This window comes from Ambystoma mexicanum, chromosome 13 (genome assembly GCF_040938575.1).
Source record: "Ambystoma mexicanum isolate Mex_15411 chromosome 13, UKY_AmexF1_1, whole genome shotgun sequence".
Classification (NCBI taxonomy): Eukaryota; Metazoa; Chordata; class Amphibia; order Caudata; family Ambystomatidae; genus Ambystoma; species Ambystoma mexicanum.
The window spans coordinates 430154607-430442964 of record NC_090938.1 but is presented as its reverse complement, the minus strand read 5'-3'; the positions used below and the strand labels follow the sequence as shown (position 1 = coordinate 430442964).

Sequence of the window (288358 nt, the reverse complement as noted above, 5' to 3'; positions counted from 1 at the left end):
ACCCCAGACACATGTTTCTGTCTGGTTGGACCACATCAGTAGGGTAGAGCTGTGCCTCTCTAAGAATAGTGAGCAAGGGGTCCATATCTCGATTCCCCTCTAAACAGAATTAGAGTAGAGAATTAAGCTAAATAGTTTTTAGCAGCATGGATTCAGGTTTTATCCTGCAAGTTGAATTAGAATTGTTTATGCAGCACAGATCAGGCTATTTATTTATTTATATATGTCTTTCTATAGCGCCAAAAGCTCGCAAGCATCGGAGCGCTGTAACAAAAACACAAGAGACAATCCATAAAACACAGTACAAGGAGACTATTCTGAACCCTTAATCATATTTCATACAAGCATAAATGTTTTAAAATAAATGGAAGTAACTGGAGGTACAATTGCAAAATGTTATTTGGAATTTCTGAAAGCTAATGCAGGATGCATTTTTTAGTAAAAAAAATGTCTTAAAAGGTTGAAATCTCTTTAGGAGATGTCACATCATTATGGAAGCATTCATTTATTGCGATGGTTGAAGAACAAATGTTTTAAATAAATACTTTAAAAATATACACCAACTTGTTTTCATTTGTGACAAATTCAGGGAATTCGACCCCTCTCCCAAAGGGTCAGCCACTCCTATTTGGGAAAACAAAGGTGAGCACGCTAATCTTAACACCTGCATCATCCTTTAGGATGGGGAAGCGCCTGCATGGGTCCGCCCACGCTTTTGATAATTTAGAAGGAGGGACAGGACAAGCAGAATCCCACTGAGGGTGCACTCCCACCCCCCACCTTATAAGATATAAACAGGAATATACGTTATCCTCCCTTGTCTCAGGAATCAAATAGTTTTGTTGGTTACATGGGAGTTAAACTGTAGATTAACTTGCAACTTCCTACACAAACGATTGGCATAGTTTCTGAACCTTTTCAGGCACTGTCCACACCTCAGAAGAAGAGGAGAATAGGCTCACCCCCTGGTTGTGTGGAGGATAAAGACCCAATCAGCAATAATACACCAAGAGAGTAGCTCACGGAGCAGCAAAGGAGAGACCTCCTCCTGGGAGATTTGACAAGAAGGAAGTAAATGCCCGGCATGGCAGATCACAAAGCGGACAAGCCCATGGAATGTGGAGCAGCCCTACCGAGACACGAATCGAAGAAGCCCGCTCAGGAGGACGACAATCAATAGAGGACGCCCAAGCGGAACTCAAGAGGTCCTCCAAGGAACCAAGGCCCTGCGAGAAGACAGCGGGAGGGGAGCGCCAGCTCAGTCTGACACAGAACACCAGGGGAAAGCCGTTTCAGCCTATTGGAAGGCCTGTCTGGAGGAGCATTGCATAGAGACGGAAGGTACATGTTTGCTCCAGGGAACCGGGTAGTGGGCAAAAAGGGCCAAAGAGACCCCAAGGCGGGGTGAAAGAAACCAAATCCCAAGGCTGGGTGAGAGAAACCCAACCCCAATGCAGGTGAAAGAAATCAGGCCACAAGGCGGTGGTGAGAGAAACCAGACCCCAAGGCAGGGTAAAAACCAGAAGATAACTAAATGGAGAAAGTACCACAAAATTCCTTGGTGGGGAGCCCAAGGAGAGTACATGTTCTGGTCTCACGAACCAACCAGGCAGTTCCCAAGAGTCATAGTAGACCAGAGATGGTGACACAACCATGGTAACCCAGATAGAAATACACTAAACAAAGACTTACCTACAACTAGAGGAAGGGAAGAATGAGAAGACATTAGGTGTCCTGACTTTAAAAAAAAAACTATTTATAGACACTTGGTAGAACCAGAACAACACAGGCAAATAGTGAGTAGTAAAACACAACGCATCTTGATACCACTTTACAGCACACAGTGATCGCGATAGATAGCAGACCGGAAAGGGGAATACACATGGATCTATGACGATGTGAGATACGAGCGGAAGGCAGTCCAGGTGTCCTTTGGGCGACCAATGCTCGGCAACAGTGTAATATACATTTCATCATTGTCATTCACCCACGTGACATCTCTCCCTTTTAGCAAATAACAACCCCAAATGCATACCCCTATGCTTAGCAACCTCAATATTTCCTCTATAACCTAGCACACAGTCACACACCATTAGATTTAACTGGTGACCCAATATAGCAGATAATGTGTTAAGTACAGCGTGCCAGCAATCATGTAGCTTGGGACAGGACCATAATATATGCAACAGGGTTGCACTCCTGTCCCTGCATCTGGGACAGTCTCCCACCCTGTCAGACTGAAACAAGTTCATTCTCAATGGGGGGGTAGTGAAGTCTGTTCAAAATCTTGAAATGGTTGGCCTATATTCTGAGTTCAGAGATACCCCTTTCATCATATTCTTACTGTGGCTTAGGTGGCTGCATGCAGTATGTATGATAAGCATGCATGCGATGGAGGTTCTATGGGGAACAGTGGCCTCTGAGATTTAAATGCCTGTTGCATACATAAATAGTGCAATGCATGTAATGGGCCCTCCCCTGTAACTTCTTTCAAGTCTCCCCAGTCACAAAGCGGCCGTGTACACATAAATTGCCGATGGTCAGGGCACCAACTGCACTCTAAACCTTCTCAATACTCCCATCAGTGGTGGGAGACAGCATTGGTATCCTCCATAATGGAAGCTACCTATCATACATAGAGAGCAGCTTGAATTTAGCATTCAGTCTACTCCATGCCGTCCAGGTCGCCCCTACTGGGTCTAGTGGGTGTGTAGGCTGATATTCACTACCCACCAAAAGCGACAGCAGTGGGACAGGGACGACCCACATTCGTTCGAGGCGAACATGGGGAAGATAGTATCATCCAACGACCAATAAGTTGCATAATGTATTTGCGCCACGAAGTAGTATAGTTCTAGATCGGGGGCATTAAAACCCCTCTTGTCATACGGCCGGGCCAGAGGTGCCCACCTCAGCCTGGCCATCAGCTCAAACAAAGGAGGTGCTTATTGCTATAAGTTCCTGGAAGAGTGCGCATCCCAGCCACAACGGTATGTTGTGAAACATGTACAGTAGCTTAAGCACTATTATCATCTTAATTAAGGATAGCCTCCCTGCTGGTGATATTGGCATACAGCCCCATCTCCAGAGTTTAGATGTCTTGTGTCTAATGTATGTTCCATAATTGAGTTCCTCAGTCAGTACCGACAAGCTAGCTATTATGATTCCCATATATCGCATTGACTTTGCTGCCCATTTCAATCTGAGGGTGTGGGGCGGCTCCTTTGTGCCATCGGTCACCAGTAATATTTCGGACTTATTGCCGTTTAGATGCAGCCCGGAGTATTTGCCAAATTCCACTACAGTATTGATCACTTTTGGCAAGTTAATGTCAGGATTCCTAAAATATGATTCACCTATAAGGATATGATCTTTGTCTTCACGCCTATCATCACACCTGTGGTGTGATGCGTGGTTAGTGTCTTGTCCGCCAGCAGCTCGATTACCAGTACAAACAGTAAAGGGGACAGAGGGCAACCCTGTCTGGTCCCCCCACTAAGTGCAGCACCTGTGAATCCTGCCCATTCACACAGGCCCGGGCAAAGGGTTGTTCATAGAGCAGTCTTACCCAGGAGATGAATCTTGGATAGTAACTGAAACAAGAATGGCCATGATACAGTATTAAGTGCTTTTTTCCATATCCAAAGAGACTGCTACAGTCTGAGGTTCTGAAGGGATCTCAGCCACAACATTATAAAGCTGTCTCAAATGTAATGCTGAGGAGCGCCAGAGCATGACCCCAAATTCTGTTGACATGGCTACTCCTCCAACATACACCTTAAATGCCTGCCAGACTGTTGCCACTGAGTTAGCTGATACCACATTGATCTCAAAGGAGGAAGTCACATGGTCATGCAAATTCAGCAAGAACGCAGGATTGAGGAGAGCTGCTAGTTTAAACCGCAAAGACAGGCAGGATGCACCATTCCTCCTCAACTGCATGGTGAGGAGTACCAGGGAGTGGTTGGAAATGGTACGGGGTAATATCGAGCAGCGGGTCACGCTATTTAGCAGAAACCAACCACGCGCCAATTCGAGAGTACATATCATGCACAGAAGAGTAAAACATATATATCCTGTCCATGCCATGTAGCGTACGCCAAGCATTTGAAAGTTCCAGCATGTGCATGTAACACATTATTTCTTGCACTTCTCTGGTTAAATATCGGGCTAGCATCATGTCTGATATGGTTTTTAGGTCTCGGCTGCACACAATCTCGGCCGTCCGATACGGGATGCATAATTCAAACGTATAATAAAAGCCCGGGTCATCGATGTTGGGGCCATAAACATTGAGGAGCAAAACTTCCGTCCCATGCAGGATTCCATGCACCCGGACATACCTGCCGTCAGTGTCCACCTTAGTGTCTAGATGTGTGAATCACAGCGAGTGGTGTATCAATATGAGCGCACCTCTGACATTTGTAGAAAATGCGGCATAGTACCTGTGAGATCTCCAGCTTACCCCAAAGCTGAGCGCCTGGCAGTCCAGTGCATGCGTTTCCTGCAGGAATACAATCTTAGCTCCTTTCCTATTAGCATATGAGACGATCTTCGTGCCTTGATCATATTACCCAATCCCCGATGTTCCAGCTGAGCAAGGCGATCATCTGCGTCAGAGTCTACCCTGCTGTGCCATAACCGCGTGTGTGTTCTATCCCACAATGTGCGTAAAAGTATGAATATACCATGTTCTACTGCATGTGTCAGCAAGTGTGTTTTAGAATTACCCCAACTCATTCCGCTCCACCCCATCACCCTTACTGCTCTCCAAATTGTGGCAGTGCCTGCTCGCTCCCCCAAGTCAACCCATCCCAAACTGAACATTTGCACTTGGCAGGGGGACATCTGTTACTGCTCAGCTAGTGCAGTGACTCTGTGATAGGGCCTCAGAAATAGCACCACTGCCAGTGAATCTTCTCCAGAGGTTATGAATTGCACTGTGATCAGTATCCCTGGTTATGAATTGCACTGTGATATAGTATCCCTGTGTGGACAGCAATACTGGGGTGCCAGTCCCCCTTTATGCTCTGCTCGCTGCTAATGCAGATTGTTACTCCAATAGTCTATTTTATATGCATGTAGGGTCCCACAGGGTCAGCCTCCACGCTATTCTCAGCACCAACTGTGCACTGTCTCTGCTCTGAAGCATGGATTAGGCCTTAACAGTCCTTCACAGCCAACCTGGGGGCCTCCAGAGATATGGAGCAAGCTGATGCCACAGTGCGCCTCCCCAACCATCTCTCCTATTTGCAGTCCAACGATACAGCAAGCCTTGTGCACGGATCAATAGGGATTCACGCCCCAGCCACACCAGCAGTGCTGCTCCACCAAGCCTGCAGGATCCAGCAGGTATTTCCCTGTCAGCCGGCTTCGGTATAGTATTAGAAGCCACTCCAGGCGGCTAACCGTCCGCTGTGGTGCACCACACCAGAACAGATCAGAGGTGCGATAGAAAAGACTGGTCACGGCCGCCACTGTGTAAGGGAGCCGCTTCGGCTCCCACTGCACTGACAGCCGGTCCAACTGCAGTCTCCACATCGGCCAGCTACCTCCGCTCCGATGGTGAGCCCAGTGCCAGAACACAGGACCCGGTCTGCGCCGCACTGCAAAGCGCCACCCCTATATATATAACGCTGTAGGCCTTCCAGTCACCAGGCCTACAGCAATGATTGAAAAATAAATACCTAATAAGACATGACTGACTCTTTTGTGGTTAAATTTCTTTTTAATAATGCAGGGGCGATACACCCGCACCCCCCTCCCCACTTCCCCCTACCTTTACATATAACCTTACCCCACCCCACATCCACATATTATTAAAATGTACAAAAAAAGCTAACAAATTCGACCAAATACATTCAGTCATTTCTCATTAGGTATTTCTGTATTCGATCATTTTTGCAGAAAGGCTTGGCAACAGTTGCGAGTTTCATCCACCCGAACTGAGCTTAATAAGAAGCCGCCATGTTAGTTTGGCTGCTCCACAGCACCCCAGGTGTCCCGACTTGTACTGCAGAACATGGCAAAGAGCACTTTTTTTCTGATACAGAGATTGGGTGAGAAACCAGTCATTCTTTTATTTGGTTTAGGTATTCCCTTTAGCCACGCTATACTCAACTGTAGAAAAAGGCAAAGAGTATTAACTACCAGTTAGATTTGTCAAAGAGCAGTGACAAGATTTATTAACAAGTCTGTTGAACCGTGTATCAATAAAGTTAATTCGAACATAAATTGTAAATTGTGGATTAACAATTCCTTCTCTACAGGTCCAGCGCCTGATAGAGACTCACAATTATAAAATACGTAAGATGTACATGTATACCAATTTCACAAAATGTTCTTGTCTCACAAATTGTTCTTAGGTAAAAGAAGTAAATCAAAGAAAAGAGGAATTATATATACATGAGTGCCTATTACAGGTGTGCCATGTGCCGACACGTGTTTCGACCCTTTGGATCCTCTTCAGGGCATGCACTAATTAGTTGCACTCTTTGTTTCAAATGATCAACTAAACTTGTAATCTCTAATGAAAATCTGACATATGCAAAGCATGTAGTTCATTTGGACAATTGTCCACCTATTTATCACACGCTTAGATCACATTAATAAACAAACATCTGCTGACATATGTTCTCTGACTCAGATTAAACATCTGCAAAACTAATAATTGATACAGTTGTCCATTGATCAATTACAATCGTGATCCAAATTGGTAAAATGAACACAATCTCTGAGTCGGTCTTAATCAAATTGCACTCTGATAGGAAACATGAAAGAGAAAGAAAAGGAAAAACAGCAATTTAGTCTATTACCAATAAGCGCACATACACTTTTAAGCTGTGCATAAGGGTTTGTCCATTTAAAATTCTCAGAATACATGTAGATCTACTAAAAGTGCAGAGTCTGCAAATTGCCTTAGACTCAAAGTAGATAACCTTTTGTAAACAACGTGCAAGTTACGGTTCGGATCCCACATTCTAGTATTACGAGCAATGGTTATTAGCTAGCTCAACATATTAAAGTTGCTTAGTGGTGGGTGCAAGGAGTTAACTCCTAAAGGGACCGCTTACCCAAATCGATGCGTTTGCGTGTTCCCGTTTCTGAGTTGGTGCGAACCTTTTTCATACCGCAACGTGATTACACTGTGACCGTTTTGAAGAACAGCTGTTCTTCTTCACGTGAATGATCAGGGCTGCAACGAATGTGTAAATGATTGCCATCAGCCTCGAACTTCATTTGATAAACAAACGTGAATCTGTTGATAAAACTGTGCAAAACATGCATGTGGCCGCTTACCCACAGAACGTATTATTTGGTGTCCTCGCGGCATGAGGCAAACTTCGACTGGCCGTACAGCTTCAATTGGTAAACTTCCGTCGCGTTTGACAGTGAACCGCTTAAATATGTGCTCCCAAAAAGATGCCACTCGAAATGTTGTTGGCTGAGAGAAACAGAACATCAGACATGCTCAGTACCTGGTCACCCACAACCTGATTTAGTAGCTACGAGTAACACACTTGCTAGCAATGCTCACCTGATATTGTGATCAAGGAAAGTCATCGCACAAATGCGCGGTTGTAGCACTGCTCCGGCAAAGTGTTGGGCTGTTGTTCTTTTTCTTCTTAATTATCAGATGCGTGGGCGGACCCACACAGGCGCTTCCCCATCCTAAAGGATGATGTGCACCAGACCCACCAATCAATACTTAGCTCACATAATCTCACAACTCCTCCCACCGCCCAGTCTGCCTCACAAAATCCAACATCACACTGTTCCTTCTCCTGCCTCTCACCCCGTCACCTCCCAGCAAAGCCTTCCCACTCAGCTCAGCCACACCCAGCGCAGACAACCGAACCCTCATCAATTCTCTCTCCTCAACATGTCTCTTTGGCCGCTCCTAATATACATAGCAGACTGTCACGTGGAAGTTAGCATGTGACATATTTTTTGCCCGAAAAAAGTGTTGCTAATACTGCGTTAGTGCTGCTTGCTGGGGCACATTTTTTGAGTTTGTTTAAAGGCACTAATAGTTGCGCTCCTCATTAGAGTGAACTATTTATGCAGACATGAAAAGAAAAGTCAAATACTGCACTGGCAATGTCACTTAATTAGACGCCGAGTCTAATACGTCCTGGTTGTTGATTAGAATGCGAAATATTATACACAGAAATGTGCGAAGAATTCTGAGGAGATTGGACCTTGCTGGTCCCTCTCCAGCACACAGTACATTATTAACAATATTCTAGTCATTAAGATGCTGATATAACATTGTGGATTGGGAGCGGTCCTGAATCGGAGTGCTCATTGCACCCTCCACTCCTATAGACTCAGAAATACTAAATTTACACTACCTATTTAACCTACATATAAGTGAGATCAAATACATTAGTGCAATCGGTCTGTAGTACCCAGCTGCTGATGCGATACGGATTACTCTAATATTGCAGAGTATGATATAATGTTAGTAATTGTTGGAATTATCTGGTTCGGATAGTGATTAAAGAGACGTTACAAAAAGACATGTAGTTTGTGTTCTTTGTTGAGACCAAATTTCAGACATCGTAATCCGTGAGTTCATTTCCCCTAGGAAGACTGTTTTCATATCCTTCCCACAGTGTCACTCGGCTGTCCATAGAGTCACTATTGATGTCAAATTATTCCGTTGTCTTAGACTCTATGCGTTCTATGGAGTCAGGGAACCCCAGAGAGTATCCGTTTGAGCGCCAGCTCGGGGCAGGCATTGTATTAATGCTTTGGATCTCAATCAGCAATGGCGAAAGGTCCAAAATCCTGCAGGTAAGATATTGTGCGCCATCAGCTTGTATGCATCCTGTCACAGTTGGAAGAAATAGCCCAACCGCGAGAGGGAGGGATGGGTCCCAGAGTGGAACGAGTCTCCGCATTCATGCAGGTGCAGATCCCTCCAAACGTCGCAGAGACCCAGCGCTGCATAAAAGGCAGCCAGTTTGGTAGGTATGTCGGGATTCCTACCCTGCAGGCGTGTGCGATCTAGGGTCACATACATAACATCATTGAAGTCTCCACTGAGTACCCACAAGTCTACCTGGTGTTTTGTGAGTGTGCCCTGAATGTCAGCGAGTAATTCTGCAGAGAGCGGTGGAGGGGCATACACTGCCAGGGTGCCGATGGTTGCACCCCACACTTTGCAATTAACAGGACAAATCTACCCCTGGGGTCTTATTGTACCAACAGCATTTTTGAGGGGAAGGTTCTTATGAAGTAAACCCAGTGCACCCCTGGCCCCCATAGAGAAGCCAGAGTGCATTGAGGTCTTGTAAGTCAATCTGCAGAAGTGTGCATGTTGACCCGGCCATGTGGGTTTTAGTGAGAGGGGCTATGTCAGGGGAGTATCTATTAAGGAAGTGTAGGACGAGCCACCACTTATTGCTGGAGCCAAGCCCAACGGTCCATGTAAGGAACTTGAGCAATCTCACTACTGCACTGGCCATTTCAACCTAAATGAGTGTCTAGCGGCTTGTGCAGCCTGTTCAGTGATTACATGTATAGCAAGACCCGCCATATTGGAGAGGCGTTCAGAGAGGGTGACCCTATCAGAACAAACGAGAACCAAAACTTCCCAAACTCCCCCACCCCATATTCCACCCGAACCCGAAGTACTTGTCGCCCGAACATATCTAGTAATACCAACGCTCAAACTGCAAAAAAGAAACATGAACAAAGGGAGGGAGTTTTCTCCCTGTAATCTAGGCCCGTCGTTCCTATAAGGAAGTGGATCCAAAAAGGTAAAGGTACATTCTTTTGTAATAAGGGCCTTAAGCCTGCAGCGCCTCTGGTGTCATCATCCCTTGTCTTGTGAATCTGGGGCGTCCCGTCTGTCTGGATCAGCGTTGTGGCTGCTCACCAGTTTGAAGGGGGGTGGGCAGGGGGGAGCGCACAATTGCAGGGTGGTGTTGGTCCCACGCCCAGCAGAACCCTGTCTGCCCTCCAGGTGCAGTTGGACCCATGGCCAGGCTTCACGGGGGTCCATAAAGTGGTGGGTGGTCCCATTCTGATACACCAAGTTGGGCTGGGAATAACAATCCACATTTAACAACAAGGGTTTGCAGCCGTTTCTTCAGTCGATCGAAGGACTGTCTGGGCCGCTGCACTTCTCTTGAGTAATCAGGCAAAAAGGCGATCCTAGATTCATTATAGATGAGCAAGGCATCTGGAGCAACACGTCATGGTCCCTGTAGTTAAATAGTTTGCAATTACTGTGCGAGGTGCAGCACCTGGTGTAGGCCGTCCCGAGGGCACCTAGTGGGTCCTCTCAATAGAGAAAGAAATGTGAGAATTTCCTGGGCGCCACTAGGCCAACCAGCCATTGTTCAAGAAAAATATTCAATGATAGGACCGCCTGATTTTTCCAGGAGACATTATTACGCCGAGATCAGCCTTCCCCTTCTTCCAGACAGGCTTCTATTACTTTCAGTCGTTGCACCACTGTTGTCAATTGGTGCTGCAGGGTCTTCAGAGTATCTTCACTGTCCGATATGCGCTGTTCGGCCTCCACCATGCGTGAGGATAATTTGTGCAGGTCGTGCCGCAATAGAGATAACTCTGAGATGAGGCCATCAATTATTTCTTCCATAGATGACCGGAAAGCCGCAATGGTGGCCATCACATCTTTCAGGGATATGGCCTCCTCAGCCGTTATGCTCCCTTCCTGCATGGTCTGAGGAATGGGGGTGTTGGCGGAACCCACTGCATACTGTTCCATCTGGCTTTGAGTGGAGGCCTTTCTGAGTTTATCCTTGACCATGACGTAATCCGTTGGCAGCAAGAAAGGGGCTACCCAGTCCATCACGGGGACTACAACAATGTTAGAACCGAGGGCCCAGCGTGTATGTGGGGCCACTAGGGACAGTCCCAACCAGGAGGGTGTGTGTGCTGCAGGCCTCCGGCACCCCAACGCTATAACGTCTGCAAAACAAGGATCCGAGGGGGAGCTGATGGGCACAGTCTGTCTGCAAAGGTCAAACCGGCACTATGTTAGCACTCAGGCTGGTGTCAACAGTCCATCAGGGGAGTAAAACCATTTACAGATGTCCCACTGCCTGTACTCACACCTCCTGCCCACGCCCCTCACCTCATGCATGGCGCCGCTCCAGTTGGGGTCAGCATCGTGGCACCCACTTCATTGGATGTAAATGCTGCAGAGCCTTTATGTAACTTGCAGCTTTACTCTTTCTGCCACTGGAATGGGCAGCCTTCATTCGCCAGTAAGCGGGTTTGGCCCTCCTTTAAAGCATTCCCCCTCAGAAGGATGATCATTCAGCCACTGCGTAGCTGGGGCTCTGTGCGGGTGTATGTACTAGGGTCCTCTCTCTGGCAGCAGTTGCATGAGAGGTGCTTCCCGCAGAGAATCAAAGCTGGTAAATAAGGTGAGGAGGAGGTTGCTCACGCCCCACTGCCGCAGTACTCCAGGCATCCCCCCCAGGCCATTAGCGCAGCAACCCTGCCACAGCCATTGGTCGGATCCGATATCAGGCTAGAGAGGAGGTGCCCCTGCAGTGCAAGTCCCAGATCGGGGGAAAGAGGATGGCTCACCGGGGTCATGCAGCTCCTCCCTCTCCATCGGGTGTGCCGCTCTGCTCAGGATGCCGTGCCTGGATACAGCCCAGGCAGGACAAGGCGCCGGCCACTGAATAGCTCTCCAGAGAATATGTCCGCAGCAGGTGCACAGCCAAAATGGCACCAACCGTCCAGGCACCTCAGGAACTCCCCAGCTCAGCACCGCCAACCCACACTCCCAACCCGCGCCAGGACACACAAAGGAGGTCCCGCGACCCAGTAAGTGCAGAGGCATACGATGACAGCAGGGTCCACAGGATGCCGCAGGATAACGTAGGCCACGGAGGAGCCAAGGAAGCGCACATCTACATGCTCTGCTGACTGGCCACACCCCCAAACAAATAGACACCAGCCTTGTAGCTAAACAAACCCAAGTCAGAATTCTCCATAATAGCCACAGGAGACAAGAACATATATCACAATGTAGATTGTCCAACAAGCCCAGTTTGATAATAGCCATTTGGTGTAACACTCCATTCTCTAAAAATTAAGAGATGTTCTACAATTAGCGGTAGTCTAGCCTTGGGGGAAATCTCAATGTCTTACAGGATTATAAACAGGCTTTTAAAGCGGCATGGGTGCTGCCTTACATGGTTGGGTTATAGCTGATAAAATCTTACCATTCCTGCATATTTTAAGAAGTTCTCTCGACCTTTGCAGGTTAGGGAAGGTAATGTTTGTAGAAAAGTTGCTTTCAATGATCTAATCGAAAATTTTGAGCTCCAATGTTTATTTGCCAATCACAATCTACAGGTTCCAGCATGACCTGGTAGAGTCAAACTAAGGGAGAACATGGCAATTTTAATATTAAAAAATGACATGCATTATTTACCGTAATAGCATTTCTGATGATTATATCTGCTTAGATTCACATGCTGTGCATATGGTCCAACATCCAGTGGTATCCGCAGAGTATTGCATATTGTCTCTCGGGGACCAAAAGCAGACATCGGCATAGGTGTGTCTGTAACACTATTCCTATCGTGACGTGTAGTGTACCCAAAATCCTTCACGCGCCAAGGTCCCTCCGATTGAATTTTTTCTGCCATGATGGAGCCCAAGGCTATAGTGGGTGAGTACATAAAGAGAGAAAGTAGTAAGACGTCTATGTTCCTTCCACCCCAAGCAGGGAGGCAGGGAGGGCGCATGTGAATCTAAGCAGATATAATCATCAGAAATGCGATTACGGTAAGTAATGCATGTCTTCTGATGCTTGTTAATCTGCTTAGAATCACATGCTGTGCATAGACTAGCGAGCAGTACCCGGAGTTGGAGGTGGGTTGTGAAAAGGAATAGTAGAGAAAAGATGTCTTAGTACTGCTTGTCCCACCTGAGAATCAGACCTAGAATGAGTGTCTAGGCAATATTGTTTTGTAAAGGTGTGTACAGAACTCCAGGTTGCCGCTTTGCAAATGGACTCTAGGGGAACATTTGCAATGAATGCTATGGATGTCTCAGTGCCCCAAGTAGAATGTGCTCTAGGCTTGAAGGGCAGTTCTCTCTTAGCAAGAGTGTAACATAGTGTGATGCATTTGACAATCCACCTTGAGATAGCCAATTTAGAGACGGGATCCCCCTCTCTACCAGCTGCCACTGACATGAAAAACTGGTTTGTTTTCCTTAGTGGTTTCGTTCTTTCCAGGTAGAACATGACTGCCCTGTGCACATCTAGTGTGTGTAGGCTTCTTTCGGCCATGCTAGTGGGATTCTGGAAAAAGGTAGGTAGTTCAATTGATTGGTTCACATGGAACTTTGAGATAAATTTAGGCGCAAATCTCGGATGAGCCCGCAGAACTACCTTATCCCTGTGGACTGTAACAAACGGGTCTGGTACAGAAAGGGCCTGTAGTTTGCTAACACTTCTGATAGAAGTGATAGCCACTAGGAAGGCCGTCTTAAAAGTCAGATCTTTTAGACTTGCTTTATGCATTGGCTCAAAGGGAGATCCCATGAGCCTGGTTAAAACCACATTTAGATCCCATCCAGCAGCTGGGTGAGAAATGGCAGGATAAATCCTCTTAACCCCTTCCATGAAGGCCTTAATCACCAGTATCTTCCACCACAACACCTTTTGTTGTGATGTGGTGTAGGCTGAAAGAGCAGCCAGATGAACCTTCAGGAAATTGAAGACCAACCCTGTGCCCAACAAATGGGTTAGGTACAGCACAATGTGTGTGGGTGAGCAATTGATGGGATTGACGCCCATGGTATTACAGCAGATAACAAAACGTTTCCATTTGCTGGCATAGCAATAACGGGTGTTAGGTTTTCTAGCTTCCCCGAGTATGTCCAGGCACCTCTGAGGGAGCTGAAGGTGTCTAAACTCTATGACCTCAGGAGCCAGGCTGCTAAGTTCAGAGTTTGTGGGCATGGGCGTAGGGTCTCCCCCCCTGTCCTGAGACAACATGTTGTACAGGCAGGGTAGTTTTACTGGTGGGGAGAGGGACATTTCTATTAGATGAGCAAACCAGGGTTGGCAGGCCCACATGGGGGCCACCAGTATCATGGTAACTGGTTCCTGGTGCATCTTGTGCTCTATCTTGTTGAGAAAGGGAGTCGGGGGGGGGGGAGCATAGACAAATTTCTCTGACCATGTTATCCAGAGGCCGTTCCCCTTGGAGCGGTTCTGGGGGTACCTGGAGGCATAGTCTTGGCATTGGGCGTTCTCCTGAGTCGCAAACAGGTCAATTTCTGGGAAGCCCCATTCTGCGAAGACGTTGGACACAATGTCTTCATGCAGACGCCATTTGTATTCTATGGGCAGAGAGAAATCTCTGCTGATTGAGTTCCCCTAGAACATGTTGGGACAACAGAAAGATCTTGTGTTTCAGAGCACACACCCAAATGTTTTGGGACAGCTTGGATAGCCCTGGAGAGTGAGTGCCCTCCTTTTTGTTCAGGTAATACATGGCTGTAGTGCTGTCTGTTAGAATCAGCACTGTCTTCCCTTGTAGTTGCATCTGAAAAGACTTTAATGCCTTGAACACCGCTAACAGCTCCAGTAAGTTTATATGGTTGGATGCTACTTGTGGGGACCACACTCCATGCGCTGTCTGCTGAAGCAGGTGAGGCGCCCACTCACCCCCGTGAGAGATGCATCTGTCGTGAGAGTGGCTTCCACTGCAGGGGTGGTGAGGGTTTTCCCCTTTAGAAGGTTTTCCCTTGACCACCACTGCAGAGAGAGAGAGAACGAGGGCTGGCGAGACAACTACCAGATCTTCCCATTGTCCGCTGGCCTGACACCACTGGCTGTTGAGCCACTCTTGCATGGGACACATGCGTAGCCTCACGTGGGGAACCAAGTACATGCATGACGCCATCATTCCTAGCAAACACATGGCTTTGCATACCGTCGCCTCCCGACTGGCTACATATTGAGGGATCTGAAAAAGCATGACCTGAACCCTCTCGGAGGGTAAGACGGGGTCGTCTTTCGTCCGGATTAGAGCTCACAGAAATTGTTTTATTTGACTGGAGACTAAACTGGATTTTTTCTCGTTGATAGAGAAACCCAGACTGAACAGAAGGTCTACAGTCTTTTGGGTGTTCAAAAAACATGTGTCGTACAAGTCCCCTGTTATGAGCCAGTCACCGAGGTAAGGGGAAACCGGGACGGATAGTCTGCGCAGGTGTGCTGCTGCTGCTACTGCCAGGACATTGGTAAACACCTTTGGCGCCGAGGCGATGCCGAAGGGGAGCACTTTGAATTGGTAATGCCTGTCCTCTATCATGAACCTTAGATATTCCCTGTGCGCCGGAAACATTGAAATATGAAAGTATGCATCTTTCATGTCCAAGGTTGCCATGTAGTCCCCCTGTTTCAACAGTGGGATCACCACCTGTAGCATTACCATGCGAACATTTTGAGGCTTTATGAACTTGTTCGCTGGGCGCAGGTCTAGAACAGGGCGCATGGTGAATTCCTGTTTGGGTACAAGGAAGTACACTGAATAAATACCCTCGTTTACCTGAAGAATAGGGACGGCTTTTATGGCATCCTTTCCCAGCAGCGCTTCCACCTCTTGATTCAGGATCTCCAGATGGTCCGGTCAGAGGCGTCGGGAGCATGGTGGTCTGAATTGTGGAGGACGGGTGAATTCCACGCAGTACCCGTGGGCGACCGTCTTTATAACCCACTGGTCTGAAGTTATTCCCTCCCATGCCGTGAGAAAAGATGTTAAGTGCCCCACGACCGGGGTGACATGGGAGGGGACCTGGATCTGATGGTGATTTCTGACCAGAGGCTGCGGCTCCTCTAGGGTTGGGGCCTCTACTGCTGGCTTTGCCGCATCGCTGACCCCTTGGTGGGTAGTATGCGGGGTTTCCTGATGTTTGTCCAGCATTAAAGTTTCCCGCACTATAATTGTTCTGACTTGCATGGGACTGCCCTCGAAAAGACGGGAATTACCTCCCCTTTGGAGGGAAGGTTTTTGAGTAATTTGTTGCAGAGACTTAAGAGTCTCATGCTCTTTTTTGGCTGTTTCTAGGGCCTCATCGACCGCCTTCCCGAAGAGGTTAGTTTCTTCAATGGGTTTGTTGATGAGAGCGGCCTGTATCTCAGGATTAAAACATGAGTTACGAAGCCAAGCGTGCCACTTAAGTAAATTGCTCTGGGCCAGAGACCTGCCTGCCGTTTCAGCCGTGTCCAGAGTGTTTTTTTATTACATTCTGGTTTACTTGCCTGCCTTCGGCCACAATGGTAAGAAGCTTGGACCCGACGGTTTCTGGGACCTCCTAGAGACCTTCCTGTAGTAGGTTCCACTGCGCGTCAGCATAACTCACCAGCAGTGTAGTGTTATTCGCTATGCGCGTGGTATATGCGGCAGCTGAGGTAACCCGCTTACCTGAGGCACACAACCTCTTGGATTCTCTATCCGGAGGTGCCTCCCCTGTAGCAAAGGGTACTCCAGCCCGTTTTTCGGGTGGGTAGTCACTACCAGCGAATCGGGGGTGGCGTGACCTTCAATGTATTGAGGGTCCAAAGGAGCTGGGCAAAATAATTTTTCTACTCTTGGGTTCACTGCCTGTGTCTGAGCTGGCACAACCCGGGAGGAGGGCAATGTTCTTTTAACAGAATTAAGGGGGGGAATGGCCTGGCTTGAGCGGGGTTTCTCCTTGAGAATGTCTTCTACAAAGTCCTGCTCAGGCACTACCTCTTGAGTAGTAATTTGAAAGTGATCAGCTGCCTTCCTTAACATGGCATTGAAGGCCATTTGGTCATCTACAGGCGAGGCCTGGCAAGCCGGGCTGGACGGAGAAGAATCCAGGCACAGAACATCAGTGTCCTGATCTTGTTGGGGGAGCTTCCATTGGTCCATCCCCACTTGTTGGGTTTCTTCCCAATTGTCTGTGTCATCCGCCTGGTCCTCATTGTAGCCCTGCACGATGGAAGGTTCTTCATCTTCATTGTAAATGTCCTGATAAGTATCCATTTGAACAATGTCTTCATGATGGACGGGGACAGGGGGCTGATCTTCTTTGAAACGTGAAGCAGATTTAAGATTAGGTTCTCCAGGAGATCCTTTCGGGGAAGGATGTTCAGAAAAATTGATACTTTTTTTCAAGACGATCCATACACCCTTCAAATTTCTCCCTAGTCCACTTAGAGGAGCTAGAAGGGCCTACAGGTGGAAAAACTTCGTCTTCCGCCCTTTGACGCCGAAATTTGTCACTCAGGGTGTTGGAAAGAGGCTATGGATTGTCCTCATAGGTCCCGCGAGAATTGGGGCAACAAGGCGTATCTATAGATTTGTCCGCGGCCTGCCCCGTCGAAAAACTTGGAACAGGTATAAGCCCAACCACCGAAGTAATTCTTGCAATACTGTGTTCGATTACCGCAGAATCGGCATAGGTTAGTGGGTCCAAAGGTCTATCGGTAGATTTATCGCCTACCGCAGCGTTAGAGGGCCTAGCGGTCGGTTTTTCGCCTCGAGGCCTAGTCGTAATTTTTTGGCCTACTGGGCCTTTCGGGACCGTCGGAGCATCGAAATTCTGTGCTTCAACGTGTAAACCTGATTTAGGGGCAGGGCCCTTGTTTGTTTTGGAATGCCCAGTTGCAAAACGCTGCTGCGGATGCGGGGAAGGCTGTTGATCTGCACAATTGGAGGAATCCGCCGAAATTTTTGACACCCCTGCTGGCGCTTTCACCTTTTTCGACATACCGTCGAAATAGGTGGAAGGGTTGTGTGTTTAGTGTAATGCGTTCTTTGTACGCCCCTGTCGCCGGGTGTTGTCCATGAAGCGAAACTAGTGTCAGGCCTTGAAGGGTCTCAGACAGGCGTGGTGGACCTAGAAGTGTCCGCCTCGAGGACTATCACATCTACAACGGATGTTTGGTCATCAGAGGTGCCCCCTTCACTTTCGACAGGTGTGGCGGTGGGAGAAGGTGGTTCCGCCCGCTACATACCATACACGGCCCACCGCTTTACACGGTGCTCCTTAAGGGTCTTAGGCCAAAGGAGTTTACAAGCCGCACACCACTTCTCGTCGTGATCTAAGGGGAGACAGGAGTTGCACGTCTTGTATTCGTCCTTCCATGGGTATCTGACCCTACACTTAGGGCAGAACCTAAAAGGAGTCCTTTCCATAGCAAAAGGGAAAGATGACCAGACCTAGAGGGGAAAGAGGAAAGACATAATGAAAATATGGCCACCCAGACCCCACTCTCCCTACTGTGAAGGTCGGCCAGAGGGCCCGACCACGTGGATGCTTCAGCCGCTGGATCTTAGGCGCCGAAATCCACCCCCGTAGACAGATTCCCAGCAGCCTTCGTCAAAGTTGTTCCTGCCGTCGAAATGACTTAACTGGGAATAACCAACAAGTCGGTTTAAGATAAACAATGATTCTTATATAAGAGCTCTGCTATAGGGCGACCAGTTATCTGGGCGGAAATAAACAATCTGAGGGACCTCGACGCGTGAGGGATTTTGGGTACACTACACGTCACGATAGGGATAGTGTTACAGAAACACCTATGCCGACGTCTCCTTTCGGTCCCCGAAAGACAAGATGCAATACTCCGCGGTTACCACTGGATGTCAGACCATATGCGCAGCATGTGATTTTAAGCAGATTAATAAGCATCAGAAATTCAGTTTACAACACATACAAAATACAATGTAATGAATACATAATGTGTTAAGAAACCCCCTTCCTTCCCCAACCTCTCCCAGTTTGATAGTCATCTAGAAGTCAATGAGCGGACGTCCCAAGGTTATTTGAAAACCTACCCAAAATATCTTCATACAACGAAAAAAAATCACCTCATGAACCCAATCTGATATAGCATGGTGTTTTGTCAGTTGTCCAGTTTTTCAGAACCAACGTTTTAGCTAGTAAGGCTGCTCTAAATACCCAGAATGTTTGTGACCTTTAGATCTAAAATAACATCTTCCTGTTATTAAGGTTTCAAAAACATACTCTTAACTGAATACTTAGCACCTCATTCAATGTCTTTATTACCTTGCCCCAGAAAGTATGCATCTTACAGCACTGCCATAATTGTTCAAATTTGCCCTCTCTATGTCTACATCTCCAACATGCCATAGAATGACTTAAGTCATCTCTTGTACATCGTTACAGGGGTCCAATAAACTCTGTCTGGCCCTTTTGCCCCAACTCAAAGGCATCTCAGGAATGCTCCTGCATATGGCCTCCCATCGCTCTTCAGTCATAACAAATAAGTTTTTATGACCAGGTTTCAAGCAGAGCAGTGGTACATGTCCTGGTCTTCATCAAGTGGTTACTCTAGTATTCAGGCTGGATCACTCAAACCCACCATACAATTTACTCCTCCCACAAGTTCCTAGTCCATACAATGTTTCACTCCTTGTCTCCACCCTTTGATGTTCAGCCGGCCTGGATCAATGAACTCTGTTGGTCTCTGCCAAGCCCGCGAGACCCATGACTAACCTTCGCCAGATAAGCCTCCCACTCATGACATGAGTTTTCCGTAGATGCAGCAAAAGCTTGGAATTCTATTCCATTTTCTCTCCTGGCTATGGATAATCATTTCTACTTTCGCTCTCTCAAGACTCTTCTTTTCTACTTCAGAGCTAACCCCGTCCTTGCTGGTTACTTATGGTCCCTTTAGCACCAAGATCCCCTCGGCGGCCATTGCGCTTAACAAATTCCATTAACATAACATTGAGGAGCCCGCTTCAACATCCTCACAAGGAAAGCCTGCTAGCAGGCCACAAAATACTGTAACTTGTGCCAATGTCTTTGCTGATAATGCCTCTATTACGCAATGCATACTATGCTAACCCACCCTTGCCTTGTTTCCACCTTCTTGCAACTGCATCATTGTGCGCAATCCATCCACCCTCAGCAATCCCATGGCACTAACCACCATCCCCACAACTACCTCAGAGCATGAGCGCAGCACCACACAAGGCCGATAGCACACTCACGCAGCCTCCACGCTCAGTCATTGCTGCAGTTTACGCAGATACCGCAAGGATTACGTCTGCCTAACCATAACTCTGTGCACATTGTGAGCCGCCAACCGACAGTAGGCCATTCGAATCCAGCAACTCAGATAAAACCATCCCTGCCCAGTGCCCAAATCCCATCTGCCAGTATTCTAACAATCGTTAAGCTCTTACCACCTAATACATCCTACAAGGAGATCAGTCCCATGCACCCTGCCTCCTCCCAAGTAAGCAACAGCAGTCTCTACCAGAGAACGCTAGAAGTAGCCCCTTCACCCCCATTGCTGACCTCCAAACATTGAAATGAGGAATCCCAAACTAAAAGCGCACATAGGTTCCATTACTTGAGTCTACTTCAGAAGCCATCAGACCCAGGGTACCTGCAAACCCAACTTTGTCAGACCCGCCATCAGTCTTTTCCAACTCACTCCCTCCCTCCCTCCCTCCCTCCCTCCCTCCCTCCCTCCCTCCCCCCCCGACTTGGAACCTGTCACGACCCTCACCCAAAACCCCCTCTGGCAAACCCATTGGCCAGGTGGAGTCAGGACTCGGGCCTCTAGAGCCAGGCATCCTTTTCCAGAGCCCTCTTGGGGGCCACTCCCGGCACCTATGGCGCCAGGCTCATACACCATGAGAAACTTGTGCTTGGGAATTACTTATTGTGTTGCCAGCCAACATGGAGGCATCCACATAGCTTGGTTCCCAGGAACCAAGCTATGCGGTCTAGTGTATTGGGTGTGGTAGCCTAGGGACTACTTTACCTGGACTATTTTGTTGGGGCTATTTAAACCACACCCGAGCAAGACAACACGCTTCGCGTTACTTTGCAGCTTGCAGCATGACGGTCACTGTGTCCAGCTATTCCCTCGAACCTCGGAGAAGCAGAACCTGCAAGGAGACAAAAGAAACATCAGCAGCATCATCATCATCTTACCTGCAGTCTTCATCTTTAACAACTCGCAGCTTCTGAGAACGGCTTCCTTTAATCAGCACGCCTCCCGGACAGTGCGACCTGAAAGAGGAAGATAGAGGCAACATTAAAGAAAGCAGTAGAGACATTTGTAAATACTGCTCAAAAGACTTACCTGGCTGGTTGCATCACGGCTGGCACCATTCCAGACATTCTACTTGCGCCGAAGAACACCGCGACCTACAAGGAAGGAAAACACAGGTTAGCAAAGGCAAGACTTCGCAGCGCTGCGCATATCGCTTACTTACCGCATCATAGCGCTCTTAATGCTCCATTATTTACCAGCGGGGTTCAACCAAGCCAGTTTGCCACGCTGAAGCTCTGCATACCTAAGGGAGGAAAAAGAGACATTCTAAACAAAGAAAGGCATGCAGGAAAGCAACAAAACTAAAGAACAGCAGTAAGACCTACCTGAACAATATCAAACGGGCCGGCATCAGTGAAGTAACTGGACCGCACATGCCCAAGAAAGACAACGCGCCCCTGCAAAGAAGGCAGGACAGAGAACACGCCTAATTCTACCACCATGCAGAACCTTCCCCACAGACCACATCAGGGCAAAGCTGAGAAGCATACCAGCAAGTAACCCGGCTGGGTGGCGTCCCTGTGGATACCAGGTGAGCGTAACAGAACGCGAAGCCTACCATAACAAATCCACCTGGGCGCCATGGAGACATCAGAAATGGACCAATTGGCCCAATTACTAGGAGAGCTTCCTGCTGAGGTTCATTCTGCCCGACAAGATACTAATGCCCTCCAGAGAGACCTAATAGTGACCAAAGAACGCACTGAAGAGATAAGCAGGCAATACTTGCAATCACAGGCAGGACAGACGCCTCTACCTGGAAGCAATCCAACGATGCAAAACCCCACCATATCATCCACTACCTGGAACAGTTCCCTTGGCACCACCAGAAAGGTTCTCAGGCGACCCACAGAAGTATGCAGCATTCATCAACCAGTGCCGCCTTTATTTTCTTTGTAGGCCTGGAATATTTCCAAATGACCAAGCTCGGGTAGCTTTTGTCTTATCATACCTGAGTGGTAGCGCAGCAGATTGGTCGGTGCCGTTGGTAACCCATGACGATCCTCTATTACATGACTTTGGGGGGTTCCAGAGAGAAATGGAAAAACATTTTGCTCGCCATGCCCAGGAACAAGCAGTAGACAATGAACTCTTTTCCCTCCGACATGGGAATCAGGACTTGTTAACGTACATTGCTACCTTCAACAGACTGGTTGCCGAAGCTAGGTGGCCAGAAAACAAAAGAACCACGTTATTCCATCGAGGCTTATGAGGCAAATTAAAGGACGTCTTAGCCCAGGTGGTTGATCCACCCAGAGACTGTGCCCAATTCGTAAATCTGGTCGTGCAGTTAGATCACCGGTTGCAGGACCGAAAGGCAGACCGATCTAAGACGGACCCTCGGACCGTGTATGTTCGACCAATGGAAAACACACCATGTGTACTTGAAAATGCTGTAGAACCCATGCAGATTGGGGGGATACGGCCTCCACTAACAAAACAAGAGTGGGACAAAAGAAGACGACAACTTTGTTTGTATTGTGGGAAACCAGGACATTTCTTGAAGGACTGTCCAGTAAAAACCCCCAAGAATAGTCAGGGCCACAGAGAAGGATGAAGGTAAGGAATTGGAAAACTACCGAGCTCGACAAACGTAGAGGTCAGTTTGTCGAGTGAGAAGAAACAGTTGCTGACCTCTCACTTTGCAATATCAGTGATCCTAATTAAACAGTCGTCAAGAATGCATGCCGTTGAAGCATACATTGATAGCGGAGCAGTTGGAAATTATATTGATCAAGAACTGGCAGCAGAGATGGGGCTTCCTTTGTGTTCTAAGCCAACTATGGACAAGGTAACCACTGTGGATGGGACAGAAATTGCTTCCGGACCAGTAACCCAGTGCACAGCCAGGGTAACCTTGCTGTGCCAGGACAAACATCGGGAGTCTATTTCATTTGATCTCATCAGGGCCCCTCAGTTCAGGCTAATACTAGGGATGCCATGGTTGATTGCTCACAACCCTTTGATAGACTGGCGGAAACAAAAATTAACCTTCCCTAGTGACTGCTCCCATGCCTGCTATTGCCAAGAGGAGAAACCAGACGTCTGTATCCCCATGATTCCCGGAGCGACAGTATCAACCCTGGGAGCAACTTATACCTTGCCAAATGAATACCATGATTTCCATGATGTTTTCCGAAAGGATCAAGCCAATACATTGCCGCTGCACAGGCCCTAGGACTGATTGACCTTGTTCCTGGTGCACAAATCCCTTGCGGCAGGATCTACGCTCTCACAGAACCGGAAAACCTTCATTTGAAATCCTATTTAGGCCAGTATCTTGCAAACAGATTTATCCGTCCTTCAAAGTCCCCCGCAGCCAGTCCTTTGTTCTTCGTACCGAAAAAGGAAGGAGACTTGAGAACCTTTATTGACTACCGCGCATTGAACCAGATCACTGTGAAGAACCGCTACCCCTTGCCACTTATCTCTGAGATGCTAGACCAAGTTAAAGATGCCCAGATTTATACCAAATTGGACTTTCGAGGAGTGTACCACCTGGTCCGAGTCAGAAAAGGAGATGAATGGAAAACCGCCTTCCGTACCAAGTACGGCTTGTTTGAATACCAAGTCATGCCCTTCGGGTTATGCAACGCTCCTGCGGCATTCCAATATTTCATGAATGACGTCTTAAGGGAGTTAATTGATGTGTGCGCCTTAGTGTACATAGATGACATCCTAGTATACTCAGCCTCGAAACAAGATCATGTCAGGCACGTTCATTCAGTCCTCACCAAGCTCCGTCAACATCGCTTGTTTGCAAAGCTCACCGAAGTAGAGTTTCTTGGTTTTATCCTTACTCCAGGGGGCATCAGAACGGAAGTGCACGAGGTAGATGCCATTCTGAAATGGCCTTCACCAACATCTCTGAAAGGGGTACAAAGCATGCTGGGCTTTGCGAACTTCTACCACCGTTTCATCCAAGACTTCTCTCAGGTTGTGCACCCAATCACAGTACTATTACGAAAAATCAATAAAAAGTTTGCTTGGACCGAAGAAGCAGAAGAAGCCTTTCAGGAGTTTTACCTCCACTCCAATCCTGCAACATCCTTGTCAAGACCTCCCTTATGTTGTTGAAACTGATGCGTCCAGTCTCGCAATGGGGGCTGTCCTTTCACAGAGAGACCCGGAAACCGGCCAACTACATCCTGTGGCCTTTTGGTCGTAAAGGTTCTCACCTCCAGAGATTAATTATGCCATCACAGACAAGGAACTCCTGTTTATCAAATGCGCCTTTAAGGCCTGGAGGCACTACCTTCTGGGGGCCAGACACACCCTTACAGTCAGAGACCACCGAATGCTGCAATATCTCAAAACAGCCAAGGCCCAGTCCTCGCGCCAATTACGGTGGGCCTTTTTCTTCACCGAATAGGATTATGTAATCACATTTCGACCAGGAGTCAGGAACGGAAAGGCGGATGCCTTATCTCGCATGGGCATAGATGAAATGGTATATACAACTCCAGACCCAGTACCAATTATACCTGAAGACAAACTCTTGGGTATCACAACAGCCTTAACACAAGCAGAACTATGAAAAGAAATCCAGACAATGAATCCTGATGCCTTCCTCACATGGCAAACTCAAGGAGAACAATATACCATGAAGGACCATCTACCCTTTTTTAGGGATCGCCTAAATGTACCAAAGAAGGAATTACAACAGCATATTATTTCAAACTATCACGATTCACTGATCGAAGGGCATCCTGGGATCGCCAAAACCCTAGCTAAGGTGAAAGAGAACTTTTGGTGGCCTACCTGGCGTAATGACATCATTCAGTATATTCAGTCCTGCGGTGTCTGCGCACAAAATAAATCACAGAAACAAAAACCTTCTGGTCTCCTACAACCATTGGACATTCCTCCAGTTCCATGGCACACTCTTTCTCTTGACTTCATCACTGATCTACCTCCAAGCCAAGGCTTCAACACCATCCTGGTAGTTGAGGACTTCTTCTCAAAGATGGCCCATTTTATTCCTCTCAAAGGCCTCCCAGACGCAGCCACTTTAGCGAAAGTGTTCCTGGAGGGCGTGGTTAAGCTACATGGCTTCCCTTCGGTTCTGGTCTTTGATCAAGGCAGCCAGTTTGTTTCAAACTTCTGGAAAAAATGTTGTGCAATGGTGCAGATTGACGTTCGGCTATCTACTAGTCACCATCCCCAAACGGACGGCCAAACCGAAAGAACCAATCAGACACTCGAGCAATATTTATGAAGCATGCTGCACCACGAATAAAGGAATAGGAAAGATCTAATATGGATAGCCGAATATGCATATAACAATTCTTTGCATTCAAGCACGGGACAAACGCCATTCTATACCCTTTATGGCAGACATCCACGTACCTCTGAACTAGACCTTCCAGCCAGCTTGGAAATGCCAGCGGTAAAAATTCTACACACAACCATTACCCAAGCTTTCAAAAGGGCAAAGGAACACCTTATTCATGCCAAAGAAAAACAAAAGCGATTCGCCGACCAGCACTGGAAAAAAGGCCCCCGATTATCAAGTAGGAGACAAAGTTTGGTTAGCCGCTAAATTCATACCCATTAAGGGACCCCGGCCTTTCATCCCAGATTCTTAGGACCCTATACCATTAAGGCAATTATCAACCCAGTAGCCGTGAAACTGGATTTACCACCTAATCTACAAATCCACCTGGTATTTCATGTGTCCCTCCTGAAACCAACGCAACCCGGCACACGAATTGGGACACCACCTAAGCCCATACTTGTTGACGGAGAACCAGAATTTGAAGTCAAAGATATCTTGGACTCTAAATATTCTAGGGCCAAACTATAATATCTCGTTGATTGGAAAGGATTTGGACCACAAGATATATCTGGAGAGCCCAGTGAGAATATCCACACACCACGTCTAATCAGGAAATTCCATCGGAACTTCCCAACCAAACCTGGGCCAGACAGAAGGAACACCATGGGAGGGGCCTTAGGGGGGAGTGCTGTCACGACTCATGCCCAAAACCCCCTCTGGCAAACCCATTGGCCAGGTGGAGTCAGGACTCGGGCCTCTAGAGCCAGGCATCCTTTTCCAAAGCCCTCTTGGGGCCACTCCTTGCGCCTATGGCACCAGGCTCATACACCATGAGAAACTTGTGCTTGGGAACTACTTATTGTGTTGCCAGCTAATGTGGAGGCATCCACATAGCTTGGTTCCTAAGAACCAAGCTATGCGGTCTAGTGTTTTGGGTGTGGTAGCCTAGAGACTACTTTACCTGGACTATTGTGTGGGGGCTATTTAGACCACACCCGAGCAAGACAACGCGCTTCGTATTACTTTGCAGCTTGCAGCGTGACGCTCACTGTGTCCAGCTATTCCCTCGAACCTCGGAGAAGGAGAACCTGCAAGGAGACAAAAGAAACATCAGCAGCAGCATCTTACCTGCAGTCTTCACCTTACACGCAGCTTCTGAGAACAGCTTCCTTGAATCAGCACGCCTCCGGAACAGTACGACCTGAAAGAGGAAGATAGAGGCAACATTAAAGAAAGCAGTAGAGACATTTGTAAATTACGAACTGCTCAAAAGACTTACCTGGCTGGTCACATCATGGCTGGCACCATTCCGGACATTCTACTCGTGCCAAAGAACACCGCGACTTACAAGGAAGGAAAACACAGGTTAGCAAAGGCAAGAACTCGCAGCGCTGCGTATAGCGCTTACTTAACCCATCATAGCGCTCTTAATGCACCATCATTTACCAGCGGGGCTCAACCAAGCCAGTTCGCCGCGCTGAAGCTCTGCATACCTAAGGGAAGAAAAAAGAGACATTCTAAACAAAGAAAGACATGCAGGAAAGCAACAAAACTAAAGAACAGCAATAAAACCTACCTGAACAATATCAAACGGGCCGGCGTCAGTGAAGTAACTGGAGTGCACATGCCCAAGAAAGACAACGCACTCCTGCAAAGAAGGCAGGACAGACAGCAAGCCTAATTCTACCACCAGGCAGAACCTTCCCCGCAGACCACATCAGGGCAAAGCTGAGAAGCATACCAGCGAGTAACCCAGCTGGGTGGCGTCCCTGTGGATACCAGGTGAGCGTAACAGAACCACCCTCTTGCCAGTCTACCTATTCTAATAGACCCTTGCCTAATCAGGACAGTGCGCACATCCCATCCACTACCTCAGTGTCCAACATCACAACCCCTGTAGACCAGCCACAACCGCTGACACTTCTAAGCAGGGCACTACTAAATACAAGAGCCATTCCTGCACATGCCTTAGACATACATGACCTCATCACCTCTCAAAACCTAGACCTAGTGGCTATATCTTAAACTTGAATTCACCCAACCTCAGGTGCTGCCCTGTCCCTAGCTCTGCCCGAAGGATTCTCTATCATCAGAAACAGCAGACAATTCCAGATGCACTGCACTCTTCTTTAAAGACTCACTACAAATGAGACAGGCCAATAGCTGCATGGAAGGTGGTTATGATGCACGCTCGGTCAAACTACCTACCGACTTTCTTACCTTACATGTAATCCATCGCCCCCTCAGGCCCACCCCTATCCTTCGAGGAGGACCTCCTCCACACCTTAGAAGACAATATTAAACCCTCCTCAAGAATGATGTTGCTAGAGGGATTTAAATCTGGGCCTCAATGATCCCTCAGACCACAAAGCAACCTCCACTGCGAGCGAACTCTCAGACACTGTAAACGCCCCCACCCACAATAAAGTTTGCACAAGATTAACAGCCAGGTCACCATCTGCTCCAACTACCTATGGTAAGACCACCGCATCGCGACCTTCACATTCTCACATACTAAGCAGCCCAGTAATGCCCCACCACTCCCTCTACCTACCTGGTCCCATAGCTCACATAAAAATCACCAAAGAGTATTATACCACTACTCTCACAGCTTCAACCAGAACACCTTCAGTCCAATGACCCTAGTGTTCTTGCCAACATTTACAGGAGCACCTTAACACTGGCAATTGATTCTATAGCAGCTTTTGCTCCCAGTAAGGCAGAACCACCAGGACACAAACTCCTGGTTTACCCCCACCCTCCTAGAGCTGCGCACCAAGAATCGCCTGGCTGAAGCCACCTGGAAAAAAAGTCACCATCGGACGCCATTAGTGTTCAGAAATACCTCCGAACAGTACAAACTGGCCATTATAGCAGCGAAATCCTCAGCCTATACCAGAATCAATGCCAAATCCAACACTCAGGAGTTATTCAAAATCCTCAGGGAACTAGAAGCACCTTCCTCTCCCCGTCCACATCATCAACGATGAGACATTGTGTAAAGGCAAGGAAATATCGAGGCTGAGTACCACAAAAGGAAATACACCAAACACGGGCTATAAAGATTCACAGATCTTTAATCTACTGTACAGTTACAAAGAAACAGAAATACAGATAGCTATCTGGCTCTCAATACATCACAATGAGTACCAGCCCTTCAGAGCAAGGAGTGAGTGCTGGACATCTAGACATTCAGCTTTTTATACATTTCAGTAATATTGTCCAGCCCCTCTGCAGGTTAATAATCTGCGGTCTAGAGTTCGTGCCGAGTTCACTTATGGCTCATACAATAATATGCACATGGATTACATCGGTTTACGTTTCCAACAAGTTACAATGGTGATGTATATTCTCAGCTCCAACAGTAAGCCTTCGCACATATCCCTTCACAATACAGTTCTGCCAGTGTCGACGCTCGACATTTACTTAGTATTGTCCTCGATGTGTATTCATGGATGAGGCTTGTTAGTGCAGATAATACTTAGACCACAAGTCACGCTCGGGGCAAGGTCTCATTACCTAGTCAAAGATTCGGCCCTCGGACAGTCTAACCATTAACAAGATTCAAAGGTCGGGAAGGCTTGGTTACAAGTTGGAAACACAGTCCACCATTTTAGAACAGAGAATCACATATGAACAGAAATCAAAATGGCGTATGATCCTAAAATGGTGGCGAAGTCGATCCAAAATCGGAACTTTGCAACGCAGTTATCTTCGCAGAGCAACTAGGCTTAGGCCAATATATATCGAAAGGAGGCACAATATGATTTCCCATTTAACAAACCCTCCTTTTGGCCTGAGCCAAGCGCTAAACTATTATTAGTCACTTTACGAGTAACTCCACGTCTCAATGTCCATACAACCTGAATCACAATCATCAGAGATATCAATCGCCATGAGGTCTGTGACAGAAATTTCCTTCAACACAAATTAATTGGTCTTTCTTCTACGTCACCCAGAACCTGTGAGGAAGTATCGCCATTCTCATCCCGCCTTGGACGAGTTTTAGAGATTTCTATGGCACTTGCTACAAATACCCCATGTAACAGAATTCCTAAGTAACAGGTTCCCTGCCAATCCCTAGGTAGCCATGGGAAAGCTTCTTCACCGCAAACGAAGTAGACAGGTTCACCTACATACAAAGGTCTGTCCCCTCCCTGGTCAAGTTCGCAACATTGGTGCAACCCTTGAAATCGCCCATTGACTGAGTACCATTCCTCTGTATGCAGAAAGAAACTGAATTGGGACTATGGTTAACAGTGTAGGAAGGTGGCGTGGCATCCCTATTGCCTATAGGAGCCATCTTGAAAGAGATCACAGATTGAAAAGGTCGAGACAGTCTATCAGAAGGCCTAATAGAAGCAACATTAAGCCTGCTCCTATTTGGAAAAAGTGAGCATCTCAGGGGAGTTAGAACTAGTTTTTCAAATTCATTCAAATTTGTTTCAAAGTTCCCTGAGATGCTATCATTCCATCGGCCAAAGAATAGTGCCCTTAAAGAAGCATAACATGCAGTAGTAAGAGGCAAAGGATGAATATACCAGCCCAACCCCTTGTCTCCATGTTGCGGTAAATGAGAGAATACCCAGCAATTAGACCTGTTACAAATGGCATGTGTTGCATTCATGATAAGCAGTAGTGTATTATCGTAGTAACTCTGTCTGTGTTGTGAGTCTCTAGGAGATAGAGTGTGCAGATGCTCGAAAGGTGTAGATACAGTGGGTACATTTTCGGTGGGCTAAAGTGTTTCAAGTGGACGTACTTTTTCCATGTACCAAAATCCTATTGTGAAACCGGTGAACAGGATTACACGAAAACAATACATTTTAAGAGACCATGTATTCGATCGTCCATTGTCTATTCTGGCCACACTGTCACTTGTTTGTTCCCTACGGGTGGAGGCGGTAGCAGGCATTGTTTTTTCAAAACGAAAAGCTCCGGAGTTCATTTGCTGGCGATCTCCTGATCGCGTGTTTTCTTAGTCCTTCCCTATCCCTAGCCAACAACTTTCCTTTGTATGCAAAAGAGAGGGCCAAAAGACAAGCCCTACGATGATTTTCCTGTTGGCACAGCCGAACCGTGCAGTAAGTCTAGCTCCGTTGACGCAGATTGTACCTTGTGACTCCTGGTACGGTGTGATCTGCGAACAACGTGTCGTTGCTTCCTGATGGAAGTGGTGAATTTGCAAAAGAACCTAACAATGGTGAAAAAGGATCTGTAGGAGAGTGTGGAGATGAAGCGGCTGTTTCCCCAAGCCCCACGGGCTCAGGGAGTGTCTCTGAAGCACTCTCAGTACTGCTCAATGCTGAGTGATCGTTGGGAGCAGAACGGGTAAGGTTTTACGTATCTTCTGTGTCATGTGGCAAAGGGAAGGGAATCCTCTTGACATGCAACGCATGTATTCAGTGCCCCTTTCCTTCCACCCGAACTGCAGTCTGTGTGGCCAGGAGGACCTGGTGGGGGCCTCTCCACCAGGGTGCGAGACAGGATGCTCGTTCAAACGCTTTCACAAGCACCCACTGCCCAGGTCGGATGCTGTGACTTAGACCCTCGTATTTTAATGGAAGGGCCTCTTGCACCTGTTGGTAAATCAAATACAGATTTTTAGTTAACCGAGGGGACTGTTGTTTTAACAGTATCTGGTTGATAACCCAGATCCCAATACCCCTACATATTAAGTAAAGGGCTTGCAAAAAGAAATCTAAGTTATCACAACTCTATTTGCTTTCCACAGTCATAGTACTGTACAGAGCAAAAAGAGCCTTTTAATAGAGTTCTATGTGACAAGCATGACATAGAAATCTCTTCTTATAAAACCTTGTGTTATTGTTTTGAAATTTGAATTTTGATAAGCCACACGGCTGGGAGGCGAAAATATTAAAATACGGATATCGACCCCCAAAGGTGTGCACTCTTTTTTAGCCAATAGGAAAGTGGTTTAGAGAGGATAGGGACAGGTTCGCAACATCCCCTTGCAGTCGGCACATCAGCACCCACTAGGGCCAAGCACCTATGGGCACTAGACTGTTTACACAGAGGGCGAAAAAGCTTTTTTACTAGGGACCTAGCGTTAGGAATAATTTTGTAAATGAAATAGCCTTCTGTCACATATGTGTTGAAATACTGAGGTATAGATAGGAGGCGTACACCTATCGACTCCATTTCTGTAGTTACTTTAGCATCCATTTTCCCTCTAACTTATCCACCCAACACCCGTCATCATCCAACCTTGCCAAACCCTCAGCCCATTGCTTAGTTTCTTCTAACGTGGCATCGGATTGGATATTCTTTACAGATCCAATGCCTTTGTCTACGGTACAAACATTTGTGGCAGTGTACATTTCTGAATAGAGATCAGTGGCAGTTTGTTTGGCTACCTGCTCAGCGAAAGCGTTCCCTTTTCCTACATCATTTAGGATTTTCTGATGCGCTGCGCATTTCATGATCGCTGAGTGGGGAGTGCAAGCGCTGAAAGTAACCGCACTATGAAGGTGCCATATTGGATCTTTGTTCCATGTGAGGTCAAGAAACCTCATTCGGCCCAAAGTCTACCGAAGTTGTGAACTACCCCCAAAAGCATACTATCAGTATATATGTTTACTCTAAAGCTCGAGTCAATGCAATAATCTCTGCAGCCTGCGCAGAGTTATGCGAAATTCTCTTGGTTTCCACAAACGCTTTGTGGTGATGGCATAAGCAGCTGTGGATGTACCATCCGGAAGGTTGAAACAGGAGCCATCACAAAACAGCTCCCCTTGTGGGTCATTCAAAGGAATATCTTTCAGGTCCATCCTGCCTGTAGTCTCTTGCTCTGTGGTGTAGAGGCAGTAATGTGACACTTCGTCACTGCAAGCAGTATCTTGCAGGAAAGTTAATAGTTCAGCCGGATTCAATACACAACACCTCCGAATTTTGACATGCGGTGCAAACAAGATCAATTTGTATCTTGTTAATCGTGCAGAAGTAAGGTGTTGTGCTTGCATTCTATTTAATAGAACATCTACAGAGTGAGGTACCAACAAGGTTAAATCATGACCTAGGACCATACCCTCGCTCTGTTTTACAGACGCAGCAGCGACAGCTCTCAAACATCTTGGCAAAGCGCATGCAACAAGATCAAGGGCGGAAGAAAAGTAGCCGCACAGCCTATTCTTCCTCCATGTTCCTGCGTTAATACAGCCAAAGCACATACATCACGTTCATGCATATACAACTCAAAAGGCTTTTCATAATTTGGTGTGCCCAAAACCGGTGCTGAACAGTGCAGTCTTGAGCAGATCAAACGCATTCTGGTGTTCAATGTTCCACGGCAATGGCAAAGAAATGCCCTTCTTTGTCAAAGCCAGCATTGGTTTAATCACTAGTGAGAAGTTGGGGATCCACTGCCTACAGTAAGAAGCCATTCCTATCAAGGCTCTGACTTCCTTCCTTTGTATATTTGGGACAGACATGCTAGAAATGATATCCGCTCAGGCGCCAACCTTCTTACCTCCTTTGACAGGAGATAGCCTAAATAGGTGACCTCCTGTCGACAATATTGAAACTTTTTGAGTGAAGCTTTATGTCCATGTTTTGCTAGGTGAATAAGCAACAACACGGTGCCCTCCTTACAGGCACTTTCTGAGTCAGCAGCTAAAAGCAAGTCATCGACATATTGAAGCAATGTACAAGTAGAGGGCAACCCAAGGGTATCAAGCTGTTCTTTCAAAGCCCTACTATAAATGCTAGGACTTTCCGTGTAACTTTGCGGTGCATGGGTGAAGGTAAACGAACATCCCCCTAAGGTGAACGCGAACAAGTATCTACTATCCTTGTGTATAGGAAAACTAAAGAAAGCCTTCTTAAGATCTATAACACTAAAGTGAGTAGCTGAAGCCGGGATCATAGTTAGTATCGTCGTTACATCAGGCACAATTGGAAATTGTGGCGCAACAATCTTATTGATGGCACATAAGTCAATGATAAAACGAAAAGGAATTGCATTATCGCCTTTCTTATACACAGGCAAAATCGGACTATTGCACAAACTACCTGCATTTTCCTCAATCACCCCTCGGTGCACAAAATCGGAGACGATGCATTTCAAAGCTTGCTCACCCTCGACTGAAATCTTATATTGTGGAATACGTGGCAGCTTTACTCCATGTTTCAAGGCAATTTTAACAGGCTCAATTTGCAAAACGCTGACATCATTGTCGTCAATTTCCCACAAACACTCCGGAACAACACTAAATTACTGCGGCAAATGCCTAGTCAAGAATTGGGAGACAGAAAGTTTCTGTGGTGAAATCGTCAAACGCACTCCGTCAGAAGAACAATGAATTACCGCATTTAATTCCTTCAACAGATTCAACCCCAGCAAATTCTCTCCACAATTCGAAGTCAAAAGGAATGGACAGTGGTCCGTAAAGGGACCCAAAGAAATGGGCATCAGCGAAGAAACCAGACAGGCAACTGGTGTGCCAGAAAACCCTACAGAAACGTTAGTTTGCCCCGAAAGTGGAATGTTTGGAACCCGAGAATGATCAATGGAACACTTCTGTGCCCCTGTATCTATCAAGAATAGATGTTTCCTATTTCCCACTATCATTTCAACGTAGGGACCTTTCTGATTAACGGGAATAGGCGTCGGTTCCAAACTCTGCTTCGGGCAATCCTAACGAAACAGAATGTCATCGAAAGGAAGTTCTTCAGAGAGGTAAGCAGCAGAAGGATATATGTTTCTAGTATCCACACTTGGTGCCTGATTATCCTGTGAAAAAGGTTGCTGTGGATCCTGTGCAAACTGGCCTCTACCAGGGCCCCCTACACCCAGGCGACCTGTAGGTCATCTACCCATATTCCCAAATGTGTTATTTGACCTTTGTCGAAGGACCGTGCATTGTGCACGTCAATGACCCTCTTGCCTACAATAGGCACATTGGTTAATGTTTACCAGACCCAAGGGCACATTTCCTTGTGGAACATACTGACCTCTAATTTGTGAACTACCCCCTCTAGGGCTTCTAACAATTTGCTGTAATAATACTTTTGTCTTCAAATCGCCTCTTCTCTTTTCTACTATTTCCTTTTCATAATTGACACGATGCTCGTAGTACTGAGCCATGTACAGTACTTCTGATTGAGACTTTGCCTGCCAAGCGCTCTCAGAAGACATAATTTGCGACTGGATGTCAGGCAGCAATCCATGCACAAATTTGCCTACGAATAATCTTTTCCCAGACTCTGTGCCTAAGTCTTCTCCACTCAAATCCGAGAATACCCGAACCGATTAAAGAACTTGGTAGCACACTCAGACTTCGCTTGACACAGGCCGTAAGCTTGTCCCAAATAATTATTTTCTCAGGAATTATAGTTTTTAATTTTGCAACAATCCTGTCAGGTAAAGTTAATATCAGCTGAGGCGGTCATTCGCCAGCTGGCCTTTCTCCATTGAGTCTAATTATGGTAGCCCATGTATCTCCTAACCCTGCTACGTCGTCTATAGTCATAACCTGTTTCCACAAATCTACGGGCAGGAGTACGGGAAATAACAAATCAATATCACTTAAAGTGAATACTGAGGATTGCAAAACAGACTATTTCTTTGTAGAATCCTGTCGGATTTTTCCTAATGTCGGGAATATATTGCCTAATGGTGTTCACTTCCTGTCTTAAGAACGGGACGTAAACAAACTGAGACACAATGTGCAGGAATATCTTGAGCAGGTGTACCTGCTGCAACATTAGCGGGAATCTCAACTTTTGGGACAAATGTCGGAGGAAACTCTCTCATAGGCAACTGAGAAGTAGGCAACTCCGAACGCTTACTAAGCAACAGAGCCAAATCGAACGCTAAAGCAGCCGAAGAAGTGTCAAGTGAAAAAGCTCTCTTGTAAATACTCAATAACTCTGTGGCACAACAAATCTTTCTTTTTACACACTCATCCTTTAGGTATTCTACCATTACCTGTATCACTTTCCTCTACATTTCTGGCGTATACCGACTATACGTGTCATGTACTTCAAATGGAGTTATCGACGTATCTGAGATCCATCTAATCGCGTCTTTCGTGCAAATTTGCATTTCCTCAGATATCGATTTACATACATAATGCCCCAACTATCTTCATCTTCATCCTCATTCTGTAACCTTTCCAACTTTTATACTCAAATACCTTCTCAACATGCTCTTGTACTTTCTCTGCAGTGTCTCTAGAAAACGCTAAAGTGTTCAGATCCCTCAACCCTTGTGGGAGATCTGTATTGTTTAATCTGTCCCACATTACACACAAATGAATACCTAATCCCTCAAAAACATTTTTCTCAGGAAAATTGTCCATATTAGAAAGTGTGGCAAAAACATTAGCTCGATCACCCCCCTCCATACAATGCTTAGCCCATGCAATCAATTCACGTTTCCTCTCTGGAGGTACAGTATTGCGAGTAACAACCCTCAATCCCGCTCCCTGATCTACTACAAGCGGTACTGGACCACTTGGAAGAGGGAGAGCAGGCAAGGTCAACGGAGGAATTAACAGCGGTGCAGCGGGAAAAAGTGGAGGAATAGGTGGAGGAGCAACTACGAAAGTAGGACCAACAGCAGGAGGAAGAGGAACAACAAGAGGAATGATAGGAGCAGCAGGAGGAGGAATAACAGCAGGAAGAGGCAAACCAGCAGGAAGAGGAACATACTGAGGTGGCGCAGTGGCACCAGGCCTTTGTTCATTTAAGAACTTATCGATAAGTTCGTCGGAAACATGAAAGTCTTTAGAAGGATAGATTTTCTGGATACCAAGTGAGAAAACCCTATCCATATTTCTAGACGACTCAGACTGTTTATCTTGGTCATATAACTACGCGTTTTCGGCGTTCGTTTTATGACGGCGCGCATGTTTTTCTCCACTTTTAAGCTGCTGTAAAGCTTCTTTTTTCCAATTCTTTAATACATCAAATGCTGCAGGTCAAGCCTTTTTCTTTAATAAAATGGATTCTAAGTATTCAATACGAGGGATTAAAAAACTACCATTGATTGGCACTGAAGTTCGGAAGCATGTCTAGTTTGTCTGTGCCAAATATCATTAAACACTATACTACCAATGCCATGCTTACAGTACATAGAACAAGCCGGCGACCCCTCCTGTGGCGCTGGACGGCTACATTCCAAAGATTGTCTATCGCTGCGGAATAGCACCCTGAAGCAGGCAGACAATTTCCCAGGCATATCAGAATACTGAATAATTGTACTTGCAAGTGCAATACATCAAAACAAACTATCAGGATACTTAAGAATCAGGTCACGACTCACCGGATCAATCCTAAGGAGGTCTGATCGGATTACAAAGTTTTCTCTAACAAATTTTACCTCGTGTTTGGTGATTTCGGCAAATCTGCCCGCCTCGATAAGTGGACCATCGTCAAGATGCCGAATCGGACCGCGTGCTCAGCCCTGTTCGGTGTGCTCAGTGAGTGGGCCTGTACATTAGAATAGTCGCACCTTTTATACAGTCCAAAACATGACGTCCAGCCCACCTGCAAGTTAATACATCACAGATCTAGGGTTCGTGCCGAGTTCACGCCTTAATTCATGCATCTATATGTTCAATAATTATTCCTAATACATTCATAACCAGTTACAATAGCAACAGTGTCTTTAGATTTCACATTGTATAAAGATATATGCGGAGGATCAATGTAGTTTAAACAAGTGTTCACATTTCAGTATTTGACTACATTATGTTTAACATGTGCTCGTGGATTAGCTTCTTTGGCTCAGGTCATCCTCTATAGACAGGTCAACGAAGGACAAGGTCTCAGTTCATGACCCTAACATTTGGCCTGCAGGCAGTTTATACATTAACTTGTACACAGGGGTCAAGACGACCATGTTACATTCAAAGAATCTAAAATGGCGGATATTACTGATCTAAGGTCAAGACCTTGCAAAGCAGATTTCCTCGCAGAGCGACTGGACTTAGGCCAATATATACAGTAAAAGGTGGCACGATATCATTTCCCGTTCGACAAGGGTAGGGTGACAGATGTGATTGCCTGTAAGTAAAATTTATGTAAAATTGATGTACGAGGTCTGGGAGTGAAGCTGTGCTGAGAGTATGTTGGTGGGTAAAATCATAGAGGGGTGCAACTGGGTGTGTGGCTGGTGGGTTGAAATATGAGAGAGTTGCTGTGGTAAATTGGTAGGCTGAAAATTGCATGTGTTAAGCCAAGAGTGGTCATTGGTAGTGGTGAAATCACTGGAAGGCGTCTCGGTGTGAAAGGAAGATTGTGGGTGTATATGTCAGTGGGGTCAGCCGGCTATGGTTGGAGCAAGCAGATTGTGCATACAGGAGAGGGGAAGAGGCTAACTGTTGGTTGGCAAGCGGTACAGCAATCTTTTTTCTCAACATAGAGGTTGGTTAATGGTAGCTGGCAGCATGAGTGCCACAAGGGCAGGTACATGGTGGTATGGGATCTTGCACATGGACGTGGTGGTATGGGGGTACGCAATGTTGCATTAGGAGTGGGCATTGTCGGGTGAGCAGGAGCGCATTGACATTTTCCAACACATCTAAACTCACGAAAAGAGTAAATGATCTTTAGTGAAGGGTTTTTATACACCTTCTTCAAGAGACCTTTCCGTATCTATGCGCCTTGATAGTCAGGAGGCCAGCCATGGCGGGAAGGAGCTAATCGGCAACCCAATGTTTGCACAGAGTGACTCAATAGGTCACCACTCGATCAAACAAACATTTTTGCTCAGCAACCTAAGAGGCTTGAGGCTCTGTCACAGTTCTTAAACTGGATAGTAGATTTGTGTAGACACTTCAAAAAGCAGCCCCATCACAGTGTTAACAAAAATAAAATATATTGTTCCTTACTGCTAATGTTTTATCTTCTGCCTATTTTCCAGCCAAAACCACATTCTTCCTTCCATCTCACTTTCAGCATTGTCCAAGCATTTTTCTTGCAATGGTTGCCCTCCGTTTCTTGAACTGCTTTTAAGCATTTAAAGACTACGTAAGGCACCAAAGGAGGAGAGGATGTGCAGCCTATATCCATTATAATAGTAAAGGGGCAAAGTAAAAGGTTGAATTTCTTTTCCATTACCATGATTAGAGTACTTACCTAGTAATCCCACCCTACCAATAGTACAAGAAGGAACACGTTACTTACCCGTAAATGTTGTTCTCCAGCATGGGTCTGGCATGGATTCACATGCTCATGAATACTCCCCGTCGTCAGGCTGGGAATCCGTGGTAAAGAAAAAATCAGTTTCAGTTTCGTTTCTGAACAGTCTTTCTCCTAATAACCAATCACTGGTCTCTGGGTCATACTGCCCCCAGCCAATGACTGCCCTCTACCTAAGCCCCTCCTCTGGCAGCCATCTTCAGATTTGGTAGTACGTAAAGTGGCAGTAGGCCCAAGAGAAGAGCCGCAGAGAGGTAGGCAGGAGGGTTTGCTTGTGAATCCATGCCAGACCCATGCTGGAGAACAACAGTTACAGGCAAGTAACTTGTTCCTTCTCCAGCATGGGGTCTGGCATGGATTCACATGCTCATGAATAAAAGAATACATAGCAGGACACACATGCACAACCACGGGAGGTGGCAAGGCTCGACATTAAGCATTTCAATAACTCAACATTAAGCATATCTTACCTCCTCACCAGGCTCACCTTCAGGCAAACAGGTTGCGCAGCGCTGCTTGGCCGACTCTGGACTCCACCCTGGAATCCCGGTCGATGTAATAGAATTTCGTGAAGGTGTGCGTCGACCTCCATGTCGCAGCACTGCAGATGTCCAGCAGGGGCACACCAGACAGGAGTGCCGTAGTTGCAGTGATCGCTCTGGTCGAATGGGCTCTCGGACAGCCAGGCAACGGTCGGTTTGCCAACGGGTGACAGTGCATGATGCAGCCAGAGAGCCACCTGGAAATGGAAGCCTTGGAAAGGGCCTTCCCTTGGTTCACAGGGCCAAAGTTCACGAACAGCTGTGAAGTCTTCTGAAATCTCTTTGTGCAGTCCATGTAGAACTTCAGGGCTCTAGCCACACCCAGCGAGTGCAAAGTCCTCTCAGCCGGCGACGAAGGCGACAGGAAGAAAACAGGTTACAGCAAGGGCTTGTTGAGATGGAAGTCCGACGGCACCTTGGGCATGAAGGAGGGGTGCGTCCTCAGCACGACCCTCGCAGCGTGGAAAGTCAAGTACAGAGGCTTACAGGAGAGGGCCTGGATCTCTCCCACTCATCGTGCGGAGGTGATGGCCACCAGGAACGCTGTCTTCCACAATAGGAATTTCAGAGGTGCCGAATGCAGAGGCTCGAACAGAGGACCCATGAGCCTAGTCAGCATCACATTGAGCTCCCACGCCGGGGTCGAAGCCTTCACAGGCGGGAACGAGTGGAAAAGTCCTTTCATGAACTCCTTAACCAGGCGATGCGACCACAGCGACGATCGCCCCGGGGTTCTAGTGTAGCGGGAGATAGCCGCCAGATGGATCTTGATAGAGGCGTGCGCCAGCCCTGCCTTGGCTAATGGCAGCACTTGAGGGGCCGTAATCCGCAGAGGGTTTACCTTTTGTGCACGGCACCAGACGGTGAACCTCTTACATTTGTGTCTGTAGCATTTAAGAGTCGAAGCAGCTCTGGCCTTAGCAAGCACCTCCTTGCAGTCCGCCGGGATCTCGTATCCTCCAAACTCTAGCGCTGCAGGAGCCAGACCTGCAGGTTCAGCACCCCCAGGTCATGGTGCAGAATCGCACCACCTTCCCTGGCGAGATCTACGTCTGTCAGAAGCTTGACTGGAGGGGACGCTGATATGTTCAGAAGGTCCGGGTACCAAATTTGCGTCGGCCACGCGGTGCGACGAGGATCATCCGGCACCGGGACCGTCTGAGTTGACCGATGAGTCGCAGAAGCAATAGTGGGAATGCTTAGAGAAACAGGCCGTCCCAGGGGAACGAGAATGCATCCCCCATGCTCCCCGGCTGGGGAAACCTGCTGGCCGGGATTTGGAAGTCCGTGCCCGCCGCGAGATGCGCGCGTTCACCCCACCACCGAAACGCTTGACTGAATGTCTCATTGAGGGCGATCTTGTCCTCGAAGCTTCCCGCCGCTTGCATCCAACGGGCGACAAGGAACTCCTGCAGCGGCCGCATCCGCAGCCTGCACAGCCAAACGAGGTAGATGCATGATGACATCATGCCGAGTAAGGACTTGATGGACCTCAGCCTGGCAACCTTCCTGGACAACAGCCGTTGTACCTTGCCCAGGATGGCTTTTATCCTGTCCTCAGACGGTGAACCTAGGCGCACCACCGTGTCCAGTTTGGCTCCCAGGAACTGGGCTTCCTGAGATGGCTCCAAGCAGGACTTTGCATAGTTTATCGAGAACCCCAGTTCCAAGAGCAGGCAGACGGTCCTCGCTGTATGTTCGACGGCGAGTTCCCTCGACTTCGCTCGGATGAGCCAATCGTCCAGATAGGCAAAGACTTGGATGCCCTGCAGGTGCAGCCGTGCCACCAGTGGTGCCAGGCACTTGGTGAGGAACCTTGGGGCCAACTTCAAATCAAAGGGGAGGGCCTTGAATTCGTAGTGCCGCCCCTGGACCCTTGTGAATGGGGATGTGGAAGTAGGCATCCTTCAAGTCCAGCGACGACAGGAAGTCGCCTTCCTCCAGCTGTCCCAGCAAGTGCTGCAGGATGACCATCCAGAACTACTGGGATTTTATGCATGTGTTGAGGCGGCAGATCTAGAATGGGCTGCCAACCGTCAGTCTTTTTTTGGACGAGGAAGTACCGCTAGTATACTCCGGAGCCTCTTTGGGACGAGTTCTATTGCACCCTTTCTCAGCAATGCTCGCCTCTAGAAGCAGCTGCGGAATGTGGTTTTCTTTCCTGGCCACAGGTGGGAAACATGTAAACTTCCTTAGGAACTCCAGAGTGTGTCTGTGGGCCAGGGCATCCAGCACCCAACGGTCGGTGGAGATGGACAGTTCGCCAGCCGGCCTCCTACCGAGGTGCTCGGGTGGGGGCCCAATGTCACAGCCGGTTCAGTCCTGCTTCGTCAAAGCCTTACCACCTTGGGCCCCTTGGCGATGCCAATGTCCTCTGACCTTACTGCAGCCTCTGTAGGCTTCCTAGGACGAAGAACGGGCCGCTTGACAGTATGAAGAACTGCCACCAAATTCTTTGGAGGCACCCTGTGACCTGCCTCCGGGGGACCAAAAGGACAGCCGTCGTTAATGGAGCGTGCCCAAGGCACGGGCCGTCTCTGTGTCTGCCTTGATGGCCTGCAGTGACTCGTCCACTGCCTTGCCGAACAGGTTGTCCCAGTTGAAGGGCATGTCCAGTACCCTCGTCTGTACGTCTTGCCGGAAGTTGGTGGCCCTGAGCCAACCACGCCGGCGAAGGCAAACGCTGTTGCTCATCTGGTGGAAGCCGGTGTCAGCGATGACCGTGGCCAACGTGATGGCGTGGTCTGAAGCCACCTCGCCTTTTTGCACGATTTCAAGGGCCTCCGCCCTCTTGTCATCTGGGAGGAAGTCCAGGAGGGGGGTGATTTTAAACCACAGCTCCCTATCGTAGTGGGCCATGATAGCGAGAGCGTTGGCCGCCTGAATGGTCGTTGCCGCCGACGAGCTGACTCGACGTTCCATGGCATCCAGCTTCTTCCCCTCGCCGTACGGCAGGGAAGTGGAAGTCAATGCCGTCGCCCCTGCCGATTTCTTCTTGCCCGCCACAGAGACCACTGAGTCCGGGGACAGCTGCGCCCTGAGGCACATATGAGCAGAGTCTGGGACCCTGTATTTCTTCACGTACCGGTCACTCTTCGCCGGGGCAGAGGATGGGTTCTTCAGAAGGTACTGCCCTTTGTCCCAGATGTCCAACAGCAGGACCGAGAGTGCGGTCTTCCTCTTGGCCTCTCGTCGTTGATAAAGCAATCCCTCCTTCTGCTTTTTGGGGCATAGCTGAAAAAGCTCTGAGGCCCTGGCGATCATGGCATGAAATGAGGCAATTTCGTCAGGAGGAGAGCCTGGGGTGGAGGCGACAGGAGATCTGTTCCGTCGTTGCCGCTGTCGCCTGTCCCCGTCATCGCCGTCTCGTACCTCGGCGGAGGAGTTGGAGGTGAAGGATGGAAGGGTGGGGGCGGATGGACTCGCCTCTGCTTGTGTGGCGGGCTTCCCGACGGTCCAAGGGGCTGCTGGATCATCCGCAGGATGCAAAGGCATCCTATTCCTTATTTCCGAGCACAGGGTGTGCAGGGCTAGTAAGATGTCCTCCGACCTGTCAGTCAGTGGTGGCAGTGGTTGCGACAGGAGCGTCGGCATCAGCGTGGTGTCCTCTGGTTCCTAGTCGACCTGCCGTTCGTCGGCTCCCTCATCGCTGTCCACGTCCGCCTTGACAGGGTCCTGCCCATACGACCTGACCTCAAAGTACTTATCAAGGACTGACTTGAGGCCCGACAGCTCGTCCTTGGAGGAGATATCCACTTGGACTATCTCGCCCCCCCCTCCCCACCCCTCTTCTCAGCCATAGGCTTCATGGGGGGTCTTTTTGATGGGCAGGAAAGACTATTCCCTCCGGGTGGGCAGGGAAATTCTTGGCTTGGGGGTCATCTCCACTGGGGCCGCATCTGCGGGCTTCACCAGGGACGCTACCACTCCCTCAATCGAAGCCTTAGCCAGGTGAATCTGGGCCTTCACGACCTTCGGCGCGTCCAGGGCCTTCACCGTGGGGGGGGTGTCACTGCCTCGCTTCCCCTTGGCTTTGTCAGTCGGAGCCGACCGGGGCATCTCCCGAAGCTTACCCAGGTTGTCCAACTTCCTTTTCGTCGAGCCGGAGCGCTGACTCATGGTTGACAGCGTCGGCGATGCTGCGCCCAGACTGGCAGCCACGGAGCCCGTACCAACAGCTCTCCCGGTGCCCGTGGACTCACTGTGCTTTGCCTTGTGTTGGGCCCCCGTCGCCGGAGCGCCCTCACACGTCTTGGAAGACCGCTCAGATTTTTTACTCAGGGAGGGGGGGGGGGGGGGGGTGGAAGAGTACGTTGCCGGGCTCACCTGCCACCGGGCTCTTCGCCTCCAGCCAGTCAGCGAGTCGCTTGCGACAATCCTCCTTGGTACGGATGGACATGTCCTTGCAGAATGCACAGGCCTCCTCCACGTGTGACTTGTCCGAGTGCAGGCAGTAGAGGCACCGGGAGTGCCCATCCTCCTTGAAGACGTTCTGTAGTCCACATCCTGGGCAGATCCTAAACAGCTTGGATCCAACGGACGTCGAGTCTTTGTCTTCGGCCATGTCCACGAGGGGTAGGACTCAAAGATCTTCCGGATTCCTCCAAGAAGTGAAATGCGACGAAATTCACCCTTGAGGGGGGCGTAGAGGTTTCCGAAACAGGTCCCTGTTAATCAGAAGATGAATCAGTGGAGCTTGAGGCTCGATTTGACAAAAAAAATAAGAGTAAACTCTTTGAACAAACGCAATAGGGAGTAAAAGCTCGAGAGCTAAGCACGAAGACTCCCAACACTTGAACGTGCAGTAAAAATCTGAAGATGGCTACCAGAGGAGGGGCTTAGGTAGAGGGCAGTCATTGGCTGAAGGCAGTATGACCCAAAGACCAGTGATTGGTTATTAGCAGAAAGACAGTTCATACACGAAACTGAAACAGATTTTTTCTTTACCAAGGATTCCCAGCCTGACGGGGGACTATTCATCAGCATGTGAATCCATGCCAGACCCCATGCTGGAGAAGCGGTATCACTATGATTATTAGTAATAGTATTGCTACCAACAATAGCACCCCAATTTGTAAAGACTCATTTGGCAGTGGGGAATCAGTCTAAATGTATTCATCTGGTACATTTAAATCCAGGAGAACATCCATTATGCTTCCGGCCACATTTCCCTTTCAGAACACAAAGCTTCTCCCTTCAGCCAATTCTTTTAAAATATTCTGCACTCATCCTAATCTTAACACCTCTGCTTAAACAAGCAGAGCTTTAGCCACTGGAGTCCCTTTACCCTTGTGATTAATCTTAAATTGGGAGGGGGGGGGGCGATGTTGCGCTCATAGCTGATGCACGCTTCTGTGTGAGCTCTGGTGGCAAGCTGGGGTACCGGGTGAAAAACGGACAAAATATTGGCCGGTTTTCCATCATACCAAGCAACAAGAGGTATGAAGCCGATGAGCCTTCCATTGGGAAAAACTGGGTAAATTGCCCCCAACGGAACTGAAGATTTAGCCCGATTTCCACCTGGGCCTGCACCAGCCCGGCAGAGACGTTACACCAAACATTGTCGGCAGCCGGTCAAGTGGCACAGCGAATAGAACGCTCACTTTGACATCCGTGCAGAGCCTGCTAACGCAGGTTCGAATCCCGGCGGGGCCAAACTCAGCCTTTCATCCTTCCGAGGTCGATAAATGAGCACCACACACCGTGGGTAATAATAAGAAGCGCTCAGATACCTGAGGGTTCGTAGCGCTATATAAGTGCCAAATTATTATTATTATTGCTGGCGCCCACAACCACGGAAGCAAAGGCCCGATACAGGGACCTGGGGCCGCCCTTGCCGACCTGCTCGAGACTCAGCAGCCCTGCTGGCTGTCGCGGGTGTGTGACAGAGGCTCTGGATGTCGCATCCGTCCGCCCCACAGACGAGACACCAGATCTGGAACGCTGCCTGAGCGGATCGCCATCTTTAAGCACACAAGGGGAGAATTACTGATGTTCCCCCCTTGCAGTATGCCGCGGCGTATATAGCGAGACAGTTGGCCTTCCTCCCCATCGGCCAGCGCTAGGCAAACGACGCACGGAGAGTACGAAGAGAGCGGGCTGGTGAGGGATGCGGCCCACTCTTGCAAGTGCAGACACATCTATATCAGTGCATATTAACCGGAGCTTCCAAGCTGGTCGTAATAATTTCTCCCAGGCACAGAAGACACAAATGTTGCCAAGCACTCCGTGGCGCAATAGTGCTTAAGACATTCAATCCAGGGAATCCCAACCCTCGCTGGTGCTGGATTGATGCTGTGATGGAAAGGCAGGACATGTGGGATACAGGGAGAGCCGATATGAGGTACAGACGGCCTATTGCAGGCGTGCATAACTTGATCTTAATGCCCTGACTCTTGGTGGACCTTCCCCAGTGGGCGAGTGCTGTGACATCAGCTCCCACATATGCACACTCCTAGTACAGTGTCAGTTTGCTTCGACCCCACCCCAGAGCGTAACGGCCCCTTCCCCAGTGGACCATACTGCATGACTGTGCCTTGTGGCACGAGATTCCCGGCAGCAAACCCACGCAGCACTGTACTGGTTACTGGAGGACAGTGAGCTAATTTGGTGTCGGACAGCACAGGTAGGCCTGGGTCACGACAACAACCGTGCAGGTGCGCCTTAGTTACAGTCTAGGGGCAGGTCACTGGGGAGGGGACGGGGGACTCTGAACTGTGGCTGCAATTAGCCCTACAATGAAGGGAGAGAAATCCGGGGTGGGGGTGGGGGGGATGTGCCTTACGGTAAATGAACCAGAAGATCTGCCGGTAAGAAGAACCAAGACCTACTGAAGAGTTCACCAGAGAAGGGAGGCACTTGGCGCATGCAGTGCTCTGACAAAACACATCAGGCTTTCCTTTCGTCCACTACTGCCATGACCCTGCCATATACTGGAACCTACGGGATTTAGGCCCAACTAATTCGCAGCATAGAGTAACGAAGCTGTAAGTGGTGCAAAAGCCCAGTGCTACGATACAATGCCTAAGGGGGCAGCCTCTAAGAAAAGCAGTGCAATGGATAGATTCACTAAACCAGCTACTGCTTTGAGCACCATGGGCAATGCAGGAACTGGAAATCCACCATTGACGCTACCCCCTATCCCCGTGGATCTATTAAGCATCTTCACCTCCATGCAGCAAGGATTTGCATCCATAAATGAAAAATTGGATGGTATTAATATCAACATCACAAAGATCACAGCCCAGCTGGATAAAGCCATGCAGTGCATCACAGACGCGGAAACACGAATAGGCACTGCAGAGGACACAATAGAGGCATTACAAAACACAGTGACGAGCATGACAAAAGATCTCAGCACCGTCAAATTGAAGTGCGAAGATCTGGAAGCGAGGTCACGCCAGAATAATATACGCATCATAGGGGTCCCGGAGGATGCCTTGAAGGGGCCCATGGAACTGGCTGTTGAAGGGCTACTTAAGGACCTACTGGGAGACCCACGCTGGTCTTCAATGTTAGTCGTCGAACGAGCACACAGATCCCTGGAAGCAAGACCCACACCAGGCGCGTACCCATGGCCAATAATAGCACGCCTCATGAACTACAGAGACAGGGATACGGTTTTAAGGGCTGCGAGAGAGAGAATAAAGACCTTAAGATGGGGTCCAGCGTGTTCCACATTTTCCCGGATTACATCTTGGCAGTCCAGCAGGAGAGGCGAACGTTCATCGGAGTGAAGGAACTATTGAGAGAATGCCAGATACCTTATGCAATGCTATATCAGGCCAGACTGCACTTGCAATTTAAGAACAAAACCTACTTCTTCACTTTTCCTGAAGAAGCTGCAAATTTTGTAGAAGCCAACATCCCTCTACCCGACAAGCAACAAACCGAAGAAGATTGTTGATTGTAAGGTAACCCGCACTGCCTGAGAGGGCAGTGAACTTGTGGCATAAGTAAGCCAACACCATTGTTACGATGACAGAAGAGGGGATTATGGGGAAGACTGATTATGGTTGCATCGCTCCTGCAGCTCACCCATGAGGCATATATAGTGAGCGCGGGGGGGGGGGTGAGATGCACGCTTGGGTGGATACAGGGCACGTAAGCGACAATGCTTCTTGTAGTGGTCCGAATTGCCCTGCAGGAAGCACTGGGTATTAAGTGTGCAAGGGACTAATTTACTGCCTGATTAAGGTCCTGTGCCCCCCCCCCCCCCCGGTACCCACAGACGGATCTCATTTAAAGGGTGACACTGTCAACTCCAAGCAAATTAGTGCCCGAGCTCAGACTTGTGGACAGTAACGCTGACTAATGGGTAGCGATGCAGGCAAACGAGGGTCATGGAGGAGATTGAACACGCCATGTAGACTAAAGCGATTCATAATGAGTGCTGGTAACGTTATCGTGAGGTGTAAGAAAGAATAGGACCGGGCCAGGCATTAATACATTGTACCTGGACCCGGGCCGCCAGTCACCCCCAATGCGAGTGCATAGTTTAGTTAAAAAGGAGAGGGAGGGGGTGGGGAAAGGGGGCAAAGCATATTTAAAGTTTGGCGAACTATGAGGAAGGCGGTGGGGGTCGACGAGGGAAGTTTGGTTAAAAAGTTGGAAAAATACACAGATCGATCATAACATGTTATTGCAATACCGGAAGACTGCACCGGAAGGTGAACACGACACAAGAACGTATGAGAGATGATGGCTGATAGGGGAATGACAGGGATTAAGTTACTCAGTTGGAATGCTAGGGGCCTTGGTGCACCTGTGAAGATGAGGGAAGTAATGGCGTATGTAACCAGGCAAAGTGCCCAGATATTATTTCTCCAAGAAACACACCTATTAGACCATCAGGGACGCAGGTTCGCCACCGGATGGGGACACCACAGTTTCTACACCTCTTACTGCACACGGGCTCAGGGTCATGATTTTGATTCATAGGTCACACCCGTTCACCCATTATGCAACAGAAAGTGACCCCTGCAGTACATATGTGGTGGTACACAGGAAACTAGGCAGCGCTGAAATACTATTAATCAATGTGTACGGTCCCAATATAGATGACCCCGAGTATTATACAGAACTTTTTCGGAAGTGTGCCAGGTACCCGACGGCTCAAGTAATAAGTGGCGGTGACTTTAACACCATATTAGAAGTAGACCTGGATAGAACATCAATCACACCCAGATCAAGGACGAACGTTGCACGCACTATACATACACATAATATAGACCTAGATTTGAAGTACGCTTGGCGCTCACTACACTGGTCTCAAAAGGCTTACACCTTTTACTCATCAGTCCATGACATGCATTCCAGGATAGACATTTGGCTGATATCTCAGAGGGTTCTGGGTTGGGTGATAGAGGCAGAGCTATCGGATCACTCCTCTGTGTCTATTCTGTTAGATATCCCGGAGGTAACCCCTCAGTGGGCGCCATGGCGGTTCAAGGCAGAAACCCTGCTCGACCCCATGTTTAGGACCCGTTTGGCACAATACGTCTCTGAATACTTTGAGAATAAAGGGTTGGTTGCTCAGCAGGCTGTCCTATGGCAGGCGTTCCAAGGTTTATATTCAGGGCATCGCAATGTCCACAGAACTCCGAGTACTCCAAGACATTCGGAGAGAACTGAAAAGGAACAAGTTACTTACCTGTAACTGTTGTTCTCCAGCATGGGTCTGGCATGGATTCACATGCTCATGAATATTCCCCGTCGTCAGGCTGGGAATCCTCGGTAAAGAAAAAATCATTATCAGTTTCGTTTCTGATTCTGTCTTTCCTAGTAGTAACCAATCACTGATCTCTGCGTCATACTGACCACAGCCAATGACTGCCCTCTACCTAAGCCCCGCCTCTGGCAGCCATCTTCAGATTTGGTAGCACGTGAAGTGGCAGTATGACCAAGTGAAGAGCCGCAGAGGGGTAGGCGGGAGGGTTCGCATGTGAATCCATGCCGACCCATGCTGGAGAACAACAGTTACAGGTAAGTAACTTGTTCCTTCTCCAGCATGGGGTCTGGCATGAATTCACATGCTCATGAATATAAGATTAAATAGCAGTACACACATGCACAACCACGGGGGGTGGTAAAAGGCTCAACATTAAGCAATACAAAAACCCAACATTAAGCATCTCTTACCTCCTCACCAGGCTCACCTTAAGCGAACAGGTTGCGCAGCACTGCCTGGCCGACCCTGGGCTCCTCCCTGGAATCCCGATCGACGCAGTAAAATCTCGTGAAGGTGTGCGTCGACCTCCACGTAGCAGCCCTGCAGATGTCCAGCAGGGGCACACCAGATAAGAACGCCGTAATAGCAGCGATCGCTCTGGTCGAATGGGCTCTCGGACGGCCTGGCAGCGGTCAGTTAGCCAACCTGTGATAGTGCATGATGCAGCCGGAGAGCCATCTGGAAATAGAAGACTTCGAGAGAGCCTTCCCTTGATTCACAGGTCCAAAGTCCACAAACAGCTGTGATGTCCTCCGGAAACTCTTTGTGCGGTCCACGTAGAACTTCAGCGCTCTAGCCACATCCAGCGAGTGCAAAGTCCTCTCGGCCGGCGACGAAGGAGACGGGAAGAAAACAGGCAACAGCAAGGGCTCGTTAAGATGAAAGTCCGACGGCACCTTGGGCATAAAGGAGGGGTGTGTCCTAAGCACCACCCTCGAGGCATGGAAAGTCAAGTACGGTGCTTTGCAGGATAGGGCCTGGATCTCTCCCCACTCGTCGTGCGAAGGTAATGGCCACCAGGAACGCAGTCTTACACGACACAAACTTCATAGATGCGGAGTGCATCGGCTCGAATGGGGGCCTCATGAGCCTGGTCAGCACCACGTTAAGTTCCCATGCTGGGGCCGGGGCCTTCACCGGCGGGAACGACCGGAACAGTCCTTTCATAAACTCTTTCACCAGTCAATGGGACCACAGGGACGTCCGTCCTGTGGTTCTGGTATATCTGGAGATCGCCGCCAGATGAATCTTAATGGAGGCATGGGCTAGCCCAGCCTTTGCCAGCGACAGCAGGTACGGCAGCACTTGAGGGGCCGTAATCCGTAGGGGGTTGATCTTCTGTGCTCGGCACCAGTTAGAGAACCTCTTCCACTTATGACCGTAGCATTTGAGAGTCGAGGACGCACTGGCCTTTGCAAGAACCTCTCTGCAATCGGCCGGTATATCGTAGCCTCCAAACTCTAGCGCTGCAGGACCAAGCCTGCAGGTTCAGCGACACCGGTTCGTGGTGGAAGATGGCGCCTCCTTCTCTGGAGAGAAGGTCCGCGTCCGCCGACAGCTTGAGGGGAGGGGACGTTGACAAGTCCAGAAGGTCCGGGAACCAGATCTGCCTCGGCCACGCCGGTGCGACGAGGATCATCCTGCACCGGGACCTCTTGAGCTGGCTGATGAGTCGAAGCAGCAACGGCAACGGAGGGAACGCATACAGGTATAGGCCGTCCCAGGGGAACGAGAAAGCATCGCCCATGCTTCTCGGCTGGGGAAACCTGCTGGCGAACCTCTTGCACTTCGAGTTCGTCGCTGTTGCGAACAGGTCGATTTGGGGTTTGCCCCATCGTCGGAAGAGTTGATCCACCTGATCCTGGCGCAGTTCCCACTCGTGACACGCGCGCAGCTCCCTGCTGAGCGAGTCGGCGATGGTGTTGCTTTCTCCTGCCAGGTGGAAGGGAACCAGGAACATCCCCTGGGCGACCGCCCAGTGCCACAGATCCTGTGCCTCCTTGTATAGGGCTGGTGATCTGGTGCCTCCCTGCTTCCGTATGTAAAACATTGTTGTGGTTTTGTCCGTGAAGATCCGCACCACCTTGCCCTTGAGCGACGGGAGGAACGATTTGAGAGCCCAGAACACGGCTCGGAGTTACAGGACGTTGATGTGCAGGAGCCTCTCCTCCGGGAGCCAGAGGCCTCTTGCGTGGAGATCTCCGGTGTGGGCGCCCCAACCTTCCAGGGAGGTGTCCGTCGTCACAGTCTCCTGGTACGCTGGCGTCTGAAAGTCCTTGCCCGCCGTGAGGTGCGCTCGAACGCCCCACCACTGAATCGCCCGCCGGAACACCTCGTTGAGGGGCACCCTGTCCTCGAAGGTGCCCGTCGCCTGTATCCAACGGGCGTCGAGAAATTCTTGAAGAGGGCGCATCCGTAGTCTGCAGAGGCGCACCAGGTAGATGCAAGAGGACATCATCCCCAGGAGGGACTTGATGGACCTCACCCTGGCCACGTCCGTGGCTAGCAGGTGCTGCACTTTGCCTAGAATGGTCTTCGTCCGTTCTTCCGACGGGGCAGCCAGGCGCCTCACTGTATCGAGCTTCGCTCCCAGAAACAGGGCCACCTGCGACGGCACCAGGTGGGACTTCGGGTAGTTTATGGCGAATCCCAGGTTTGTGAGTAGCTGGACGGTCCTCGCAGTGTGTTCGACGGCGAGTTCCCTCGTCCTTGAGCGGATGAGCCAGTCGTCCAGGTAGGGTAGACGTGAATCCCCTGTAGGCGCAGCCGCACCGCCACTGGTGCTAGGCACTTGGTAAAGACCCTGGGGCCGACTTCAATCCGAACGGCAGTGCTCTGAATTGGTAGTGGCGTCCCTGGACGACGAACCGGAGGAACTTTCGGTGACTTTTGAGGATGGGAACGTGGAAGTATGCATCCTCCAGGTCCAACGACGATAGAAAGTCGCCTTCCTCCAGCTGTCCCAGTAGGTGCTGGAGGGTGACCATCCTGAACTTTTGTGATCTGATGTATTTGTTCAAACGATGAAGGTCCAGGATGGGGCGCCAGCCGCCCGTCTTCTTCCCGACGAGGAAGTACCTTGAGTACACCCCAGAGCCCCGGAGCCTCTTTGGGACAAGCTCGATGGCGCCTTTCCTGAGCATCGCCCGTACTTCCAACAGCAGTTGCGGGACGTGATTTTCCTTCCTGGCCACAGGTGGAACGTGAGGGCACTTCTTCAGGAATTCGATAGAGTGTCCTCTTGCCAGGGTATCCAGCACCCAACGGTCGGTGGAGATGGACTTCCACATGCCGACGAAATTCGTCAGCTGGCCTCCCACCGGGGTGGTTCGGTGGGGGCCCGAGACCACGGCCGGTTCAGTCCTGCTTGCAGGGGTTGGCCTTGCCGACGGCGGCGAGGCGCTCCCTGCTTGCCGCGACCCCTGTAGGCCTCCTGAGACGAGGAGCGTGCCGCCTGGCGGTAGGACGACGAGCCACCGCTGGATCCCTTGGAGGCACCCTGTCTGCCTCCGGAGCTCCGAAAGGGCCGCCGTTGCTGAAGGGCTCCTAGGGCGCGGGCCGTCCGAGTGTCCGTTCTTATGGCTTGGAGGGACTCGTCCACCGCCTTCCCGAACAAGTTGCTGCCGTGCTGACGGAAGTCGGTCGCCCGGAGCCAACCCCGTCGTCGTAGGCAAACACCGTTGCCCAGCTGGCAGAACCCAGTATCGGCAATATCGGTTGTCACCGTTATGGCGTGGTCCGAGGCCACCTCGCCTTCTTGCAGTATTTCCAGGGCCTCGGACCTCTTGTCGTCCGGCAGGAAGTCCAATATGGGGCCCAGCTTAAACCAGAGCTCCCTGTCGTAACGGGCCACGATCGCCAGGGCGTTGGCCGCTTTGATCGTCGTCGCCGCCGACGAAATGACGCGCCGCCCCATGGCGTCCAACTTCTTTCCCTCGCCGTCCGGCGGGGAATTCGACGTCGAGGCTCCTGACCCCACCGCTTTCTTCTTCGCCGCCGAGACGACCGAGTCTGGTGTTGGCTGGGCCCTGAGGCATAGGGGAGCGGTTTTGGGGACCCGGTACTTCTTCTCGTACCGGTCCCGTTTGGCTGGTGCCGTGGAGGGGTTTTTGAGAACCGACAGGCCCTCCTCCCAGATGTCATCGATTAGGGGCACCGCGATGACCGTCTTCCTCTTGGCCTCCCGGCGCTGATAGAGGAAACCTTCCTTTTTCTGCTCCTCCGGGCAGAGCTGGAACAATTCGGACGCCCTGGCGATCATGGCGTGGAATGAGCCAATCTCGTCGGGCGGCGAGGCCCGGGAGACCCGTTCCGTCGTCGTCGCTCTCAGAACCCGTCGTCGAGCCCAACGCACCGTCATCTCCTGACTCGTGGGAGGATGAGGAGGGAACTGTAGGCCTTACGGGGGCGAGCGGAGGAGAGGGTTGGGTCCTCTGTCGTTTGTTCTGAGGACTTCCCAACGGGCTAGGTTGCGGGTCCTCCGGCCTGGGAATCTCGTCCTTATCTCAGAGAATAAGGACTGGATGGCAGACAAAATGGCCGCCGAGCCATCCTGAGGCCTAGGATCCGGCTGCGCCGGAAGGGAAGGCCGCTCTTCCTCACCATCGTCGTCTTCCTCGGTTATCTCCCGAGGATCTTCCTGACGGGATCGAACCTTCTCGAATTGGACTTCGAGGTTCCTCATGGCCTCGGTCAGTTCCTCCTCCGAGGCTGACTCAGAGCTCGAGGAGGGCACCGTGCCCCCCCTTGCTTCTTCCATCATGGCGGCCACGACGATGGGCTGAAAAGAGGATTCCCTCCTTGGCGGCAGGGAAACTCTAGTCCCGGAGGCGGTCTCCGCTGGCGGTGTCTCTGCCGGCTTGGCAAGAGTCGCCGCGATAGCCTCGATAGAGGCCTTCGCCTGCTGGGTAGGGGCCTTCTTCACCTTAGGTGCGTCCCGGGCCTTCTCCTTCGGGGGAGGGGCGACGCCTCGCTCCCCCTCTTCCGAGATCGGACAGGGCTTCTCCCGAAGCTTACCCGGGGTCTCGGACTTTCTCTTCCCCGAACCGGAGCGTTGGCTCGTGGTTGACTGTGCCGGGGAAGGTGCGCCCTGCCTGGCGACCGAAGAGCCCGACCTTTCGGCGCTCCCAGAGCCAGCGGACTCGCGGCGCTTGGCCTGGTGTTGGGCCCCCGTCGCTGGGGCGCCCGCACAGGACTTAGAAGCCCGCTCGGACCCTTTCTTCTTCTTCTCACCCGTCGAGCCCTTCTCCAACCAGCTTGCGAGACGGGATCGACGGTCCCTCATGGTCCGCTCCGACAAGTTCTTGCAGAACTGGCAGTCCTTCTCTACATGAGTCTTGTCCCCATGAAGACAGTAGAGGCATCGCGTATGTTCGTCTTCCTTAAACACATTCTGCAGCCCGCATCCAGGGCAGCTGCGAAACAGCTTGGGTCCGGGCGACGAACTCGCATCCTGGGCCATCTTGAAGTAGGCCGCAAATCTTCTGGAATCCTCCAAGAAGTTGATTCGACGAAATCTTCACCCTTGAGGGGCGTAGGAAAATCCCGCAACGGGTAGCCGTTAACGGGAGTAGAAACGGTGTAGCTTGAGGCTCGATTAACCGAAAAAAATGTGAAAAGTCACCTGAAAAAGCGCGAAACATGCAGTAAAAGCTCGAGAGCTAAGCACGAGGACTCCCAACACTTGAACGTGCGGTAAAAATCTGAAGATGGCTGCCAGAGGCGGGGCTTAGGTAGAGGGCAGTCATTGGCTGTGGTCAGTATGACGCAGAGATCAGTGATTGGTTACTACTAGGAAAGACAGATCAGAAACGAAACTGATACTGATTTTTTCTTTACCGAGGATTCCCAGCCTGACGACGGGGAATATTCATGAGCATGTGAATTCATGCCAGACCCCATGCTGGAGAAGGAGGGATCACTTGCTGTGCTGCAAACGGAGTATGCGAGTAATCCATCGGCGCAGCTCAGCGCAGAGATTAGAACACAACTAGATGAATACTGAGCGGCAGAAGACAGGGAACTGTGCTATTTTGATAGACCGACGGCCGCACGCAGGTATGGGGAACAGGATAGGCCGGGTAAACTCTTGGCACATATGGTGCGCAGCGAGAGAGGTAGCACAAACATCCTGTGCATTGTCAGGTGAGATGTTGTGGTGGTTACTAAAGAGGAAGAGATCAGCGGGGTGTTTTATGACTTCTATGCTGATTTATACTCACCTCAGAGCAAATCTACAGACCGCAAAATTGACGATTATTCAGCAAGGATACCCACCACGTTACTATCGGGGGAGACTCGCGATGCCCTAGAAACACCGATAACACAGTGAAAAAAGAAGCTATAAAGAATCTTCTGGGCGGTAAGGCGCCGGGCTCAGACAGGCTGGATGCAGAGTTTCATAGGGAATTCATGGACGCATTGTCCCCCCCACCCCGCCCCCCATCTCCTGTCAATGTGGACTGAAACGTTGGAAACGGATACAATGCGAGAAGCGGTTATCACTCTGCTATTGAAACCAGGAAAGCCACCCAAGGACTATGGGTCATAGACCGTTATCCCTTATTAACACTGATGCCGAGCAAAGATATTGGAATCCCAATTAAACCCACGGATGCCGTATATGTTGCATGAAGACCAGGCGGGATTCGTCCCGGGCAGATTAACAGCGTCCAACATACGGAGGTGCTACAACATACGGAGATGCTACAATATATTGGCGACAATCCCGCAGGATACCACAGGGGCCGCAATCTCCTTGGATATGCAAAAAGCATTCAATACAGTATACTGGCCCTTATTATTTAGGGTATTGCATAACTATGGATTTGGCCCAAATTTCATCCAGTGGGTGCGCATTCTGTATGCACAACCATATGCGCAGGTGTGCATGAACGGGTGCCCTCTTCAGTTCTGGAACTGGCGGGGGCACTAGACAGGGATGCCCGCTTTCCCTGCTATTGTTCGCATTGGTGGTAGAACCACTAGCGGACCTTCTGAGAGCTTGGTACGCCCGAGTTGGGATAGCCAACGAGGGGAGAGCTGAGTTGATAATTATGCTGTATATAAGGGAACCTGGGAGATACCCTCAAAGGGTGCTAGCAGCGGTCCGAGCGTACAGGGAATTTTCGGGTCTCAACAAAATGTTAACAAATCTGTGATGTTCCCACTGATGAACAGGACTAGTGAACCCAACGATCTGTATGGGCTGAAGTGAACACCCCAATGGGTGAAATAATTAGGTATTGAGATAGCACACACAGATCGGTTAGTACGCTCCCTCACCTATGATTACCTGGCCGACACACTTTGTGCCAAGATTGATCGCTGGAACCATCTCCCCATTTCACTCATGGGCCGGTTGGCACTAGTGAAAATGGTCATAACTCCCTAAACTGTTTTATCTCTTCAGCACATTGCCACTGTGGCAGGGAAGATCCTTCCTATCGAGAATGCAAGGGGGCATTGTGATGCTGGAAATGCAGAGGGACAGGGCCTCCGTATCCTTATCCTTTACTGTTTTTATCATGTGTTCTGTCCGGTTTTCCACACAGGAGTTCATGTGGGACTCCTGGCGGTACAGCTCCCCCTTTGGTTTGGTGTACAGGCCCAAGGGATACCCTTATGGCACACACAGGTTAATTAGTTATACAAGTCGAAAGGTGCCAACGTGTGTTGTCACTCTCCCAATCTTGCCTTGGTGAACAGTCTAGTGCTAAAAGGCACATGCTAAGTTGGAGAAACTGGGCATATCGTCTGCTAGTCAAATGAAAAATTTCAGAAGCAGTTTAAAATTCAAGAGATCAAAAGGAAAAAGCTTTTCTACAACAGAAACAAAGTGAAAAAATGGTTTGTCCTCTCAGTGTTTGCTGAAGAATTCGTGCATACACTTGTTTAGAGAACTCACTGCTGTATGTGCTACTTGTAGTTGGTATGGTAGGTTGTCGGTTTTATACTGTTAAGGACAACCCCACTTCAACACTAGAGATTCCTATTCGTCGTCAGGTCGCTCTGTTTTTTGTCAGTATTTTCGGAAGAGATATAAAGAAAGAGAGCAATCTTAAACTGTGACGTTTTCACTAGATTAGATTGTTCTGAAGCCGACCGGTTTCAGTGGAGTATTGTAGACAGACCACCTTCTTCAGAGCTATAGGGAAGGTGCCAGCCTGCGTGTCTTATTGCTTTTGAGTGCAGCATAGTCTGCAATGGTTGTTATTCTTCACCCTCTCCATGATGGTTAGTTGCTTGGTAACTTCAGGAGTGGGCACTGTTGCAGGGCACCTAGTAAATGTGGCACCCTGTTACCCCCACGGTCAATCAGCCGTCTGGATTCACTAAGAATGGTCCATTGCGAATTGGGAAATAGATGTTAGTGAAAGCAATTCTTGTGTTAAATTCACAACTCAATTTGGATTATTCCCCCAATTTTGTAATTGTCTATATAGTGAGCGCCCCACAAACTGAAATGTTATGAATTGTTGCTGTCATCAAGGAGTCATTCCTGGGCCCACGGAATGCAAAACTGCGTGATTTGAAAGGGATACAACGCAGGACTACATTTGTTTATGGGCAGGCTACTCGATGCCCAGTTTCGCATTCCGTGGGCCCAGGAAGGACTCCTTGATGACAGCAACAATTCATAACATTGCAGTTTGTGGGGCGCTCACTATATAGACAATTACAAAATTGGGGGAATAATCCAAATTGAGTTGTGAATTGGGGTGGTAGAAACCTTATAGAAGGAAATAAGTCTTATAGAATATATGGACTGGGCTTGTGATACATCTTTATTTTACAGGTTGCCCAGGTGGGGAGATCTCCACACACAGCTGTGTCTAGGTAGCTAGTCCAGTATTCTGCCTATTCTTACCAACTGCTTTCCTCCTATATCTATTGTTGGTTACCTTTATTAAGTGATTTGTGTGACATTTAACCAGAGTACAGTTGATGCACTTTAATGGAATCTAGTAAGTGTGGTACCACATAGAACTGTATATATTTGCCATTGTAGATCTACAGAGCACAAAATGAGTTATTGTGATTGTGTGCATAACCTTGAACTTAATTAAATAAAGACTGTTTTAACTAATACAGTATGTGGACATTCCTTTGTGGGGGATTGGGGACTACACTGTACTTAAGAACCAGCCTGCATCACCTCCATCACCTCCTGAGAAGCTAGGCCTTGATTGCTCACCCACGTTTACCAATAATAAGAGAATCTTGGCTGGGTTCCTCTGTGCCTCTCCTCTACCATATAGAGAGCAGAAGTACAGACACCCACCTCCAGTCTTTACAGGCATGCTGGACGGAGGGTGGACCTGGTGCACCACACGTGGCATTGGAAAAATAGGGGAAAGATCTGGCCTGCCTCTTACACGGGCTGGCAGAGGGGAGGTCAAGAAGCGGTTACCAAATGGACCCTGTCCTGGTGTAAGGCAGAATTACATGCAGTACCCTTTGGGAACACTACGCACAAGACTACAGGTGTGAGCACAATCTCACCTTTGGTATAAGTCTGTACTACACAGTTTTGTGGTAGCAGGGCTGAGCAGCCAGGCTCATCTCAAGAGGGATGGTGAGCAGTACAAGGTGTTACACAAAGGACTTGCAATCACAGTGGTTGAAACAAACACTTACTCAAGGTTTCTTGGTAAAACAATATTAATTTGTTTACACAGTCGTATAATAAGCTGCTCAGTATCACACTATAATACACTCCAGTACCAAACCAATATGCTTCTGAACAAGTTAGGCTCCCCAGAAGTGGGAGCAAAATGGCACTTCAGTAACTTTAGATGGGAGTAAAAGACACACGTTATTAGAATTAAACACACATTTTCTTAGGCTGGGCAAATAGGTTCAGTTCTTCATTAGAGGCAGTTCAATTCAATAGGCGTCAATGGACCAGTGTCTTGGATAGGATAGCGCAGTTCTGGTAGTAAACAGTCAAGTCTTTGCCAATGTTCTCAGAAGTAGTTTGCACAAAAAAGAGTTATGTCGGATTAGGAGCGAACAAGGCTCCAAAGTTGGGAAAGTTTCATAAACTTTCACTGCGGTAGAGAGGATTTCTCAACCGCGTTAACACAGTACCTTGGTAATGAAGAAAAGCTGTAGCTGAGGCAATTGTTCCTGGCAGTTCCGGCAGATCTCGCTGTTCCTGGGCCTCAGTCGCGGCGACAAGAGGGAGGACGTCGGGAGGTTCCTGCAATGCACGGGGAGGGATCCACAAGCTTGGAAAAATGCTGGTTTAGGGTGCGAGTGCCTCAAAGTCCACAAGCTAGTATCCTTCTCACTGGCTATCCGGTTTTCAATAGCACTCTGAAGAAAATTCGACCAGTATGGAGATGGTTTCCAGGTGGCTTGTGAGTTGGTGCTTCCCACCAGCTCAAGGGAAGAAGTCATCCTAGAAGGGGCTTCTCTGTTGAGGGAGTTTCAGGCTATTCGGACCTGCAGCAGGGCTTCACTGGGCAAACCAACAGTCCAGGAGTTGCAGCAGTCTTCCTTCAGCTCATCTTCGGTTCTTTCGTTCCAGTGGTCGACTCTGCCTTCCAAGTCCCAGAGACCTGCTTTTAAACAGTTTTCTCCCATTCATTCAAGCCTAGCTGCCACTCACCCAGCAGGGTGGCTGTCCTTGCCGGACAGTCAGCCAGCCAATCATGCCAAAGTGCATTCACGTCTCCTAGGAGACTAATCACTGGGAGATTTGGGCATCTCCCTCACTTCCTGTCCACCCCAGACACTCAGGCGCCCAAGGCGGTCTTCAGTACTGAAGCCCGCCAAAATCTAACGAACAAAGGGACCAAACTTGGTTTGGCGCGCAGAGACAAAGACTAGAAGGACCATTCCAAAAAGAAAAGGTGAAAAAAGTCAGTCAGAACCTGTTTTTACAGAGGGGTCTCAGACGCCATCTTGAAAAACATGGCTCCGGTGCATTTTAGCTACCGGAGCGTTTGAACGGTTCGTGATTGGGAAAATCATGGTAATAACACTGCCACCAGCCATTCTGAGAGGAAAGGGTAGCATTTGGGTGCTACATGAGTTTTCTAGGCATAGGGAATACTAAGTATTTCCTCCAGATCTCTGCTGTAAGGCAGTGTGTGCTGGGTCTAGCAATTTAAAAAGACTAGCAAAGTCAATTTAACTTTACCTTCACTGGGAGACAGTAGTCGGACCCAGAGAAGGCATTTAAACCTTGAGAAGTCTGAAAGACATCCCTGTGCCACTGCACTGAGGGTGCTGTGTGACACACAAATGATGATGCCTATGGAGATGTAAAACACACATCAAAATACATGAGTGGGGAAAAAAGGCTCACACTCTTTCCAGGTAAAAATGAAATGAAAGTCCTAAAAATCCAGCAAAGTTGCTGGGGGTCTCAAAAGTTAAGGGAAATTAGCACATTTATGAGAATTCTCCCTAACACCTGGTAACACAGCATGCATGGGCAAGACTAGTCTGTCACCCCAGAGAAACCATAATGTACAACCCAGACTTCCCTATTTGGGGAGCACCATAGGTGCCTCTAACGCTGGACACGGACCTGACCGCACACTGGCAGGACAAGGGCATACTTCATTTTAGGGATCTGATCAGCAAAGGTCAGTCTGTAATCTTGGAAGATATTAAGGCAGATATTGGCGACACCACACTACAGAAATTACAATATCTTAGATTTCGCCCTGCGCTGGCGACACTGTGGGACAGATTTCTCAGTGAACCGCCCTCACAACGATGTCTGAGATACGCACTCACCCCCAACACAGCACAAAAAGACTGCCTCGGTTGGCATTGTTGACCAGGAAAGTACGGACACCGGATATCAAAGGGGAGTGGGAAAGGGACACCGGGATTACTCTTACCGAGACGCACTAGATGCAACTGTGCAGGCTAACAAAGCAAATTTCCTGTAACTCCAAGTACAGACTAATCCACTTTAAGATACTGAACAGAGTACACCTCACACCGTCCCCCTCAAGAGAATGTATGTTGCGATAGCAGGGAAATGTCCTAGATGTGGGAATGAGGAAGCAAACATACTCCATATGTTGTGGTCCTGAGGGGCGCTCACTGAGTACTGGGCGAATGTGTGCAATGCGTTGGAGGAAATGGTGGACCAACCAGTAAAGTGGGAAAAAGGGTCGTGCCTGTTGGGCTTTGTATGCAAAATTAAACTTGTGCAAAGTAGACTTCTCAACCTGAGTCTGTTGGCTAAACACGCCATACTGACGAGATGGAAAAGTAAGATACCCCCTTGATAGCAGATTGGATTAACTACATGACTTGGGCAAAAGACAATGAAGAAGTCTACTCTAGCTTACTACCCTTAACAAATCGCCCCAAGGACATATGGAAGGGTTCAGGCGATACCTGCTTAATAAAAGTGAAGGGGATGATAGTCAAGATGAAGTGTCAAATGTTGTATAGGAATCAATTGAATGAGAATGCTGCAGTTAACTGATTGCAATATGTAACTCAACTACATGGAATGTAACAATGTAACTCTGTGCAAAAGTTAAATAAAAGTTTTTAAAAAAAAGAAACCTTAAATTGGGAGGATGAAGTCATTAGTCATGCTGTGGGAGGAATGTTTGAAGTTACTCTCAAACTCTTCCCTGCAGCTCCATCACTCAGAAAACAGTTCCCATGCTTTCAGAGGTAAGGAAATAGCCCAGAAAAACACAAAGGTTTTCTTAACAAAATGGATAGTGATGCACAAAATTCAAAACATTTTCTTTGATTTGAAAACTCAAATTTTTATTGAGATATGAACAAAATCAACTTATTCCGAGGAGAACACTACACAAACTAAGCAATCAACCGAGCTGCACCACTGGGAGATGCAAATAAATAAACCAAGGATTTTGTTCATTTCTTCAACTGTGTGAAATATTTTGCTGCACCCCTTTCATAAAAGCCCCAAAAGGTAAAACCAGCTTAAGAAAGATACTTTGTTTACTGTCTTGATGGCTAAACTGGCAACTTTTTTTAACACTCACTTTACTTTCTTTGTTCACGTTTCTGCAGATATACTTAGCTATCTTCAAATGAGAAATACAGGGTTGTGAATGTGACACACGTTACTCTGTATCAAATACTTTGAGTTGAAAGATCATTAATTACATTTCCGCCCAACCTGCCACAGCCACCACTAAACAAAATAGGGTTCAGCAAAGGTGGCAACAAGAGTTTGTTTCTGCACGTGGCAAAAATATTAGACATTGCCCTGCTAGAAAAGGCAGGCTGTAGACTTGATCCAGCATGCCAGTGTATGACTTTTCCCCCCAGAGTGCCAGTGTATGCTAGCATGTTGGGACCGCCTGATCCGATCGTGATCCTGGCAGAGCTGTGCCATGGTGGATGGGCCATATTGCAAATTTGAACATAGTAAAATATGGTTAACAAAAATTCAAACTAAACTTTTTTCTTTCACTAATGGTTCAATCACAAATTGTGAATCAAACTTTTCAAAATAATCATGGAAACTGAATAGCACACAGAGGGCACATGCTACATTTCAGTGCTGCGAGTGCCATACCTTTTAGGTTCCTTTTACAGCATCCAAATCAACCATACATGGAATGGCATCTCAACGGTAATGATGCTCTCTGAAATAGCTTAAGAATATACGCTAACCTAAAGAACAAAGCAACTCTCAATGGATTGTGAATCTCCAATAGTAATTGGCCTCATCGATGAAGGACTGCAACCACAAGATCAGGGAATTCTGGCTGAGGGCTTATTTCACATCTCACTACTATAAAATTTAGGAAGGGGTGGGAAAGATTCTGAAGGTTCAGGTGATCATGGCAGAATGAATCGTCAGATAGACTGGCATTAGATCTCTTTCAAAGGCACAGTAGTTAGTAAGGCATCTTAAGTGGACAAAGGTGTAAATAGGTCTTCCATTTAATGGATCTGAAGTAAGGATTCAAAAAACCGATCTGATCCACTTGAATGTTGGGTATTAAGGCTTTGCTGGATGCATACAGAAGTGGGAGATAAATATCAAGTGCAATGTGTATAAATACTAGCCTCCAAAAAAGGTAAACCATAATGCATGAAATACACAAGTGAAAATCAACACAAATGAGCAATTTGATCACCCATACTTTAACAGACAAGGGCCATGTGTGTCGCCCTCCTCTGTGCAAAATATCCAAGAGCAAACAGAGAACATTACAAGGACAGCCTCACAAAGTGGTTCTCAACCACTGAAAATCTCAATTTGCACTTGGGCGTTCACACACCAAGCGATCAGATCATGCTATGGGAGGATGTGACTTTGCAGTTACTTTTGATTTATTATAAATATGTACGCCAATATACATACACCCAGCAGCAATAGTACCTCCTTATTAACATGGTGGCTCTTTTCCAATTTTGCACTATTCCATAGTCACCGCATTAAAATCTCATTGCAAATAAGGATAACAAAAAATATTAATCCCAACTATTTCCACAGCTCTCCATGGCAAACCTCCTGCTTACTGTAAAGACATGAAGCCCATCTGGACTACGCCCGCCCAGTATCAAAACCCCTATAAATCATGTAAAGTACAACCAAAACCATTTGACAAACTAAAGGAGGTTCAGATTTAGTGATCCGCGCTTGTAGGTTTCTAGGCATAGAAAGCATGAACTGGTTCTGATGTAAACTTGTGAAGAACCATCACATCTTGACAGAGGATTAGCAGAAGGAGTATTAGTCAAAATAAGTTAAAACATTGGATCATTTTTCAGTCGCATTCAATTTCAGAAATCCTTTGCAGGCTTTAAGCTATTTTTTCAATTGATAATCACTAATGATTTTTAAACAAAACAAAAAAGGGAGTAAAAATACATTTTCCAATTAAACAAACTGCATATTCATTATAAATCGCAATCGTAAAGTGGCTGCCAAAATTTCAAATCCACTGATTTGATAATTGGCCTAAACATTGTATTATTAAGTAGGAAAAAACATTTTCTCCGTTTTTATGGCCTTTTCAACAAATTGCAAGTCACTCTCAAAATGTCACATGCTGAAGTGGTCTCACTTCCAGATCAAAAGTGCCATACTGGTATGACCTTTTCACCAACCATCACGCCCAAAAAAACAATATTCTGACTTTATTTGGCTAGACAAGAAGAGGACTACTACAGTTTATACATTTTATGTCGTCATAGAGCACTTTCTGATAAAATCTCCCGGCAAGTATAACAGACTAAATTTCAAGCACATGCCTGCCAGCTACCAAGGGACTATTCCTTTTGCCATTTTATTTGCTACAATGGTGAAATTATGGACCCTATTCTTTTAACTGGAATGAGGCTCTTCTTGTGATAAAAAGGTTTCCTTGAATTATGTGTGCTTTAACTTTAATTCTGTTAGTAAAACCTATGTCCACCTGGTGCACAGGTATCCCAGATGCTGTAATAGTGCAGCCTGTTGCTAATAATCTCAATGCCAAAAAGGCAGCTATCTTTATTCTTTGAAATGGATGTGTCACCATCTCATTAACGAGGGATCATCATAAATGGAGAAATGTTCTAACACTCAATCATTCAATAAAATGTTGTTGATGCTCGATTCCATTTCTTAAATGGTGGGTTTTGAAAATTTGGTGGATACTCATGCTCTATGGCCAAACGTGCTACCATGGTTGATGAACAGAACTAATACCGACGCTGCATGTTGTACTATACAACTCCATTACCTTCTAAACTATGGATATAGTGTGGTGTGTGTATATATATAACTGCACCAAGTAAAGTAGGTCTACAGACAGGCAGCATTTCGTGAAGGAGTGAGCCAGTCTGCTCTTAAAATGTAGTCTTAAAATAGCATTGTTTGGTAGATTAGGGATGTGGCCAGAAACTGAGACAGGACTTGTAAATGATTTAAACTTCTTTTTGCTGACATTTCAAATATGTATGCTACTGCTCAACACCATTTCATCTGATGTTGCACGGTTACTCTTTGGTCTCTTCCCAGGAAAGAGTAGGCTAACCTCTTGTCATGGTGCTTGTTTACTTCATAGTATAGGCACATATTAAATTGAAGAGAATTAGATTTGTTAGTCATGGCATGGCGTATACAGGTTCACTTTGTCTATGAAGAAAATGTGATGCCGTCTGCCTTAAAGTCTTGGTAACATGAGGTAGACAAAAACTGGGTGCTGTACGTTTAGCATGGGGCAGGTTCTTATGCCAGTACTTTAATGTGAATTGAACACATCAAAACGGAAACACGTTAGGCGTTACAGAATGAGAATTCAAGTGTTGGATATTAGAATGGGAATATTCAATCCATCAAGATTTTAGATCTGAAAGTCATCCATTCTACTCATCTTCATCATTAGCTGGTTCCATTTATAGATGTCAACTTTTAAGGTGAAGTGATGGGTTACTGCTTGAGGATGAAAAATAATATCACATTTCTACTCATGTTAGTGCCAAGTACAAATTTGGATAAAGGTACCAGTCATCTGTGTTCATATTAAGAAGTTGTTTCAGTCCCAAATTAGACTCTCAAAATTAGCTTTGGATTCCCCAGTGCCAGCCAACGGAAGTAGAATTTCTCAAACATGTGCTAAACTGATATATCATTCATCTATAGTAATGATTTGGGTCATTTTAGGGTTGCTTGCTAGCTAGAAAACGCACATGTCTCGGAATTGCCTGCTTGGTTGACCCAATCATGGCTTTGTGACCTAAAAAAGATCAGCAATCCCACTTGAAATAATATACAAAATACTTTGTATAATTGACCATGTTTTAAGTCGCCCCCCAGCCCCAATTTATTGGCCTTTCTTTTGCATTGATAAGGAATTTTTAAATTAGTTGCACTTTTAATTTTCTCACTTTATCAGTGCCTTTGTTTCTAGTCGGTCTCAGGACCTAATTAACAAAGTAAAGAAATCCCGATTTCTACTGGTCGTTCTAGTTGAAAGTGGTTTGTCTTTTTGGCTCTTTATTTTCTCCAAATAAATCCACTTCTGCTTTGCCTGGGGTGAATTACTCCCTAGATGTTATGAGGTGTTTAGGATTGTGTGCATATTCTGCAATATATGTTGGCCCATATAAGACGTCTGTTCTTAAACGGTTACAAAAATGCAATGTAGTATAGAAGGTTATCGTACATTTTTTTTCAGAGTGCATTTCTTTTCTTAATGTATCCAGCAGCTGGAAATTAGTTATTTTTGCATCCAGGAATGCTTCTAAGAGCATGGTTTGTCCAAATAAGTTACAGCAAATGCAATTCCGTATCTTCAAGAGGTTGAATTTGTGATAGCTCTCCTGCTTGTTCTGCATGCTTCCGCTGATGCTTGGTCATTTGCGATGAATGGCTGAAACTCTTCCCACAGTCAGAACATGTGTACGGTTTCCCTCCTGTATGTATTCGTTGGTGTGTGTTGAGATTTGCTGACCAGCTGAAACTCTTTCCACATACATCACATGTATAAGGCTCCTCTCCTGTGTGGGTTCTTTGATGGTTGCGGAGATGAGATTTCTGGCTAAAACTTCGTTCACAAAAACTACACTTATATGGTTTCTCGCCTGTATGGGTTCTCAAATGGTTGGTAAGATTTGCGTGATTGCTGAAACTTTTTATACACAGAGTACAAGCATATGGTCGTTCTCCTGTGTGAGTTCTAAGATGGGTAACAAGATGTATATTCTGACTGAAACCCCTGCCACATTGACTGCATTTATAGGGTTTCTCGCCAGTGTGGATTCTCTGGTGGGTAATTAGATTTGTTATATTACTGAACCGCTTTCCACAATCCGAACATATAAAAGGTCTTTCCCCAGTATGAGTCCTTCGATGGTTGATAAGATGTGTGCTTTTACTGAAACTTTTCCCACACTGAGTACATGTATATGGTCGCTCGCCGGTGTGGGTTCTTCGATGATTTACCAAAGTTGCATCATGACTGAAGCTTTTGCCACAATCTGTACATGTATATACTCTTTCGCCAGTATTGATTCTCTTTTGTTTGCTAGAGATTCTTTTTTTGCTACCTTTTTTACACTCTCTGGCTGGATCTTGTCCATCTTTTAAATGGCTTTTTTGGTTCGTTTTTGGCTTGTACAGTATGGTGATGGGTGTTTCGTGCTCTGAAATTTCAAGTACATCCTCGTTTTTGTGCTCCGATATTACCAGAGAAGATTTAAGTCCATCGGTACATTCTTCATAATCCATTTCCACCCACTGCTCTCTGGTTTCCGGTTCCACTGGGTAGAAAGAAAATCTGTATTAGTGAAAAGAAATCCAATGCTTAACAAAGAAAATACACTTAATAAAATAGGGAATATTGTTCCAAACTATAAGCATAATGAGAAAACATTTTCCATAAACTGAAGATACATATGCGAAATATAGAACACCTGACAATAGGTAAATCAGAACACAGATCAATGATGAAAGAAAATATATAGTTATTTATAAACCACTGAGCAGGGATGGTTCATCTTGTTACAACAAAACATTTAAAAAAAAATTATATATATATATACATATATATATATATATATATATTAGTTATTAGCAGATGGTCTTACTATATGGTGGGATAGACAAGACAACATTTCAATCAATATTAAGCCTCTCATTAATGAATCAACACACAAATGTTCACACTGAAACTATTTGAACATCAGAAGCACAAATATCAAAAACGATTTTGAGATAATCTAGCATGTATCAGACATCAGGAAACACTACATTTTACAAGAGCACAACCTACATGTCAATAAAAATAAAACTCTCCTGGCAATTCCCTCTATTAAGAAATAGTATATTGAGTGAGATTTTGCACTTGGCGTTATGCACCCGTGCCTAGCACAATGTAATTGTCCACCACATCATGCAATTGTATTCATTTCAAGAGCAGAGGTGTATTTCTATCAGAAATGACATAAAATGACATTTACAGATTTTGGAGACATTAACAAGAAGGGTGCCTGAACAATAGCCGAATTTTGGGAACTAGTGGTGAAGCAGTTTATGAGGGTGCAAAACAGTGGGAAATACCCAAGGGACAAAATAAACATTATATAGTTGAGCATCAAGATGCATAGGAAACGCAAAAAATGTATTCCTACTAACTTGATTTGATTTGGCTGAAATAAAGAAAACATGTTTGTCACAAACACCCCACCCCACCCACCCAGATCGGTAATTGAGAAATATCTGTTAAAGAATAGTTATTAAGAAAGTAAAAAAAGAAAAACCATGTTTCCGCCTAGTCTCCATTAATTTTCAAATAGAGAAAAAGTCAAAATTAGTCTCCCACATACAGCCAAAACCGCTTGATAGAATTGGACCAGGTATGAAACAACTTGGGCACAAAGCATTGATTAGATTTACGGGAGAAGGGGCAGAGGGAGGGGAGAGGGGATGGGGTTATTGCATCTAGTTTCTAATATATTTGACAGAGAAGGGGCTTCCCCTTTTCTCCCAAAATTGTAGCTATATCTCCCAGTGTGCCTTGCAGCAGAGTGACTTTCAGAAATGAAAATCTGCCACTTTTTTTGTTCGATGCAAGAAATATTCTCGAATATTCGAAAACGAAAAGTGGAAAAAATGTATTTTGGAAGAGGAAAAAGGATGAAATGGCATAGGATAAAGGTGGGGAAAGGGGGGCGGGACGCCATGTGAGATTGGGGAGATGAGGGGGTGGCTGGGGACCAGGTTCAGAGCTCAAACGTTTTCACATATTTTCATATTCAGGGTTATTTTCAATGTTGCCAATCCCCCTGTTTTAGCAGAGGAATTGCCTCCTGCAGCATAGTCATCCTGAATTCTTGGGGCTTGACATACATGTTTGCCGGGCACATTGTTAGATATTTCTTTGGAACAAGGAAGTACACTGAATAAATACCTTGGTTTTCTTGCAGAGGTGGCACCAGCTCCATTGTTCCCTTTTACAGTAATGCTAAAATGGTCCTCTTCTAGAAATAAGTAATGCTCCAACGACATTCTTCTTGTTCGAGGAGAATGGTGGCAAGGTATTTCCAGAAATTCGATTGAATAACCTTTGGCAACGGTTGTGAGCACCCAGCAATGATATGCGACCCCCGGGGGAGGATACCTGAACTGGAGCATCATTTGTTGGCAGGGGCAGCTGCGCCTCTAGAAGTTGCAACTCTGCCTCACCCTTTGCCTCTACGAAACCATCTTTGCTGGTTTGACTGACAAGAGGATATTTGCCCTTGCGGACTGTAGAAGAGACATTTGCTCCAAATCCAGACTCTTGGCTGTGAAAAGTGTCCTGTGTGTTAAATGTGCTGCAATGGATAAAGGGCTGATTTGTCATCTGTCCTAATATCAATGTCTCATGCTCCTTCCTTGTTGCCAGATGATCGTCAACTGCCTTCACGAACAGAACTGAATCTTCAACAGGCATATTGTTTAAAGTTGCCCGAGTCCCGGGTTTAAATCCTGAATCCCGGAGCAATGAATCCTTCCGCAATTACTCTCCCAAAAGTGTCTGCAGAGTCTAAAATATTTAAGATGTTTTGGGCTTCTTGTTTGCCCGCTGTAGTTACTTTTTGAAGGTGTAATTTCACAGGTTCGGGCACAGAAGGGAGATGTTTTAGTACCTCGTCATACTGTGTGTTGCTATAGCTTGCAAGCAGAGTGGTATTGTTTGCAAAGCGTGTTATATATGCTCAAGAGGTTGTTATCCTCCTCCTCCCCCACCCCCAGGTATACAATCTCTTGCATTCCTTATTGAGAAGTGCTTCAGTAGTAGAGAGTGGAACACCAGCCCTTTTTCTAGGGGTGATGACCAGCAGGGAATCTGGTTTAGCATGTCTTCTAATATAAAGAGGGTCAGATGGCAATGGGTTAAACGTCTTCTCCACAGTGGGGTTAACTGCCAGAGTAAGCAAGGGTGTAGTAAATGATGAGGCAATTCTCTTTATTGACTGTAAAAGAGAAATAACTTGGTTGATTTAAAATATCCTCCACAAAATCAGTTTGTCCACGTTTCTTCTGTACGAATATTGAAATGATTGGAAGCCCTCTTTCATTGTATAACAATTGGTCATCAATGGGGAGATGGGACCACTCTTGTGAAACATCTGGAGTGTCAATAATTGTAATATCTGGGTCATCTTGATAAAATTAGTCAGGTCATCGTTCAGATCATCCTGGTCGACATACCATACATCTTGATCTACCTCCTCTTCCCCTTGGAGAGAGTCAAGAGAGATATCTAGGACCGCATGTGTTGGTGAAGTTTAGCGCCTTGGTGATTTTGCAGCACCTTAGCCACAAGAGTTGCCCCATTTCTATACGTAACGTTTTTTGCTTAATTGGGTATTTGTGCATGTAGTCTACAAAAGAGGAGACTGGCGATCATTTTTTTGCAATGTTCCTTTGACCATGTTCCTGTTCTGGGTGTTTCGGGTATAGGGAACACAATAGCATCAGGGTCTTCTCTAGGCCTCTTTTACTGGAGAGACTGTGATAAAGTGGAGTGAGCCTCTGAATCCGGTGGCACTTGCTCACCGACAGCTGGTGTGTGAAGTGTGTGTATGGGCCTTTTTATGGTGTTCATCTTCGCTAGTGTGAGTTATGCTTTTTCAATGTCTGAAACACCCATCAAAAGACTTACGCACGCTTACAGGTGCCCGTTTTTCTTTCTCGTCCTGTGCCAAACACGGTTGCTGAAGCGTAGCAGAGCAGGCATGTTGGGCGTATGGTCCGTAGGCCGTGAGGTGCCTTCTGCCGGCGTGCCATGCTCTTTCGACAATTCAGAAGAGCGGCTCAGGGTTGGGTGCTGCTTATGTGTCCGTCTTAGTGGGCAGGAGTCTTCCCTAAAGCAGCGCGCTGCGACCGTCATGCGGGAGCCGGAAGGATTCCTTGAAATGTCTTTGGCCGCTATAACAGAGCAGTCGCTGCTTTGGCCGTGCGCGTCCGACTGAAAGGTGCCAGTAAGGGGTTTCTGATTTGCCCATTATCGCATGCGCCGGCCACCATTTGGTGCGTTGTTCTTTTAAGGTTTCGGGCCTAAATAACTTGCAAGATGTGTAACGTCCCTCTGGGTGGTGTCGGGGAAGGGAGTTGTTACACATCGAGTGTCCTTCACACATTTTCTGTTGCAGCTTGTACAGAATTTAAAGGGAGCTCTCTCCATGGTGAATGAGAATTATAAAGGCAGCTAGACAAATGCAGAAAATGTAGGCATTGGAGGAATGTATTCTCTAATAAGTTAAATAAATCAATCCCCTACTCTTCCATCTGTTAGTTAGAAGCCTGGTGAAGGTGAAAGTCCGACGCCGGATCGGAGCCCGTCAGATTTGGCAGTTGTAAGTCGGTCGATCTACACAGTGTTTGTCGAGATGTATGTCGAATGGGGACCGTTGAAAGAAGTAAAATGTAAGTTAATAACTCGGAAAAAGAAGCATCGCTACAGACTCCGCCTAACACATCCGACTATGACTGCAGAATGAAATAATCTGAGAGACCTCGACGCGTGACGATCATGGGTACAGTAGACGTCACACTAGGGTTAATATTACAACTGCACCCAGTCGACATCCTTTTTTGAACTTCGAAAAGAACATTTGCAATACTCTGTACCTACCACTAGATGTCGGCCTATGCAAAGCATGTCCTTCGAAGCAGATCCACAAGCCTCAGATATATATATAACAGGAAATCGGTGAATAAACGCTGGACAAAACACAATGTTTCTGTGGAAGGCACAATTCTTATTTTCAAACCTAAAGTGCTCAAGGACGAAGAAGCACACAACATGTTTCACATCAAACTAAATGCTTGATTATGCGAGATAAATATATATTTTTTTATATATATAAATAAAAATTAAAAGAACTTTAGTTGAAAATCAGTTAAGGTGAGAAACTAACGCAACAAACCCCCTGAAATTCTTTGCATTGGGGACTCGGGACACCTGCGCACTCCAGTTGATATCCACCCTAATGCTATATCCCCCATACTGCCATTTTGAATGTTACTGTGAATCCTTTCTCTAATAATATACATGTGCTCTTGGGCTTCAGAATGAGAACGTGTCGAGTTAGCCAGTCCAGAGTACCTCATTGTGCTGAATTTCAGGGGTTTTGTTGCGTTAAGTTTCTCACCTTAACTGATCTTGAACTAAAGTTTTTATTGAATTTCATGGGTTTTGTTACACCATAGTCCCCCCCCCCCCAGAACCCCCACCACTGGCCACTCAGCCATGCCCACTCAGTACTTTAAAGCACAATCTTGTCAGTGGCCAGTGATTTTTCACAGACATCACTTTTTTGCCCTCCCAGGCCATCACCAAATACCCCCCCTCCTCTGTGCCTGCCCCCCCCCCCATATCCCAAATTGCCTCCTTGCCTACCCTGCCCTCTGCCATTCCCCCACCACAACAATCATCATCATCTGTGATGCAGTTTCAGTTGTAATGTTCAGTAGCCGCGGTTACACCGGAGGTTATGTGAAAAAATGTTGCGCCTCATTTTGCAAACTTGGCCCCTAGCCCCCCCTCCAACTCCCAAATTGCACTGGATTTCCTCTTGCCCCCCCCTATTTCCCCCACCACCTCCAGTCTGTTGGCATTTGCATGTTTGTTGACCTGCAAAAGTTTTTTTCTGCGTTTTATTTTCTGATACCCTGGGTATAACCGCGGTATCTCTTGCATTGCGAAAAAAAACAAAAGATGGCAGCCGTTTCATTTATAAACACCCGGATTCTCAATGTACCTTGGTAGATATAGCTATTTATTTTGGAGAAGGGGGTACCCCCTTCTCCATCAAATATCTTAAAAGTACTGGACGAAATAACCCCAAGGTGTCAGGGAGAATTCTAATTTCTGTGCTAATTCCCTTCAACCTTAGAGACCCCCAGCTCTTTTGCTGGACTTTAGGACTTTATTTTTAACCCTGGAGTGAGACCTTTTTCTCGCTGTCTAACATGTTTTGACCTGATTCGGATTATGTGTTTCCTAGGTTTTTGGAGTCTGACAAAATCCATAAGCATCTACTTTTTGTATGGTGATATATGATATTTTATTTATAGCACGCCTATAAACAAATGTTTCAAGGTGTGACAAGGCAAGGGAGGGGAACAAGGGTGAACAAGACAACAATCTTACTAGGTCCAGTGACATTGAGAACACACAAGTGCAGGATAGAAGGCGGGGGAGAAGTGGCGAGGTAAGGGGAGGAGGAGCAAGTGCAAGAAATGGGATCAAACATAAAAAGTGCAGCCAGTACGTGGCAGTTCAGGGCTTCGTGCAGAAGAAAAGTGATAGATCAGTGCAGGTAGAGAGGTTGTAGGGTTGCAGATACAGCCCCAAGTGCAGGGTTGCCAGGAGGCAGTGCAGGTGTGCAACTGGGACGGCAAGGACCTGGGCCCATGGTTCAGAGGGTAGCCAGGTAGCCAGTGCAGTTATCAGACAGGAGATCAGGAAGGTAGCGGAAGAGAGAAGGCAGAAGCAAAGGGGAAAGTCTTCAGCTGCTACCAGAACTGGAGATGGTTCTGCTCAAGTTTGAGAGGCAGGGAGGCTGTTCCAGAGGGAGGCGCCAGCCGAAGAGAGAGATCTGCCCCCAAATTGCTGCTCGGAAAAGCAACTGACCCTCAGGGAGTTGGAGGATCGAAGTGCTCGAGTAGGAAGATACTTCAGAAGAGAAAGCTGGAGATATTTTGGTCCCAGGCCCCAGAATGCCTTGGGGACGATGCAAAGGGTCTTGAACTTGATCCTTGCAGTCACTGGGAACCAATGGAGGGTTTTCAGTGCTGGAAAGATACAATTCCAGGGCTTGAGGCCAAGGACAAGTCTCACAGTCCTGTTCTGGATAAGCTGCGCAGGACAGAGAGTAGAGGCAGGTAGATTTAAAAAAGAGGCCGTTACAGTAGTTAAGCCTAGAGAGAACCAGGGCTCTAGATACAGTGAACTTCTGGGGGAAGGAGAGGAAAGGAAGAATACCTCTGAGGCAGCGTAGTTGGTAGTTTGAAGTATGAGGAGAGAAGGCGAAGGAGGAGTTAAAGAGAACCCTGAGGTTCTTAGCCTCAAAGGTAGGAGCAGGAGGGTGGCCAAGGGAGGCCTCAGTGCAGTGTCGCAGAGAAATCCTTTAGATTTCTCATAAGGATTAAATACCCTTTCTTGTGTGAACTACTGTTCCCAAGAATAGTGAAGTGAAATTGACTTTACTTACCTTTTTTCTTTGTAGGTCCAGCACACACCATTTTATGTGGTGTGCTGGGGTGTTACCTAGTAGCCCCTTATCCTACATTCTCATGTAACATTTTGTATGTTACCCTCACTATTTAAATGGCTGGTGGCAGTGGTTTTTTTTCCTACCATTGTGCTTTTCTACCGCAGGCTGAACCCTCAGCTGCAGTATAGCACCCATGGGTGACCATTTTGTCAAAATGGCCTGGTCTTTTTTTGTAATTTTCTGTGAGGTCTTTCTTGGGATTTACCAAGCCAGGTTTGAGCCGTTTGTTTTGCCTCTGGCTCCAGTGTGCCTGGAAGGGCAGGAAGTAAGGGAGGTCCCCGAAAACTCCCCTGTCCTTTGTCTCTAGGAATGCCTGAATACACCCAGTCCCGATTGGCTGGTTGTCCTTTCAGGACAGCCACCCTGCTGTTTGAGTGACAGCCTAGGCTGTGCATGAATGGAAGAAACCATCTTAAAAAGGCGAGGGTTTTGGGACTAGAGGCGAGTCGACCACTGGGAAGAACACCCGACGAAGCAACCGTGAACAAAGCTTGCTGCATCCTCCTGGAGCTCCGATTTGCCCGGTGAAGCCCTGCTGCTGTGCTGAAACTCCTTTTTCTAATCACAAGAGGCGGTCCGAAAGGGACGACTTCTTCCCTTGGGTTACTGGGACCAAATAACTAAGATGAACTCCACTGTACCATCTTCCCCGACTGGCTGTACTTCTTTGCTCCCGCAGGAACAGAGTGCCAGGGGTCGAGAAATCTGTAGTTGAGTGCAATGTCTGCAATCCAGCCAGAAGCCCCAGGAGTCTCCAAAGGACCCTCCAGAAGCAGGAAAACCAGAGCTCGAGTCCCCTCACCACCAGAGTGTAGGGCTCAAGGAGTGAAGAAAGCCCAATCGGTATGCAAGATCTGTGGTGGTGCCATTTACCGCGCGCTGAAACGCGAAGTGCTGCTGATGCTGAAAGAGCCTTTAGCTGCCGCCGACCTTCCATCTTTTACCCATAACTGAGGCTCAGGAACACAGCATCTGCATCGCTGCAACAGGACAGAAGCCAGCTGGTCCACTCTTCTTTAAACTAGAGGTACTGTTCAGACTTGTGGTACTTACCTCTGTCTTTTGCTTTGCTCTTCTCAGTTAAGACTTGCAGTAGCTACTTTTGTTAGAGTTGATTTCAGCTCTACCCTCCACAAGGGTAACAGCTTGTGACCCTACAGTGATTTTCTACAACACTCTCTCTAACTTTGTGCAAGACTTTTATTAACTTTGAAGTGCCTCAGCTCCATAGACTGTGCTCCAATTGACTTTGGCTGTCCTGGCTCCCTGCAGACTCGTCTAGTCCATTGACTTTGGTATTTTCTGTCTCTCTCAGAGGTGTTAACCTGGTTTCGATCTTTATGGCTGGGAAAGATTTTATCTGGTTTTCATTGGAAGATTTACATAGACTCAGATGCCCCGAGAACCTGTTAAACCTTTTTCCTTCCTCTAACCTTTCCTTTCTGCAACCTCAGAATATCCAAGTGTACTAGTGATATATAAATGCCATTAGTGTCCTTGTGAATTGAGTCACCTCGGGGTGTAGGAGTGTGTAAAAAGCATCTCAAAGGAGTATCTAAACGTGTGCCGATTCTGGACTGCAGTGTCGGACTGGGGCATGAAATTGTCTTGACAAATGAAAGTGGCCCACGTTTGCCAATTGCAATTTATTCCTTTTGTGACAGAATGTTTGAGTAGTACCCAAGTGGGAGGATTTTGATAAAATGTGATGCAACTGCATTTTAAAGAATATTTATTCAGGAACACTGTTCAAAATTACTAGCTGCATGGTGAAGTAACTCGGACTGCTCAATGTGGCCAAAAAAAGTGGCCCACTTCGACCAAAAGAACTGCCCCACACTAGCATTTTTGGTTCGGGCATTGCCATATAGGCCAGTCCGAGGCTGGTACCTGGAGAAGGAGGTGGGATATTTGAAGGTACAGCAGTAAATAGATACATTAATACCACTTGACCCACCTGGGATTCAGAGTCTTTATCTAAGCAGTAGTGTTGTGTGAACGGAACTCAAGTAGCTGCTTTGCAAATTGCATCTAATGGACCATTGGCAATGAAAGCCAGAGTAGAGTAGCCCCTGTACCTCAAGTAAAGTGGGCACTCTGTGTGAAAGGTAAGGATTTGTTTAATAGTGAGTAGCAAACTTGGATGCATTTGAATATCCATCTTGAGATCACGACTGAGACATGATCTCTTTCCCTACCAGCCGCTATGGAAACCAATCTGTTTTCAGCAGTTGTTTAATTTTGTCTAGGTAGTGCATCACGCCTCTCCGTGCATCTAAAGTATGGAGGTTTCCTTCTGCAAAATAAGTTGAGTTTTGGAAAAAAAGCTGGAAGTTCAATGGATTGGTCAACATGGAAATTTGAGATGAATTTAGGTGAAAAGCGAGGATGTGTTCTGAGAACAACATTGTCTTTGTGAATAGTAATGAAGGGCTCTTGAACTGTGAGGGCTTGTATTTCACAGACCCTTATTGATGTGATGGCGACAAGAAAAGCAGTCTTATAAGTTACATGTCCAAGACAAGCGCCGGTGCATTGGTTCAAAAGATCGACCTATGAATTTTGCAAGCGTGACATTTAGGTCCAACCCAGGAGGTAGATTTGAAATTGGAGCATATAACCTCTTTACTCCTTCCATGAAAGCTTGGATTACGGGAACTTTCCACTGGGACCCTTTGCTTTGCGAGACGTAAGCAGAGAGTGAGGCAAATACACTTTGAGGGAATTAAAGACCAACCCCGAGTCTAAAAGGTAAAGCATACAGTGTACTATATGCGAAGGGGAACATTCAATTGGATTGATGTTGCTTGATTTACACCAAAGGGCAAATAATTTCCATTTGTTAAAATAGCAGCGTCTTGGTGTTAGGCTTCATGCCCCTTTTAGGATGTCCATACTCCTTTGTGGATGGTTTAAATGTCCAAACCCTACGATTTCAGGAGCCAGGGTGCCAACTTCGCAGTATGGCTGGAACATTGTCCTCTTGTGTTGGGGTAGCATTTTGTATGGCCACAGATGTTTGATTGGCTTGTACATCGACAGTTTGAGTAGGTGTGGAAACTATTGTTGTCTAGCCCACATTGGAGTGATTAAGATCAGAATGACTTTTTCCGGGTGCATATTATGGGCTACCTTGTTAAGGAGAGGTGTTGGAAAAGCATAAGCAAATTTCTTTGACCAGCTTATCCACAGGGTGGAACTTGGTTGGGGAATCCTAGATGCCAAGTCTGGGCATTGCACGTTTTGCTGCGTCACAAACAGATCTAGGTCTGGTTGCACCCATTGGTAGAAGACATTGTGTAAAATATCTGCATGAATTTGCCACTAGTGTTGTGCAGGAAGCTGCAGATTTCTGCTTACAGTGTCTGCAAGTGAATTGTGTTTCCCTGGAACGTGTTGAGATAGTAGGAAACTTTTGGGCTAACCTGAACAGACTTGGAGAGTGTGTCCCACCCTGCTTGTTGAAATAGAACATGGGATGGTCTATGAGGACTAGAACTGTTTGTCCTGTCAAGTGATGTTGAAATGCTTGTGTGGCTTTGAGGACTGCTAGTAATTCAAGTAGACTGATGTGATTTTTTGCTGTTTGCGTCCACACGCCATGTGCAGTGTGAAGAAGGTAATATGCTCCCCACCCAGAGAGCGAGGAGTCTGTTGCGAGTGCCCTGCACTGGTGGGTTGTGAAAGGGTTCTGCTTTTAACATTTTCTTTGGACCACTAGAGCACAGCCTCTACCAAGGGCTGCGAAACTACCACTATATCGTCCCAGAGACCGCTTGCCCGATACCATGGTTTCGCTAGCCACTCTTGCACAGGACGCATGCGCAGACGCGAGTGTGGGACCAGATTTAAGCCAGAAGCAATAATCTTGAGGAGGCGCATTGCCTTACGCACGTTTATCTGATGACCGGTGTAAGGACGGCATGGTATCAACAGTGACGACCGAATCACAGTTCAAGGTTTTTATTGAACTTCAAATGGGTTTGTCAAATGCCTATCTAAACCTAAATCTAACTATGAGAGCAAGCTATGACCATCAAAGTAAAAATAACAGTCCTAGTGATGTCTGTCAAAATAAAAGGGCCTGTACTAATAAACCTATTGCCAATACTTACTTCTAAATACAAATGGTGTGGGACAATAATGTACGCAAACAGAAAAGTGTTCAAGAAATATGTCAAGATGATAGAGCAGTTGGCTCCCCTTCGCCATGCTTTCAACACAGGGAAAGGTGGCACACTTGAGCTTCGCACACACTGTGGCTTCTTGGTCATGGGAGAACAGTTCCAAACATAGGCATCAGGGCCTTACGCCAAAGTCTCTTCCTCAATGACAGTATCTTATTGCAGAGGGCCTGATGTAACAACCAAAAAACAAAAGTTACTTTCTCTTTCTCAGGTTTTCATATTCACAAGTTTCCACAATGTTCACAATTTGGCCTCCACCGCTCAGGCTCAGACCATGGTTCCCCCCGCCTTCAGGCTCAGACCGCTTTTCCACACTGTTGACAATTTGACATCAGAATCGAAGACTTTTGAGTGTGCGATGGGTTTTGCTTAAACCGTTGCAGGACCACTTCGATTAATTTCACACAATTGTATTTCACATCAATCTACTTTCGTTTCTCTTGGCGAGATACCTTAAAGAGAAGTTCGATTGACCACATACACGGTGCCGGACCACTGTCAACCGTATTGTACCTTTCCTTCTCAAGTTCAAACATTCATCAGCGGTTTAGCTTTACTCGCGTCTTTCATCACACATGATTAACAATGTTTGTTCCAGCGCTCGTTATACAATGTTGCCGCTTGCAACCTTGACTTCAACACAGACTGGTCTTGCATCTGTCTCCCCAACTCACTGTCTGTGTTGATCTCTCTGGTGTATCTTTGTTCTTGGTGCCAAGGAAGATACCACAGCAGCTGCTGCAGTTCCTCCCCGCCTTGTTCAGTTACGCAGGAAGGCCTTTGGTATCTCCGACATGCAACACAAGATTCTTCAGTCTGGTTTCCTGGTCCTACGCTTTCTGCCTCAGTGTCTTGAAAGAAATGGCACCACACTATAAAGGTCAAGGGTACCTCCCTTCTTACAAACCCTTCTTGTTTTGCCCTCCTCGTTCAGCTGCTGACTCAAAACTGCTGTACCTTTGTGTGCTTTGCCTTGCTCAGAGCGGGCTTTCATGCTCCACCTTTTATCCGTGTGGGGAAGTTCAATGGTAGTCAGGTGTGAGGGATTGTCAGTAATTGCCTGACCATAGTAATGGAACATGTCAGTTACACAGCTCAGGTGCAAGTCTGTTTTTTCCCAGAACGGGCTGTCCGTGAGAAAGTGTTTGTGCAGTGAAAGGGGATGAGTTCGTAAATTATCAGGTAGGATGGGGGAAAGGTGTTACAGGGGGGGCATACCGTGTCTCGCCATCCGGTGTCCCAATCACTGAAGACCCCTCACCCAGGTGATACACCCGCACTGGTCCACCCTCAGGAACTGGACCCAAAAGCGATCCTGGCCACCTAGATGACAGATCCCCAGGGGCTAGCAGGTGAGACACCTTCTGGTTTCTCACACTAGCCACATAATGATGTATTTGGAAGAGCATGTTTCGGATTCTTTCATTTGAGGGAACGACTAAGCCTGCTTGAATTTTTATTAGTGCTACCAGTAATAGTTTTCTTTGACTGGGGACTGAACTTGACATTTTGTCATTGATGGAGAACCCCAATTGGACAATAGATTGATTGCTTCCAGTGTTCTTTTGACACATTTGTGGTGTGTCCCCTGTTATGAGGTAATCGTCCAGATAAGGGTACACTGGGATGGATTGCCTTCACAAGTGCGCTGCTACCACTGGTGAATACCCGTGGCGCTGATGAAATGTCAAAGGGGAGCACTTTGAACTGATGGTGGGTATTTCCTAGCTGGAAGAGCAAGTATTTTTGGTGTGCGATATTGCCATGTAATACCCTGTTTTGAGAGGGGAATTACTTCCTGTAGTGTTGTCATATGAAACATTTGCTGTTTCATATATGTGCTGGCAGGACTCAGGTCTAATACAAGGCGCATAGTGAAATCCTTTTTAGGCACAAGGAAGTACAATTAATCGATACCCTGGTTTACCTTGTGAGATGGAACCAGCTCTATTGCACCTTTTTGTAGGAGAGATTTTATTTCTTGATGCTGTGGAGACATCTTCCTGTGTCTTGGTGATTGATGTTGGGGTTTCTCTAGAAACTCGATTGAGCAACTCTTTGCCACTGTAGTTCACACCGAATTATCTGATTGATTCCCTCCCATCCGAAGGCGAATAGACAAATGCGGTCTCCCAATGGGGAGACTTGGGAGGAAACATGGACGGGAATGTCATTGCTTATAGGCTGAGACACCCCTTGCAGTGGCAGCCCAACCTAGAGTTCTTCTGTAACCCTGTTGAAAATTGGACTTATAAGGGGTAGATTGGCCTTGAGGGGTAAACCAAGAAGAGGACTGGCCCTTGTTGTACCCTGCTGTGACACGCGTGAGAATCCCTGGCTGCAAAAGGAACAGTGTGCATTAAATACCCATCGCTGTATGTAGGGCTTATTTGTTATCTGACCTAATGTCTTTAGGATCTCATGCTCTTCTTTTGCACTTTTAAGAGAATCACCTACGCCTTGTCGAAGAGAACATTGGGTTCAATGGGCATGTTTAGTAAAGTAGTTTGTGTTTCTAGTTTAAATCTCGATTGGCGTAGCCAAGAGTGGCTTTAAAAGTGTTCAATCTTCTATAATGCGGCCAGCATCATCTGCTGCATCCAAATAGTTTAAGGATGCAGCTGGCAACCGGTTTGCCTTCAGACACTGATTTTTGGATTTGGGACTTTAAAGGCTCAGGAACTCCATCACATTTTTAAAGGACAGTGTGCCATAGGTGGCAGTTATAACTAGCCAACAAGGTGCTATTTTTTATAATGCAGGTTTGATACAGTGCTCATGTAGCCACTTTCCTACCCAAGGTATGTCGTTTTTTGCTCTTCTTTTCAGGAGGGGTTTCTGCAGATGCTAGCAGGGTACCTGCTCTTTTTCTTGTGGTTTTAACAACCAAGGAATCAGGATCAAGTTGTCCCCTAATATAGAAGGTGTATGGCTAAGGAGGGAGTGCATAAAGAGGCCTGAATGCGTCCTTTCACCGATTTTAGTAATGGGATACATTTTGAGACAGATTTTTTGTCCCCTAAAATAACATCCACAAAGTATGTCCTGTAGGGCTTCTTGTGTTTCAATTTTAAAATGCTCTGCTGCCTTAATGAGTATGTTGTTATATTGCAAGCTGGTCATGTATAGGGCCATCAGCAATGTGCTGATCCTGGTCTTGAGGTGATGGCAAGACTTCAATGTCTGGATCATTGTCGTCAAAATATTGACCCAGAGTATACTGGTCATCTTGACAATATTTATCACCCTGTTGTTGGTCATCAACGATGTAGAGATTGTCTGATAACTCTTGATGATCAGGAGGGGCAGTTTGAGTAGAAGGTGTCAGGGGGGTGTATGGAGTGCAACCATTGGCTTTTAGCAGGATGTTCTCCACCGGACCCCAGTGGGTCTGTAAATTGGCAGGGTGTCTGTCCATGAAATCAAAAAAACAATTATTTTTATGGTTCACTCAATCTTCTCTCTAATCCATTGGCTTGAGCTAGGGACATCTTGAAACTGAAAAGGATCAATGGTATCTTCCCTTGAGAGTCTAAAGCCTCTGGCAAAAGAGACGTGGGAGCCGTGTATTTGGTTTGCTTTGATGTATTAATCGGCATGGAAACATTAGCTGATATTACAGGACTACCTGCAAGCTTTAAAACAGTCTTCAAAGCATGTTTTAGACGGAACTGTTTAGGTGTGGATATACCATGGACATATGCTGAGGGTGTGTGTTTCGGTGCTTATTTTTTGGCATGCGAAAGGTAAGACCTTTTAGGTGCGTGTCTGTAGGTATGTCATGCAGTGATTGAATAGGGGAGGGCCCAGGAGGACAAAGGACGCTTCCAGCTTGAAAGGGTTTTACCGCTTTCTTGTGACACTGTAGGTATCAGGTATTAATATCGCCACATATATGGTCGTCGTAAATATCGCCGGGAAAATGTCATGGCGATATTATTTGGGTGACCATATATGTGGCGATAGGGGCAAAAAAAAAAAAACACGACCATTTTTCAGCGATATTTTTGTGGCGACATTATTACATGGAACCACTCTGTGGCCGTGTTTGTCCAATGATTTAGTCGACGTACGGCTTGTGGTTGTGCGCGTAGTGCGATGCAAATGTGTGCTTTCGTCGCAGAGTGTATTCTCTGCCGGCCTGCTTATGGGAGGCAGGGTCAGGCACTAGGGATTTCGGAAGAACACATGTCGTCTACGGCATCAATGTGTGTGCCGTAACGGCCTCGTTCCTCCTCTGACTCTTCAGTGCCTGTTGGGGCATCAATGAACACCTCAGTATTGTAATGGTTTTGGTTTAAATAATTTACAGGATTTAGAGTGCTTTTCAGAATGATCTTTGGGGAGGCAATGATTGCACATCTGGTGCATGTCCTTCCAAGGGTGTTTACGATTGCAGGAAGGGAAAAATTATAAAAGGGTGTATTTTCCATTGTTTGTAAAAGGCAGCACGAGAAGTGTAAAGGGGAGAGAAAAGCAAAGGCATTCTCTGTGCCCTCCCACCTTTACCCAAACCACTTTCTCTGTAACCTTCTTCCAGTACCACAATGTACTGTTGTCATGCTGCTCCAGTGGATTTTATTGACGAGAAGGACACTCACCTAGCAGCTAATGGCAGTACTGAGCTGAGAAAAAGGATGCGAGCAATGAAGATTACACCGAGGAAAAGCTGCATACATTCTAGTCCTTGCCTTGATGCAATTGGCTGCCTGTCATTTAAAGATCCAGCGGGAAGGGAAGGATGGCGTGTTGGTACCAAGCACTTTGTCGCACGGGAGAAGCGTGCGACAAAGTGCTCTAGACCGATGGGTGACAGACAATGCAAGAGGCGGAGCAGGGAGGACAAGACTTACCTGCTGGTTACCGGGGCCACTCCGGAGATGCTGGGCCAGAGGCAACTTGCTGCAACAGCATGCAAAAGACTGTAGAAGGTCCCGACACCTGGGAGATCCATGAACTGGAGTGTTCAGGTCAAGGCCTGACAGGTAAACAGGTGGCCAGTGGGAAGGTTGGGGAGACCCGGAAGGCAAAGGAACACAATCCGGGGGAAGAAAGGAATACTTACCGGGGCAGAGGGTCCCAGCCGAGAAGAACAAGTTAAGTACCAACTGATAACGTTCTTTTGACTGGATGTTCCTCCCACGTATTACTCATCTTCAATATACGTATCTCGCCCAGCTCCGCAGAGGGCGCTGTGCACGATGGCGTGGCTGACCCTTGAGGACCACCGTGGCGTGTCGACCTCACCAATAGTATAAGTAGCTTGTGCCGCGCCCGTTGGCTACAGTTCTGTTTTTTTCATTCCATAACTCGAGGAACTCACCAAGCGCACCCCAGACCGCAAGCTCTCAGGAAACGCAGAGTGAAATTCACGTAAATTGTACAGTGTGGTAGGCTGGGTGGGGCAATGAGGAATACATGGGAGGGTCGAAAGAAAGTTACCAGTTTAAGTAACTTGTTCTTTGAATGGATTGTGTCCTCCCACGTATTCAACATCTTTGATAGACTCCCAAAGCAGTGATAATTTGGAGACGGGAGTACTAATTAGATTTATTGTGAATAGAATGAAGGACTGCCTTAGTGAAAAGGCCTTCTTGAGAAGGAGAAGTCCAAGCAATAATGCTTAACAAAGGTATGAATTGACATCCAAGTTGCCACTGAGCAGATGCCAATTACAGGGACCCCCTTTGAAGAGCTGCGGAAGTTGCCATGCCCCTCGTGGAATGAGCTTGAAGCCCTTCTGGCGGGTCCTTTCCAGCAAGTCTATAGCACTCTCCAAAGGCCAGTGTAATACACTGCGATATGGTTTATTTACTGCTAGACCCAATTTAGGACCGGTATATCCCACAAAAAGTTGGTCATCATGATGAAATTTTGCCATCCTCGCAATATTAAAAGCTGAGAGCCATTTTCGGGTCCAGTCTATGCAGCCTCTCTTCCTCTTTCGCCAAATGAGGAGGAGGGTAGAAAGTTGGGAGCATCATCTTTTTTGTGACAGATGAGTCAGACTACTTTCAGCAACAATTATGGTGTGACTCTAAGGACTATACTTATGAATCGTAGTATGAGGAGGCTTGCATTAAAGAGCCTGCAACTCACTCACGATGCAGGGCTGGTGCTAATGCCACAAGAAGTGCAGTTTTCAGAGTTAAGAGCCTTAACGGGCAGGAATGTAAAGGCTCAAAGGGTATACAAGTTAGAAACTTTAACACAAGGTTTAAATCCCAAGCAGGGACATGAAATGGGACTGGAGGGTACACGTTAGAGAGTCCCTTCAGAAATGTAACAATCAATGGTATTTTGAAACGTGAGACCTCTTCAGAGGAGCGCTTAAAAATGGAAAGCGCTGCCAGGTATCCTTTTGTAACAGAAAACAAAGCACCATACGAGTGCCACATTGAAAAGGGTCCACATTCTTATCCCTGCACCAGTCACTGAATTTATTCCAATGACACGGTACAAGGATTTGGTTGCTGGCCTTCTGGCCGAAAGCAAAATCTCCATTACGTCATCTGGGAGGTCCCAATCCTTATATCGCAAACTCTCAGAAACCATGCGTGAAGGTTGAGTGTCCTGACCTTTGGATGGAGAACCCGTCCTTCCTCGTGTGAGAAGATCCTCTCTTTGTGGAAGAAGTATTGGAGGGTAGATGGACATGTCCAGAAGGACCGCGTACCACGTCCTCCTGGCCCAATCCGGAGCAATTAGGATCCTGGTTTTCCTAAACTTTCTTAACATCCTGATTACATGAGGAATCACGGGGACTGGAGGAAACAAACAGGAGTGGAAATTGCCAGTCCACTATGAACGAGTCCCCTGGAGCACCTCGGAGGAAATTCCCTTGAGCAATAATGAGCACACTTCTGATTGATACCGGTCGCAAACATATCCACTTGAGGGGTTCCCCAAAGGGTGAAGATCTTTTCAAGGCCTCTCTGCACAGTGGTAGTGACCCTACAGCACTACTCTTGTCGAGGGAGTAAATGGCCACCGTGTTGTCCATCATTATCAGGACATTCTTTCACCGTACAGAGGGCAGGAAGGCCTTCAGCGCTAGTCTGATTGCCCTCAGCTCCAAAAGGTTGATGTGTAGTTTGGACTCTGATAGAGACCAACGACTGCTGATTATCAGTTTGTTGGTGTGGGCTGCCCACCCAGTGAGTGAGGCGTCCGTCACTAGCGTTATCTTCGGCCATGGTTGCCAAAAAGACTCTTGAGAATGTTGTCTTTGCAAGCCCACCAAATCAGGTCTTGAGCCACTCTGCTCGGAACTTGCAGCTGATCCGACATATTCCCCGAAAACTGGGACCATCGAGTTCTAAGAGCCTATTGAAGCATTCTCATTCTCAAGTCGGGCCTCTGGCACCAGGAAAATGCAGGACACCATGAGACCGAGCAACCTCAAAAAAAAAAAGAAAAAAAAAAAAAGGCCGGAAGACGTTGGGCATTCTGGAATTTTGCTACCATCTGCTGAATGTGTTGAGCTCTCACCTCTGGAGGCGAGGCTTTTCCTGAGGAAGTATCCAAGACCGCTCTGATGAACGGGAGTCTTTGGAATGGTATCATATGGGACTTGTTGTAATTGAGGGAGAAGCCCAGTCTGTGTATGGAGTGGCAGGTGATGCAGAAATGTTCCTGGGCTTGCTCGGGTGAACAAGCCCTGATCAACCAGTCATCCAGGTAGGGGTAGATGTGAATCCCCCCTCTCCCGAGACTTGCTGCCACTACCGCCATCCGCTTGGTGAAAACCCTCGGGCGGAGGTCAGCCAGAATAGCAGATCTCGAAACCGATAGTGAGAACCGCCAACAGAGAACCTCAGGTACTTTCTGTGCTTGAGATGGATTGGCACATGAAAGTAAGCATCCTGAAGGTCCAATGATACCAACCAGTCTTGGAGTTGGAGAGCCTGAAGGATCTGAGGAAGGGTTACCATCTTGAACTTGTCCTTTCGGAGGAATTTGTTCAAATTTCTTAAAGTCCAAGATGGGTCTCAATCCTCCGTCCTTCTTGGGAATGAGAAAGTAGGGGGATACAAACCCTTGTTCCTCTCCGCTACAGGTACATGTTCTATTGCACCTTTCTCTAGAAGGGTTAAAATCTCCTGCACAAGGAGCAGATCTGGAATTATGACGGAGTAGGTTCCCGGTGGATGATCTTGAGGCCTTTTTGAAAAGGAAGGCAGTAACCTTGAGCTACTGTTTCCAGTTCCCAAGCATCTGAAGTAATGCCCCACCATTCTTTCAGATGCTGAGAGATTCTGCCTCACACCGGGGTCTTGTGGGGCAAGGACTCAAGAGTGGCTGCAGCAGCGGCTCAGGATAAAGCTGCCGCTGCTGGGGCTGATTTAGCACCCCTTCTTCGTCCACCATACGGGAATCTTCTTTGACCCCTTTGTCCGGCCTGTCCTCTTACTCTACCAACTGAGGGATAGAAGCAAAAAGAATGAACTCTCCAGGAAGATGAGCCTGAATAATGTTGTTGAGTTTGTCGAATTGAAGCGCTAAGGGACTTAGCCGCCGCCTTAGAGGTCTGCAGCTTCTCCAGACTCATCTGCCTTGCTGCCGAACAACCTAGAGCCGTCAAAGCGCATGTTAAGCAGTCTGGCATGCACGTCCGGTGCAAACCCCAACTTTCTCAACCACGCAAATCTGCGCAGTACAGTGCTTGCAGCCATGGATCTGCTGATGCCGTCAGCAGTATCCAGTCCTGATTGGAGACACTCTCCCATCGCCTCCTTGCCATCCTTAACCAAGCTCAGAGAGCAGTCCCTTTCTCCGCCTTCTGGGATGTGCTCAGCCGCCATGCTAACAGTCCCACAGGGTGTAAGTGAATCGAGCCAAGGTACAGGTAACATTAGTGGACTTCAGGACCATGCTGCCTGAAGTAAAGATCTTGCGAGCCCATGCATCAACTTTATCATCTCTATGCAGGAGAATAGAGGGATAAGCAGACTGTTTTGTCGAAGTAGCAGCTTGGACTACCAAATTCTCAGGTGTAGGATGTTTGCTGAGATAGTCAGGATCACTGCTAGAGGGTCTATACTTCCTAGAGAAGTTCCTATTCACAGAAGGTCCAGATTCTGGAGCCTACCAATTTGATATCATCTTCCTCTGAAGGACCTTATGAAAAGGTAAAACTGGGTCCTTCTGGGGACCCCGGTCCAGGATGTCATCCTGCTCGTAAGTTGGTGAAGTCCTACTCCAACCCATGTACTCAGTGACTCTGTTCAAAAGGTTTCTATAACCTTAATCAGCTTGGTCCGACGGGTCAGGTTTTGCAAACTCCAACTCTGGTGAAGTAGCGAGACCACTAGCAGATTGGATGGAATCACAGAGGTCCTCAATTCTGGACCAACTAATTCTTCAGGTACATCTAGTGCCAAAATGCACTGCCAATGGAGATATGTCATCATCCAAAGCATTTTCCTCTTCATAAACGGTGGACATTGACTTAAAAAATAATTTTTTCACTACAGGTTTGAAGGTTTTCTCCTGAACCAGAATGTGCTTCGATGGAATCGAAGACTCCATCGACTGTGTCGAAGACGGCCTCCAAAAAGGGGTCGATTCATCAGAAATCGGCCTCGATTTTGGCATTGAAGCAATCAGCGCCGATGGCGTCGACAAACTCGAAGACTTCTGCGTTTTCAGCTTCTTCTACGAACTCTGAGATGGACTTGACTCACGAGTAGATACCTTCAACACCCTTTTGTCAGGTCGAGTATCTGGAGTCTCCGATTTACTACTTGCCTTTGCTGAAGTAGTCTTGGACCTCCCTGAGATGTCCAAAGGAGCAAAGGGGGCATGACTCTGGCGTGACTCTTTTGAAGGGGGGTGAGGCCGCATTCTCAAAGATCTGCATCATCTCTACCCTAGAGGCATTGCATTTACTAGGGGAATCTGACCTAGTCGGACCCGATTACCTCTGTAGAAGTATCCGATGAAGAAGAGGGAGACGTATGGAGTCTCTTCTTCGAAGATGAAGATTGCCTCTACCAACACCTCGACCGGGATGGACTTTGAATGTCTTTGAATGTTTACGCCTAGTGGAGTCCTTAGATCCCCCAGACTTTTTGTCCTTCGAAGCAACCTTTGAAGCTTCCTTCCCCCCTGCCAGTTTACCTCTGGTCCCGGTGAGCTTTTTCAGTCAGACTGACAGGATTCGCAGTTGTAGGTCCGGTGGCTGGAACCCAAACACCAAAGGTAGACATGGTGAGGATCTGTTATAGACATCTTTGCCCCGCAGTCGTAACATTTTTTAAAACCTGACTTTGGAGGGGTCGAATGGATTGAAGAAATTTTTCAGTAAAAAAAAAAAAGAAAAAAAAGTGTGCCATTATTGCTCAAAGCAAAGTTATCGGAAAAACGAAACTCAAGCCAACAGGCGCGGCACTAGCTACTTCTACTACTGGCGTTGTCGACACGCCACAGCGGCCCTCGAGGGACATAGACGCCACAACATCGTGCACAGCGCCCTCTGCCGAGAATCTTTTTCCGAAACAGCAGAGCTGGGCGAGATACATTTATCAAAGATGGGGAATACGTGGGAGGACACAGTCCATTCGTAATGAGGGGCTGGGAACCGGTACGATGTGAAGACTGAGTGAGAAGAGATATCATTGTAATTAAAGCTAAGGGGGGTCTCAGACCTGTGGAGAAAAGGCAGTCCCTAATTTATGACATGACAAGGGGAGCACGATCCCTACAGAAACTAGTAACAAGCAGGCCCTGGCAGGAGAGAAAACCAGGGCTGTGGAACAAAGATTGGCACAAAGAAACACAGATTGTGCATATGGGAAAGAGTTTGAGAATGCAGATTGGGGAAGGAGTCCCCAAAGAATACTGCAATAGGATACACACTGTGTGGGACAATGGCACCCAGAGACCTTGGCAGGAGAGTAAACCAAGGCTGTGGGTAAATGACATGGCATGGTGAATAGGGTCTGGGACACACATGTGAAGCATAAAATACAGCTTGGGAGAACGAGCCAGGATGTTTTACCCTTTTGCAGCCCTGGGTCTGCTAAAAAGGAATCAAGTTGGTGGAATACGAGAAAGGCTGTGAAAAAAGGGGAATTAACCTCAAGCCTTGTGAACTTATATCTACCTTTTTGGCACCCTTATTGAACTTTTATATGGAACAACTGTTGAACATAAGTTAGGGTTGCAGGTCGGCCATCATCTACCCGTTCACCTTTCCCAAGTTTAGCATGCGAGTGATAGGATAGGTTTTGGACACAGGACAGTGGGCAGTATCCTCAGTTTGTTTTGTTGAGGCAGAGTTGTCCCTCAAAGAGATAGGGCTAGTTAGGGTATTCCCCAACCCCTCTTATTTTGTCTTGAAAAAAGGTTTTTAATCAAATCAATATGCCACCTTTGTGTCAATCTCTTACTCCCAGACCCTCAAAATAAGGGATACATAGTAATTGGTTATGTATAGCATGATTAATACCCAGAGGTTTCTAAGCGAAGACCTGGGGATCGAACCTGTGTTGCTCCGTGTTACTCACAGTAATCTTATTTCTGGTGCTTGTATCTGCTTACATTCACATGCTCTGCATAGTCCGACATCTAGAGGCAGTCGCAAAGTATTACAAGATTTGTTTTCGAAACTCGAAAATGGACATCGACAGGACATGTAAGTAATACTATCCCTAGTGTGACGTGTACTGTACCAATGGTCCTTGACGCGTCGAGGTCACTCAAAATTGATTCTGACATGAGGTTGCATGAAGTGTAGCACAAGTACAAATGTGAAAGCAGAAACGGTGATAACCCAGAAAAACATCTATGGGCCTTCTACTCCAGAGGGGGGTGGGGGGCACGTGTGAATCTAAGCAGATACAAGCAACAGAAATACGATTACGGTGAGTAATGTATCCCTTCTGGAGATTGTGGATCTACTTATATCACATGCTCTGCATGGATTAGCAAGCAGTATCTGGAGAAGGAGGTGGTAAGTGGGATGGTACAGCAGCAAAGATGTTTTAGAACCCTTTGTCCCACCTATGAATCTGTTTTAGAGCGAGCATCAACGCAATGATGCTGTATGAACGTATATGGATGGAAGTCCATGTAGCAGCTTTGCAAATGGCGTCTAGAGGGACGTGTGCAATGAAAGCTAATGTAGCTCATGTACGTCTGGTAGAACGAGCCCTGTGGGTGAAATGTTGGATAGGGAACAGCAGATATGCACTTGTCTATCCATCTGCAGATGGCGTTTTTTGATATGCGATTGCCCTCTCTCCCAGGTGCTATGGAAATAAAGAGTTAATCTTTTTTCCTTAGAGGTTTAGTTTTGTTCACATAGTACAAGACTGCCCTCCATACATCAAGTGTATGGAGGCTTCTTTCGGTTGAGTTACATGGATTTTGAAAGAAGGTAGGAAGTTCTATGGATTGATTAACATGGACCTTTGAAATGAACTTGGGTGAAAACCTAGGATGCGTTTTGAGGACAACCTTGTCCTTGTGTATTATGAATAAAGAGTCTTGTACGGACAAAGCCTGTAGCTCACTTCATTTTATAGAGGCGATAGTTACTAGGAATGGAGTTTTCCAAGTCAGATGTTTTAGGTCAGCCTTGTGCATAGGCTCAAATGGTGGACCCATGAGTTTGGAAAGTACAACATTAAGATACCAACCCGGAGGATGGTTGGAAATTGGCGGGGGGGGGCATAGCCTCTTTACCCCCTCCATGAATGCTTTAATGACAGGAACTTTCCAAGAGGACACTGTTTTGTGAAGTGGTGCAAGCCGATAGGGCCTTTGATGGAGTTATATAGAATACTAGGCCAGGGTCTAGTAGGTAAAGCATGTAATGTAGAATGTTAGCTGGGGAACATTCTGTTGGGTTTACAGTTTGTGACGTGCACCATGCCACAAATATCTTCCACTTATTAGTGTTGGGTTTTCATGCCTTCTTTTGGATATCCGTATACCTTTGTGAAAAATTGAAGTGGCCACACTCTAGGACTTCAGGAGCCAAGCTGCCAAGTTCATAGATTCAGGGCGCGGATGGAGAGATGCGCCCTTGTTTTGAGTTAGCATGTTGTATGGACACGACAGCTTGATTGGGTCACACATCACCAATTTGAGCAGATGTGGAAACCAAGTCGCTCACATAGGAGCAACCAGGGTTAGAGTTGCTTGTTCCTGGTGCATCTTGTGCACTATTTTGCTCAGTAATGGTGTCGGGAAAGGGGGCGGGGGGAGCACGCATGGCCAGTTCATCCACAGGGCATTCCCCTTGGACCCGGGTTGGGGAAACCTGGACACAAAGTCTGGGCATTGTGCTTTTAGGCTTGTGGCGAACAAGTCTAATCGGATGTGATCCTATTGTGAGAATATTCCATCTAGGATATCGGCCGACTTGTCACTTGTGTTCTTCTGGTAGAGGGGATCTGCTTAGAGTGTCTGCCAGAGAATTGAGATTCCCTGGAACATGTTGAAAGGTTAGGAACATGTTCCGCTTGAGTGCCCACTTTCAAAGTATCTCCAAGCTATCCCAAAAAATATGAGAGTGCGCTCCTCCCTGCTTGTTTAGGTAGAACATGGGAGTGGTGCTGTCTGTAAGGACTTGCACTGTCTGACCTGCAAGATGTTGCTAAAAGGCCTGAAGAGCCTTGAGGACTGCCAACATTTCTAGGAATTTGATATGTCTTTGGGCTGTAGCACATGTACACTGGCAGTAGGCTGTGAGGTGAAGGAAGTGAGCAAACCCCACCCGCCCCCCATCTGGCAAATGAGTGGCCTGTAGTTAGGATTGCTTGTGCTGGTGGAACGCCTAAGGTTTTTCCTCTTAGCAGGTTGTCCCTGACCACCAGCGTAGAGATTGCACCAGGGTTAGCGAAACAACCACGAGATCGTCCGCTTGCCCAAGACGAATGTTTCGCTAACCATTACTGCATTGGGCACATGTGCAGGAGCGTGTGTAGAACCAAGTGAATACATGAGGCCGGAGCAAGTGCATTGCTTTGCGTACAGTTATCTAGCGACCGGTCGTGTAGTGTGGTACTTGCAACCGCATGTTTTGTACTCTATCGTTTGATGGGAAAGCCAGCTCCTCTTGCCTTTAGAATTTATTTGGCTGGGGACTAAGGTCTATTGTCTTGTTTGCAAATTTGATGAGATTCCCTAGTAATTAGCCAGTCGTCCATATAAGGGTATACTGGGATGGACTTTCTGCGCAGGTGTGCTGCCACTACTACGAGCACCTTTGTGAATACTCTTGGCGCTGAGGCAATGCCAAAGGGGAGTACCTTGAACGGGAAGTGAACTCACGCTATCTTGAAACAAAGATATTTTCTGTGCGCACAGAGCACTGAAATATGACAGTATGCATCTTTCATATACAATGTTGTCATGTAGTCCCCCCTCCCCCATTTCAGGAGGGGAATTACTTCGAGCGTGTTCATGCAAAACCTTCGGGGTTTGACATTGGTTCGCAGGGCGCAGATCTAGTACTGGGCATATGGAAAGGTCTTTCTTTGGCAAAGGTAGTACGTTGAATAAATACCCTTGTTGACCCGATTTGCTTGGACAATCTCTGTGGTGTCCTTTTCCAGCAGTGCCCATACTTCTTCCAACAGTATGTGCTTTTCTTCCGGTGTCATTTTCCTCTTTCATGGCAGGAGGTTGGGTGTTTTTGTAACAGTTCGATAACCCCCACCTGTCTGATGCGTGGGTGAAGTGTGAAATTCGGCTTCCTACTGGAGTGGCATGAAGGGGACCTGTAGTGGTGCGTCATTGTTTGGGAGGTGTGGAACTTCTCCCAGGTGAGGTTCTGCCTCTTCCTCTGTCCCTTTTATTTCCTCTTTGAAAACCAGAAGAGAAAGTTTGCCCTTGCGATGGGCCCCAAGATGAAGACTGCCCTGAGTATAGTCGGAAGAGCGTTGAGCACCCTGACCAAAAAACCTTCTGGAGTTTGAGGAGCCCCGTTGAATGTAGGGCTTGTTTGTCAACTGCCCAGGGGATTTAAGAGTATCATATTCCTCCTTAGCACACTTGAGGGCATCTTCGACACCCTTATCGAAGAGTACATTAGGCTCCACTGGCATGTTAAGGAGGGTGGCCGGAATCTCTAACTTAAAACCAGACTGTCTGAGCAAGGCTTGATGAGCATGCCTTCTGCGATGATGCGCCCTGCATGGTCTGGTGCATCAAGAATGTTTTTGAGGATGCAGTTTGATACCTGCTTGCCCTCTACAATAGTAATTAACAATTGCGACTTTAGGGGTTCTGGGACAGCTTCAATTTGACGATCCAGGTCATCAGATTTGTGGCAGCCGTAACTAGCTATAAGCATAGTGTTGTTTGCAATTGTGGCCTGGTAGGTTGCTGAGGAGGAAACTTTTCTACCGCTTTCCTTGACTGGTGGGGCCTTATCTGATGCCAGGGGAGTGCCCACCCTCTTTCTGGTAGTGGTAACAACTAGTGAATCAGGTTTTGGCTGACCCCAAATATACAGAGGATCTGTGGGTGCTGGCCTGAATAGTCTCTATTGTGGTATTAACTGCCCTTGTGAGATTAGGCGCAAGTAGGGAGGGCTTTATACGTCTTTGAACAGACTGTAGAAGTGGAATAAACTGAGTGGCAGACTTTGTCTCCCAGAATGTCCTCCACAAAGTCCTTGTCGACTTGTGCCCCTTGAGTGTCAATGTTGAAATGTTGTGCAGCCTTAAGCTGCAGTTCATTATATTGTAGTTGGTTATCAACGGGAGAATCTGCTACCGTAGATATCATCGTGGTCATAGAATTGATCCAGACTATAAAAGGTCCCCCTGAGACTCTGTGAGATCCTCATTGTACATGTCCTGAGAGGGTTCTTGGTAGGTGGAGGCCTGGGGGGCTGAGAGCAGAGGTGCTAGGCTGTGGCTCAAGACTAAGGGTTTTTGGCAGAGGGTTGTGTTGAGGCCACTGGCTGCAAGGCACCTCCAAGGGACGCTATATCTTCTGGATGCCGGTCAATAAAGTCCACAAAACAGGACATCCTTTTAAAAATGGTATTAAATTGTTCAGGAGTATAGTCACATGAAGGTGGGAAGCCTGGCATGGTAGGAAGTCTGGTTATTGTGGTGCATAGCCCCCGAGAGCGTATCTACAGAGGAGGAAGAAAGAACAGCCTCAGTGCTCTTGGAGGACAAAGTCGTCGAAGATTTTGACTTTTTTGGTGACTTTGCTTTTAACAGGGTAGCACTGACATGTTTTTTGATTAATTTCTGCATTTTTGGCATTTGTTTGGGGGACTTTTATGCGCCTTTCGCAACCTGATCTTCAGCACACCAAAGGAGAGCCTTTTTGTGCACGATGCCCGAACTGACATTGGGGTCTGGTTTCGGAGGGTTGTCATGAGGCGAAAGCGTACGTGATGGCCCAGAGGACAGGGAAGAACCTGAGGCTTCTTCTGCTGACAACGTGTGTGCTTCAACGCTCGTCGATTTTGTCAAAAGTTGCCCGTGAGGTATATGCTTGGTGTTCTTGGACTTGTGTGGTTATAAGTGCTATGAAACTAGTCAATGTTGAGCGCCTGGTATAAAATCAACATAATATTTAAATGTACAATTCTCCTTACTGTAATAACATTACATAAACACATTCTTTTCAAAATGACGGTTTATAAAAAATAAAACCGGTTTTAAAAAGAATCATACAAAAGAAAGTATGTTTCCATATGCATTGTGATTAATTTTTTTTATTTTCAGTTGGCGAAAGTTAGCAGCAGTTACACATAATGAGCATACATTACAATATCAACAAATTACAGTCTATCACACTTCGTCAGGAGGTACATACGGTAACGTTCATATAGTGCCGGGAGACCAAGTTGTTGCTGAGCCTGATTTAGTCTTAAGTTGCGTGATAGGAGGGAGGATCAGGTTCCTCCTCAATCCGTTTAAGGTAACTGCAGAATGCAGTCCATAAATGTTTTGGGCGCGCGTGCGCAGGCAAAGACATGATATATTCCTCCTCGCAGGTTTGCGTTCAGGTAAGTGCACTTAGCCACATTTCAAAGGTAGGCGGAGTGGGGCGTTTCCAGGACTGCAATATACATTTCTTCACCACCCTTCAGACGACATTGAGACACTTGGACAACAATCGCCAACATCCCATACTCCGAATAAGACACCCATCGGGTCAGTGTCCACTACCATTTCCGCAGTCTCAGAGACCACTCCGTATTTCCACCCAATACACATGGAGCACGGGACATAACCAGAACATGTGTGTGTGATCCACCCCCTCGAGGCGGCATCTAGGGCAAGTCTGGGCCCTGGCAAATCCATTTAATTTGTGCGGGGTGTAATATACTATGTTCAGTAGTTTATAGTACTATATCGGAATCTGAAATGAAGTGGGACTCTGCGCGTATGTAGGCACATCTTCCTCCAAAAACCATCTGTGATCTCAAGGCCATGTTCGCTGGCCCATTCGGTGCATGTGCGGGCAGGCAGGTCTGGGGACTATACCAACAGCATTTTATATATGGAGGAGACCACGCCCCGGCTATTGCTAGAGTTGGCCATGTAGGACAATTCGGGCGTTTCTGGGGGTTCGTCCGGGTAGGAAGACCACATGGCACGGACAGCTGCCCGCAGTCTGAAGTACTGCAGCATTTCCAATGCTGATCCAGTGTGTCCGGGCCACCACGTTTGTGGAGTGATAAACGTACACTCTGGGAATAAGTCAGATAAAGCTTCGTATCCCAATTCTCGCCATCGTTGAGGAGTTTATCGTGTGTGTATTCGAGCCCAGCAAACTCCCAAAGGGAGAGCATTTATAGTAAGGGCGCGGGTCCGACGACCGGTCAAGCAGCCGGTGGCATGCCATCAATGTGGATGCAACGGGGTCAGCCGCCGCATCAGTCTGCTACTTACGGTGAAGGATGAGCAACATGGTATGTACCCCGGTCGTCACTAGCTGTTCCAATTTGACATGAGGCGGAGCTGTTGGGTGTTTGTACCAGTATGCGGCATGATGGGCTTGCGCCGCCACCCAGTATAAAGTCTGGTCGGGAGCAGTAATAATAGGGCAGAGTCATGTGTTCCCACTTTTTACGGACCGCGCCTGCATGCCATAGGAATTGTACACTGCATTTGTTCAAGTTGTCAAAGTATTGTTTTCCGGGCCATATTGGGACATTCACAAGACATACAGAAGCTTAGGGACCAAGATCATTGTGACCAAGGATAGTTTCCTAGCCAGTGACGGGAAGAGAACGCCATCTCCATATTTTCGAATCAACGTACTGTGCGGACGCAGCATAATTGTCAGTAAGCAGTGATGACCTGGACAGGGATACTTGTACACCCAAATACCTGATATCGCCCAGAGACCAGCGGAGGGGATATTCACACGGCGGCTGCTGAGTCGAGTTGGTGAGCAGGAATATCTCGGATTTAGAGTAATTAATGGAAAAGCCAAAGTAGGTGCCGATTTTTGTTATGTCCCGTAACATGGGGTCCAGGTGTGTGGCTGGGTCTCTAACATATAGAAGCACATCATCTGCGTACAATGATATTATTTCGGGGGCGTCCGCCAGAAGTATGCCTTCACGAGAGTGTCGCGCCCTGACATGGTCAGCCATTGGTTCAATGACCAGTGCAAAGAGGATGGGGGAGAACGGGCAGCCCTGTTGGGTGCCTCTGAGTAGTGTGATGGACGCCGAGGTCTGCGAGTTGACCAGGACTTTGGCCGTGGGGCACGTGTACAGTAGTTTAATGTATTGGATCAGGGACAGGCCCACACCCATCCTCTCCAGGGCCTGCCACATGTATTGCCATGAGACCATGTCAAAGGCCTTTTGGGCATCTAGTGTAACCGCGACGGCTGAAGCTCCCTGGTCTATCCTAGACATCTAGACATAACATTAAAGAGGCATCTAATGTTAAGAGCTGTCGATCGCCCCGGAACAAATCCGCTCTGGTCTTAGTGTACGAGATGTGGCACGATCGGGAGAAATCTGTTAGCGATAGTCTTAGCGAATATCTTGGTATCAGTGTTCATGAATGAGAGGGGCCTATAGGACCCACATTCATCACTAGGCTTGCCGGGCTTAAGTAGGACAGTTATTGCCTCACGTAGTGGGGGGAGGTTGGGGGGGGGGGAGGGGCTGGGCCCGCGGAGTGTTTCGGACCAGACCTCAAGTAGCCTAGGTGCCAGCGACGCCACATGTTCCCTATAGCATTCGGAAGTGAGCCCGTCAGGACCGGGGGCCTTACCCTTCGGGAGATCAGTAATGGCCTTGATTATTTCGTCGAGCGAGATCAGTTCATCAAGTCGTTCCCTAGTGGGTTGGGCTATATACGTCATGGGGATTTGATCCAGGAGCTTGCGGATGTCGCGTATATTGTGCTCATGGGGCGGTGTGTACAGGTTGGTGTAAAATTTGAAGGGGCCTTAATATTTGCTGATCTGCCCATTGTCGAGTGCCTTGTTCATCCCTGATCAAATCAATCTGGACTCTGTCCCCTTTCGCTCGAACCAACCTATCAAGTTTCTTCCCTGGTCGATCGCCCTCCCCGTATTTCCTTGCTGCGCAGGGGCAAGTAAGATAATGCACCTCCCTTAGCGCATGAGATTGAAATTCCTCCAGTTCTTCCCTTATTTGCGCCAGTTTGGGAGGCCTGGCAGCTGTCGCACATTCGTGTTCCAAGGCGTTGAGTTTGGCTTCAGATCGGTTCAGGTCATTCCTTATAGTTTTTAGAATTCCTGCCTCCTGTGAGATGGACATGCCCCTAATGTAAATCTTAAAGGCCTCCCAGCGGTGGTGTCTTGTGTATTGCATTCAAAGAAGGTTTTTATATCTGAAAGGATCTCGGCCTTCTAACACTGCCTCTGATTTGAAGCGCCAGGCAGAGCGGGCAGGTGGGACGGATTCCAGCTCGACCAGCATCGTCACCGGATCGTGGTCAGACAATGTACGGGTAAGTATTTGAGATTCCACAACCCTGCCCATTACCCCACTTGTCACTAAAAATAGATCTATCCTTGATGAGCTATCGTGCACCGAGGAGTAGTAGGTGTATTCACGGTCCAAGGGGTGGAAGGTCCTCCATACATCTTGCATGCCAAGCGATAGAATATGCATGTGTAACCTCCTGGCCACACGGGATAGGTCTCTAGGCGCAGTCCCCGTCCTATCAAGGTCCTTGTTGAATATCAGATTAATGTCCCCCCCCATACTAATGGACCCCCAACATGCCCCATAAGCAGAGAGACCACGGTGTCAAAGAAATTAGGGGAGTCCACATTCGGGGCATATGTGTTCACCAGTAGATACTCTACACCCGCTATAACACCGTATAGTAAAACATATCTCCCTTCAGGGTCAATGTGGCTCTTCTTCAGCGTGAGTTTAACCAACTTGTGAATCAGTGTTAACACTCCCCTGGATTGCGTGGAGTAAACCGTATAAAACCTACTAAGTCTCCAGGATGGTGCCAGGCATGCAGCAAGGCGGCCCTGGGCATAGGAATCCTGTTGGAGCAGTATCTTCACGCTGTGTCTCTGGGCATACGCCGTGATTCTGCGGGGCTTGATATACTTGCCTATCCCACGTGCATTCCAAGGCATTATTCGTACAGCCATGGCACCAAATCAAAATACATCCCAAATTGCACTCCCGTATGTACATAGCCCTGTACCCTCAGAGCCATCACGTTGCTGAATCACCATGTGCAGTAACACTTTACTCTTGCCAATTTTTATATGAACAGTTTTAACACCCCTCTCCCCCACCGCCCGTCCTCAACCAGCAGTGTAGTCCCAACCCCATTTGGTCTGTTTACAGAGAGCCACCCCCAACTCAGCTCTACCTCGCCACGGGCCCAACAGGGACTCGTGCACAACACAACCATAAAAAAAAAAAACCTTTGCAGCTGCAGTGGGGTGCGTCGCTGCCACGTGTCCGGCGTTACAGAAATTGTGGATTGATCCACTCAATGTTACCTATTGAGGCGGTCCACGTTCATTTTTCACATATCACAACATTGGACCAGGGAGAGCGGGCGTATAAACTGTGCACCTAAAGTGTGTCAGTTAGTACCACAATCAGGCATCATGCTTCCCGCATAGGTTTACTGGGCTGCTTCCACAAGCTCCCCCCACAGATCAGGAAGCATCAGGTTGGTAGGGATCCATTATAAGGTCTAGCAATCCGGGCGGCCGCCGCAACCCAGCAAAACAATACTCAATGAAAGGGACCAGTAGGGATTGACAGGAACAATAGCGACCCATAGACTGAAGGATAAAGGGGCTCAGGAGATGGCTTCAGTGGTAGATGGAGGGGATCCCAGATCAGTCCTTCTCCATCAAGTCGTCAGCAGGGTTGTCCATAGGAATATGTGCCTCGATGAATTTCACTGCTTCGTCTGGGACTGTAAAGAAGTAAAGCTTGTTTTTAAAGGTTAACTTTAAACGTGCCGGGAACAGTATAGCATAGGTGACATTCCTTTCTCTGAGCATTTTCTTCATGCCCGTGAACTGTTGCCGCTCCTGTTGCACTCCATTAGAGAAGTCGGGGAAGATCCAGATGACTTGGGAGTCTAGTCTGAGTTCACCTTTCTCCCTTGCCAGACGAAGAATATGGTCCCCGTCTCTATAGTTTAGGATCTTTGCGATTATAGGCCTGGGGAAATAGACGGGTTTCGGGCACGGAGCAAGCTCCCAGTGGGCCCGTTCAACAGTGAAGAAGGGAGACAGTTCAGGATTGTCCAGTAGGTCTTTAAGGAGATTCTCGGTCACAAGTTCCATACGCCCTTTAAGTGCATTCTCAGGGACGCCAACAATACGTATATTGTTTCAGTGCAATCTGGATTCCAAGTCGTCGGACTTGGATTTGACAAACTTCATGTCCTTGGTCAAACTTGCCACAGTATTCTGCAGGGCATTATACCATCCTCATTTGCCCCAATCCTGGTTTCTGCCTCAGTAATTCTGGCCCCCTGCTGATCAAACTTGGTTCTGAGTGACGCCACATCGCGTTTATGTCATCGAGCTTCTCATGGAAGGATGCAAAGTTTTCAGCCATGGACTCCATCATGGTCGTCAGATCCAGAAGTGGGGCGTCTATTGGCATGTCCGCGTCCTCCTGGCTTTGTCGAGGACCGCCCCTGTTCGGTTTGAGGCGCTGCTTTTGCAAACGTATCCATTGCACCGACCTTATTGGCTCAGCGGGATCTGTTGGACATCATGGAAGTGGATTTGTATTATTTCTGCCTCGACCAGGTGGTAAAACTGCACTGTGGGACTGCACAGGTGCGGCGGTCGCACGACCACCAGGGCCCAGAGGTCATAGCCGATGCAACCAGTATGGCGGGGTTGTAAGCACAGATCAAGGACTGTCGTCCGCCTTCAGGGCCACAGCAGAGTAGTTGGTGCGGGTAGCTCAGTGAAAGCTATGTAGTGCTCCTGGGGTATACTCCCACAAAGGGTAAGGAGAGCTCAAGGGGAGGGAGCCAGGAGGTCAGGATCCAGGCTTCGGGGCCACCGGACCCAGCACCTCCCACTCAGGTGCCACAAACACAGAACACCAGACTGCCAAGGTCAGCAGGGGAGAGCCTCTTCAGCGGTGGGGTAGATCGCCAAGAGCGCAGGCGTGAAGGAGTTCCTCTTTACTGGGCAAGGCCACCAGTGGGTCAGCGCAAGTCCAGCCATTGTGTACTGCACATAGCACCTTAAAAAAAAAAAAAAAGGGTGCACTAGTAGGATATGGACATGCAGGGTGCCGGTGACATAGGGATCAGCAGTCGCACTTCCACAGCAGGCGAGCAAGGGACATCAGCAGCTGGGTGTGCACCCGATGGATGGTAGCTGCGGAGAGGGCACCGGTATCAGTGGTAAAGAATGGGCCTGGGGAGGTGGTGGTGGCCCGCTGGAGCGTGGCCCGGTGGGGCAGACCTAGAAACCACACAGTTCAGGTTAGGTGGCAGTTAACAGCAATCCAATTGCTTGGTAGATGCTGGCCGCTAAAGAATCATGTCTGGAGATGAAAGGTGTCCCAGGTGCAGTGTCTCTGGTGCTGCAGTGGGGGAGAGGGGTCAGTACAGACATGGCTAGCGCTCAGGCAGTGTCGACCCCGTGCGGCAGATGTTTAAATAGTCGGTGTGGGAGGGCAGCGGAAGCCAGCAATGTCTTACCAGCTTAATAATGAGTGCAGCAATAATAGCGTAGTGGTCCCCTGGCCTCCGCCGACGCCGCCTCACCTACTTGCTGTGGCACGGGATTTGCAATGGTCCGAGATGATCATGGGAGGCAGCTGTGAATGTCAGGGCGGGCCGCCGCACGGTGCCCCCATCTCAGCAATGCGAGCGTTGTGGCCAGATCACGGCCCAGGGCGGGCCCCACTCCTCCCGTCCTAGCAGGTCCAAGGCCACTTCAGCCACACTGGATGCCGGCAAGGGGCACTCAGGGTGACTGCATTTCGCGGGTCAATCCGTAGGGAGAGATCTCAGGGCTGCAACACGCATCCGCAGGGAGGATCCTCGGCGGTCCGCGCTTTGGTGGGAATCAGGGGGCCGCCGCCCCAGGCGGCAGCAGCAGGTAAGGTGGCTCCCCACAGGCCACGTAGGTATCGGGATGTTGCACGGTCGTTCCCCGCCAGGTACTGCAGGGCTCAGAGCTGGGCTGGCTTTAAGGATGGGGGCAGGCTAGCACGCCGCCGCTGCTGAAGAGTCAGGTCTGGGCGATATGTTCTTGCCGCAGCCGCCACCGAAGGCACAGCGTCTCGGGTCCCTGGGGCAGTCCTCAGAGGATCTGGTCACGTGCACGCCGTGCGGGGGCCGGCCCAGGAACAGGGCAGGCTGTGTGCGGACAGGTTCAACTGCAGGCGCTGGGACCAAGCGCACCGTTGAAAAGCTGCTCAGTCACGGCAGCCCAGTTGTCCGTCACAGGAGGCAGCGGCCGCAGCACACAGGCCGCGGGTCGCAATATACACAGCGATATCTCAGTTCACAGATGTCCGCGGGCCCCAGGATTGGGACAGAGGTGCAGCACCCCTTCAGTGATTAGCACTCTACTTCTGGGGGTCAGGATCGCAGAAGGACAGCTGATGCAAGTGTGTTGCCGTCGGTCTCACACAGAGGCGAAAAACTAGGCAGCCATCTTTGGGCTGCTCAACAGTGCCCCCCGTGATAATATATATTCAAACTATTCAAAGTTTGGTTAATATGCAACAAAAAAAAAAAAGTTACTTAGGCTACATAATTAAATGATTAAATGTATACAAAATAAAGATTAGAAAGTTAATATTTAGTTATACACATAGCAATGGCATTACTAATATTTTTAGTCATTTCTTTTGAAAATAAATTATGAATTTGTATTCCTGTATAAGATTACCAAGTACATAAATGCTTACATAAAAATATTCCTTATCATTTATTCCTTAATTCGATTTAAATTAACCAGGCGCACAAAAAATACATCAATAAGATTACAAAATAGTTAAGAGCAACATGGACGCAAAAAAAAAAAAAAAAGGCTCTTTACATCAATAAAAGAATAAAGTATAAATCCAAAAATATCAAATACATAATTCAGATTACAATCAAAACACATTGACAGAACTGCTTGAAAAGATGATCCAAATGGGACACAAAACCTTGGTCCAATTACAGAGTGCGTGAGTCATATGAAGGTCAGCTGCATTCCTTCAAGGATGTGACCAAAGAACCCTTCTTAGACATGCATGATGAATGTATTTCGACACAAAATGTCCCACATCCAGGCTTAAGGTAAATTTACAAAAACCGTTGGCCTCAACAGTCGTTCGAGGGCCATGTAGTAAAAACAAAGGTTTAAGATTCCAGACTCTCAGGTGTTTCATATCTTCACAATTCAGCATAAAATGCTTTACGGTCTCTTCCTCAGCTCCACATACTAAATAACGGGCTCCTGGTGCTTCTTTCTACTGGCTAGCAAACGTGCATACTTTTGAGCAACAATACGGAATTCCAGGTAAAGTGCACGTGCAAAAGTGGGTTTATGATATCAACTTCCCTTTTTAACCAATTATATTTTTTTGGGTCAAATATTCTGGTCCTTGCATCAAGGATAGGCAAGAACATTTCATGTTGGTTGTACTATAATCTGAGAAAGCCGCTTTCACTCATAGTTTGGGTGCCTTGGTGTAAGTGTGCGGCTCATCCCAGTAGCAGGGCAGATCCAATATCATGAAGGACCTCTTAAATGAGCAAGCCAGGAGAAGTTGTGCCCCCTTCCAGGGAGATTACATAAAGCAAGGCCTCGCAAAATTTGTCAAAGTTGGATTCCCCAGATCCGTAGCTAGTAGTACACTGTTCTTAATCTAGCCTCTTGATTAATAAGGCTCAAGCCACACACCATTCGCATCATAGCAGAAGAACGTTTTTTAAGAAATGTGTTTTCTGTTGTGTGTAATGACAGGGTATTGGCATAGCCCCAAACATCAGCTCCATATAGGGCGGATGCCTGTGACTTGTACACTTCTAAGGCTGGTGCAACTGTGCCCCATCATGGCTAAACTACAATTATTTCACAGCTACACTATTTATTTTTCTCAAGGGTGCCATTAGCCTTAAGTAACTGAGGGCCACAGTGAATTATTTGCAAAACGTATGCCCAATTAGAAAACCGTAGTGGTGTTTCTGGGAAGCTGATTGGTCAATCTGCGGGCTATACGCAATGATATAGGCCGCAGATTGATTACAGCCCGCAAATCAGGTGTTTGCAAAGCAAGCAGCTTCAACGTTGTATTCTGTAACATTGAAGCTGCTTGCTTTGGTGTATATGAAGGTTTTCATATACACCACGTGGTGTATATGAACACTTTCACATACATCAAAGCAAGCAGCTTCAACATTGAATTCTGCAACGTTGAAGCTGCTTACTTTGGTTTATATGAATGTGTTCATATACACCCATGTTCTCAGCAGCATTTTTGTAAAATAACGAATATTAAGTTATGTTACAAAAACGCTACTGAGATTTCAGGATTGCGCCCGTTATGACAAAAACAGGCGCAATCCTGAAGGTGCACTGTCGTGCACTACGAGGACAACCAGGCCCACTTGAAAGTACTGGTGGAGCCTGGGCGTACTGATTTTGCTCAGTGAATCTTGCTTTTTAGCACATTCACTGCGCCAAGTTCAGAATGGGGCCCTGAGGGTGTTCTAATAGTTTATAGACGTGCAGAGGGGGCCGTACCGGGTGTTATGGTCCCTCATACCTCGTTAAAGGCCCTTGCTTCACTCGAGCCATTAACTCTGTCTTCAGGGACCATAACGCCCGGTACGGCCCTCGCTGCAGGTCTATAAAGCTATAGTAATGTCACCTGTTCCAATTCTACACCCCCAACACTTACGTGCAAACGTTTGTTTTGTTTTTAGAGTATCTAAAGACAAAAACCACGGCTTTGGTTTTGCTTGTTTTTGCTTGCATTTACTTCCAGTCCCAACTCTTCACTTTGGTTTACAAAAAACCTACGTGATGCACATATGCCTGAGGGGGTAATTGACAAAGGACGCCATGGTCTACAAAAAACAGTCGGAATTGCATCATTCCCCATTCGCGAGGAATCGGGACTAAACTTGCTTAGCTCATCGATGATGCAGTTAATATATATGCAAAACAAGAGGGGGGGCAAGGACGCATCCGTGCCTTTTATCTCTTGCCACGTCTAGGGGCTTAGTTACATCCCCGGCAAACTCCAACGCATCACCGCTGTATTAATAGAATATAGAAGCTGCAGCGGATTCATAAGGTGCTCTGGTATAGTCTTTGACCGCTGTACCTGCCACAGTAACCTTTTGGGCATGCTGTTGAAGGCGAGTTTCAGATCTACAAACAGTGTACAATTTGGTCTTAGTTAGAACTACATGTTTTTGTTCAATCAAAAACAGCCGAAACCCCTGGTCCAGTTTCCCCCATACCAGGCTGAAACCCTGCCTACAGATGACTCAGCAGCCGCTCGGTATCCAGCCAGCCCTGAAGATGCTGTAAAAGTGCCTTTGCAAATGTTTTTCCTGAAGTGTGTAGTAAAGATATTGGCCGTTACTTTGCTGGATTTTCTCTCCCGCCCTTCTTATAGAGTGGGACTATCTCAGCCATTTGCCAGGAAAAGAGGACCGCATTTACTGCTAACATTGCACTCAAATCATGAAGTCAAACCGGGGTCCAAATTGTTATTTCTCTCTTGAATAGGTCTACCGACACTTTATCGGGGCAGCCGCTTTCCCTCCCGTCTAGTATTAGAGGACATCCTCAATATGCTTCAAAGAAAAGTAGAGACTCAGCTTTCTTAAATGTTGCACATCATCCGTTTTAAACGTAGTTGCTGAATCGCTGCACTTGCTCAAAGGGTGTTCCTATATAGTCCCTTGAATTGCTCGTACCACAATTTCTGTGTTATACAGGCCTGCACTGTTGCATCGCTCCCAGGTCATTATCTATTGTAGATTTCCAGAAACCAGCAGAATCAATTTTACCGACAGCATGCAACATCTCATTTATTATTCAAAAAAATCTTTATTTTTAAATTTCATTTCTGTATTTGGCCCTTTCATTTCTGAGGTCGTCCCTATCCACCGCCGACTTAGCCTTTAAGTATAGAGACCCCACTTTCTTTGCTTCCCTACATTCACTATCAAACAAAAGCCTCCTCCTTCCCATCATCCTTTCTAATGGTAGATTTACCCTGTGCCTCCTCTTGATCTTCCCATAGCCCTTCAAGCGCCCTCAGAGAACCCAACTGAACATTAAAATCCCCCCATTACAAGGAGCTCAAATCTCCTCTGATCAGCGCTCTCCCGTTTGCATAAACTCCTGTAAAATAGAGACACTAGGCGTTTTTTTTTCTCCATCAAATCTGTTATACACATTAAACAGGAGTAAGCAGTGACAATCAGAAGTCTTTACCACTAAGTGATGAGCCAGTACTAACTTGGCCAACAGTCCAGTTTAAACCTTCATCAACCCAGGTTAGTAAGCCCCCGCTGGGTCTCCCCCTTGGGCCCTTCTGATCCTTTATGTGAAAAGATTGATACCCTCGAGCTTCAACCTGGTCCATGGCCCATGTTTCTTACAGGCAGATGACATTAAATCCCTCCAGGAACTTGCACCAGTCTCTGTCCCACTGTCCACAGCTATATTTCATGACCGGAATGTGTCGGCTTTGCCTGGTAGTGTGGGGGGTGGGGAGGACTAGTTTCCACCGTTTTTCAGTCCACCCCCTCCAATCCCTCAATTGCCGGACCATTTTGGTGCTCTGTGTTCGTACAGGGTGGCTTTGTTCTGACAAATTGCTGTTGATTTACAGGCATTCCCACACACTGCTTGGCATAGAGTGCAACTGGTATGACCCAAGATGAGGGATATTAGGTCTTAGACTAATTCTAGACCCTGGCGGAGGATACATCCTAAATTCACAAAAGCCCTTGGATAAGCCACTCACTCTTCAGAAATACTTGAATGTAATCATTGGTGCCATTTGGCATTTGCAATTAATAAGGTCATCACGGACCACAGAGACACAGCTCCCTTTTCCTGCAGGATCCAGTGAATTGTCCCAATGATTAATGCTTCCTGGCTCTCATAGCTCCTCTTCACGGTCCTGGGCACATTATACATTACTACATAGTGCTCATTACTCCCCTTGGCGCTAATTCCCCTCCGATGGTCTGGTCTATATGCCCCCCCCCTTCGCCTGGTTTGCCATATTACAATTAACAATTGTCGCTCTGGCAAATAGTTTCGGGGCGCAGGCATGGAGTGTCTGTGAGGAGCTATTCGGCCTAACAGGGGCATTGATTTCCAAACGTTTTGCAACGGCATCTGTAATAGGTTGAGTCCACTTCATTTTGTCCTGAGTATTTACAGCCTCCATATTCGGACCTTTAAGTGAACTTGCAGATTAAGAATTCTTACTTTTACAACCTACAATGTTGCCCAATTGAGGTACCAAATAACGTGGAGTTCTGCACAGTGCTAGTTGGCCCTAGAATGCATTTTTTTAATAGCATAACTCTTCCACCTTTTACCTCAGGTAGCAGACAATTCCAAGACAGTGGGCCTCATTACAAGTTTGGAGGTAGCCATACCCTTAATAAGGGCATGGCTACACCCAAACTCGGGTCTGGCTCCGGGCTCACGTTCTGCTTGGATCCTTTATGAGGAGGAGAAGTGGCCGAGTGAGAATTGCCAGTGGAAGTTTGCATTTCCGTCTGTGTTCTGCTAGTCTGGATTGAATTGGCGGATGCTTGGAGGTTTAGTAATTCTTTAAGTGAAGCAAATCTTGTTTCCCATAAAGCTTGCTGTTCTGCAGTTTTTTGCTCCAATGCCGTTATATAACCTTCCACAAAGATAAGCTTTGAGTGCATCATGGCTATGATGGTTGTGTTGTCTTTCATGGAGTCAGCAAGTCGTCTCGCTTGACGTTTTTGTTCTGTTTTCCGCGATTTGTTCACGGGGGCGTTTCTTGTATAGCCTCCAGCATTTCAGCAACTGATAATTCCAGAGACAAGTCTAGTTTGCGCTTGTGCCGCTTCTTGAAGAAGTCTCAAGGTGACAGCAGTGGGTTTGGAAGAAATTTCTTGCCCGTTTCGGCTTTTCCACTTGGCATTAAAGGCTTCTCTCGAGGTTTTGGTTGCACAGTCTTTTGCTCGCATTCCTAGCTTTTCCCCTATAGGTAAGGAGAGGACTTCCTCTTTTCCTCTTTTTTTGGGTACATTATTTTTTCGTAGGTTCGTGCCAGTTTTCAGGCTTTTAACGACAGTCGATTCTAGTGAAAATATTGGAATGTCGCGGCTCGAGTTAACGTGTCTTGTGCTGTTATTCGATGGCACTTCCAGGTCCAGGACAGATCCATCTGACACTGAGCTGGACATTACGTAAGAGTAACAGCTACTTTTTGATCGTTAGGAAAGAAAGCTCAAAGTCGCCCATAGCAACATACACGAAATAAGGGAGGAGATGGGGACCCAGGTGGCAACGTTCATCAAGCTAGGATCACAGCCGTCAGACCATAGGGTTCCTATAACACCGGGTACTTCTGATAAGAATGGTACCACAGAGAAGACTAAACAGCAACAGCAGGTCTTAAGGACCCTAAAAGTCGGTCTACTAAACACACAGTCTCTCAGTAAACACTCAGAGAACATCCATGATCTCATCAGGGCGGAAGAGCTGGATATGCTTTTTCTGACAGAAACCTGGCTCAAGTAACCAGTTGGACCCGTTTTTAACAAAGCGGTCCCAGAAGGATACACTATCTACCATCAAAACAGGGATAAAGGTGGGGTAGCCATAATAGCAAGAGAGACTTTACACCTATTTAAAGCTTCACTGTCTTGCACAGGTTGCGAAACCCTCCACCTCAAATACTCTCCCCAACCCCTAGAGAATGTGTTGTGATATACAGGCCTCCATCCCTCGTTCCAGACTTCAGCTGCGAGATCACCCAGCAGTTGAATGTACTGAAATCTACCAACTCCTCTTCAATTCTGGTGGGCGACCTTAACAGGTGGTGTAGAAACCCCCTAGACAAAGAAGCAATCAGCCTTGAAAAGTCGCTAAAAAAAACATTGACTACATAATCCAGAACAATGAACCCACCACAATGAAAGGCAACCAGTTCGACTGGGTTGTAACTCAGAATATCACCATTCAGAACATAACGCAGCCCTGCATCTGGTCTGACCATTTCAAAGTTACGTTTGAAATATGTCTGCAAGACGCTCCCAAACCTAAACACAGTCCCCACATCAGGACTCAAGAGTAGACATTTTAAAGACATAGGTCCAGAACAACTGGAACCCTGCCTTCGTCAAAATATCAGAGAGCTTCCAAACTGGGGACTCATGTGAGCAACTGTTGAGGCACTACTCGAACCACGAACAGTATGCCCCTCTTAAACCTAAAATAGTTAGGAAAACCAACAACCATCAGAGTTGGGTCAACAATACACTCGGGTTTCAAGACTGAGAAGAAAAGACGGCTGGAAAGAATTTGGCAAAAAGACCCCTCACCAGAGACTAAAGACCAATGGATCCTGGCCAACTCCAAATACAGAAAGGGCATTAGAAAGGCTAAAGCAGAATAGTCCAATGAGCTGATCGAAGCTGCTCCCAACTCGGCAAGTAAGCTCTTTGATAACCTCAAGTCGCTCGAGAAACCCAAATTCCTGTCCCACCCCCTACAACCCTACGGAGGACGACTGCGAAAATGTGAAAAGGGCCTTTGCAGATAAAACACAAAAAGCTAGAGAGGCTATCATCCAGGTTAGAGAACCAGCTAAAGAGATCCATCTCTCTAATGCGGCTAAATTACAGCTATATAAGTTAGACAACTTTAACTTTCAACCTATCTCTGAAGCTGAGATGGTGAAGGTGCTAGCCAAGATGAAACCGTCCTCCTGTGCCAAAAATGTAATTCCTCCTAAAATAATTGTAGAAAATAAGGAATTGTTTGCCCCAGTGCTGTCTAAGATAATCAATGCCTCCTTTCATGATGGCATGATTTCTCAAGCCATAAAGAAGGTGACCATCACGCCATTGCTATAAAAAAAAGTGTTTGGATCCTAAGGATCCCGGCAATATGCGCCTGGCAATATGCGCCCGATCACCAACACTAATTTTATCCTGAAAATTATGGATAAAATTGCCACAGAACAACTACAGGCACATATTGAAGCCAACAACATTTTGCTTGAGCAGCAGTCGGGTTTCCGTGCTGCACACAGCACGGAAACCGCAATGCTAGACTTGCAATCGCGAATGCGCTCTATAGTGGACAAGGGCAAGACAGGGACACAAATGCTTCTGGACTAAAGTGCTGCTTTTGATCTTGTTGATCACCCATTACTACAGCAGGTACTGGAGAAAACAGCAGGATGCTCAGGATTCTCATTTGGTTCAATTCCGTCTAGCAGTTTTTGCACTTTGGCTGGACAAAATGTGGACATTTTCTCTATGGGAAAAATAATGGGAGTGGGCTTAAAATGATTTGGTTGGTTAATAACTTTAATTTCTTAACTAATCTTTCCCCAATTTCTAAACTGTTGGGGGGTTGTGTGGCACGACAACCTTTGTTTGGAAAAGATCAGAAAATTCCGTCCTGCAAGTCTAAAGTTAGTAGCAATAGAATGCTTGCATTCCCTGTGGATCAAGTCACTCACCTTAGCTATAGGGTGGCGATCACCACCCTATAATGTATTTGCATGAGAATAGGTGACATACAAAAAGGTAACATTAACCTAAGTGGGCATGCGGTTCAAATTAAAGGGGAGTACTATATATATTTACAAAATTACATTATTGAGCATCCCTGAAGGGAGAAGGGGAGGGGAGCCGCCTAGGAGGATGGTGAGCACCCTCTTTAGCAAGTAAGTGAAATTTAAGCCGTGCTTTGAAGCTATCCAAAGTTGGGCTAACTTTGAAGGGCAGTGGGTTACAGTGGAGCTATGCGAGCAGGGAGAAAGAACCTGACTGCGAGATCCCAGTTCAAACTGGGAGGCAGGCGGTCCTGAAAGGATTGCTGACCCCTCATCCAGCGCCACCAAGTTTGAATGTTGCAAAGCTGTTTGATTGGCTGGGTTCCAGCAAAAAAGTCTGATCCTGGAAGCTGAAGAGGTAGTCGATCACTGGTACCAAAACTGAAGAGGAAGATCAAATTGGCGGCTAAAATGATTTCCAGCGACCGAAGAGCCTGCTGTGCAACCAGACACTGCTGTAGTCCTTCCTTCCAATTGACCTGGGGACTCCGAAAACGACGACCCCGACCCATAGCCTGGTGAGGCCCACTAGACTCAAGAAGACCTGCATTTTGAGCCATCCCATGCCGTGAGCATGCGGGCTGCAATACCCTAATGCCCTGGCACCTCGAGAGCTATTGTGCGGTGCACAGTGCTCCGAATACCGAATCTCGCTGAAACTTTGTGGGAATCCTGCTGGATCTCCAGAGGCACGATTCCAGTCTGAAAAGTCCCCTCACCAGAGTGCTGGGCCTAGCAAACAACGAGAATCCGACCGGCTATATTCGGCCTTCTTCTGTGCTCCTGAAAAAGGCACCAAATCCACAGAGCCGCATCCCTCCGCGAGGAAAACCTTGCCTAGAACCTTCACCGTGATCTTTGCTGCAAAATTTCTTCCAGTGTCCGGTCTTCCGTCTTCTTAATGAAGGAATTCAACGACCAGGTTTTCGGCTGCAGATCCTGAAGTCGTCCTGCAGAATAATCTTCTGTGCTGAGGTAGTATTTACTTAGCTTAAGTCTCTTTTGATTCCTCTGCAATTTTGGGGTGTTTTCTGTGATTGGGAGACATCTTGTCCAGTGCACCCAGGCCCCGGCTGGAATCCTCCTAGGGTGTCTTCTTTAAAGCCCCAGGACCCTCAAATAACTCTAAAGTAAAGTACTTTCTTGTTCTAACAGTCTTCCTTAGGAACCTTTGCTACTTAAGTACCTATCCTGACACACTAGACCCTAGTGACCCCACCTTCTGCCATTGGGAACACTCATGCTCCAAGAATAAGGGAAAGACTTCTACGGATTGGACCTTTTGCCTAGAAAAGAATACGTGTTTAAAAGTTACAGTACTCACCTATGATTTGGTTCTGCATCTTCCCAAAAGTAATGCTGTTGCTTTCACTTACACTATTCCTGTTAGGATAAAATGTATGAGTGTCCCCCAACTGGGTCTTGCTTCTCCAGACTTGCTTTTAGCCTGTCCAGAATTAGTCTGAAAAGGGGTTTACCTATCTAGAATAACTTTTAGTCATTCAGAAAGTGTAACACTGGGTTTTGCTTTCCCTGGTCTGTTGTAGACCGACACAAAAACATTCCTAGGTTTGTACATGCATTTAAATTGCTTATAGCTCCTGTAAAAAGTGTATAGGTTTTACTTACCTTGAATAGAACTGCGTTATCCTAAAATTTGTAACAGTTATTGCTTCCCTTAGTCTGAACTGAAAGCAACTACTTTAATATTCCACCCCAACGTCCAAACCTCCAAGAATAACGGTTATCCGGAATCAGAGTTATAGGTTTAAACTGTTCCTAGAATCTGTGTTTCGCTAGATCAGAAAAGTAGATGGACTATGCGATTTCTTGCAGAGCGTCACGGTACAACTGACATGGTCTACGACCCTTGAATTACTGTAAAGTAATCTGAAAGTAACTTATGGTTTTTACTCCCCAAGAATAGGTGTGACCTGTACTGAATGTGTATGAAAGGTTTTGACTTACCTAGACTACTGTTAGTTCTCTAAAAAAGGTCTGATAGGGTTGTGTTTTTACAATTGTGGTACTTATTTCCACCCCAAGATTTATCTGGGTCTGCTTGTATTTCAATAAACCATTTATTATTACAATACATAGCGTTTCAGTGTTTCTTTGGACCATTTGTATTACAAGTTCATTTGTACTGATTCTGCAGTCCTCTCTTCCTCCAAAGATAAGCTTGGCTGCTCCGTCTACGCTACCATGAACTCAGGTGGTACAGCCTTATACTAAGAGTGGAGTCTTGTACTGCCTCAGTTGAATGGTTTACTAAGCCCTTAGGGACTTCAGAGAAACTGCCCTAACATGTGTGAATCTGTGAGCAAGATCGTGTTAGTCAAATGAGTCATAAGCGCATACTGAACGTCAGAAAAAGCATGGTCAATGGAAGAGGCATGACTCAAGAGATAGTGTGTCATGAAGTCCTTGCATTATTAAGAGAAGGGGCAAGAGTCCTGCCTGAATTTCCTCTTAGTCAGTGGAGAGGAGGAGTAGAATGAGGAGGGACCAAGATGCTAAAGTGAACAATGGACTGTTCAGATCGAGAGGGGTAAATGGTGAGCTCAGAGGAAGAGAGTGAAGGGAGAAAGAAAAGTTTGAGTACTCCCCAGAGTGGGTAGTCTGGTCATGCAGGCAGCAGAGGTTGAACCCGTAGACCCTTTAAGCGAAGTAACACTATATGGGATGGATGGGGATGCAGAATTTATTCTTACACCAATAATAAGACCGACTCAGGAAGTTGGCAAAATGTAGCGGTTTTATTTTCAATGGTTTAAAACAAGGAGTACAATAGACGTCTCACAGTATTTCTCTCAGCGCATTACATGAAAAAACACATTTATAGTACAAACTCATCATTGACGTCACACTACGTGGCAAAATATGAAAACCTAGTTGGATTGTGGTTGGTTTACGGGGAACATCTAGGTATACTTTCTATGGGGGAATAGGATTGTGATTGGGTCTTTCTAGTCAGGTGGACAACTATGCCCACCCCTAGTGCAAGTCCTCTTCAGTGTAATAAAGTACACGTTTCATTGGCTTTCAAAACTATAGGGCTCTTTGCTACATGGCCCTCTACAATTGGTTGGCACGCTTATACCCTTCTCGAATATTCCACTCGTGGTACCCCAGGTGTTTGTGGGTGGACTTTGACCATGCCTCCCCACCCAATTAGCCCATCTTCCATCATCACTCCTGCTGTCTGCCATTCGAATGGTCTTTGAACTCAACCTTGCAAAGTATCACTGCACCCGAGAATAGAAGGGAGTGTTAACACGGTGTTATCTTCAGTCTCCATGTAGCTTTCCCAAAGGTTATTTCCATCTACCCCATGTGACAGGAGACTGCGTTGTAGCTCCTCCTTCGCTTTTAAGAGTATTAAATGAATAAAACTTGGCACTCAGTGTTTTTCCATTCCACCTAAACCAGAGCTCGCCTCGCTTCTCACGTTCATTGTATCTTCTCGAATAGATAACCAGTTTCTTGGCTGCCCCAAACCTTGACACTGGGCCAGACAATCCTTTTGAATCTTCCTTCATTGTCAGCTGTCTTGCTCTACTGTGCCACACACTTTCAGCCTTTTTGCAACTGAGGTTCTAGTTTGCTAAAATGCGATATGCAAAATATATATATATATATATATATATATAAAATAAAAAATGGCAGCACCGCCTTCAGTCTATTCACTACGTATAGCCAGCTTTCATGGTTAGTCTACTTGCGTTTCAGCAGCTGTACAATTATAAAACGGCTTGCATTTTCTTCAGTGCTTCTTAGCACATGCAATCTTCATTCCGCACATGAAATGTTACTCAATTCTTCCCATGGTCATTAGCTTTATGTACTTTCTTCATTGGCATCTCTTCTTGGCGCGTCACCTCTGTTTCATGGGACGTCACCAGTCTCTTGCCTTCACCGCTTCATACTTCTTCAGGAATCTTCATTAAGAGACTGTCCTTTCTACGCTGGTACATCATATAGGGTTTCGAGAATTCTTCGTGGGATAGATACCATTATTGGAGTCGTGCCTGTCACAACATCCAGCTTCCAACAAATAGGCAAAATAGGTGCAGGACTTCCGGTAGAGGCATTTGGCTCCTCCTCTACAAGGAAGTTGTCAAATAGGGATAAGCAAAGTTGAGGATAGGTGGCTGCAGAGAGCATGGGAAGGTTAAAGTCCCCCAGCTTGACGATGGGGATGTCGGTAGGAAGAAGGTTCAGATCAGGAAGGAGTAAAGGACCATGCGGGTTAGAGGGCATTTTGACAGAAGGAGAGGTGTTGTCAGACAGAGTAGAGAGGCAGTGTTGAGGGCCTTATTGATAAGGAACACCACAAAGCAACCCTTTCCAAGAAGGCATGGGGGGAGTGGGAGAAGTTAGCAGGGTCATTATGTAGAGCTACAAGTGTAGCAGAGTCATGAGGGGAGATCCAGGGTGTGATACCAAGAAGTGAAAGTTGAGGGTGATAAGAGCCAAACTAGCCGGGGGATGAAGGATGACTTATTGCAGAGGGATTGTGCTTTGCAGAAGCTAAGTGAAAGAGCGATAGGAGGAGAGGAGCAGGAGTTGTGCAGTAGTCAAGGAGGTAGATGAGGGTACGACATTCATTCATCCCCCATTTCTTTTCGCGGCACTTTGACAAAACAAACATCGAAAATTTCAGCTACATTTTTTCAGCAAAAAGTGCTGTAAAAAATAAAACGGGTGAAGAATGAACATAGAACCTAAATGAGGTTGGAGATCCTGCTAAAAAAAGGAGGGTCTTATTTGAAGGATGCAGGCGCATGGGTAAGGAAAGAGATGGGGCAACTAGAGAGTGGTAAAGAAAGAGATGGGGCAACCAGAGAGTGATGCAGATGTTAGACCAAGTTGAGGCTGAAGGCTATGAGAGAAGAGAAGAGCAAGCTGGAGGAGGCGATGGAGGAATGGCGAGAATTCAAGGTGCATGATGAATGGTAGACAAAATAGGCAAGTGAAGTCAAGGAAAAAAAGGGTGCGGGCCAGGAGAGGGAGGATAGGTGGATGAGATGAAAGTAGGGGTGGTTGGTTATCTGAGAAGTATCTGATGCATGTTCCGAGTTGGGCTAGACTGGGGCTATGGATCGTCAAAAGACAGTTAACAGGCCACAAAACAGGAACGTTCCTTGGTCTAGTGAGGTCACAGAAGCACAGCAATGAATGGATAGTCAGTGGGTGGAAAGATCCCTATGCTCTGAGGCAGGAGGCAAGTAAAGGGTGAGCTAGACTAAGTCCTGGATTGAGTAGGCATTCTGGCAATAGGCCCTTCGTGGCCCAAACTGGGAGTTGCTCTTTGTTGCTTTGACCCATGGTTCCAGGTCTCTAGGCTGGACGGCCCAGGGAGTCTGAGGAAGGCAGTGCGTCACCTGACCCTCTGAGAGCCAATCAGTGTGCTCCAAATTGCTTCCAGATATGCAGGTAGTGTCCTGAGTGTGTAGGTCCAGGGAGAATATTTTTGCAGCAGAACCCTCAAATGGTGCACAGGGTCCTCTGTCAAAGAAAGATGCATTATTTACCTTATTGCATATGATCTGCCACTCTTAGGGTTTGAATCCTGACAACTAGTTTTTAAAAGGGCAAGATGGTACTCTAAATGCTGGAAGCATGAACACAAGATTTGGTTCGAGAGGCTAGTTCACTGTCTCCCAAAAAGTGGGAAATGCAGATTGCTGCTTTGGTGCATACCAAAGCTAGTCAGCATTTTGAGCCCCACTTAACATCACTATTGCTTCAAATTAGTCTAATGAGAATAGAGTGGCTACAGGGGGTCTTGGGTCAAGGCTATGTCAGAGGTCCAAGCTGCGTTACAAATGTAACACAAACCCATTCTTTAATAACTGTTGAAATTACTACTGACCCGGAGGAGTAGAAGAATGAGAGCAGAGCTTTTAAGCTCTTTCTGTGCCCCACACTGCAACTAGAACTGCCGTGATTGCAATAATAAAGGTGAAAAAGGCACTGCATGACTGGTATACCTGCTTCGCCTCTTTAAGGTAGCATGGGCTGACAGCAAGCTTTAGGGGGGGGGGGGTGTGAGCCAGCATGGAAGCATCCAAAAAACAATCAATAGTATGGTAAGAAACACAATAAAAGAAATGTCCAATCAACGTTCCATGAAAGTAAGGCTTCAATTAAACTACAAGGACAGAAACTATCAAAATACTAACAACCCACCCCTTTAATGAGAAGCACAGAGAATGAAGACTTTGGGAAAGAAGGACAGGTCTTGTAGAACAGTCAATCAATTTCAAGAATAGGTCTTTAAGGAATACAATTTGGTCGGTCACTTGTCACTGGGCGACAGAGAACAAGGCCAAGGTGACAGATCCACCGATTTATACCTTTATAGATTTTCTTTCAGGATCTGAAAAGCATGGGAACTGGTTTCTGGTTGATTCCCAGTGCATAGAGTTGAGTTGGATCTGGATCTGGAGAGGTGGTGCAATGGGATTGACAAAGAGATGTAGTTCAACAGGCAATGAAAATATGCTGTAGTTCGAAGGCTAGCGGTGGTCTTGATGCGAGGAACGCGAACACATGTCTTCAACAACGAGCTAGCTTGAATGGAAAAGGGTGCCGTTTGACAAACGGCAATGGCTCCTGGCTCGAAGAAGCTTGGGATAGGCAGACGTTCTTTGGGTCGGCGTATCTGTAAGTCGCTCAAAGCGGCTTGAAGTTGTGTATCAAAGGCAGCACCATTGTGTCTTTGCAGCAGCTTAAAGTTTTTAAAGCGCTCAAAGTGGGTCGAAGCAGTTTGAAGTAGCAGCAAGAGCCAATAGCCGTTTCTTTTGGCTCCTCAGGTGCTGTGAGGAACTTTATGGGGTTCGTAAGAAAAGACATTCATCCATTAATTATAATTGAAGGAACCTGTCCATTAATGTTTTTCTTCTGAGCACCCCAACAGAGCATGGAATGGAATAATATAAATTTACAGTGATTGGTCCTTTACTGCCCTTCCCTATAAATGTGGTTCGGCTGATGAGATCTGTAGAAGGCCGACCACAGCCCTCTGTGCACACTGGTGACCACAACCAATGAATACATTAGTAAGAGGGTATGCTCCATCATGAATGTGTTTATGACAGGGCTATATGTGGATGCTATACGACAAATCCAGTTCCATGAAGCTAATCTAGAGATCCCTTGAGACTAGCAACCTGCATATGCACAGTGAAAGGATGCAAACATTCTTAACCCCCTACCCCTATGCACAAGTCATCAGTGCAAAGCCTGCAAAATGTTGACACATATGTATAGTCAAGCAGCTACTTTAAGAATGAAGCAGGTTGCCCACATCAAAAATGTAGAAAATACCTACTCTTTCATCATTGGCAAACTGAGGTGAATGGAGGTGAACCATCAATTGCATGTAAAATAAGGAAATCAGGTTTTGACACCAAGTTCAATAGTTAGCATATTATCTCATTTATTTAACAACCCTCAAACAAAGTGTGACAAAGTCATGGTGTTTCGCACCAAGGGTTAGAGTGGGGAGCCCTAGCGGTGTCCGAGGGAGACACACGCTCCTTCATCTGAGCCCCTCATGGATCAGAAAGGTTAGCAACTGTCAATGTCAAGAGAGGGAGGCCCTAAAACGAGCACAGGAAAAATGTCTCTTACAAGGAAAAGAAACTCCAGCACACAGAAGTGAGCCTTCGTACTTCACAACCTGAAGAAAAATGTAGAATACGTATCAAACAAGCTTTTAAATTTGACAACGTTCCAACACCAGTTCGTTATTCCGTACTCGCTTTGGTTGGAGTCTCGATCCCCTGACATGGAGTTAAAAGCAGAGTCAAATTGCAATTCAACAACTACGGAAAAGCGAGCAAAGCTGGAACCCATGCACAGATGCTGCCAACAAACTTATGCGTGAACAATGGAGATGAAATGTCGGGTCACCAGGGCACTAGGACACTGCCGTCTAATCCAAACACGACAGACAGGCTTTTTATCACATCAGTGGTAGGGCCTGATGCAGTAGTAAACTCCCATTAGTAATTTATGCACAAAACCTGGAAACCAGCAAGTCTAAAAGGAGATCTGGTTAGGAAGCGGAACCATTAGGGAACAGCCAATCACAAACTAAGATGCTAATCGGGCAATCCCCATCATATGGCAACAATGGTTTAAGAAGCAGAGAACGGCAGAAATTCATCTCAAACATACTTTTATTTAGGTGTTCTTTACACAATTGGTCACGTTAATACAAATAGTGGATGAAAACCAACTTTACTTGCAGGTGCTCTGCCTCCCTGGTACTGTCTTTTAGAGCCCACCTCTGATCAGTCACTCTCAGCCCTACAGTCCTTACTCGCAGGTTTCTGACAACTTATCAATCTCTTCAATATCCGTTCCGGTGTTCTCAACTATCTGAAGAGGTCCAAAATGTCTTTTCACTGAAGGTTTATTGATATTCTGAAAACACCCTACTTCAGTCTGTTGCAGGTTTGTGCGTGTCCCGAACCCTTCAATATCCATTCTGGAGCAGTTAATTTATCTCCCACAGTTGCTCTCTGGCCTATCTCCCTTGCCTCTATTCCTGACAAAACCTTAACCGGGCAATCATTCCTCCTCCCACCTCTAATTGCTGTTTCAGGCCAATTTAGCCTCCCCCTTTTTTCTTCCAGTTCTGTTTGACTTTTGGTCTTGCAAGTTCTTCTTCTTCAAAGGGTATTCTCAAACATACCCCCTGTTCTCCACCAAAATCCCTCCTGCTCTCTCTCGCTCTTCTACCTGGTCTCCTCCACCAAACATCTGCTCCTCTCTTCCTCCTCGTCCCCTCCAACAACTTAGTTTCGTCTTTCCTCACTCGCTAGCTTTCCTCTGCCATGTTCTTCAAGTGATTGCTCAATGATTTGCAAACCTCAGACTCGCTCAGTAGCACCTCAATGAATTGGTATCACTCACTCCCATCATTCTATACTTTATTTCACTCAAGTTCAGCTCTTTTCCTACCTGTACTACTTCTGTATCACTATTCACCTCCTCTGTGTAACCACATAGCCTCCTCAGGGTAACCAACTTCCTCACGGGCCTCTTCCTTGATGCCATTAATCTCTAAACCTCCTCCAAGACCCCATCAAGTATCCCACTGACCTCTTGCCTTCCATTAAACTCTCCCCCATCAGCCCTATGCAGGATTTCGCTCATCTCCTCTGCTAATTTTCCCTTTACACCACCCTTGTCCTTTTTCCTACATATTACTAATCTTATATAGCTCAGGGGAACTAACCCACTCCTTAACACCACTAACTCCCCAATGTCCACCCCCCCACCCCCCGCCCACTCCCACTCCCACTCCTCCTAGGATAGCGGACCTCCTCCTCAATGTTGATAAACTCTGTGGGGAAGAATGATCAACAGCAAATGCAAAGAACTGTCACAAAGGCATGCGGGAAAGTTACATGTCTTACCCAGATTACTCACTAGAGCGACCCCTAGGATAAGAGGGGTACAACATAGAGCTTGCATCAAGCATTTTTGAGACCACAGTCTCGTCCAAAAGGACAAAGGCAAAGTTTGAGATCAACACAAAGATCTAGATGGACGCAAAGACTAATGTAACTGACAGCTGAATATTAACATGCCCCTTTTGTGCACTTTCTGCCCTGATGTTTAGTGCTGAATTAATTATCAGCATACAAAGGAACAGGAGGGCGAGACTAGCGGCCACGTCTTTTGACGACAAAACCACAAGTCTGTATACCCATTTCCTATACGAGTGAGCTTAATGCACACAGCCTCGCCATTGCAGCTTCATGATTGGGTCAAATTGACATTGCTCTTTCATGTACCGATGATCAGGTTCCTCTGGCACCAACCTCTCAATCCATTACACACTGAGTCCTCAGATGCCAGTAATTAATGATATTAATAATACTAATGCTAATGACTGACTGTATGATGCTCCTGCGATAACTCTGCTCATTTCTTCTGTTGCAGTAGGCTCCGGTGTTCAAGCTGCCCTCCTTAACACTCGCTCCCTTAGTTTACACAGAGTAGAGATTGCTGATCTTTTATCGAGCTCCTGCCCGGATTTACTCGCAAATCACTAAATCTTGGTTAAATTATACTATTCCTATGGAAGCATTACTGGCTGTTCCGGATAACTCTTCTCCTTCGTGCTGACCGTAACACCCGCCCTATTATATAAAATAAATAAATAAGTAAATAAATAAATCACTCCAGTATCACCAAATTCCTCACAAATCCCCAGCTGATTGAGCCTCTTGTAGTGAAATTAAAAACTTCGGAGAACACTTCCATCTCTATTATTGTTATCTATAGACCTCCCAGAATTCTCCCTTATTTTGAGGAACAGTTTCTCAATCTTTTAAATAACATCACCAAGCCTCACTCTCCAGTTTTGATTAAGGGTGATTTTCATTTCTGGTTTGACGCCACTTCTGATGCGGCTTAAGTCTCGTTACTTAATGCCCTGGACGCTATAGGTTTTTCCCAAAAGGTGTCGGGACCCACACACTTTTCTGGGCACACTCTTGATTGGCTACTTGTACACTATCTTACCTTAACCAATCTGACCATTTATCCATGCATCTGGTCAGATCATTTACTTTCATTTCTTATCACTCTTCCGGTGTCCCCTGCCAGACTAGATACCAACCCTAAACCAGTTACTCATACCCGAAACTGGAAGGGTATAACTCCAGAGAAACTCTCCTCTTTACTTAATGAAAAGCTTGGTTCCATAGAGGACCTTGCTACGGCTGATGAGCTTGCATCTCACGTCATCAACTCTCTTGAGAGTGCCATTAATACCATAGCTCCTTTGAAAAATCAATTTGTAAAAAGCGAAACCATCAACACATGCTGGTTCGATGACACTATCATACATCTAAGACTCGATAAGCGGTCTGCCGAACGCTGTTAGCGTAAGAACCCTTCTACACTGGCGGCTGATGTGTGGTTAAGCAATTTAAAGATGCCATTGGATCAGCCAAATCTTCTCTGTACAATGCTTGGATTATTAAGGCTAAATCTATCTCCAAGGAACTTTTGTCAATCCTGAACGAATTCAAGGATAAACCTTGCTCTATACCCGCTCCAGTAAAAGATGAGTGGTGTCAAACCATTCATAACGCTTTAGTCAACAAGATTACCACTCATCAAAGTTCTATTCTCTACATTAGGGAGGCTGGTTACAGTTAGTATAATGTCAGTTCTTCTAGCCTTGAACACCCTTCCTCCTTTTTCTTTTGTTCCATGCTCTGAAAATAGGATTTTAAAAATGGTTTCCAGTATGAAGCCCACTTCATGCCAGGGTGATGTCTGCCCGTCCAGCCTTTTTATTAGCTGCATTGACGTCCTTGGCCCCTGGGTCACAACATTTGTTAACCTGTCATTTGTTGAAGGGTCTGTCCAATTGATCTTGGTTAGAGCCCTACTACTATCTAGAATCGACTACTGTAGTGCCCTATACAGTGGTGCTAATAAAATTACCATCCAGCGGCTCCAAACATTACAAAACAATGCCTTGAGAGCAGCACTTGGCATAAACAATACAACCCATGTCTCCTCCATTGGACGCCAACATAAATGGCTGTCTACTGGTAACAAAATACAGCTAAAGACGCTATCACTGACTCAACAAAGCTTTAAATAACGCTGCCCCTAGCTACCTCACAGATAAACTTCATAGAAGAATCTCTTAGACCTACTGGAGCTGGCAATGCCAATTGCTTGACCATATGTAGATACAGATTTACCACAATTGGTGGCAATAGCTTCCCAGTGAAGGCTGCCAAATTTTGGAATCTACTGACACTAACCTTACCCACTCTTCCGAATAAATGCCATCAAACACCTCATCTCTAATGACCCCTAGTCTCCCACCCTTTAGGCCAACTCCGTACCCAGTTCAGTTGAGTTCCACTCGCCCAATTTCCTCTTTAAACTCTGTGCCTCTCTGCAACCTGTATATTTGTACATTGCATATTTTGCATATTTTTGTAATCATATAAGCTTTTACTGTATGTCTTGTATATTTTATATACATGTATACTATGTAAGCCTTTATTGTATATATTGTATATCGTGTAAGCCTTGCATTCTCCTTCTGCTGCGCCCTGTTACTTACGGGTCTGGTGCGCAAAAAAAGTGAATAAACAAACAATTGTCTCTCACAGAGGCCTGGATCACCACTCTTAAAAAGGACAACCTGGATCTGCTTTCTGTGGACAGTTCTATGTCGAGACAGGAGGCAAGCATTATGCTTTGTCTTCTTTATTGCTGCTCTCACAGCATTTCAACTTTAAACATTTTAGACTTTCTTAAAACTCGACAACACTTTTTTTATTTCCTTCTGAGCTGTTCTGAAGGCTTAAAACACAAACAGCGGGTGCAGTTTTAACTTTGAAGTAAAATGTCTATGGAACTACAAAACCCCATAATCCTCCGCTTTCTTGTAGTTCTGGCCGGTCCCTTCTGTCCAATCAGGCCGTGCCTATGCCTACAAGTAGAACTCCTTGAAAGTACCACTTCTCTTTCTTTGTTGCTGCTTTCACAGATAAGTGAATCTCTTGGGGATATTTACTGTATACGTGATAATATTTGCTTGGGTTAATATCATTTCTACATTGTTGTAAGGCGTGCATGCGTTAGGAGCTTGCATTCTCAGTAACAGGTAGCATTAACATTCTGAAGTTTAAAACGCATAGCATTTGTACTCACGGAAGGTTGCGTGTCATCATTCTTTTTCGTTCTGCTTCATTTTCACTGGCCGGGGCCAGAGCCGCCGCCAATCGTGCCCGCATAAGGCAGCCCACCTCTCCCCCTTACCAGTGGAGCATTTAAATATTGTGCATCGACTCGTGAGTGTCGGGCAGGCATTAGGACCCCAGGGGCACCTTCTTGCGAAGACACTTCCCCGACAAGCACTGCGCCTAATCTAATGGAGCCCCTCAGAGGAAGCTTATTATCCGAACCGCACAGTGCGAGTACGATCATTGCGATTTAGGTTTACAAAAAATTTTTTTTTTTAAAAAGCGCTCAGTACGCTAGACATAGGCCGTGGGCCTATCAAGCAGCCGAGTTCCCTCCAGAAGCTTGTGTGAGCAAGCATTCTCATAATGGCACGTTATCAGAAGCCCAGTGTGTCCCAAGGAACCTCCCCAGAATGGATCTCAGAGGAGTGGGTAGAACAGTCTGCAGGAGAGGAAGAAGATCTCTCACTCAGCTTCAAGAGGGTATCAAGCAGTCTCAGAGGGAGTGCTGCCCCTAGCTCAAAGACTGGACCAGCTGGAATCCATGCTGAATAAGCAAAAGGCACAGCAGGCAAAGTAGGGCGCTTAGCCCAGGGGAGGGATCGTCAGCAAGACACCCAGAGTCAGGGGTTGATCGGGGCTGTAAGAAGGCTCGGAAGAGGACTGCCTCTTTGACGCCCCCAAGCAACACAGATGGGGTAGACATGGGACCCGAAGAGCCAGTCGACCCGGTGAGTAGGCTGAAAAAAAATGGTTTAATGAAGGACAGTGCCAGGCTCTCGACCCCCTGCCCAAGGGGTGAATAATGAGGGGGGAGGAAGAGGATGCCGGCTATTCGCCAGACAATGAAGGGGGAGGGGATGAAGAAAAAACTCCTCAGAAACTCAAAATTCCTGATCAGCCTCAGGAAGAGGGGGGACGAAAGTCTCTTGGACATGTTTGATCCAGAGGCAATAAGGCATCCTAGATCCTCGGAATGGGTGCCATCGCCCAGGGTGGCTCAGTACATGGCACAACACATACAGAGACCTCTGGAAAGAGAAGTCCGGTCCAAGAGGAGGGCGTTAACGGAAACTCCAGAATTAGACTCAAAGATGGTGACCTTTGTCACAAAAGCGTCGAAAGACATTAGGAAAGGAGTGGACCGAGCGTGGCGTGGATGTCAGGACAAGGTCTTGGCGGGCCCGTTCGCAAAAATTATGGATCTGGCCGAAAAAGGCCACAGATCCGGGCATGCCACTGGATGTCCTAGCCTTAGGTAGCTGGACCCAGCGAGCGGTTTGTCTATTAGGCAACGCAAATTGTGCCGTTTCAGCAGAAAGAAGAAGAGGAGTGTTAAAAATAGATAACAAACTTGGTGACCTAGCTTCGGACGTGGCGGGCGGAGGCGGGAAAGGCCTGTTATTTGGAGATACCTTCGCCAAGGAAATGGCACAATTTGTTAGGACATATTCTGCCCTGGAAAAAGCACAAAGCTCCATCCGGAGAATATTCCCTGGATGGGTTTTTGCAGGGACCTCAGAGCAGAGAGGTCGGGTGTCCGGTCGTTTTGGACAGCACAGAAGACCTCAAGGACCCAGAGCTCAGTATTGGGAGAGCCGTCAACAAGATTCCTTCTTCCCGGCCATAGCCTGCTTCCCCAGGAATCGCAGGGGAAGGGGCGCCTACAGACAGCAAAGCACACCAGGCAGCGAGTACCCTATGACCTGCTATCCCAAAAGTGGGGGGGGCAGGACACACTGGTTCTTGCATGCTTGGTGCGAGTTGTCCAACAACGCATGGGTGTTGCAGGCGGTCTCAGGCATGCAACTAGAATTTGTAGCCAACCCCTCGCAGGCGCGAGAACCAGCAGCGATATTCATGCCCATGGAAGAGCAAGAGCTGCTCTTCAGCAAATTGCGCAGTCTAGCAGACAAAGGAGCGATAGAGAGAAAAAGACAGGAAGACCAGGGCTTCCTCAACCACATGTTTCTAGTTCACAGGGGAGAGAAGATCAGGCCAGCAATCAACTTGAAGAGTTTGAACGAATGGGTAGTGTATCGCCACTTCAAAATGGAACGGATACACCTCTTGCAAGACCTGCTTAGGTCAGGAGACTGGCTCATCCGATTGGACCTCAAGGATGCATATCTTACTATCCAGATAGCTGTCGAACATCGAAAACTCCTTCAGTTCCGATGGGGCTCAGATCTGGAGATTCACGTGCCTCCCCTTCGGCCTTGTGTCCGCGCCATGGGCCTTCACCAAGATCATGCATCCAGTGGCAGCAGCCATCCGAGAGAGAGGATCAGGATTATTCTATACCTAGACGATAGCCTCATCCTAGGTCAGAGCGCCGCCAGCCTGCAGGAACAAGCTGCATGGGGTATGCAAACTAGTGTATTCTCTCGGCTTCGTCGTGAACACTGACAAGTCTGACCTTCGACCAGCTCAGAGAATAGAATTCCTAGGTTTCGTTATAGATACCAGAAAGGCCTCACTAGAGTTGCCAACGCAAAAAGATAAAGGCCATAAAGAAGGAACCGAGAGCAGTAGTAGCGAAGAAAGTTATTTTGCTTTGCAAACTAGCTCTGATAATGCGTCTCCTCGCGGCCTCCATTCAAGCAATATTACCGGGACCACTTCACTACAGAGCTCTTCAGAGATTGAAGATCAGTAATCTCAGAGGGGGGCCTAGGCTTTCATCAGTCCTTCACCCTAGACCAGGAAGCCATTACAGAACTGGACTGGTGGCTTCAGAACATGGAAGCCTGGAACGGCAGAGCAATCTTTGGAGCTACCCCAGACCGAGTGATAGAATCAGACGCAAGCAGAGCCGACTTGGGGGGGTGGGGGGGGATTGGGGGCGCAATGCGGTTCCTTAGAGACAAGAGGAAAATGGTCCGAGGATGAGCTTTACCTCCACATAAACTGTCTAGAACTTCAGCTAGGTTAATTCACTGTACAAGCTTTTGCCAGAGACAGAGCAGAGTGTGCGTTCTCCTCAAGATGGACAATATTTCGGCAGTCCAGTATACAAACAAGCTAGGAGGTATCTCCTCCAGAATGCTAGCCAAATTCGCAAAGGACTTTTGGCAGAATACTTACCAGGTGCGCAGAATATAGTAGCGGATTGGAATTCTCTGTATCTGGTAGACTCCAGCGACTGGAGACTTCCCTCAGACACAGATTGCATCCAGGCTCAACACGCAGACCCCCAAGTTTTTCAGCTGGAGGACCCAGCTGCAGTAGCGACAGATGCATTCCTGCAGCAGTGGACGGGAGCAGTCCAATACGCATTCCCTCAGTTCATCATGTTGACGAGAGAACTAGCGAAAGTCCGCAGGGAGCAGGCAGAGTTAGTGTCAGTAGTTCCGATATGGAAGTCCCAGCTGTAGTTTCCAGTAGTGATGGACTTTCCATGGATTTCCTGAGTGCTTCTCCACAGGAGCGATATTATCCGGGCCCGAGCGGTCAGCTCCACCCCTTAGTAGAAGAGGGCACCCCACACCTGATGGCATGCAGGGTTTCGGGCAATGATGGCAGTTGCCAGGCATTTCACAGTTCGCTGCCGACTGTATTAGGGACTCCCGAGTGCCTTCCACCATCAGGAGCATTGGTGCCGCGTGGAAACGTTGGTGCACATATTGCACAAGTTTCAGTGCTAATCCTGTTTTGGCCCCAGTAGTACACGTATTGAACTTCTTAGCAGATCGGGGATGGTTGCGCCTACAGGTCCGCTATCTCAGCGGTACACGATAAGGTAGAAGGTAAACCGATAAGAGCACCCAGCAATCCTATTCCTACTAAAAAGGCATAAAGATACGGAACCTCCAGAACGCAAATACTCAGTTCGTTGGGATGTACAAGTAGTTTTTCAGCCGTTTCAAGTTTGGCTAGAGAATAAAGATTTCTCCCAGTCTCAACTATCTGGGAAATTAGCCATGCTTCTATGTCTCAGATTGCAGGAGAGTAGCCAACGTGTAGGCCTTAGAGAAAAAAAAGAAGATTTTCTACCCAGAGGGAGTGGCCTTTGACGTAGTGAACCGGACTAAGTCAGATTCCACGATTATTTCCTATCCATACTTCCCGAATAATAAGTGGTGAGTAGCACAGTGGATTAAAGACCACGAGGCAGTCACAGCGGGAGTGAGGCCGTGAGGGGTTACTCAGCTTTTAATTGCACGCAGGAAGCCATTTCACACTGTAGCGACAACCACTATTGCCAGATGGGTAAGAGGTGATGCAGTGGGCAGGTATTGACATCTCAGCTTGGCACTCATTCAGCTAGCCTCCTTTCTTGACATAGAATGAAGATTGCCCATGCGGAGAGCGCTGGGTAGTCTTGATTCTATTAAAAGACAAGGAGGTAAGCATTATATCTCACCCAATGTCATAAAGGGTCGTATTGCAAAACTGTACTGGCGAGTTATGTATACGTAGGACCAACCCTTATGATAGGATCTCTGTTTGGTTCAGGAGATGAGCAGATGGCGACCTGAGCGAGGACAGAGAGGAAGTCCACGAGTAAAGTCCGGAAGGAGACTAGGACGCCGGAGTGGGGCGTTTAAGTTTCCTGTTGGAAAGTTGACTGTTGGCGTTTCAAGTTACAAGGGCGTTCGCTGCCAAAGAAAGGAGTTGTGATTCAAGGAGTTCTACTTCTAGGCATAGGCACGGCCTGATTGGACAGAAAGGACAGGCTAGAACTACAAGAAAGCAGAGGATTATGGGGTTTTGTAGTTCAAGACATTTTACTTTAAAGTTAAAAACGGCACCCCCTTTTTGTGTTTTAAGCCTTCAGAACAGCTCGGAAGGAATCAAAAAATGTGTTGTCAAGTTTTCAGAAAGTTTAAAATGTTTAAAGTTGAAACGCTGCGAGAGCAGTAATAAAAAAAAAAAAGCATAATGCTCGCCTCCTTGTCTTTAATAGAATCAAGACTACCCAGCACTCTCAGCATGGGGAATCTGCATTATCGTCCAATAACTAACATTCCTTTCCTTCTGAAGATCTTCGACAAGGTGGCGTATAACCAGTTCCAGAAGTTTGTTGAACTTAATAAAATTCTTACTGACCATCAATTGGGGTACAGAAGTGGGCATGGCACAGAGACTGCTATGCTGGATCTCAAGGCAAACTTATTGAACACCATTGATTAAGGGCAACCAGCATTGTTGATGCTCTTGGATTTGTCATCCACGTTTGATCTTGTGGATCATGCTCTATTAGAAGACAGACTTCGTACTATTTTAGGTTGTTCATCCTAGGCATCCCAATGGATTGCCTCTTTTCTTGGCCCGCGCAATGCTAGGGTGTTCTCTGGCAAAGCCTCTTCCAAAACCCCTCGTATTACCTGTGCTGTCCCCAAGGTTTCCAGTCTCGCCCCTTCTTTGTTCAACATTTATGTTGCCCCATTTTTCAGACTGCTGGGGGATCTGGGTGTCCAGTACACAAATTATGCTGATACCCAGGTCGTCATGAAGCTCACAGACTCTTACTCACAGGACTTGGCCATGTTAAACTCAATTTACTCTGACATCCATGCCTGGATGGCCTCCATCTCCTTGGCCTTAAATACCAAGAAGAACTCTTGATTGTGGCTTCCTGCGCCAAGCTTAAAACCCTACCAGAAGAATACAAGAGTTGTTCTATTGCTAGCACTAGTATTCCAGTGGCCAAAAAGGTAAAAACCTTGGGTGCAACTCTAGACGCTGAATTAACCATGAACCAACATGTTGCCCAGATCAGTTCCTTGTGTGGTCTGGTTAATAAACTACTTTGTAGCATCTGACCTTTCATGACTCATGAAAATGCGACCATTCTCGCCACTGGTCTTGTTAACTCCCGTCTGGACTATTGCAATAGTCTCTGGAGCGGCTGTTCCCAGTATAACCTGTCCTCTCTTCAGATCTCCCAGAATAGAGCAGTTTGTGCCATCTCAGGACTCTAGACAAGCCCATATAACTGCTTCCAGGCAGGATCTTCATTGGCTGCCAGTAAAGCATAGTTACCCATAAACTCCTGACTTAAAGTGTGTACTTAAAGCATCTGGTGGATCGCCTTCTTCCGTATAAACTCCATCACGTTCTCTTGGGTCAGAAAATCAAAACTGTTCAGCCGAGGTGTAAATTGGCCAAAGCTGGTCGACGTAGTTTCAATGTGCAGAGTCCTATTGCTTGCAATGCTCTGCTATACAGTCTTGAAGTTATTCCTGTTACTATGGAATTCAAAAAAAGGTTGAAACTTGAAACTGTATGGCAACACTCCCCTACAGCTGAAAATAAACTTAAACTGAAATTGTGTGCTACACATTATAAGAAAGCAATCATCCAAGCTAAAAAAGAAGTCTATAATGACCGAATTTCCAAAGCATGCTCCATTACAAAGGAACTATTCGCAATCTTGCGAGAACTCCAATCCCCCATATCACCACCTGATAACGTACCCAAAGACAAGCAATGGTGTCCAAATATCCAAAATGCCCTCGCTAATAAAGTAAAAACACTACAAACAAAAATTGCTATAAAAAAAGCCTTGCTCCCTCTTAGTGAAATTCCCAGCACGCCCACGCTCAAACCTAGCCTAAAACCCTTCAAATTCTCTAAGGTTTCCACACATGAAACTGAAAAAATCATTGCCTCACTAAAACCATCCAATTGCAAAGGTGATTACTGCCCAGCCCAGATAATCAAGGACGCCGCTAGAAACCTTGCCCCCTTCGTCACTAAACTCGTCAATGCCTCCTTCTCATCTAGCACCGTCCCAAGTAGCTTAAAAGAGTCCTGGGTTCTCCCCCTGATTAAAAAACAAACCTTAGACCCCTCCATCCCCACCAACTATAGGCCCATCACTACTGTCCCTTTCCTCCTGAAGATAATTGACAGAGTGGCCTATCTCCAAATCCAAAAATACCTAGAGACCAACCAACTCCTCGGCACTCGTCAATCGGGCTTCAGACCGCAACACGGCACGGAGACCACCCTTATAGATCTCAAAGCCTAAATTGACGAGCTCAACGATAAAGGAAACACAGCTATGCTACTCCTCCTTGATCTGTCGGCGGCTTTTGACCTAGTGGACCACGCAGTACTCTGCAAACACCTAGCGTCAGCCACCCACTTCTCAAGTGAAGCCATAGCCTGGATCCAATCATTTCGACAACAGAAGCATGCGAGTCTTCTCCACCTTAGACTCTGCAGACCCTATCTAGACAACATGTGGAGTCCCACAGGGCTCTTGAGTCTCGCCAACGATTTATAATATCTTTACTAAACCTCTATTCGACAAATTGGACAGACTGGGTGTCACCTACACAAATTATGCAGACACCCAGATCCTCATCCCCCTTTCGGGCAATTTCACTACGGATACAGCTTTAGTAAACATAATTTACACCCTCATTCAGGCATGGATGGCAACCCATGGCCTCTGCCTGAATGATGAAAAAACAGAGATCCTCATTCTAGGCTCACCCAACAACCTAAAAAAAAAAACTTGATTCCAACTACAGCTCTTTCAATATCGATGGCAATATAATACCCTTCGCCAAAGAGGTGAAAACCCTCGGTTTCTATTTGGACTCCACTTTCTCCCTAAGGAAACAAGTGAACTCCCTGGCCTCATCCACAGCCTATACCGGTAAACTTATTAAAGCATGCAGACCCTTCCTCTCACCAGCTAGCTGCATTATCCTAGCCAATGCACTAATCCTCTAAAAACTGGATTACTGCAATGCACTTTATGCAGGCACGAATAAATACATCAATAAACTTCAAACCCTACAAAACAACGCGCTCAGAACGGCCCTGAACCTCCCAGCTAGAGAGCACATCTCGAATGTGCGGAGAAAATACAACTGGCTAGAAATTAGCGATAGGATCACCTTCAAAATTGTCACACTAACATTCAAATGTCTGAACAATGCAACCCCCCCCCCCCATACTTTAGGGATAGAATAATAAGAAAAACCACTGCACGACCAACCAGAACAGCCAACTCTTTCTGCCTCCAAACCCCTAGATTCCAACTAAAAAAAAACAGGAGGTAATAGCTTCCCTGTGCAAGCAGCCCAGTACTGGAACGCCCTACCAGTTGAACTAAGAAGGGACCAGCCCTACAACAGCTTCAGGCACCATACCCGCACCTGGCTTCGACGCAATGACCTCTGAAACCGGTGACCCTGAGCATTGTGACCCGATGACACACACATACCCCACCACTCTTACATGTAAAATGTACATAATGTATTTACTGTATATAATTTGTTACCTTTCCACCCTTACATGTAAATAATGTAATTACTGTATACAATTTATGTCACCAACAACCTGTAATATGCAACCAGTAACCAAGTTCTAAGCATTCTTGTTATTCTGTGCGCCCAGCTACCCAAGGGTTTTCGGGCGCCCTATAAATAAACAAACAAACATGACTTCGCTATACAAACTACCCACTGTCTAAACTTGCTTCAATCTCATTCCTTAATATACTGCTCTTCTTTTGTCTCTCTGTACGGATTGTCTGGTTTTGTCCGATTTCTGTGCGCGCTCTCAGGCCTCTGGGCGTGTGGCACGGTTTAAATAGATTTTAATAAATAAATGCATTATTCCCCTTGAATGGCCGAGAAGGAGACAAAGCGAAACGCAGAGGCGAGACTCTGACGTATCAAAGTCTTTGAGAGGTGGAGGTGAGCTGCACAGCGAGCCGGCTGTGGCACAGATTGAAACCGTAGAGGAAGCAAAACGCTGCCGACCAGGCACTGGGCACTGCTGAGTTGGTGAGGCCAAGGCTGAGCGGAGCCTACCTTATCTGAAGGTGTGACCCTGCGAAGGACGTGGTGGGTCTGGGGCCCAGGAAACAACGCTGAACCGAGAGAGTGAAGGAGGGAGGAACGAGTCTTCCGCTCGCACCAAAGGAAGAGAGCCGGTGACACCCTGGGTTGAGCAGAGCAGCAAACCCACTCACATCCATAAGAGAATGCCAGGAAGCTGTGGAGAACCCCACTGCTACTGAGCCGCCAAACCATGAAATTGATGGTTTGCTGGAGCAAGGTATGTGGGTTGCTCAAAATGGAGAGGCGCAGAGAAACCAGATAGTAAAAGTGGGCGAAGGAAAGAATATCCTAAATCCCTACAAGAGGCATCCAGGTCCAGAGAGAGAAGGAAACTAGTAATAACAAGGGTTACAGGAACCCAAGAAAACCAAATGCAACCAGCTAAAGGACTTACCTCAACGACTGACAATCAGCAGTGGCATATGAAAAAAGGGGGCTTCTATTCCCCTGGGAGATAAGTGGGACAGAGAAACCCGAGAGAAGAAGCCATTAACAATGTGGGTTACCGGAGCCCAAGAAATCGGATTATAACAACCAGGCAAACAGTTTGCAGTGATTCCAGAGAACCAAGAGACTTATAAAGAGGGATTACCAATATCCCAGGGAAACACTGGGATCAAGAAACACAAATTAGGAGTAAGAGGGATCTCCTATACCCCAGGGAAATAAATGAAACATTGAAACAAAGGAATCAAAGGGGGTTCAAGGAATCTAATTGTTATAACCTGCCAGACGGCTTATAGAACCCCCCACCCGCTCAAGAGCAGAGTGAACCATTTAACAAAGTGGGTTATACATAACAAGAGAAAAGTGAGAGACTGAAACACAAGGATTTCCAGAGTTACAGAAACCCAAGAAAGCTTTGAATATTGTAATCAGCCGAACGCCTCCAGGAAGCTCCTGAGGCCTACGAGAGACACAGATAAAGAAGGGGCATTAACACTCCTGGAAGATAAGTGAGAGATTGGGACAGAGTCAATCAATCAAGGGAGCCAGAGCAGCCTAATGGGACAAGTGAGAAAGAAATTTAAGCGGAACCAAGAAATAAGCAATATGTGAACCTAGTGGGCAGAAAACCACACAAGGTGGAAATGGATTACGGAGATATCCCCCCACCTGCGACAACTGGGAGAGTGGATATTCTTTGGAACTTGTGACTTCACTTATAAACCGGAGAGACTTTAAGAACTTTGATACTAGGGTGAACTGTTTCCTATTGAAAAGCCTTCGACCTGAAACCAGGGGTGATTCCTGGGAACCCTGCGAAAGGTCTGGGTGAACAACTTTGAAGGCAGGACATACTGCCCAACTTTGTTACATTCTTCTAAGTCATACGGCTAGTTTAAAGGTTAGGATTTGCACTGAGGACTATATACTTTTGATTTTGGGCATTTTACAAGCACATTTAGTGTAGTTTTTTAGGAAGGGAACTCCCGTTTTAGCAATAGGGTCAGAAAGGAGTTTTCTTCAAGTTAAATAGAACCCTTTAAGAAAATATCCTGTGGTCCCAGTCCTCCTCCTGACCTGCTGCAGTGGTTATACGTTCTTCATAGCCTTGCTGACAGTCCACTAAATAAAAATTCACTGCCTCTAAATCAGGTACCACTTTTTCACAACCAACACCTCACCTGCAACAAGCTCCACCAGTCTCCGTAATGCTCCACTCCACTGGTCTTCCTCGGTCTGTCTCTTTGCTTGCCTCACCTCCACCCCGACCTCACCGGAAAAACAACCCTCACTCAGTTTAGATTTTGCAGTGTCCTCATATCGCCACCCCCTCAGCCCCCCCCCCCAATCGAGACTACCCTTTCTGTTTCTTTCATCCCCATGCCATTGGTTATCCTGCTCCTCTGATCTCAAGCCAATCTTATCTTATATCCCCCCCAGTGATGGGCCACAACCCATGGAGGTGTTAAAATTCCACTTTAGACGTACCACCTTTCCACACAGCCGAAGAATCAGTCTCTCTGGCAATGGGTTTAGCTGTCTGACTCTAATCTCTATGGTACAGTGAGTCCTTGTTTGTTGTTCGGATAAGCCGTTTAACTCGTATTGTTGTCCTTTAATCACTCACAAAGCTAGCATCTCCCTCTGCAGAATGCACCAACTGCTGCGTAGTCTACTTGGTTTGGTAGTATGCAACAAAACAAAAAGAACTGACAGTGGTACCTGTCTCACCAAGGATGGTACAATATAGAGGGGGCAGCGACTGGTGCCTTCCCACCTCCTTCACCCCATTTCTGGGGCAGGAGTGGTTCTCCTGAAAACCTTGGCAGGATGGCCCCAGACTGAGAGGTGTCCCTGTGCCATCAACAGCTTACACCCACAGCCCCCAAACAGGGTCCGGACCAAGACCCAGTCATACATCTTTACAGAATAAAGCAGCTAGAGCATTAGGTTGGGCCGTTGCCAAAGTATACCGAAGTCATAGAATCATAGAATTCCAATGAACATAATGGGTGTAAAGGCAAAGGCTAGCTAAAGAACTTTGATTTTTTGTAGAGCTGCCATCCTGATACAAACGCAACAAAATTGATCTGTGTAAAGCTAAGAAAGATTGTCAGATTTATTCATCAGAACACAGTATTTAGTGTGGCACAAGTTACATCTGACTTCCTGGGCTAAAGTCAGTACAATAATGAACACTAATGCCAATATGTCTCAATGTAATTAGCAATTTAATATTCATGGATTGCATTTCAATCTTTATATAAATTCAACATCTTCTAACCAGGTTTCTATGGAGTCCCAGGATGAAACTGAATTTATACAGTAAAAGTTCAAGCCTGTATTAATAAGGAACAAGTTACTTACCTGTAACTCATGGGTCTGGCATGGATTCACATGCTCATGAATATTCCCAGTCGTCAGGCTGGGAATCCTCAGTAAAGAAAACAAATCTGTTTAGCTTCTGAACTGTCTTTCTACTACTAAACAATCAGTGGTCTCTGGGTCATACTGCCCCCAGCCAATGACTGCCCTCTACTTAAGCACCTCCTCTGGCTGCCATCTTCAGATTTGGTAGCACGTAAAGTGGCAGTAGGACCAAGAGAAGAGCCACATAGGGGTTGGAGGGAGGGTTCGCATGTGAATCCATGCCAGACCCATGCTGGAGAACAACAATTAAGTAACTGGTTCTTTTCTCCAGCATGGGGTCTGGCATGGATTCACATGCTCATGAATACAAGAATACATAGCAGTACACACATGCACAACCACGGGAGGTGGCAAGGCTCAACATTAAGCATTTCAACAATTCAAAGTTAAGCATCTCTTACCTCCTCACCAGGCTCACCTTCAAGAGAACAGGTTGCGCAGCACTGCCTGGCCGACTGTGGACTCCTCCCTGGAATCCCGGGTGACGCAGTAGAATCTCGTGAAGGTGTGCGTCGACCTCCACGTAGCAGCCCTGCAGATGTCCAGCAGGGGCACACCAGACAGGAACGTCGTAGTAGCAGCGATTGCTCTGGTTGAATGGGCTCTGACGGTCGGGCAACAGACGGTATGCCAACCGGTGACAGTGCAAGATGCAGCCGGAGAGCCATCTGGAAATGGAAGCCTTCGAGAGGGCCTTCCCTTGGTTCACAGGTCCAAAGTTCACAAACAGCTGTGATGTTTTCCGAAAACTTGTGCGGTCCGCGTAGAATTTCAGCGCTCTAGCCACATCCAGCGAGTGCAGTGTCCTCTCAGCCGGCGACGAAGATGATGGGAAGAAAACAGGCAACACCAAAGGCTCGTTGAGATGAAAGTCCGACGGCACCTTTGGCATGAAAGAGGGGTGCGTTCTCAGCAGTACCCTCGTCTCGTGGAATGTCAGATATGGAGGCTTACAGGAGAGGGCCTGGATCTCTCCCACTCGTCGTGCGGAGGCGATGGGCACAAGAAAGGCATTCTTTCACGATAGGAACTTCAGCGGTGCCGAATGCAGGGGCTCGAATGGCAGACCCCACGAGCCTGGTCAGCACCACATTGAGCTCCCACGCCGGGGCCGGAGCCTTCCTTTCATGAACTCCTTCACCAGGCGATGCGACCACAGCGACGACCGCCCCGAAGTTCTGGTGTAGCGGGAGATAGCCGCCAGATGGATTTTGATGGAGGCATGTGCCAGCCCCGCCTTGGCTAGCAACAGCAGGTACGGCAGCACTTGAGGGGCCGTGATCCACAAGCGGTTGATCTGTGCACGGCACCAGACAGAGAACCTTTTCCACTTATGTCAATAGCACTTAAGAGTTGAGGATGCCCTGGCCTTTGAAAGAACTTCCTTGCAGTCTGCCGGGATGGCGTAGCCTCCGAACTCTAGTGCTGCAGGAGCCAGGCCTGCAGGTTCAGCGATCCCAGGTCGTGATGTAGGATGCCGCCTCCGTCGGCAGCAGTTTGGCTAAGCGGGGTTGGGGGGGGGCTGACATATCCAGAAGGGCCGGGAACCATATCTGCCTCGGCCACGACGGTGCGACGAGGATCATCCTGCACCGGGACCGTCTGAGTTGACTGATGAGTCGCAGATGCAATGTCAACACATACAGGAACAGGCCATCCCAGGGGAAAGAGAATGCATAGCCCATGCTCCACGGCTGGGGAAACCTGCTGGCGAACCTCCGGCACTTGGTGTTCGTCGCAAACAGATCAATCTTGGGATTGCCCCACTGTCGGAATAGGCGATCCACTTGATCCTGCCGAAGTTCCCAGCTGTGGCAAGAGCGCAGCTCTCTGCTGAGCGAGTTGGCAACAGTGTTTTTCACTCCTGCCAGAAAAGGTAACAGGAATATCCCCTGGGTGACAGCCCAGTGCCACAGATCCTGGCTTCCATGGATAGGGCTGGGGATCCGGTACCCCCCTGCTTCCAGATGTAGAACATTGTGGTGGTGTTGTCAGTGAAGACCCGTACCACCTTGCCCCTGAGGGACAGAAGGAAAGACCCAAGGGCCCAGAACACAGCCCAGAGCTCCAGGACATTGATGTACAGGGACCTCTCCTCCAGGAGCCAAAGGCCTCTTGCATGGAGATCTCCGGTGTGCGCTCCCCATCCCTCCAGGGAGGCGTCCGTCGTCACCATGTCCTGGTGCGCTGGGGTCTGGAAGTCCATGCCTGTCGCGAGATGCGCACGGGTTCCCCACCATTGGATCGCTTGATGGAAACTCTCGTTAAGTGGGATCTTGTCTTCGAAGCTTCCTGCCACCTGCATCCAACGGGCGTCGAGGAACTCCTGCAGTGGCCGCATCCGTAACCTGCACAGACACACGAGGTAGATGCACGAGGACATCATGCCGAGCAGGGACTTGGACCTCACCCTGGCCACTTCCATGGTCAACAGCCGTTGTACCTTGCCCAGGATGGCCTTCGTCCTTTCCTCCAACGGTGAGGCCAACCGCGCCACTGTGTCGAGTCTGGCTCCCAGAAACAAGGCGTCCTGCGACGGTACCAAGTGGGACTTCGCAAAGTTAATCGAGAATCCCAGTTCCGTGAGCAGGCGGACAGTCTTCGCTGTGTGGTCAACGGCGAGTTCTCTTGACTTTGCTCGGATGAGCCAATCGTCCAGGTAGCGGTATTTGTGGATCCCCTGCAGGCGCAGCTGCGCCGCCACTGGTGCCGCCACGCCGCCACTGGTGCCAGGTACTTGGTAAAGACCCTTGGAGCTGACTTCAACCCGAAGGGCAGGGCCTTGAACTGGTAGTGCCGCCCTTGGACCATGAAACGTAGGAACTTTCAATGTCCTTTGTGTATGGGGATGTGGAAGTAGGTATCCTCCAAGTCCAGCGACAATGGAAGTCTCCTTCCTCCAGCTGTCGCAGCACGTGCTGAAGGGTAACCATCCGGAACATCTGGGCTTTGATGTATTTGTTGAGGCGTCGAAGGTCCAGGATGGGCCGCCAGTCACCGGTCTTCTTTCGGACGAGGAAGTACAGCGAGTATACCCCGGAGCCTCTTTGGGACGAGTTCTATCGCGCCCTTTCACAGCAGGGCTCGTACCTCCAGAAGCAGCTTTGGGACGTGTTTTTTTTTCCTGGCCACAGGTGGGAAATGGGGGCACTTCCTTTGGAACTCCAGAGTGTGCCCGTGGGCCAGGGCATCCAGCACCCAACGGTCAGTGGAGATGGACACCCACACGCCGACGAATTTCGCCAGCTCGCCCTCCCACCGGGGTGCTTAGGTTGGGGCCCAACGTCACAGCCGGTTCAGTCCTGTTTCACCGTGGCCTTGCCACCCTGGGCTCCTTGGCGACTACGGTATCCACTGGCCTTGCTGCAGCCTCTGTAAGCTTCCTGCAATGAGGAACGGGCAGCTTGGCAGTACAACGATGAACTGCCACCGAATCCTTTGGAGACATCTTGGGATTTGCCTCCGGAGGTCCGAAAGGACGGCCGTCGTCGATGAAGAGTGCCTAGGGCATGGACCGTCTCGGTGTCCGCTTTGATGGCCTGTAGCGACTCGTCCACCGCATTCCCCAACAGGTTGTTTCCGTCGAAGGGCATGTCCAGTACCCTGTCCTGCATATCCTGACGGAAGTCGGTGGCCCTGAGCCAACCGCACTGGCATAGGCAAACGCTGTTGCCCATCTGATGAAAACCGGTATCAGCGATGTCCATAGCTACAGTGAAGGCGTGATCTGACGCCACCTCGCCTTCCTGCAGGATTACCAGGGTCTCCGCCCTCTTGTCGTCCGGGAGGAAGTCCAGGATAGGGGCGATCTTGAACCACAATTCCCTACCATAGCGGGCCACGATCGCGAGGGCGTTGGCCGCCTTAATGGTCGTCGCTGCCGATGACTCGACGTCCCATGGCGTCTAGCTTCTTTCCTTCGCTGTCCGGCAGGGAAGTGGAAGATGACGCAGTCGCCCCTGCCACTTTCTTCTTGGCTGCTGCAGAGACTGAGGCACATAGGAGCGGAATCCAGGACCCGGAACAACTTCTCATACCGGTCACTCTTTGCAGGGGCCGTGGAAGGGTTCTTCAGAAGGGACAGTCCTTCGTCCCATATGTCGTCCAACAGCGGGACCGAGAGTACGGTTTTCCTTTTGGCTATCCGTAGTTCGTAAAGAAATTGCTCTTCTTTTGTTCTTCGGGGCACAGCTGAAACAGCTGCAATGCCCTGGCGATCGTGGCGTGAAAGGAGCCAATTTCGTTAGGGGCAGGGGGGGGGGGGGGGAGAGGCCCGGGCGGGAGGCGACGGGAGATCCATTCCGTCGTCGCCACCGTCATCAATCCGCGACATCGCCGTCTCCGTCTCGTCCCTCGGAGGAGGGGATGGGGGTAAAGGCTAGAAGAGAGGGGGAGGATGGACTCGCCTCCGCTTGCTCGGTGGGCTCCCTGACGGTCCAAGCGATGCTGGATCGTCCGCTGGGGCTAAGGGCAACCTTGTCCTCATCTCCGTACAAAGGGTCTGCAAAGCCATCAAGATTGCTCCTGAATTGTCCAGTGGCGTAGGCCTCGGTTGCGATGGGAGTGACGGCTGGGGCCCTAAGTTTCCTCCACGGCCTGCGGCTCCTCGTCGGCTCCACCGTTTCTCTCTATGTCCGCCTCGTCGGGATCCTTCCCGTAGGTCCTGACCCCCTCGAACTTCTTGGCCAGGATAGCTTTGACGCCAGCTAGCTCATCCTCGGAGGTGGTATCTGTGTCCTTTAGGGCTACCGTGCCCACTCCCCTCTTTCTTCTCCCAGGGTTTCACGGGGGTCTTCTCGATAGGCTGTAAAGATGTTTCCCTCCAGGGTGGCAGGGAAACTCTAGGCCCGGAAGTAGTCTCCACTGGGGTAGCCCCTCCAGGCTTCCCCAGGGCCGCCACGACTCATTCAATCGAGGCCTTCGCCGGGTGAATCAAGGCCTTCACCACCTTGGGCGCGTCGGAGGCCTTCACCTTAGGGGGGGGGGGTCACACCCTTGCCCCCCCTTTGGCTTTCTCCGACTTCCTTTTCACCTAACCAGAGCGTTGGCTCGTGGATGATGGCGTCTGATATCACGCCCTGCCTTGCAGCCGTGAGCCCGAACCAACAGCGCTCCCGGTGCCCACGGACTCGCAGTGCTTTGCCTTTTGTTGAGCCCCCATCGCTGGAGCGCCCTCAAAGTTCTTAGAAGACGCTCAGACTTCTTTTCACCTGCTGCTGGGCTCTTCGCCTCCAGCCAGTCAGCAAGTCGTTTACGACGGTCCTTCATGGTCCGGACGGACATTTTCTTCAGAACGCACAGTCCTCCACGTGCGACTTGTCGGCGTGTAGGCAGTAGAGGCACCGCGAGTGCTCGTCATCCGCTCTGCAGTCCACATCCTGGGCAGTTCCTAAACAGTTTGGATCCAGTAGACATCGAATCTCCCTTGCACTGGCCCATGTCCGAATCGGGGTAGGCCTCAAAAGGAGGAGGGTTATCTTCCGGGCATCGCCCCACAAACCCCTTCATGCCCCCTTCGGAGCAACACCTTTCTGACCCCACCCCATTCTTGGAAGCAATCAGGTCCAGGTATCCTGCCTTTCCCCTTCCAAGTGTTTTTGGAGGGTGCAGGGCTTTGATGGTCGGCCCGGTTGCTACCTCTCTTGTTGGCAGCCAGGAAACAGGGTCTGTAGACCCAGATAATATGCTAGAATTAGATCTATCCATTTCTAAGGGTCAATGAGGACCGATAGGTCCCACTTTGCAAGTCTAACACTATTCTGACTTTGTGGCCCTTTTGGGCATGGTTTAAAAGTGCTTCTCCCTTCCATCCACCTGGAGTACATGTAGGAGAGATTGTAGGGGACTACTTTTGATTGTTCCTTTATTGACATTGAGGATTCTGAACACGACGATGTGGGTTGTTTATGCCAAGGAATACCTTTTTCTCCCCATTCCTTCGAATTATAATGTACAGAGTTAATTATCAGGTAGAGGTTATACATTCAGCTATAGGAATGGGAACAAGTCTACTTAGTAAATTGCATCATCATTGACACTTCCAACTGCCAATTTCCTGGGGTTTGTTGCATTCAATGGTTTCACCTGAACGGTCTCATAACTAAAGTTTTGTTTTGTCACGGAATTTCAGGGGTTTTATTAGCTAAATTGTACCCCGCCAGTTGTATTAAACAACCATGAATTACTGCCCAGAACATGGCCTTTGTCACTTGGCCATATGTCTCCTTGCACCAATTAGGATAAAAACAGGAACACTGGCCATGGCTTGCAGCTCGGGGCAGTGGCCAGTTAATAGTAAATAACCAAGCCCACTCTGGCCATGGCCACTTTGCACCAATTAGGGTCACAGGCCACCCTTCAATAATTAGTGTTCAAGAATTAATGTTTTCTTTTTCATTTCCCCTTTCATTCCTGCAAGATTCTCTCCCCCACTACTCAAAACCTCATGTATGATGCATTTATAACACGCCTGTACACAAGTGTATCTAGGCGTGACAATTTCCTGTTGGTTCATTCTCATACAAGCATCTTCATACTCGCGAAAAGACGAAAATGCAAATAAATTCAAAACTGTTCAAGCCTCTGTCCCAAACTCTTAACATGTGCACCCCTCCTTTTTTGGTGTCCCCCAAATCCCCCTTAAACTACCACCAGCCCCTGCCCCAATATAATTCTTCCATTGATGCACTTCAGTTTCTGCAAGAATCCCATGGTTGTACCGCGAAAATACCAGGGAATGATGAAAATGATTGGACTGAAAAAAGGCATCTTTAGCACGCTTCAAAAAGTGTTAATCTAACCAATTTGTCATCCTTCCCAAGTCCCACTATCCACCCCTTTCCCTCGTCCAAATTTCATCTTGATCACTTTTCTTTTTCATGTCTGTGTGATTATTGTACAATTGACAAGGATCCACCAGGAGAAAGTAATTCATTTCTGAAACAGGGCCCGTAGTATGCACATTATTTGTTAAAATTTGCTTTAAAACTACCAGAAGGATTTCCAGCAAAAGGCACATCTGCACTAGTTTGTGCCCAACTGGTTTCTTATTTGGCTCAAATCCGTCCAGCAGCCTTCACTGTGCGCCCGTTTGAAGGATGCACCTTTTCCCCTATAAGAAAAATAGGATTGGTCAAAAAACAGCTTGTTTTTCCAATTCTTAATGAACATTTGAGTAATTGCCCCAAATGTTCACTTTGAAAAAAACTCAGCCAGAAATGTCAGATTGTCCAAAAAAAAAAAAATAATAATCAATAGTTCATAGGTTTCGCCTTAGCTACCACTCTATGATCTATCTATATAAATGCATACAGACACAACTATAGTGTATTTAAACTGAAATACTTGGGGATATTTATATGTAATCCTTTCTATAACAAAAAGATATTTTTTTTAGTATATTGGTGTAGCGTATTCTCCTAGGGTGTCTATTGGGGACTTCCTCAACACCACTTTTCCTTCCTCCATTAAATAAAGCCTGGCTGCTCCACCATAGCAACACAAGAGTTTGCTCGTTGCTCCATCTTTTGTTTGGAACCTCGTCTTTCCCCTAAGATAGAGGACATCAGACCTCTCCCCAGGGGATTGTGGAAAAATCTTCATCACATACACCATCCCAGTTTTTATTTTAATAAGAAGTGTTGTTTCAAGCATATGCAAGACAAACGTTAAACTGTGGAGGTATTTCCGAATTGCTACAAAATTCCATCAACACTACTGAGGGATAATAAACTTCAGCTGCCTTCTTAGAACCTAGCATGCCGTGATAAGATGCTACTGTCCGGATATCCTGAAAACGAATCGGAACAGTAGGGGTGACTGTTCTCTCCAGATAAAGAAATCCATTTGATCCATCACAGAGGCTCTTTTACAACTATTTTCAGATTGGGAAAGAAAAAGTGAAATCCACCTGCTTTAGGGACCACTATACTCCCATCTTATAGTCTCCTTTCCTCCATGCCACCAGGATGTTGTTCCTTGGATGTGTACAAACCCAGAGCACGTTGCACAGTAACAGCATGTCTGGGTGCATGCGCAACCACCATTTCCCACTGTTTCACCCCCTGTACACAGTCACTCCATCATGAATGCCACCGGCCCTAACCACCAGTTTATGATCTTGTAGACTAAAATTTGTCAATTTTAAAAGTAATAGATGGAGGACCGCATGAAGGAAAATCTGGAATATAGACCAGGGTTAAAGTAGTCACTACATCGAGTAACTTACTTCGTCACGGTCCAACTTCCTCCATGCTTTTGGTATATTTAAAAGGTATCCTAAAACATTGTGAGGATGGAAGACTCAAATCATGAATTTCACCAAAAACTTTCTGAAAGGTCTCCAATGTTTCCAAAACAATCAAGCATCTGGCTGTGTGTTCGTGGAGCAACATTTACAGAAGGCGTGCTAAGTGGCACATTTCTGCCGTGCAGATTTTTTCCAGTGCAGATCTTTCAAAAGCCACTGAAAATGTTTGCTGGAACAAGATAACACATCAATACTATAGGAGATCTCAGGGAGATTTGGTCATGCAGCAATCAGGTCACCCCTAGTCAAAAACTTTAGCAGTCCACCCAGGTTTCAAATGTGTGCTATAGAAGGACACAACAGTCATATCATTCAGTACATGATTTATTAAAATACCCACTAGTTAATTTATATTTTGCCAAGACATACCATTATGTGAAGGTGTAACAAAACAGCAATCATTTCTACTATAATTCAATCATAAAAGCTAAACTAATTCTTAAAAATAATGCTAAAAGTGCAATGTGCAACAATCCACAAATCAATCCTTTTCACAGGTATAACACACTAGTATCAACTGTGTGTCTATTTATACCACAATCTGGCCCAAAATATTTCGTTCACCTTTGCACCTATCCATAGAACTTACTCAGGGGCTACTGTTTATTCCACAATCTCACATACAAACTAGGTTTTCCAACCCACCTTGGGGCATACTTGTGAACAGTCGCAATGGACAGTCCTGTATAAACAGAGAAGTAGTAACAGTGGGGCAGACAAAACACAGCTGTTTAGAAAAGAGGCAGTAACACAGTTGAGACTAGTGTGTTATACCTGTGAACAGAATGATTGACACTTTGTAAGAGGCATACGACTGTACAACTTAGATTTCATGATTGAACTGAGTAAATTGGAAAAAAATAAAATAGTTTGGAAATATTCAGAAAACAGTTAGAGGAAATCTAAAAGAAATGGTGGAGTTTAAGGAGTATACCACGAAGGAAAGAATCAGAAGTTTGAAAAAAGATCTGAAGAACTTCAACCATGAAAAACCTTTCCCGTACTCCAAAGAGGACTTTAAGTATCAAGAGGGGGAAAAGTTCCAACAATTAGAGTCAAGAAAGAGTGAGATTTGGCAATACATCTTATATCTCCACGGATGATAGTACAGGAGATGGAAGATTTCATTAACAATCAAACAGATTCAGAGGAAGGAATCAAAGAGGCCCCTATACCCAAAGACCAAGGGGACGCAAAGGTAGAGGCAGAAGAGGACAAGATGCAAGGTCTTTTTTTAGAACCGGACCAAAGAATATGGGAACTGGAACCAAGAATCGCGAGGAGCCACCAGACATTATAGTGAATCTATCTACACATAATCTGCCCCCCATGGAAAAGAAAATACTTATGGAATCGTCACAACCAATAAACACGACAATTTCAAATTTTGAATTGAATTCAAACAATTTAGGAGAAAAATACACCTATGCCAATTCTTTCAGGAGGTAGAGTTTGACTCTACCACGAACGGATCAGGATTAAGAGCACCCTCAGGGTTTACTCCACCGACCCAGAGTCATAGTGTGGAAGCCATAGTGTTTGAATAGAGTTCTGGCTGTTGAGACAATCAAAATAGAACTTGAGACATGGAAAATACTAACAGTAAACAGTTTCAGAAAATTTCAAAGCAGGAAAAAGGTGATCCACGATCTAGCCAGCAATGAAAACATTGTGATGCAGAAGGCTGACAAAGGCGGAGGGTTTTTAGTTTTAAAGAGAAATACATCACGTAATGCCTTAGACAATTGGAAGACGCCAGTTATGTCAAATTGGACGCAGACCCCACATCGAGGCTGCAAAGTATCATACAAATCTAAGTGGAAAAGGCACTGTTAAGAGGTTGGATTTGCAAACAAGAGGCACCATTTTTTATTAGTGCAAATACCAGAGTGCCATTATTTTATCCTGTGCCAAAGATACATTAAAACATTACGGCTCCACCTGGCAGGCCGATAGCATCAGGTATTAACTCAGTGTTGCACCATCTATCGAAATTTGCAGATATCTATTTGAGGCTGGTGGTGAAATGTATGAAATCACACGTACAAGATACTTCTGTAGTCATCAAATTGGTAGAAGGGTGACTCCAACAAAGATACCTTGATGGCTTGAATATCATGTTGTCGTATACGATGTTACCACAAGATTGAGCTATATTGATGCTAGAAGAAATTTTACATGAGAAAAGAACTCCTGATCTTATAACACCCCCAATTTATTAATCTTGTTGTGCGTGGAAATTACGCCGACCAAAAACTACTTTAGATTTCTGGATACATAGCACCCAGTATAGCCAAACTATATATGGAACTGTTGGAGCAAACAAACATCTATGGCGAGCTGAACTCTTACAAGAAGAATATAACACTCTGGAAAAGGTACATCGGCAATGTCCGGATTGTATGGAATGGAAAGACCAAGGAAGATGTAGTCAAATTCAACAAATGGTTAAATAGCCAAGATAAAAGTCTCCGATTTACAGTGGAATTGAACGATTCTTCCATTAACTTTCTGGACCTAACTATTTACGAGGACAAACTAAATAAACCTTTGACAGTCAAACATTATCACAAAAAAAATGCACTACTCAGTTTTGAGAGTTTTCATCCCAAACATCTAAGGGAAAACTTGCCTTTTGGACAATTTCTAAGGCTAAAACGAAACAGTTCCATCAAAGCCGACTACACCAGGAAGACCAGGATACTAAAAAGAAATTGAGAAAAAAAGAGGCTATCCTGAAAAGCATGCAAGAGAGCCAGCAACAACATAGTGGCCATTTTGGAATATAACACAAGAAATGCAACAGAGAAAAACTGATAATTGTGATCACATTCTTATACCAGTCCAATAGAATCACTAGAATAATGAAGAACTGGAGAATCTTGGAGAAAGGTAAACTACTGTTGGAATCTGCACTTGAATTAGTGTCTGATCTAAAGACACTCCAGTCCCCTGTACAACATAAATGGTGATTAACAGCCAAAATATTCAATGTAATACAAGTCAAGAACAACATTTTACAATGTGAACAACAAGTTCTTAATTTTCTTCTACAACAAAATAATTCATGCAAGTCTTTTGTACTCTATGTGTTTCGGGGCTCTGAACCCCTTCTTCAGGAGTGGACTTCTATGGGTATACGGTAAAACAAAATAGAACAAAGCAAGGCCCAGATTCCATTAACACAACTTCTTATTTCTATATATATCATTTGATCATCAATTTCAAGAAGTGACTCCTCCCAGTGTATTCAAATACATATACTATGGCATCACCTTGGTCCCCTCAACAGATACAATGCCTCACACCATATCATTTGAAATGTGAAGATGCAAATTTCCACTCTACAGCTCTGCTACGTATAGTGTACTAGAAATTCCATGCAAGTTAAAGCATGTGCTCCGAAGTGCCTCTATGTATCTATACATAAATTGTGTCACCCAAAAGCATGTGTGAACACAAAAGGTGCCCTCATACCTTGCAATTCTCAATATGAAACGCCACAGTCCTAAATATGTAAAAAACACACCATGGGCTGCTGATATTTCTCTACTTGATGATGCAAAGAGTCTAGCTATATTGCCCAAAGGGTAGTTATAATACCTGAATGGAGTGGATTGCATTCATCAGGTCAGGTACTAAAAACACAATATTAAACCACATGTTTGTGTCTGTACGCGCAGCAACCTACACCCCAGATGATTTTATTTGCTCTTGTCACACAGCGTTAAGAGCTAAAATTAACTGGTGTCTTTATGTTAAGCATTATGTATGTACTCGCGCCCACCAACCATGAAATGTATTAATGAGGGCATTATGCTGTACAAGCCCAGCTGCCTAACTAGCACATTTAATTTCCCAAAGTAAATATACAATTTGTACTGGACGACCATTTTCTCGACCCGTATCATGGCGCTAGAAGCCACAACGAAGTGGATTCTTTATCTGTTACTAAGCACAAATCTTGTGTACCTACTCATGCCTAACAATGATGCAACACAGTAGCTACATCAGAGCAGTTGGCTGCACTAGGAGCACAGCGGCACAAACCGGCGCACCTCATTTTCTAACTCAAAGATCGCCTAATTCTTATTGGACTAATTTATCAACCAACTCCTAGCAGCAGTGAATCCCCTGCATTACCACCACTTCTAATTCTTAGGCATACCCTTACTGTATTAATACTCTAGTGGGTAAGCTTTACATCTAGGTGTCTAATCACAGAAACTAAACCAACAAACCTGTTAGATACAACACCTTATGTACCCAACCAAATTACGAGGAGCTTCCTTCACTCGTTACTATCTACAGGTATGGTGATTGCACACTAGTACATCAACTTTGGTAATTATAAGTGACATACAGATTGTTAAGTCTTACCATTAATATCAAAGAGCTAGTATACTTAATCAGCGCTATTGAATGCAGGACTAGGCCAAGCTGATTATTTTATAGAATGTTGAAATACAAAGTAATGATTATGAATGGCAGCACTTTCATTAATTCAAGTACACCAGGAGGCATACCAGAATAAGGGGCATATCCCAGTAACTATGGATATGTATGTATAAATGGCAAAAACTCACATGCAGTAACTGATAACTTTGTTCACAATGTCAAAAAATGTAATTACTTACTTATGACTCTTTCTCTTCTCTTTGTTGTTCTCACCAAATTACCCAACTTATCCTACCCTGACCCAACCTCTCCAATCTCTGTCTCCATGCTCAAATTACAACAACGCTTATTGTATTCTTTATGTTTATATTGGGTCATTTGTTTTGTGTTTAATTGAATCATACCTTAGAACGACATTGAATGTTCATTTATTGTCCAGCTTTGAAGAAGGCCACCGGCCGAAAAACACGTGTCACATACTGGACACATCCTATGACTATAATTGAATGAACCAGTGAATAAACGTATCTAAGTAAACTGGTGCAGAATGCGTGGTGCATCATTTTTACACTTTCTTAATGAATATAGTGGGTTAACTCATGCCTGCATGCGCTGTGACAGGTTGAATCAACCATGGAAATTCATGGAAGTGTGCAAAAGGCAGCCAGAACGGGAATAACCTACATTACAGCGTTCCATTTCTCACGTATAAACAAGTTAGTGAGCTAGCGTTTCTAATAATAAATATATGTTAACAGAGGACAGGCAAATGTGGTGGCCGCGGTAGCCGCTGTGCCTTGTAAAAAGCAACAAGGGAAAAAAAGGCTTTGCCAAGTCACTACAATAACAAATGGGCGATTACTGCTACATCGTTTGCAACCGCAAGGTGTGGTGCGCACAATGGAGGGAAAGTTAGAATTCAGGACTCGCTGCTCGTGCAAAGTAAGTAATCTTTGGACACACGCATTGTGGCATTTATGCAATGAGGCTGAGATGTTTCAAACAAGCTAATAAGTACGTGCAATTTGTTTTGTCGTTTTCACAGTTACCTACTGACATAACGATAAGGAAGACTATCACAGATCTGGTCGGTCGCGCTTTGGCAGCACACAGCTCCTGAAACAGTAATCCATACGCCCAACTATGTGGTTATTATATTGTGACTGCAAATCCAATTTTGAGTAATTGAGAAATAGTCGGTTGATAGCAACAAGTTGCTGTACATATTATCTCTGAAGCGTTAAGAAGGGAGACATGCATCGAAAAGGGAAACGTCACCTGAGATTGTTGGGCCGACACAGAGCCCCTCTCAAGGAAGACTTGTACCATGATAATTGACGACCATTTTTCTGATTAATGAATATGCAGGGTGATTGAATAGGCCCATAGAGGATTGTGAAGTGGTGGTAATTTTGAAGTGTTGCTAGAAAGGTATACCGTACAAGATTGTAAGGTTCCTAGCAGCATAGCCAACTCCACACACAGGTGGGTTGGAAAACAGTTTGTGTTTGAGGTTGTGGAATAAACATTAGCCCCGGAGGAGGTTCTATGGATAGGTGCCAATGTGAAAGAACAAAACATGTTGGGCATAAATTGTGTTATAAATAGACAAAGTAACACAGTTGAGACTTGTGTGTTATACCTGTGAAAAGCATGATTGACACAGTCTGTAAGAGGTATAAAATTGTACAACTTAGATTTGTAGATTGTAGCACATTGCACTATTAACATTGTTTTTAGGAATGAGTTTAGTTTTTATGATTGAATTATAGGGTAGAAATGAAAGGTTTGCCATTTTATTACACCTTCACATACTGGGATGTCTTTGCAAAATATAAATTAACTAGTATGTAACTTAATATATCATGTACTGAATTATATGACTCATGTCCTTCTATAGGAGTCCACCCAGGTTTCAAATGTGTGCTAAAGATGGCATGCATACCATGACAAAGTCCCCAGCCTAGCGGTGCAGTTCTAATGGGGAGGACGAAGTGAGCCAGGGGACTCCCTTAGCCAGTGGAAGAATGGCAATGGGGTATTGTGGTGAGGATTCACTGGTCACTCCTACTTAGGGCCTGTCCTGGGGCAAAGGATACTCACATGAGCCAACATAGAGACACTTTTTAAAAGACGTGCATCTTGCAATGCGACCGCATAAAGGGAATGAAGGCAACCATACAATGTTTTCGATATCCTCTAACAAATGACTTGTCCAGTAAAAGGGTCATCATTTTAAAGAAACAGTTCTAAAAAGTAAGGAAAAAAAAAAAAGAGAATCGGTTTTCTCAGACACCGTAATGGGGCCTCGCTCAGGAATCAGGCACGCTGGAAGGGCTGGAAGCATAGCTCAGGGGCAACGCACTAGTCTTGGGAGCAAGACGGCACTGAGCAACACTGGTCCAAAACCCGATCTTGCGCTTAGAGGCTAGACTACGGTGTGAAGCATGATTAAAAAAAAAGAGAAGTTTAATTAGGCTTAAAAACATTTTATGCAAGTCACACAGCAAGTTCACGCAAAAACCAGAGACTAAGTGAAATTTCTTTTGACACCCACATAAGTCCCCACTCACCGTTTACTAGCTGCTAATCTGTTGCACCTTATTTGGCGCCATTTGTCGTAGCCCTGTCCCTTTGTTTTCCTTGAAAAGCAGCCTTTTGTCTTTTGTAGTTGATCAACTGTTGCAAGAGGAAGCCGAGTCATATGCCTGTTGCTACATCTACAGGATTAGCCCCGCCCCTTTCTTAACTATTAGATCGGAGGGTCTCTTTCTCGGTGAGAACAAAGTGAAGGACAGACGAAAGAAAAAGGAATTTCTGGTTTGCTTCCGTTGGAGCCTATATAGTGCCAGAACCACTGATCCACGCATCAAAAGGTAAGTCATGTGCAGCACACCTCAAACACACTTCTACCCCCACAGAACTTCATCCACATTCCTCTCATCACCTTCACACCCACCTCAAAAAAACACGCAACAGCATGTTCATCAATGCTCGTTCCGCAATGCTACATGCAATATTGCTGACCTAATCACTAAAAATCCAGATGCACAGGCTACTGTTTGAACGGATTTCTAAACTCTGGCATTGTGGACAGAATTTTAGGAGACCACCCTACTTTAGTGAAACAGAGAACCTTCTGGACGATGCAAGACCAATCACGGTAGCTTGGCAGATGGTCAAGACTAAGTCTCAGGAGGGATGAGAGTGATCAGAAGCCCACAATGAGCACACACAGTAAAGATACCACATAATACTCTTATAGACAGGTGTATATAAAAAAAACATTTATTTTAGGCCCAATAAAACAACATGAATAACCAAGCTAATAATGCAAAGGTTACAACACAAGCATATCACTATGTAACATATATACAACTACTGTAGCCTAATGCAATTAAAGGAGCAAAACATCCACAACCTGTAACAAAATGGGGGTTAACACGAATTATGCATTAGGCAGGCTTCAGGGTGGAAACCCTAACTTATTCAGTCCAGCCCTGCAACGTGGGGAGCCTTGTGCTTAATGTACGGCAGTGCGTAAAAACATTGCTTGCTTCTCGCATCAATGGAGACCCTTACTGAAATAATTAAGAACCTTGAGTTCCCTGGGATAATTCATCCAGTCCACAGCACCTTCAATAATCAGGTTCTGGGGATTCTGAAACCAAACGGCCAATGGATACTATGTGCTGACCTAAGGGAGCTCAACAAACAGGTCCATATTTCCCGATGGCCTCTTCCCTACATTGACCAAGGGCTGGCCCAGATCCAGGGGTCAAAGGTATACACTGCCATTGACCTGACTGTACCCGTCAGTAGGGAGGACCAATACAAGCTGGCCTTTACCTTCGGGGGGCAGCAGTACACTTGGACCCGGACTCCCTTCGGATACATCAACTCTGGCAATGAATTTAACATCTTTCTGCATAAGGCCATGCCCAACTTGGGTGAAAGGGGTAACCTGGCCTATGTAGATGTTTTAATCAAATGCTCAACTGTGTGCAGGAACACATAGCGGAGATCCGTTATGTTCTGACACAGTTGAGGGCTGCCGGAGCAAAACTCTTTCCAAAAGGCACAGTGGTGCAGGACCCGTGTCAATTTCTTGGGGAATGAGATAACTCCTGAAGGTCTCTGTCCCCAAAGAAAGTAGAAGCACTCCAGAAAATAAGAGACCCCACAACTCTGCGGGAACTATGGAGCCTCCTTGGACTAACTAATTATAGCAGAAAGTTCATTGAGGACTACGTAGAGTTCCTGATCCAAATGCTGAAAGGGGGGGGGGGGGGGGGGGACAAGTGGGAGTGGGGTCCAGAACAAGCCGAGGCAGTAAGACAACTCAAAAGAAGCGCCTTGCCTAGTTTACCCGGTCAAAACGAGTTCTTCTTGGAGACTGGGTTCTCAAATACATGCTTGACTGCAGTATTATATCTAAAGCATGACAAGGTCAATAAAGTAATCTCCATTGCGAGTAAGACTTAATCCTCTGTGGAGGAAAAATTCAACGATTCTGAGAAGGCACTTCTGGCAACAGTGTGGGCATTGAAGAATTACCACCCGTTTATCCAGGGGGAACACATCATAGTGGAGACTCCACACCAACCTTTGCAATATCTTCAAAGTGACAGAATCTGGGCCGGAAATGTGAGTAATTCCCGAATTACTTCCTGGATTCTGTCAATGCAAGGCTTTCCTGTGGAGGTCAGATATGGCCAAAACAAGAAGAATCCCCTCGTGCAAGGTCTGGCTGACTTGCATGATTGTGCCAGAGAAAACTGTCTTGAGGACGAAAGTCTTAAAATCAAGGACAACATGGAGGCATACCTTAATTCCCCACACAAAGTCTATGAAGAAGACAAGTTTGAGGGAATGCCCACCGTCTATGTGGATGGTTGCTCCTACCATGTTGACAACAACGGGAAAAAGGAACGTGTGGCCGGCGTGGGGAATGCATGGGTGGATGATGCCCCAGAACCCTCCGTTGGGTACAAAATCGGTCCCCGAAGTAGTCAAGTGGCAGAGCTTATGGCTCTGCATCAAGCCATCCTCACTGTTGTCCAACACCAACTCCACAAACTGGTCATGATCACTGATTCAGATTATGTACGGAATGGGTTCGTAGAGCACCTGGTTAATTGGAAAACCAGAGGCATGCCATGTGCTAATAACAAACCATTAAAACACGGAAAATTAATACAAAATATTGATGATCTGGTCACGTCGAATGGGATGACGATCTACTGGAAAAAGATTAAGGGCCATTCTAAAGTAGAGGGACCAGACAAAACTGGAAATGACCTAGCTGATCAGCTGGCCAAAACCGGAACCATCCAAGGGGATCTACTTGAGATAGAGTCCCTGTTGGGGGAAATCCAGGTCACTGCTATCACTAGGTCCCAGACAAATGCTCACAATGAACTATCAACTACACAATGGAGTAAGAAGACCCCAGATGCTTATTTGATTATGGCTCAAAAAGGGGATCCAATAATTGGTAAGTTTTATCAACACATTGAGGACCCCGAGAACTTTCCCCTGACGCATACCGATTACATTGGGAAAGAGGACCTCAGAGTGTTGATGAAATGTCCAGAAATGTTCCAAATCCAAGACGGTTTGTTGGTGAGGATATCCATATCTGGCCATGACCAGTGGGTGGTCCCTACCTCATTCCGAAGCCTGATGCTAAGTCACGCCCATGATGCAGCCACAGCCGGTCATCGGGGGCTTCATACGACATTAGAAATCTTGCGAGAGGTTGCATACTGGCAACACATGGGGCAGGACCTCAACCAATACTTGAAGGGGTGTCTTGTGTATGCACAATTTCAGCCAACATCACTCACACACCGTGCTCCCCTCAAAAAGAGGGGGATGACACTGCCTTGGTCAGATTTGCAAGTTGATTTTATCGGGCCCGTGATTCGCTCGGGAACAAGTATATGTTGACCGTAACATGCATGTTTACTAAATGGGTGGAATGTCTCCTGGCCCCAAATTGCAAGGCAGAAATAGCAGCCGCCCTGATGATCAATCACATCTTCCCGCGTTTTGGACTACCTCAAAGGATTGAGTCAGACCAAGGCAGCCACGATGACAAAGATGTGGGAGATACTTGCGGCCAAAAGGAAACTACACATTGCCTACCGACATTCCTCTAGTGGTAGAGTTGGGAGGTACAATAAAACTATTGTGAGCATATTAAAAAAAGTTTGTGGCACATTCTGGGCCAAGTTGGGACATTCGATTACCCCTTGACCTGATGGCCATCAGATATACCCCTTATTCTGCAACAAAGTTCTCTCCATTTGAGCTGATGACTGGACGAAGGATGGTGCTACCCCAGCATCTGCTCTACAGAACCCAAGAGCAGACCTTGATAAATGCATCCACAACCCAAGAGTATGTTGAGAATCTGAGAAAACACTTCAACATGCTTTTGCCTATGCTCAGCGGAATCTAGAAAGATATGCAGACAGTATGAAGACCTACTATGATCTTAAGACAACTAAAAAGAATATCAAGTAGGAGACTGGGTCTACCAAGCCAAAGAGCGCAAAGTCCTCCCAACTTGGCAGGGTCTTTTTGAAATTGTGGACAGAAACTCACCAGTCGCCTACAGAATCTGCATCCCCAAGGGCAGTATGACAGAGGGGGAAGACAAGTGGGTCCACATAAACCAGCTGAAGAGTTGCCATCCCAGGCATACTTTGCGGCAAATAGGAGGCGGCAACCGGAAACCCAGAGGGGGAAAATCCGGAGACATAAAAGAAACACTAAATGTTCACTGTGTATGTGAGAGAAGAGTGTTAAGACCATTAGGGAACATAGATGGCGAATATTGCCAATTGTAATCAATGCAAGTGTCTTTCCCACTGCTGACATCCCCAGAAGATGCGTGGACACAGTAGTGGGAACATTATCATAACCATGCTATGTTCTATTTTCTAGAATTTGAACTAAGAATCATCCCAAGAATCACCAAGGAGGAACACGAGGAAAGACCCAAGGAGCCCAGAGTGCCGCTCCATACTCCCAACCAGAACCAGCAATACTCCCAACCAGAACCAGCAATACTCCCAACCAGAACCAGCAATACTCCCAACCAGAACCAGCAAAGAGTGTGGGTTGCCTTCAGCACTGACGGGAGAAGCGACTGAATTTCTCCACATGGACAGAAAAAGAAAAGAACATCCTAATCTCCAGACTTCCCCTTGACGGGACGTCAAAACAAAGTTGGTAGGGGGGCTCTGTGGGATGTATTGACCTACTCTGCTGTGCTATGGGGCATCACCCTGCTAGTTATGGTGAAAGAAACTGCAACAATGGCGGCAAAACCGTTGTGTGTGCCAAAAACCTACAAAAATTGCGTTCTGAAACACAACAAAAAGATGGATGCACAACCAGCTACCCATAGTGCATGTGTGGTAGAATAGAGCACACCCTGCAGAAAATGTGCCAGGGGGCTCCATGACCAGGAAACAGATTGCAGAGAGAGAAGCAGCACTTTGCAAGTGAAACCCCAAAATATGCCTACAAATGACATTTGCTTTGTTGCTAAAAACTCCAAAATGCCTATAACACACTCAACATTCAAAATCTTGCTTGGCACTAAAATGCATGTATTCTAATGAAGCATTGCGAACATACAAAGTCCTAATGTGAAGGGCAAAACATTCTTCAGAAAAACTGGATTGTCTGTACACCGACAGCCCCTGTCAGAATCTGGGTGCAGTACCCTGGGCCACCTGAATGACAGCTGTCAGATGAGTTACTGATGAAACTTTAAAGTGATCTAAACTAAAAATCTGCCGGATTAGCCAACATAAAAAGGATTGTGGCTAAAAAGAATACAGATCTCAGTTGCTTTTTATCCCACAGAGTTAAAGCTAAGGAAGTAATGTATTTATGTCAACAAGTTTGGTTTTTTCTGGATCTTCAATTAAGAATAAAGTAGCTTGGCTGAGCTGCAACCCTTTGGAAGTGGAAAAACAGGTTTCTTCCAGGGGGAGGCATATCCTCTCAGCTGAAAATCACGGGGAGAGGATAATTGTGGGTTAACTCAGACTTTTGTCTGCAGAAAGAGAATGCTCAATAGCAGGACCTTCAGCCCAGGAAACAGAAGTGTGAGAGGGTCGTAAATGGCTCGTGGACTCCCAGGAGAGACAATGGGGCGTACCATTTGCTGTTAAGCATGAACAAAGAACATTTTTTAAAGACTCATAACTTCTCAACCAAAAGGGTGAAAAATATACCAAGGACAGAGTTGTGAATCTAATTTTTGGCTGTACGTTTTAAGAGGCGGCAGAACCGTGTAACATGTTCTGGACAGGAATGGCAATATATATGGTTTTATGTGAACTGTATTAATATTAGAATTGTGAAAATGTACACGCACATCCCTATGTTAAACACACATCTGTGGAAATCTGCATATAGTTTGGAAATTGTGTTCATAGCAAAAAGGACAAAATTCTGTAGAAAGTGGAAACAAGATCCCACAGCTCCGGGATTTTGAGGAACAGATGCTACATAAAATATGGCATCTTTGTGTGTGATTTGTGTAAAGGTGACCAATGGAGAAATATGTATTTAGTATAAAATCCGATTTTGAGACCAGTGGCTAAGGGAGAGGTGTCTAAGGACTGTAAAGCAAACCATAAAATGTGACATCATCCGGCCTTGATCAAATCACTCAAATGTAAGGCAGAGATGAAGTTTTGATCCAATCCCAACTCACAGGGGCGAGCTTACCTACGCCGGCCCATACACCCACTTTGTGATGTCATTTTAAAGCATAAATAGAGACAGCTGACAACACATAGCGACTGACTGATCCGCGCACTTTCCTGATTCCGGCAAAGCACTCTGATCCAGCATTCTACATCCAGCCTTTAACATCCTTCCAGATCCAGATGCCAAGACTCCTGCCAGCAGTAGAGAACTATTGATTTCAGCAAGGTCCAAATCCTCAAACTTATTCCCACCACCCAGTGAAGCGCTGGGGGGTGTGGAAAGGCCTTTTGAACTTGTATCCTGAAACTCTCTGGTTGGCTACCACAAGGATTGCCTGAGGAACTCACTATCCAGCTGATTGAACCACCCACAAACAAGAAGGGCAGATCCTGTGCAAAACCAGTGACCGGCCTAGCTGATCCGATCCCGTGCCTGATATACTGTTCTTCCTAGACCAGATCCAATCCCTGACCAGAACTGACGGTCCAATCTAATAACTTATTTTGTAAGTATTAATAGGAAGAAAAGTGACCCCAATATTTCTGCATAGTCTTATCCCAAGCTCAACACGTCCAAATTTTTAATTCAGAACCATAGTATTGCTAGAACTATCTTTGCGCTGACTCATCTCATCTGATGAAGTAGAGTATCCACAACAGGTGGGTTACGCTGATCACATGTCCAAGATCCATCTGTGGCATTCGCTTTTTCATAGTCATCTATTGTAATCAACCCGTCATTTTCAAAGTGCATTTCCGTTTTCCATTCTCGCGCCTATTTTGCAAAAACGACTCTTACTAAAACCTCTAACACTCCCTCGGTTTTTATGATAGAAGGAACAAGTTACTTACCTGTAACTGTTGTTCTCCAGCGTGGGTCTGGCATGGATTCACATGCGCATGAATATTCCCAGTCAGGCTGGGAATCCTCGGTAAAGAAAAATCAGTATCAGTTTCGTTTCTGATCTGTCTTTCGTAGTAGTAACCAATCACTGATCTCTGCGTCATACTGACCACAGCCAATGACTGCCATCTCCCTAAACCCCGCCTCTGGCAGCCATCTTCAGATTTGGTAGCACGTGAAGTGGCAGTATGACCAAGTGAAGAGCCGCAGAGAGGTAGGCAGGAGGGTTTGCTTGTGAATCCATGCCAGACCCATGCTGGAGAAAAACAGTTACAGGCAAGTAACTTGTTCCTTCTCCAGCATGGGGTCTGGCATGGATTCACATGCTCATGAATAAAAGAATACATAGCAGTACACACATGCACAACCACGGGAGGTGGCAACAGGCTCAACATTAAGCAGTACAACAACTCAACATTAAGCATCTCTTACCTTCTCACCAGGCTCACCTTAGGCAAACAGGTTGCGCAGCACTGCTTGGCCGACCCTGGACTCCTCCCTGGAATCCAGGTCGACGCAGTAGAATTTCGTGAAGGTGTGCGTCGACCTCCACGTAGCAGCCCTGCAGATGTCCAGCAGGGGCACACCAGATAGGAAAGCCATAGTAGCTGCGATCGCTCTGGTGAAGTGGGCTCTCGGACGGCCGGGCAGCGGTCGGTTTGCCGCCAACCGATGACAGTACATGATACAGCCGGAGAGCCATCTGGAAATGGAAGCCTTTGAGAGAGCCTTCCCCTGATTGACAGGTCCAAAGTTCACAAAAAGTTGTGACGTCTTCCGAAAACTCTTTGTGCGGTCCACGTAGAACTTCAGCGCTCTATCTACATCCAGCGAGTGCAAAGTCCTCTCAGCCGGCGACAAAGGTGACGGGAAGAAAACAGGCAACACCAAGGGTTCGTTGAGGTGGAAGTCCGACGGCACCTTGGGCATGAAGGAGGGGTGCGTCCTGAGCACTACCCTCGTGTCGTGAAAAGTCAAGTACGGGGGCTTGCAGGAAAGTGCCTGGATCTCTCCCACTCGTCGTGCAGAGGTGATGGCCACAAGAAACGCTGTTTTCCACGACAGGAACTTCAACGGAGCCGAGTGCAGAGGCTCAAACGGAGGTCCCATGAGCTTGGTCAGCACCACGTTGAGCTCCCACGCCGGGGCCGGAGCCTTCACCGGCGGGAACGATCTGAACAGTCCCTTCATGAATTCTTTCACCAGACGATGAGACCACAAAGACGTCCGTCCCGTGGTTCTGGTGTATCGGGAGATCGCAGCAAGATGAATCTTGATGGAAGTGTGCGCCAGTCCAGCCTTTGCCAGCGTCAGTAAGTACAGCAGTACTTGAGGAGCCGTAATCCGTAAAGGGTTAATCTTCTGTGCATGGCACCAGACGGAGAACCTTTTCCATTTGTGTCCGTAGCATTTAAGAGTTGAGGACGCCCTGGCCTTTGCAAGAACCTCTCTGCAGTCGGCCGGTATGTCGTAGCCTCCAATCTCTAACGCTGCAGGAGCCAGGCCTGCAAGTTCAGCGACTTCGGGTCGTGATGGAGGATGGCGCCTCCTTCCCTGGAGAGAAGATCCGCGTCCACTGGCAGCTTGATTGACGGGGATGCTGACAAGTCCAGAAGGTCCGAGAACCATATCTGCCTCGGCCACGCAGGTGCGACGAGGATCATCCTGCACCGTGACCTCTTGAGCTGCTTGATGAGCCGGATCAGCAACGGCAATGGAGGGAACGCGTAAAGAAACAGGCCCTCCCAGGGGAACGAGAAAGCATCGCCCATGCTCCTCGGCTGGGGAAACCTGCTGGCGAACCTCCGGCACTTGGAGTTTGTTGCCGTCACGAACAGATCGATCTGGGGAGTGCCCCACAGTCGGAAGAGGCGGTCCACTAGATCCTGTCGTAGCTCCCACTCGTGGCACGAGCGCAGCTCTCTGCTGAGCGAGTCGGCGATGGTGTTTATTCCTGCCAGATGAAACGGCACCAGAAACATCCCTTGGGCGACGGCCCAATGCCACAGATCCTGCGCCTCCTTGGACAGGGCTGGGGATCTGGTACCGCCCTGCTTCCTGATGTAGAACATGGTGGTGGTGTTGGTGGTGAAGATCCTCACCACCTTGCCCTTGAGGGATGGAAGAAAGGACCCGAGGGCCCAAAACACTGCCCGGAGCTCCAGGACGTTGATATGGAGGGACTTCTCCGTCGGGAGCCAAAGGCCTCTCGCGTGCAGATTTTCGGTGTGCGCTCCCCACCCTTCCAGGGAGGCATCCGTGGTCACTGTCTTCTGGTGGCCCGGGGTCTGGAAGTCCATGCCCGCCGTCAGATGCTTGCGGGTGCCCCACCACCGGATCGCTCATCGGAAGCTCTCGTCGAGTGTGATCCTGTCCTCGAAGCTGCCTGTCGTCTGAATCCAGCACGCGTCCAGGAACTCCTGTAACGGGCGCATCCGAAGCCTGCACAGGCGGATGAGATAAATGCAAGAAGACATCATTCAGAGGAGGGATTTGATGGACCTCACCCTGGCCGCGTCCGCAACCAGCATCCGCTGCACCTTGCCCAAGATGGCCCTCGTCCTTTCCTCCGACGGAGAGGCCAGAAGCGCCACTTTGTCGAGTTTCGCTCCCAGAAACAGCGCGTCTTGCGCGGGCACCAGGTGGGACTTGGCGTAGTTTATGGAGAATCCCAGGTCCGTGAGTAGTTGGAACGTCCTCGCCGTGTGCTCCGCGGCGAGTTCCCTTGTCTTTGCTCGGATGAGCCAGTCGTCCAGGTAGGGGTAGACGTGGATCCCCTCCAGGCGCAGCCGCGCCGCCACCGGTGCGAGGCACTTGGTGAACACCCTGGGTGCCGACCTCAATCCAAAGGGAAGGGCTCTGAACTGGTAGTGACGCCCTTGGACCACGAATCTGAGAAACTTTCGGTGTCCCTTTAGGATGGGGATAGGGAAGTAAGCATCCTCCAAATCCAACGACGACAGGAAATCGCCCTCCTCCAGCTGACCCAGGACGTGCTGGAGGGTGACCATCCGGAACTTCTGTGCCTTGATGAATTTGGTCAGTCATCGTAGGTCCAGGATGGGACGCCATCCTCCAGTCTTCTTCTTCACAAGGAAGTATCTTGAGTAAACTCCGGAGCCCCGAATCCTCTTTGGGACGAGCTCGATGGCGCCTTTCTTGAGCATCGCCTTTACCTCCAAGAGAAGTCGAGGGACGTGATGTTCCTTCCTGGCCACGGGGGGGGACGGGACGCGCGGGCACTTCTTTAGAAACTCGAGCGCGTAACCCTGGGCCAGGGCGTCCAGCACCCAACGGTCAATGGAGATGGACTCCCTCATGCTGACGAAGCTCGCCAGCCGGCCTCCCACCGGGGTGCTTCGGTGGGGGCCCGACCCCATGGCCGGTTCAGTCCGGCTTCGACGAGGCGTTGCCGCCTTGTCCTCCTTGGCGACGACGGCGGGGTCCGCTCGACTTTCGTCCCCTGTAGACTTCCTGTGACGATGAACGGGCCGCTTGACAATAGGTGGAAAATCCGCCGCCGGAACCTTTGGAGGCACCCTACTTGCCTCCGCCGCTCCGAAAGGGCAGCCGTCATTGCTGGAGAACACCAAGAGCCCAGGCCGTCTCCGTCTTGATGGCTTGTAGGGAATCGTCCACTGTTTTCCCAAACAGGTTGCTCCCGTCGAACGGCACGTCCAAGACTCTGGTCTGCACGTCCTGACGGAAGTCAAGTTGCCTTGAGCCATCCATGCCGTCTAAGGCACACGCCGTTGCCCAACTGGCGAAATCCAGTGTCAGCGATGTCCGTCGCTATCGTAATGGCGTGGTCCGACGCCACTTCTCCTTCCTGCAAGATCTCTAGGGCCTCCGCCCTCTTGTCGTCTGGTAAACAGTCCAGCAGGGGGGCGATTTTGTACCACAACTCCCTGTCGTAGCGGGCTACGATAGCCAAGGCGTTGGCAGCCTTAATTGTCGTCGCTGCCGATGAGATGAGCCTGCGTCCCATCGTGTCCAATTTCTTTCCCTCGCCGTCCGGCGGGGAGGTTGACGTAGAGGCCGAGCCCCCCCCCCCCCGCTTTCTTCCTGGCCGCCGCGGAGACGACCGAGTCCGGGGTCGGCTGTGCCCGAAGGCACAAGGGGGCCGCGTCCGGGACCCGGTACTTCTTCTCGTACTGATCCCTTCTCGCAGGCGTTGTGGATGGGTTCTTGAGGAGGGCGAGACCCTCATCCCGGATATCGTCCAGTAGAGGTACAGCGAGGACCGTCTTCCTCTTGGTCTCGCGCCGTTGACAAAGGAAACCTTCCTTCTTCTCTTCCGGGCAGAGCTGGAAAAGCTCGGATGCCCTGGCGATCATGGCATGAAACGATCCAATCTCGTCGGGCGGGGAAGCCCGGGGAGGAGGTGACGACGGGAGATCCTCGTCGTAAACCTCGTCGTCTGTACCCGTCGCGGCCGTGTCAGTCCCCGTATCATCCCCACGGGTCGTGGACGGGGAGGAGGGCTGAGCAGGGCGCGATGGTTGAAAAGGAGGTGGTGAATGAATCCTTCTCTTAGGCGGAGGGCTCCCAGAAGGGCCTGGCTCTGGGTCCCCCTTCGGGAGCGGTTCCTCCGTTGGTGGTAACGGCAACCTCATCCTTATCTCCGAGCATAAGGACTGTATAGCCAACAAAATGGCCGCCGAGTTGTCTTGCGGCACTGGTTGAGGGGATTCCGACGGGTGGTCAGGAGCCCCGTCGGCACCCTCAACGTTATCGTCGTCTCCGACGTCGGGGTCCCTCCCGACGGGCTGGTCTTCTTCCACCCCAACGCTGTGGCTTAAGACTTCGATCAGCTCCTCCTCAGAGGTTGAGGCCGAATCCGCAACGACCTCCTGCCCCCCCCTTTTTCTTCTCCGTCGGAGGTTTCACGGGGGTCCTGTCGATGGGCATGAAAGAGGACTCCCTCCACGGTGGCAGGGAGACTCTGGGCCCCGAGGTCGCCACCACTGGTGTAGCCTCCACAGGCTGAGCCAGGGCCGCCGCGACTGTCTCGATAGAGGCCTTGGCCGGGTGGATCAAGGCTTTCACCACCTTAGGTGCGCTCACCACCTTCTCCTTGGGGGGAGGGTCACCGCCTCGCTCCCCCTCCGATGGGGCCTTCGAGCTCGACCGGGGTCTCTCCAGGAGCTTCGCCGGGTGCTCGGCCTTCCTCTGACCCGAGCCAGAGCGTTGGCTCGTGGTTGATGGCGCCCGGGAGGATGCGCCCTGCCTGGCGCCCGTAGAGCCCGACCGTTCGGCGCTCCCGGTGCCAGCGGACTCGCGGTGCTTGGCCTTCTGTTGGGCCCCCGTCGCCGGGGCGCCCTCAAAGGTCTTAGAAGACCGCTCGGACTTCTTCTTTTTCTCGCCTGACGGGCTCTTCCCTTCCAGCCAGTTGGCGAGACGCAGATGGCGGTCCTTCATGGTCCGCTCCGACATATTGCCGCAAAACGCACAGTTCTTCTCCACGTGCGTCTTGTCCTCATGCAGGCAGTAGAGGCAAAGGGAGTGTTCATCCTCCTTAAAGACATTTTGAAGCTGGCATCCAGGGCAGACCCTGAACAGCTTTCCGGGCGTCGAGCTTCCCTTCTCCTGGGCCATGCCGAGATGGGCCTGAGAAACTTCTGGAGTGCTCCAAAAGCGTGGCTCGACGAAATCTTCACCCTTGAGGGGCGTAGAAGATCCGACACGGGTCCCCGTTGATCGGATAAAGAAACGGTGGAGCTTGAGGCTCTTTTGACCGAAAAACATTTTCCTAAGAAAAAGCGCGAAAAAAGCACTAAAGCTTGAGAGCAATAGCATGAGGATCCCAACACTTGAATGTGCAGTAAAAATCTGAAGATGGCTGCCAGAGGCGGGGCTTAGGGAGATGGCAGTCATTGGCTGTGGTCAGTATGACGCAGAGATCAGTGATTGGTTACTACTACGAAAGACAGATCAGAAACGAAACCGATACTGATTTTTCTTTACCGAGGATTCCCAGCCTGACGACGGGGAATATTCATGAGCATGTGAATCCATGCCAGACCCCATGCTGGAGAAACAAAATTTCAACTCCTACTTGTACCTAACATCCGTAGCCATCCATAGAACCCAAAATGAATATTGTACAAGGAAAAGTTTGCCGCGATTTTACATTCTGAGAAATCTTACACATGTGAAATAGCTTCAATTTGTTTCCAACTTGGACTTTAAGATTTCAAATGTTTTCTTCTGACTAAATTATTGCTTGTGATTGTTTGCACCTATTCAAGGCGGCTCCCAGGGGAATTTGTAACAATTTAAGTATTTTGACCACATTTGGTGTTTTTGCGCAGCCAATTCCAAAGACAATTTCAAAGCCATTCCGACAGCTGAAAAGTCAATTCCGTTTTTCTCTTGTGTTTGAAGGGGGAAGGTGGGAGTGATATTCTGTTTGATTTGTTCTATTCCTGAATACCTGCTCTCTCCTCACATCTATTCATTGCCTATGGAGGGGGTGGGGGGGGGGATTGAGGGGTTCTTGCAGTGGGAACCTCTAACCATAGTGCCATCTGTTCCAAACCAAAAGTATTCTTTTCTGTGCTGCATTTGTTTCGTGCTCATTGCTGATTCTTAGTGTACTAAAGATACTATTCAGTGTTCTGTCACCCCATTGGTGATTGTTTTTACCTATTAAAATATATTGTGATTAAATCCTAAATACATAAATAAATATTTACCTTTGCAAACTAGCCCGATTCCTGGTTCAGTGTGACCAGAGGGTCTCAGGAGAAGGGTGTGATACGAGTGGGTTATCATTCAGAATATTGAACTTATAGATAAAAATAAATAAGGGTTTCATTTACGCACTACATGCTGGGTGGGACTTGGGTGTATGCCGGATTAAAATCACTTACAATATCACTTTTTACACAATGCAATTCTGAGGTTGTGGAAAAAGAAAAGGTTAGGGAAGGAAAAGGTTAACAGGTTCTAAGAACAGGTGAATACTTTTCAATCTCCCAATGAAGTCTAAATTGGGCTGCTTCCTTTCACATCACTTTGGCTTTTCCTGCTGTGCTGAAATTACCAAAATTACCGCAATTGCAAAGCCGTGAGAGTTTTCTGGCACTGTCCTTCATTCAATTTATCTTAGGTCCCATCTCCCATTTACAGCCTCGGATGAAGAGTCGGTTTAGACTCGAAACATGTGTCAGGCTACTTTGCAAATAAATCCATCAGACTTATAACCACATCTCTCTTCAATTACTTGCAACACGTGCCTATATTGCATTCTTGGGCAGAGTACGACTGAGAATTGCCCGTGCTCTAAATTAGATTGTTACCAGCAATACAAGTTAAACTTATGTACCACTTATGAGGGATAGTTACAACCAAAGTCAATGGGTTTGAAGAGTCTTCATGGAGCCAGGACAGCCAAAGTCAATTTGAGCAATGTCTATGGAGCTGAGGCACTCCTTTAGATAGCACAAAAGTCTTGCACAATGTTTAGAGAGTTTGTAGTAAAAAGAATCACTGTTGGACCACACGCTTTAAGGCTTGTGAAGGGCAAAGCTGCAATGAGCTCTGAAAAAAGCAGCTACTGCAAGTCTCCAGTGAGAACAAGCAAGCTACAGACCAAAGAGGTAAGTACCCCTTAGTCAAGACAATACATTAGGTTTGAAGAAGAGGATCCAGCTGGCTTCAGTTCTGGTTGCAGTCTTGCAGATCCTGGGCTCCTGGGCCTCTGTCGTGGGCACAAGAGGAACTACGTCGGGAGGACTCCTGCACTGTAGCGTGAAGGTCATCGACGGCTATAGGCACTTTCCAATTCAGCAGCACTTTGCGTTTTCAGCTACCGGTCAATAGAACCACCACTGTTCTTGGACACTTTATGGGCTTCGCTTGCACTCTGGTGAGGCGACTCGGGCTTGGGTCGTCCTGCTTCAGAAGAGTCTTCAGGATCTTCCTGGAGCTCTGGTCCGGCTTAAAGACACTGCACTGGATTCTGGTTTTCTTGAAGACCGGGCCATTTTGACAAAATGGACACCCATGGGTGCATTACTGCAGCAGAGGATTCAGCCTGCAGTAAAAACGCACAATCGTAGGAAAAGTAAACCACTGCCACCAGCGGGTAACATAAAATATTTTTACATGAGTAAGTAGGAAAAGGGGCCAAGTAACCCGCCCCCCAATACTTGTACTGCACCTACATAGGAAAAACAGGTAAGTAAAGCAAATTTCACTTTACTTCCCTTGGGTACAGTAGTTCACCCAAGAGAAGGTATGTAAACCTTCTGAGAAATCCAAAGGACCCCTCTGTGGCACTGCACTGAAGGTGCTGTGTGTCACAATACAAAAAGTAGATGCCTTTGGAGTTTGTCAGACTCCAAAAGTCATAAAGTCCAGCAAAAGAGCTGGGGGTCTCCAAGATTGAAGGACAGAAATGAGAATTCTCCTTAACAGTCAAACACTCTGGAATACGCATTGCTGGATCCACAGAGATAATCTCACTGTATGCGGATGACCTTTTGTTAAACATTAGAGACCCACAGTTGAATTGAGACCCTTTTATGAGAAGACAATCATACACTTTGGGGAATTCTCAGGTTTTATAGTAAACTATACCAAGTCTGACATTTGTCCTCTAACAGAAGCCACAACAAGGCCACAAGGGATATAATCCCTAATATAGACACCAGATAAATGTATACATCTTGGGGAGATCAAATCCAGAAACCAGGATGCGCTATTCACTAACAATTATCATACACACGAAGAACACTTTTTAGCCAAACTGAACAAATGGTCACATATGACGCTCTCAGCAGACTAGCGCTGATTAAAATGATAATTCTCCCCAAACTACTTTACACATTTGTCAATGTGCCCATATGGCCGACAAAGGCGTTCTTCACTAAAATACACAGCCAAATTTCCCAGTTTCCCAAACTTTCCCCAGAGGGCTTGTTGGGCCAGCGATATCACATGCTAGGAGACATGTTTCCAGAGGGTAAACTCTTAACGATGCAAAGAAAGGAGGCAACAAGGGGGACTTCCATAGAGATTTCACAGTTCTACAGATTGAGTGTGGGACTCTTTAAATGGTGGGAAGGATGCCCAATCGAAACACCAGAAAACAAATTCCTAGTCTTTATAGTCAACTCATATGGCTGCCGTAGAGGATAAGCCTCTCTCTACAAGATGATCCTGGATAAAATCCCTGTGCAAGTGTGCAAGTAAGAGCAGTGGGCTACGGAAATGGAAGTAAAAATTATGAAACAAGGGGGAAAATGTGCTCTCACCAGGTCTGGCTCAATGAATACTAGATTCAAATTGATCCAGTTCAAGATTCTAAAATTGGCTTATAGATCCAGAAAATGATGGCCTATGCACACGCTGTAGAAGTAAGAATGAAGATTAACTACATATGCTGTGGATTTGCCCTAGGCTTTTGGACTTCTGTGGCCAGATATATAAAAAATGGCTGAAGTGATATCCCGGCAGCTAGAACAGTCTCCAATGAGGTGCCTCTTCGAGATATGGCGCAATATCCCAGAAATACAAAGAGGCGTTTTCTCAACATGGGTTGCATGCTGGCTAAGTGGTGCATTTTGAGGAAATTGAAAGACTGCAGCACACCATGAAAAGGGGAATGGTTGAAAGCTTTGGTATGGGTGAATGACTGCAAAGAGCTATTCGTGACAACACTACCTGTGACATCTAGACCCAAAGATAGCTGGATGGAATTTCGTGATTGTCTGGGTCCAACACATATTAATAACAGCCATGTAACGGGTGGAAATGGAAATATGGAAGAACAGCAGATGAAAGCAACATTAGATGTGAAATATTCTAAGGTGTACCCTTGATAACTGTCAAGATGTAAAGCACCAGGTTTTTCAACAAGATTGCAAGTGTTCTGGGAGGACCATCTGAGCCTCCCCAAACTGAACATCCAAATTGGATTGAGGTGGGCATTTCTGAGCTTCAAATCAGAAAAACAGACTGCCTATGACTAGTAGTTTATTTGGAAATGCGCACCGGTAACTGGGCGCAGCAGATACAAGTATATTTAAAGCTTAGCTACAACAAATACAATAAGTACAACATGGAAAGACAACCTAGTTACCACTTGCGGGTTACTGGTGCTATGGGTCGCATATCGCGATCACAAAGTGCAGCGGGGCTAGTAGCGAGTAAGGCAATGCAATCCCCATCAAAGAGTATGGATAATGTTCTTTTTGAGGCTCTTGTAAACTCCAACATGGGGAGAGAAGGGAATGAGTGAGGCTGGAAAATGGCACGTCAAAGAAAGGATTATCTGGGATTTGAACCAACGTAACAACGTTATGAACCTCCACAGTAGGGCGACTGTTGAGAAGATCATACCTCAGCTAGACAGGACGGACAGATAACGTAAAACAGACCTCTGCCTACTACAGGCAGTATCTAGTAGGGTGGAGACATGTCAAACCGAATTAGTAACCCAATAGTGGATAATGATGTTCCTCCCACTGACCATACTGAATTGCGGGGCTTAGCCCTTGGCTTGATTCTGCCATCTGGGCCTACTGCCTCTGCCTGTAGCGTTATCCTTAATCCTATGAATTGGCTGGTACCCTGATATCTTAAACAGCGCATACAGAAAAAGCAATTAAAAATGAAAAACAAAAAAGCTAGAAACAAATATTGGCCGACATACACACAGATGTATCTGTCCTTCATATCTACCGTTTCATTATGGAAATGGTTTTCCTAAAAAACACACATTTTCCAGACCTTTGAAGACTTCATGTTCATCACGATATCAAACTTTGAGGACTTTTACCACCGCTATTGTCAGAAAACTTGAGTAACCGGAGATGAATCTATCCCAAAACAGATCGGCAATATGGTCCTCCCTGCCGACTCCAAATCTTGCGAAGAAAGTCTCACGGGCCAAGTCCCTTCACACTCCAACAATAGATTTTTCAACGACTGGTTGGAGGTTGTTTTGCAGTTGTTACATAAAGCGATAGCATTCTCCCCGTTTCCCCTTACTGAGAGAATCTCCCCTGTACGTGCTATATTAAGTCTTCTTCTGAGGAAGTTCATTCTGATCCTCCAATCTGGGAATTTCAAGAGAAATTGGGCTATAATTCCTTGTTTTTTTCTGCTTTTAGAAAAAGATTTTTAGGGGTGTGGGAGCGTATCTTATCGATTGTCGTTATCTAGTCTGTTTCTTCTAGGAGCTTTTTTATCTTTAAAGGGTTGAGTGTCAATGTCTCCAGGTCAGTTCCTGCTTTTTCCAGGCCTTTCAGTGATCTTTCCTCCAGGGTTGATAAAAGTTTCGATGTTTTTGCTTCCAGATGGGCCTTAATATCGAAGTATAGGGTGTCCCCAACTCTAAGAGGGGTTTCCCTGCCTCAACAAAACTAAGGAACGTCTGTCAGGATGTTAGACAAACAAAGCATCTTCCGTCCTGTTTCCAAAACTCTAAACTAATGTCACACTTTGCCTGAAATCTCACCTGTTTATCTTTCAACGTCTTGGACTGGGGTTTTTCCTTCTTCCAGACAGCTTGGGTATTGTAGAGACACGGTCGCGTATCCTCCGTCGCCAGCGTGCAGGTGAATCCGGCCGAGGCGAGTATGCGTTCAATTCCAGGGAGGATCAGAAATGACTTGTAGTCCCGGGAGGAAGGAAGCCAGAAGGAACCAGGACAGGTACTAGGGCGGTAAGGAATAGGCGCCACGGGCGGCAAGGCCCTTAGGAAGGAGAGCGCCGAAAAGACAGCATAGGGTAGGGGAGGGGCTCAAAGAACCTGGAAGTAATAGTACGAGCACAAGGAAAGTACGACCACACTTGCCGAAGTTCAGGAAGTTAGCATTGAGACGCGCAACGCCGCAGGGGAATGTCTTTTCAAGGAACTGGCGAACTTCTGGAAACGCTAGAGCGTTAGTCACGCACCAACGTCGGCGATGTTGGGTGTACCTTGGAAGGAATGTAGCAATGTCTTATGGACCACATAGTCCAGAAGGGGCTAAAATGTTGAATCATGACAGCATGCCCCCTCTTAAACTGCGATCCTCCTGGTTTGCTCGGATGGGTCAAGTAGAACCGTTGTAGCAAGCGAGGGGCATTCATATAGGATATAGGTTCCCATGTTCGTTCACTAGGTGGGTATCCCTTCCATTGCACCAAATATTGTAGGTGACCCCTTCTATATCTGGAGTCACAAATCCTGCAAACTTCGAATTCGACCTGTTCATTGTTGAGCAAGCGGGTAGGTCGAGGAGAGGTCCTAGTGTCTTGTGAATAAGGTTTCAGTAGGGACGTGTGAAACAGGGCAAATTCTTTTCCAGGAGTGGGGCAATTGAAGCCTGAAGGCTACAGGGTTGATAATTTCTTTTATCAAAAAAAGGGGCCATAGAAACGTGGAGCCAACTTGTTAGGTCTTAAATGTCGAGGTAAGAGTCTGGAGGAAAGCCAGACCTTATCACCGATGGCGTATTTAGGACCGGGTCTTCACCTGGTATCCGCATATCGTTTAACATCCATCCTGGCCTTTTCCAAATGTCCTTTCACATCTTTGTGTACTGTGACCAAATGCTCTATCCAGGAATCAACCGATGGAACCGGGGTGGCGTGAGGCAGAACAGTAGGTAAAACAGATGGATGAAATCCTTGGGAGCAAAAGAATGGGCTGGTCTTAATGGCAGCATGGTCGGAGTTATTGTAAGCAAATTCAGCCACAGGAATCAAGACAGACCAATCATCCTGTACCTTGGAGGCAAAACATCGTAGATATGTTCGTGTGTTTGGTTGACTCGTTCGGTAATCCCATTGGTCTGAGGATGATACCCTGAAGACAAGGCGCGTTGGATGCCTAACATTTTACACAGGTATTTCCAGAACTGGGAGATGTACTGAGGGCCCCGGTCAGAAATTATCTTGGAAGGGAGGCCATGAAGTCTGAAGATGTGGTTTACAAAAATTCCTGAATCAACTACCCGTCAACTAGATAGATGCCACTAGATTGCGTCAAAGTGTCACAACTATGTTTTTTTTAAACAACGTATGATTGTTTTACATAAAGTGAAGGGGATTGGCCCATCGCTTTTTTAAGCTAACGTGTGTTTTTTCATTGAAACTGATTATTAAAAAATGAATAGTTAATTCTTTACAGCACCAATTTAATGAATGTTGACTAAGTTGTTGATAAGAGCCAACTACCTCCTATGTTCAATTACAAAAATTCCTGCCATTTCTCGTGCTGAAGGTAACTTTTCCAAGGGAGTGAAATGGGCCATATGGGAAAATAGGTCGATGGTCACCATTATGGTCGTGAAGCCCTTGGAAGGAGGTAGCTCTACGATGAAATCAGTAGCAATAGTCGCCCAGGGTCGGTCCGGTAAGGCAGGCTGGTATAGAAGCCCTGCTGGTTTCTTATTGTCATGCTTATTCTGACTGCAGACTGCGCAAGCTTGGATGTACTTCTTTATATCTTCGGCCATTCTGGGCCACCAAAAGTTCCTCTGAATGAGTCTGAGATTTGCTGATATGCCTCGATGCCCTGAATGGAAGGTATCATGGCAGAGTTTTATTATCTTCACTCTTAGTTCTTGTGTAGGTATCACTAGATTCTTAACCTTAAATAGGTATCTGTCTTTAGCCGAGAGTCCCCATCTGTTTGTCTTAAGGTATTCCTTCCAGAGATCCGAAAAAGGTGTTTCTGAGCGAATATTATCCAATAAGGAATTTGCCTGGGCAATAAAGACGGAATCGGGAAACATCTTTGGAAGGGCACAGGTTTCCTCAGGATCATAGTCAGGCCATTTGGACAGAGCGTCAGCAATAATGTTAGTCACTTCTGGAATGTGGTTTATCTGGAACGATATTGAGCAAAAAAAAGGCCCAGTGAGCCTGACGACTGTTTCTGCACTCCAATGACTGAAGAAATTGCAAATTCTGGTGATCAGTCCGGACTTCAATCGGATATTTGGCACCCAAGAGCAGAGGACGCCATTCGGTAAAAGCCTGTCAGATGGCAAGCAATTCCTTCTCCAACACAGAGTAATGTGTTTCACTGGAGTTTAGAGTACGAGACAGAAGGCGATGGGATGTTCTTTCTCGTCGTCCGATTCTTGTTTTAGAACATCCCCTACGGCGTAATCTGAGGCATCCATTTCCACCAGGAAAGGTTTGTTAATGTCAGGTTAAGCCAGGATGGGTCCTTGAGTAAATGTTTGTTTTAACTCGTGGAAGGCAGATTCTTGGTCTTTTGTCCAGTTGAAAGGAACATCTTTCTTTAGTAAAGCAACTATGGGCTGTACAATAGCAGAAAAGGTAGGAATGAATTTCCGATAAAAATTAGCAAGACCCAGGAAAGATTTTATTTGTTTTACTGATGTGGGCCTGGGCCACGAGAGGATTGAGTCGACCTTGGCTAGATCCATTTCAATTCCTTGAGGACCTAGGATAAATCCCAGATAGCGAACAGTAGGAACGTGAAAAACACATTTCTCTGGTTTGGCGAGTAGGTTATTCTCTCGTAAACGTAGGACCAGAGACACATGTTCTTGGTGTATTGCGAGATTCTTGGAATAGATTAGGATGTCGTCCAGATAAATGATAAAGAGGAACAGCATGTCTGAGAATACTCTGTCCATGAACCGTTGAAATACTGCTGGTGCATTAGATAAACCGAATGTACTAAGTACTCGAAATGCCCGAAGGGTGTCCTGAAGGCAGTTTTCCACTCATCACCTTCTCTTATGCAGATCAGATGGTAGGTGCCCCGAAGGTTAAGTTTGGTAAAAAATCACAGCTCAGCGGACTGCTTCCAGGATGTCTGAGATGAGGGGTAATGGGTAACGGTCCTTTCGTGTGCATTGGTTGAGCCCCCTGTAGTCCAGGCAGGGTCGAAGTTCCTTGGTATCTTTCTTTGGCACAAAGAATAAGGATGCTCCTGCAGGGGATTTCGATGGGCGAATGGTGCCTTTGGAAAGATTAGTGCCCAAATATTCACGTAGGGCTTTCTTCTCAGGTTCCGAAAGTATGAACATTCTTCCGAATGGTATGAATGCAGAGTCATCAGTTTCAATGGCACAGTCTTCAGGTCTGTGGGAAGGTAATGCTTGAACAATATCTGATGAGAATACATCAGAGAATTGTTGGTAAGGCTCAGGTATCTGGGTGACGGTAGACACTAATAGGCAAGCTCTTAGACTCCTGGGATTCCAAGTAAGAGGGTTGTGTCCCTTGAAACAGACAATGTGAAAGACAATATTCTGATCCTAAGAACAAGGAACCTGCAGTCCAGTTAATATATGGATTGTGTCTTTGAAGCCAAGGCATGCCTAGCACCATCGGATAATGAGCAGCCTTTATAATGTCGAAGTGTAGCATCTCTTGGTGATTGTTTATAGTTGGTAACAGTTCTGTGGTTTGTTGGGGTATGGGTCCTGAAGATAACGGATTTCCATCGATACCTTCGACTGCCTGGATGTCGTCTTTGGTCTTCCGGGGAATATGAGGTTTCAGAGCCCAATCATGGTCAAGAAATATGCCCATTGCTCCGCAGTCTACCAGGGCCAGGACGGGATACATTTCATTTTTGGCGATTGACAGAGACACTTGAAGAATCACCAGGCTGTTTGTGGGTTGACTGGGTTTGCTTGGAGAAGACTTGAAGCAAAAATCTTTCTCCCGAAGCTGGGCTCCATTCAAGATCGGGAGCTGCCGTTTCCCGAACGCCTGGGAGGAGCTATTGGGCAATTTCTCACTAGGTGTTTGTCAGATGCACAATACATACAAAGTCCTGTATCAATTCTATGAGTCCTTTCTTGTGAAGAAATGGGCCCCCGTAAGGAGCCAAGCTGCATTGGGTCAGGGTCCGGCTGGGGACTAGAAGCCGTCTCCTTACGACTGGTATAATCCAAGGGGGCTTTCGCTGGCAAGGAACGTGTCTCTTTTCAGACTTCCTTTCCTGGATGCGGAAATCAATTTGCAAAGACAGGTCAAGCAAAGCCTGGAAAGAGCTTGGACGGGCTACCCGGGCGAGTTCATCCTCGATTTCGTCGTTCAATCCATGGCGAAACAGTGTGAAACAGGCTTCTGGAGCCCAGTCAGCCTCCTTGGCCAATTGTTTGAAACGGGTGACATATGACAACATATCCTGAGAACCCTGTTGAAACTCCAGTAACTTCTCTTGGGCACTGTAAACCTGTTCAGGTCGATCAAACATTGTTTTAAAGCAATCTACAAATCCTTCACAGTTGTCCAGGAGTGGGTCCCATGCATTAACTATGGGCGTTGCCCAGGCCAAGGTGTTTCCCGAAAGGTGGGAGATTATAAATCCTACCTTGGCTCTGGGTGTTGAGAAATAGTAAGGTTGGAAGGTAAAATGCACTAAACTTGAGTCGAGGAAGGAACGCAATGCCTTGGTGGTTCCATCATATTTGTCCACAATACCCCATACTATGGCACTTTCTTGGAAAGCCGAATCCCTGGAGAGCACAAGTTGTTTCAATGCTGCATTTTAGGCCTTTAAGTTCTGTACTTCAGTAGTCAGTTCTTGCATACCTCTCATGAGGTCTTGAACCGCTGCTTCCATGGTGGAATCAATATTCAATCCTTGGCGTCTCAAACTGTCGCACTTTGCCTGAAATCTCACCTGTTTATTTTTCACCATCTTGGACTGGGGTTTTCCTTCTTCCGGACAGCTTGGGTCTTGTAGAGACACGGTTGCGTATCCTCTGTCGCCAGCGTGCAGGCGAATCAGACCGAGGTGAGTATGCGTTCAATTCCAGGGAGGATCAGAAATGACTTGCAGAGTCCCAGGACGAAGGAAGCCAGGAAGGAACCAGGACAAGTACTAGGGCGGTAAGGAACAAGCGCCACGGGTGGCAAGGCCATTAGGAAGGAGAGCGCTGAAAAGAGTTTAGGGTAGAGGAGAGGCTCACAGAACCTGGGAAGTAATAGTACGAGTACAAGGAAAGTATGACCACACTTGCCGAAGTTCGGGAAGTCAGCGTTGAGACGCGAAGCACCGCGGGGCCGTGTCTCTTTTCAAGGAACTGGTGAACTCCTGGAAACGCTAGAGCAGTAGTCACGCACTGTCGGCCATGTTGGGTGTACCTTGGAAGGAATGTAGCAATATCTTATGGACCACGTAGTCCAGAAGGGGCTAAAACGTCAAATCATGACAACTAACCCTTGCACACTAAACTGAATGTAAGTTGAAAACAGGAATTTCTACAAGCTATAGGCTTACTGATTTCTCTCAAAGTTCCAAGCAAAGTTCAAGGTGCATAAAAGAAAGAAATATAGTTCCATGAGGAAAGGGGATCTCCCCTCCCTTCCCCTAGATTTCTTCTAGTGGTTCAAATATCAGAGATCCAGTTTGTTCAGGGGGGGTGGGGGGAAACTCTTCCCTTGAATCTCCTCAAATTGAAATCTCCTCAAAGTACACAATTCTCTTGAATCACAGTTATCCTTAAAAGGGATAGGACTTTTTCATGTTTATCACGGTTCCACAATTCCACAGAGGGGTTTTGACCCCTGACCTTTCTCAATCCTTCTATCCCTGGTATACTTTCTGTGCCAGGGTATTGTAGATTATCCTTAAAAAGGGGTGGCGTCTGATCTCTGGTTTACTCCCCTGCCAGGGTGTTACAACTTTCTTACTTGGGTGTGAGCCCCAGACGCACTGTTTGCCTGGTTCATTATCCTGCCAGGGTTTTTTCGTTCGAGGGGGTGGGGGGAGAGGGGCATAATATTGTTGGCCAGAAACAAACTCCAGAGAGTTAACAGACCTTCGGTTGAAACTTAGGGACCTGTGCCACACTCCCATATGGCTTATTGTAATGTAAATACTGAATTTACAGGTTTTTCTAGCCATGTAAGAGAAGCTTCCCTCCAGAGAATCTGTGACGATGTTGCTAGATTTGTCATACCTTCCCCCTATGCTGCAGTTTTCTTCTAGATGTATTGGAAAACAGGAAAGGTAGTTACGTGTCCTTGATCTACTTTCCTGTGCTCAATAGATAAACGATAAGGTCGTAAATCTAGAAACCCGCACGTTACTGTGGTATTCGTATCCTTCTGGCGACTGATCCACAAAAGGGGGTGGCGGGGTCACTAACCAGTCGAAACTTTCTTCCCGTAAGGTAATATCGCCAATATGTCCTAGCCCAATTAATAGCTAATGCTTCAAGTTCAATTGTGGGGTCGTTTCGCTACCTAGGAAAGTTTCAGACTGATGTACAGAACCGGGTGTTCAATGCCATCATATTCTTGGGAGGGGACTGCTCCCTGTCCAACTAGAGATGCATCTATTTGCAGGATGAATTATTTGCTGAAATAAGCTACCTTCAAGATTGGTTGATTACAACAGACCTGCTTGAGGATGGAAAAACAGTCTTGTGTCCATTTTAACTTCTGGGGCTCAGAATTCTTGAGTTTGTCAAGGAAAACATAGGTATATACCTTGTATAATACCCCACCAAGATAAGAATTGTCCTTAAATCCCTTTGTTTTGGGCGTCAGCATTTATTGTACTAATTTTACTTTTTCTGTGTGGGGCTGTACAAGACCATTTTCCACAAACAAAACAACGTATTTGGGGGTTGGCCATGAGAACTGCTCTCCTTAGGGCTTCATGGCACATATGCTCACTCCAGGTTTTGCTGTGAATGGCCATCGTCTATGTGGGCCCTAGGAAATGCAGAGAATGGATGGCGTACCAATCCATCAGTCTTTTGAATCTGGCAGGTGCCCCATGAAGACCGAAGGGGAGTACTTTAAATTTGCATTTGTATTTGTATTTATTGAGCACCTTACACCAAAGCGCTGTACAATTGAACATAATACATAAACAATATAACAGTTGAAGCAAATACATTATGAATCAATCAACAAAACAGTGAAAAGAGCAATTAACTGAAGGGGATAGGTAGGGAAGGGGAGAGGGAGTGGATAGGAGGGGAGTGGTGAAGAATGGTAGGAGGGGGGAAGGGTGACAGGGGGGAGATAGTTAGGGGAAGAATAAGGAGAGGGAGCAGGAGGAGGGAGGTGCTTCAGGGAGGAGAATGGAGGAGGAGAGATTTAAGGAGAGTGCGGAATAAGGTGAAGGTGGGGGTAGAGCGGATAGCAAGAGGAAGGGAGTTCCAGTGTAGAGGTGCTAAGAGTTGGAAGGAGCGGAAACGGGAGGACGCACAAGGGGAGGGAGGTAAAGTGACAAAGACAGGGTCAGCGGACCGAAGGGAACGGGAGGGAGAGTAGAAGGAGAAGGGAGGAGAGATAAGGGGGTTAAATTGGTATAATCCTACCAGTGTGGAGAAAGTAGTTTTCCCTTTATCCTCTGGGTTTACTTGCACTTGCCAAAAGCCTTTTGTTAAATTGATTGTGGAAAGGTAAACAGCCAAACCCAATCAGTCGATCAAATCATCGATCCGTTGCATGCGATAGATGTCAAATTATGAAAGGGCAATTACCTTTCGGAAATTATACAAAATCTCCAGGTATTATCAGGCTTTGCAACAAGTATTGGGAACGACCAGGGGTTTGAGAAGCTTAGATTATGTCAGGGGCTAACATTTTCTCCAACTCCTGTATAATTATATCTCTTCGTGCCTCGGGATCCTATAAGGCTTCAAGTTATTCACGTTCCTGCGGGAAGTAAGAATGTAATGGAAAAAACACTTTCCTCTTCCTGACTTCTTACAGAAGACATATGAAAATTGGTTTAAGAGATCATGAAGATTCGGTTTCTGATCTTGTGAAAGATCCAAGGGAACCAAGTTGTTCTTTTTTGGATTGTACTGGGTCCTATTGCCACTATTTAAAAAAATTAATACAATATCATTCGAATTTTTTATTTATAATGCACTTAATACCAACAAGTGGTCTCTAAGCAGTGGGAAATCGGGATTCGAACCTGTGTTGCGCTTCGTTGTCTTGCTTCAAAGACAAACAAGATTCCCATGAGCTATCCTTCTGTCCGGTTTTCATTTGCCTGTCGAGCTCAGAGACCAAGTAATTACAGGGGCCCGTTTGTTGTAATATAATCATATGGTCCATGCCATTTGGATAGCATTTTATTTTAAAGATGTCGGTAACAAAAAAACTTTTTGTCCAATCGAGAATGATCTCACGGTAGCCAGATCTGAGGGTAGCCTTCTCATCATGTATGGTCTTCTGTTCTTGAGCTCTTATAGGAGGTGGGAATGGACTATAGCTTGGAGTGTGGTCAAACTGCGGTCATATTTTTTGACTTTTCACATTACAATTCACAACACACATTATATAAAGAAAAGCATTCATTCAGTTCCATACAATACAATTAAATTCATTTTTATAAAACAATTCTTGCAACACTTTCACAACTTCAATAGAGAGGCATACCTCGTGACCAGCTATCAATCCCTCCCAAACAATCCCTCCCAAACATTCTCTGAGGATAACCAATCTACAAATCGGCAAAGAAACTTAAATCTCACCTCCATGGTCCCCCTACAGTCAATCATTATGTGTTTTAAAGACTGATTCCCTATCTCATCACAGAGAAGACAGGTATTAACACCTTGTAAATGTTTATTCCGAGATGCTTGGATTTTACCGGTATAAAGCAAGTTTAAGCGAAACCTTAAAAACGTCAGCCTCCATCTCAAATTCGGAAAACACCTAAGATACATTGGTAAAAAGCCTCTTGGTTTAGGAGGATAAGGAATTCGCTAGTACCAATCGATGCATTTCTACTATAGTGCGAATCCAATCCATTCTGGCCAATGCCTCCTTGATGACCACAGCATTCGTAATCAGATCTTGCTCTGCTCTGTAACACTCTTGCAAGATTTTAATTGCATAGTTCTTCAGTTATAATAGGACTTGGCTGGTCCTCTTATTCAACTGAAGCCCAATAGCCTCGTACAGAGAGCTCTTTTGTGAAACCAGTACAAGTCTGTATATCATGATGACCTTCCAGTCTGTATACATCTGCATCAATTGTAGACCCAACTCATACCTCAGGCTTGACACTGGAAAGCTCTGAGGGAGACTCAGGATCTTCCTCCATAGTTTCCCCTCTATTCTAGTCCAATTCATTGCTCGAGATCAGGGTTTTGTATCCATTCCAGCAAGACATTATGGTATTACCTTAGTTGTGTAGAATCTTATTAAGGGAACTATTGAGAATTTACAGTAGATATTAAAATGTTTTTTTCATTTGGCAAGCCAGCTGTATACATTTATCATCTACTTCCAACTCCAACTGGGCTAGTGTTGGGTGAGAACTCAATTTGATGGCTAGGTATCAGGAACCACATGGCCTGTTAAAGTTTGCTTGAAATTTTGAACGCGTTTGAGTGGCTTCTTCAAACTTATAAAATTTGACTTAGCTGGATTTATTTTAAGTGTTTTGTGGCACAATCTCCAAGGGCTCTCAGAAGATGTTGGAGGCCTATCAGAGTACAGTCTAAAAGGACTACACCATCCGCATAGGCTATCCAATTAAAAGCCTGAGACAATATCTTGGGGCTGGCCAATGCATGATATACTAGTATATCTGCAAAGTCAGCGAGATATAGGTTGAAGAGGCAGGGGGCAAGTATGCACCCCTGCCTCACCCCACTTTCCCAGTTGGTAGTCTCTGCTACGGCGTTACTTTGGAGACAACTTCGGGATTCCTGAGAGTGGTTGACAAAGGACCAAACGTTTTGGGAGTTATTGCCCAGGGCTCTGACCATCAATTCCCCATCCTTCCGATGGAGAAGATACCTATGTGACCAGTAACAGTTTTTATAATTTCTCTGCAATTCCTTTAATTCTAATTGAAAAACTTGGTTTGTTACAATCCCACATTTTAGAGCCCGAATTCCTCAGGTCTCTTTTCCTAAGCCATGTTTCCTTGTCCAAAGAATGTTTATGGGTTAACTGCTTGGTTGAGCCACAAGTTCCTGGAGGGTCGAGATACCACAGGAATTCCAGAACATTTGTTGGATCGCATGCTATTCTCAATTCTCACTCAGAGGATTGATAGATTTTTGCAGATTATTATTCAAGGAGGCATCTCCCCTTCTGAATATTGCAATTCTATTCCTTCCATTATTTACTCTCGGATTGAAAGAATGCCCCATTTCCACACTTGTTACTTGAGATAAACCCCCCATTAACATATTGTGATAACTGCTCCCTCCATCACATACCCGAAAGCTGTACGATCTAGCAAGCAAATCCTCTGAGATGAACATATAGTTGAACCAAATGAGACCCTCTTTTAGGTTAAGGCTGCCGGAACATCCCCATGCACATTCCCATTTGCCATCACTAAGTATCATTCTGAAAGAAAGGTTAGGCATTTCTTGCCATTTTCTGTAGATTTTCTATATTTTATTTTAACCGTGGCAGTCGCGTGGTAATACATTGGGAGTTTAAGTCCCCCACCAGTACTATGCCAGCCGTTCCATATAAGATTTTTTTCCCACAACAACCACTCAGATAGTGACTTCAAGAAAGTTGATAAGGTAAAGCAGGCGGGGTTCCAGTAGATGTTGATCAACATTAACGATTCAGGAGGCAGGCTTCCTCTCATAACTATTTAGCAGCTAACCTGTTCTGCATTTCAGCTGGCATTAGTTCGAATTCTCTTACTATTGAGTTCCGAATCGCTGGACGCCCTCCTCCAAGAATTCCTCCACCTTGAAACGGTGGGTTAGCCAAGTTTCTTTGCTGTGCTTGGGATTGATTTTCTACTATTTAATGAACTGGTTGTGGGATGGCCCCCTGCCCGTTTTATTATTCAGCCCACCTCCCTGTATCATTCCTCCGATTACCTTCCTGGGCATTATTAATAATTTCAGACAAGATCTCATACCCCAATTTTCTGTCGCTAAAACAGCATTTGCACCCAACCTAGTTTTTAGATGCATTTTGGCTATAAATGTGCATTTTTCATGAAGGAAAAAAAACATACTCGATATCATAGGTAGAAAATAGATATAGGTCCGGGATTTACTTTAGAAGCAACAAAATGGTGCTTTAATTTAGTGCTTTATGGACCCTTCGTTTTTAATTGGTTCAACCATACTCTAGGGATGAGAAAGGGTTGGTTCCCCAATACATCTACATTGGGCCCCGTCCGGGACTTCGCTGCTCCATCTTGAGTACCGCTGCTCCATCTTGAGTACTCCAACTCTGCTCGCATGTAGTTTGAAGGGCAGGCATCCGATGAATTACATCCTCTGTTGACTCACTCTCTCAGCTACTTCATACATTATTACTTAGATCTTTCACTGGCATTTGATTTACTGATGATGTTAAGGAGGTTGGAGGAGAGACATGCTTTTTTGCATTAATAAAATATTGGCTCCCACTTCATTGGGTCCTGTGCTTTTCTGCTTGTACTCCAATAAGTTTAGGTGCAGGTACAATAGTTTATTTTAGGATTGGTCTAGCAGTTAGACGTCGATTGTTCTGGGTCAAATAGTGGTCAGTTTGCAACTATTGACCTACACAATTGGAGGTTTGCTGCTGTGAATCCGGTAAAATTCCACAGACATAGGCACCTCTACAAAGGCATCTTTACTTGGTAATGATGCACGGAAGAAGTTTGTTTTTACCGAGTTCTTGATCTTACAAACTTTGATTCTTTGGTTTAGGTTCTGAAAGCTGTAATGAGGGTGCTAAACCCTGTACAATAGCTTGATTTTTCCTCTTCCTTTTTCCTCCCATTACTTCTATTCCGTTTTGGAGCATTCGGCTCAGGATCTGGGATGTTCACAATTTCAATTAGGTCAGCTGTGTAATCCACATCTACTTCCTAATCATTGGCTGCCTGTGCCATTCTCCTAAACACGGATTCAGAAAGCGGCGTGTCATAAAGGACCCAGCTGACCTCCACTTCAGCTGAAGGGATAACAATGACATCCTCCTTTGTGGTGCGCTGCTGAACATTATTAAACATGGCTGATATCTTCCATTCATTTTCTCTGTCTGTTGGTTGGTTGGTTATAGAGATGTGTCCATATAGATCATTAATGCCGACTCATTGCTTTTTTACTTCCATTTTGAGTTCTTTTAGAGAGTCCATCGCTGTTGAATTTAACATGGTTTTCAGGCCTACCAACGAGGAATCGCACCCTCCTACTTGATTAGGAAATTCAGATGGGATCCCTGAATGCAAATTAACTTCTCCTTTTAGTGATTCAAACACATTCATCAGCATGTTCGAAACGAAGTTCAATGTTGTGTCATTTGTGCTTTTAGGCCTTGGCTAAAAACCTCTGGTGATCTAGTGGGCCTGTTTTCAAGCAGAAATTGGAACGGACTCTCAATCAGCAGAGGTTGCGTTACAGGAGCTAAAATGGGACTCATTGCCACGGACCGAATGGAGGGGCTTAATAAAAAGGGAGTTTTGTCCTTCCACCAGGAGTTGCATTATTAGAGGACCCTGCCAAGGCCAAACTCGGCCGCACAGGAGAAATCACCCCCTTTATTTCATAGTGGTTAGCATCACTTAGACTCCAACATTTCCTTCTTGTGAACAAGTCATTTATTTTGCTTAGGCCATTTAAAAAAAAAAAAAAAATTGACCTCAAATCCTGGGCTACTATGGGGAGCCAAAAGCCTGTGTGCTAGCGACCTGTCCCTGCGACTTTAACTGAATCTTTAAATGCTGATTGCCTAACCTCCCAGATCGAGGTGATTCTTCAAATTCAGGTGCTCTTAGGTCATCAAAGGGGACCACTTTGCAGGTTCTATATTTTTGTCATTTTAATACTTGGGTCCTAGAAAAATAGCCTTATACAAGTTCCCAAGCAAAGTGAATACACCAGAGCTCTGAATTAGGGTTGTTTTAATATTTCCTTGCCTTTCACATGGATCAAATGTGGTGTGTAAACAAATAAGATCCCACGCTGCTAGGACCATTGGCAAGGTTAGCATGTGTCTTGTTTTTCTTGACCGTGTCCCACCTGTGCCCCACCAAAGCACACCAAGGTAGTTAAGCTTCCCCGATTAACAGGGAGACTAAAACATAGCAGAACACGGTTACTTGAAGTTTATTACGTTTGAGCAGTCCTTTCATTGCTGGCTTTCAGTTTCAAATGTCCATGTTCTCCCACAATATTAAACGGCTAATGTTCTGAGTCAGTTGCTGTCAATAAAGGAGACATGCATAGCACTACGCAAAATAAACGACTGAGCGCTTAACGCCAATACATTTGGAGTGGGGGTAAGCGCTGGAGCAAGGGACATGGAAACAGTCACACGAAGCAGAGCAGTGAAACGTCATGCTTGATAACGCAGTTATAATAATGTTCGTGAAAAGAAATTTAGTTCAGAATAGACTTACAGTTCCACCTGTAACAACCGTTGACCTTCCTTACGATCGAGGCCCGGAATTACAGTTATGTACTAGTAGTAACTTGTGGAACGTATAGGCTCTATGTCTATAAAACCGCAGGAAACACAGCAAACAGTCCCCCAGGCCCCGCTGGAGTAGGGGTTATAGGTAAAGATGCACCCCCTTGTGGCTAGAGATGGAATAAAGACCACTCCAATGTGAATCCAAATGCAACCAGCAATATCAGCAGTATAACTAACAGTCAGAACACAGCAAATACTCCTGCACACTCCCCAACTGTGGTCATACGTTTTATCAAACACTGAGCTGTCTGAGATAGGGCCAATAAAACATCTTTTCTCTCCTCCCACGTCTCCCTCAACAAGTCCAAAACATCTCGGGGGTCCTGATCATATCAGAGTCGGAATGCTGAAAACCCTAAGGAGGATAGTTTTATTTATTTTTTAATGGTAAAAAGGGCCCCGGGGTATCATTACGTCCCAAATTCCCACATCTGCTTCCACCAATTTGCAAAGGACATTTTTTAAGATCTTATTAAAACGTTCAACCAGACCATCAGTTTGAGGGCGATACGGAGGTCCGGAGTGTTTTCATTTGAAGGATTTGTTTTGTCTCAGTCATTAAGTTTACTCAAATGTAGTTCCTTGATCAGTAAGGATCTCCTGAGGTAATCTGACTCTGGCAGGGAGTGTGGGGGACGGGGAGGGTTAATCAGATGTTTTAATATCTGTTGTGATGCATTACTCGTTCAAGGAGAAGCTTTGGGATACCTTGTTGTATAATCCAAGATTACCAGGATATACAGTTACCCCTGCTTCGAAGGTTTGAGTGGCCCTATAATGTCCATACAAATGCGTGAAAGTGAATGTTAATAATCGGTAAAGGTTAGTGTGTGGGCACTGGTCTTCTGGTACAGGGCATAGGCGAGAACAAGGTTCTCACGTCAGCACATACTACGGGCCAGTAGAATCTGCTCAATACCGGTCCCTGTGTTCTGGCTGTTCCTAAATGTCCGCCTGCGACATGTGAATGGGCAATTGCCAACACCATCCTCTGATGGGTTTTGGGGACCACAATGTGACCTGGGCTATTCTTCTGAACTAGTATCACTTCTATAGAGGAGCCCCTGTTTAATGAAGAATGGTTCTTCTTTCATCCTCCCCTCCTCTTCCGAGACTGTGTGTAAAAAAGCATTGGCCAATATGGGATTGTTGCGTTGGGGAAACGAGAGATCGGGAATTATCTCAGGTTCATCACCCTGGGGTCCCAACACCTCAGATGACTGAAGAGCCTTCATCTGCCTCCCCAAATCCCTTCTCACCTCTGTCAGTCTCATTGTCTTGGGTGCTTTCCAAAATCCTAGGGAACAGGGCTTGCTCTAGGATTCTCTGGGCTATCTTTCTCCCATTTTTACAGTGTGTGAGCTCTTCCTGTTTTGCATTAGGATCTTAACATCACCCAGACAGTCGGGATCTACTCCCCCTGCCAGTACGTCCAAACCAGGTCTCCATGCTAGCATCGATTTAGAGGTCAACTGTATATAGGTGCCTTTCAGAGGTATCAGGAAAAGGTCTGTAGGGAGTTAACACTCGGTCTTCCTGGTTGGAGGGTTTCCTTGACTACTAGCTAAATCAGAGCCAATTGATTCTTTGGTAGTGATAGACAAGTAGCCCGCTCACTCAATTTTACAAATTGAAAGGCCCCCCAGTTTGTATCAGCTGAGTCAAATCTCATCCTGACACCATATGTAGGGGATCAAGAGAGACTAGGGCACAGTGCATTGTCAAATGTTGGTTACAAAGTTTTTGTCAAAATAATAAGAGGTTGGGGAAATCCTACCAATCCAGAGGGGTTTCCCAGCCTCAACAAAACTAAGGAACGTCTGTCAGGATATTAAACCAAGCGCCCTCTGTTCTGTGCCCAAAACCCTGAACTGACCTTTACATGCTAAACTGTATATAACGCAAAAACTGAATTTCTATAAGCTATAGGCTTATAGCTTTCTCTCAAAAATCCAAACAAGGTGCATAAAAGGAAGAAAGTTCCACCAGGAAAGGGGTTCTGGTCTCAAATATCACCATCACAGTTCCAGTTTGTTCAAAGGGCAAGACTCTTCCCTTGAATCTCCCCAAAGTGCACAGGATTCTTGAATCACAGTTATCCTTCAAGGTACATGGCTTTTCCCCTTTTACGTTAATCACTGTTCCATGACTCCACAGAGGTGTTTTGACACCAGAGTTTACTCAATCCTTCCATCCCTGCTATATGCTCCTGCCAGGGTATTGTAGCTTATCCTTAAAGCATATAGGTCTCACTTTTCTCAATGTCCCAACATTTCCAGGTAGGTGTTTTAACCCCATTTATCTCTCATCACTTCTCTCCTTACCCCTGGTTTACTCCCTGCTAGGGTGTTACAACTTTCTTACTTGGGTGTGAGCCCCAGACTCACTGCTTGCCCGATTCACTATCCTGCCAGGGTTTTTTCCGCTCTGTTCACGCTCTTGTATCCTGATCCAACACTTCGAGTATTTGGTCACCGACCATTTCTTCACCAATGTTTGAGTATCAGTTCCCCCGTTTTTACTTTGGCTCCGAACGTTCATATCTGTATCAATTGTACAGCCTTTACTTTGGCCATCAATTATTTCCTTTCCTTCATTTGGGCTCCCACGTTGTGTGGGGTAGGCAGTATTAGGCAGTATTAGCCCTGAAGCGTCTCGGTAACCCATGCACTTTACCTGGGTTTACCAGTGTAGTGGCGGCTTCAGCATTCCTTGTGCTTCCCGTTCCACTTTGCTTTTCGGCCCACTGACTGGCAATGTGTCCCGTGAGCTGCTTCGCTCCCGCTTTGCCCACTTCTGTGTTTGGCAGCTCCACCTACCCGTGATAAGAAAGCAGCAAACTTCTCCTGGCTTGGCTTCATTGCTCGCCTCCAGTGTCGCAAACAGTGTCAGAACAAGTTGGACGCAGCTGCAGTCTCAGTCTCCCTCTCTGTTCAGTTGTCTCCATTTTAAATGTCCCGGTCTTACTAAGCATTTTCCAATGACTAGAATGCAGCATTGGTGTACCGTGTCGGTCATCCTTATCACTCCATCGCTCTTCCTCGTCTCAGTACTAGAAAGTAGGCCGGGAGGTCCATTATGTTGTTGGCTAGAAAAACCTCAGAATTCAGTATTTACATAAGCCATACAGGAGTGTGGAACACGTTCCTGGGGGTTACTTAGAGTTACAACTGAAAGTTTGTTTAGATAGTATTCCCTTATCTCCCAGGAGTTTATCTTCCCATACGTGGTCCTCCCGTAGATAGCCTGGGGGTCAGAGTCAGGTAGCTTCTACCATTCCCTGGCCATGTAGGAGAAGCTTCCCTCCAGAGAATCAGTGACGATGTTGCTAGATTTGTCACTTATCTAATTTGATATACTGCTTGTAATTGTTTGCCAAAGAATACAAGTTTACATTTTTTTTTTAAATAAAAAGGCCATTTTCATATTTCCTCAGCCCCACTACCCAACAGCAGCCCTGATTGCGACCTTGAACAATGCTTCCATTAGAATTACATCAGGTCCATCCACAGAAGGCTCCTGCAGGTGGTTCCAGCCTGCAGGGGAAGCTACACCTCCAAGTCTTGCAGTGACTCACTTCAAAATGCATGCGTTACCATTCTCACAAATAAACAAAAAATAAATAAAGAAATGCCCTCTCTAGCCCACCAAAAACACTCAAACTGTTCCTGTTTCAGCCTCCAAATATATTTTCACCTGAAAGCAAACTTCTCCCATTAAAAAAAAAAGTTCTGACGGTTCGTAGTTCTAACAGCTCGCTAAGGTGAAAAAGAATTGCAGCCTTTCATTTCTGAAAAGTCAACCTTTCTGCAATGCACCATTGAATGTCAAAACATATTAGTGTTGAGCCAAAAAGACCACAGCACGATAGCTTAGTTAGGCTACAAAGTAATTTGTTTGCAAGCGTTCGTAATCATGAGCTCACATCACCAAGCATAGGGAGAATAAAGCTCTTGATATAGCAGGGCTCATTAAGAATTCAACTTTGGAAGGCTTAAATCGAGTTTCTAATTTGTTTTTCCTTCGCAAAGAGCTGCTGTCACAGATGGCCTCAAGAATACATCAACTCCCAGATGAGGTTCAAGTGTTTTTATTTTCAGTTCGCCAAACGGGCCTAGTTGTCGTCCCTCCCTCTCCAACTTAAGAATAGGCAGAAACACGCTAATGCAGCCTTCTGTAGACCACAGAGAGGTACTAGTGATCGATACCCCTAGTCCCTAAAAACTATCAGTCTATTATTGATGGTCTGAAGTAAAAGGCCTTGTCCATCTATACTTCCTCTGGGAATAATCCATGGGACACCCATCAGGGACCCAGGTTCTATAGCGCCTTTCAATCACTAAGTGCACTCACCTGAGCTTCAATGCCCTTCTACTCTCCCTGATGTTGGACTCCTCTCTCTGCTATCCTCCTCCTCCTCCTCTCTCCCCCCCCCTCTGCACCACTTCCTCTGTGCCACAATGCTACCACTCACAATGCCATCACTTGCACTGCCACAACCAACACCACAATTCCAGCATCCCCACTGCCATCTCCAAACTATTTCCACTCCACCTTCTCTTCAGTCACCAGTCTTGCACTCTTCTAGTCACCCTCTCACCCCGTTCTACTACCCCTTTCACTCACACATCTCATACGTATGTGCGCACACACACACACACATCACGCTAAACTGCCTCCACACTACTATACACCCTCCCATCTACTTCTAGTCTCTTGGTTCACCTCCACCTTCTCTGACCTAATCCAAACAACCCACAACTTCCTGTTTCCTGTGCCCTCTTATGTTCTCCTCTTCTGGTTCCCAGCCAGGAAAGTGTTGCGTTCAGCAGAATACAGCTAAGGGGGTCTAAGCCCCCACCCCTTTCTTTCATACCGGCCCACCACAGTTTATCAATGGCAGACTATTATAGGAAACTGTCACGCTCTGGTGAGCATGTCCAAAGTGTGCGGGTTTGCAATCTTTTAAGGATCCAAAGCTCCATCACAGGTAAGTGTCGGTCCCTTCTTGAGCGAATTTCAGTCCGAGTGGGGGAGCAGCTGCACAGCCCTGTTGCTGGTGAGCTCTGCTGCAGAATAGAGCGGTCTTACATAAACGCTGACACTTGTGGTTCTCTCTGACATGTAGTGGTTTTCTTGCTTTTTTCAGCTGCTTGTACACACTCCCCTATGGAGATTCTTGTGAGTGGTTTACTCTTTGGTCCACTACTGGGGCTGCGGGTATCTGTAGTTCCCTAGTAGAACAAAGACAGAGAAACTGGCCAACATTCGCAATAGATGAATGGGTGATTCCGAGTGGTACCATTTTCAATCACACAGGCACATAATGAAGGGCCATGGACTGGGGCCCTCCCAACAACCACAATCCCCCTCTGGTGTAGGATTGGCACTGGCTTCCACCGTGATAGGCCTCCCACCCCAGGCTGAGAGAGGCTACCGCCCCTCTGTACAGGGTCAGGCTACTGGCGGTCACACCATACACCCCAGAGGGTAACCCCACACATTCCAGTCTAAATTGGGACACTGCAAACTACATGGCAGCACGCAAACAAAAGGAACACAGCTGAGGTGCTTTCAGAGGCATATAGGGATGGGCAAGTGTTAATCTTGGCATGTGCAAATTTACCGAAGGCCGTTATGTTTTAGGCAGAGCCTGTTGTGTGCATCTCGACTGAGCCAGTTTTTATGTTTTTTAATTGCAAATTGTTTTTAAACCTTTCAAAAATGTTATCACGTTTTCAGACTGAGCCTGTTGCCCACCATGTCCATCTAGATTTAAGATTGCAAACAGTCAATTGCATGTTGGAAAATTCTATTTATAAAATGAATCAGGATATTGGCCACATTTCCAGTATTGCCTTTAAAAGCCTGGTAGGACTGAAACCGAGCAAGCCATTTGTCGGTCTGATGATGCCTTAGCGAGAATGGTGGTGGGACAGTCATCTACATGTTGGACATTTGCCTCTAGAAGACCAATAGGGTGAAGGATTACCAGGTTACTCACCGTAGTGACCACCTACTCCTAGTCCATAGTCCCCTTTCCTCCATATTTATGGGACATCTCTCCGTCCTGTGGGACGGGACCGGAGCACTTTGTAAAAAGCATTCAAATTGTTTTTAAAAATGTGTTCCTCCTCTTTCCTGCGCAGGGCCTGGCACGCGGCCATAACCCCACCCACCTTGGCTCGGCCCGTGCATCGCCCATCAGTCCTTTTATATCGCAGGGTCAAAGACCCATTAGCAATAACAGAGGAACCTTATTAGAGGGGATGGCGAAGGGCGTATGGAGGAAAGGGGACTATGGACTAGGAGTAAGGTGGTCACTACGGTGAGTAACCTGGTAATACTCCTACGTCCCGTCCCCTTTCCTCCATACTTATGGGAAATTCCCAAGCACTCCTTACAGGAACTATGGGTGGATGGAAATAACTCTTACTGAAACAGGTTCTTCAGCACAGCCTGGCCGAACTGAGCGTCAGCTCTAGAGCCCATTCTTTCTGGGCTGCATTCTTTCATCGAGGCAGTATTGCTTACAGAAAGCAGATGGGGAGCCCAAGTAGCCGCTTTAGCGATGGACTCCCAGGGAACATACTTCTGAAAAGCAACTGCGGCTGCCTTGCCTCGCACCTGGTGTGCATAAATACCTTTAGGAGGTTTCAGCTTTTGGACGGTGAAAGATTACGTGATACAGGCGGTAATCCACCTGGAAATAGATGCCTTAGACGCCGGCCTGCCCTGAGGCTTACCGAAGGTCACAAACAGTTGGGAAGAGCCCCGAAGCTCGGAAGTCCTGTCCAGGTAGAACCTAAGAGCTCTTCGGACATCCAGGCAGTGTAGAACCCTTTCCGCCTCCGAGGCAGGGTTCGGAAAAAAGACCGGAAGGGAAATCAACTGATTCAGATGGAATTCGGTCACTACCTTTGGTAGGAAAGCTGGGTTCGTCCAAAGGACTACCTTGTCCTTGTGAAAGACCAAGAAAGGGTGCTCCACCGACAATGCCTGGAGCTCACTCACTCTTCTTGCTGACGTAATGGCTACCAGAAAGGACACTTTCCAGGACACGTACTTGAGGTCAACCGTAACCATTGACTCAAAGGGTTTATGTCACAGCGCTGTCAGGACTACATTTAGGTCACCAGGCGGGTGCGGACTACGAACCGGAGGGTAAAGGCGTGTCAAGCCTGCAAAATGCCCCTTAACCACTGGGTTACTCAGAGAATAAGAGCATTGGTCTATAGCAAGATAGGCAGAAACCGCTGAAAGGTAAATTCTGCATGACAGAACGTAAACACCCGACTCTGCTAGGGAGGACACAAAGGACAGCACCGTGTCAATCGTAGCTACCCTTGGATCCAACTGCTTTTCCAAACACCAATGACAGAACCTGAGCCATTTACTCCTGTATTGGGATCTGGTCGAGGGTTCCCTGGCTGCCTGGATAATACGCATGTTATCCATAGACAAGTTAAAATGCTCTAAGACTTGAACTCAGGCACCATGCCGCCAAGCTGAGCGATTGTGGGGAGGGGTGCCGCATCTGCTGTTCCCCTTGATGAACAAGATCTGGGGTTACTGGCAACCTGATCAGCGGAAACACCAACAGGTGTTGAAGTTCTGAGAACCAAAAACTGGCCGGCCACCGCAGGGCCATGAGCAGAAGAACAGTTCACAGAGTTCTTCCCCTTCCCAATTGCTCGATGAACTAGAGGCAGAGGCGGGAAGGCGTAAGCTCTCATGTTGTGCCATGGAATCTCGAGAGCATCTCCCAGAGAGGAGGCTCTCGGCCCCCCCACTGGAGGCATACCGAGGAAGCTTCTTGTTTACCACCGTAGCGAAGAGGTCCACCTCCGGTGTGCCCCAACGCAAGAAAGTCCATGAGAGGACCTCCGCCTTCAACTCCCACTCGTAGCTGACCACTGTCCGCCGGCTGATGCCATCCGCTGTGACATTCATCTGGCCCGGGATGTGCACCGCAAGCAGCCAGACGCCATGAAGCATGGCCCACTCCTATATCTGGATGGACAGATCAACCAAAGGTGCCCACCCCGCAGGCAACAAAACATTGTGCGGAAGGGGTATCCGAGCATTCCGCTCAAAAACTGACCGATAAGGATGCACACAAGGTCGAGAATACAAGCCCTACAGCTGAGGCCGATGGCGCAGCTGTAGGGGTAGCGTTCAAAAATGGCCGCCGCTGTCGTGGCGGGAACGGGCGCCCATCACCTGAGGGGAACTGCGGCACGTGAGGAAGTGAGGCAGGGTTCTTAACTTTAGCCTTAACATAAGGAACCTCAGCAGAGCTGGTACTATGAGGCCTGGAATGTTTCTGCGACATACCAACCGCCAAATTAGTCTTCTCAGGAAGGACCTCGGCGCTGCCGGTAAAAGAAGAATTTCCCTTCTTTGCCCCCTCAACAGATCTAGTGTCGCCGCAAGAGCAGGAACGGTGTGAAACAACCTTCACCGATAAGGCCTTGCCAGACCCTCAGAAATGTTGGTAGCTTTAGCCTCTGTACGAGGGACTTCGGACCCAGGTCCGGTAACAGCCTTACTCGCGCGGGCCTCGAACATCCGTCCGGTAGCACCAAGCCCCACAAAGGCCTCGGGGCGCACCCTGGCATAAGAGCCAGCCGTCCAAATACGGATACCCTGGAGACGAAGGAAGGCCGCAATCACCGACATCATGTTCGTGAAGACACGCGGCGCCGAGCTGAGGCCAAAAGGAAGCACTCGAAACTGGAAGTGCTCCTCTCCCAAAGAGAAGCGGAGATATCTCCTTTGTGGGTTCCAAATCAGGATGTGCATGAACGCGTCCTGAAGATCCACAACGCTGAGCCAATCGCCCATCTGCAAGGAGGAGCGTATCTGGCCGGGCGTGATCTTGAATTTCTCTTGGGGTAGGAAAAGATTGAACTAGGAAAGGTCTAGGATGGTGCGCAGGCCAGCCTGGTTGGGTTTGGGCACCGTAAACAGCCGGGAGTAGAAACCCTCCCCTCGCTCCCCAAGGGGAACGGGTTCCACAGCTCTGAGGTGCAGAAGTTTCTGAACCTCGGCCTTGAGGGAGGGTGAGCCCAAAGCTGGAAAGGAGGGTTGAGGGGTGGGGTAGCGGGTAAAGGTAAGCGGAAGCCCGCTCAAGCGACTGACAAGACCCATCAGTCTTCTGTGATGGCCTGCCACGCCTCCCAATGAGACGCAATGCGTCCTCCCACCGGAGTCTCGTGCGAGTGCGGAAAACCCTCATTTGGCAGGCTTATCGGTGGCAGTGCCACCTGAACCCGATGAGGAGGCTGAGGAGCGGGAGAAAAACCGCGTACGCTGTTGTCTACGGCGGTTGTTCCCCGCAGGAGTATCCACCCTGCGAGATTTGCAGTCGAGGAAGCCCCTAAAATCAGAGAAGGTCGACTTTGCGACAATGGCCTTTGAGACTTGAAGGGAGCTTTAACCAGAACAGACAATGATTTAGCCGTCTGAGTGCCATCTTTGGTTTTGGTGAGCTCTACATCAGTAGAAGTGTGAAAAAGCTCCTTACCATCAAATGGAAGGTCCACAACCTTGTCTTGCACCTCCTTCGAGAACTTAGTGGCATGTAGCCATGCTTGCCGCGAGGTATCAACCCCAAGCATCAGACCCTGAGCCGAGGTGTCTACATGATGAGCCGCAGCCTCCAGGAGATCCTGGGCTAAGACCCTGGCATCGGAAAGGCCCCCTCTGAAATCCTCTAGCTTCTCGACCGGAATGTGCTCCTCAAACTCCGACAGACCTCTCCACATCCGCATGTTAGCTCCCGCCAAAATCAATTTTGCATTGGCCTGCCTGAGCTGCAAGGCCGAATTGGCAAAGATTTTCCTCCCTAGGGAGTCCAGGAGCTTGTCCTCCTTTCCCAAGACCTGAGTAGCCGTCGCGGAGGAGGATGCTGCAGGTCTGGATTGCAACGTGGCCGCAGCCACCACTGTGGAGGAGGGAGGCGGACAAGATGACAAGGCACTTCTTCCGAGGAATGTAGCCTGTACCTCGCGTCAATCTTTTTATTTACAAAAAGTCCCGAGTGTGGCTTTTCCCAAACTCTTCGGACCTCGGCCAGAACGTCCTTCTGCAAGAACAGGCCGGTACGCTCCAAAGGAGACACGGTGAATGCCCCAGAAAGCACGCCCTCCTGTGGAGCAGGTGCCTCGGGCACCGGAACATCTAAGAAGCTCATCATGTCCAGTACCCGATCATGGAAAGCTCTGGTAGAGCGGGGCAGGTCCTCGTTGTCCTGATCGCCTTGAGGGTCATCTGACAGGTCAGGATCCTGCTGAACCGGGTCAGGCACTGCCTAGTCCACTGGGGACAATGGTGGCACAGGCGGAAGCGCAGGGGGAGGCACCACAGGCAAGGTAGTCGCCGGCGGAACCCCTGTCGGAACGGGCGGAGCCGGAGGCGCGGGTGGACATATCTCTTTGAAAAGCCCTTTGAAATATTCCCTCATGGGGTCGGTGCGCATAAGCACTTGAAATTTACCGAAAAAAGCGTCCTCAGGAGATTGTTTCGGAACCTGAGGAGGCCTCATGAGGATGACAAATCCAGGGACGTAACGGGAAAGGGTGCCACACCGGCCCCTCCGCTGACGTATCCACATAAATCAAGGGAGCCGCCCTGGCGGGCAACGAAACATTGTGCGGAAGAGGCATCCGGGCGTTCCAATCATAAACCGGCCGGTAAGGAGGCGCACAAGGGACCTTGAGTTCACCCGAAGGTCCGAACCCTACACCAGGGGCCGATGGCGTAATTGTAGGGGGTAGTACCTAAAATGGCCGCCGTGGTCGTGGCGGGAACGGCTGCCATTTTGTCCTCATCTGAGGGGAACTGCGGCACGTGAGGAAGTGAGGCAGGGGTCCCCGTCGATGGGTCAGGGGTCTTTAGCCTTAACGTAAGGAACCTCAGCAGAGCCGGTACTATGAGGCCTGGAATGTTTCTGCGACATACCAACCGCCAACTGAGCCTTCGAAGGAAGAGCCTCGGCACTGCCGGTAAAAATAAACTTTCTTCTTTGCCCCCTCAACAGATCTGGTGTCACCACAAGAGCGGGAACGGTGCGCTGTCACCGACAGGGCTTTGCCCAGCCCCTCAGAACTGTTGGTATCCTTAGCCTCTGTACGAGGAACCTCAGACCCAATAGAAGCCTTATCGGCACGGGCCTCAAACATCCGTTCGGTAACCTCAAGCCCAGCCAAGACCTCAGGGCGTACCCCGGTTTTGTTTTTGAGGGAAGCCGAAAGAGCGGCCTCAGAGCAAGCTCCGGTACCCCACGACTCAGTAGAACTGGATCTACAAACAGCCCCCACAGGAGGGGCCTTGGAGCATACTCCGGTGGACACAGGCCCCTTACGGAGACCCTCGGAGAAAACTCTGGTAGAATTATTAGGCCCGACAGGCACCTCAGGGCGAAAACCGGTAACAGAGCGATCAACGCCCCTCCCGGCTCGAGAGGAACCCGGGAAGGTATCCCCTGGCCGGTGTGCTCTGAAAATTGAAGAACTTACCGGGCGTTTTTTCTTCACGTCGATGAACACCTGAAAATGCGAAGGAGTCAGTCCGAACACTTCCTCCCACCGCTCCAACCGACGTTGAAGTGCCAGGACCGAAAGGGAGTCACAGTAAAAACAGGAGTCCCAACGGTGTTCCGGACCCAAACACTCTAAACAAAGAGGATGGGGATCCGCCCTCGCGAAGCGACGGTGACACGATGAACAGTCTGGAAAATCTAGTTTAAAAGACATAGACAGACTAGTAAACTAACGTTAGCGAGAGCCAGAGAGGGGGGAAAAAGGGAAGAAAATCTTCCGAGGATGCAAGTGCGTCCGGCTCCGATCATGCGGAGAAAAGGACTGATGGGTGATGCGTGGGGCAGAGCCAAGGTGGGCGGGGATACGGCCGCGTGCCGGGCCCCGCGCAGGAAAGAGAGGGACACATTTTTTAAAAAAATGTGGATGCTTTTTACAAAGTGCTCCGGTCCCGTCCCACAGGACGGAGTGATGTCCCATAAGTATGGAGGAAAGGGGACGGGACGTAGGAGTAAGACATTCATGCTTTGGAACTTTGGCTTACAGGGGCTGGTGTGAAAAGGATATTGCCACATTGAGAGTGCGCTACATGACAATGGAGTGAAAAGAAGAAAAGAAAAAAGACATTGAGGCAAGTCAATATCAGGAGACCGACAACTCATTGTAGTTTGTAAGGTGATTCTATACCGCCCCTACGCCTTTGGTCCCTATGCTGAAAGAAAGAACAGAGTTCAAAAGGGTTCAGCTGCAGTGGGCCGGTACGAAAGAAAGGGGAGGGGCTTAGACCCCCTTATCTGTATTCTGCTGCATGTAACACCTCACTGGCTGGGAACCAAAAGAGTGCACATCAGGATGTCATGGAAAATAAAGTATAGAAACCCAAGCTAGCATGATGCCTGACTCTACCGCTAAAAAGAAAAAACATCCAAGATAAATATAAAAGTATCCTATGGGCCTCCTGCCCAAATTAGGTGTTCTTGAAAGGTTTCTGGCCCCCAATGTACTCCCTCTGGATTAGACAAGGCTGCTGCAAGGTTCCAATATGATCACCAGCAAACCTCTGTAAATGTACAAGGGAGTAGCAAGTGTTTGCCTTCTGGCCCCGAACGCGGTTCAAATCTTATACGAAAGAAAGCTCCTTCAAATATCCCTGGATAGTCCAGCCTCTTCCGTTTCGGTACCCCTTTGGCCCTTCACCTCTCCCTGAGGTCTACGATTTCTCACCCACTCTTGCGGTCAATTTTATTGTGGCTCACTCTTTGCCTACTGGATGCTTACCCCACACTGAATGTCTGGTTTTGCACCCCTTCTTGAGGCCGGTTTGCTTGCAGCCCACTCTAGGTCCGACGGAGTCTCACCCAGACTTGGGGTCTCCGGTTTTGCACCAACTATTGGGGACCGTTTACTTTTGGCCTATTCTGGACCCGACTGATTCTTCCCCCAATTCCCCCCTCCTGGGGTAACTGGCCTTTCAGCCCCTCTTGGGCAGTTTGTCAACCCCTCTTGGGCTCTGACATTTCAGCCCTTCTTAGGCTATTTGGCATATCACCCCAGCTTGAGGGGTATGAATTCTCACCAGTCTTGGGCCATCTGGTCTTTGAGCCCATTTTGGGTTATTTGGTTTCACACCCTTTCATGGGATATTTGGATTCTGGGGCTGGTATCTCAGCTCCTCTTGGACTATTTGGTTTCTCACCCTTTTTGGGGGTATACCGGGCCTGTCCGCCCTCTCGCTCCATAGACACATCAGCTACCTGGTTTGTTGCTGCGGCATTCCTAGGGGGAGGCGGTCTCCTCAGCTGATGCAGAAGCACAGTTCCAGCTTGTCCTCAGCCTTCCGCCGTCCGTGCCAGTTTGCGCATACGCCAATGTTTCCTGTTGGCTCGTGACTGGGCTACAGTGTCGGTTCCCGCAGGTGCGGGTAGACCACTTTCCAGGAGGTCATTTCCGTTTTTTCTTCAGCTGGGCCAAACTTCTCCAGCTCCCAGTCTTCTCGCACCAGGCAGTACTACATGTGCTTTCTCACTCTTCCGCAATCCACACAGTCTGCTTGGGGCTGCATCCTGACTGCCTTGAAGAGGGACGTATTCTCCTCTGCATTACTCTCCAGGATTCCAACTCTCTTGCTCTTCCACTCCTCCATTTCAGTCTGACGGAGCCTTTATGTTCCTCCCTGCAAGGGGAGGGAACCCCCCCCATTGGTCTGGAGTTTCATGCAAAATTGGAAATAACAGGTCAAAAACCACATTGGCTACTTCCCTACAAATATTTTTAGAGCCATAGTTGTCTTGTGCAATCCCCATATAACCAATAAAGACAAGTGAGGATAACACATATCCCTGTTAAGAGACCTGTGCTTTAAATATGAGGCCGGGCGGTGGGTCGCCCCCAGTGGGATCATGCTTGCCTGGTCTGCTAGGGCGTGTGAAGCTCAGAAGGCTGACCTCCCTAGTCCCAAAAGGGTTGGCTTCAAATTGGGTGTAGGGGACGAATTTCATGGATCCGTCACACAGTTTAACATGGAACAGGAGAACTCGCCAGCCTCAAAGAAGCTTGTGGGAGGAGGGTTTGGGTTGGAACGAGTCCAGCAACAGACTATGGCCTCAGAAGCAGGTGGGGAATTGGGATGGATTAGCCATGCGTCAGTGAAGAGCCATAGAAAATATAGGAAATAAAAAGCCTATGTTCTGTGACCTCTGGGTTCTAGTGACTCATGAAACCATGATGTCTGTTCAAACAATCTTCCAATGTATTGAAAATCTGCCTGCATTTGTATTCATATGTTTTTGTGCATTTTCTGCCCCAAGTTAACTTTCAGCACTGCAATTTTCACATCATCAAGGGTGTGATTTGGTTCCAAAAAGTGCTCACCGATGCAGTGTCCTTACTCTGTGGTCTAACGTTTTGCCTGTGGAGGTTCCTATGCTTATGTGGTTGCTGGCCAGTTTCCCCCCACACCCCCCAAATAGTAACCCACCTGGGGCGCTCCAACATTTCATACACATAATCTGATACACAACATTGCGGAATGCACTTGTGAAACTTTGTAATCCTGCCCAGAATGGGGTATCTTGATTGTATCAAAACTATACATAAGTGGGTTCAGGTACATATTTTGTTTCTGCATGGCATTGTTCCATTTTCTGAGTAATGTGATTCAACTTGCTTCTTATTTCTGAAATTGGAGATCTGAAAGGAGGGGTATTTCAGGGGAAAACTCATGCAGCTTATCTTGGTGCAAAATTGGTTGTAGTTCTTGAGCAATCTTACAGACGGATTCCAACTCTGGACAGTAAGTAACTAATGACACTCCATTTTAGGCTCCCTTTGGTTCTTTACTCCAGGAGGTTGCTGTAAAGGCTCCTGGTTGCTCTGCGAATCTGTCAGTCTACAATTAAGCGTTATCCTGTGTGTGCCAGGTCCATTCTCAAAGCTTGCATGTTTTTACCCCGGTCTCTTGTCCCGGAGTATATTCACTTAGAACTTGAGGCTTGGCTGAATATGGTTTCATGCTTTGGGTGCACTGGTTAGAAGCAGTCGCTCTTATAATAGGTGGCCCGTTCTGTTGGTTTGTGATAAATGTGGTTGGTAGCAGGCCATCATTTATTGTTCTGGTGGTGCCGAGGAAGAACAAGTTACTTACCCCTGGTAACGTTCTTTCGACTGGATGTTCCTCCCACGTATCTCCAATATCCAGCTTGAGCTGCTTCAGAATAATTTTTCAGCAGAGGGCGCTGTGCGTTGATGCAGTCGACTTGATGTCTCTTTAGGGCCTCAGTCTTGAGGATGATGTCATCGAAGGCATATAAAGCACGTGCAGCGCCCGTTTGCTTCAGTTCTGATTTTTGTGTCATTCTCAAGTAGAACTACCCGCATAAAAGTGGATTTGGCCATACTAAACTATGAAGGAGCGTAAGCTGCAATTACATGAGAAAATTCTAATGAGGGGTAGGTTGGGAGGGCGAGGAGGAAAATGTGTGAGAACATCCAGTCTAAAAGAACGTTACCCGGGGTAAGTAGCTTGTTCTGCAAATGGATTGTGTCCTCCCACATATTCCTCATCTTTGATAGATTTCCAAAGCAGTGTTTGTTTTGGTGGAAGAATGTTGTTCTCAATGGTTTCCACAAACAGAATGGAGGACAGCTTTCCCAAAGCTTCCACCATGACTTAAGGTAGAATCAAGGCAGTAATGCTTAGTAAAAGTGTGTATTGTAGATCAAGTAGCTGCCTCACAAATGTTTTTAATAGGAACACCTCTTTGCAGAGCAGAAGAAGTAGCCATGCGCCTAGTGGAAGGGGTTCTCAAGCCTTCTGGGGGATCCTTGTCCAACAGCCTGTAGCATTCGGAAATAGTTAGAATAATCCATCTGGATAAGGTCTGCTTTGTTACAGACTGTCCCAGTCTATGACCAGTATAACCTATGAATAATTGGTCATTTTGACAACCCTGAAATGTAGATGCTCACAGCCCATCGTGGATCAAGCCTATGCAATCTCTCCTCCTCCTTGCCAGGATGAGGTCGAGGATAGCAGTGGGAAACACAATCTTTTGTCCTAAATGGAAGTCAGAAATGGCCTTGGGTAGGAATGAAGGCTTGACCCTCAGGATGACCTTGTCCTTATGAAATACTGTAAACGGTGGTTTAGAGCATAGTGCCTGCAACTCGCTCATGCTATGGGCTGATGTTAATGGACCAACAAGATTGTCTTGAACGTTAGTAACCTTGAGGGACATGAAGGGAGTGGTTCAAATGGTCCACACAAGACATTTTAACACCAGGTTAAGGTCCCAAACAGGAACTTTAAAAAGGAGATATAAGGAACACATTAGTGAGTCCCTTCAGAAAATGTATCACCAAAGTTATCTTAAAACAGGAAGTTCTCTCAGATGAGCGCTTGAAGATGGAAAGTGTTGCCAAATAACCTTTAATGGTCCCAAACTGGAGTCCCAGGTTGGCCAAGTGCAGCAGAAAGGAGAACACCTCCAGTGTTTTGCAAAGCAAATGGTACACATACTTGTCCCTGCACCAGCTGCAGAATCTGTTCCAACGGCAGCGGTACAAAGACTTTGATCCTGGACTTCTGGCCGAAAGCAAAATCTCCATTACGTCATCCAGGACGTCCCAATCCTTGTACCTCAGCCTCTCAGAAACCATGCGTGGAGGCCGAGTGTCTCAACCTCTGAATGGAGAACCTGACCACCCTCTCACGAGAGAAGATCCTCTTTGTGGAAGACTTATTGGAGTGCATATGGACATGTCCAGAAGGTCTGGGTACCACGTCCTCCTGGCCCAATCTGGAGCAATTAGGATCATGGATTTCCCAAACTTTCTTAACCTCTTGATCACATGAGGAACAAGGGGGAATGGAGGAAACGCGTACAGGAGTGGAAACTCCAGTCCACCACAAACGCGTGCCCTAGAGCCCCTCTTGAGTGAATTTCCGTGGAGCAGCACAGTTCGCACTTCAGGTTGACACTCGTGAACAGATCCACTTTTCCGCAAAGGGCAAAGATCTCTTGGACCTCCTGAGCTAGTTCCCACTCGTGGGAGACTGTGCCATGCCTGGTCAGAGCGTCCACCGCCATGTTCTCCCCTCCGGCTAGATGAACTGCCGATAGACATTCCTTCTTGTATTGCATCTCTGCACAGTGGTAGTGACCCTAAACCTCCACTGTTGAGGTAGTACATGACCACTGTGTTATCCATCATTATCAGGATATTCTTTCCACGTACAGAGAGGGCAGAAAAGCCTTCAGTGCAAGTCTGATTGCTCTCAGTTCCAAAAGATTGATGTGTAGTTTGGAGTCCGATGGAGACCAGCGACCGCCGATTGTCCGATCGCTGCTGTGGGCTCCCCACCCTGTGAGTGAGGCGTCCGTCACTACAGTTATCTCCGGCCATGGTTGCCAAAAAGGTTCTCCATTCAGAAAGCTGTCCTCCCAGGTCCACCACAGGAGATCCTGTGTGACCCCGTTTAGAACCTGAAGTAGGTCTGACATTTTGCCCGAAAACAGACCATTGTGTCCCGAAAAACCCATTCAAGGGATCTCATTCTCAGTGGCACCAGAAAAATGCAGGATGCTGTGAGCCTAAAATTTTTTTTTTTTAAAAAATCGAAGGCTGGGAGACGCTAGGCACTCTGAAACTTGGTGACCATCTTCAGAATGTCTTGAGCCCTCAGTTCGAGGAGCAAGCTATTTCCCCCAAGGATGTATCCAGTACAGCCCCAATGAGCAATTAAATAACCGATTTTGCACTTCCTGCATTGGCAATGCCCATTTTAGTGTGCTCACATCCTGCTTTGTTAGTGCCCGTTTGTTTTAAAAAAATCTTAGGTTTGCCCACATCCTGCACTGTTTGCGACTAACTCTTAACATCCACCTGGCCGCCTGCGAGTTAAGTGCAGCACGCCAACTCCCTCTTTATCTCTTTGCCTCCCACTTCCTTCCTTTTCCTTTGAGATGGCACTATCTCTCCAATCTACTCTAACTGCTTCACTATTACCTATCCACCCTCTCTTACAAAATCTGGATGGAAAAAGCATAAAAAAAGAAATCGTTGCTGCAAATCCTGGGCTACCAAATCCAGACACCTATTTTCTGTGCACCCTCCAGAGAAATCTTCACTGACATTTTCTCTGTTCCAACTCCAGACCTATGAACTTCTCATCTCTGCTCTCTCCCCTTACTCCTCCACTACCTTTTATGACAGCACCAAGTGGGAAGTCCTCTTGGCAGGCTTCTTCTCATCTCGCTGCTGCATTAACGGTCTACTTCACAGGCACAATCCTGGTTCAAGGCACTTGGACTAACCTTCTCTTTGACAGATCCTGCCATCTCATCAACTTCCTTCTCTTGCCTCTCCCCCTACTCCCCCCGAACCCACTGCTCCGCCACCTCCGACTGAAGTACCACGCCCCTGTACTCTACCTCACAAAAGTTTCAAAAAGGCAGCTATCTTCTCCACCTGGTGACCCTCAACGCACGCTCAGCCAACAAACACTCTGCTGACATCTGCCTTTTCCTGGAAGACACAGACCTTGGCATACTTGCACTCACTGAGACTTGTTTCAATGCCAGCTGAGTCACTTCCTTTGACTCGCTCTTACCCCACAGGCGCCCCCTCTCTATTTCTCTCAGAGTGGGCTGATTTCTACTGCTCCTTACTCTCTACCACCTCCCACCTGCTATTCCTGTGTGATATTGACATCCATTTGGACTCCCCAAGCGTAGCATCCACCCTCTTCATTAACCTCTGCAACTCGTTATCCCTCTCCATTCTTCCTTCTGGTCCAACCCACTCTGCCGGACACCCGCTGGACGCCATCATCCATTCTGTCCTCCCCCTCTCTTCACTCCTCCCATCTGGGTCCATATGGCCCTGTGACAAGTCACCCAAAAGCCATGCCAACCTTGGTCACGAACATCCGTCCGATGAACGGGTGTCAGCTGCTGCCTTCACCTCCACCTTCATTCACTCTTGCCACTCAAGACTACCTCTGAATCTGCTCTCAGCAACCTCTATCGACCCATAACCAACACGCTTGACATCCTTGCCCCAGTCAGGAGGATCTGCCAGAACCTGCCTCTAAACAGAACACCTGGTGCGACTTCAAACATCAGACCCAAACCGTAAGTGCAGAGCTGCAGAACGGAAATGGCAAACTTCAGGTTCACCCTCTGACAAACTGGCCTGCCGCCTGATCCAAAGGCATTACAGACTATCCGTGCCAAAAAAAGCCCATATTCAGGCACGAGTATCTGGTGCATCCAAGAACACGGTTGAACTCTTCAAAATCTGGAGGGAACTTGCCAACCAGTCTGCAGTATCCTCTGCCCCTACTCCTTCCCAGAGCATGTGCAATACACTCGCCACTCACTTCCCCTCCAAAACCCAAGACATACTGAGCAGCCTTGTCACGCATTCTTCAACCTATCCCCCCCCCCCACCACCCTTGCCTTCCCTGACCATGCACCCTCCTCCTTCCTTCTTTTCCTCCTTCGCCTCTGACTCCGGAAGAAGTTACCAGAGTTGTCAACCTGCTCGTCCAGAACCATCAAGGACAACATCTCCTCTCTCACCCCTGCTCTCGCTGATCTTTGTAACCACTCATTTGCTACTGGTTCTTTTCCATCCTCCCTCAAGCACGCCCTTGTGCTGCCACCTTAAAAAAAAAAAAAATTCCTGCCCAGGCAACTATCGCTGCATCTCCAGCACCCCATTCCTGGGGAAACTGTTTGAGAAGTTGACGCTACCCCAACTAATTCCCACACTGAACTTGTTGGGGGTCTTCACGACCAACAGTCTGGATTCCGAGCAGCCAGAGGCACAGAAACTGCTTGCATCCCTTGATTCCAACTGCCCGGCTGTCCTAATCCTCCTTGATCTCTTCTGCTTTTGACACAGTGAAACATTTCATCCTCATAAAAGAAGCTCCATGACACCCTTGGTATCTCAGAGAGGGCACTGGACTGGCTTACCTCATTCCTAACTGACCGCTCTTCCAAAGTCATACTGGGCACCTTATCCTCCCCTACTTACTCCTCCTCCTGTGGCGTCCCCTGCGCTGCATTCTTTCACCTTGGCTCCAACATCTACCTTACTCTGCTGGTACACCTTATTTCCTCCCCCAACTTCCAGTGCTATGCTGACGACACAACGCCCTTCAACCCCACCCTTCATCCCGGACTGCCTTTCAGCCTTCCAGGTCCGGTGTAATTCTAATGATCTGTGTCTCAATGCCAGCAAAACAGAGATCCTCCCTATTGGGACCCCACCCCTCGACTTTTTCACTTCACTCTGGCCTCCTTCCATGGGCTCCCTCCCGATCCCTCTTCGGGAAATCAGAAACCTCAGTCATCTTCGACTCCTTCCTCCCTCATACTCAGGACATTGCCAAGAAGTCCAACTTTCAGCTTTTCCTTCTGAAAGGAATTCTACCTTTCCTCACCTTCCCCCACAGACTCAATGTTACCCTGGCTCTTGTTCTCTCCAGGCTTGACTATTGCAATAGCCTCCTCCTTAATCTACCTTCGTCCACTCTGCTACCCCTCCAGTTAATCCAGAATAGGGCAGCAAGACAGCCTTGGCCTCAGCCCAGGGACTGCATCTCTCCTGCCCTACACAGTCTTCACTGGCTCCCGATCGCAGTATGGATCAAATTCAAATCCCTCTGCATCATCCACAATGCTGTCTGGGGCCAGGGACCACTATCTGCAACTCTTTCTGACCAAATACTCTCCCTCTAGCCACTTGCGTTACTCTGGCACCAACTCCTTGCGTGTGAAGCGGTTTGCGAAACAGAGCAGGTGGTTGGTTGCTTTCCTCAGCGGGCTCCCTTCTTTGGAACAGACTCCCTCTCCCTCTTTGTCTTGAGCAGGACCTCCTTAAGTTCCGGAAACGCCTCAAGACCTTCCTCTTTACCTCTTCCTTCACTCCTTCTCTTCTTCTCTCCCCTGCTTATCGCACAGTAGCCTGACTGGTATGCAGGGCTCTTATGCATCCTCGGGCCCTGGCATCCCACATCTTTCATCCCAGCTGCTGTCTATTCCCTGCACTTGCCATGGCTCACCCTGCACCACTGGAAGCTGCACTTACCTTTCTTCATAGCACTTCTCTTGCTGCCCTCCATGAGCACCACAGCACTCATCCCATAACCCTCTACCCCCTACAGTTGCACGTTCTGAACACTCACAAGGCATAGTAGGTTTGTTTTCCCCTCCCAATTGTCTCTTTGTTGCATTTAATTATTTAACACTGTTGTAACTACTTAGTCCATCATCCCTGGTCCCCTCCCTGTTGCCCTGTGGGTGCTTTGAAACAGTATTTGCTTCCTGTTTAAGCACCCAACAAGTGAACAATAAATGATAAACAATAAATGAACTGGAGCTTTTGAGATAGTGTCATTGGGACTTCTTGTAATTGAGGGAGAAGCCCAGTCTGTGGAGAGAGTGACAAGTGATGCTGAGATGATCCAGGACATGTTCGCGAGAACGCGCCCTGATCAGCCAATCATCCAGGTAGGGGTAGATGTGAATTCCCCTCTCCCGAGACTCGCTGCCACCACCGCCATCAGTTGGTGAATACCCTGGGGCAGAGGTCAGTCTGAACAGCAGAACTCAAAACTGCTAATGAAAACCACCAATGGCGAAGCTCAGGTTCTTTCTGTGCTTGAGATGGATTGGCACATTAAAATAAGCATCCTGAAGGTCCAATGACACCATCCAATCCTGGAGTTGGAGGGCCTGAAGAATCTAAGAAAGTGTGACCATCTTGACCTAGTCCTTCCAGAGCATCTTGTTCAAGTATCTCAAGTCCGAGATGGGTCTCTGTCCTCCGTCTTTCTTGCAGATTAGGAAATATGGAGAATACCATCCTTTGTTCCTCTCGGTTACATGTACTGGTTCTATAGCACCTTTCTCTAGCAGGGTCAACATTTCCTACACAAGGAACGGATCTGGGACCCTCAAAGAATGTCTCCCTTGCGGATGGTTCGGAGGTCTATAAATGAAGGGAAGGCAGCAACCTTCGGCTATGGTTTGTAGTGCCCAAGCATTCGAAGTAATGTCTCACCATTCTTTAAGATGCTGAGATAGTCTGTCTCCCACTGGGCTATCGCGAGTCAAGGTTTTAAGGCGGCTGAAGCAGTGGCTGTTGGCCAAGATGCTGCTGCTTGAGCTTGCTTTGCACCTCTCCCTCGTCCACCACAATGGAATCTGCGTTGGCCACTGTGACCAGCAATTCCTCTTACTCTTCCAATTGAGGGGTAGTAGCGAACGGCTCTACCCCTCCAAAATGTTACAATGGAGTGAAAAGGCTGAGGCTGCCCAATAGCGGCACCCAACGACTTGGCTGCCGCCTTTGTCAGCCTTGCTGCCAAAAAGATGACACCCGTCAAAAGGCATGTTAACAAGTGTAGACTGCACACCCGGTGCAAATACAGATTTCGTTAACCAAGCAAATCTGAATTACAGCGCTTGCCACCATGGCTCTGCTGACGTGGTCAGCAGAATCCAAAAATCGACTGAAGAGACTCGCACATGGCTTCCTTCCCATACTTTACAATGGCCAAGAAACAGTCTCTTTCCTCCACTTCGGGAATATGCTCGGCCGCCATAGAAAAGCAGTCCCATAGAGTGTATGTGAACTTTGCCAAGGAACATGTGGAGTTAGCCGATTTAAGAACCATGCTCACAGCAGAAAATACTTTTCTTGACCAGGCATCTACCCTTTTATCATCCCGATCCGGTGGGATGGTTGGATAAGCTAGATGTTTAAAAGGTAGCGGTTGCTGTCTGCACCACCAGACGTTCTGGGATAGGGCGTTTCGACAAGTAGCTGGGGTCACTACTTGATGGACAGCATTTTCTTGTTGTTAGGGAGAATTCCCAAAAGTGTGCTAATTCCCTCCACCTTAGAGAACCCCAGCAAGTTTGCTGGATTTTGAGGACTTGATTTTTTTTACCTGGAGAGTGTGTGACCCCCCTCTCACCCCCCCCCTACTCTCTCGTATCCTTGTGTGAATTTTACCCCCGTTTCTTTTGGTTATGGAGTCTAACAAACTCCATAGGCATCATCTTTTACAATTGTGTCACACAGCACCTTCAGTGCAGTGGCACAGGGAAGTCCTTTAGATTTCCCAAGGTTTAAATACCTTCTCTGGGGTAAACTACTGTTTCCCAGAGCAGTAAAGTGAAATTGACTTTACTTAGCATTGTACTTGCTAGACCCAGCACTCCCTATCTTACAATAGAGTGATGGAGGGGTTATTTAGTATCCCCTGTGTCCAAATGCTCATGTAACATTTTATGTTACCGTTTCCTCACAGAATGGCTGGTGGCAGTGGTTTCGTTCCGAACTACCAGGGTTTGCATTTACCGCGGCTGTTCGCAGCTCCGGTAACGCTAACTGCGGGAGCAATCTTTTTCAAAATGTCACTGGGCCATCTTTAACAAAATGGTCCCCGGTCTTTGTTTTTCACCATGTCTTTGTGGAAAGGTCCTTCTAGAGATTTTCCCTGTGCGCCAAACCAGGTTTGGTCTCTTTGTTCATGTCGCCTTTGGCGGGCTTCAGGAGCGAACCCCGCCTCTGGCTCCAGAGTGTCTGGAGTAGGCAGGAAGTGAGGGAGGTGCCCGAAACTCCCTGTGCTTAGTCTCCTAGGAGACCCAAATGCACTCTGTGGTGATTGGCCAGCTGACTGTCCGGCAAGGAGAGCCACCCTGCTGCGTGAGCGACAGCTAGGCTGGAATGAAGGGTGCGAACTGAATAAAAGGAGTCTTTTGGCTTGGAAGGCAGAGTCGACCACTGGACGAAGGAACCGAAGAGCTTGAAGAGGAAGCCTGCTGCAACTCCTGGACCGTTGGTTTGTCCGGTGAAGCCCTGCTGCAGTCACTACTTGCCAAGTTTGCATCGACAGAGAAGCCCCTGCAAGGACGACTTCTCCCTTTCAGTTGGTGGGACCAATCAACTCCAAAGTAAGCCACCTGGATACCCATCTTAGAGCTCTGAGTTGCTGCAGGAAACCGAATAGCCAGGGAGAGGGACACCAGATTGTGTGTTACTTTTAAGCTGGCCTAAAGCTTTTGGAAGATACTCCGGACTCCCACAAAGCAAGACTGACCAAGCCTGAGCTCCCTCAGCAGAGTGTGGGACCCCAGAAGCAAGGACAGTCCACCTTGACAGCCAGGAACCACACTTATTGCTATTTGCTGTACCACAAGGAGCTAAAACACGAAACAGCCACTGGAATTGAAGTTTGCCGATTGCGGTTTTTGACAGTGCCAGTGCAGTGCAGGAGTTCCCGATGCCCACCACCCCAACCACCCCCACCCCCCTCCCGACATCCTTCATATTGTCCCCACGACTGAAGCCCAGGAACATTGAGATCTGCAGAGCTGCACAGGAACAGATGTCATCAGCTGCATCTTTTCTTCTTTACCAAGGTACTGTAAAACAAGTCTAAGAGAACTTACCTCTTTCTGTAGAAGTGCTTGTAACTTCCACAACTCAACAGTCTAATCAGGTTGTGGCCCTATATCCGATTCTTCTTTTCATCAAAGACTCCTAAGAACTTGGGCAAAGACTTTTCCATTGACTTACCATAAGTGCTTTATCCTATCCAAGACTTTTGCCCATCGACTTTGGCTTAGCCTATTGAATTGAATGACTCTTCTAGTGAACTCCAAAAGTATCTGCACTGCTTTGGAATATTCGTGGTCTCTTGTGTTCCAATAACCTTTGCCTTTTACCAATTTTTAAAGAGTGTCCTGAATGCCAACAGTAAGATATTAATATCCCCAGCACCCTTGTTACTGAAGTCACCCGTGGGTGTAGGTTGTGTCTGGGGGCCATCCCAAAAGGGTCTTGTTTGATTTAGAAACTCAAAGTGTACAGTAGTGAAGTAGATTTGTGTGTTACTATTCTATTGCTCCCTTCTGAAGAAGGCCTTATAACCGACTAATAAATTATTAATTGTTTATGCAAGAAACCTTGTGTATAAGAGTTTATTTGAATACCTGCAACTGTGAAACTTTGTGTAACTCCAGTACAGCTCACATTTCCCCTCTTGAGATAAGCCTGGCTGCTCAACACGCTAGCAGAACTGTGTAGTACAAGCTTATACCAAAGGTTGGGTTGCTTATACCTGTAGTCATAGTTGTCTGTAGTGTTGCCAGAGGGTACTACATTCAAACTTTGACTAACACTTATCAGGTTCTTATTTACTGTCAGACTTGACTATGGCGATTCCCAATTGGCACTTACTCTCTTCTGAAGAGCAATATGAAAGGCTAAGAAAGGATCGCTTTGTGGCCCTTTATCCAGGATATCCGTAAGGTCATCCTGTTTGAAAGGAAGGGCATGTCTGCTCCATCCCAGGTAATGCACTCCCTTGGTCATAAACTGCCTGAAGGAGTCATCTGCATGCTCCTCTGACTCAGGCTTTCCGAATTCCAATTCCGGTGAAGTGTCCACTCCACTGGCAGTCTACATTTTCATGCAGGTCTTTCAGTCTTGATTCCTCTGATATGAAACTATCAGGGACGTTTGGTGTGCTATAATGCAAACCAAAGGGTGCATCATTATCAGACGGCTCATTGTACACATCAATAGAGGTCAGAGATTTAAAAAAATCTTTCCATGGTAAAGGAGGGAAGGTTTTCTGTAGCTCGGCAACATCTCTGAAAGTCGAGCCAGATGCCCATGGAGCCAAAGACGCTTTCGACGTCAATGGCATCGAAGGCGTCGACGACCTTGACTGGTCTTTCGACATATGGCTCAAAGGATCCCTCAATGATTTCTGACTGTATCAAGGCCTGGGCGGCTCTTGATGGGAATCTGGCCTTCGTCCCAGGCTTGAGTGCGCACAGGTTTTGGCTCAAGTCCTTTCCTTACCGGCTTCAGAAGGCACAGGAGGAGTATGGCTTGCCTGCTGCCATGGTTTCTGGCTCTGGAATATCTTAAGCATTTCTTTGTGGTACAGGATATTGTCCTCTCGGGGAAGATGGAGGGGGGAGAAATTAGGTGAATTATGATGCCTCTTCGACGAGTAGTGGGAGCCACTCCGTGACCTGGACCTTTTTTTGCCTTCTTTCGTCGAGGAGTCACCTCTCGCTTCGTCAGAAGAAAGCTTTTTCGACAGGGTAGTCGACTGGGATTTTTTTTTTTTTAAAAAAAGGTAATCTACCTACCACCAATTTCCCCATACGCAACCCTTCAGAGCTTTTCCAGTCCTTGATTGACACTTTAAACAGGCTGAGGTCTTGTGCTTCGCACCGAGACACCACAAGCATACTTGATGCAGAACCGTCAGCAACATCTTGGCATCACAGTCTTGACCATTTTTAACCCGGTCTTCGGGGTAGTCGGTGTCGAAGACTAAGACATAATCGAGGAAATTTAGTTTTCGAAGCGTAAGCTTACTCGGAAAAACTGAACTGAAGCCAACGGATGCTGCGAGTGCTATATATGCCTTCAATGACATCCTCGAGACGGAGGCCCTCGAGGGACATTGAGTCGACTGCATTCCGAAGCAGCTGGATATTGGAGAGATCAAAGATGAGAAATACATGGGAGGACACAATCCATTCGAAATGTACTATTTCAGGAGATTTTGAGGTTGATGGTTGTGTGGAATTCATTGCATCTTCTGTGGAAGCTGACTCGGTCCTGTTATCCAGCAGTCCAAATCAGGAGGCAATCAATCATCAGGGTAACGCAGACATTGTAGTGGTCTGTAAATTACAGGTGGCAAGGAAATCATTTTCTAATTGTGCCATGAATAGATTGTCATACTATGGTCCCATCTAAGTGCCCTTGACCGCCTCCATACCAAATATGTATTAGTTGACGGTTAAGATGAACGCTAGGCACTTGCCTATAGGTCAGCAAGCGGATTGCGGAGAACATTCTTGCATGCCTTTATGCCACCAATATGGGAAATGTTATTGCAGAGCAACTACACATACATGGCCGCTGGGAATGTGCCACTTCAGAAGGGGCCAAGAGCATGGAAATTGTTCAGTGCAGTGACTCTTAGATGTGGTTCAAGATTTTCTCCACTAAGCCATAGATGTTCTAAGTTAGCATGCCTGATCCAGAGATGATTGGGTGTCTAGTATGATGTTCTTTTTGGGTCTTGCAGAGTATGTGCAATTGGGCTGGTTTATCTGGTATCAGCACCTGAATGTGTTCCTTGATATCATTTGTAAGGGTCTAAAATCTTTTGGAGTTTTTAATGTCGTTCGGATGACCTTCCTGCAGCTTTGTAGACTATCTTGTATCAGAATTCTGTTTGTGTAGTTTCAGCACAGTCACTGGTTTTCATTAAGAGAAGAGCTCTTCATTTGTCTGCTGGTTTGATTGTAAAACTTTGTGGTTTATTAACTTTATAGCCTTACATTCTATGGGTGTCAGGTTTTAAGATGGTTTAATGCATTGGTCTAGTATGGCAGATGCTGCTCCATGTCTGAAATGTTCAACTTATCGGTCCAGTTTTGGGTTGCATCTGGTGTTAGGCGTTGAATCGTGGGAAGGGAGACTAGGGAGGCAAGCCCCCTCTCTCCAAGACCCTCCGTAGGCGTTGAGGCAAGTGAGACCTCAGTGGGAGAGACTCCCGCTTAGGGACAAAGACTCCTGAAATCAAGCCATTTAATGGCATATATGGAATTGTCTCCAATATCCAATGCTGCCATTATCAAGACTTGAAAAAGGAACAAGAGAAAAGAGCAGCATGCTCTTTAAATGAAAAGCATACATCTACTGAGACAAGTGAAATTAAAGAATGTTTGTTAACTCCGTAGAGGAAAGAGTGAAAAGAGGATCGCATGGTCAAGTAGGGGAGGTCCCCTGGTCACGTTATGCTATCTGGTGGCGGGGCCATGAAAAATGCTGCAAGTCGGCAACAAAGAAGCAAGCTGCACTGAGACCGAAGGAGACAAGACTCCAACCTGATGGAGTCGGAGTAGTGGTGGCGGCAGCAGCATGATCACGAGATTACAGTGGTAGGCAGGTTGCCTAGGCAACAACGCAGAGTCCACCAAGTGAAGACCGCTATAGCTGACGAAGTTCCCCAGTGAGGAATACCGAAGTTGGGAGAGAGGATAAGCCGCGTCTGGCAAAGACGCCGGAAATGAGATGAACGAAGAAGAGAGAACGCCTGGAAAGACACAAACCAAACAACCCTGAAATGTTCCCACCTGAACGAGAAGGTAACAGGGAACCAGAGAGAAACGGGAATCATAAGAACACAAACTCATCCCAGTAGAAACAAGAAAAGTGAGAAAGTTAATCTGACAAACATGAACTGCCTGGGTGAAGGAAAGAGAAGCATAACTAATACTAAAAAGGTAGAGGGAGAACCAAGTTTGAAACACACTTCAATGAAACAAAGGCTGGGAAGCCTTTAATATATACATCATTCAAGAAGGAACAGAATTATCCTGGAAGAAGGGAAGATTAACCCTGTGTGTGAAGAGAATTAATGGTATACAAGAACAGCAGCAGACAAGGAACAGAAGGCACAAGAAGCCTTCACAAATAACTGGCAAGAGACTACAGAGGATAGAAAAGGGAAATATACCAACAACCAGACTCAAGGAAACTCATTGCATTAAAGAAAAGGAGCAGAAAGAGCCTGTTGAGAGAGTTGTACAAGCCAATACAAGGAGTCACTAAAAATGTTTTACATGTGGAACTGGAGTTTAAAAGACCAAAGAGAAAAGACATTCTCCAAACCTTATTCTTTTTTCTTCCACCCCAACCCCCCAACTTAGTTGTAGGGTCAGATTGCATTTGTTTCTGGACAGTAAAATCATTATTTTTGGGCACTTCAAATGACTGATGAGCCCCTTAATTAGTAAGGTCGGTAGGGAATACCCCATTGCGCTAGGGAGTTAGGTTTTCACCATATTATTTAATAAAGTCATCCTAAAGATGCCCTCCGAGAGTCTGCATCCTCCTACTGAACCGCCACAGGGTCCAGTTGGAGCTCTTTTTCCGTGTTCTAGTCGTTAACCAGACCATTGTTGGCCTGGCTGTCACCCTGTTCGTTATGAAACAAATCAGTCTGAGTCGTATAAAGAACGCCTCAAGATCGGGGGCGCTGTTGCGCACGACAGAAAATGGCCACCTGAGGGAGAGCTCCGGCTCTTGGAAAAATCCCGTCGCTCGAAAATCCTTCCATTGCCGTCCCGAACGCTTAAAAAAGACCGAATCTGCTGGCAGAGGACTCCGGGAGCAGGCACCCGAAAAATCAAGCAGATCGGTGACTGCGAACCCCTCACAATCGTCAGGAAGAGTTCTGGCGGTCGGGAGGAGCTGGCGAGGCCGACCGCCGGCTCCACGGATTATTCACTGTGTGCGCCGGTGGTGGGCCGAGCGAGGCGGGCCGCTGCGGGGGCTGGGCACGGTGGCAGTTTTCTTGCTGTTGATCCGGAGAGAGGAGAGGCTGCTGCCTCCCGCGGCTACGCTCAGCGAAGGAGCTCGGCGGGGGAGCCGGGCGTGCAGTGGGCCGCGGGGGCGAGGGTCTCGGAGGCGGCCCCAAGGCTGTGATACGCGCAGTGCCGCGTCTGCAGCGGCGGCACAGCCCACCCGTCCCCGGCAGGCCGTGTGAGCCACGAAACAAAGACACAACTTGAATACTTTTACTGAAACGAACCTCTTTCAAAATCCTATGCAAGAATATAAAGAAAGAAGACAGCGGCCCGACGAACAGCGCAGGGAACGCGGCGGAGGTCGCTGAGAGAGAGCTCCTGCCGCAGCTGGCTTCCGGGGCCTAGCCGGAGGAGATCCTGGTCCCGCTGCGGACGAGACGCGCAGTAGGCCAATTGTACCTGCACCACCCGCCTTGCTGACATCCTTGAACCTCTTTACAATAGCATGTAATACGAGGGCGGAAGAAAGGCACAAGAGGGAGAAAGACTGGCCCAATGGACTCCTTCGCCAGCTCCCAGCCACAAAGGGCGGCCGACGAGGCACCACAAGACCACGGCAAACAAGGGGAAGACCCTCTAGATCGTCTGGCGACACTGGTCCAAAATGGATTCATGGCAGTAAATGTAAAACTCGATGACGTAGTCGCTACAAATGGGTCCTTGAAGGCCCGGGTGGAGAAGGAGAGCACGCGAATTACAGAAGCGGAGAACAGGATAAGCACGAACGAGGACACCATCCTACAACACAGTCGAGACATAGCCCACCTCCAGACAGAGCTGCGAAAAACACCACAAATGCGAAGGTTTGGAATCAAGATCTCGGAGGAACAACATCCGGATTGTTGGAATCGCGGAAACGTTTGGGAAAAGCGACATGGAAAGACAAGTGGAAAACCTGTCGAGAAACATCCTGGGAACAGGCTCTTTTTCCGAACATTTCCTGGTGAAGAAGGCCCATTGTACCGAAACCTGGGGCACCTCCTCGCACAATAACAGCTCGCCTTCTCAACTATAGGGACAGAGACTTAATACTCAAACTGTCCAGAGAGAAAGGCACTCTACATTTTGAGCACAACAGGATCCATATATATCCGGATTTCTCCGCCGGTATACAGGCGCATAGGCGATCCTATAAACCAGTTAAAAAACAGCTGCGAATGCGCAATGTGCCATATGGCCTCATCTTCCCAGTCAAAATGAGAATACAGCATGGAGGGTGAGCTCATGTCTTCGAAAACCCCACGGAAGCCATGCAATACATAGAAACCTCCATTCCACTACCTCCCAGAGACCGGAGGGTCGACCAGAACACCAGACCGCCACTCGGAGAGGAAATATTGGATGCGGCTGAATGACCAGGGTACACTGTCTGCTCTAAACACTAATCAGCAGGGGAAAATGTGTTCTCTCTTCTTCCTAGAGGAGTGACCGGCTCCTCACTCTTCTGAGCAAGGACATTGTATAATATGGCTCTCACACACTGACTAATTTCCGCAAAGCCATGAAAACTACCCTGTTCACCTAACCAATCTCATGTCTAAACCTCAATGACTAACATGTATGATATACTATGCTGTATGATGTACCCTGTTTGTATGATTCTCCTATCACTTGACACAGGATCCTGCCTCACTGTAACCCAAGGCACAACCTATATCTGTAACTACGTTCCCTTACAAGTAACAGCGCCACAATGCCCTTGGGCTGCCTGCGCGCTACATAAATGTAATAAATAAATAAATAAATAAATAAATAAATAAAATGGACGGACTGGATAAAGACTTAGGATTTTTGAGCCGAGAACCTCCATCGGGGTAAGCCAGGTGCAAGCAACGGGCGTCCCTCAGGAAGGTTCCACCAGTTTAAGGGGTGAGCAACATGGGGAGGCATTGTCAAGTTGAGGGAGATGATGTGGGAGGGGGGGCTGAAGGATTACGGGATGTGTAGCTCCGTTGAGCAACTCAGGCAGGGGTGGGGGGGACTGGGGGTTTGGGACTCAGTTGGAGGAGTCCTACAAGTTAAAAACTGTGGTGACATTGCAGCGCATGGAACTCTCCTGAGTAACCGTAAATTTAGAGACATAACAAGGGTATACGGACATGGTTGATCCTGGTATGAAGGCCCAAGGGCTTAGACTTAAACTTCTTACATGGAATGTCCAGGGACTGAACAACCGAACTGAGCTGCAAAAGGTGGGAGCTTATGTCACTCGGCACCATCCCCAGATAATTATGTTACAAGAGACGCATGCGCTCCAGAAGGTTAACACCGAATTCTTGAAAGGGTGGGGTAAGCATAGATATTATACTGAATACTCTTCGCAAGCTAGAGGGGTGCTTATCTTAATCCACCCCTCTGTGGGGTTCAGATTGGGGAAAAGTAAAATTTACCCTTTGGGTCGCTACGTAATAATGTGGGGCAAAATCGCTGGGGTAGAATTGATATTAATAAACACTTATGGTCCGAATTTAGATGACCCAGATTTCTACACTGATGTAATGCAAGAGGTGGGCTACTCTGGAGGCGAGCAAATATTGTGGGGGGGAGATTTCAATACCATATTGGACACTGCCCTAGATTGCTCCACATCCACCTATCGTAATCCTACAAAAAACGGCTGTTGTGCTACAACAAATAATGGCACAATCAACACTGGTGGATGCATGGCGAACTTTGCACCCCCACCGAAGGCAATATTCCTTTTACTCCTCGGTGCATGATACCGAATCCCGTATAGATTACTGGTTGGTCTCTGCGTCTTTAGCAAACCATATTGATAACAGCGAAATACTTCCCCGGACCTTGTCAGACCACTCCCCCGTCCTGTTAGATATGACACTAGGCGACCTGAAGCCCCCGACCAGGAGGTGGAGAATGCCCCCTGGCATACTTGAAGACCCCGCAATGGCAGAGGAATTACACACGGAGGTAGAACACTATCAATAGGAACTCTGTCGACAGCCCTGCAACATTGTGGGAGACATTTAAGGCATGGGTAAGGGGGATACTGATTTCCAAATCCACGGGACTGCTGAAGGCGGTTAGAGGGGAATTGGCCGAAATAGAGAAGCGACTGGGGGTGCTGGAACAGCGATACACAGCCAAGCACGAAGATTGTACCCTCGCAGACATAAACAGTGCCCTACAAGAATTTAATAAACTGGCTGCCAGGGAGCTTCTGTACATGGCTACGCCAATCAGAGCGCGCCGGTATGGCGAGGGAAACAGGGTGGGTCGCACCCTAGCCAACCTATTGAAAACCAAAAGACGTCACACTATGAATTCCAGTATAGTAGCAGGGGATGGCACGGTAACCACTAGCGAGGAGGGCCTAAACAGAGAATTTACCCGATTTTACACAGAACTATATGCCAACCACGATCTGAAAACTCCCGATCACATCCAGGAGTACCTGGATAGCATCACGCTCCCGACACTGTCAGCAGAGAATAGACTACTATTAGATCAGCCCATAACCATAGATGAAATAATGGCCAATTGGAAGGCTCCCGGCTCAGACGGACTGGGGGCGGAGCTGTATGAAGTGCTCCTTGAAGAGCTGGCCCCGATGCTAGGGTCAGTGTGGGAGGAGGCCATGGAGACAGGGACAATCCCAGCGTCCATGAGAGAGGCCATAACAACAGTACTCCCCAAACCCAGGCGCCCACCTAGCGAGATGTCCTCATACCGACCCCTTTCCCTTATAAATAGCGACGCCAAGGTATTTGCTAAAATCCTGGCCACTAGGCTCCTGCCCACCATGCCCGTGCCGATACACCCGGACCAGTGCAGATTTATCCCCACTAGATCAACAGCACTAAATCTGCATAGATTGTTTGGTGTCATGGCTCAAATCAGACCAGATGCCCAGGCGGTTGCAGTGTTTCTGGACGCTGAAAAAGCGGTCGACTCAGTGTCAAGGACATACCTGTTCATGGTGCTTGGGAAATTTGGAATAGGCCCATACTTCCTAAACTGTGTCAAGATACTATACCATAACCCGGGAGCCAGGGTACTGACCAACCGCACCATGTCAGAGTGGTTTGGGCTGGGCAGGGGTACAAGGCAGGGCTGCCCGTTTTCTCCCATTCTATTCGCCCTTACTATGGAGCCGGTTGCAGCAGCAATAAGGCAACACCAAAAACAGAGGGGTATATGGATGGCAGGCCTAACCCAGTCAATATCACTATATGCAGATGACACCCTGCTCTATATCCGGGAACCGGACATACACCTGGGGCCTGCAATGGAGACCATATACACATTTTCAGAGTATTCAGGATACAAAACCAACCGTTCCAAATCCGAAATTCCCCCCCAAGCCCCCCCCACCCCTCCTCGCCCGCCTTGCCACGACCTGTCTGGGCAAAAAACACGGCTTACAATGGTCCCATGATAAGATAAGGGGTGGTCAGTCATAATCTCGAAAATAAAAATCGAATTTTTTTGACCGAAAAAAAAAAAATCTCGAAAGTTATAATATCGCATTTTTTTCTATAATCTCGAATTCTCACTGCAACTTTTTTACTATCATATTTCAGGTAAGTACAACACAAGTAATGAAACACAATCTGTACTTAACTGTTTAGGTTTTATTTTTTAATAATTTTTCTGTTATATGTTTTAACAACTTGTTTTAAATTTATAAATTCATTAAATGAAATGTAATTTATTTAATATTAAATATACATGTCTATTTAACTTCAATAATCTTTTCTGTATTTCTTTTTTTTAACTTGTAATATATGTACATTCCACTAGATGGTGATATTGCATCAAGAATAACTAGTCGTATATATTTAATCTTTGTGTTTGTTTACATATGCAAATGCACGTTACGTTTGCCTACGTATGCGTAAGCGCCATTTTTTAAAGTTCATTCAGTATTGGGTTCTGCAGCGGTCGCGTCTCCGTCCTTTTGCTCGTGGATTTTTCTTGGTTTTTTTCGATGGATTGCTATTTTTTCCAATGGATTTACCTGGGCTTGACGGATTTGTATTGCCTCTTCCTTTGGATCATGGAGCATCGTCTATTTTTTCGGTTTGGTTTTTTTTTGGAGTCGCACTTGGTTTCCTGCCTGCTTTCGGATTTTACTTGTTTTTTTTTTTGGCGTATGGACTTTTCCTGGATGTGCACTTTATTTCCTTCGTTGATTTGGATTTTTCTTCTTTTTTTTGGGCATATTTTACTTGGAATGATTTTACAAACATCGTTTCTAGGACTTTCTAAGCAAATGTAAAAGGAAGAATCGGACAATCTTGGATTGTGTATTTTTTCTTTTTTGCTAATTTGGGTTTTTTTCGGATGCTTTCTTGGGTTTTTTCCATGGATTTCTGTTCCAGATTACGTATTTTGGACCACTTGGATGCCGTTTTTGGATCTATTTTGCCCATGTCACACTGGATTGGATATGTTCCTGAACCGTAAGTGTTTTTTTAACATTTTAAGTTAAATGCTACCGAGTCTAAAAAGGTTTCCTTATTTTGTGGGTCAAAAATTTGTATTAAATGTACCAGTTTTCCCTCGTAGTCCCGGTTTTATTTTTCTTGTTTGTGCTTGGTTAGCCAAAGAAACTGTGCTATTACAAATAGCTGGTGTTGTTCTTCATTCTATAAGTCCTTTACAGAGTATGAGGGGTGAGAGGATGGGATGGGGGGGATGTGTGGGGGCCGTTGGCCGCGCGGTGCCGGTTGAGGGGGGTTGGGGGGGGAGGGACCCCCCTCATAGTAAATGATACTCTTGTTTTTTCTTTATTTACACTTATTCGTAATTTTTTTTTTCAATATTTACATTTTCGAGATATTGACCCTTTTAATTCTAGGTATATATTTTCGATATTTCCATTTTCGATATTTTTTTCGAGATTTTTGTAGTTCTACCTTTTTTTTTTTTCTTCGATATTATGACTATAAACCAAGATAAGGTATCTGGGTGTAATTGTGTCAGGAGACAAGGCGTCCCTGCTCTCCAACAACCACGAGGCCCTGTTGACTATGATGGCTGCTAAACTCCGTTTCTGGGCCAAACTTCCCATTTCACTCATGGGCCGGATAGCTATATTGAAAATGGTCATTCTCCCCTAACTATTATACATTTTCACTAATATTCCGATATAGCCTGGTAGGAGATTCTTTGACACTCTTAGGTCCCTGGTGGTGGAGTTTGTCTGGAGCAGAGGGACGCCCAGAATGAAGTGGGAGAGGATGGTGGAACCCTACAATAAGGGGGGGGGGGGAATAGCAGCCCCTGATATTGAATTATACTATTTGACAGCACAGGCTCAGTTCGTCAAACACTGGTATGATGAGCAGGATACTTCACCCCACATCTGCTTAGAAACGCATGCCGCATGCCCAACCGACTTGAGGTCAGTCATTTTTAAGGCAAAACACAGATATGAATGTCCGTTTGATCCAGTAAGCACAACTGTGGATGCATGGTCCAGAATTTATCGTAGGCTCAAACTGGAAACACCCTACTATGCTGAGGCCCCGTTTTGGAACTTCCCCGGTATACCGCCCACATATGATCCGGATGTGCGGAAAACATGGGATCCAGAGGGAGAGTTTAAAATTAAAGACATATTTCCTAATGGTAGATTTATAACGCTGGAGGAGTTCAGGACGGCGATGGGAAGGGGCCAATTAATGATCCTGCAATACCATAGAATGAAGATGGCTTTTAAGGCTAGGTGGCCAATGTTCCCGGACGAACCCCCACCACACCCATGTCTGATAGCTTTGTCAACCCGGGCCGGAACTAGCGTCTCGGGCCTGTACATGGCCATACAGGCCAACACTCCATCGGCAAATATGATGAAAACTTCCTGGGAAACGGACCTAGGTGCTGTCATACCTGAAAACACCTGGGAAAGGTACTGTGAACTGACTAAGAAGGTATCCATGAACGCGGGTCTCCGGCTAATTCAATTTAAAGTGTTAAACAAGTTACACTATACACCCCTAAAGATTGCGAAATTCACAAATAATGGTACAAGTAGTTGTCAGAAGTGTGCTGCAGACCGGGCAGACTCAATGCACATGTACTGGAGCTGTCCTCGCATTGGTGTATTCTGGGGGGAGGTGGCGAAAAGCCTAGAAGAGGTGACTCCGGTACCGGCGGACCTCACGCTGCAAGAATACTTATTTGGGGATATAGGTAAACAGTCGGAAAAAACTAGAAGACTCTTTAATATTGCATGTGCGGTGGCTAAAAAATGCTTCTTGAAAAATTGGAAGAGCATGCAGGCTCCATGGGTAAGCCACTTTGTTAAGGAACTGACGTATGTAAATGAATGTGAGGAGCGCTATGTGATGTCACTCCCGAATTCATGTAAACCTAAGGACATCTGGGCCCTGTTCAGGATGTATCTGTGTGAGGCGGATTCAGAGAACAGTGGCCCGACAGGGCCTAGTAATATGGTTGCTCCGTAGTACTATATGTCATGCTGTATACTTATATTGAATGATTCTGATTAAGTATGTATATGTAATGTCATGTTGTATACCACAATCAATAAAGTTGTTAAAAAATTTTTTTTTTTAAAAAGAAGAACGCCTCAAGATCACTGCATAGTTTCATTTTGTTGATGGTTTAGAAGACAGTGCGTGTCGGGCTATAGTTTGATAAGTTGCAACGCAGTCCTGTTGGATATTGTATCTTTTCCCAACACCAGCATAGAACAGGCCGACCCCTTAGGGATTCATTGTGCACGCTGCCGGCCATTTGCTTACCGTGCAAGCATGTGAGGCAGGGTTTAATTTTAATTGTGAGAGCAGCTTGGCATGCAAACATGGCGGGCAGCGCTCACAATAAAAAGAAAAACAAACACTGCCTGACATGCTGGCATGTCAGGCAGCATTTACTCACTTTGCACTGCAGAATGCAAATTTGAAGGGCTGTGTTTACACTTGCATGCCACCGTTTGCCCTTTACCAAGCAGAGCAAATGACCAATTTTTGGCAGCTGGGACCTCCTTTTGTTAAATATAAACGTAACAGGTCCCGGCTGTCAAATTACTAATTTTATCAAAATGAGCTGCAATGTGAGCGCTGCCCCTCTGTGTCCAAGACAGTTTTATTTGCATCTTTTCTTGCGTCACCCTTCTGTGGTTGGTTATAGTTGGCACCAATGAAGCTGTTCCGTCATCTTTCTGACGTCCGGATGCATATTTGTTGTGAGAATATTATGTTGTAGGTCAAAGAAAGAGGGTTTTTGATGATGCTTCCTTTTGGTATCCGATTCTTCCTTTTACATTTGCTTAGAAAGAAAATGTCTCTGTTGAGCTGTGCTTTATGAGACAAGCATGGTATCAGGGGTTAGTTTTAAAACCTTTCTAAGGTTCTTGAGTTGGTGTAATGCCCGACTGGCCCAAACAGTAAAGGGATGGTTCCCTCAAATGATGTTTCCAATGGCTGTCGCTGTTTAATAGTCCAAAATAAAAGTCTGTCTAAACCTATGCTTACCCTCACTCTTAACAGAAAATTTGGTAGGAAGTCTTCACAAAGGAAAACAGTGGTTCAACAGAAAATGAGAAAACCAGAGTTGGTTTCAGGTGGTCTTCTCACCAGGGAGGGGTTTCAAATATCTTCAATATCTTTGGGATCCCTTCCCCAAGCTTCGACTTGTTCATGTTGCTAACACTACAAAACCAATAAGTCTCCATCTTGGTTGGGCCTCTCTGGGTTCCCTACCGCAAGCTTAAGCCCCCTCCAGCTTTCAACACAGTCAGTTTTATCAGGATGCCCATTCTTTAGTAGGCCTCTCAGGGTTCCCTTGCCCAAGCTCAGGCCCCTCTAGTTTCAAACACAAGTTCAGCTTCATAGGATTTACCTTTTCCTTACAATCCTTTCATGTAGTAGAATCAGAGGCTTTGGAAAACACCAGGCTCTTTGCTCTTCCTAAGCGTGACCACTCCGATCCTTTTGCCCCGCTCTTTATTTCTTACACTTGCTTTGATATTTGTTATATTCAGGTGCTTCCTGCACCACTTTAATTTGTGTTCCTTTCACTTTGTCGTTCACACTTGCGGTCTGTCTTTCTCTCCGCTGTGCAGGTTGCTCACTCCCCTCCTTTTGCTGTGGACACTTGCACCTGTCCTTCTCCCATCGTGCCTCTTGCACACCTGCACTCGTTTCCTTCTTTCCGGGTCGCTCGCACCCCTTTTCTTTTACTTTGGATTTTGCTTTAACTTCTGTGCCACTATTTTTTTCTTTCTCTTTCTCCCTTTCTCTTTCTTTCTTTCTTCCCCTTTAAACTGCTCGCTTTTCACTCTGTGCCGCTTTACACATCTTGCTTTTCTCCCTTTCCTGCTCCAGCCACCAGATTGCTTGTGAATTTCTCACTCTCATGCAAAACTCACCGGGTAGCTCAGCACTGGCAAGTGTTTTCTCCAGGATGCTTGGGTGTAGGTCAGGGTCTCTCCACTTGCCCCTCAGGTACCCTTGGGTCCAGCACATGGCCCAAGGGAACAAACAATTGCACGGACACCGCCAGCAGGACACCAGCTGCCTCGCCCTGCTGCAGCCCCTCTAAAAACACAGAGAGGTGAGGCATGCCATTCTCTGCCTGATTCTTCTTTCTGCAGCTCCCAGCTTCTCTGGTCCAGTATGCCTCCCAGCTCACTTATTCACCAGAGCAGACCAATACCTTTATAGTTCCTACAGTTGTCAAGTGGAGTCAGGTGGGAATCGAGTGCCCGACTCTTAATGCAAACTTGAGCGCTTTCTATGGCAGTTTACCCTCATTTCCCCCGCATTTTATTCCTATGGATAATCTTCACTGCTCTTAGTTAACCCGCCTCCCCTTGTCTCAATACTTGTGGAAAATGAGGAGGGGGGGGGTGTGTGTGGGGGGGGGGGGTTCTTCTTATGTTATTGAAGCTCCTAGCCTATGGTCTGAGCAACTTGCTCTTGCGGCTTTTCATTGCCAGGTTGGAAAGCATTTGGACTAGTTTTCATGCACTGGAGACTTGGTGTGCTGCACGCAACGTGTCTTCAGGCTAGTCCTCACCGCAGCACTCTTCAGCTGCGCCCACTAGCCTCATTACTTTGTTGTTTCTCCGCATTCAGCATCCTGGAATTCTGTGTTCTGACCTCCAGCGCGTCTCGCCTGCATTCCTCATGGGTCCCCAGCTGTGCTTCCTCACAGCGATTTCCAGATACTACCTTCAGCTGATTAACGTTATTCCCGCACAGCAGCAGTGACAGAAGGTATCATTCCGCTTCAGCTTAACAGCCAGTACCACACAGCGTTCTTGAACTGTAAATATAAGGCATTTGTTTTCCAATACAACCGCGCTTTCCCACGAGTAGAACATGCGGTTATTCTTGTTTACCTCATTTCTATGGTGGGTTATCCTCCTTATAGCATCACTTGTCTGGACAGCATCAACGGGGAATTTACAAACTCCACACCCCAAAAGTTTTTGTTTCTTTATTTCCACTGGATTCTACAAAGTCAGACATTTGTGTTATTATATTGGAAGCAATGGTCTTCATAACGTGCACAGACTTAAAGACGCTCTGCAGAGGGGTTGGTGCTCCAACCAGTCTCTAGTGCGTCCCTCGTGCTGTGCGGGATATCGCACCTTACGAACCTCCCTTCCTTATTCGTTTTCCCTGGATTTCTCATTAGTGTTAGATCTTCCATTACTTCCAGTCAATGAGGCTCTACAACTTCCAGTCTAGGTAGGGAACATTGCTTTCTTTACTTATGTGAAAGGGAAGATAGGGGAGAGTTGACATTAAGCCTTAACATACCAATTCTGTCCTCTTTTAGGAGAATCTTCAATCCCGCTGAATCCACTTCCGCCATCTTCTGGCAATCCCTGTAATCGGGAACGCTGTGCCCTTTCAAGTAATCCACTGCACTGGCTTTTGGTTAAATTCAGGAGATTTCTAGGAAGGTTTCCAATCATCTTCGAATCCTTCCATCACATCAGAGCTCAGTGATCCAGATCAGGACAAGAGCAGAGTGCTGGTAAGTCACTGATGACTGTAACAGGTCGTAATCTGTGTTTTCTGTGTATCACCTGAATACAGGACTCTCAAGGTCTACATGGAAGAAAACGCCTAGGTTTCTCACAGCTTACTTTTTTTTTAAAAAAAAGATTCTTCAACTTTTTGGATACAGACATTTCAGAGGTGAAATGTTACACTGTCCGGTTATGCCAAGAACTTATTTTGTGATCTGAAGAGAAAGAAAGCGCACCCCAGTTTCAGCAGGCAGTACTGCGACACGCACCAGGAGGGTGCAGCAAGGCACAGCTATTGGCCAGCCGTAGCAGCCACGAGAGGTTGTTAGAACAAGGGAGAAGAATCTCCGAAGGCCAGCGGAGAGTCCAGTTGAAAAGTTGTGAAAGCAACTCTGCGCCAACCAAGCTAAAAGAACGAAGGGGAAAGTCCAATGTGGATCCCAGGAGAAAAGCCACTTAAGCGACTCCCCGGGTAGTGGAGAGTCGACCAGACTCAACAACCCTTTCGAGGAGCACTGCTCGAGGCAGTCAGGTAAGCGGTGGCTCAACTGAAGAGGGAGGCAGGCAAAGGAGAGAGCGAAAGAGGAAGCATACACCAGAGGAGGGAAGTGAGAAGGGGGAAAAGCCCCAGGCCACAGAGACTGAACACCCCAGAGTGGGGAGCACCAAGAAGAGACCCCGAGTGGGGATGAGACTACGTATACCCCAAAATTGGGAGTCAGAGTGAGAGAACCCCAGAGTGGGGAGAATGAGAGACTCAAAGAATCCCAGAGTGGGAAGTGACAGAAGCTGGGCCGAACACCTTGATAGCGTTCCAGCACACCAAGAACTGCCAAACAGCGAACAAAGGCATCTACTAAAAAGGGGCAAGGCTGGGGTTAGAAGCCAGCAGCTTTCCCTTCCAGACTTATATTTACACCAAGTCTTTGTTTTATTGCTTTCTTGTGGAAGATATGTAAAGTGGTTGGGTTAGAGTTGGAATCCAAATGGAGGTTTATTTAACTTTTAGACACCTTGACTATTCCCCTTTTTGACTTCCCTTTGTTATAAAATAGGGATTGCGCTTGTAGATTTAGGGAAATATTTGGAGGTGAGAACAATAAAACCAGTGAACCAATGTCTGGTCATTCGAGTTCAGATTCTGACCTACCACATGGGAAATATAGAAATTTCAGTATGGAGACGCAAACATTTGTCAGAAGAGACAAATTGTTGTTATACAAGTAAAAAGTACTTCCGGTGACAAGGTCCAGAAGCTCCCACTTAAATATTTCAAGCGCCTGAAAGGCATCCTTGCCTCTAACACGGCCAATGTCAACAACATAATCCTAGAGTAGAGTTGGGGAACTGTACACATTTAACATTAGTGGGAAGGAGCCATTTCACTCATCAAGGATTGCAGCACTATTTGAAGGAAATGTAATCTTTTCTACTACCCAATGCTAGACTGAGCAGCAACTTGTATCAGACATGTGTTCTTCACCAGAAAAAGTGCCAGGACATACACACTCCATGTTGGTGCTGGAAGAGAGAGCAATGTGCGGTCTTGACATAGCAGTCTGCCTCACCTTCCATTAAATCTTACCAAAACTCACAACTGCATCTTTTTAGTCTGCGATTCACTTCCATTTTTAAAAAAAATGAATTTTTACAACCATTTCACACTTATTTCTGCCCTGAACATTAAACTTACATTAATATTATTTTAGCTTGAATTAAAAATAGCCCTGTAGCAACACGTTATCAATTTTAATAAGGACCGTTTGTATGTAAGCAGGTGCTTCTGCCCAGATTTTTAAAGACTCATCGATTCAGTTTTCCACAGTACACCATTTCTTACTTGCAAAGAGCAAATAGTTAATGGCTATAGGCGTGTACACATTTTGAGAACTGGAGGGAGAGCTTGGTGACCGCATAGTTTGCGGCCTACACTAAGGCAGCAGAGGGCATTGAACATACTGTTTTTGTCCTCAGAAAGTCAGGAATTCCAAGTACAGGGCTTGCCTTAAATGGGTAGGGTGATGTACACCCTGTATCAGACCTCTAGTTGACCTCTGGGTCCTGTGGTCAGTCCTTAATGGCTCAGTGGCAACCAGTTGTGTTAGAAATTGGTGGCCAGTTCAGCAATGTGCTGCAATTGAAAATATGCACAAAATTACATTAGAACTAAAATTCCAAGTGAATCCAAACTGTTCCACAAAATCACTGGAAAAAGGCTTCACACCACCTTAAAGAGAATGCTTAGATTGCTTTTTAACTTCTGAAGATAAGCATTGGTCTGGGTATTCAGATCAAGGGATGTACTGAAGGCAATCACAAATTCTTACATTCTGCGATCAGAATATCCTCATCTTGTTCTTGCTTCACAATTATGGGAAGCTGGTCTCCTCCTTGTTCAGGCTCCAACCCATCTTCTGCAAACTGGATAGCAACAATATAGAACGTCACTGGTGTCTGAAAAAGCAAAGAAGGGCGAGTCATTTAAATCAGGTAAACCCAACTGCAAACACCTACCAATTACACTGTCAAGTAACTACAGCTTCAATTCCCAGGTGTTGAAAGGTTTACAATTAAACTAAATAAAGATTATCAACAAAAAGCAGAAACAAAGAATAAATTAATGAGTACAGATGAATCAAATATTTTACAGCGATAAGAGACAGAAGACAGACAGACATGTTGCCCAATAATATAGACACTTCCCAAAAGTAGGGACAGGCAAGACTGATGGGGCTAAATCATGCTGATAAAAATACAAACATTGGGAGTACATAGATCAAAGAGAAATACAGACTAAAGGGGCAGAGAATTGGTTAGGAAAAGACTAAAATGAAATTCACTGGTCAGGTTACATTTCTGTGTTGATCCACTATTTCTATTGATGTAATGAAAGTGGTTACCAATGTTTGCTGAGTGCGACAGAAGTCCAACTGCAATATAATGCAACTGGCTTTCATTAAAAGGAGTGAAACACATGGCATATATCATCCCATAGTAATGCGAATCGGCTCATTGAAATAAAGAAGCACCGATTCAACTGAGTAAAAAACATTAGGAAATAACAGTGGATCAGTGTTGATCTAGAATGCCACTAGTGAATGTTTCTGAAATTTTTCTTTTCAGGGTTTTATGGTCTTTTGTGAGGGGATCCCCAACACTGTTCAACCTGATTTAGTATTTGATTATAAACATTCTAATTGGGGAACACGCCATCACCTCCGCTCTTCCAATTGTTCAAGGGGTTACTTAGGACTTCTATAAAAGGGAAAGAGAAAAGAGTCGTCTCTGTACATTAAAGATGAATATAAACAAATAAAAAGGTTTCAGATACGTTTTTGGAGGTGGGATTATTTTACTCAATACCTCTGGAAGTACAACTTTTTCAGGGAGTAAAAAAAAAATAAAAACAAAGAATTAATGTACTAATAATACTTCCCAACCTAAAAAGGTTTCATAATGATGATTGAACAGGAGAGCTAAAATATGCTGTGCGTACTACTGTTTATCACATTTGATAGAGGCAATAACAATAATCAGTATGGCTTGACACAAATATATACAGGGGACAGGAGGATTCGACTTTTGAATCTTCTTTTCTTCTTTGACACAAATATATAGCAAATTCTCAAAGCGGTGCAGGACTACTGCATCGGCCAACTGGCCCACACGTCAGTTCCTTCTTAAAAATCAATACCTGATTAAACAGCAGGGTCTTCAATACTTGCCAGCAATTTTTAAGGCAAATTCATTCTAAACTATGACCGCCCTGCACCCTCTTGTAAAAGGCAACACGTTGCTTCATTGAAACTCTGCTCCTCTTCAATATGATAGCCTTGACTGTACACTAATTATTACTCTATTTCCCCCAACGTTTGCTTTTTACCATCTAATGAAACGAAATCATGAGACCTCAAAAACACATATGATTCCACTTCGGCAGAGTGCGACTGAGTGTGCAGTTGTGGCGGAAGAGGCGGTACATGTTGGGTGATTAAAGTAGTTCCTAAACAGACATTTCTGGCCGAGACACCTCGTGTCTACAGAAGCTCCCCACCAGCGCGGGGTCCAACCGAGTGTGCGGTCATGAAACGCTGCTTGCAATACAATCTAGATCTACACCTCTAGAAAGACACAGCAGCACTTGGATCAGCGCTTGCCGACATACTGGAGATACAAGGGTAAATTAGCTTGTTTGGATAACAGGAGGCCTCTAGCTTGAAATGGCTAATCACTATTGCTAATTCGCAAGACTTAAGGGTTGTGCTCATCTGAAGCCTACTGTGCCAAAACATCTCCCAAAGAATAAAACTACTTATAATCTAGGCAGTGTGAAAATTCCTGAAACAAATTAACCAATGGAATCACTAGGGAGCAATGACAGAGCATAATAAGGAGCCATGCGAGATAGCCGAGTGTAGTAAAGCTAGAGGGGAGAGAACAGCTAATGGGAAAATAACAAAATATGTTGCACCCTCTAAAGGAGCTCAAAGTACCTATGCAATTATCCACATCTAAAATAGTGCCAATAAATCAGGTACTCAGCAACGCTTCAGTATCTTCAGTAGACAGTTTTCTAGTGAATTCATGTTACTCACTGCAAACTGAAGCAGCTAATATAGTAACACTTCTCAAACTTGTTAGAATTGGGCAGCTCCGATAAGGAGAAAGATAATGCATCTGCCATATTACAGAGACCAACGGATAGCCTCACTATTACAGGAGTGGTTTAGAGAGACTGCAAATCAATAGAAACAGCGAATGTCTCTGGCTCTAATAAACCTATTTCTTAAAAGACTATTCGTTTTGCAATGAAAATACTGTTTAAACTGCAGAATTCTAGATGTTCAACATCATGCAAAGAATGGGAGATCATGAACTGAGTAGAAAAAACCACTCACAGTGGTATACCATGATTTGCCTTAACAGAACTCAACAGATGCAGCTTTAGCTGCTATTACTAGACCAACAAGATGTCCACCCAAAAGTATATTTGCAGAGTGGGGCTGGGAGAAAGTCCTAAGGAGATCTATCTGACGCAACACAGAAGGACTACAATTAAAGAAGATAAACATACAAAACACTAAGGGTAAAATGCAACCCCTCGTTTACCCACTTGATAATGACAACACATCGGTCATGTCATGCAATTGGATTCAAACCCTTTGAAAATAAAGGAGGGCTTAAAAAAAATAAATAATAATAACTAAAAGCCAAGAGAAAACTGCACAGAGCTACCAAATCACAGTGGATTAAAAATAGTGAGGGGAAAGCAAGATGCTACTGACTTCCAGGAAATAGATGATACAGACACGTTCATGCATCCCAGATGTTACGGAAACACCAGCAGTAATCCCTCTGCATCTGGAGATAGATTGTGATTACAAGCAATTGGGATCACAAAGAAATAATGCAGCTCCAGGAAGATTGTATCCTATTCCCCCTCACCCCAATTGTCGAGCACAGAATATACTATTAGCAGTGCTTTTGCAGATGGCAGTATTTTACCGCTGAATCATTGTGCGTACCTTCTGTATCTGCTGGGGACTATTATTGCACTAAGGGTACTGACCAGTAAGGATTTTGATTCTGTGGAACAACTTGAAAACCTCCCGCCCAGAATCCCACATATCTACATCTAGGATACACTGCAATGCTAGCGAGAACTATAAAAGGCTATGCCGATACATTATTAAAAATGGGCTACCATATGGATCTGTACGTTGCTAACCCCAATGTGCAAAACAATAAATTAACCTGCAATACTTTCGTTAAAAGTTACGATTAGTGCAAGGAGATTAGTTACGTCCAAGAATCGGAAAACTAAAGAAGATACAGTCTCGGCTAAAGATGAGCAGGGGAACAGGTTATCCTAATTTCTACCAACTTTGCCTGGTAAAAGGCTGCAATATTTAATGATCACCTCATGAAATGCCCAAGGGCACAGACGCCTACTGAAGAACAATTGCAGGGCATGTAATATACTCAGATTCAGACATATTTATGAATCATGAGAGTTGTCTCAGAACAGAAACAGCCACTGATGGATTTAAAATATAACCCAAGCATGCCAAGCAGATGGCTCTGGGATGTCCTGCTGGGGGTTATTACTATGCTCGTAATGACATCAACTCTAAAGAAATCAGGCTTGCTTAAATAGACCCAAATATTTGATTTTAAGAAATTGTAGTTAATGATCAAATATTTTACTTGTGAATATTTACGATCCTCCAGGTGGTATATACAAAGAGCATATTCAATATCTACTCTATGAAACATTATTACATAGAATGCTACATCATTAATTCCCATTGCACTGCTCAGTTATGGCACAAATCAGAATGAGTGAGACCCTCCAAAGTTGTATTATGAAGCCGACCGGGAGTAATATACTGGGTAGACGTTCGGGAGACTTCTTTTCAGATTTGGAAATGGTCATGCTTAAATGGTAGAACAAAACGCGAAGGTTTAGAAAATGGGTAAAATGGCTATATTTTATTTTTTATTAAAGAAGAGAATTTGATACAGAATCTTCTATGAAAGCTACTTTTAATACATATAGCGATCATTTCTCTGTAGCACTTAACATATTATATTGGAAGAGGCTAATTGTAGTTCTGTGAGAAAAAAACAGTGAAGCAGAAATCAATTCTGGGGCAAATAGGCTGGATTGGTCTGAACAAAACTTGACTGCAATAACTAATCATCTCCCTGCATTTAATGGCAGGGACATACTTAAAATGAAAGATCTCCTTCCGGATGAGAGTGTTAATTGGATTAAGCATCTAACTGCAACCTATCCATCCATGTAGGAAAAGGCAACTCAGGAAACTTATTAGGAGAATACCACATACGTTGACTGAGATTCGTGCCCTATACACAAAGACGTCAAAGAATAGGCATAATAAAATCAGGCAAAGCAGTACAGATTATTCATTAAAAAGAAAGAATGGCAGAAATATGCTATACTCAATAAGGGCGATTATAGAATATTTTTGAAAACTCTTTAATGGGGCTAAAGGTGACAAGGCCGCTCCAATTAATCCTATAGGAGAAGCCAAATGAAATTAAAGTTTACTAGTGAAGTAGGAGGGTTTGAGCCTTGTAAGAAATAGAAATTAAAATACGATTTTGAAAGGATGGTGGAGAGAATACAATCGATTCCTGGGACTTGGACTAGCAAACAGGGTTTAAAAAAAGAGACTGAGCTGTGGGCACACAATACTATTTAATGCCATAAAACAGGCAGGATACCACAATCATTGAAGACAGCTCTATTGATACCAGTTTTTAAAAAGGGTGACAAAACCTCCACAGACAATTATAAACTGTAGCCTCATTGGATGTTCCAAGTAAGGTTTTCACATTTTTACTTAAAGATCTGAAGAAATGGCTAAGTAGAAGAAATATGCTTGATATATTGCAAACAGGTTTCAGACCGGGCCTATCATCTAGACATAACATACTGTTGTTGAATATATTTATTAAGCAGGCTAGGACTAAAGGCGATCCCCCACTATATGCACTGTTTATAGACTTCAAAGCCGCCTTAGACACAGTGAATCGTGCCATATTCGGGCAAAAACTGGAAAGGGGTTGCATACCTGCAGGATTGGTGCAGAAGATTAGACCGCTCCACACACAGATACCGCAGTTCGGGTCGGACTGTACAGCATGGGCGAATACAGCAAAGAGATTCCCACCAGTAGGGGTGTTAAGCAGGGGTGTGTGCTGGGGCCCAGGTGGTTTAAACTGTATTTGGCAGATTTGGTGGGGATGCTGCATAATATTGACAACTCTCCTCCCAAAATGGGAACCATCAACGTACCATGGTTGGCTTATACAGATGACTATTTTTTATCATACCTATAGTGGCAGGAAGAGAAATATGCTGGTCATACAACAATAAGCAAAAATAAATGATAGCTATCAATATATCCGTTTTAAAAAAGGGAAAAGCTGTCCAGCCACCATTCAACATCCAAAAGGAAAGATTGAAAGAGTGGAGAAATATGCATACCTGGGATACAATGTTACGGCCCGCGGTGTGTAAGGGTGCGGATGTAGGACTCCGACACAGTTGTGGCAGGGTGCTTGGCACAAACTTTAAGTGGAAAGATGAAGAGAAAATCTCCAAGAAGGCTTTCCCTGCCTCAACAAAACAAGGGTCGTCAGAATATCCAGGAACTAAAAAGAGTCCACTGTCCTGTGTCAAAAACCTATTTCCAACCCTTACACTTGGAACGGAACTAAAAGGGGTTTATTTATTTATTTTTGTATTTATAGCAGCGCTGAAAGACAACGGATGTTTAGGCACTAGTTACAGGCAATACAAGTCAGGTAAGGTACAAGAAGAGCAAGTTAAACAAGGTATAACAGTTTAACAAAAACAGGCGGGTCTTGAAGTTCTTTCTGAACGAGAGATAGGGAGGGTCAGCTTGCATGGTGAGGGATAAATTGTTCCAAAGGTTGGCTGTGCAGGCTGGGAAGCTGGATCCACCTGCTTTATATAAGCGAACCCTAGGTACGGTGAGGAGGTGGCTACATGAAGAGCATAGCAGTCTGACAGTTGAGTTATTGGTTTAATTTCTGCACAAGGTAAGAGGGTGCGCCGTTCCAGAAGCACTGATGCGAGATGGAGAGGACTTTGAAATGTGATCCTTTCCCTGATGTGAAAACAGTGAGCAGCTTTTCTGGCTTCAGAGATGTGGTCATGTTTCCTTCGATCCACAGTGGCTCAGATGGCATCGTTTTGCACAATTTGAAGCTTGTTCAAATTATTTTCTGAAGTTCCACAAAGGAGGGTGTTACAATAGTCTAGTTTGGAGCCAATAAGGGCATGAACGACTGAAATACAGCTGTCAGAGAAAAAGTGTTTGCTCACTGCTTGGGGCATTGGGACGAGGTGGAGGCAATGTGGTTGACCTGCCGCAACATATTAGGGGTGGCATCCGAATAGACCCACATAGCTTTGATGGTAGATACTATCAGAATGGCATGGCCGTTGATGGTGAAGGAGTTGTAAGCAGGGTCCAGTTTGGCGAGTCGGGCAAGGCTACCCACTAGGAGCTGCTCAGTTCTATCATCATTCAGACAATGGTAGCGGGCGGTCATCCAAGCTTGAATTCTTTCATAAATGGTGTTGACTGAGGATGTCCTCTGTGTGGTCACCAGAAAGGGGAACCAGAATTTGAGTACATCTGTATAGTTTGTGTAGTAGTTTGTGTAGGAGATGCCAAGATGGTCGAATAGGGGTTTGGTGTAAATATTAAAGAGGGTAGGGAAGATGCAAGAGGTAGGTGTGGGAGATGTGGAGGCTTCAGCAGCGAAAACTAAGGTTCTGTTTGCGAGGAAGAAGGATATCCATTTGGCGGCTGCGACAGAAAAGTGGGCTGAGGTGGTGGCAAAGAGTGGTGGTTGACGAGATCATAGGCAGAGGAGAGGAAATGGGGTGGGGGGACAGAGGAGATGAGGTGGGGGACTCACAGGAGCATACAAGTTACTAAAATAGGTCTCCCACAAATAAACAGAAATCAGCTGATGCGCCAATCGTGGATTGGACATTACCCCCTCTTTTCAATCGCCAGAAATTGGCTCAATCTCTTGAGGCAAGGACTACCAACGTGTCCTCTACTTGTATTTTGTAATAAGGCATGATGACCCTTTGCCCAATTTCTGTAAACCTCCTTCAGTTTAGATATGAGCATGCTAGCATGAAACCCCAGTTTGAGCTTTCCTAATCTCCCCTTTTTCTTCATCGCACAAACCACTGCACTGAACTTGTGAGAACAGTCTGGATGGCTACAATACACATTTAGACTTCTCAGCGGGATCCCTCATATGAGGGTATGCTGCATATGAGGGGTGAAGGAATAGGGACACACATCAATAAAGAGACCCCCCCCCCCTCCCGGCTAGATCTTGATCCATCTCAGCATTATAGCAGGCAGCAAACTTGGGATGCCAAATTACAGCACGATTTTGAGGGCTAATTTCAATAGAGCAAGAGGTCTGAGCCAAGAGGCCAGTTATACAAATGCCTCCCAAGCCTGCCCTAAGCAGCAAATTATCGCTACGAGTCTTGGTACTTACCTCGAAATGATAAAACAGTCGATAACATGTGAGCAGAGATAAATATAAACTCCTACCTAAGTAGATCTATGAGGGGAGTCAATCCAAGTATAATTAGGGGGGACGTCACCCTACATGTTCCCGTTTGGGGGGTACTAGCTCCAAGCTGTCCAAGAAATCACAAAATAGTACCCCACAAATTCTTGCAGATTGCAAAAAACCTTGGTGGACCCAATAGGATACGAATGGGCATCCAAACATACAGAATTAAAATCACCCATAATCACAAAACCCACGTTTGTTAATAAAGAATAAAAAAATCAAATATATTAGCAATACATAGTAAAAAGGTCTGCCAAAGAGTCGAGACAGGATTGTAATAAATATTTAAGACAATAAGCACCCTTAAAAGCTCATCAGAAGGGTCCATCCATGGTATTTTACTGCTTAATATATCAGGATGACCCACAAGCAAATTTCCGATATTGGAGCCAGGAGATACATGCTATGCACTAACTAAACCACCATATGGCCTACCTTTGGGCCCTTTCCTAGCTGGCTCGTACAGGACGGAGAAGCCATCCACAAGTGGGGTGTCTGACAAAGAATTTCTGGCTACAAATCAAGGTCACCCTCTTTCCATAGGTCCTCATTAGAGTGGAGATGGTAAAACCCACACGTATTCCAAGAGAAAATCCCGACAGTGGTAATTCATTGGGGACCCCTTTGTAATTATTTGTCATGCAAAGAATGTATAATGTGTGACCAGTCAGGTATCACAACACACTTATGCGACCAAGAGAAACCTTCATCACATGCAGTTCTAAGGGCCAATTTGATATTAATGGTCAGAGGTTCAAATGGATTATGCTCAGGTCCACCATTGTTACGCTCACCTGGTATCCACGGGGGTTCCACACGATACTGGATGGAGGTCTAAGCGCTATCCTGGACCCCTCTCTGCTTGGTTATATGACAGACGTTAGGTAGCGCCTATAACAGGAGAATGGAGGGTTAAGATACTGGTTTCTGTGATGGGTGGACTCCCACCTCCTTCTGGTCCAAATCCCCTCCCTTGGGGGTTATTGCTCACCTTAGGTTTTTGTGCGTTGAACTCTCCGTACTGCGTCTCTGTGCAGGGGCGCGTGATTGGTGCGGGCGTTCCGTGCACCTAGTTGCTTCACTGGTCCGTGTGCCCTTTTGTCGGGTCCAGACCGGCTGCGACTCCGACTCTGCATGGTGTAATCCAGGTGAGTTGTCTTTTCCGTCTTTATTCTGTATTTCTTTCCCTCTGTTTTCTCTATCTTCTCGGCGTCTTGCTCCACTATGCTGTTCCCTAACAATGTCTTTTTGTTTTCACAGGGATGGTTGCGATCTCGGAGTTGCTGCGCCGATGGCGAAGACCACAGTGAGTTATTGACGCGCGGAGCGCTGCACTGTTTATTGGTGTTAATTGCTAACCTGTGTACAGGTTGCGGTGATGTTCCGGAGTGATGAGCGACCGAAGCGCTGCTTGCCCAGGTAAGTGCTTTGTTAATGCTGACCTTGTTCCTTCTCCCTTGCAGGTTGCGGTGAAACCCGGAGATGGGTGAGGTAAGAAGCGCAGGGTGCTGCCTGGACCCGCTGCTTGCCCAGGTAAGAATGGTTATTAATGCTGTCCTCGTTTCTTTAACTTTGCAGGTTGCTGCGAACTCCGGAGATGGACGAGGTAAACGAAGCGCAGGATGGATTCAAGACCGGTTACCTCACAGGTAAGTGTTCTTGATCGCTAATGCTGTTCTTGTTCTTCCAGGTTATTAATGGAATCCGGATCTAGGGCTTCAGGATCGGGCCGCCGGAGAAGCAGATGAGCAGGAGCTGGACACGGTGAGTGTTACGCTGCAGGAGTGCAGAATAACACAAAGTGTGTTCTGCTGTTTGGGTGTGGTTTAAATAGCCCAGGCCAAGTAGTTCCATGCCAAGTAGCTCGAGGCCCAGCCACACCCAAAACACTAGATCGCATGGCTTGGTTCTAAGGAACTGAGCTGTGTAATAGGCCTCCATGTTGGATTAAAGTCCAAAACTGGTATTGCTTTATCCCTGATAATGAGCCTGGCACCAGGACTGACTCCATGTATGTTTCTGATGGAGTTTTAAGGCCCTTGGGGCCAGTGTGAAGGGCTTTGCCCCACTGCTGCCAGGGGGCTGCTATACCTGAGGGGGTCAGGGGCATGGACCGTGATAAACCATCTCCTCCCCGAGTAGGCCCCTTAGGAGTAGCATATGGCCAATCCTCAGATGGACAACGGGTACCCCATGTTTGACAAGCATTCAGCTTCAGCCACAAGAAGAACCAGGCTCTACTATGCTAGAAGCAGGAGCTAAATAGCTCCCAGCTCCTCAATTTCGAACTCTAGAAGGTAAAAATGCATTGCTCAAGTTGGACCCGGACTACTTATCTCTGCAATTACCGGTTGATGATCACATTTGTCTTGACTATTTCCCCCCCCCCCCTTTGAACATTCACAGATGCCCGTGTGAAACTGGGGATCCTGCAAACAGCCTTTTTCACCAGAATGTGGTATGGAAATAATTTAGGAGTATGCCCATGTGCAGACAAGCCATTGAAACATTGGTTTGCCCCTGCACACTTGACCAGAGACGACGTTATCTGAAACCTGTATTATATGAAATTGAGATCCGCTGTGTAGATGATGCCATAACGTTAATACAATCCTCACAATCTCACGTCATCTCTGAAACTACTAGGTACACAGAGTGTGGCTATATAGATTAAAGACTAAAGAATACTTCTGAGGTAACTGAATATATTGTTCCCTATAATATTCCCTATAATATTCACATTCCTGTGTGTTGGTAAGATTTGTACCCATTAGATTTCAGCTGGATCACCTGGAACATTAGACAGAAATTCAAAGCCGATTTAAATATTGAGAGCGGTGGGATTCGTCCGAGTTTATTAAAAGGTGTTTCTTTGATGTAGGATACTAAACAATGACAGGGATGAATGAGGCTGTTTATCATTTACTGCTTGACAAACTGCAGGGTCTGCGAGTTAACTCTCCCCGATCGTAATCGTGTAATTGGTTTTTATTTTCAAGAAAGGCTTTATTTGGTTCAACAATATGAAAAACTTTTTGCCTTACATAAGCATTTAGAACCATAAGGTAAAAAAACTATACAATCCATATGAGCGAAAAGCACATAAAAGAATATTTAAACTACAAACACAAAATAGTAAAAATTTGATTTAAAAAAAAAAAAAACAGGAGAAATAAGAAACAAAAAAGGGAACTAGGCTTGTTAGATCGTAAACACCTAGTTCTGGTCTCGTCTTTTATGCCTCCATGGTTCGTAGCTCTTTGGCTCGCTCCCGCCTTCATTCTTGCAAAGATTTCAATTAGCAGTTTCACCAGTGCTAGAGTGAGTAAAATGTGACTGCCCCTTAATAATTCCAACCACCAGTCCTCTGCAGTCCTTCCAACATGTTTTTTTGTGAATTCTGACATAAGTTGGAATTGTTTGTCCTCAGTGGTTGGGCAAAATAGTACCAGGTGGTGTAATGACTCTATAGACCAGCATAGTCTGCAAACAGGTTTTGTAAAGACGGTTGACCAGACGCTGAGAATCTCAACCGTTGGGAGTAGATTTAATCTAAATCTAAAGTAATAGTCTCTGAAGAACCAGTTTGGAAATTGGTCAAGGTATTTTGGGAGCGTGTTTAGCTTCCTTTTGTCAAGACCTGGTTTACCAAACAATTTTAGATCTTCGGTGGCTATCCCGTCGGTGACGTATAATTTCCGTTTTTATTTTGTCTGGGTTCTCTTTTAGGGTTTGGTCGTTTTCTCCCAAATCGGCGATGATAGCTTGACAGATCTGTTGCCATTCAGATACTGTAGTTTCTGTGTTTTTGGTAATTGCTTCTTTTAGCACTGTGAATCCTCTGCTGTCAGTTGCGATCAAGCATTTCCTGTAGAGCGCCAACGACTTCCAAGTGATGACGGTCTTCATGGCCGTCAGGCCCAGTTCCATGCCTAGTGCTTGAATTTGTGTACTGGGTGGGACTCTCAGCACTCGTTTCCAGAAAGTTCCTTCGATGACTGAACAATTTTCAAGATGGAAGGAGAATACAGTTTTAGCACAGTAGGTTAATATTGGAAGTGCTTTCATATGGTAGAAGTCAATAAGGGGTTTCAATGTGAAGCCGCAGTACCTTTTCATCGGCATTTGGCCCTAGAACAAAGGCTAAAACCAGCTATGACTTTTTATTCAATTTATTTTATCTTAGCTTCTGATGATGTGAAATGTTTTAGGACGTTTTATTATTAGTGTACAACTTGAAGGTGTTTGTATACCAAATAAAAGTTTGTTTTGACTGAATATTAAAGAGCTATGATCCTGCTAGGAAGAGGATTGCAACGACTGATTCTACTGATAGTTTAGGGGCTGTATTAACTCAGAAAAAAGGAACTGTTGTATTTGCATCATGAGTGTTAGAGAGGCAGAAAATCATTACTTCACGATCGAGAAGGAATTGCTGGCTATCAAATGGGCACCAGAGAAATGCAGACCTTTTTAATGGGGGTACCCGATTTAGAATACGGTCTGATTATGAACCATTCAGGGAGATGTTAACCACAAAAGGGATGGATAAAGCATGGGCCACCAACCTACAAGAGTACACATGGGGCATAGAACACATTCCGGGGGTCAGGAATGGCACTGTTTTTCCAGACTAAAAATATGTCAAAATAAATCTAGGCCAATACGAGAACAATCAATTATTGTTGGTTGACCGAAGTAGTTTCCAAGGAAGAGTGGTACACAGCAATGGCAGATGACTGTACGTTGAACAAACTGAAGTTGGCTTCAGAGATTAGGAGCATTGACAAACATTTTTGTCAAGACAACAAATAAATTGGTTTCAAAATGGTACAGGATTAACTTAATGGCCTACAAATTTGTGTTAAGAGGTGATCAAATTATTCCACCAGAGAAAACTAGGCCCATCGTAATTAACTGGGCACATGAGGGCCACCACAAGATGTCAAAGATTTCTGGTGCCCTAATATGGACATCCAAGTAGAGAGTCGTTAAGAAACTCTGCTACATTTGAAATTAGTGAGAAAAGTTGCAATGGTACAACCTGTCCCATGACAATCATGTATATACCCAGTATACCTTGGGAAAGAGTAGGATTTCACATTGTGAGACCGATACGTTTGGATATGAACTATTATTGTATGGTTTTGATAGACATGTTGGCTAGGTAGGTGGACGTTAAGTGGGTACAGAAAATGTGTACCCGCGCATAACAGATTTTGGAGCCGATTTTCAAATGATAAGGGTGTCCCATCAAAATAGTGACAGAAGTATATATAAAAGAATATTACAATTCTAAAAAGGGAACAGCATCGAGCACAGAACCAGCTCAGTGAACCATCCAGAAACAAATGAAATGGTCGCAAGGTTTAAATAGAGTTATCAAGGAAAGTATAAAAAGGAGACAAATATAGGTAAAGATTGGATAAAGTGGCTTTTAGGTTTACGCCACACACTACCACTAGTGTTACTCATTTTGAATTGCTTAGAGGAAGAATCCCAATACCAGAGTATGCACCCCATGATTAGGTTAGGCAAGGAAGAGCAAAGCGTACTTAAAAGAAGTTCAGGAAACAATTAGAGTAAAGTAAACTACAAAATAATGTATGATGAATGCAAGGCTGTAAGCGTTCACAACTAATGGCACGGTTTGGAATAACAATAGAGTATGCAAATCTAGGGGAAAAAATCCAATGTTGTCTGTGCAGCAAGATTCCACTAAACAAGGTTTAACCATATTTGGTGAGAGACCAAAGTACTTGAAGAATGTATTACACCAACCTTTTGAAGTAATACTAAGAAGGGTAGTGCCAGCATGACATTGGAAGCAGCCATACACTCAGCAAAGCTACAAAATGGTCACCCACAAATACATATCAGTATTGCCTTATGTATCTGCGTTTCATCGGGTCAACCTTTCTAGGCGTTTAAGATGGTCAGTTTCCATGTAGTTCAAAGTGAAGGAGGGCAATGTGTGACATTTAATTACATTCTAGGAGTAAGGGGGAGTTGTGTGTGTAATGCGGTGTGATGAGTGTTGGTGGAGCCTTTGAGAAAAGGCACACAGTGGGTAGTTTGCAGATACTTAAACTAAATAAAAGACTTACCATCGAAAAGTACCAGCCTCATTATTTTCACCAACCCAATCCCTGGCGCATCGAGGTAGGTCAGCTCTATTGCGGGAATCATGGAAACTAACCTGCTGCTGGATTCCAAATTCCTGGAGGACCAGAAGAGCACTAATGGGAAGGTGGGGTATACCAGGCACAATAGTTACTAAACCTCCAGAGGCTGCCAGAGACCAGTAAATGTGTTGCAGGAAACCTCAAGTTGTTGTCTGAAACCTCTGTGGCAAAAATATAATAGAACCTGAAAGACGTCATCAATAACGTTGGTGTAGCAATAAGTACTGTGCATGACTGTCGAATGGCAGCGATCTTAGACCTGCAGAGGCTATTCAAAATAATCAAGCTTATTTTGACTTCATTAAGCACCTTGATCCAGAACCACCTTTTTTATAATTTGGCGTTTATAATGAGAAAACTTGTGCGGGTGCTGCCACAAAGCAACTTATAACTCTGTTCTTCATGCAGAGCTTCAGTCAGGTCAATTTTAAAGTGGCGGTCCTGCTTTGTACACATCAGCAACTGGCAAGTGCATTAAAGACCTATAATATGAAAAACAAATTCAAAAGACCGATATCGCCCATCGAACTGAAGCAACACTAGTTCCGGAAAAGTCTGTAAACTGCTCCGAAACTAATTATGTGTCAGTAAAACATCCAGCTGAGCGCGATTGTCCTCAGTGGGCTCTAGCTTCACTATACTCCAGCCAGGTCTACTCCAAGCCTTACGAGTCCCTTGAATCTGATCCAGAAATATAGACTCACATTGACCCCAACAAAGAATTTCAAAACCTTTTGTCAACTGCTACAGACATTAACTGACCATTACAATAAACACATCAGGGGTTTAAAAATATTCGTTTGGGGGATGGGGGGGGGAGGGGAGAAGTGTTCAGTGTTTATTTCATCTTCCCTGTACTCCCACGTCCATCTGTAACCTTTTAAATAGTAACTGTACAAGAAGACATTTTGAGCCGGGGTAAAAACTTCAATTCGCAAGTTAATAGCCAGTCATAAAGACACTCACCTTCAAAGTTATCCTTGTGCGCACACCACAACATTTCCCATTTACCAAGCAACAATTATCACTTGTCAATGGATAGTGCAAATTTGGAGACCTGCTTAAGCTACAATACAATCTTGCGGGAAGCAATGTAATTTGAGCAGATATTAAATATATTTCACTTTCCTCCTGCAACATATAAGGCGTGGCCAAAGAGTCTCAAGAGTAGTTATTAAATAAAAAGGTGATATTGAGCAAAATGTATCCATATACTCTGCTCACACCAATTCTGCACTAAAAAGAGTGATGAACCCCAGTTTGGCATGATGAAATCATGCATTAAAGTATCATGCTTGCAGTGTCACATAACCTTGTTACCAGGGGATCTGCGGAGCTTGCTACTGTAGAAGCACATACACCGGTCCGGTCTAGTCTTACTTCATGACGGCACACATAATAGCTTTCCAAGGCGGCCACCTATAAAGATGGATCGGGAATCGCCACTCCATGTCACAGGGCTTCCAGTGTGCATAGATGCTTCGGTCTTTGAGAGCTTCCCCTCCTTCCGTCTCCTGTGTTCCCTTCTTGTGTCCATGCTCTGGAATGTATTCTTTGCAATCAGCTGCCTCCCGCCCTTCTTCACTACCTGCCAGTCAGGCAAGTAGCTGTGTAGATTTTTTCCTGCTCAACCAGGACACACCAGCAACCAGAAAGAAGACAGACAGGTTCATTACGAGTTTGGCGGTAGCCGTGCCGGTAAAACCGGCAGGCTGCTGCCGGACCCATAGTGATTTACTGGTGCATGACTTGCCGAATTAACCAGGGCATTACAGCCCAGTGGTCCGGTAAATCCAGCACTGGCAATTATGTTCATCCCCATTCCTGTGGAGTTCAATAGGACTCCACGTGAATAGGGACCACAGAAGCACTGGCACCGTTTGCAACTGTGCCGGGGCTTCCGTGATACTCTGCGGGCGGGTGCCATTCGCCTGCCAGGTCTGACATTGCAGGCGGGACGACACCCCGCCAGCAGAAGTCGTAGTTTGCCGCTCCGGAAACAACGCTGCCGGTAAGATTACCAGCACCCTGCTTTCCGGACTGGCAAACTTGTAATGAGGGCCAAAGTTTTTATTCCCCAAAGGGTTTCCCCCAATAAGATGACGTTGGTCCAGGAGGAGGTCGTTCAATTACCTGGTACTAGGCAGGTGGCAGACTAAAAGGTCCCTTACTGGGACAGGTACCATCTCTTTGTGCCAAAATCTTGTTCAAAGACACTGGTAAGGCCAGAGTTGTGACAGTTTGCAACACCACTCACCACATCAGATCGAGATGGAGCAGATGCAAAGGTTGCCACACTCCATCCAAACCTTCACAACTTAGGTGCAAAAACCACACCTTGAAAACCAATCACTAAGACAGGAGGTAGCTGCTATGGAAGGAATCTCTGCGGACGTACCCTTGGGAGCATCAGGGGGGGGGGGGGGGAGAAGTTGGGCAGATACTTCACAAGTTAAATTCGTTTTTTGACTACTGCATCATCCAATGTACCTTACGCCCCGATTTCCTCACTGAACGTGCTACAGTGAGCTTCATGGTATCCCATATGGTAGGCAACCCTGATGGTAACTGCCAACAGCTCCATTCTGGACAATTATACAGCATTTGTGACCACCTTGAAAGGGATGCTTGACCGCCAAGAGACTGCATCTACTGCTCAAGAGAACTGAAAGGTCTTTTCAGAGGGCTCTCTGGATGACCGGAGCTATGTCACCAAGTTCAAACAACTTGCAGGAGACTGCTTGGCCTGAAGAATCAAGGTTTACCTTATTTATTTCCGTGGAGGACAAACTTAAAAGCTGAAGGAGTCACGCACACCTAGTCTCCTTTGCACACCTCGTGACTTGGTCCAGTTGTACAGGAAAGCGCGAAAGAAGAGCCGACCTAACAGACCATGAAGAACACAGACAACCCAGAACCAATACATATACGTAGCTTGCAAAAACCTCTCAGATGAAGAAAGACCCCGAAGGACATACGTCCTCTGTATTTTTTTGTGGTACAAGAGCACTTGGCAAACAAATGCCCTGCGGCCCCTGAACAGTCAGGGAAACGCCTCCTCCAGGCCTGTTCATTGATGCCCAATGAGCCCCACTATGTCATGTTCGAATTGTACCTAAAGAACAAATGCAGCCCATAGAAGGCAATGGATGGCCAACCTTTAAGTTCGGGAGCATTCAGGGAATAAACTACAAAATTGTATATGGACATTAGTCTTCACTCAGAGCCTGTCCTTTGACTTTATACAAGTATTATCCAGTGATTTTAAGGAGCCACTGGTTGAAACAGCACAACCCATACATTAATAGGAAAGCTGGGTCTCTCACTTGGTTCTGAATACTGTGTCAAGCAATGCATCCAGCCTCTGGCCCATCACAAAGGCAAGCCACTAATGGAACTAAATGGCTTAACTGTGGCCAACATTCAATCCCTTCCGGTTGAATACACTGAATTTGAGGACGCTTTTACTGAGGACTAAGAAGCTGAATCTCCCCCACACAGACTAGAGGAGTGCACAGTAGATCTGCCCTGTCTTCAGATTCTGGTCAAGATGGGCACGCAGACCGCCTTCCTCTGGTTCTGAATGCATGCGCATCCTACCAGAAGCAATGGGATAGTATCCCAGTACAACCATTCCTTCTGGTAGGATGCACATGCTTTCGGACCAGAGAACGGGGCCTGCATGCCCATCTTGCCCAGAATCTGAAGACCTGGCTGATCACCAAATACAGGGAACATGAAGGAGCGTTTTTGTTCCCAAGAAGAACACTGTTGAGCTACAGGGGACTAAATAAGATTGCTATCGAGGATTAGTATCCCCTGCCTTTTAAAAACATCTTAGAAGCAGTGCCTCAGCCTTCGATTGGATCTAAGAGGGATATACCATCTCATCCATAACGGAGAAAGAGACGTGTGGAAACCCATTCAGAATTCCCTTCAGACTATGTGAATATCAGGTAATGTCCTTCGCACTCGCACATTTTCCTTCTGTGTTCCAGCGTTTTGTGGACAAGGTGTTGCTGACCTTCTCTATTGTTCGGTAATCGTATATGGACGATATCCTGATTTTTTTCCAGAAACATGCAAGTACATACAACATACGCTTAGGAAGTGCTCACGCAATTACTGCAATACCACTTAAGGCTAAGTTAGAAAAATGCATCTTCAATGCTACTTTGGTCCCCAATTTGGGTCACTTTTTATCCTCTACCGGTATATTAATGGCTCACCAGAGTATCGCTGATGTTACTCAATGGCAGTGGTCTGCTTTGATCAAACAAGTCCAACAATTTCTTGGGTAAATTAATTCTACAGGAAATTCATTGCTACTTTCGCACTATGGATTAAACCAATAATTAATTAAGAAGGGTCAGCATTTCAAGTGGATGTAGGAAACTGAACGAGCCTTCAAGATTTAAAAAAGGCATTCATGCATGCCCCCATTTTGCGACAACTGGATACTGTGATGAATTGAGTGGAGTCATCATGGATTCCCCAGCTGTTACCTTCTCCCGCGTGGCATGGGGAAGGTAGCCGCTACCTGACCCTGGGGGAGGAGACAGCTACCAAGGAGATGTCATGACTTCACTGGACGAGACACAGCATCTTCCCCTTTGCCATGAGGAACCCCCCCCTCCTCAGCCCCCTGTTGTACCCACAGCCCTTTTCCACGAGGAAAACCCTCTGATGCCCCAGACCCTCATGGCATACCGTCAGACATGTGTCCCCACTCTTCTTCATATTTTCTATGTCGAAAAACACAACCATGACACCAACTCTTTATGCCTGTAACATGATAACAAATTGTAACGATTTATGTAAGCAAGCGCACAGATGCCTTCGGGCGCTATACAAGCCACAAAATAAATAAATAACCTCACACTGCTCAAACAGAACCGCTTTTTCTTCCAATGTTCCTTATTGTAAAGCCAGTAAACCGAACTATTCCAATGCCATGTGTTTAACAACATCTAGGAACTTCAACTCCCAGAAATCTCCAAGTTTTGAGACAAGGAAAATGTAGGCATTTGAACCATGTACCAAGAACTTGAACCACAATGAGCAGTGTAGTTTGACTAAAGCATGTGCGCGCAGGACATTTAGTTCACTTCGGGGAGGCAGTGAAGGAGAGGTTAGCTCCTGTTCAAGAGCTCATTAACTGTACTGGCGTGGCAGAGCAGGGGAGGCTTCCGCAGGACAGGCACAGAGTCAGAGGCTGGAAGGCTGTGGACACGCTGGGAGCCGCAAGGAAGCACCTGGGCCCGCAGCGAGTTCAGAAGCTTGCTGCCTTCATATCGGATACCAAAGGAAAGCAGACATACAACTGCAGAGCCACAAGGGAGGCCAGAAGAACATCTACAGCCTCCAGACTGGAAAGCGGGCGACAGCAGCACTCTGCAGAAGCACAAACTTGACCAGAGTCTGTAGAGAAAGCCGGCGAGTCTACCCAAAGTCAGTGGGGACCCCAGGGCGTTCCGGTGACTGTGCCAACATCTTTTTGAACATGATGATTACGTCAAAAGGCTCATTAGAACCCCATAAGGCAGAAAGGCAAACCCCAATGAACTGTGAATATCTGAAATGTAAATGTGGGACTAAACTGAAACTTACCACAAGTATATATATCAACCAAAGGGCAATACCTGCAATATTTGTGATACAGAGAATCATATAAGTCTTGATAAAGCAAGATACCAGGTGAGTCAGGTATGTGAGAAAGTCCTGGTAAAGCAAGATACCAGACGAGTGAAGTACACAAGAAGTCCTGGTAAACCGAAGACACCAGGCAAAGTATATGAAAAGACCTAGTAAACTAAAACACAACAGGCAAATGAAGCACTCAAGTTCTGGCAAGCCAAAGACAACCGGCGAGTAAAGCATATGAGAAGTCTGGGTGAACCAAAGAACCCAGACAAATGAAACATTTGGAATAATTCTGACAAGCAAGATCATCAAATAGCAGATCTTTCTTGAACCCTCACCAACAGTGAGGAATAAACTGCTCCTAGAAACGGAGCTATTGACATTAAAACAGGACTGCCAGGCATGGAGACATTTGCTTCTCGGTGCTAAGCATTCAGTTGAATTTTCAGACCAATCACAGGAATCTCCAAGCCCTCCAGCATTCTGAATGCAGAAATAGAGGTCAGGCTTGGTTGCCATATTTCTTTCCAAACACTGTCGTCTCTCGCCTTCGCTACCCGGCAAGAAATTCATTTTCTCTCTACAACCATTTATGCAACAGGTACTCCAAGCTACTAGGAACAGCCGCAAATGGAACACCGTACAAGCAAAATACAGCAAGTGTTTATTTGCAAGAAAGGGCATTCTGTTTTTGTCACGATCAACCAACAGCGGGTCCACGAGGAGTACAGTCTACTAGCGAATTAGTCTCCCAATATTTTTGGTGGCCCACTTGGTGAAGTGATGTTAATGACTACGTAACTTCTTGTCAAGTCTGTGCTGAAAGCAAGACCATTTCCAAACCAAAAATGAGGAAGCCCATCCCTCTCCCATCCAAACCATGGGAAACTATTTCAACAGAATTTCTTAGACCTCAAAAAGGTGGCGGAACAAGACAACAATCATGTTAACAGTAGACTGGTTCACTAAACTGGCACACTTTGTTCCCTTATCAAAGCTGCACTCTCCCCTCGAAAAGGCTCACGTATTCATCCACGAGATATTCAGTCTATATATTTTACCTAAATCGACTGTCAGATTGGGGGCCACAATATGTGTATGTTTTGGAAAGCTATGTTGTTCAAAGAGTCACACATAGATTGATACTTCTCTTTTGGATAGCATCCACAGACGAATGGGCAGACAGAAAGCAGCAACCAGGTCCTGGAACAACACCTCTGCTATTTTTCCACTGCCTCTGCTAACAATTGGCTGCTGCTATTGCCAAGATTGCATAAAAAAAACTTGCAAACCACTCAAGACACCTCTAGGATGCAAATATCAGAGGTTACATCCAAAGTTTCCCCTTGGGCCCTGTCCCTGAATCGCAACTCTGACTACGAATGTGTTGATCACAGAACTACAGAATGGGCAATTCAATCTTTGAGCATGTAAGAGTGGTGCCTCATTGGATGAAGATATTTGCGGACAACCACAAGATACTCGTCCTTCTTATTCTGTGGGAGACAGAGTAAGGATGGCCTCAAAGAACTTGCCTCTGCACCGGGTCCCCTCTAAATTGGCCCATTGGTTTTTCAGTCTTTTTACTATCGTCCAACAGGTAAACCTGGTGACCTTCAGGCTCCTGTTACCAGTCGCTTGGCGCAGGCTTCATCCAGTGTTCCCTTCTTTGCCCACATAAGGCCACTCAGTTTCATCACCAGGGATGTGTGCATCCTCTTCAGGTGTTGGTGGATTAGGTTGCAGAATTTGAGGCATCTGGCATTTGGGATGCCAGGTACCATAAAAGGTGTCCTGCAATACTTGACAGTGGATTGGAAGGGGTAACACCCTCTTCGCACTTAGGAGTATGCTGGCTATATCTATGCCTCCGCCTGGGCAAACCCGGTTCTGGGTGCTTGAAAGGTGGTATGCTGTCATGTACCCTTGTTGCCCAGGATTCTGTGGAGTTTGATGCATGATACTGCAGAAGCACTGTAGGTGATTTACCGTCCTACATGATGGTGGCCCCAATCATACCATGCCAAGATGGCCCCCAACAATCAAGAAACCGCCACTCCACGTCGCAGCACTTCCAGCTTACAGAGAGGCTGATGTTCACAACCAGGAGTGTTTCCCCTCCTTCTGATTTCTGTGTATACTCTTGGTCCTTCCGTTTCCCTTGTTCCCTTCTCCTGGTCATGCTCGGGTACTGTGGTAGATCAGAATCAGGAGACAAAGTGACATTGTGTTCGAACCTTTCTTTATTCCAGTGCACAAAAGAAAACCTATGCTGTAGCCAAGACTAGGATTACTGGCCCTTATTTATAAAGAAACAATATAAAAGGGTGATCGTCAGGATGTCCTATACAAAACAAGAACGTCCTTCATCCAGAATCCTATGCTTACCAGAGTTCTGTCCCACACACTATAAAAGAAACAAGCAAATGTAACAAAGGTACAGGTCCCGAGAAGAATGTGGTGGTTGGCTTCAGACCCGAACCCCGCCCCACCCCCTCTGATGATGTGTCTCTCATTAGGGGGTCCCCACACCAGTGCACAGTTTAAGCCAGTAGGCTCAATGGCTATCCAACCTTCTCGTCTGAACTGTTCAATTTAGTGCAATTAATGTCTCTGGTCTTAGTTCTCTCCCATGGGGATATCTGGCCCATGACCCCCCCACTCCAACTGTTATCCTTGTATTCCTTCCCAAGAAAGATCCTGGTGTTCTCTCCTTCTTGTGAGTGCTTGGTCTTTGGGTTTCGGTTTCTGTCACCTCGATTTGGGGTCTGGTTTCTTGGGCCCCACCTTTGGGGCCTCTGGTCACTCACTCCACTTTGGGGTCTCATTGGGCCTCACCTCCCGTTGCTCCTCAGAGCCAGGCTCTTCCAGCTCTTGGGACAGCAGGGCTCTGAGCTTTCTGCAGACTCAGCCGTGGTCAAGTCTGCCCCACCTGGTGTACGCACTTCCCCGTCACAACTCACAGGAGACAGTCCCCAGCTTCTTTGGCTCCAGGGTGTCTCTTCTCCCCGTTTACAATGACGACTGGCTCTTTATCTCTCCCTCCATTACGGGGTGGGAGTTTCCAGCATTCCCAGCAAGTATGGTGCACACGGAGGGTCAGAAACCACACCAGTCATTCTTACATGAAGTTTTAAGTTATCACACAGTTTAAGACCCATATACCCACCAAAGATATTGGGATATAGGAAGAATTACCGATATCCCTTTCAGGGAATCTCCAGCCTTGATATGCAATATTTACAACGGTCTCATTCCGGATTACCTGGGTCTTGTGCTTGTTCCGTTTCCCCAGCGACGCGTACCAGTAACTGCTTTGGCAGTCTCTGATCCGAAACCTTACCCTCGCTAGCAACCTCACGGTGAGAGCGTTCGCCTCCCTGTTCCTGCTTGCTTCAATTGTAGCAGCACTCGCTGTGTGGAGCTCAGGGACTTGGGCCCCTTGCTTCCAAAAATAGTTTATGGTCTATCATCGCCCCTGCAAGCTGAAGATGACATAAGTGAATTGGGATTGCTTTGTATGCTTCGAAGTATGGAAAAGAAATCCACTAAAATCCACGTTATGCCAGTCCTGTAATCTAATTTTCACTTGGTCAATCGTGCTGCTTTTGCCAGTACTGGGGAAAGTGGGGTTAGTAGGTTCAAAGCAAAGTCCACTCAAATATCCTTAGATAGCCAGGCCTCTTCCGAATTCCATTGGGGGTCAGAAACTCTTTGGTTCCTTACCCTCCATGGGGTCTTAGATTTCACATACCGTCTCTGGGTTGGCCGGATAGTGGCCCACTCTGGGCCGATGGATTCTCTCCCCACCCTATGGTCTCTGGTTTTACACAGCCTAGTGGGGCATCTGCTCTCTCAGCTCTAAGTCCCTCTTGTGCTCCCTAGCTTCTAGCAAATGCTTAGGGATATGTGTTTTCACCCAGTCTCGGGCTGCCTGGTGCCTCAGTCCCTGGGCTCTTGTCAGTCTCACCCACGCTTGGGGCACTCGCCTTCCTCACAGTTCCATGAACGCACTGGATACCTGGCTTGATGGAGATCTGGCTTCTCCATCTTCCGCATTGGTGCGCGGGACTCTGCACCGTCTGCATGGGACTGTCCTTGACTTGCCTTAATGGGGAACGGCCATTCTCTGAATCTTGGCTCTGGGGGCTTTCGTTTCTTCCTCCTGCTTGCTACCCGTGTCTATATCACAGGCCCTTTCTTTTCTCTGTCAAAGGAGACAGAACATTCCATTGGTCGTACAATGACGGCAACAGTACAGGGTCAGAAACCATATCAGGTGCCCCTCTATGAACATCCCCACAGGTGTCTGGTGCAATTCCCATATAGCCAATAAAGACATTGGCTTCCTGAGACAAGGGAGATGAACACATATCCCTGGCAAGTGCAAGGGATGGCCTGTCCTCTAAAAGAGGAGGTGTCACTGCGCGTAGGATTCCGCTTTCCCCATCTCCTAGGGGTTGTGAAGGTTAGCGGGATAACCTCCGTAGTCCTAACAGGGGTGGCTCACCTTTGGGAAGAGGGGATGAATTCCCTGGATTTGTTACACTACCTTCCAGCACCAAACTCACCAGGAGCAGGAAAATCTCCTAGGTGACTATCTGGATTTTGCACTGGCAAAAGAAAAGAAACTGCAATGATTAAGGTTAAAGATTAACTTATGCATCAGGTAGGACTGCTAGTGTTGTTGGACCCATCAGCTACATTTGACACCATTCCATACAACTAGCTAGGCTACATGAGATAGCAGGAATTTAATCAAATACCTCTAAATTGCTTCCTTCAAAAATAGTATTCCCTAGGCAAAGATGAGGGAGGGGTGGGGGGGGGGGATCATGGATCGCAGGCCATGAATATTGAGTCGGGAGTCCCACAGTGAGAATATGTATCCCTTTGCGGTTTAAGGTGTACCTCAAACCGCTGGGTGCGTTGGTTTCGCACAATATCTCATTTCAAAATGATGCTGATGACTCAACTAATTTTGAAAATGTGGAAGAATGGCATGGACATCAAAGGTAGATTATTTCCCAATACATCGAAAAATGGATGGACTGCAACTGGCTCAGCTTAAACTCATCTTTAACAGAAAACCTCTCAGAGATCAAAACAGCTTGGAAGGTCATCATGCATTAGTCCTGTTTTAGGAAACTACATTTAATTACCGGTAGCAGCCAGAGTGAAAGTCATAGTGCTGACCATTATACATGGAATACGGCCACACTCTCTTCGGCACATATTTCAATCTTACCATCAGCCAAGAGATCTAAGGTCACTTAACTATAACACTTTGTGCACCATACGATACAAAACGGTCTAGAGCCATTGGGTGTACTTTTAGATCTTAGCCATTAAACTCTGGAAAGCTCTTCCAAAGGAACCCTGTAGCATGCATCAGCATTTATGTTTCAGTCACAGCCGAAAACTCCTTTTTTTTTTTTTATTACCTTAAGAAGTTATAACTGGTGGTGATAAGTGGCATATCCTAACTGAAGTTTGCTACACAATACATTCCATAGGACCAGAATATTAAATGTTCTAATGAAGATAAAAATCATAATCCTCTTCTCCTACAACCCACCGACATTCAAGGTGACAAGATTACATTTTAAGACGTCATGGTGCTTGGGTAAAGTACTGAATCTCTATTATGTTACACTCCTTCAATATCTTGAGTTTGCAAGAGGCAATCAGTGCACCTCCTTGAGAACAATTTAAGCTTCAAAAAAATCTGTCAATAAGGTAGTTTCAGTTGTTTTTCCCCAGATTAAGGAAACGGAGGATAAAAGTCACCCAAAGAGAGCAATCTAATATATGCACCGCATGAGCAAATGTTTCTGCTTCACACTAAGCACCACTGCATTTTTATTTCTTAGAGTATCAATGCCCGCTATCATTGCGTCTTTCATACTGGATTCCTGCAACTTGATTCTCAAAAGTATGTTACCTTATTAAGTGAAAAAAGTGCCCTCTTTTTTGGAATCCTCTATATTTATGCAATCAACCTGTGCAAGTGTTCATTTCAACAGGGTTTGTTTATTTGGTAAAGCGCACCAAACCCTCAGGTAGCTGGGAGCAGCAGAATATTTGAAGCTTAGTTACATCATAGAAGGTCATTACATGAGTCAAAACATTTGCAATACATACATATCAGGAGGTACATAGATAAAGACAGTGGTGGTATACACATGAGCCGCACTGATTTGTACAGTCAGGCACAAAAGTGGATAAACCGTCTTAGATGTCATTGGTGCGCAGCCGGTTTAGTAATTTAAGTCTGAAACTAAAGTAGGCCTGTTCCGCTCCAATATCAGCGGGGAGTGCGTTCCAGGCAAGTGCAGCTTTAACTGGGAAGCTGGAAACCCCAGCTTTGGACAGTCTGAATTTAGGAATTTCTAGGCAGAGGTGGGTAGAGGATCTAGTGTGGTGGGTAGGGATTTTTCTGGTTAGTCTGGCTGATAGATAGGAGGGAGCGTCATTGTTGAGACATTTAAAGGTGAGAGATGTCACTTTGAGAAGTATCCTGTCACTCATTTTTAGCCAATGCTGGTCTCTTCTGAAGTTGGATATATGTTCTCTGCGTGGAATGTTTAAGGCTACTATCAGGGTATTGTTTTGTAATATTTGTATTTTATTGAGGATGTTGTTAGCGCCTGCATATAAGGTGTTTACTCTAACTTGGACATTATTAGTGCATTAGCAAGTGTAATGCAACTAGGTTTGGATTGAAAAAGTCTGCAGGCCCCAATAAGTTTACAGGTGTAAGCTGTGGAAGAGGCCAGTGAACTAACTTGTTTTTTTAAGGATGATGTAGAGTCAAGGTAGAAACCTAGTGTTTTTACTTGGGTTACTACCTTGATGACATTGCCGTCAATAGTGAATGAGGAGTAACTCAGGCTTCGTTTTTTTGAGGTTGGATTCAGAGCCCAGAATCAAGATCTCAGTTTTGTCGTCATTCAGGCAGAGGCCGTGTGAGGCCATAATTGCCAGAATGAGGAGGTATATCCTATTTACCAGACCTGTGTCTTCGACAATGTTGCCCAAAAGGGGTATCACAATTTGAGTGTCATCCGCATAATTAGTATATGTGACACCCAGCCTGTCAAGTTTGTTGAAAAGTGGCTTGGTAAAGATGTTATGTCGGTGAGACACAAGTGCCTTGTGGAACACCACAGGTAATTTTAATTGGGTCAGCTGAGGCCAAGGGCGAGAACACTCATCGTACGGTTAGCTAGGAAGGATTGTACCCAGGCTACGGCATTACTCGAGAAGTGAGCAGCTGACGCCAAGTGTTTGCATAACACTGCATGATCCACCAGGTTTAAGGATATTCAGAGGTTGAGGAGGAGTAGCATTGCTATTTTACCTTTATCCTTCAACTCGTCGATTTGTGTCTTTAAGTCAATTAGCGCTGTTTCAGTTCCATGTTGTGGTCTGAATCCAGATGGTGTGATCCTAATAAATTGTTAGCCTCCAAGTAGGTTTGTATTTGGATGTAGGCTACTCTATCAATAAATTTGAGGAGAAAAGGGACCGTTGTAATGGGTCTTTAATTAGTAGGAATAGCCGGCTCTAGTGACTATTTCTTTTTTTTTTAACATCTTTATTTAGAATGTCTAAACAAATTCAAACACGGAAGGATAATAGCATAGAAGAACAACAGAAACCATTGTAACCTTACCATAAAGTCTTTTACATTAAGCATTTTCCAAAATGAGATTTGAAAATGAGCATTAGATAACAAGTTCATTGAAAATAAATACATAAATAAACATGAAACAAGAATATCTGCACGGGTCTAGTGTCTATTTCTTAAGGAGTGGTAGAACCCATGATTGTTTAAGGTTAATTGGGACAGTGCTTGACTTAAAGGAGGCAATAATTAGCTTGCAGATGAAAAGGTGCTAGATCTCTGGCTGCATCCTTAATTATTTGTGCTTGGCAACTGTCGCCCTGACAGATCGATGGTTTCAGTGAGAGTATGACCTTTTCGGTATCCAATATGGATATATTGGTGAATCTGAAGGGTGTACTCATGATAAGTTTAACAGTAGGTAGGGAGGGGGGCATCTCAATGGAGCGCAGGGAAGCTTTTTTGGCGTCTATTTAAGTCTGCAGAGTGACTATTTTATTATCTTTCGGGGCATTATCTGTAGGTGGAATCGGGTTTTCCATTTCACGAAGGATGGTGAAGAGCTCTTTAGTATTGTAATTTGCTTTGGATATTTGTTCGTTGAACGTATTCCTTTTGGTCAAGACTTTCCTTTTTGTACATGTTGGCGAAGTTGGTTAATGTAGTTTGGTTCTTGATTGTAGGGGAGTGTTGCCAAATGGCTTGGAGCTTCCTTTTTTGGAGTCTTAGTTCTTTGAGCTCGGGTGTGAACCATGTATTGTTTACTTTTACAAAGTTTGATAGGCGCAATGGTGTCAAAGGCCTTCATCATGGTTTTGTTTGTTTGTTTATAAAGCGCACCAGACCCAAAGGTATTAGGGCGCAGAAGAAGGAAAAGAAGATTGTTCAGCTTAGGTTACATTGCTGTGCGTTGCAGTACAAAATATTAATAAACAGTGCTGGCCTATATCATACAAATGAGCAAAGGGTAGCAGAGAGCATCAAGCAACAGTTATATACAATTATACAGATATATATATATATATACACAACGTAGTGGACAGTGTTGTAGTAGTGGGTCAAATGTCATGCTCCTTAATCCATTGGATGAGGTTAGATCTGAAGCGTGGGTAGGGCATGTCTTCTCTTAAAGAGGATGGGAGGGAGTTCCGGTTTTGGGCAGCTTTGACCGGGAAGCTCCTACCACCAGTCTTCATACGTTTGAATCTAGGCACTTGAAGTAGGTTAGTATTGGCTGTTCTGGAAGGGAGGTTAGTGGATTGTCTCCGGAATCTGGAGGTAAGGCACTGGGGGTGGCCATATGTAAGCATTTATGAGTTAGGGAGGCTGATTTGAGGAGAATTTTTTCATTGGTGGAGAGCCAGTTGTTGGATCTTCTCAAGTCAGATATGTGGGCTTTCTTGGGAATGTTGAGGGCTGCTCTTAAAGCATTATTTTGTAAGATCTGGATCTTGTTGGTAATGTATTTGTTGGAGCCTATGTATAGGGTGTTGCAATAATCCAGTTTAGATATTACCAAGGCTCTTGCTAGAGTAATGCAGTTGTTAGGTGTAAGGAATGTCTTAGCTGCTCCAATTAACTTGCACGTGTAAGCGGTGGCCGAGGCCATGGAGTATAGTTGTTTTTTGAAGGTGAGAGTGGAGTCTAGGTAGAATCCACGAGTTTTCACTTCCTTGGCTACTGGCATGTTGTTGTGGTCTACGGTAAAGTTAGAATATAGATGGCCTAATTTATTGAGATTAGCCGTGGTGCCCAGAATGATGAGTTCCGTTTTATCATCATTCAGGCATAGTCCATGAGAGGCCATCCATGCCTGGATGATGAGATATACTCTGTTCACAAAGGCCAAATACTTGTCGTAATCTCCCGTCAACGGGATGAGGATCTGTGTATCATCTGCATAGTTAGTGTAGGTGATACCCAGGCCATCTAGATCATCAAAAAGGGGCTTCGTGAAGATGTTGTACAGAATGGGCGAAACACATGAGCCCCAAGGCACACCACAAGTGATAGGAATAGGGTCTGCGGCTGCTGAAGGTGCGAAGACCCGCATGGTTCTATTATCTAAGAAGGATTGAATCCAGCCGATGGCGTCTTTTGAGAAGTGAGTGGCCGAATCTAAGTGGTGGCAGAGTCTTATGATCAACCAAGTCAAGGTCCAGCAGCAGAAGTAGTGCTGTGTTACCATTGTCCCTCAGGGTGTCTATTTGTGCTTTAAGGTCAATCAGTGCAGTTTCTGTTCCGTGTTCCGGTCTAAAACCGGACTGACATACTCCTAGGAGGTGGTTGCATTCCAAATATTGTTGAATTTGGAGGTACCCTACCTTGTCCAGAATTTTAAGCAGGAATGGCACTGACGTAATGGGACGATAATTTGTGGGAAAGGTCGGGTTAAGTGTTTTTTTTTTTTTTTTTTTTTTAGAAGTGGGAGGTCCCACGACTGTTTCAAATTGTTGCGAATGGTACCGGAAGAGAATGAGGCATTTATAAGTTTGGTTATGATTGGGGAAAGTTCCCTTGCGGCATCCTTTATGACTTGTGCAAGGCAAGGGTCGCCGTGGCAATTGGAAGGTTTCAGATTTAAGATGACTTTTTCAACTTCTAGAATGGATACTTTCTTTAAGTTGAAAAGGGGTTAAGGTAGTTCGGACAGGGTGTGAGGCGAGGTGTTCAAGGGCACAGGGGCCATAACATTGTTAGAGTTAGAGGCGAGGAGGAGGGATTCTTTTTTGTTGTTGATTTTAGCCTGCAAGGTTGTTATTTTATTAGCTAGAGCACTCTGAATGCTAGTGCACCAGGTTTTGTCCTTGAGGCAGGTGTCAGGGGCTTGGATAGGTGTTTCCAATTCTTTAAGGATTGTGAATAGTTCTTTTGTATTGGAATTAGCTTGGGTGATGCGCAAATTGTAGGATTCTTGTTTAGCAAGGATTATTTCTTTTTTGTATAGGGAGGTTCATTTTTTTTTAGGTTGTTTTTTTTCGTTTCAGAAGGGTTTAATCTCCATATCTGTACACATTTACGTTTCTCAAGTTTAATGGCTTTTAGGTGGGGAGAGACCATGAATTAACATGTTTTTTCTGTTTGCATTTTCTGATTTTCAAAAGGTGCTATGGTATCCAAAGAGGCTAACATTACCTTATTGTACTCTTCGACCAAGGTAAATGGGTCTGCAGAGTCAGGAAGAGAATTCAAGGTAGGGGTGATCAGAGGAATTAGTTTGTCAGCTGTAATGTTCTTTTTGTTCCTTGTAGGAATAGCAGGAGCTATACTGATGGTATGATAGGGGGCTGTGACTTTAAGGGCGAAAGAGATCAGGTGGTGGTCAGACCAGGGCAGTGGTGTTATGGCATTAATGGACGTTACACAATGGTGTTCCGCTATCCAATCAAGGGTTCTGCCTTAGTGCGAGTTGCGCCTGTTACCTTTTGGGCGAAGCCTAATTCCTCGATGGAATTGTTGATCTGTGTAGCATTAGGATCTGAGGGGTCTTTGTAGCCAAGATTAAAATCTCCCAGGAGAAGACTTGGCAATGTATTTTTGAGGTTATCCGAAAGGATGTTAGTGGATCCTAGAGGGCCTGGAGGTCTGTAGATAAGGTGGATAGATATGGTTTGAGCAGTTGAGGTAGTTAGTTTGGCGGTCAGGAGTTCGCAAGAGTCTACCTTTAGTGGAGGAGCAAGTCTCAGTGCTAGGCTAGTTTTTGCAATTATGGCTAGGCCACCGACTCGAGAGGAAGTGCAGTCTATTCTTAAAAGAGTGTAGTCCTCAGGAAAAATTAGCATAATTGCTGGGCCAGCTGCTGAATGCAGCCAGGATTCCGTAATGGCGAGGAAGTCCACTTTTTCAGTTGTGATAAGTTTGGCTATTTCTGTGGCATGTGCCACCAGAGACAGGGCATTTATTAAGGCACCTCTTAGACCTGGCAGTGTGGGCTCAGTGAGTGGTATTGCAGTGTTGTGGGGGGGGGGGGTTTGGGCAGGTGGTAGGATCTCGAGAGAGTCGGCTGTTGAGCTGGAGTGGGTGCTGAGTGTTAGTCGAGTTGCGCAGGCTGGGCACTTTTTAGGTTTCTAGACAGGTTGTTAGAGAGGAGGTCTAGAGATTTGGCTGTGGGTTCGTAAATTTTGGGGAGTCTGGCACAAAGTTTGAGGTGTCTTTGGGAGGGATTGCATGGTCTAGTGATCATATCATTTAAGTTTTTGGGATCGTTCGGGGGTGTCTCAGACGCCAGGGAGGGCAGAGAGCGACTCATGTTGACATCTATTGTGACGAGTAAGCATAGGATAGTCCTCAGCAGGACTGTATAAGTAGCTGGCAAATACATAATTTATGTGGAGGGGGCTAGATAATGGTAGGGGTACCATATATAAGGAGTAAGCTCAGAATGGGCACTAGTGCCTGTGTTTAGGGTGGGCAAGCAGATAGCGACGCTATAGTCGCAGCGCTATGAGGCAGGCAAAGAGATAGCACGTGTTAGCACACATAGGCTAAGTAAAGTGCGTAAGTGTGGCAGGCTGGGCATGATATGGGCAGCGCTGGCAACGTGCGCACAGGAGGTAATTTTAGCAGCAGGGGTTCACCTTAGAGCGAAAATCACAGTTTGGGCTAAAAATGCAATGTGCAAACAGGTAGGAACAATTATAGCAGCAGGGTCCATTTAAATTCAAAAATCACAGTTTAGGCTAAAAATGCAGTTAGGTGCAGCATCAATGGGCACATATGAACTAGGTGCAGCAATCAATGGGCACGTATGAATTAACTATAGCAATCTAATAGACACATAAGCACTAGGTGCAACAATCTAATGGGCACATTGAACTAGGTACGACAGGCAGTGGGCACATATGAACTAGGTGCAACAATCTAATGGGCACATTGAACTAGGTACAACAGGCAGTGGGCAGATATGAGCTAGGTGCAGCAGTCAAGTGGTAGGCAACATGTGAGCTAGAGGCAACTTGGGCAGGCATAATGCAGTTCAATATAGCTGAGCTTCAAGTATGGCATGGCATCATTGAAGGTTGCTACTAGTGTGGTTGGGTCGGTGTTATTGGTGATTGAAGAGAGGGTGGGTAGGAGGAGTGGAAGTAGTTTTTCGACAGTGATGTCTTTTGCTTCTAGTAGGGAGAGGTGGTACTATTTCAATGCTTTTCTGTTTTTGGGTCTCTAGGGTCGTCAGGAAACTGATCAAATGGTGGTCGGTCCATGGTTGAGGTGTTATCTTAGTTATAGTAATGTCACAATTCAGGTTGGCTACCCAGTCTAATGTTCGCCCTTATGTGCGTAGGGGCAAGGACTTTTTGGGTTAGGCCATGTTCGGTCAATATGGTTTCAATGCAGAGGGCTTGTTTATCCATGGATCCTTAATGCCCAAGTTGAGATCTAACAATAGGAGCTGTGAGGTGTCCTTGATATTGTTGGTGAGGAGGCTGGAAAGGTCTTCTTCGAAGGTGCCAGTTGGACCAGGAGGTCTATATATTAAAAATATGGTTAGGGTACTATTATATGAGATCGGGAGTTTGGCTGAGAGTAGCTCGCAGGATTTAATTTCAGGAGGTGTGGTCAGCCTTAATGCTAGTTTAGTTTTGGCAAAGATAACAAGGCCTACAGCACTGGCATTAGGCCTATCAACTCTAGTATTTGATAGTTTTCTGGTATGGCTAACATAAGGGCTGGGCCAGCTGCGTCATGAAGCCAGGATTCCGTAACCGCGAGGATGTCTAGGTCGTCCATGGAGAGTATGTCTGCAATTTCTATAGAAAGTGCCATAAGGGATCTGGCATTAATAATAGCTCCTGTAAGTGTTGTGGTTTTATTCCGCCCTTGGGTAGAGGAAGGTCTTTGTTTAGGGCGGTTGGTTCTGGAATGAGATTTTAGCAAGGTTTCTGAAGATGGAGTGGATAGCTTAAGGTCTGTGGCATAGGTCTGATGCCTAGGGTGAGAGTCTAAGGTTCGTATATCCGGGGCAGTCTTGCTCGAAGCCTCAAATTTCTTTGCTGCTGAGTACATAGTGCAGGCCATTATTATACAGGCAAAGATATGTCATTCAGAGGATTATTCGTTGAATCTTTATGGGGGGCATAGTTCTATTTGCCTATAATATAAATAGGTCAGGGGAGAGTACAGATAGTAGCTGGCTAGACAGTGTCAAGTGGTGCTAGGCGGCTATACTGGCAGGTTCCGTTTAGGTCAGATGTAATGCAATCTGGCTAAGTGGGCTAGTTAATGGCAATGCCTAATAGCAGAAAAGGCTGGTGGTTAAAATTAGATCAATAGGTAATAAATGCTGGCTAGGTAAGTCAGTTCAGTTCAAATCAAGGCAGTGTATACTGGCAGAAGTAGGCTAGTTCAAATACTGGATAGTTAAGTCGGTTCAGATCAAATCATGGCAGTGTGAGCTAACGAAGTAGGCTGGTTCAAGTTAAAATCAGTAGGCAATATATGTTTGCTGGATAGGCCAATCCAATCCGTGCTGTTTGGATAGGCTAGAGCAATACAAGTCAATGGCAGTGTATGCTAACAATAGTAGGCAGGTTCACATTAAGATCACTAGCCAATATGTATTGGCTGGATGGTTGTTTGAGGGTGGGGGATATTTGTGCTTACGATGGTTATAACAGTCTAACTTTGGCTTTCGACATCCGCTCATTAGACCTGGAAATTGATATACATACATTTCAACTGTATCTTGACATTTTCTACTTGTTTGGTCATTTCCATGTTGGCTCTACCTCAATGGCCACGAGCACCTCCTTTTGTACTATGGTAGTAACAGCTGGTACCTGGGGCTACAACCGGATTGTTCTGTCAGTTCCCTGTAGCATAGCATTACCTATGTATATAGTTAACTAAATCTAGCAGAGGGTCAGTACCAGTGTTGGAAAGATAAATAGGGTGGTGTACATACTGGTGACTCTTCCGACTTTTCCAATAGGTCATGACCACTGTCAATAGTTGCATCAACACTAATAAGATAAGTGAATTTATAAAACGTATTAGTGGCAAATACCAATTTGCACAGAAATCAAGGACAAACAATAAAAACAGGTATCCAACTTAGATGTTCACAACTTCACACACTATTCTTTTTTTTTGTCCAACTTCATCTTTAACTGAATGACTCATCAAGGCCCAAGCGCCAGAGCAAATATCCACCAACCACTGTTGTACAAACAATGACGGCACACAACATCACTCAGTCCTTGTTATGCGACGAACCTACTCTAGGCTAACTGGACGTTTTCTGGTACCACATACAAACATTTCAAACGTGTTCTGACATTTCCTACCTGTTCGGTCATTTCCATGTTGGCTCTACGTCTCTTTGATCTGCTGTGCCTCAATGGCCGCGAGAACCTCCTTTTGTGCTATGGTATGGTAACACCTGGTATCTGGACCTAGAGCTTGCACTGCCAAAATATTCGCCCAGTGCTGGAGTAACCGACTAGGAGATCAGGACTGGTGGTGTAATAAAGACGGTGAATTCAGATCCTGTGTTGCATCAACAAGAGCTGTTAAAGCCAGGTAATTTGCAGACATGATACGGGGTTTGGAGCGGACGACTTTAATAGCAGTAACTATGGGTGCGAGCACGGGCCACAGCAGCCTATGGTATGGGTGGACGCTACGGGAATGGGAACTGGCGCATAGGTTGCGGCAACACGAACCTGAACATTGGATAACTGTATCACAGGACTTGCGTTTACAAATTAAGATATCCTGAAATAACACCGAGGCATGAAAGTTGACTGCATTAAAAAGGGGGTCAGAAACAGTCTTCAACCCTACCTGCAGTTACACAAATGTTTGGAAACTCGTCCCTCAGTAACTGGGCTGCCTGGAAAGTCGACCTGTCTTAACAAATGGGGCTAGGAAATCACGCCTGCTTTGGTGCAATACCAGATGTCAGCTGAAGTAACAAAGGGCTGGTAACTGAAGCCTTTTCTCAAACAGGAGTCGGTAACTCGGTTGCAGCCCCACTAGTGCTTGAAGCTCAGGGTTCTGTAACGAGGAGAGGGGGCTCAGTGTTGCATTACCGTTTAGGTAAGAACTCTGGGTGCAATAACAGGGAATTGACGTTCTGCGTGTAACTCCACCGAGGTTTAGATCTAAGTAACAAGTGTTGGGAGCACAGACTGCATTAAATAGTCGGAAATTATGGTTCCGGTGAAACAGGGGTTGGGATCCAGACTACGGGAACTAAGCCTCGGGATAAATACTGCGAGTTCCAACTCCATAACACTTCAGATGTTGTCTCAAGCTTCATTAACACCGTAACTGTGAGCCCATGTTCAGGGGATACGTGCAGTCGGAGAAGTTGCTTGGAGCTCGTTTTCAGGGATCATTTGATGCTGGTGCTGTCTCTGCTGCTCGTCCAGGAAACACTTCCTGTCTCCTGTCAGCAAAAAAAGAAACAAACGTAGAATCAAATCTAACTATAAACATGGAAAAAAGACACATGCAAACACACAAAAAAAATCTTCGTACATTTTAAGAGCCGCCATGCTGGCGGGTACAAAGTTAAACCAAGATTAGAAAGCGCAAAGAGGAAATGATACACGGGGCCCTGTTGAGCGCCGCCACAATGCAGTTTTAAACGGCTTTGAATTAAAGATTGGATGTTCCGTTTAGACGAAAGATGTACGGTTACCAAGCAATGTTTCCTGCATACCCATATTCAAGTTGTATTCAAAACGTCACCATCAACACATCAAGGTAATATATAAACGTGCCCCATTCATTGACCCAGAAATAAAAAAACACTTTTGTGAACGGCCTACTTGCTTAGCCATGGCAAAATGCCTAGTAGTACATGACGCTGAAGAAAGAAGGCACGCTATAGCGTAAGATGTTTTAGACCTCTGTCCACGCCAATATGGTAAATCAGCCCAAAAAATGCGCACATCTATGCTTTACTTTTTCCATGGTATTTTTATACGTCGTGCGCGCGTTTTTTTGATTGTGCAACTTTAAATATGAAACATTGTCTTCTAGACCTTCTGCAAACTTAATTATTTTATGTGCCGAAAGCCAACTATACATTAAATAGTATTTCACATGTATCATGTTACTGAATATCAAGACCTAAAAACATAGTAATTTAAGGTAATCGTTTCTTCAACACATTTAGTATATTTGGTTTAGCATTCCCTTTTCTAAAAAAAATATACCTTTTTTCATGGGCAATGAGTTTACGTGCGTTGCAACGTGCCTCCAAGATGTCGGCCACCGAGTCTGTCGCGTTGGCTGCGTCATCACTGTGATACCGGCCTTCTTCTGGCCCTCCATTAATGTCGGCTGCTTGCTACTGTCGGTTACTTGAAACAACAATACGTCTGTTATATGAAAGGGACGTGGTGGCGAGTGTTTACGGTGCACCTGCGGTTGAATACGTCCAAGAACATGTTTGTGAACAGGAACAATTAAGTGGATATACCTTCAAAACTTTGTAACACAGCTCCTTTCTCCTGCCTGTTAGGTGGAGGGCGGAACCATGAAATGGTGAATAACGGGGTTGTTGCCTGGAGAGAAGATCGTATATAGACATACCAGTACCCCTCCACGTCCCTCTTCCTCGTCACAGTACTTATGTGGTATCTACCCCCACGACATGTAGGACGCTTCTCCTTTAATTAAAGCATTCCACCTCTCATTGGAGGAATAAAACATTCCTTTATGTCCGGGGACCTTTGATCCTTTTGCTGTGGACAACTTTACAACATAGTTAACTTTTACAGACATTTTCATACATACCAACATTTGGAAGCACTTGTGTGCGAGATTTCATCACATAAAGGGACAATGTGTTTAGTACCTTAAAAACTCTAAAAGAATTAAAGAATATATCTAGCTGTTGTGTGCAGGCCCGTACCTCAGGCTGCACCGCACACGCTCACACGCATCCACACAAAGAGACACGGGACACGCGTGTGCCTTACGGCGTCCCCGCGGCAACTGCCGGCACGGACGTTCTTTATTCTTGATGCGCATGCGCGGCCCGGAACTAGGCTCGCGCATGCGCCGTTCATGCTTGCAACATCACATCCCTTTTTTTCTTCAACCAAAACAATTTAACATCAACCAGAATGAACCTGGTAAACATAAACATATAACCCAACGTGGGTCGGCCGGCTGCTGTACCCTCGGCTCAGTCTCCCGAGTCCAGAACATAGTCTTCGAGGCGAGCCGGCAGTCTGCGGTTTCCCCGCACCGGGTACCGAGGAGTGCTGTGCTGAGTCGAGCCGGGACCATCTGCATGTGGAATGTCCTCCCTCTGAGCGTCCTCCGCCTGACCTTCGGGGACCGCTTCGGATGAGATGCTTTCGTCCGGTTCACTGTCCCTCGTGGATGTGTCCACTTTTTTGAAAAAGGACCTGTTGCGGGTGACGGTCCCCCGGTTGCATGCTGCTGTGACCATGGTTCCTTTCCACGGGTGTGGTTCGTAAGGTAGTGATAGTTTGCCTTCCGGGTGACGATTCCGCACCAGCACGGAATCGCCTACAGCCACTTCCTTGTCTTGGAGACCTCTCCTCTCACTCTCTCTCTGATTACGGGCTGCCCGCTCCTCCCTCACTTTATCATTGTCGATGACCCCGGGTATTCTTCCTTCTACCTCTGGTATCATGCCGCGAGGGCAACGCCCGAATAGCGCTTCAGCAGGAGCTACGCCCATCGATTGGTGCGGCGTGGTCCGATACTCTCGCAGGAATTCCACAACCTTCTTCGGGAGGTCCTCTCCTCCGCTTGCGGATATTCTCAGCACCTTGTTAAGCGTGCGCATGAGCCTTTCAGCTTCCCTGTTCGCACGTGGCCACAACGGGGATACTCTCCGGTGATGGATGCCCCTCGCTTTGAGATACTGTGCGAACTGGCTGCCCGTGAACGGGGACCATTGTCTGAGCATAGTATTTCGGGGAAACCCTGGGTTGCAAACATCTTGTCCAGGGCCCTAGTGGTGTACTCGATGGCGGTGGACTCTACGATCTCCACCTCGGGATATCTGGACCATTGGTCTACCACCGTTAAAAAGTACATGCCCCGACCCGTCGATCCAAAATCTGCATGGACGGTTCCCCAGGGCTTTTCGCTCCGTTCCATTGAGCTGATCGGTGGAACTTTATCCACAGGATTCGCCGCCTGACACGGCAGACACCTTTTTATGAACAGCTCGACCATTCCCTCGAGTTCAGGGAACCACACCTTGGGTCGAAGCCAGGCTCTGGTCTTGGCCACCCCTTGGTGCCCTATGTGAGCTAATTCCAACACACGATTTCTCAGGGTGTGCTGGATCACAATTTGCCTCCCCCTCAACAGTAGTCCGTCGTCAGAAATGGATAGTTCATCCCTCACCCTCCACAGCGCCTGAAGGTCTTTTTGGGCGTCAGCCTGCCGCCTTGCATTGTTCTGAAGCACCTCTCTCCAGTCGCCGCTTCTAACCGCCGTTTTGATGATGTGGAACACCTCATCTTTGGACGATTCCGTCGCTATGGTGAGCCTGGACCGCGCCACCGGTAATGCACCTTCCACGACCTGACAGAGCAGCCCTCTACAAGCACGACTACGACCGGCTTGCCGAGGATGTAGAGACGAAAATGGCGACAGCCCCACAGTATGGCCAAGGCCTCTCTTTCTATTTGCGAGTAGCGCTGTTCTGTGTCTGTGAGCGCCTTGCTCGCATACGCAATGGGTCGCATGTCCCCTCTCTTGTCCGCTTGCATCAGCACAGCACCTACGCCCACCGGGCTGGCATCAACAACGATCTCGGACTCGGCGGTGGGGTCGAAGTACGCCATGGTGTCTCCGTCGGACAGGGCATTTTTGATGACTTGAAATGCCTCTTGTTCTTTTCTTTCCCACACCCAGACAGCATCGTTCTTGGTCAGCGCTCTGAGGGGTTCCGACAGGGAGGCCAAACCCTTAATGAAGCGCCCACAGTAGTTCACCATCCCCAAGAAACTCCTTACCTCCATTGGGGACTGGGGTGCTGCGGCCTCCCGAATGTCCTTGATCTTTGCAGGATCGGGCGACACGCCGCTGGCATGAAAGATGAAGCCAAAGAACCCAATTCTGTCTTTGAAAAATTCACATTTTTCACGGTGTAGGGTAAGCCCCAAATCCTCCAGCCTCCTCAGCGTGCACTCCAATCTCTTCATGTGTTCCGCCTCTGAGTCTGCAAACACCAAGATGTCATCGCTCATATTCAAAACACCTTTCAGTCCTGCGAGTGCCCCCCTGATGGTGTTCTGAAAAACTTCTGCAGCAGATGAAATGCCGAAGCTCAAGCGCTTAAACTGATAGAGGCCATCATGCGTCGTAAAAGTCATGATATAACGTGAGTCCGGGTGGAGCTCGAGCTGATGATAGCCCGCCCTCAAATCTAACTTCGAAAAAACTCTCGCCCCTTGCAGTTCTCCTATAATATCATCGAGATTGGGCGTAATGTGTCTCTCCCTTTTGATAGCTGCATTTGGGAGGCGCATATCGACGCAGATGCTCACCGCTCCCGGCTGTTTTGGCTTGGGGGCCACCACTATGGGTGAGACCCAGGGCGTTGGGCCTTCCACCCGTTCGATGATGTCCATTCGGACCAGTGAGCGGAGTTCTTCCTCCACCTGCTCCCGGTGATGGAACGGGATCCTTCGATGTTTGAGAGCCGTGGGCCTGATGGTGTCGTCAATGTGTAGACGCACAGGAGGAACTCTCAACTTTCCCACTCCTTCGAAAATGCCTGAGAATCTGGCTAGTAGCTGCTCAATGTCTACTTGATAGACTTCAAATACAAAATGCACAAGGTCCAGTGCCTCCGACGCTGCACAGCTAAGCAGGGAGTGGGGTCTCACGTCAGTGACGAAAAATCATGCTTTTATGGACTTGCCGCCCTTTGAAACGGGCGCCACAAAGACACCCTTGATGGGGAGTGGTGTGTTGCCGCAGAACGTGAAGATCTTTGCCCTCGAGACATCCAACGGTGGTGGTCCCGGGATCGACTGGTAGTGATCGGAGGCCAGCACACATACCGAGGCTCCTGTGTCGATCATCACTTGTGTAGGGACCCCCTGGATGTCCACTATGCATTTGGGCTGCCTCTTTTTCCTTTCCCTGTGGCTATGCTCGAAATGAAGAACACCTCGTCCTCCTCTTCTTCCTCCTCGGCCATGTTCAGCCTCTGCATATCCTGTTCCACTGTCGCAATGCTCTTTTGCCCCCTCGACCCACTGCCAAACAACCTGGCCGGACCCCTTTGAGTGGGCACCGGCGCAGGGCATAGTGTCCGAGTCCGTTGCATCTGCCACAGGATCTGGATTTGGCGGGACATTCCTCGGAGTGCGGCAAATCGTACCCACAATACTGACAAATGGGCGCCACTCCATGCTTGCTTCTTGGCGTTTCTGACTCCACTTACTCTTTGATGCGAACTGCCTCCCTACCGCAAACGCCTCTTCTGACCTGCTGGGATGCACCGCCACGTCCATTGTGGCACCCCTTGACTCTGCCAGTTCATATATTCTTCCGCTGTCCAGGATCTGTGTCAGAGTCCACCCTGGCTCCCTTAACACCTGTCTGCAGAGTTTGCCTGGGCCACAGCCTTGGATGACTTGGTTTCTAATCATGGACTCCTCGTTGTCCCATCTGCACGTCGTGGCCATTTGTCTTAGGTGGGCGCAGAATTGATCAAGCGACTCTTCTTCCCGCTGTTTTTCACTGTTGAACAGGAATCTCTCATAGTCCACGTTGGACAGCGGAATAAAATGATTCCTTAAGGCAGTCTTGACCGCATCATAGGTAACTACTTGCAGGTTAAGGGACTCATAAATGTGTAGGACGTCCATACCTGCGGAGTATAGTAGAGTTGCCCTTTTTGCGTCATCATTGGTTTCTCCTGTTGCGGTGAAGTACATGTCCAATTTTCTTATCCACAGCAACCATTTTGGGCCCAATTTTGAGGGTGGACCCGATGTGTCGAATTCTTGCATGGGTAACAGCGATCCCTGTTGTCTCCTCCTTACCGCCACTGGCGCTGTCCCTGCATCTTTGTCACTCTCTGCCATGTTCACAGATCGCACTGGCACCTCCTTAGGGTTTGGAGGCCGCAAACCTGACTTGTGCGGACAGTCAACGTGTCTCAGGCCGCCGCGTGGTGTGGATCAACGTGGCCGCGGACCCGTCCAGTTACCACAGCTTGAGGGACAGTTGTCTTGGATGTCGACGACTGTCAGGATTCCAAAAATTAGTTCACTGTGGTTTCTGTGGAACGTGAGCAGCGCACAAGCACCTTTTCAGGCTGCTACTGCCCCGTGTCCTGCGTAGAAACCGATCGCGCTGGGTTCGGGGAATGCTCCATTCGCATCCCGCTTCGTCGCCAGATGTTGTGTGCAGGCCCGTACCTCGGGCTGCACCGCACACGCACTCGCTCACACGCATCCACACAAGGAGACACGGGACACGCGTGTGTGCCTTACGGCGTCCCCGCGGCAACTGCCGGCACGGACGTTCTTTATTCTTGATGCGCAACCCCGGCCCGGAACGAGGCTCGCGCATGCGCCGTTCATGCTTGCAACATCACACTAGCATTCATTGACCTAGCTCAGGCTCGACAGTATAGACCCTTATGAGAAATGCCTGAACAAACTATGAAACTTCCCAGAAATATCAGTGGAGACTTTCGTCAAACTGGTAAATCAAGGCAACAAAACGGGTTCTCCTGAGGATCCCTGCCAACCGGACATATACAAATCAATCCTCACACAAGAAACCCCATGGGATACCACAGGAATCTCCTCAACCTTTCAATCTCAACAGGGAAAGTGCCACAATCCTCATAATGAGGCCCATAGTCTGTTTAGTTTCTTGTGTGATTTGTGTACTTTTTGAGGCATTGCTAATAAAGCTAATTATTATTTTGTTTATTGAAACCCAAAACTGAACCAATGCTTAAAAGAGCAGTAGCTGTAAAGATAGGTGGTCAAATACTTAAATCGCACACTGGTTTCATCACTTTAGCATAAGTGCGATCCTGAGAAAATCATTTAATCCCACTGGGCCCGATTTGCCAAAATGGGGAGTCCCTGCAAGTGATTTAGTATGCAGCTTTTGATATTAAAACATCCTCTCATGGGTTACTAAACTTTAGAGTTATTACATATTAACAGTAGTGAGCACCCATATATTGCTTACCCCAAGGTTATTGGCCTTTTGGCTTATACATGGAAACAACTATTAATGTCTCTACAATTATTCTCTACAGTATCAAAGACTGGCACTTCTTGTAATGTTATTTGCCATGACACTTCTGATGATGTAAATACAGGCCCAAATGTGTGGTCCTGCATACTTTTTGATGCATAGTGCCTCGGAAATCCTAAGACAGCCCTTGCAGAGAAATTATAACAGTCTTGTTGTCTTATTTTTTGTGCTGTGCATGTGTTAAAATGCCTTTTGCAACTAAAGTTACCTTAAAGGAGGATTGGTGGGGGCGATGCCAATACTGCCTTCTGGATCCAAGTGCCACTAACTTCTTCTGATGCAACACAGCATCTAAATTTTGTATATGCCACCCATCCCCGCCCCCTACATTTAGCGTTACTTTTCACTTATTCCCATCTAAAATATTTGGATGTGATTTCTTTGAAAATATTTCACCGAACAGAGAGTTCACCGAATCCATTTAATTGAAAAACAAATCTACTTTTTACTTTTTCTAATTATTTTTTTTAATGTGCAGGGAGACCCCCTTCAGCCCCCCATACCCTAACTTATACCCTTACCCCACACCACAGCTATTATGCATTACACAAATACCATTTCCCCCTACCATTTCCAGTGAAATAAATCGGTGAAATCTCATTAGGTGACATGGTATTCGAAGAATTCTACGGTAACGAAAATATTTCCAACCCCAATGCAATCCTATGGGAGAATTCATTGCTCTCCCTTTCTGTGAGTAAATCTCCCACCCAAGTATTTCCAAATGTTGGCATGTATGAAAATGTCCTGCTTTGGCAACCCAGACATTTCAGAGGACAAATACTGTGTCTCATCCCACAGGATCTCCTCACCACCATGCACCCTGTCTCCTCTCAGGTAATCCTCCCGCAGTAACCACCAAGGATCAGGAAGCATCTTCTTTTCCCAGGCCTCCTGGGAGGAGACTTTAGGCAGGGTTTCAGCAAGGGATCCATAGGATTCTTTACACAGCCTTCACAAAGAGTATCAAAGAGCGACTGGACCCTCTGGGTTTCTGTCCTGCCTAGTGGCAGTATTGGCCCGTCTGACGCTAATACACATTCCCCTCCACAGGAGAGCTGACTCACATAAGGACACATTTGCAATATTAATTGGTTTGTGGAGGCCACGATTATAAGTATCGCCGTGCACTATGCCTAAACTTAGCCATAGCTTATTCATAGAGATTACCCTGCCACCAGTATGGGGTACTCATGATCGTCGTAGTTTGGGTACAGGGGGCATATCTTAAATGTCGCCCCTGTGCTGAAGTGAATTTGCTGTCACTGCAGCGGTCTATTGGGCATCTTGCAACCTTTGAACCTGCTCTGTGCCACAAGCAGAGTGGGTGCTGCGGATCAGTCTACTGATGCAGCAGGGCACAAGTGCACTATGCATTTGGCATGGAGTTGCGACAAAGGGGGATCTGGTTAGTAGATTACCCCTTCGAGAAGGTATCACTTGCACCATTTTATGTACAAAAAATTAGAAAAGCCAAGGCTTTGCACTCTTGCCAGATGAAAATACCTCAAAGTGATCTCTTGAAGTGTACTGTAAACACTGAGGTTGAGGACCAAGGGCGCTGTGGTCCCATGAGTGCCTTGTTAAAATGGCAGACAAAAATATGGGTTATTGGCTTGATAATTTGGTGTGATTCTTTGCTGTTGGGAATGTCTACCTTTCCTGGACTGTGGTCTCGTATGCTTCATGGTTCTGTAAGGTCATGGGTGTCCATGTAGAGCTCGGCCAACGTTGCATGCATGGGCTGTAATACTGCAACCTGAGATGTGCACTGCTAGCCATGGCAGTGTAAGTGCAACATTTGGTGCCAGACTCTCTTCATAGAGCCCTTGCTGGTACTGATCTGTAGCACTTGTTGTCTTTCAGACCACGACACCTGCAGAGGTCGTATTTGTGCCATGTGTTGAGTGGGCGGCTGTCATTAGGCTGATTTGCGTTGTTTATGCATGGGTGCTTAGCGTTTTGCCAACAGGTGTAGATGATGTACCATGTGATTTGTTGTCTGTCATTGTTACTTGCTGTAGCATGTTTGTTGTTTATGTCCTACATGAAGGGCCTCCTCCTACTTGGAATATTCTGATAAGATTGTTGTAATTCTCCTTTCAAGAGAGGGGCCACATAACATGTCTTCAGCGAATCATCACAGTGAAATTGGGTCACCAACCTCTCAAAGTTAATAAAAAAGGGTCCCAAGTCTTCCCCTTTGTGTTAAGGCTGTAGTACTCCATGTAGGAAAACTCAATTTGCTGTATCAACCCTCAGACAGGCCAAGCTTTCTTGATGCGGCTGGTCTGCCCTGGTCTGGTTTTCGATAATTTTCTTGAGAAGAGTCTCGAGAGAGGGTTGCACTGCCATCATCAAATCTGAGAAGGCGGTTTTACTATCTTCAGAATCACTAACTGGGTGGAAGAAATTGTTTTGCAGGCTGACAGGACTCGTCTCCCTAAGAGCCAATAGGTAGCTGGCTGGTTGGGGTAGAGGTTAACTGAGTGGTTGGTCGACTCTGCCCTAGTAGCCTCAAGTGTTTTGTAAGGGTGCAGAAGTAAGACTCTGACACAAAGGTGGCATTGTTTTGGGTATAAACCTTTATTAACCAGTAAAAGGGTTGGAAAAACGGCCTCCCTCTCCCTAAAGCTAAAAGGGGTTTCCTGCCTCAAAGAAAACAAATGAAAATGTCAGAAAGTCAAATAAAGTCAGTCACTTCTGACCCTAACACTAGTAACTTAAATCTAATGTGCAAGGATGCTATATTCAGAACTAAAATGATGAAGACAGTTCTTGTCAACAGAAATGTCCAAATGTCTCAGGTTGTCACACAACACAAATGTTCGTTTTCCACAAAGTAATATTCCAATGATTCAGGATTAGCTCCTTTCTGCTGAATTTCCTCTTGTTCTACTTGGCAAGTTAGCTTGTCTCCTCCTTATGCAGTTTCCTTTACTTTAGATGCGCAGCAAAGGTTTCAAGCTTTCTTGTGAACTGCCCTTCTTTGTTCATGGTAGGTTTATGTGTAGCTCACTCTCCTGCCAAATATATCCCAGGAAATGATAACAGATAGTCACTGTTAAAGTTCTCTTTTCCTCTTCAGGGGTCCCAGTCCCTGTACTTTCTTCAATGCTCTTCACTTTACTCTTAGACCTTCATATGGGTGCGAGTCCCAGACTGGCAATGATGAATTAAACCAGCTTGGTGCACTCTCCTGCCAAGCATATATGCTCTTCTGGACTGTCTCTGTTCCTCTCAGGGCCCCAGACCCTCCTATTCTCTGGCTCTCATATGGGTGGAGGTTCCATACTTGCAATGCAGAATAACAATAGCTTGCCTTACTCTCCTGCCAAGCATATGTGTCCTTCTGGACTGTCTCTGTTTCTCTCAAGGCCCCCTCTTATTCTCTGGATCTCATATGCAATAATGTTTCTGACCTGCTTGGTTTACTCTCCTGCCAAGCATATACTTGTTTCTCTCTATCTCTGTGGCTCCCAGGGACCCAGTAGTTGTTCTCCGATTCCTCCCGGACATCTAGCACCTCTTGGCCTGCCTGCGTAACTTTTTGTGTGGTTCGCGTCTTCCGAGTGGCAGTGCTCTGCTGTGAGGCTCCAGTAGCATTCAGGCCCTCTCGGGTCGGTGGTGGCTCTGCCGTTTGCTCGTTCTTACTTCTGGTTCAGTTTCTCCTGCGGCAGCTCTGCAGTCGGGAAGACTGGATTTTCCCACGGACACTCTGCCCTGGGCTCTTCTCTCTCCCTCTTCTGTTCCTCTTCCCTTGCAGTGACTCCACAACCGGGAAGAATGGCTTGCCGATTGCAGACTGTTTTGGGTCCCTTCAGCCTCCTCTTCTTGCCAAGCCTGACCGCTTGTTGGCCCTTCGTTCCTTCTAGGAGGATTTCCTCTTCTAAGATTCCTCCAGGGAGGGCTGGGTACTTTGGCAGCATTCAAAGGTTCCCGTCTCCCAGATAAGCAAACAAGTCCACAGCGCCTCCTCTGCACAGCACAGCTTCCCTCTTCCAGGCTCCTAGAGGGAGGGTTTGACAACACTTCCTGGTTTCCCTCCTCTACTTCTACTGCTGCTGGATGTTTGAAAATACTAGACTGTTCAATGTGGTTCCCTTAAGTAATCTTCATGCTTCCGCACTTCTCCCTCATCACAGTACTGATCTTGCGGCTCCCTTGTGCGTCACTGGGGTTATTCTTCTTCGTAGTACTTGGAAAGGTATCTTCACTTAGGTAATTCCTATTCTTCCTCGTCCCAGTACTTTCTAGGGGAACGGTAGGGTGACAGTAACTCATGATCCTATTAGGGAAGGGGCTGTTCTTAGGATTGTAGGAAGGGCGTCAAGGGTCAGGTGATTGGCGGGGATACCGTGTTCTCTTCAGATAGTCGTCCCCAGTCCCACAGGGGTGATCCATCCCCATGAGATCCTCCCGCTGAGTACCACCCCCCAGGGTGACTAACAGTTAGCGGCCTCACCTCCCTGGTATCATGATGAGGGGCTTACACTAGGGAAAAAGGGACGACATCTCAAGATTCGTCACAGTTTACTAACTGTGCCCTGGGAGAAACTAACCATTAATTGGCAAACTGTCAGGTCCATCTGATTCCACTTTTGACACCATGGGCCTCACGAGTTGGGCGGTATCCCGGCGGCCCTACCGCAGGATACCGCCAGGGCTATTAGCGTTACCGCCAACCCCCCAGCGTTATTAGCGCCGGATCACAGGTTTGGCGGAACGGTAATTCCCCATTCCCCATTGTGCCCATTCGGGAATTCCCCATTCCCCATTCCCCATTGGGCTCAATGGGGAATTTTCGGTGCTACCAGTCGGCAGCATTACCGCGCGGTAATAATGCCGAAAATCATCAAATTCACAGCGGATTTACCCCCAGCTTAGAGCTGGGGGTAAATCCTGCCAAACCTGTGATTTGGCAGACCCTTAAATGCAGTGGAAATAGCGTTATCACTGCATTTAAGGGTTACCGCCAAACTTGTGATGAGGCAGCATATGTGGTAGTTCAGACAGAGGAGGAAACACAGAGGCATAGTTCAAATATATTGTTTTGAAGAAAATGAATAAAACCTGTTCTATTCTCTACCTCCAAGATGAATTCTGTGGCGAGCCAGAAGTAGTAGTTGGAATAAGTTGTAACATTTTCAACAGTGTTTATTTAAATAATGACAACATGCCTATCTGGCCCTCCTCCTATGAGGGGAATTCCCTGCCCAATAAACTAAAATGAAGGGTGCTTGTCACAAGCACAGAAGAAATAGTCCTTAGTCCAAATCCTATTAGTTAACAAGTCCTACCACTTAGGGGTAAAAAAAACTAAAAAGGAGGCCAGAGCAAGAGCATCGGTCCTTGGGCTCTGCTTTACCCAATACCTGGATCTCTTTGCCAAGAATATTTGTTTTTAAAAGTTCATCAGTTTTGCACAGTACAAAACTCAGCCTCTCTGTAGGTTTTGTACGCCAAAAGTCTTTACATTTATTCTATACAGTTCCCTCTTTCCAGGAAGAAAAGGTTTTCTTAACATAACTCACCATTTCTGTCTTGGTGCTTGATAGTGTCCTTGTTTTGATTTTAAGCACTGGAACCCTCCAGGCTATCTCTCTCTTCTGTTTTGCTTGTTATGTTTCCTGGGCTCCTCAAGGTCCTCTGGCTATTTGACAGGCTTACTTTAGCAGGTACTCGTGGAGTGTTTTCCCGTTTGGGTTTTCTTGGCTCCTGTAACCCCTGTAGGTCCCAGCTGGACCTCACCTTACTGTATGCAACGAAGCTTTGCAACCCTCTTGCTGCCTCTGCGCCCAGTTACCCTTGGGTTTGGTGCGCATTACAAATAAATAAATACAAATACAAATACAGCCTCGAATATTAATGTCTCTTGATTTCTCATGGCTCTCCAAAGCCCTCTGGTCCTCTGACAGGCTTGCTTCAGATCAGTTTCGGTAGGGCGTCTGCCACTCAGGTTTATCCGGCTTATGTAACCCTTGTGGCTTTCCGAGCCCCTCAAATCACTGGTCGTCCCCCTCATCAGTGTCACTTCTTTGGGAGCATTTCCCTTCTGCTGCCCGTCTCAGAAGCAAATACATTTCTTATGCAGAGTTCGGGGATCAAATCTCTCTTTTGCAGTCTGGTCTCGGCATCAGTTAACATGCCCCAGACCCACCACGGCTTCTGTGTGGTTGCATCAGCAGGCGAGATGTTCGCTTTACTGTCTCCGTCTCTGTCGACCTTGGCTTCTTTGCCAGTCAGGACGCCAGTCTTCCGGTGTCTTGCTAGTGATTTGCTCACTCTCCACGCTACCACCGGCTCCGTGGTCTAGCATGGCTCTGATCCTCCAGGACGTCCTCCCGTGAGAGGCTCGCCTCTGTGTAGGATTCTCTGTCCTCCATTCCAAATGCCTCGTTGTTTTATGTTCATCATCACAAACAAAACCAGTGTGTCATTCCTCTTTGACTGTGGAGTTCAGGCGAGATCCAGCATTACCTGAAGCCAAAGAGATTGAAGAACTGTCACTACTAGGAGAATCCAAAATAGAAGTAACAACAGTCTTTCCGATTACCATGTAGGTGGATAATGTGTTCTGTACAGGGAGTACCTTGCGGAGTACCTTGCAGAATCCAAGAGAGGAGTCACTCCCAGTGAGGTCCCACTTGCCCAGATCATATCAGCAAGATCATAGGGAGGGTCTTTCTGAGCGGGCTCCCCTCCCTAGCCTCAAAGGGGGTGGCTTCCCTATGGGGAGATTGGACGAATAGTCCAGATCTGTCACAGATCCCTATGCTATAAAACTAAAAAAAGTGCTTGTCTGGATAGCTCACAACTAAACACAGTCCTCTGTCCAAACCCTAAGCTAACCTAACACGATGATACTCTATGAAAAAGAAGATAGAAACAAGGATCCTAAGCCACAACCTAGTTAAGTGTTCATTCACCCTTGGAAGTAGTGGTGGCTGGTTTCTGACCTTAAGCCCCAAAGTTTGAAAAGGCTTGAGTTGCAAAATCAAGGAATACCTCAAACAAAAAATGTCTCTCAAAGTACCAGTGATATTAAAAAACAATGGGGCTCATGGTAAAACGCAGATAAAACCGCCATGCCAGTATTACCGTTACTGGCCAGGTGACCGCCGGCGTATCACGAGTCCTTGTGCGCATGTGCACCCCCTGCCAGAAACGGTAATACCGGCACAACAGTATTACCGGCACCAGCAGCCATACGCTGGTGTCACTGGCAGATTTGTTTGCGGTAATACCGATGCCAGCACCCAAACTGTCGAAATTAGCAGTGCTGGAAATAGCAGCACCGGTGGAATGGGAAGTTTGCCAGTGGCCATCTTTAAAACTCAATCCACCCCAATTCTCTGATTTCCTACTTTCATCCACTGCTACCGAGTGTGCCATTGTCATGTCTGAGAGAAAGAAGAGCTGGGTGCCCAACATCCGCCTGAGAAAACCCAAATTCACAGAGGCAGAATTGACTGCACTAGCGGATGCAGTGGTGCAGCAATCTGAGGCACTGTTTGGGGCCAGCCACAGGAAGACCAGCCACAGAAGTCTGCCATTTGACAGGAGGTGATGACAGGGGTCACAGCTATGGGGCCTCATGTGGCACCACAGGACGGAGAGCGGTGCCACAGGAGAAGGGACGGTTCCACCCCTCGGCCTCATACCCTGGGAGGAGACATGTAGAACCATCCTAAACATGGAGGGCATTGAGGGAGTTGGGATGGCAGAAGATGGAGCAGGGACCCAAGGTGATGGCGTTGAGTACAACAAACCCCAGGTAAATGCAAATGTCATGTCCAAATACATGCATCCCCAAGCAGAGAACCAAGGGAGCTGGTCCAACACATGTCAGTCACAGTAAATGGCCAGATCTCACACACATGCCAGGGGATGCAGGTAGATTTAGCCATGCATGAGCACTGTAGCCAAAATGTACAGCTCCACACATGGAAACATGATACACACCCATGTGTGCTAAGGGAGTCCATGACATGAATTGTTGGCCCACCGCACACACAACTACAAGGCACCTTGGCAGGCTAACAGGCAATGTGCACACATCCGAGCCAACACACCAAAGAAGCCACATGAAAGGAGCAGGACATGACTCCAAGATGACTAACAGCATGCTCATCTCTTCCCAACAGGCACAGAGTCCACGGATAGCGACAGGGCTGGACCTTTGCCACCTGGGACAGCAGCTACAGCCAGACCTGCTAAGGCCACACTCCTTGCCAGCAGGCCCAGGCAGCAGGACAGGGTTACTGGTCCATCACAACCATTAGCTGTATCAGCTCCACCACCATCAGCAGTATCACCACCTCCGCCATCACCACCCACTGCTGCAAGTGGCACACCAACGGTGCCTGGGGCTGACGCCTTCCCCACACCAGTGGTCAGTGGTCCCACCATCGGCCAGTGAGGAGACACCCCAGCCCCAGGAGCCACCTCTGCTAGGCCTGACCAGGCCCTAGTCCATGGACTCTGTGCTGCCATCCCTCCTGTGCCCACAGCACCGCCACAGGCACTGCAGCCACAGGGCCATCATTTCAGGGCCCATGTGACCACTACCAACACAGAGAACGATGGCCCGTCCTACCCGTGGCATGCTACAACCCTGCCCATCACCCATCCCTCCACCTCTGCCTAGTCTGAGGTCAATGGATGCATGCCTGCGTGCCATCAAAGAACGGGAGTCTAAACTGTCCGTCATTGCACACCAGCAGCTGGAGGAAATGTGCGTGATGTGTGAGTGAATGCAGGTGTCCAGCCGCAGGATGGCCAGGTCTTTCAGCCATGCCACCGCTGCCCTGGTTACACTCGCACAAAGAGTATGGGAGAACAGTGACACCTCATCCATCACTGCTGAGGCTATCAACCACGCAATTCAATTCGTAGTTGAATGGGAAATCTGTTGTGGTGTAGGGCATGCGTGAAGTAACATAAACACATTTTCACCGGAAGCACTGACGGGACATTCCTTATTTTCATACAACTGTTCATTGTGATGGTGCAGGATATCAACAAAGGTACAAGGGGTCTGCTAAGTGGAGGGTGGACTTAGAAAAAGTTGTCAAGCAGGTTTTGCCAGGCCATGCACCCATCCCTGGCCCCCAGGCACTTGGTGTGCATGGGCCCAGCTGGTGGAGCAGCATCATCCGCTGGGGGAAGAATGTCCAGATCTGGGGGCAGGGGTATGTTGCACCTGATGCAGATGTTATGCAACATTGCACAGGCTAGGGCAATCAGTCCCACCTTGTCTGGCCTGTATATTAGTGCACCCCCAGACCGGTGTAGGCGTCCAAATTTGTAGCGTTTTTACCTAGCTTTCCTGCATTGCTCATTTGAAGATCCTGTGACCTGCTATTTGTTAAATGTGCCTCTCTTGGAATCTTGGCAGCATTTAATTTGCCCCCACCATGCGCTCCCTTCAAGATGGCTGCTCGGGTGGTTGCTGTGTGTGAGGCAGTGGATGCTAGCTGCCTGGCTTGCCCCTCTCTGCCATTGGTTGGTGCCATCTTCATCTGCCCAACCGGGGACCAGCAGGCGAAGCTGGTCCACTTCTAAGGCCCCGTCAGCTTCCTGTCTGCTGACAGGCCGCTAATTGAGACTCCTGTTTCTGCCACAGCCCAACCCTCCCTGAGGCTGCTACCCCTGGACTATTGGACTACCATGACTCTTACCACATTCTGCATGGGTTAGTCCCCCCCTTATTTACTCATCTGAAGCTGTTTCCATACTCACCATTACCATCTCACTCCCTTCTTAATTTCCTTAACCACTGGGCCCTCATTTAACTGGATAATCAAACTTCCAAATGTGGGTGGGTTTTGCATTTATCTGGAAAGTCAAACTTGGGTGTGTTTTGCATTTAACTGGAAAATCAAACTTGGGTGTGTTTTGCATTTAACTGGAAAATCAAACTTGGGTGTGTTTTGCATTTAACTGGAAAATCAAACTTGGGTGTGTTTTGCATTTAACTGGAAAGTCAAACTTCGGTGTGTTTTGCATTTAACTGGAAAGTCAAACTTCGGTGTGTTTTGCATTTAACTTTGGCCATTGATTGTTCCATTGATTGTTACCTTCTAACCCAGTGACTGCTCTACACTGTTGTACTTGCATACTACTCCCTCTGCCTCTTCTCCTCCCACTCATGGTGCTTTCTGTTTCTCCCATCTATTCTAACTGCTTCTCTATCAACTATCCTTCCCTTCTCACTAAGTCTGGAAATAAGAAGTTTAAAAAGGATATCTTGGCCTCAAACCCCGGTCTTCCTATTGCTGATACCTATGCCAACGCCTCTTCCAGACAAAACCTCACTGACATCCTCTTTGTTGTTCCTTCGCCGGATCTATGGACCCCCATATGATCTCTGTGCTCTCTCCTGTCTCCTCCTCTCCCATTAACGGTGGCACTCGCTGGGAAGTCCTCATGGCTTCATTCGACTCCTCTAGAGTCATCCTTAATGTCTACTTAAACTGCACTGTCATGGTCCAAGGTCCTCAGGCCAATCTCCTCTTCGATAGGCGATTCCCTCACCTCATCAACTTCCTTTCATCTCCGGTCGTCCCCTCCTCTCATTCCTTGGCTACCTTCCCCACTCCTCCCTTCTCCTCTGCCCCTCTTCAGACTACCTTCACAACTCCGCCGGGCGCACTTCTGATCTGTACCCCTCCCCGGAATGTCTTTAAGGCCGGCAACCTACTTCATCTTGTCACTCTCGCTCTGCTGTCAAACACTCCTCTGACACCTGGCACCTCCTTGAAGACTTTGACCTTGATGTCTTCGGTCTTACGGAGACTTGGTTCACAGCCAGTTCTGTCACGAGCTTTGACACTATCCTCCCTGATGGTTACAAGATCCTCTCTGCACCCAGAACCACCCGGCCCGGAGGGGGTGTAGCCCTGATCTTTCCCGAGTGGATTCCTGCCACTATCATTCCCACTCAGATTTACTCCTCTTTGGAATGCCTTCTCTGCAGGCTCTCAATCTCTCCTAGCCATTCTCTTACTGTTGCTACCCTCTACCGGCCCCATGGGCAAATCACCTGTTTTCTTTCTGAGTGGGCTGACCTCTCCTCCCCCCTCCTGACCTCTACCACTCAACTTCTCCTCCTTGGTGACCTCAACATCCACCTCGATTCTCCCTGTCCCTCGTCTGCTCTTGCGCGACCTTTGCGATTCCCTCTCCCTCTCTATCCTCCCCTCTGGCCCGACGCACTCTGCAGGACACACACTCGACGTCCTGATCCCCTCTGGCCTCCCCTGTCTATCCCTCTGACCACTCCGCTCTCCTGGAGTGACCACTGCCTTCTCTCATCTCATCTTTCACTCTCTTCCACCCAAGCCAAGCTCACCCCAACACTTCCACCTACTTTCTTGGACATCCGACCTATGAAGCGTGTGTTATTTGAGGCTTTCGCTGCTACCTTCTCTCCCCCCTCTCGTCCTCTGGCTGACTCACACCCGGACACTACCCTGTCCCTTCTCTATTCTTCCATTTCTGATACTCTTGATGCTCTTGCCCCTGTCATGAGGATCCGCTTAAAGCCCAAATCCAAGTGTAATTCCTGGTATGACTCTGACCTAGCTACACTTAAACGTAAGTGTAGGGCGGCTGAGAAGAAATGGAGGGCTTTGTGTTCATCCTCTGACAAAATGTCCTGTCGCCTGCTCCAAAGGCAATACGACTCTCTGTCCGCACCAAGAAGAGAGACCACATTCAAGCCCGTGTCTCTGCGGCATCTAATAACTTGGCTGAACTCTTCTAAATCTGCAAGGAGCTTGCCAACCTTGCTGCAGTCTCTACCCCTCCTCTTACCTCCCAAGCTCAATGAAATTACCTTGCCTCTCACTTTATCTTAAAAACCCAGGACATCTTGTCCTCCCTCGCCTCCCCTAGCCCTCCTATTCCCACTCAGTCTGCGCCATCTAACCCCCCTTTAACCACCCCCCTCTCTCCTTCTCTTCCTTTCCTCTCTTCTCCCCTGATGAGGTCGCTAGACAAGTCTGATCTATGAAGGCCTCGTCAAAACAGGTTCATCCCTGTTCCTCTTAAACCATCAAGGACCACATGGACACCCTCGCTCTGGCCCTTGCTGATTTTTGCAACCATTCCTTTGCTTCAGAATCCTTCCCCTCCCCCCTGAAAAACTCCCTTGTGCATCCTCTTCTCAAGAAACCCACAGCTGATCCTTCCTGTCCGGCTAACTATCGCCCAATCTCTATTACTCCCTTTCTGGGCAAACTCTTGGAAAAGCTGGCCATCTCTCATCTTAACCGTCATTCTGATTCTGTTGGCTGTCTACATCACCACCAGTCTGGTTTCAGAGCAGCCAGAAGCACAGAAACTGCTCTCCTGAACATCTGTGAAGATCTGCTCTCCAACCTTGACTCTAACATTACCTCTGTCCTCCCCCTACTCAATCTCTCTTCTGCCTTCGACACAGTCAACCACACCATCCTGCTAAACCGTCTCCGTGAGAAACTGGCTCTGGCCTGGTTGACCTCTTTCCTCTCTGATCGACCCTCCCAGGTCCAACTGGGTGTCACGACCTTAACCCCTGGCTAGGACACTCGGGGCCTCTGGCCCTCACCACAGTATTTCAACAAAGCCCCAAGGGCCCAATCGTGTCCCTCTCGGGTGCCCTGAGCCAGGCCCATATGGCAGGTGTAGTTTCCTTTGGGCAGTGGACCAACATGGCTGCCCCGACAAGGATCAACGTGGAACTGCAGCATGCAGTCTAGCATCCAGGGCGTGGCCCGCCCCGAAGGCACCTGGGATATCTGCTGGCTATTTAAACCACTCCCGACTTGAGTCACACGCTTTGCATTATTCTGCTCTTGCAGCGTGATGTTCACTGGGTCCTGCTCAGCATCTTTGGCATGCATGGGCGAGAGAAGAAGAAGAACCACGTTATTCATCCTTACCTGCTCTGCATCCAGCTCCTCTAATAATCCGGAGTCTTCCCTGGAATTCTTTATCTTCATCCAGCAACATCCTAAGAAAAAGAGGCGAGAAGAGGACAATTAGTAAGTGACTATTCATCCGCTCCATCAACTCCAGGCTTCACTTACTTACCAAACTCTCCTGGAAGTCTACCGCTGTACGGACACTTTCCATCTGGCGTCTTGTTCCATCTGGCCACATTCTTCCAGGAGTCTTCGGCGACCTCCAAAAAACAACAGCACAGGTCAGCCTATTCTAAGGACGCTCATAGCGCCACGCCTTTACGCTACTTTTACCTTCTCGAGCTCAGCCCTCCACATCAGCTCGACGTCTCCATCATCCCTTCTGCAGCTGCAAGAAAGAAGGCGAAGGTTATTCTGGGCAACCACAATTACGGACATTCATTCTTAATCATACGAGAGACTTACCTCAAGAGTGGAGTCGCAGCTGGTCTGGACTCCAGGGCCACGCCAGTGAAGTAACTTGGCGGAACGGTGCCCAGCGACGACACGCCCCTGCTCAACACGGCAGGACGGAGAGCGCACCTTAACGAAACCCAAGGGGAGAAGGGCTCCAAGGGGGCATCGCAAGGGGAGCACGGGGAATGTGGGCTCCAAGAGAGAGTGTTGCAGCTAAACCAAACTCCTGTTTTCCAGAACTGGCCCTCGGCAGTGCAAATCCCCGGAAAAGGTGCAGCGGTCCCAGAAGCATCCCAGACCAGTCGGGTGGCGTTCCTGTGGATACAAGGTGAGCGTTACAGAACGCAAAGCCGAAAAAACATAATAATCCACCCAGACGTCTAGCATGGAAACCTCGGAGACCGACCAGTTGGCCCAGTTATTGGGGCAGTTACATGCGGAGGTACATTCGGCCCGACAAGAAAACAACGCCTTGTGGAGAGAATTAATAATGGCCAAAGAACAAACTGATGATCTTGGCAGACAACTCCTTCAATCGCAGGCCGGCCAGGCCCCGCTGCCCGGAGCTAACCCACCTATGCCAACGCCCACGAGTAATCAGGTTCAGATTAATCTACCAGGGACAGTGCCATTACCCCCACCGGAGCGTTTCTCAGGGGACCCCCGAAAATATGCGACCTTCATGAATCACTGTCGCCTCTACTTTTTGTGTCGACCTGGGGTGTTCCCCAATGACCAATCGCGAGTGGCTTTTGTTTTGTCCTACCTGAGTGGTAGTGTAGCGGACTGGTCTGTGCCGTTTATCAGCCGGGACGATCCGCTGTTACATGATTTCGTGGGCTTCCAGCTGGAGCTGGAAAAACTTTTCACCTGTCGCTCTCATGGCCAGGCCTTGGACAATGAACTCTTATCCCTCCGACAAGGGAATCAGGATCTGTTGGCATACATAGCCACCTTTAACAGGCTGGTGGTTGAAGATGAATGGCCAGAGGACAAACAAACCACTTTGTTCCACCAGGGCTTACAAGGGGAGTTAAAGGATGTATTGGCCCAAGTAGTGGATCCACCCAAGGACTGTGCCGAGTTCATTAACCTGGGTGTGCAACTAGACCAGCGATTGCAGGATAGGAGAATAGACCGAAGCAAACCGGATTCACGTCCCATGTTTGCGCGTACCAAGGACCAAGCCCAGCGGGGATCAGGAGACACCATTGAACCCATGCAACTAGGAGGGGTTAGGCCTCCGTTGACCAAAGCCGAACGAGATAAGAGGAGAGAACAGCAGTTATGCCTGTACTGTGGTAAGGCCGGCCACTTCCTTAAGGACTGTCCTGTCAAGCCGCCAAGAAGAACCGTCAGAGCTACAGACAAGGAGACCCCTAGTGAGGAGTCGGAAAACTACCAAGCCCGGCAATTGTAGGGGTCCAATTGTCGAGCAAAGTGATCCAACTACAGACATACCATTTTGCTCTACCCGTGATCCTAATTACCCATCAACAGCCATCAAATATGCATTCTTTGGAAGCTTACATTGATAGCGGAGCAGTGGGGAATTAAATAGACCAGGATCTTGCAGAAAATATGGGGCTGCCACTCTGCCCTAAGCCTACCGCAGAGACTGTAACTACTGTAGATGGCACCGAGATCAGCTATGGTCCCGTGTCCGAATGCACCACAGAACTCACCCTCCTATGTGAAGATGGTCATCACCTTTGATCTTATCAAAGCAATGCAGTTCCGATTAATCCTGGGAAGGCCGTGGCTGGTCGCGCATAACCCATGGATCAACTGGCGCGCCCACGAGTTGGTCTTCGCCCATAGCTGCTTGCACACTTGCTATCCAAATGGACAGAAGGGAAAGCATGCCAGTTCACTCATTCAAGAAGGTACTATGAGTGCCCTAGGGGTGGTCGCTACCCTACGCACGCAATAACAGGACTTTCAAGACGTATTCCAAAAGGAGCAAGCGAACACTTTGCCACCCCACAGGCCCTACGATTGCCAGATCGATCTACTACTTGGAGCCTGAATTCCATGTGGGCGAATTTACGTGCTCACTGAACCAAAAACCAACACCTGAAGACGTACCTGAAACAATACCTGGCCAACGGTTTCATCCGTCCTTCGAAGTCATCGGTAGTGGCTCCCTTATTCTTCGTACCGAAGAAGGAAGGAGAATTGAGAACGTGCATCGACTATTGTGCATTGAACCAAATCACCATCAAGAACCGCTACCCCCTGCCCCTGATCCAGAGTTATTAGATCAGGTCAAGGAAGCCCAAATCTACACTAAGCTGGACCTTAAGGGTGCCTACCATCTGGTGCGCATTAAAGAAGGGGACGAGTGGAAAATGGTTTACCGTACCAAGAACGGCTTATACGAGTATCAAGTGATGCCGTTTGAGCTGTGCAATGCCCCAGCTGCATTCCAATACTTCATGAATGACGTTCTAAGAGAGCTGATTGATGTCTGCGCTTTAGTTTACATCGATGACATCCTGGTGTATTTGGCATCCGAACAAGATCACGTTAGGCATGTACGGGCTGTTCTTACCAAGATCTGTCAACATCATCTCTACGTCAAGCTTAAGAAATGTTCATTCCACGTTACGGAAGTAGAATTCCTGGGTTTTATCCTTTCACCGAAGGGCATACGGATGGATGCACACAAGGTCGATGCCGTCCTTAACTGGCTAGCTCTGAATTCAATCAAGGGAGTCCAAAGCATGTTAGGCTTTGCAAACGTTTACCGCCGTTTTATCCCCGGGTTGTCACAAATATTACACCTGATCATTTCACTGTTGAGGAAGTGCAACAAGACGTTTCGATGGACAGAGAAGGCTGAAAAAGCCTTTCAGGAACTCAAGGCGAAATTCACCACCACACCAATCTTACGTCATCTACGCCCAGATCTCCCCTATGTCGTGGAGACGGATGCTTCCAGTATGGCGATGGGTGCTGTACTATTGTAAAGGGACTCACGCACTGGCCAGCTGCATCCAGTGGCCTCAACTATGCCATCACGGATAAGGAGATGCTGGCCATTAATGCTGCTTTCAAGGCTTGGCGACACTACCTGTTGGGAGCCAGACACACTATCACTGTGATAGCGGACCAAAGAAATCTCCAATTTTTGAAAGATGCAAAGGCTCAATATTCTCGGCAACTACGCTGGGGTCTTTTTTTTTGCGGAGTACGACTATGTGATCACGTTCCGACCGGGTGTTAAAAATGGCAAGGCTGATGCCCTTTCACGCATGGGCACCGAAGAGATGGTGCATACACCTCCTGACCCCGTGGCTATCATTCCTGGGTGTCATGAACTGTTGTCTACGTCCTTTCTGGACCTCCCGATCCCTGACTCGCAGGGGATCGCATGCAGTTATCCTTCCAACATGGCCGCCCGGAACAGAATACTCCGGATCAGTCTATGCGTTCCACGCTGCTCATCCTACAAAAGAGACACGCCCCTGCGGCTCTGCGTGTCTCAACGCTACCGCTACCTGTAGTCGGACGTGCTTAGCCGGAGTTCGATCCGGGCTCTTGCTTGATTCCTTGTTCCCAGTCCCTTGAATTCCCTCCTGTTCCCTTTCCTCCCAATCTCCCGGAAAACCATCCGCGCTCGATTCACGGTCTTCCGTGCCTCCGAGCGTACCTTAATTACTTCCTGGAATTACCCTGGACTTGTAGAACGCTCCTGGAAACTGAACCGCTACTCTCACGCTGGACGCCGAAGACCGGCGTTCGGGACTATACAAATCCCGGACCGTAAAGAAGAAGAAATCCCAGAAGGTCGCAAGTACACAACAGAAACGGGTGAGAAGGGGAGAGACTTGTGACAGATTGAGACGCGTTAAAAACGATACAGATTCAGAGATGGAAGCCGCCGTTCAAGACCTCATGCGAGGCATGCAGGAATTAACAACGGAGGTAAAGAACCTCAAGGCAGAGAATGCAGCATTAAAGCAGCTAGTTCTATCACGTGATTCCGCAACCAAAGAAAATGTAATATTGGGTGGAATAGTGGACAAGTATGACGGTTCTTCCAAGACTCTCTGCGCCTTCCTTGATTCGTGTTTAGTTCACTTCACGTTCAAGCCCTACTACATCTCCACTCCTAGAGCAAAGGTGGGTTTTATGATTTCACACCTCACTGGAAATGCATTGACTTGGGCAACCCCCCTAGTCAATACAAGCGACGCTCTCCTGGATGACTATGATGGATTTGTGAGAGCCCTTAAGGAAATGTTTGATCGCCCAGAGCTGGTGTATAGTGCTCAAGAGAGACTACTCGAGTTTCAACAAGGGTCCTAGGATATGCTCACCTATGCTACTCGTTTCAAACAACTTGTGAAAGAAGCAGACTGGTCCCCAGAAGCTAGTTTTACACTCTTCCGAAGGGGGCTGAGCGAAGTTCACTAGGGTGGCCCGCCCAAGCTCCTTCCAGGCTCTTATGAATTTATCCTTACAGATAGATTTCCGAATCCAAGAAAGAAGAGCAGAGAAGAGGAAGTCTAAGGCAAGTCTCCAAAAGACCATCACGGAACATGCCCCTAGAGCAGAGTCAACTGTTCCTTCTACCCCGGACCCAGAACCTATGCAACTAGGATCCTTTCGTGGACCCATTACCCCTCAGGAAAGGATGCGACAAATCCATACTGGTCTATGCATGTATTGCGCCTCCGATAAACATCTTGTGAGAGAATGTCCCATTGCTCCTCCACGGCGTTCGGGAAACGCCAGCTCCCGATCCTAGATGGAGCACAGTGTCGGGAGAGAGATGTTTGCTCCACATCAATTCCATCCTTGAACTCTCCTGGACAAAATAACCTTGTGGTTCTGCAGGCCCTACTATCGCCTTCCAAGACAGAATCCTACCCCATCCTGGCATTAGTTGACTGCGGAGCTATGGGCGTATTTCTAGATCAAGATTGGGTCACTGCTCATAACATTCCACATGAAAGCCGAGTTACAATGCAACCAGTAGAGGCAATTGATGGAAGGCCTCTTTCCTCAGGACCCATTACCCTTCAGACTAAAGAGATTCTACTTTCTATTAATCACCATCAAGAGAGAATCAAATTTGACCTCATTAAATCAGCCCATTATCCGATGGTTCTTGGGATGCCCTGGCTGCAGAGGCACAATCCTTACATCAACAGGGCAGCCGGCTCACTGTTTCTTGGATCTGAATTTTGTATGGCTCACTGCCTATCCCTGGATACCTTACCAAAGCCTTCTAGAGACTTTCAAGAGAACCAACAAAGTGCAGTCACCGTTTCTAACATCATCCATATTCCCAGGGCCTACCAAGCCTTTTCTGATGTTTTTTCAACCGCGATAGTCCAAGCTCTCCCTCCTCACAGACCAGAGGATTGTGCCATCGATACCAAACCCACAGCTGTGATTCCTTTCTGCAGAATGCTTATATTATCTGAACCTGAAAAGAAGGCTCTCCGAGAATACCTGGATACTAACGTGGAAAATGGCACCATACGCCCGTCCAAATCTCCAGCGGGTGCTTCATTGTTCTTCGTTCCAAAGAAAGATACCAAAGAACTCAGACCATGTCTGGACTACCGTGGTCTAAATCGGTGCACTCTCAAGGACCGTTATCCTCTACCCCTCATCTCAGATATCCTGGAAGCAGTCAGAGGTGCAGTAATCTTCACAAAATTAGACCTAAGGGGTGCTTACCATCTCATTCGTATAAAGGAAGGTGACGAATGGAAAACAGACTTTGGAACACCCATCGGCCATTTTGAATATCTGGTCATGCCCTTTGGACTTGCTAATGCCCCAGCAGTTTTTCAACGTTTCATGGATAGGGTGTTCTCGGACATGCTGTTCCTCTTCGTTATCGTCTACCTGGATGACATCTTGATCTACTCAAAGGACCTTCTAAGGCATGAAGAGCATGTTAAGGCAGTCTTACAACGATTAAGTGAACACAACTCTTAGCTAAACCCGAGAAATGCCTGTTTCACGTCACTTCTGTTCAATACCTAGGATTTGTCCTTAGTCCAGAAGGAATTGGAATGGATCCTTCAAAGGTAAAAGCCATACTTTCTTGGCCGGCTCCCACATCCGTGAAACAGATTCAATCTTTCCTGGGACTTGCCAATTTTTACCGAAAGTTCATACCGTCCTTCTCTGAAATTGTTCAACCGATCATTGCTCTCTTGAAGAAAGATGCTACATTTCTCTGGTCTACAGATCAAGACAAGGCATTCCAACGATTAAAGACAGAGTTTACTCAAGCCCCCATCCTGGCTCAACCCGATATTAACCGACCATTCCTAGTGGAGACGAATGCACCCAATTACGCCATAGGAGCAGTACTAAAACAGGAATTTGAGGACAAATTGGAGCACCCCATTGCTTACCTTTCACGAACCCTGACGCCCAGTGAGACTCATTAGTCCGTCTTGGAAAAGGAACTGCTAGCCATCCGCCAAGCCTTCACAGAATGGCAACACCTACTCCTGGGAGCTAGGCATCCAGTCCAGGTCCGTACGGACCATCGAAATCTTCAAGTTCTACAATCTTTGGAGTGTAAGAACAGTCGTCAGGCCCTTTGGGCCTTCTTCTTTGCCCAGTACCAGTTCCACATCCATCATGTCCCTGGATCACAAAACATAATTGCCGATGCCCTTTCCAGACGTCCTGACTATGAAAACTCTGAGGATCGGACCTTTCCAAAGATGTTTCCTCACACGATCTTTGTTGCCCAAGCACTCACCCTCCTGGAGAATATCCAAGGCCAAACACGACTTTCGGACCTCTGGAAGGAGCACAGGAGAAATAACAGATGGAATCTCACAGCTAAGGACGGGTATCTATTCAAAAATAATCGCCTAGACATTCCCACTCCTGGACTGAGACAAAGGATCACAAGTCTATGTCATGATACCTTACATTCGGGACATCGTGGGATAACCAACACTCTCCATCTAGTACAAAGGCAGTTTTGGTGGCCCAAGATGAAGGATGATATTAGGATCCATGTCCAAACATGCGCAGTTTGCAATCAGAACAAACACGATAATAAGAAGCCAGCC

At 46.8% G+C, this 288358-nt stretch overlaps 1 protein-coding gene across 2 annotated transcripts; it reads right to left on the bottom strand.

The window, feature by feature from the left end:
• Nucleotides 1-63086: 63086 nt before the first annotated feature.
• On the bottom strand, nucleotides 63087-261080 carry LOC138521305 (zinc finger protein 436-like). Of its 2 annotated transcripts, XM_069634041.1 has the most exons (3): nucleotides 259977-261080; nucleotides 225390-225516; nucleotides 63087-67022 (listed from the first exon to the last, which is right to left on the bottom strand). In XM_069634041.1, exons 1-3 carry the CDS (start codon nucleotides 259992-259994, stop codon nucleotides 66031-66033), a joined length of 1137 nt encoding a protein of 378 aa, XP_069490142.1. In that variant the 5' UTR covers nucleotides 259995-261080; the 3' UTR covers nucleotides 63087-66030. The 2 variants fall into 2 exon arrangements, with proteins under 2 accessions (XP_069490142.1, XP_069490143.1); XM_069634042.1 differs by lacking the exon at nucleotides 259977-261080 and having other exon boundaries at nucleotides 63087-67039; nucleotides 225390-225519.
• Nucleotides 261081-288358: the final 27278 nt, after the last annotated feature.

Bases quoted from the DNA above. Each gene is read 5' to 3' on its own strand.
- LOC138521305 (XM_069634041.1), bottom strand. The intron at 67,023-225,389 runs GTAAGAATTTGT...CTTTCTACCCAG, and splicing joins GGATATTCTGATCGCAGAAT to TGGAACCGGAAACCAGAGAG.